The 243,793-nt window shown below is 41.1% G+C and overlaps 4 protein-coding genes across 11 annotated transcripts; 2 read left to right on the top strand and 2 right to left on the bottom strand.

The window, feature by feature from the left end:
- Positions 1–395: 395 nt before the first annotated feature.
- On the bottom strand, positions 396–9,819 carry LOC125636548 (iron-sulfur cluster assembly 1 homolog, mitochondrial). Its single transcript, XM_075128676.1, is given in 5 exon segments — positions 396–698; positions 2,295–2,400; positions 4,029–4,082; positions 9,627–9,746; positions 9,748–9,819. Coding segments are annotated over 5 exon segments (486 nt in total). The 5' UTR covers positions 9,805–9,819; the 3' UTR covers positions 396–549.
- A 12-nt stretch (positions 9,820–9,831) lies between these two features.
- TUT7 (terminal uridylyl transferase 7) lies at positions 9,832–55,121 on the top strand. 2 transcript variants are annotated; one of them, XM_048849792.2, is made up of 29 exons: positions 9,832–9,952; positions 12,043–12,560; positions 20,128–20,306; positions 21,101–21,217; positions 22,333–22,510; positions 22,979–23,067; positions 23,551–23,602; positions 25,315–25,384; positions 26,320–26,446; positions 28,270–28,389; positions 29,464–29,598; positions 32,194–32,374; positions 32,703–33,841; positions 33,944–34,094; positions 34,860–34,946; positions 37,560–37,660; positions 38,344–38,401; positions 39,023–39,126; positions 42,024–42,113; positions 42,191–42,304; positions 42,431–42,508; positions 44,121–44,298; positions 45,051–45,098; positions 45,188–45,279; positions 46,211–46,326; positions 47,674–47,969; positions 52,033–52,109; positions 52,446–52,509; positions 54,114–55,121. In XM_048849792.2, the coding sequence occupies exons 2-29, from the start codon at positions 12,074–12,076 to the stop codon at positions 54,179–54,181; spliced, it is 4,596 nt and encodes a 1,531-aa protein (XP_048705749.2). In that variant the 5' UTR covers positions 9,832–9,952; positions 12,043–12,073; the 3' UTR covers positions 54,182–55,121. The 2 variants fall into 2 exon arrangements, with proteins under 2 accessions (XP_048705749.2, XP_048705750.2); XM_048849793.2 differs by lacking the exon at positions 9,832–9,952 and adding an exon at positions 10,131–10,526.
- Positions 55,122–64,380: 9,259 nt separating this feature from the next.
- LOC125636962 (terminal uridylyltransferase 7) lies at positions 64,381–115,942 on the bottom strand. Of its 7 annotated transcripts, none has more exons than XR_012668552.1 (32): positions 115,823–115,942; positions 113,213–113,730; positions 105,395–105,573; positions 104,484–104,600; positions 103,196–103,373; positions 102,639–102,727; positions 102,104–102,155; positions 100,322–100,391; positions 99,260–99,386; positions 97,317–97,436; positions 96,108–96,242; positions 93,332–93,512; positions 91,865–93,003; positions 91,612–91,762; positions 90,760–90,846; positions 88,046–88,146; positions 87,305–87,362; positions 86,580–86,683; positions 83,593–83,682; positions 83,402–83,515; positions 83,198–83,275; positions 81,408–81,585; positions 80,607–80,654; positions 80,426–80,517; positions 79,379–79,494; positions 77,735–78,030; positions 73,423–73,499; positions 72,074–72,137; positions 70,028–70,230; positions 67,590–67,666; positions 66,619–66,764; positions 64,381–64,708 (listed from the first exon to the last, which is right to left on the bottom strand). XR_012668552.1 is itself a non-coding variant. In XM_075128673.1 (29 exons), exons 2-29 carry the CDS (start codon positions 113,697–113,699, stop codon positions 70,163–70,165), a joined length of 4,596 nt encoding a protein of 1,531 aa, XP_074984774.1. In that variant the 5' UTR covers positions 113,700–113,730; positions 115,823–115,942; the 3' UTR covers positions 69,196–70,162. The 7 variants fall into 7 exon arrangements, 2 of the variants coding, with proteins under 2 accessions (XP_074984774.1, XP_074984775.1); XR_012668553.1 differs by having other exon boundaries at positions 66,644–66,764; XR_012668551.1 differs by having other exon boundaries at positions 64,381–66,764.
- A 19-nt stretch (positions 115,943–115,961) lies between these two features.
- On the top strand, positions 115,962–126,105 carry LOC142072173 (iron-sulfur cluster assembly 1 homolog, mitochondrial). The gene is made up of 4 exons (XM_075128675.1): positions 115,962–116,148; positions 121,685–121,738; positions 124,094–124,199; positions 125,803–126,105. Exons 1-4 carry the CDS (start codon positions 116,068–116,070, stop codon positions 125,949–125,951), a joined length of 390 nt encoding a protein of 129 aa, XP_074984776.1. The 5' UTR covers positions 115,962–116,067; the 3' UTR covers positions 125,952–126,105.
- The last annotated feature ends 117,688 nt before the right edge of the window (positions 126,106–243,793 follow it).

The raw sequence follows: 243,793 nt of genomic DNA, 5'->3' as shown, positions 1-243,793 counted from the left end.
TCCTTGGAGAACAGATCACCAGTAAAGCCATGCTCAAAGTATCAAGGGGTGAAGACATTGGAAACCTCTGTCAGATACATACACTCATTTAAAAAGAAAACACACACAAAAGAAGGTAAGTTAATTCTGAAGCCTATTCATACATATACAGTCTTATAGTTTTCTTCTAATTAAAGCAGAATGCACAGGCCGTGTGTTCTCAGAGAACACTTTTTGGGTGGCTGGCAGGGGTGAAGGAGAGGGAAATGACAAGAAAAGGAGAAATATTGAGATTTATTTCCCTTCACATATGAAAACACAGAAGTGCTAGTGCACCTTGCTGTTCTGACCATCCAGAGCCCAATTCACCCCAAATGACTGAATAAATATACCAGGGCTGAAATTCAACACACAGGTTACATTTCCCAAATGCATTCACTTTATTTTCCTTGAAACGCAGACACATTTTACAAAGCCTAAAAACCTGGAAGAAATGCAACAGCTTTAGAAAGTCACACTTATGAAGAAGTGTTTCATGGTGTTAAAAGCCAAGGTAATACTCCTGAGATTTCAGATGTTAAAGCTTTCTCCACAGCCACATGTTCCTTTGATGTTTGGGTTATTGAAGACAAATTCACTGGATAGTTTGTCTTCCACATAGTCCATTTCAGTTCCTAGAAGCGTCAGCTGTGCTTTCTTTTCAATAAACACTCTGACTCCTAGAATGGGACAAAAACAAAACAACTGTTATGTAATCTGACAAAGGTCTTGTATTACAGTACCATCTGGTAGATAACTGATATAAAATGAAGCTAAAAACTGAGGTCTGTCAGTGAAATTATTGCTGCATTTTCTTACTACTTCCAGGATATTCATCCTTTTCTTGCCTCTGCTACAGAACACAAGTTGAGATTACTATCTGTAAATGGTTGAGTACTGATATTAAGGTATATTTATTTACACTTCATGAGGGGTCATGCCAACGTAATTGTGTAACTGTGCAATAAAAGTGCAGCTTTGACACTCCCACAGACTGAAAATAAGATGTAAATTTTTAATAATGAGAGTAATTAACCCTTGGAACAACTTAAAGGGCCATGGTGGATTCACCGTCACTGACAATTGTTAAATCAAGATTGGATTTTTTTTTAAAAGACAGACATATGATGTAGGAATTATTTTGGGGAAGTTCTATGGCCAGTGTTACACAGGAGGTCAGACTAGATGATCACAATGAACCCTTCTGACCTTGATGTCCATGAATTATGTTCATTAATCCATTTCTATTGGCATTACTAACAGTCCAAAGCTCTGTGCTGCTTTCAAGCTGCTGACTTTTTAAAGAAAACCTGCCTCAAAAATATTTTCTTATTTCCTTCTCAAATGGACTATCCTTCCCTTTGCCAAAGTTATATGGGTGAAGCTGAATTACTAGCAATGTTTAGTTCTGTACTAGTGGGAGGTGTAAGATCCATCCAATATACTACAAATGATCAGGACTAGGAATTAGTGCTTCTGAAGTCTTAACAGCTGGAAATCCTGCCTTTTCCAATAGCAAACAGAAGTTTTACAGGCTGCAGGATGTTGAACATTAAGACTGCAGTTTTGATTTATAGACTATTTATGATTGCTCATTTTAATAAGCCAATTTGGCTTTGTAGTTGAAGAAATAAAAACCAATACAATAATGATAAACCCAAGACGGGAATCCATTAGTTCAAATAAAAGCAGTGGTTTTTGTTGGTCCATTGTTTCATTTTAGTATATTCAATGCCAGTGTATAATCTAACCCAGGGATGAAGCAACCCCAGGGGCCTGGAGCCTCCAAGGTTAGCCAAAAGAAGTTGGCTGTGCTGACAAAGAAGTGCTTGTGACCAGAGCCTGCTGGAGGATGTGCTCCACTAAGCAACCTTCACAAGGAGGATCCTGATACCCAAGCCTTAACATAAAGTTGCCACCCCACCACCAGATGTAAACATAGCCTCCCAGGCCTTGGAGAACTCCAACCCATGGTACAGCCTGGACATATGGTGGGGAGGAAAAAGGATGCAATTTGTACCCTCTGTGCTAGCAGTATTTAAATTTAATCCAGGAAGTTTTAACAAGTGGGTACTTTTACAATGGAATCTAAAGGGACAGCAACAGCAATTCCTACTAGGGTATCCAAGGATTTCTCTCAGTAACTTCATGCAGCTAGTAAATTCTAGCCTGTCTCTACTCCATTATAGTTTGGAAGTTTAGTAATCAAGTTATTCTGCACCTGCCCTCTCCTCCTTTTTACTGCTTCAAATAGATAAGAACAAATAAACACTCACCATCTTGAACTACTTCTTCATCGGAGTTGCCTTTTGTTTTTGTATATTCTAACGTGTACGAAAGTCCATTACACCCCCTTGTACGGACTCCAACTTTCACACCTACCTGAAATATAAGACACTTTTAGTCACTTTTATTTAAATTTATAGTGTGCCAGCAGAGAGTTGGAAACTCAGTGAACGAATCAACTCGATAGCTACCACTCAATGTTTCCCCCCGTCATCTAGGGTTAAAATTAGGAGGAATTCATTTTAAGACTGAAGAGCCAAAATGTTTTGGGTTTCTTTCCTTCTTTTTTTTGGTACGGACTGTCTAGAAAAGTGAGTCCGAACTTTTAAGTTATAAAATGCATAATATGTACTCAAACTGAAGCCTAATTCCTATGCAGTACACCGGTACAATTGATACCTATAATTCTACACTAGTGGTTGTAATAGTGGTGAAAAGGTCAACGGAGCAGAGGCACTTCTACCATCATATTGTCAGGGTTAGCCTAAGCCCTGCCTACACTACAACTTCCCGTCTACTTTTGCTATCACACGCAGTGCTGCAATAGTGGAAAGCTACACACATAAGTGTTCCTATTGTGGACAAAGACCTACAGTGTGTAAAAATGGCGTTCTAATATAATTCAATAAAAAAACTGTTGGCACCCTTGTAGGCGTTTGGCCTTATAAACAGTTTGGATGAGAAAATCTTGCTTCAAAGCCAAATGGTTTTACAACTTCAAATGAGACAGTTTATCATTATACAGTACTGTCCGTCCACAGCACTTTACAACTTGAACACACACTCACCACAGAAAGGAAGCCAGTTCTAGAGCTTAATGTGCTGCATTCCAAATTCTCTCACCTGGCTCTCATTCCGCCCAGTAAAAATCGTAGTACAAGATCTTCTCTATGCCTGTTGCAATGAGCTGCAGGCCGGCGCTTACTTCTCCTCATTGTAGGAGCAATTGAAACAATTTATGTAATGCTGGCAAGTTTGAGGCTGAGCCAAATACAGTTACATTTTCACAGCATTGCTATGCTGCTTAGTGGAGATAACCTCCATTTCACAATATACTAAAAAGTTACATGGATTGCAATTTTCATTAGCCATATTACCACTCAGCCCTTCCCATTTTTAACATCTGCTCTACATTGACCCAGCAAGCCATACTGACTCATAATTCAGTCAATATATTCTAACCACTAACTATATGTAGATCAGACCAAAAGAACATCTGCATAAACAACAGTTGAGGAGAAGTTGCCAGGGACATGTGGACCAGAAAACACTCTGCACAGTGACACTGTCTATTCCAAACAGCCACATTGTACCCTACACATAAAATCTTTACTACATAATTAAGAATAAGGGAGGAAATGAAATGATCTGTATAATTATTGTGTTAAAATCTTGTTAAACCTTTAAGGAAAGCATGCTGGAGTTTAATCTGTCTCAAAGATTATGACAGTTGACTTATTGTCATTATAGTCATTTCCCGCCACCTCATTTGATTTTTGTACATGAAAATAAAGCTTGTTGGATAAATGCATTTATTAAAAAAATAAAGGAAGATCTCATGTCTATATATCGTCCACAGTGATTGTTTCAAGCTGCATTGTTTTACACTGATCACAAGTACTTCACAGGACAGCTGCTAGTATAATACTAATTAAGAGTGCTCTCCATAAGGTAAGCTAAAAATATTAGAATAGCGTACAAGAGTGCCTTCCATTTGTACTTACATGCTCAGGTTTATCTTTAAGAAGCTGTTTGATCTTATGTACAGCTGACGGAGTCTGAAAAATAAAGAGATTTTATTAACTTTTCCCTGCTTCTACTGTCCATTGCAAATAAAAGCACTGTTTCATTTCAGCTTCACAGCTTTCAAGTTTTCAGTTCAGCTTCTCCTCCCGCACGTTAGAAGTCCACCTCTCGCTAGCATTGGTGTCACTAGCGAGAGTATAAACTAGCCATTCAACTTGTTGTGTTTTTCAGTTACAAACCACAATTAACACCCTAAATTGCATAATTTTAAGCTGTCTGTCAGATGTAGACGCAGGACTTGTCTACACTTACCGGAGGATCTATGCTGCGGTGATCGATGCATCAGCGGTTGATTTAACGGGTCTAAGGAAGACCCGCTAAATCGACCGCCGATCGCTCTTCCGTCCACTAATGTACTCCACCTGATTGAGAAGAGTAAGGGGAGTCAACGAAAGACCATCTCCCGTCGACGTCGTGTTGTGTGGACCCCACTGTAAGTAGATCTAAGCTATGTCGATTTGAGTTACGCTATTCATGTAACTCAAACTGTGTAGCTTAGATCGACTTTTCCCTTTAGTGTAGACAAGGTCTCATAGAATTAACCTGGTTAATGCACATGAGGATTTACTGAAAAGGGCAGTTTATAAATTAACTTCACCACAAGCTGAACCATAATGTAAAGAAGATCAAATAGCCCCCTGCCTCCCACCAGACAGACAACACATTTGTAGATAATAAATGAATACATCACAGGAAGTTTGGGACTAAAATTTAAATTCTCTTTTTGAAAAATACAATACTGAAAATTGAGAAACTTCTCAAGAAAAGTTTGTCACAAGATTTTTTTTGTTAACTTTGCAACCATATCTGCAATATCATGCTAGTGCATAAAACCCAGAAAATGTTAATGTGCCTTCACTGCCCAATCTGAGTGAAATGTCAGAAGAACTAAAGAGATCACGAGACTGAAAATTTTGAAATGCTTTCAGTTTAAGATAACAAAATAAGTTTTCTTGTGTTTAAACTATGATCTTTAATCTGACAGTGTTTCTATGGGAAGCTAGCCAGACCCTGGCTCTGCACAAATCAGTCTTATCAAGGTCTAGGTGCCAGAGAACTGGCTTCAGAAACAAATAAAGCCATCAAAGAAGTCTACTTTGTACACCTGCAAGTTGTCTGATGTTCAATCACCAGGGAAACACAGGAATTGCAATACCAGAGAGGAAACACATCAATAGCATGTCTTCCACAGTGAAGATTGGCAGCTAATGCAAAGGAAAATATAAGCCCTCATAATGGTATAAATCTACCATAATAAAGCCAAAACTGACAAATGCATTCTCTCACTTATCAATGGTGAGCAGGAAATTTCCATGGTGAAAATAGGGGGCAGTTTCTACAGAAGTTTAGTTTTCATTAAAAAAAAAAAAAAATAAAAAAAAAAATCTTCCTTTTATAGTTGTGATGATAACCTTCTGAAGTCGAAATAACTGAACTCTGATGCAGTTTTCCTTCTGAATCGGATAAAATCATCAACTAAGTCTCATGTCCTGATCTCAGCACACAGCCCAAGCGAGCAGATCGTGCACTGAAGAGTTCTGAAGTTAAAACCATTTTGTGTCTTAGTTTTGAGGGGTAAAGCTATTACATCTCTAATCTGTGAATTTTTAATCAATTCCTTCCAAGCCTGTCCCCCAAATCCTGTATGCACTTGGAGTGTTGGCAGCTATTCAGATAAGTCTTCTGACTAATTTTTCCAAGGTTAATTTATATGCTGAAGGGAAATTTCTTGACCCGAGCTGGAAATCAGTTTATGCCCCAACAGTCCTTTGGATTCATATTATATTCTTGCCAGTAACGGTCACAGATAACCACTAGAAGTTTATTTTAATTTAAAAAAACAAACCTACAAAAGACATACGTATGGTTATGAGTGCAAGATCATTGATCATGAAACCAGCGATGTACCCGAGATAGATTGATAATATTTTCATCGTCTGGACAGAAGACCTAAACTCCTTCAGGTTTCCACCGCAACTTCAACCATCACCATCCATCCCCATCCAACTCTCTCAAGAACACTCCCACATCAGCATCAACACTCCCATATCATTCCCCACACCAGCATCAACTTCCTGTACACCATCATTAGTTTCAACAATGGAACCCTACAAACGACATTACACGAGAAACCTACGGATCACCACATTACCTCAAGATCCAGCAACCACCTCAGACACAATAAAATACGAATTGAAATTTATTAAATATTTTTGGATGTTTTACTACATGTTCAAATATATTGATTTCAATTACAACACAGAATACAAAAGCGTACAGTGCTCACTTTATATTATTATTTATTATTACAAATATCTGCACTGTAAAATGAGAAACAAAAGAAATAGTATTTGTCAATACATCTCATACAATACCATAATGCAATCTCTTTATTGTGAAAGTGCAACTTACAAATGTAGATTTTTTTTGTTCCGTAACTGCACTCAAAAACAAAACTACGTCAAACTTTAGAGCCTACAAGTCCTACTTCTCGTTCAGCCAATCACTAAGACAAAGAAGTTTGTTTACATTTACGGGAGATAATGCTGCCTGCTTCTTATTTCAAATGTCACCTGAAAGTGAGAACAGGCATTCATATGGCACTACTGTAGCCGTCATTGCAAGGTATTTACGTGCCAAATATACTAAATGCTCGTATGCCCCTTCATGCTTCGGCCACCATTCCAGAGGACATGCTTCCATGCTGATGACGCTCGTTAAACGAATAATGCGTTAATTAAATTTGTGATTGAACTTCTTGGGGGAGAGGCTTTTTACCCGCATTCTGCTATATATTTCATGTTATAGCAGTCTCAGATGACGACTCAGGACGTGTTCATTTTAAGAACTTGCTTTCACTGCAGATTTGACAAAATGCAAAGAAGGTACCAATGTGAGATTTCTAAAGATAGCTACATCACTCGACCCAAGGTTTAAGAACCTGAAGTGCCTTCCAAAATATGAGAGAGATGAGGTGTGGAGCATGCTTGCAGAAGTCTTAAAAGAACAACACTCCAATTTGGAAACTACACAACGCGAACCACCAAAAGAGAAAATCAACTGTCTGCTGGTGGCATCCGACTCAGATGATAAAAGTGAACATGTGTCAGTCTGCACTGCTTTGGACGGTTATTGAGCAGAACTCCTCATTAGCATGGATGCATTGCTTTTGGAATGGTGGTTGAAGCATGAAAGGACATATGAATCTTTTAACGCATCTGGCACATTGTGACACCGGCTACAACAGTGCCACGTGAACTCCTGTTCTCACTTTCAAGTGACATTGTCAACAAGAAGCGAGCAGCATTATCTCCTGCAAATGCAACCAAACTTGTTTGTCTGACTGACTGAACAAGAAGTACGATTGAATAGACTTGTAGGTTCCAAAGTTTTACATTGTTTTATTTTTGAATGCAGTTATTTGTAAGTTCAAGTTTAACGATAAAGAGATTGTATTACAGTACTTGACTGAGGTGATTTGAAAAGTATTTCTTTTGTTTTTTATAGCACACATATTTGTAATCAAAAATAAATATAAAGCGAGCACTGTACACTTTGTGTTCTGTGTTGTAACTGAAATCAATATATTTGAAAATGTAGAAAACATCCAAAAATATGTCAATAAATGGTATTCTACTATTAACAGTACGATCAATCACGCAATTAATCGAGATTAATTTTTTAAATCGTGAGATTAATCACAATTAACATTTTTAATTGCTTGCCAGCCCTACTAATTTTGTATTTCCTTATTTTTGGAGATGCAACACTGCAGATGTTAATATAGTTTCCCCCTTTAATTTACAAGTGTCCAGTTATAAGTCTCACTGATCAAGTAGCTCAATAATAGCCTGTGGCATGTGAGTTCTACAAGTTAAGCATGTAATTTAATAATCATACTCCTTTTGTCAATTTTGAAGGCCAATTTCTACACTCGATTATCTGCATACAACCCTTGTTTTAGAATGAGCACTTTCTGTGCTTATTTTGTTGCTCTTTTGACTGGGAGGTTGACAGTCAAAGTTTAGTGGCTGTTAGTCACGGTTTATCACTTCACAGCAGGGACTGCATGAAGGTCATCTTTCACCTTCTGAGGAGACTGGGAAATGGCTGACGGACCAACAATTATATTACTAGAATGTTGCTCTGCAGACGCCATGAACGAGAGAGACAGAATGGTCAATGGAGTGGAGAATTAGGTCCTAAGTTTTCTTCTTTTTTAATCCATCAAGTGCCACCCTATATACTGTGGGGGGAAGGATACATAAGAACATCTAAGTAGGCCCCTGTCTCTTTCATTTCTATCATTGGTCTTCTTACTCTTGTCTTTTCTAAAGAAACTAGTCCTTGTATCAGAAGTCCCCTCATTCACAAGTGTGCCTGCTCATTTCAGTGCCCTTCTCTGAGCCTTTTTTCTGCATTTTTAGATGACGACATGCCGTAGAGATCTTTTCTGACATGACATCAAAAGAAAAAATGCAATGGGTGGTCATAAGTATAAATCTTACCTATTTATAGGTACTTATGCAAACACATTACAAGCAGTCCAATGGGGGCCTTATTAGCACACAGCACAAGGAAAGTACCCTAAATGTAAAGTGCCATGTAAGCCAGGGGCCACTTGAGAGGTACATTTCGATAGGGCAATCACGGATTAAAAGAATCTTGATTGTACTTGTGCAGATGGGTAGAGAGAAACACAGGGCGGATCTGTGTGAACATTGGTACAGTTGACTTATCAGCACCACAGCTTCTTCCCATGCCCCCTTGTTAACATACTGTAATATCTCAGCCAGAGCACAGGCGACATCCCTGTACGGCTGAGTAGGTGGCATCAGCGAGAGATTCTTGAATTGTAACGGGAGGTAACAATTTTGCCAACTCCTAACATTCAAAATAGTGAGTCAGTCTCGTAAAAATCACAAGACTGGTTTGAAATTGGAGGTTGGAAACATACATTTGTGCTTGTGAGTGTATTTCTATACAGGGATCTTGTTGTGTGTCTTCTAGTTCCTGAGCCCTTACCGTGCGTTCACTTGCCCCGTTCAAGCTTTCCTGCCTAACCCCGAGAGGTGAAGGCTCCTTTAAAGGTAAGTGAAAGCCAAGAGTCTCGTGTAATCTCGTGATTCCAGGAGCAGGGGCTTTCCGAAAAACATCAAATATCGCCAACCTCGCAATGAAACCTCGACAGTCGGCGCCCCAGGATTCATCCCACCGCGCGCGCCCCAGCTCTCACCTGCGACCCAAGCGAGAGCGCCTGGCCGAGCCCGCCGGCGAACGGCGCGGCCGGGAGGGGGCTCCGGTCATTTGCCCCCACACCGCCCCCGCGGGAGTGCTGCTCAGGCCAGGCCACGGAACCGCCTTCACCACGGGAGGGGGCTGCACAGCCATCGCCCGGAGAAGCGACCCCCCGCCCGCCGGAACGGGCTCCGCTCACCGCCCCGCCGCGGCCCCACAGACCTGGCCCCGGGGCTAACAGCCGTCGCGGGCGCAGCGCAACCCCCCGCGTTACTCACCAGAGTAAGGGCGGCCCGGGTGGCCTGTATCTTCCTCTTGCTCACGGCCCGGACCGTGGCGCGGACCACCGAGGAGGCCATTCCGCCCCTCAACCCCGTCCTCTTCTGCTGTCCATGGGCCCAGGGCAATGCGTTCTAGTTTGCCTCCGGTGTCATGGCGGCCGGCGTGTGACGTCATCGCTACGCGCCGGGCAGGGGAAGGTGCGCGATGACGGAATGGGGGAGGGTTTCCGGAAGGGCTGGCCGGACGGGTTTGTGCAGGGCTTCAGGCGCTTCCGCCTCGAGTCGGCACAATGAAGAGGGAGCAATAACCGGAAGGGCCGAGGGTGAGTGTCCTTCCCGGGGCCGCGGCGGCGGAGGCCTCCCCCGAGCCCTTCCCACGACCGTTGGGCTTCCGGGCGCGCGAGCCTGACACCTCCCCCCCCCCCGCCCGCCCCGCGGTGACTGGGGAGCTGCGTCCCCCGCCCCCCGAGTCCAATGTTCCTACTCCCCCCCTCCCCCCACCACCTGCCGCCCGGCCTGTCTCGCTGCCCCGCGGCTCCTGGGAGTCTCCGGGGAACCCCGTGCCGGGGCAGACACAGGAGGAGGGGCCGGGCCGGGCCCCTGAGTTCCTGAGCGCTGCGGGGACCGGCTCCCCCGGGGCCGCGGGCCCCCCTCGCTGCCGGCCTGGTCTGGCGGCCTCGCGGGGTCGGCAGTTCGCAGCGCGAGTGTCTGGGACAGGGCCGCCCGGTGCGAGCGGGGCTGGCGTGTCCCCTGTCCTTGCTGGAGCCCGTGAGGTCCGGCGGGGGCGGAGAGGAAACCCAAAGGCTGGCGCACCCTGCCAGGAAGCAGCGGCGGTTTGACAGCTCAGCCTCGTGGGCAAATCCCGTCCTGTACTTTGACTCTGAGCTTCCTCCCTGTGTGCGTGGTGCATTTCATAACCTTCCCTTGTTGTTGGGTTTTCCCGGGACAATTATAAACCGTGTTGTTCGATCACTAATATATAGCTGCATAGCTGATTCTTGGTTAACTTTCCCCACCCACCATAGATTATCTTGAAGGGTGTAAAACTCTCCCCTTATCCAGTAGCAATTGTGGAGCTCCACAACACTGTGTAATTATGGATTTAGTACCAGTACACCCATCTAGGCATTGGCCTACTTTATTATGCCTTCCTTTTAAGTGCAATGTCTGTGTGGTTTCAAGCACTTCATTTGAAAATAACCTAGTCTTATTTATAGAAAGTTTCATAAAATATATGAGAGAGAGAGAGAGAGAGAGAATTAAAAACTTAGGGTCAGATGTACAGATGTCTTTAGGTTCCTAAAGATGCCGGTGTAGGGCCTAGCAGGCTTTATGAAAGCACTTCAGCAGGTTAGTCATGTAAGTCCCAATTTGTTAATCTCTAAGGTGCTACAAGTACTCCTTTTCTTTTTGCCAATTGGGAAGCTAACTCACCCAGGGTACATCTTCACTGTGATAAAAGCCCCACAGCATGGCCACAGCTGCTCCTGCAGCTCAGCCTGCAAGGCTATAAAATTGCGGTGCATAGGCCGGGGGGAGAGTCGTCTCAGAGCTCAGGTTGCAGCCTGAACACGGAAACCGCAATTTTTAGCCCTGCTGCTCAAACCCGGCAAGCCTGAGTCAGCTGACCTAGGCTCTGTGACTTAGTGCCGCAGGTTTTTTATTGAAGTGTAGACATAACCTTAGGTGCCTCATTGGATTTTTCAAAAGTGCCTGTCTTGAATTTTAGATGTCTATATACCTTTGTACGTCTGGCCTTTTCTTCCTCTTCGTGTGTCCTGGTATAGCTAAACCTAATAGTTTTCAGATGGGTGACGTGTTTTGTTTACTCATGCCTGGGTTGAGCCCTTCAAAATGTTGTCTTAAATTTGAGTTCCAGCTTCCTGAAAAAATATATATATGATGGCAGGCACAGTTCAGTTTCAAATTAAATTAGTAGTATTGCTTTGATACAGAATAAAGAAATGCAGTAAAAAGAAAATATAAATGCTTGACATTTAGTTATATAGATCTTATTTGTGGATTTCTCACCAAAAGCAAAGGGGGCGGGGGGGAGCGGGAAAGGTGGATAGGTCAAAACAAACAAGTTTTGATTGCCAATTGATAAAACCATTGTTTCAAAATGAATGTTGAAATAAAATGTTTCATCATGTCAAAAAAAATTATTTTTGGTTAAAACTATTTTCCATATCGGCAAAAAGCTTTGGTGCCCTGATAAATTCATATTTTGGCCAATTTGTAATTTACTGCGGGAAAGAAATTGCCCAGCTTTAGTCTTGATAAGATACGCAATGTGTACTGAGGAAAACCATGAGTTACTCATTTCCTAAACCTGTTACGTTTTTATTCCTCTTGAATCTGTTGTTAAACAGTTGATTATTTGAAACTACCTCCTTTTTTTTTTCCCCTCCAGGTGCAAAGTATTCTGTTGAACAGCAATTACAATGGGAGATGCTGCAAAACCTTGCTTTGCCAAAAGAAAAAAGGAGTGGGGAGTTTTAGATGAGGAGGAATTGAAGAGGAGCCCTTTACAACAGGACTGCCACGCCATGGATGATTACGGACCTGGCAAAAAAATAGATATAGGCTTTCCGAAGAAAAAGGGAACACAAGCTCACTGTGGAAACAGTCCCAGAAAAGGACCACATTGTATTCTGAATAGCTCAAATTCTTTTAAAAACATGGGTCACAACCAAGGGGTAAGGATAAATGATACCCAAAAAGACCAAATTAAGAAATGGATATCGAATGATGATCGTGGCAATTCAGACAGCTGGAGAGAGTACAAATCTACAGTTCGGATTCCTGTGCTTAACAGGACAAGAAAAGACTCTTTTCATGAGGTTGAAAGTGCAGGAAGCAGAAATGTAAGAAGACTGCCTCAGAAAGACTTAAATGAAGAAATGTCAGACACACAGAAAGGAAACTCTGGTAATGAACACATTTTTTACATAGTTTTTAAAGTAAAATCGATTACTGTGTATATGTCCGGAAAGTACAACTTTAAGGTTCACTGTTAATGCAAAAAATTAAATAAAACCATTTCTGTTCCGTAACACTTCTATCTTGCAAAGTATCCTCTGTACTCAATGGCAGCATTTTAAGCAGTATTGTAACAGTATGTGATACAAAGATTGTATTTATAAACTGGTCGTACTATGAAACCATCTTGTTGGTTTGGTAAGTTAATCGCTTTATAAACGTTTGACAAGTATATAGCGACAAGTGTGATGTCCTAGTCTGCAACTTCAATATTTTTCATTTTTCCAAGATACAACTTGATATAAATCTCTCCAGTCTTTAAGCATTGTTGAAGAAATTGCACAAGTAATTGGCATTACTTGCTGCAAGACCACATGGTAAACTTACAACTTGTTCAGTAAGTTAGCTAAAAAAAGTTAAAAGGAAATGGGAATAAGACAAGGTGGAAAATAGCTAACTTAATATGTTATCTTCTCATGCAGGTAACTTCTATACGTGTTTCAATCTGTAACTTTAAAATAAAACTGTAAAAGTCTTACAGTGTTGTGTAAAATAGGAGGGGGGGGCTTATTCTGATTTGAATAGGAACTTTTCCTCTGTAAGGAGAGAAGAATAAGATCCACACTATAGAGACATATTCACCAGTCTTGGCATAAAGTGTTATCCTGATAGCGTAGTGACCTTCAAGTAGAGAAGCACTAAATTGGATGGTGAGACACTGTAAACCACATGCTTAGAAAGGTTTTAGTTGTTTAAAAAGAACAAGAATGAGTGACTTGTCTCTATTCTTCCCCTGCTGCCCTTCCCTGCCCGGCCCCAAAAAGGGTGAGGAGTGTGTGTGTTTTTTTTTCTTGTGCTAAACCTTGTAAAGTTTAACTATGCTGAGGGCTGCTATCTAGACGTTGTCTTTTGTTAAACTTTCTTGATGTAAAGATTTGCAGTGCCGTTGCCGCAGTGCTAGTGAGTGAGAACTAGAATAGCTTGATAAAAAGGGAATTAAGAAAAAAGGGAAAAAAGGGAAGTAAGAGAGAAATGGAACAGTAATGGAAGAACTAAAGATCTGAAAATATGGAGGAAAATGAGACGTGAAGAAGAAATGAAGGCCATTTGACATTTATCAGGATGATCCAGAACATTGCTACGGAAAAGGTTAAAAGAGAATTCTTTGAGTTGTTGAGGTCGTGTGTGGGAGGAAGAAGGGGTGGTATTTTTGTTTTTTCATTTAAATTGGATATTTGTCTTATGTCCTGTTACCGCAACGGTCTTCCAAATATGTCAAGAAAATCATACTTATATAAAACAAATATACTTCTGTATAAAACAAATGCATCAAACTGGGGGTTGTGACCCCTCAGGGAGTCGCAAGGTGGCTACAAGGGGGTCGCGAGCTGTCAGCTCAGTGGGGCTGACGTCCCTGATCCCCATTAAATGAATGCCCCCATTTTAAATTTATGGGGTGGGGGGTTGTCACAGACAGAGGCTTGCTGTGTGAAAGAGGTAGGATGTCCAGACAGCAAATGTGACAAATCGGAATGGGGGGGGGGGGAGGTAATAGGAGCCTATATAAGAAAAAGACCCAAAAATCGGGACATCTGGTCACCCTAGAAAGGGATCACCAAAAAAAAAAAGTGTTTGAGAACCACTGGCATAAATGATCTGTAACAAATTGTTTCCTGTATGAAAGCTTTAAATATGGTACTTTGCAGTTAGATGACTTGAATACTAGTTGACAACAGTGCACCCTGAGGTAGACTTGGCTTTGACTCTGAGTCCTTGTGGCACGCTTTAGCTGTGTCTACACTTATAACGTGGCAGTGGCACAGCGATAGCACTTCAGTGTAGACACTCGCTACAGCGATGGGAGGGGTTCTGACAGCTCTGTTGTTAATTCACCTCCCTGAGAGGCGGTAGCTAGGTGAACAGAAGAATTCTTCCGTTGACCTACCACTGTCTACTCCGGGGGTTAGCTCAGCATAGCCACGTCTCCCAGAGGTAGGAATTTTTCACACTCCTGAGAGACGTAGCTACGCCGATCTAAGTTTCTGGCGGAGACCAGCCCTTGGTTGTCCTTCGTAAGTTTTTATGACGTCTCCCCATCCCTTCAGATCCTTCACTCAGTCAACTGCCATGGAACCTCTGGCTCCCCATGTTCCGTCTGGTAGCTTCTCAAGCACTGCCTGTCTTTTACTAGAGCGGCTTTTGTTTGCCTCATGGCGGCTGATTGAACTGAAGTGATGGCAACCTGTAATGAATAAGTGAACCAGGTTTCAAGATTGAAGCTTAACCTAGGGCGCTAATGGTATGTCTGTACTGCCAAAGAAATCCTGCAGCAGGTAGTCTCAGAGCCCAGGTCAATTGACCCGAGCTGTTGCTACGGGGCTAAAGATAGCAGTGTCGATGTTCCCATTCAGTCCGGAGCCAGGGCTCCGAAACCCGGCAAGGCGGTGGATCACAGAACCCGGGTTCCAGGCCAAGCGAGAATGCCTACACTTCTTCTCTTTTTAGCTCCATGGTTTGAACCTGAGTCAGTTGATTTGGGCTTTGAGACTCACTGTTTTGTGTTTTGGTTTTTTTTGCAGTGTAGATGTGCGCTGAGCCTTTTGGTGGCCTCTTATGGAAATTCATAGCTTATATTTGTGTCTCCTCCTGTACTTGACTGATACTGAATGAGTATCTCAAATTTAAACATACTAGATAAGTGGGGCCATGCAGATCAACTGACCGTATTAAAGAGTTTCTATCCATTAAGCAGTCATTTCAGAACACCTGATAAGAGGATAGACTATTCAGATTGTGAGAGATTTGGTGGTGTAAGCTTTCTTGTTTTGTTTTTAAGAACTAAAAGAAAGATCATCCAGTGAGGACCTGGGATGAGTTGCTTTTTATACTCTGTATAAATACTTAGTCTCAACCAATATTGGAGCTACCAAGTAATGATAGGAGTTTTTACTTACTTGGCATATTGTTGTTTTATAAGCAGCTATTTCAGTGCTCACAAAAATGAGTTTTAACTTATGATGAGGAGCAGAATTCCATGCATTGTCACTTATTTGATATCCAAATTGTGTTAATCAGAGCATTTATATTGATCATGGGGAGGCAGAGTTCTGTAAGAGCATAACGACAGGACTATTGCAGAGCTCAAATGTTTTACTGCCATTAGCTAGAGAGTCAGTATGAGAGATTTCAGAGTAACAGCCGTGTTAGTCTGTATTCACAAAGAGAAAAGGAGTACTTGTGGCACCAATTTATTTGACCACAAAACCAACCAACTAACCAATTTATATGAGCATAAGCTTTCGTGAGCTACAGCTCACTTGTGACACCAAGTAAGTCAAGGTGGGGAAAAGCCAGTCAGACTTCCTTCTCTACCTTTTTGCTACTTTTGGACTTCTAGCAGAGTACTATCCCTAGACGCTGTTTGCTCATTCGCTCTTTACTATCAGCTTCTGGCTGGTAGGTCCCAGATAAATTTGAAGGACACCTCACTAACCTGCTGCTGGTAGGGAGAAGACACACTCTCTGCCCAGCCTTGCTGCAGCTATGTGGAGATGGGGTTTCTGCTCCTCTAGCCTTACTGCAGCCTCTTGTCTGCTGCAGGAATGGTGGGTTGTGCGGGTCTGCTTTTGGGTGTTGAGTTCTACTTGCAGCCTGTGGTCATAGCTTTCTCTAAATGGCAGCTGAGTGAAATTTACATTAGTCTTGTCAGTTACGCGCTGCCTGGTGGCATGAAAGCTACATGCATGGTGGTAAAGGTGGACTCCCAAAAGGATTAGAAATTTAAGAATTTATTTTTTGAAAGTTGAGCAGAAACTGATGGTTTAGACCTCCTGCTTGCCAGGAATATTTCCTACTTGCTATTGGCATGTGGGTGGTTAGATTTTTTCCCCAAGTTTTGACTTCTTTATGGAGAGGCTTCTAAACAAATCTCGCATTGCTGAATTCTTAGAGTACCTGGAACTATTGTTAATTTTCAAACTGTGATTCACATGCTTTTCAGCAGTGTGTAAAAGTCTTCTGGCCTCTCTTCCATCACTTTCTGCAGGATTTTAAGTTTTTAAACATTTTTTTAGTTCCTGATGTAAGGAGATGCAGTATTATCTTCCGGAGTGTGCAGGTAGAGGGCTCTGTTCCTGGTAGCTTTGCCAAGGGATAGAAGAGTGACACTAACAGGGCTGTGATCAGTTTCACGGCTGCCTGTCAGAACCCAGAGAGCTAGAGTTTGAAAACTCCCTTGATTAGAATGAATAGATATTTTGACCAGGTGAGTGGATTGCATGGAGCTAGAGAGCTGCTGGCTTGTTTTCTTGAGAGGGAAGAGAAGAAAGTTGGCCACTAAGCTGCTGTTGAATTCACAGGCTCTGAAGCCTAAGGAGCGGGGTGGGTTTCAGAGCCCAAACTCCAGCCTGAGCCACAACTTGAAAGTGCTGTCTTCACAGGTAGTTTTTAGAACACGCATATGAGTCCCGCTAGGTCAAGATTGTCAACGTGGGCTGGGCGGTTTGCTTCTGCTCTATCCAAAATGCTGCGGAGACATCTCCTTAGCCATTGGGCTAAGTTGTCAAGCCATTCTATGAGCAGCAGTGAAATGAATGGTTTTTATACTGTTGTGAGAGGAAAGCTATGAACAGCAGATGAAGGCACTGGAGTTATTTGGTGAAGAGGAATATCTTTTTTTTTTTTTTTTTTAAAGTTGAGAGATGAGTAAAGTACCAGAGACTTGTCTTTCCCAGCTATTGCAACAGATTGAAGGAAGGATGAAGTTCCTGGGGAGAGAGAGAATTGCGGAGGACAAAGACCAGCATTTTTTCATTTTTAGGAGTTAAAAAGCATCAGACAATTGCTAGACAGAAGCTGACATGGCATTCCTTTCATCACCTTGAAATTTCGTTTGCATAGTTTCAATTAAAAGCAGTTTGAGACACTATATATGCTGAATCTCCCTGTCAATTTTTGTGGTTTCACAATCAATTGTTTGGGTTTATTTTAATTTTTCCTCTTGCTGGGGATGGCCTACACAAATGGGAAGCTAACTGGACAAAGTGCCATCAAATGCCCAAATAAACTGAAAAAAAAATCCGAATTTTTTCACCGCTCGTAATTTTAGGGGATCCTTATAGCAATGTTAAAAAGAACAGGAGTACTTGTGGCACCTTAGAGACTAACAAATTTAGTTGAGCATAAGCTTTCGCAGGCTACAGCCCACTTCATCGGCTGTATAGAATGGAACATATAGTAAGAAGGGGTGTGTGTGTGTGTGTGTGTGTATATATATGTATATACAGCCATACAGAGAACCTGAAACACTAACTCAGGAACTATCCTTGCAACAAAACCCGATGTCAACTCTGTCCACATATTTATTCTGGTGACGCCATCATAGGACTTAATCACATTAGCCACACCATCAGGGCCTCCTTTACCTGCACATCTACCATCAAGTGCCAGCAATGCCCCTCTGCCATGTACATTGGCCAAACTGGACAGTCTCCACACACAAGAATAAATGGACACGCATCTGACATCAGGAATCATAACATTCAAAAACCGGTAGGAGAACACTTCAACCTCTCTCGTCACTCAGTAACAGACTTAAAGGTGGCAATTTTGCAACAGAAAAGCTTCAAAACCAGACTCCAATGAGAAACTGCTGAACTTGAATTAATATGCAAACTAGATACCATTAACTTGGGTTTGAATAAAGACTGGGAGTGGCTGGGTCGTTACGCATATTGAATCTATTTCCCCATGTTAAGTATCCTCGCACCTTCTTGTCAACTGTCTAAATGGGCCACGTTGATTATCACTACAAAAGTTTTTTTCTCCTGCTGATAATAGCGCATCTTAATTAATTAGCCTCCTACCGTTGGTGTGGCTACTTACACATACACACACACACGGAGAACATGAAAAGGTGGATGTGTGTGTATGTAGGTAGATAGATAGCTATCTCTTCTTACTATATGTTCCATTCTATGCATCCGATGAAGAGGGCTGTAGCCTGTGAAAGCTTCTGCTCAACTAAATTTGTTAGTCTCTAAGGTGCTACTCCTGTTCTTTTTGCGGATACAGACTAACACGGCTGCTACTCTGAAAGTTATAGCAACGTTGTTGTTTTTTTTTAAAAAGTACGATATGATAGTTGATAGTGCCTCTTGAAAGAGATGGGATTCAAGGGCAACCTTCCTAAATATCTGAGTATGAATTCACTTTCTGCTTGTTGGTGTTGGCTTCTAAAAATCGGTAGAGGAAAAAATCTGATCCCAGTGGAAGGATTTCAGAGTAAGAAAGAATTGTCAAAAGCACTTGGAAGAGCCCATTGTTCCGGCAACTTTATATAGGTACCTAAACTAGAGGTGAGCTGTAATCCTGGCTCTTATTTGAAACTCTGGCCAGTATTTACTCATTCCTGCTGGAGCCAAAGATCACCTGTTTTTTTTATTTGTACGCTTTGGACCCGTAACTACTGTTGCAAAAATGCTGATAAAGCTGCTCACAAAGCATAGGCAGTATATTTACACCCAGACTTCTGCCACAAGCTTAGCTGTAAACACAACAAATGTATCATACTGTTTATTTTGCAAGACTTAGTTGTATTAAGATAAGTACATCCATTTTTACACAAGTGGATTACTTTATTGAGGTGAAAAAGAGGCTTTGCTTCCCTCTTCTGAGTAGCTAAAAAGGATCACTGTCTTGTGTCTTTGCTATTTTAATTGTCTCGAGCCAATGTACTGGTACAGTTGAAGAGTGGGTGACACCACAAGAGCAAGAAGCTTTCATTTTCTGGGTATAAAACAAATAGTGTTACCATAGTATCTTGACATGAGGGTTATACTTTACGTGAGAGTAAGGAACGGGAGTTTCGGGGGGAAATGTGCTCTGTCTTATATACATGATTAAAAAAATCTCCATGTCAGCTATATTCCTGTAGCTGCCTGATCTGACACTGTTTACTGTTTACTGCCTGGGTATAATTTAGGTTTAGGGGGTGCTAACCTTCATGTCGTGTTTCTAGGGACTCCGGAATATTGAAGTTTCAAAATTCCTAGATTAAAGTATTCCGGTTCAGAAGTGGGGAATCATCCAGTGTCAGTAATTCTGTAGGGATAGTAAGTCACCCCATCCTAATCCCTTCGAACTTGAGAGTCTTAAACTGACCATAGAACCTGTTGCCATTAGCGTTAACCCCTGGTGTTGATCAAACAAGAATTTCTAAATAGCCCGGTTCCTGACTTTTTGTGGGTCAACCTGTTTGTTGATACTTCAGAGGTCATTCTCCAGTAGTCGGTAAGAGTCAAAACAAACATACCTTAGGAGACAGTATGAATATGCACCACCGGGGAGTGGGAGGTATTGCAATTGTCAGAAAAGATGACTTGCATATGTCAGAAAAGGAAATGGTGTGACAAGTAGAGAATCTTGTCTGCTTTATTTAATGCCATGGGTTCACTCTCCATTCTGTTGCGTGCTCTGAAATGATGTTACAGTATATTTGTTCTGATAACTCTTTAAGAAATGAAGAAACATAGGAAACCAAGGAGATCAAGAAGGACAGGAAAAGAGGAGTATGATCAAGATGACGATGTGGAAAGCCCGGTTATAGATGAGTCGATGCTGTCCGTGAAGGAACTACTAGGGTTGCAGCAGGCTGAAGAGCGATTAAAGAGAGACTGCATTTACAGACTAAAGAAGGTGACAACACTCTCTTTTTGTATATACAGTATTTGGATATTTTATCACATACAGGTTTTAATTTATGAATTAAAGATCAAAGGTTTGCACTCTTCCTGAAGAATTCCACTTTGTGCAGCTAAAGGCTCTGTTGTTAGGGATCCAATCCATAAAATTTTAACAAAATGGGTGTTCAGTGGCTGGAAATGAATAAAAAGAAGACTAGTGTACCTTTGCTTTTGACTACGTTCAGTATTCGAATTTCCAAGTGTCCCTCTATGTAATATTCAAATTGCTCGGCTCTAAGATTGGGGTTAGGTAGGGTTACCACTCGTTCGTGTTTTACCCGGACAGTCGTGTTTTGGCGTCTGTGTCCGGGTGCCGTTTAGGGTTGCCAGGTGCCCGGTTTTCGACCAGGAAGTCTGGTCGAAAAGGGGACCTGGCAACCCTAAATGGCACCCAGACCTAAAGTTTGGTTACCACGGGGCAGGGGGAGGCGCGCGGTCACGCTAGCCTCTGCTCAGCTGGGACCACCTCCTACCTGCAGGCAGGTAGGCTCCTTGAGATGATCCAGCAAGATGCTGAAAGGGCCTTGGGGAGAAGAGGCAGAGAAGGGGGTGAGCCCTGGGAAAAAGGCAGAGCAGGTGCGGGGCCTCGAGTGTCCGGTTACCAGCAATTCTAAAGGTGACAACCTTCGGGTTGCCAGGAAAGTTGGAGGGTGTATTTTTGGACTTCCTAGGACAATTTAACTGACCGTGGCAGATGTATGAAATGAAGGTTTCTGTATCTTAGTCAATAAACTCTCTCAATTTTAGCGTCCTCGAAACTACCCCACAGCCAAGTATACCTGCAAATTATGTGATGCTTTGATTGAGTCAGTGACATTTGCTCATAAGCACATTAAAGAGAAGAAGCACAAGAAAAACATAAAGGTGAGTTAATGACACTTTTAGAAATCCATGCTTTATATTTGTTTCAGTATTGTTATCCTGCTAATGATGATGCAATTATATTAGCCCTGAAGTCTTGCCTTGTTCTTACCATGCTTAATATTCTGCTAGTGTTATACAGAGTGCTTCTCTATATAATGTCTACCAATGTCCATAGACATTGGTAAAAGCAACAAATACGTAGTTTGAGACTTTTTTCCAGCATAGAGTGAACTCGGGACTGCCTCTAGGATATTACTGATATCTAATAACCTAATAACCATCATTAAAGGGAGCTTTCATTCAATGTATAATTCAGTATTATTGTGCAGGTCATAAGTTTTTTTTTAAAGTGGTTTTTTTGTGTGTGTGTGTGTAATAAAAAGCTGTCACAACTTAACCTCATTTGTTGTTCATGAGTTGTGTAATGGTATCATTAACTGTATCTGCTCTCTTCTTAATATGTCATTTAGTGGCGTTCTGACAGCTATAATATACTTGATTTAGAATGAGTTGGTAAGAATGAATTTAAAATTTGTAATTGCCATTTTGACAATAGCCTAGATAAAACGAAAGGGTTGTTGAATACTCCAGTATGAGAGAATATATATCAATAATTAAAATAACAGCTTTATATTTATATATATATTGAAAACTATTGCCAGCATAACTGCAGTTTGACATTTTATTATTACTGAAAGAAACTTCTGCTGCGCCTGCCCTCCTTCCCCACCTTTGCCCCAGAAGACCAAAGGAATTGAAAGGCACGTACAGGGTTTCCCTTTTGTCTTCAACTTCATTATTCTCTACCACTCCTTATAAGGAGAAAGGGATGTTTGCCTATGCCTTTTATATAGGTGTATGGATTTTTGTAAATTACCGAAGCCTCTAACGTGACGTCTCAAACTCTTTATCTAGATAGAATCATTGTATATCATCTTTCTCTAGACCTTAATTGTGTCCTAACGCATCAACTGTTTGAAACTGCTTACTAGCTCCGTAATATAGATGGGCACACAGAAATGTTTATGGCGGTAGGTTGTGTGTACCTACCCCTACCTCATGAAAGCAACTGAGGAGAGTCATTGAAATATGTTAAAATATGGTTGTCCTTGAAGGAAAAGCAAGAAGAACAACTGCTGACTACCCTGCCTCCACCAACACCTTCCCAGATACAAGCTATTGGTGTTGCCATTGAAAACGTAGTGCAAGAGTTTGGCTTAAATAATGAGGATTTGGAACAAAGACTCAAAATTAAAACAGCGATGGAAGATTTATTGCACCCAAAATTGCCAGGTATAACTCTGCCATTTGGTTTGATGGTCAAATATACTAAAAAGAAAAAGCATTTTTCTCCGCAAGAGTAATCTTAATCTCTGATTTTGACAAGTTCTACCAATAATATAATTTGATTTTTGTCAGTATGTTCTGCTTGGTGACGTAGTGGCAATATTTTGGCCTGAAGGTTGCTCTAAATTACATCAACTGCCACTGACCCAGTGGCTGGGAATCAGCAGGGTTTAGAGGAGGCCCAAGCCATGCCCTCTTGGGCGTGGCCTCAATCCCTTTTGCCAGCAGCAGGGATAAGGTGTAGGAACTGTTGTGCTACTGAAAGATTCTTCAGAATTGGGGTGATCCTCTGATGGCTGTCTACACCAGTTCTAGGACTAGAATCTGCTGGCAAGGCATTGCAAAGTGGCTGCACTCCAACCCAGGATTTGGATTAAGATGTTGAGTTTATACAAAAAATTGCTTTCTTTGCAGGTTGCTCGCTAAGGCTGTACGGCTCCTCCTGTAGCAGATTTGGTTTCAGAACATCTGACATAAACGTTGATGTCCAGTTTCCAGCCAATGTAAGTAAGCAGGTTATTATTAGTGTTGTAAAATTGGCTGAATTGCCTTTTATAGTAACATTTAAGCAAGTAATAACCAAAGGTGCCAAGTGGTAATGGGATTTTTATTTACCAAAATGTATCGATCCAAGGGGAGCTGTTGTTAACTGCGTCTGAACTAAAATCATCTTAATCTGTTGTTAAAGTAGTGGTATTACTCTGTGCTAATAGCATCTTCAATCCAATGAACTCAAAGCACTTCACAAACACAAATGAGTTAAACCTCACCTCCCAGCAACCCTGTGAGGCAGAGCAGGAGATTTATATCCATTTTACAGATGGGGAAACTGGGCCTTAGATGTTGTGACTTGCCTTAGGTGTCACAGTGATCCTCCTCTGTCTTTTCAATATGGAAGTATTAAAAATCCATCATTAAAAAACACATTTTTCAAATGTTTCAGTAGCTTAAATAATAATCTTCTATGATTTGACTCCATTTCACAGATGGCTCAACCAGATGTTCTCTTACTTGTACAAGAAAGTCTGAAGAATAGTGGTAAGAAATACTTGTTCACTGGTTTCAGTTTCATTTCAAAAGCACCCCTGGCCGTTCTCACAATACTCCTTCACTGAATGCAAAACCTTTTTTAAATAGATGCATCAGCTCAAATGCTTACTTGATTTTTACAGAATAATGTAAGTCTGTCTCCAGATGTAGTTTCATTCTTCTTCTACACTAGTAAATTGACAGGTACAAGAGTAAAGGTATTAAGCTTACATAATTGGAGGAGGGAGCATTTTGTACATTGAATTCCAAAATCCCTTCACAGCTAGGGAAAAGAGTTGGAGTTTTTATGTGGCTGTGTTTACTTGGTCAGTGACCTTGCTGAGACTTAAGCGTGTGAAGTAAATGAGACTACACAGTGCATGAAGTTAAGCAGGGGCCTCAGTCTTTGCAGGAGTGGTGCCTTGGATAGAATTATGTGGTGGTAGCCTAAAACCACAACACTCTAAGGTGTAACATTCTGTAATGATCCCCTAGCTCTTTCTGTGAGCACTGCTGATGGGATCACAGAAACAAAGGTTGATAGTAATATTCCCCTGCTAGCCCAAAATGTAGTGCAAATCTCCCTAGAGTAAGGTGTGCTCCTTTACATACCTTAGAGTCTCTCATCAACAGAAGTTGGTCCAATAAAAGATATTACCTCACCTACCTTGTCTCTCAAATATCCTGGGACTGACACGGCTACAACAACGCTACAGAACTAATGCCGTCAGACAAGCTGTTTAGTGTAGGCTTGTCATGTGTATTCCAACAAATGACTTACCCTGAATCGATAATGGTAGATACTAAATGCATCACTTGTATAAGGCCTAAAGAATTTAGCTGCTTTAGTATTTCGTTCAAATACTAGCTACAGTATGTCCTTTAGTGGTAGAAATTCTAACTGTGTGTTCTCATCCCCATCAGGAATGGGGATGCCCCTCTTTTCCACAGGCTAGCTTGTGAGGATGATTTACCTAGCGACATAAGTGTGCATGGTGCTTCTTACTTGAAATAGGACTGACTAGTCTTTGTCCCAAAGTACTTAAGGCCCTATTTTCAGATCTTAGCCTCCTTTCATGTACATACAACTTTGTGCACGCATCTGCACATAGGTTTTTGGTGTGCTGATGTTTCGTACACAAGATAGAATGTGTATATGGAAACCCATCACCTGCATGTTGAGGTACTAAAAAAATGCCACTCAGTCCTAATTTATGCACATCAGTGAAGACTGGGTTGAAGCCAGCTGAAAACGGGGTCTTTACAATCTAAGTAGAATATACACAAAGGAAAAAGAGAGGGAGGGTGGCTCCTTTTCTATTTTACCGTGTGTGTGTGTGTGAGGTTTTACTCTTCTTTCCGCTCTCTCCCTTGTAGCATTTTCTTTAACACAACTGCTAAGTCGCTGCCTCCTCTACCAACAATAATGTGATCTTGTTTGGAAACACTGCAAGTTTATATAGTTGGACTGCGTTTTTCCTTTCATATTTTCAAAATCTAAATTAACACAATGTCTGATAGTACTGACCCACCGGACTTAACTTTCTATTTTCGTGCTTGAGTTAGTCAGATTTCTAATTGGAGGTGATCCTTTTATGAGCCAGACTGATAGACCCAAAATCTATTTCTACTCCTTGCGCTACATGAGTTTCTCCTTAAACACGAAGAATATTATTAACCATGTGCTTAATGTGGCTTTTTCTTTTTTTTTCCCCCCCCAGAATCTTTTATTGATGTTGATGCAGATTTCCATGCTAGAGTACCAGTGGTGGTGTGCAGAGAAAAGCAAAGGTCTCAGTTGTCAATTTGTGTGTTCTAATAGCATATAGCAATGTCAATTACACATACCCACACCTGAAAAAATAACATTTCTGTACTAAATTATTACAGTTCCATGGATCTTGACACAAACACTTATGGGCAAGTCATTCCTAGCCTAGAATAAGAGGGTAAGGGTTATTTCTTCCTCAACCCCCTCTTCCCCAGTCTCCTTTACAAAAAAAAATAAATAAAAAAAAATAATAAAAAAAAACCTTTTATTTTTTCACTGTGCACCCCTCTGCACTGGGGATGATTGCTAAAGTAGAAAATTTCCTTTCTTCCCTTCTAGACGATGCAGATTTAATATCAAATGAAAGAAACCTAAAAAACAATGTAAGGGGAGCTTAAATAGCTTTAGTGCTATGAGGAAAGGAGTGAGGCATTTTGTTTTGCCCACTTACCACATACCACTTCAGATTCATGAAATATTGTGTAACTAGCTACTGATGTAGAATCTATCACCAGTTGTTTGCAGTTCCTTGGTCTTTCATTCATTGATTTTTTTTCCTGCACTCTGGAAATAGTTTATGAACTGTTTTAGTAACGGGGTTTGGTACAGTGAAATTATTTTGATTCACGGAAGTAAATGACAATGTGTGATGTTTTAGTTCATTGACTAAATGATTTAGTTGCTTAAAAAAAAATCTCCAGAAAGTGAGTGATGAATTGCTGTGAATTTTAAAATGCTTTTGCTCTTGTAAAAGCTTGAAATGTTTAAATTGTAAAACTAAATACACAGGTCAAACTGGTTTTGTTTGCTTCCTTTCATTGTAATGTTAAGCCTCTGAGGCTGTTAAATCTGTCGTCAGAGCCTCAATTTTGTGATAGGTTGTAAGATTTCATCTGACATACGGCTTTCCTTAAAACACCTGCAGGATTTTCAGGTTGTTTCTTTGTCATTGTAGTGGCCTTGTTTGTAAAGTAAGCGCAGGGAATGAAAATGCTTGTCTGACGACAAACCATTTGGCTACTCTTGGAAAACTAGAACCAACTCTTGTACCTCTAGTGATTGCCTTCAGGTACTGGGCGAAGGTGAGTCTTTTTTTAATAAAAACCGTTCTTTTTGTCCAACTCTTGTGTGATGAGTTTCTCAAAACAGGCACCTGGATAAGAGAAGGTAGGCAGTGTACAAAAGTTTAACCAAGATACATCCTGGTTTTCATGGTGTTTCTCTTTTAGTCCAATGTCCTGCTAGTAAATCTCCAGTTGTAGTTTAGGAATGCGATTGCTCTAAGTCTCTTCTTGGGAAAAAGTTACTCTTTGGTCTGAAATTTTGCATGATCTAGAGCAGGGGTTCTCTACCTTGGGGGATGCGGGCAGTCACAAACAGATTGCAATTGCCCTGTCCTTCATATGGCTCCATTAGGGGTTGGATAGACGGTGTGCCCTGCTATGGAAAAGGGGCTTACTGTATGGAAAGCTGAAAATCGCTGGTTTAGATTGAGTGACTCTTTTTTTTTTTTTTTTTTTTTCTAACTTTACAAGAAGAATCTATTCAGTTGCTTCAATGATCTAAATATAACAGTATTTCATGCTTTTAAGAAACTTTCAGTTGCTTTATTAGGTTCTTATAATTCAAAAACGTCTTTGAACTTTAAACGTGACCCACCGGCTTTCCTCCTCTGAGGAATACAATATTTGTTATGTGCAGCATATTATTTTCTTTGCCCATTATGTGCATGCACTGACTGAGATTATCTAATTGTCGCACATATGAGTCGATATGAGTTGCACTAAATTATAGTGTATACAGCAACCGCAACTGTGCCACCTTGCCTTTCCACTTAAAGATCTCTACATAGGCAGCATTTGGTATATGATCATAGAGGTTGATGTGAAACTCTAGCTGGAATTTCTTGACTTTGTACCAAAAAAAATCCACCATAATGTTGCTTAACAAGCTCTTTTGTTACGTGATTGCTGAGAGTCTAACCACATTAATAGCAACGCTTATAAAATATAAAGATGTTGATATGCATATCTTTGTCTGTTAGTCTTTTAAAAAATTGCTTATGAAATCCCAGCTTCTCTGCACCTGAGTACCAGCTGCAAAAGTGCCTCAAGTGCATAGAAGGGGAAGATTATTTGTGAAGAATTCTTAAAATTTGTCATATGAGGTAATTTTCACATTTGAAGTTAATGGAAACAAATTAGGAAGAGTTCATGTGGACAAAATGAGTAGTGGAATCTTTGAGTATTTGGTGCAAGTATGATATGTGTTTGACGGAAGGCAGGGTATGTTTGTTTCATGTAGCAAGTCGCTTTCAAATGGTGAAGTTTGAAGTCCTAAATAAGCCAGTCATCTTTGTGAATGTTAGTCAGTACTCTGGGTATACATACCATATATGCCACCTTAAGTCTTGATTTCTGAAATAGCTTGAGCAGATTACAGTACAAAGATAAGAGTCACAATTCTGAATTTATCATACCATAACTCTTTAAACTGAAAATGAGCAGTTCGTTAAAGGAGCTGAAGGGAATTATGCCGAGATCTCATTGACGCAATTTCCCTTCACCCTCACTGCAAATCCCAACTGTTGCGTACAACCAGTAGCTTGTATGGCTGGAAGATTATCAGATCTGATTATCAGAATGGAATGCATACAAGAAAAGTGATTTCAGTATTCTTATGCTAGAACACCGGCTGTGATTTTAATAACTCCATGAAGTCCTTTGGAACCAAACACATCCCACAACATGGGGACAAACGAGTTATGTAAATCTTTGCGCTCTCTTCCGGTATTTAAATTGATGGTTTTGCAAATAGGAGAATGATGATAGATACCAAAAAGACTATTTGTAATAAAAAGCTTGATGTGGAAAAATATTAACGTGTTTCAATTTTTTTTTTACAGCTGTGTTGTGCTGATCGTCCTGAAGAAGGAGGTTTGCCATCTTACGTGTTTGCTTTAATGGTCATTTTCTTTCTACAACAGAGGAAAGAGCCATTTCTGCCTGTTTATTTGGGATTGTGGGTACGTGCCACTTAAATCTCATCAATCTGAGGGTGATATTTTCTGTTATAATTGTAAATTATTACTTGCTTGTGTCTTGCCTATCCCTTGTGCAGGAGAGTAAGACACTTAGTCACCAACAGCAAAATATCAGTATAGTTTTTGTGTGCATAATATATGTGACAAGAACATGCCACAATTAAGTTTGGTTGAGCAATTTTAATTCCTCCCCCTTGCGCGCAAGCATTATGATGCAGTCTTTAATTACGTGATCACATATTATTTTCCACAGGATACTAGCCTCATTCAGTGCACGGAATGGACAGTGCTCACTTAATGAGCAGTTATTCGCTCTTTTTTGTTTTCTCATTGTTCAGTGTGTGGGCCCCTATCTCCTTGGCTGCACAGTCCTGATTCACCCATACCGCAGGTCCATATTGCGCACTGATGTGGCGGGGGTCCTATGGAAAAAATAATATGCAATTATGTAGTTAAAGACTGTATCATCATGCCTGGGCACAAGGGGGATTAATTAAGGTGGTATCCTATGTGTAATTTTTTTCAAAAACAACTCTATAACTTTTGAGTGGGACTTAGGCACTTAACGTTTATCCTAGGCCTATAACAGACTTCTTCAAACACTGATCTATTTTATCATTAGCGTATTTCAGAATTGTTTACAGACTTGCTATTTACATACAGCTCTTGATCTTGGTTAACGAGTCAAATCGATGTATGTATAAAATTTTATTTAAAGCCACGTGACGGAACCTCTAACAAAGTAAAGATACCAATATAAATCATAACTAGATGGATACTGCGTGTAATTTCTTATTTTGAAAATCGACTAATGGAGTTGCAGTGCGCATTGGTGACATTTAATCAGAAAGCCGATTACCTGGGGAGGAAGAACCCTATCGAATGAGAATTCAGTAAGCCTGTCTTTATTATGGGTATAGTATATGATGATTTTTGTACGTCTTTAAAATACTGACTTTTTTCTGGATGATTAATAGTATGGAGGATGTTGGTTTGAAATTCTTCAGATAAAAAAGGTGTCTGGTGTTTTTTCCTCTTTCCCTCTGCACTCTCCAGATTGGAGGATTCTCCTTAAACAAATTAGCAAACTTCAACCTTAAAGATGTTGAGAATGATATCGTGGTCTGGGAGTATAATCCTGCTGTTGATGATGCTGATTCTCCAAAAGAAGCTTCTCCTAAAAGGGGCAAGGTCTGAACCATTTCAGTTACTTCAGTAGTAATCTAGAAATCGCTACTGCTACTCTCAGCAATGACCACCCGTCTTTATTTTAAGTGGAGTAAAATTGTTGATGTATTGCGAAGCTAAGCTGCATAATTCAGTGGCTGTGTGCAGTGTTGTGGCCGTGTCAGTCCCAGGATATTAGAGAGACAAAGTGGGTGGTGATAAAAATGTATTACCTCACCCACCTTGTCTCTGTAATTCAGTGACTGGTTTTCTGTTGCGTATGCGACATCTAAAGACAAATGTGACAAGTAGTAGGAGACCAGGAAGTAATTCTAAGTCTTAAGGTATTGGTGATGCTTGCCAGGGATACCCAGGGTTGTAAGGCACCTCGCTATGCGGAAGCCTTTTCTATGCCCACTGTGGATCACTCTCTGACTCCATCAGCTACTGGCAACACAAACTTCCCCTCCAGACCTCCACAGGCCCCACTCTCTCTCTTTTTCCAGGTTAGTGATAGGCACACTCCAGCACCCGAGTCCTCCAAGCACGCCTGCAGTGTCCAGGCCCTAAACCACTGGACACTCACACAATTACCAGACCCACTGTTCCCAAAGGAGCAGTTCACCACAGCTTCCCAGTTACTCCTTAGACCACAGCTCAGCTTAACAAATGGCACTTAGATTTGTTTATAGTGAAAACAAGTATAAGTTTACCAGAAAAGAGCCAAGGCCTAAACTTAACGAACAACACTTTTTTCCTGTCTGATAAAGGTTGTCTCATCCAAAAAATCTTTCTCCCGGCTTTTAGCAGCAAGGTTGGTTGTGACCCTCTGTTCATAAGAGAAGCATGCTGTCGACTTGTCTCCTAGGTGAACGATGCAGTTTGTCTCTCTACCGTTACCGTACAAAAATCCATTGTCTTAACTTGTGAACAGGATTCCCCTCCTCTCCTCCCATTCGTTGTTTTTTCCTCTGTGCTCCTTTCTTGTCGGTTTTTACGATCTCTTGATTAGCCTTGTGCTCAGATAGTAGGTGGGCTTCCATTTGTGAAGTAGACCATACATAATGCACTTGACCAGCCAGCCAGAGATAAGCATCTCTTCTCTCTTGCCTGGCAGGAGTATGCTGATCCCCTTCTGGTGACCTGCCTTAACTCGCACTGAAAATTATGTGCTTAAGGTCTATGTATACGTAACTTCTGGTGACCTGCCTTAACTCGCACTGAAAATTATGTGCTTAAGGTCTATGTATACGTAACTCCTTACATATTATCGGTACACACATCTCACAATGATTATGCTGACCAGTGTGCCACAGGTTTTCATTAGAGACCGCTTCAGTGAACCAGTATGTAGATACCAGATCCCCTGTGCCCTCAGCTAGTTGGCACCAAGAGGTCCCAGGGTCACAGTCCTGGGTTGTTAATATTGCTTAAAGTAGGGGACAACTGTAATTGACAGAATTCCAAAAATCCTTTTTCAGACTTGACTATGTCAACTGAGTCACTCTTAATTTCAAACTACTATTTTTCTTATCTAATAGCATTGCTCTTTTTAGAAATAGCATAACTGTATAAATTCAGTCCAAATCGCACATGGGAGTGTTTTATAATACAGAAGTTACATAAACTTAATCCAACAATGGCTAACATTTATGATGTTTTAAGTGTAAAATACTCCATGACCTTGTCTAAAAAGATCTTATTTGGTAAAATACTAAGCAATCTTTATATAGCAAAAATATGAAATCCTTTTAAAAATAATTTGTGCTGTGTTTATAAATCAGAGCCATTATAAAACTCACGTAAACTAAATTCTTACAAGTGTATTAAGATAATGTATAGCCGTAAAAGCTAGGACCGCCTGAATCTAAGGAAAAGCATAATGTAGTCTAAAAGACTGTGTCAATAATTTGTCACAGTACCAAACTGGATTCGCACTGAATCCCAGCATCCACGTCTTTTGCTTCATGCCAAATTATTGATGGTTAGCCCTAAGAAACAACTCCAACCAAAGAGGACAAACTTTCAGAGTTGGCAGAATAAATATCCACAGAGATTTTAAACTGTGTAATTTGCTCTGTCTGTGGCTTCCCCTTCTTGCTTGAAGTGCACATTTTGTGCCTGTACATTTAAGTGACCATACAGGGTGATTCTTTCTGAAGAATGTTTTGCATTTGATGAGGCTATATCTTTCACCCTAACTGAGGTTTTTATGCTCTGAAATGCTCACTTTGAAGTGTATTAATGATAGCACAAGAACATTTTTATTTAAATACACAATCATGATTCATATTAGCCATAATCATACATGTCACTGTCCAACCGTTATTACATTTGATTTATAAGAGTTTGAGGTGTTAGTGTAAATCAAGATAACTATCTCTTTGAATTGTCCTCTTCTGTAGCTGTAAAATGTGTGTTTAACTCTCATAATGTTGTAGTTTCCCTTGTTTGAGTAGAGCATTAATTTTTATTGTTGAGACCTGCACACTCGTCGCAGACGTGACTGTGTGTCAGTGAAAAGCAAGTTTAAGACTGGCAGAATGATTTTTCTGCCCCATAAAAGAGGGTTTTTCATCCACCTTAAAACTGAAGAGGGTTTTACTTTCTAATTAACAGGTTCCCTTAGTGTTTGATTCAGGACACCAGTGTTCAGCACCAGTTGGGCAGCTTTGGGTAGAACTGCTTCGCTTCTATGCCTTGGAGTTCAATCTGGCTGATCTGGTCATCAGTATACGACTCAAAGAACCAGTGTCTCGTGAATCAAAGGACTGGCCTAAAAAGCGCATGGCTGTGGAAGGTACCTGAAGTCTGTCAATTAAGACTTATCGGCCCTCTGACTTACCAAGTACGCTGTCAGATATGTTAGAAAAACAATTTCAGGCATATGTTTCTGTGTGATATTATAAAATGTTTTAAACATATACAGTTTCCTCCACAAAGTCTAGAGCTCTCTTTATTGCTAATGCGTTCCTAAAACAGTTCATTAAATTAATTGACAATATATCTAAAATTTGTTGTAAAACAAAACAGGACTAATCAAACCTGTCTTTGCTGCTTCTTTATATCCATCAATGAAGTGTTAGACTTTTGTATTCAGTTAGCTCCTGGCTTTCTTTTTCTTTCAGACCCTTACTCAGTAAAGAGGAATGTGGCAAGAACTCTGAACAGTCAGCTAGTATATGAATATATTCTTCACTGCTTAAGGGCAACTTACAAATATTTTGCCTTGCCCCACAAAAAACCTACAAAATCCAGCCCCCAAAAGCCTTTGAATGTCAATGAGGAGACATCACAAAGATTAGAACCTGAAAAGGATGCCATAAAGCATGATGCCACCGATACGCAAAACGTAGCTGACCAAATGGGGGAAGTGGTAGCAGCTGATTGTATTAATATTATTGATAGAAGTATAGACACGCCTCAGGCATGTACAGTTGATCCTTCAAAGGTGTTTGTCTCTAAAAGCGTGGCCAAAGAAGAATTGGCAGATGATATAGGACATTTGGGAATTGCTCAGGAAGATTCAGACTTTGTAATTGAAGAGATGATTTCTGGTGATAATGAGAACTTCAAACCAAGCTGTGTAGAGACAGAAAGTGGAAATGAGGAGGAGGAGGAGGAAGAGGAAGAAGATGACCAAGATGAGAAATGGCAGAAAAATGTGATAGTTATTGATCAAGGCTTGGATGACTACAGTGAAAATGGAGATCTCCCTATTCCAGCAAGTGAGCATGATATTGAAACATACGGTATTTCGCACTCTGAAGGTGTTCAGAGCACAGTAGTCAGAGAGAGTGATGAGTTTGGTTTCGAGTGCAATGTAATATTCGACGATAAGGCTGACATGGATGAGGAGAGCACAGAGGGGACTGATGAACTGGATGATTCCCTGAACAAACGTGCACCTTCGTTATCTGAAATAAATAACTCGGATGAGGAAGGAGAGGAAGAGGAGGGAGAACAGAGTTTTCTCCTAAACCAAACAGAATGTGGTGGGATTGTGACTGGACAAGATGATGAGCTGGACAATACTTACACTGCATCTGGGGATGAAGATGCACTGTCTGAGGAAGAATTGTCCGTCTCTGTTAAATATGAAGAGACAGAGCTGGGAAAACATGTAGATAAATCTCTAAGGGTAGATTTGAATGAAGAGGATTTTATAGAGAAAGGAAGCCTTTGTGAAGAGGACATACTAATAGGACAATTTATGGAATCTGAGCTCTTTTATGAATTTAATAAACCCGCGTTCACAAAGGGCAAGGTAAGCTTTTAACATCTAACCACCAGGAAATATTACTAAGTATAGTTCTGATTCATAAAAGGGCCGTAGACTTAAAAAATGTCTTGCTTTCTATTCACGCAGTCTCCTATGGTTGTATGTAGCTTGTGCAGACGAGAAGGTCACCTAAAGAGGGATTGTCCAGAAGACTTCAAAAAAATTGAGCTAGACCCTTTGCCAGCGTTGACACCCAAGTTTTCAAATATTTTAGATCAAGTTTGCATCCAGTGTTACAGTAAGTCATCAATACTGCACTCTTTCAATATGTTTATGGAAAATATGAATTAGTCAGCTAGATTTTAATAGTACTTTAGGGAATTCTCTGAGGTCAACAGCATCAGTGGTGCTGGGTTTTGAAAGTAGCAAACTTAGTACAACAGGTGAGATTCTGTAGGGTAATGACATTAGTTTAATTGCTAAATTGCACCTGATACTTGTTATATTCATAAGTCTAAATTGTACCCCCAAAGAGTAAAAATCCAAAGTGTGTAGGCTGATCTTATGACTCCTTGAACTAAACATGGAGTCAATGAAAGCTGCTGGATATTGGATGTTCCTGAAATTTAGGCATCTACACACAGACTTCAGAGCCTATATGAGGCATCCTTTTTCCAAAAATGTTGTCTGACCCTCTTCAGTGCGGTTCTTTGTGTGATATTTTGTATCTCGTTACCAGAAATTGGTGTTTGAAAGAACAAAGGCAGGACCATTTCTAGAAAGAACGATACGCTGACTTCAGATTTTTTGAACCATTCTTCCCCCCTCTCCCCCCCCCCCATTCATTTGATCTTTCAGTATGGCACCCTTCACTTCTGACTAGACAAAACGACTGTTTTCCTAATGTATTTTTTTGTTTGACTTAGTATTTCTCTGCTTCTACCCACTCCTCCCTCTCTTCCCCTCCCACATCAATTTCCTTTTTTCCCCCTTCCTGTCACTTAACGGTGGCAATGTTTTTACATATTTTGCCTGAATGGGTGTGTTTCTGGCTTTTTTAAAGAGGATTTTGCTCCAAATATTATAGAGGATCAGGCTCGTGAACATATACGGCAAAATCTGGAAAGCTTCATCAGACAGGAGTTTCCAGGTAATTGTGCAGCTTCTTTTCATACTCATATTTAGTTTTTTTTTAAAGTTTCACTTTTTTAGCATTTTCAACAATTTCATTGTACCAGTATAAAGAACAACGTTAGCTAATTTAAACTTCTTCTTAAAATATTCTGTTTAGTTGTTTAAGACTCTGCTATAGGACTTCAGATTAATTGGGAATATTTTCTCTTGCAATAATCTCAGCTCGCTGTTAAAGCTTGAAGTTTCCACCTCATACATTATAAAAAAAATAGAAATGGACATGTTTTTGGAGCTTGTTGTTTGTTTGTTTTAAGAAAGAGCACAATCTCAAGGAGGCAGGGCATAATCATAGAATATCAGGGTTGGAAGGGACCTCAGGAGGTCATCTAGACCAACCCCTGCTCAAAGCAGGACCAATCCCCACCTAAATCATCCCAGCCAGGGCTTTGTCAAGCCTGACCTTAAAAACTTCAAAGGAAGGAGATTCTACCACCTCCCTAGGTAACGGAATCTCCTTCCTTTGAAGTTTTTGAAGCCCTGGCTGGGATGATTTAGGTGGGGATTGGTCCTGCTTTGAGCAGGGGGTTGGACTAGATGACCTCCTGAGGTCCCTTCCAACCCTGATATTCTATGATTATGCCCTGCCTCCTTGAGATTGTGCTCTTTCTTAAAACAAACAAACAAACAAAAAGCTCCAAAAACATGTCCATTTCTATCTTTTTTACATCCTGTTGGTGAGAAAAGATCATGACATCAGCAGGCATGAACAATAGCTGTTTAAGAAACCAGTAATCACAATTTTATAACAAAACTTTCATAACTAGCATTTTCATCTCAAATTCATGAGTCAAAGTTCGCTGTTCCAGTCATTGTGTTCATTCTTGTAAGACCGCGACAGACTTTCTGAAACCCCTGGCACCCCACCTTGGAATCTTGATCAGGCCAAAAGTATCCCCTTCCTTTTCAGTTCATCTGAGAAATAGCTTTATTTTTCTGCCCTTATTCTCAGTGTAGAAAGAAAAATGTACTGCCTGTCCATCACTCTGGGAGTATTCTAAAGCAGAGGCATAACTCTTGGCTATCAGCAAAGCTCCGTAGACTGGAGCTACGGTTTCTATTTCTGGAAATATATACGGTAACCACCTGGGCTTCAGTTCGTAGTCTTGCCAAATTTGTATGCAGGCTGCATGTGGAATTTTTGGCCAAAGATTGTTGCATCTGTAAAGACTTGTCGTAACCCAGAGAGAGTTCTTGTATCGCTTATCCAGAGCCTCAAGGATTTAGTCAAATCCTCGTGCTGCTAATCTAGTTAGTTTGCCACTTAATTTGTTCCTGGGTGTGTCGGACTCCTATTTGATCCTGGGTAAATTTCTTAATCTCTGTGTCTTCATTCCAATTTGTAAAATGGGGATTCTTCCCTGCCTCAAAGGGGTGAGGTGAAGTTAAATTCATTATTTCTGAAGGACTCCAGCACTGTGAGTATCATAGTTACACAGGAAGTCAAATTCAATTATCACAGTGTTTTCTTCTGGCCTTGAAATCTCTGAAAAGTCAGTAAATATATTAACTTTGATACCTATCCTAAATTTTATATTTAATCTTAATTTTCATTGTACACTGAAGACTGGTGTCTTGTCACCAGAGGAGGGTAGAGGTGGAGGGCTGTGCTAATCACTGATTTAATTACTTCCAGGCTCTCTCTTCCAGTCCAAATCCCCATTACTATTCAGACTGCCATAGGGGCCTGAAAATCATCTATCACTACTGCACCTGCTCCGTAAGCCCCTGCAGGTTACTAAATTTGTTCAAAAAATTAACAAAAGCCAGAAAAGAGACATTGCAGGGATAGGTTTCAGAGTAGCAGCCATGTTAGTCTGTATCCGCAAAAAGTACAGGAGTACTTGTGGCACCTTAGAGACTAACCAATTTATTTGAGCACAAGCTTTTGTGGGCTACAGCCCACTTCATCGGATGCATAGAATGCATATATCATAGAATATCAGGATTGGAAGGGACCTCAGGAGGTCATCTAGTCCAACCCCCTGCTCAAAGCAGGACCAATCCCCAATTTTTGCCCCAGATCCCTAAATGGCCCCCTCCAGGATTGAACTCACAACCCTGGGTTTAGCAGGCCAATGCTCAAACCACTGAGCTATCCCTCCACTCACCCTCCCTCCATATATATATGTCTTCTTACTATACGTTCCATTCTATGCATCCGATGAAGTGGGCTGTAGCCCACGAAAGCTTATTGCAGGGATACTGTCATCTTGTAAATCACATTGAAATATGAAAATTGTGTGCGTACTCTGGCTATAAAGAACACCTGTTCGCGAATCCTTTTTTTCTTAATGCCAAAAATGATGAAAATTTTGCTGTACGCTTTAGTCATTGTTTTGACACACATGCCTTTTAATTTATTACTCTAAAAGGTACTGAATTAGACCAGTAACTGTACAGTGTTATCGTCCATAGACAATGAAGAAATATGCCCTATATTTAATAACTATTCCTTGTAAAGTCCATTATTACCGAAAAATGGTGTTCAACATTGGCCAAATCAGACCCTAGCTATTAAAACTGAACTGATGGTGTATCAGATGTGGTTATAGTGTTGTGTCCTTTACAGGAACCAGGTTGAACTTGTTTGGCTCATCAAAAAATGGCTTTGGCTTCAAACAAAGTGACCTTGATATCTGTATGACAATTGATGGACTGGAAACTTCTGAGGTAGACTTAGAGCTCTTTTGTATAACTTGTACTGGTATTTTATAGATAGAGCTATTGTTGCTGTGACCACTGTCTCGTGACATCCTTTTGCAAAAAGGACTTGCGCAGTCGCTGAAAAAGGAAATAGAACTTCTACCAAAAAACGTAAATTGGCTAGTGTCTTGCTGCTGTGTCAGCTAATCCGGTTTAAGATTTTCTTCCTTTACCGTTGAGCTTATTCGTAGATTCTTCAGTGAAATGTTAATATTGTTTGACAGGGAAATGTATGAGGCACATTGATTCAGCATCACAGTGTTGATGCATGGTAAGGTAGAAAACGAAGATGGGGTGAGAAAGAAGCAAGTCTTTTTTTCTTTTTGGTTATATAAATTAGCAAATGCTTTAAATGCATGTTTATGCATGCATGAACTCTTTTAAGAACATTAGGGTATCCTTTAGTGTTGACTTGAAAATACGCTACATTTTGAAACTGTCTGGTATGAATGCCGCTGAGTGTACAATTTAGGTGTCTTTTTAATGATATGGCTTTAAGCCTAATGACGGGCAATGAATGGCACATGAACTGAAATGGCTTGGCTAGGACATGGTCTAATAGTAATGCTTACATATAGCTTTTCTAGAATTTTGCGATGGGCACAAAACATTATCAGTGCACTGAAATCTTTTTTCCTCTCCTTTTTCAGGGACTTGATTGCATAAGAATAATTGAAGAATTAGCCAGAGTGCTTAAGAAACATTCAGGTACCTTCCTAGAGAATAAGAGTGGATAGTTCTGTGTACATGAATTTGTATACTATTTATGGAGTCAGAAGGTTCAGGGGTATAAGTACACAGATATCATTAAGATAACTAATGCACTGAAGAGTTCAGTGTTAGCAGGATTGGGGACTTAGATTGTGAACATTTGTAGACCTTCACTGCATGACCAGGCCCATTTGAAGGGTTCTAAGGTTTATAGAACCAGGCCTAAATTAGACTCTGATACTGTGTTAATAACATACGTGAAAACAAGTCCTAAGTTACAAGTTTGACCCTTCGGACAGTGGTTATAGGTTTGTATTTACATATCCATTTTTTTGTTTGTTCACAAGTAACATTAATAATAATATTAATAATGCTGAAGATGGCACACACTAGACATTACAGTTTAGCGTCACAGTATATTCCTGTAAAAATCACATGTAAATGCCTTTTTATGAGGATTTCATTCACTCTGTACCAGATAAGTATTTATGCTATTTTGCTATTTAAACAACAATTTAGTTTTCAGCTAATGTTAAATGAAAACTAATGCCAGAAACGCTATGAATAATGAATATTCATTGTATTAAAGTGAAAGCCAAACTTAATATTCCTTCCTAGGTCTAAGAAATGTCTTGCCAATAACAACTGCTAAAGTGCCAATTGTCAAGTTCTTCCATGTGAGAAGCAGTCTTGAAGTAGATATCAGTTTATATAATACACTGGTAAGATCACGATTATAAATCACCTATTCCAGTTAGATTTTGAGGTTCTAATGCTCCATTCGACTCTTTCTGGGTGAAGTGAAAGGAGGCAGAGCAGCTGTTTTCTGCTAAAATTGTACGCTAGTAGTAAATTTAGTTAGCTTAATAATAGCAAACACCAGTGTTTTGGGGTGCATTGATCCTTTTGTAGGACTTGGAGGGAACGGCGTAACATCCTGGGCAGCGAGAAGACCATCGCTGCATGTGTTAAGTGTGGGGACTGTCACGGTATCAGGGCTGTCTCATCTCGAACAAAATAAGTCGCTTTCCATTGCACGCTATGCTCTGGAGAATTAGGCTGGTGAAAGGTGGAAAACATTAGCTGGAAACAATCTTCCTTTTACCAGATTCAAATCTGGCCACACAAGCCTTTTTAACTTGGAGGGTTTTAACCGTAGATTATCTGGATTATGAAAAGCCCCAGGTGCTACAGTTAGCAGGACTTTGAGAATGGTCCCAAACCCGGCTCGCCTTGTTACATTCTCCATGGAAGCAAAATTTATGTCCCAAGTACGTGGCCAAATGTTTTAAAAAACCTATTTAATCAGTGACTCTAGACTTCAAAAGCAAATTCATTGAGACAGTAAGTCTCTGTATCAGCTGAGGGAGATTATTTTAAATGCTAGGTGTGGTGAAAGCCTGTTCGTCAGGTTACGCGTCTGTATGTGTCAGTTGGTAGTGCCTGCATTTCTGGGATGAACTGCATTTGTGGGTTTAGGAACTGCCCCAGAATTTATGCTCTGCCACATGCCTTAGAAATACAGTAGTAGCTTGATGCTTCACTCTTCTGAGGTATTACCTTTTGGATGCTTCTGCATATTGTTTGTGAGCAGATGAAAGTTAAGAATCTTGATAAGCTCCTCCCACCAGAGCAGGTGGTAACCGCGCTCTCCTGATGAACGCTTCCTGTCTGAATAAAACAGGTTTTAATGTGCAGAACTCGGTAAGTGGTTTTGCTGAGCTCCAAACAACTGCAGCGTGTGCCTTTTAATTCAGTGCACTTAACAGTTTAAGTTGTAAATAGGTGAAAGTGTATGTGCTCACACATTTGTACACGCACAGACACATGTATATTCATACATATTAGGGCTGTCAAGCGATTAAAACGGTTAATTGTGCTGTTAAACAATCATAGAATACCATTTATGTAAATATTTTTGGATGTTTTCTACATTTTCAAATATATTTCAGTTACAACACAGAATACAAAGTGTACACTGCTCACTTTATTTCTTTTTGATTACAAATATTTGCACTGTAAAAAACAAAAGAAATAGTATTTTTCAATTCACCTAACACAAGTACTGTAGTCCAATCTCTTTATCATGAAAGTTGAACTTAGGAATATAGAATTATATACAAGAAAATAACTGCATTCAAAAATAAAACAATGTAAAACTTTAGAGCCTACAAGTCCACTCAGTCCTACTTTAGCCAATCGCTCAGACAAACAAGTTTGGCTACAATTTGCAGGAGATAATGGTGCCTGCTTCTTGTTTACAACGTCACCTGAAAGTGAGAACAGATGTTCGCATGGCACGGTTGTAGCCGGCGTGTCAAGATATTTACGTGCCAGGTGCGCTAAAGATTCATGCTCGTGCTTCAGCCACCATTCCTGAGGACATGCGTCCATGCTGATGATGGGTTCTGCTCGATAACAATCCAAGGCAGAGCGGATAGACGCATGTTCATTTTCATCATCCGAGTCAGATGCCGCCAGCGGAAGGTTGATTTTCTTTTTTGGTGGTTCAGGTTCTGTAGTTTCTGCATCTGAGGGTTGCTCTCTTAGGTCTTCTGAAAGCATACTCCATGCATCGTCCCTCTCAGATTTTGGACAGCAGTTCAGATTCTTAAACCAGGGGTCTAGTGCTGTCGCTATTTTTAGAAATCCCACATTGGTACTTTCTTTGCCTTTTGGCAAATCTGCTGTGAAAGTGTTCTTAAAACGAACATGTCCTGGGTCATCAACCAAGACTGCTCTAACATGAAATATATGTCAGAATGCAGGTAAAACAGAACAGGAGACATACAATTCTCCCTCCAGGGAGTTCACTTACAAATTTAATTACTGTATTATTTTTTTAACGAGCGTCATTAGCATAGAAACAGGTCCTCTGAAATGGTGGCCAAAGCATGAAGGGGCATATGAATGTTTAGCATATCTGACACATAAATACCTTGCAACACCAGCTATAAAAGTGCCATGTGAATGCCTGTTCTCACTTTCAAGTGACATTGCAAATAAGAAGCAGGCAGAGTATATCCCGTAAGTGTAAACAAACTTGTTTGTCTTAGCGACTGACTGCACAAGAAGTAGGACTGAGTGGACTTGTAGGCTCTAAAGATTTACCTTGTTTTGTTGTTGAGTGCAGTTATGTAACACACAAATGTACATTTGTATTTTTTTCATGATAAGGAGATTGATTGCACTAGGGTATTTGTATGAGGTGAATTGAAAAATACTGGTTCTTTGGTTTCTCATATTTACAATGCAAATTCAATCAAAACTAATGATCTAAAGTGAGCACAGTACATTTTGTATTCTGTGTTGGAATAGAAATCAATATATCTGAAAATATTTAATACACTTCAATTGGTATTCTATTGTTTAACAGTGCGATTAATCGCGATTCATTTTTTTTTTTTTTAGTTAATCGTGTGAGTTAACTGCGATTAATCGACAGCCCTCATACAGATGCAAGCTTTTCAAGTGCAAGTGGTTGTGAATCATTGTAGGTCTGTGCTCCTCTCAAGGAAATAGGTTGTTTTCAAAGCCTCCCTGATCAGAGGCGTTAGCTAACTACCACTTTTTCCACCTCACGCCGTTTCCCATACTTGACTTCCTTATTTATTTACAGGCCCTGCATAACACAAGACTCTTGTCCTCTTATGCAGCCATTGATTCCAGAGTAAAATATCTGTGTTACACAATGAAAGTCTTTACAAAGGTGAGTAACACTTCAGGCACTCTGAAAGTGATAACAGCCACAGTAAAAAGTTTTATAATTTGCTTTTCTCTTTCCAGATGTGTGACATTGGAGATGCATCTCGAGGTAGCCTGTCCTCCTATGCGTATACTCTTATGGTGCTTTATTTTCTTCAGCAGCGAAATCCACCAGTCATTCCTGCTCTCCAAGAGGTACCGTATGTCAAGAAATAAATTGGTCCCAGTTAGATATTTTTTGGTGCACTCTTGACCAAAATAGGGATCAAAATCATCAAGTCTGAACAGCCATGCTCTAACTAGTTAACTTTCTGTTCTTAGATCTACAAGGAGCCAAAGAAGCCTGAAATTTTAGTTGATGGTTGGAATGTTTATTTCTTTGACAAAATAGATGAGTTGGTGAGTCTTCTATTCACTTTTCTCATACAGCATTATCGTGCAATAACTCTGTAAAGTGAAACTAACCTCTGGTAAGGCATGTATTTGAAAAATGCAGGAGATGAATGTAAAAGGTAGTTACTAACAACGACCTTTGCTAATCTGTTTTACATACGGGCTGAAAATGAGAGCTTCTCATTTAGTTATATAAAATGTCAGCTATTATTGGACCTAGCTGTGTCAGCCTTTACAATTGGAATTGTGAAGCGATACTTCAGCACCTTGCTTTAGTAATCTAAATGTGTTTAGAACTATGCTGAAAATGTGCTTAAAAGAATCTGCTAAATATTTTTCCGCTGTTAAGTGGAGCCAGATACTGTTATAACAGCACATGCCTTAGGACATGATACTTTGTTCGGAGGAGAAAAGAGTAATGTTACTCAAGACAGAGAGCCAAGCATGAAACTTGAAAGCAGAGTATCTTCTTTGTAAAAGGGCATGCCAGGAAACTTTTGTATAGAACTCAAGAGTAGCAGCCGTGTTAGTCTGTATTCGCAAAAAGAAAAGGAGTACTTGTGGCACCTTAGAGACTAACAAATGTATTTGAGCATAAGCTTTCGTGAGCTACAGCTCACTTCATCGGATGCATTCAGTGGAAAATACAGTGGGGCGATTTATATACCTAGAGAACATGAAACAATGGGTGTTACCATACACACTGTAACGAGATTGATGGTAGCACCCATTGTTTCATGTTCTCTAGGTATATAAATCGCCCCACTGTATTTTCCACTGAATGCATCCGATGAAGTGAGCTGTAGCTCACGAAAGCTTATGCTCAGATATGTTTGTTAGTCTCTAAGGTGCCACAGGTACTCCTTTTCTTTTTGTATAGAACTGTACATATTCATATTTATTGGCTTAGCCTAATAAAATACAATCGACCTTCCAAAATATAAATCTCTGAGTTTATTTAAAACACTCAAAGCTGAGATTTCCAAGGCGGTATAGGGGATAAAGCCATTCACTTAAAACTATTTGGCATATAATGGAAATGTGTGGAAATCCCAATTTTGTGCTGTCAAGCTACCATAACACGGTTGGTTGTCTACAGTACAAGAGACCAGTGCACCTGTGAATAAATATTTTTGCAAAACCTGAATGCTTTGCATTCAACAGTAATCCTATCAGGTTTGTTAAAGAATAACCACCGACGTGCCATACTGCTGCTTTCTTCCCTACCTGATGATAAGTGACATAACCCTTCAATGGAATAACTTTGTGTTGAAGGGGCACCCAGCCGAACAGTAAACTAACAGTAAACTAACAATACGCATATCAATTTTGCATGCTATCAAAAATAAACAGCAAGTTGTTTAAAAAGAAGCAACACATTGCTTGCTACTCTTCACACTAAAAATACCCACCGACCATTTAAACAGCAAAATTTGAGTATTAACCTTCAAACTATATAAAAGGATGGAAAGTGATTTAGAGTAACTCTAAACCACACTTGTGTATAACCAATTACAATTATGTGTAATCTAACACTCTGAAATGATGACTGTGCATTTGCTTAATCTGTCTGAATCGCTGAATCTCAGAAGAAGAAATCTTTCTCTCTAACTTCCAGCCAGCCTGTTGGCCAGACTATGGTTCAAACACTGAATCTGTTGGGGAGCTATGGCTGGGACTGCTCCGCTTCTACACGGAAGAATTTGATTTCAAAGAACATGTTATCTGCATCAGAAGAAAAAATCTGCTTACAACTTTCAAGAAGCAGTGGACCTCCAAATATATTGTTATTGAAGGTATTGTAGGAATTAATACAGAACTCATTGATGGATGGAATTGCTTTAAAACCCATTTGAATAAATCTGCTCTTGTCGCATGTTGTTTTTCACTTTTTCATCCTGCTGGATTAGGATATTTCCTCCGGCTAAGTACATTGAGTGAAATCCTGGCTCTCAGAAGTTAGGGACAACCCCCCCCCCCCCCCCATTGACTTCAGTCGGGTTGGAATTTAGCCCTTATTTTTCAACTGAAATAAAGTTGAAAAGCGAATTTTACATTTTATTTTGTTTGTTTGAGGGCTGACGATCAGAATGGTTAAGGAAACTGGAATTCAGTCCATAGTCTGTCTGTCTCACTGTGTAATCTTTTCCCTGATCCTTCAGACTCAGAGATTCTTCAGACTCAGAGATGAATGTAAAAGCTAGTTACTAACAATGACATTTGCTAGTATGTTTTGCAGACAAGCTGAAAATGATTGTTTTTCTAGCTCATCTAACTTTGATAGAAAGGTTGCGTGGGTGGGAGGGGTTTCCTCTCACCTTCAAAAATTGCTCTTTTTCAACATTTTGGTCAATTTGGTTCATAGCTGGACTGCTGAGATTCTGTCTTCTGAATATATCCTCTTTCAGGATATGGAGAAATCAATTTCAGTGTATTGATTCTGCATCAGTAATAGCAACATGAGCTTGTTTGTGTTCATATTAATCAGTTTGGTTCATAGTTCGCTTTCATATGGACTTTAGTAATACCTACAGATTTCTTCACACAGATCCCTTTGATTTGAACCACAATCTTGGAGCTGGCTTATCAAGAAAAAGTAAGTTACCCGGTCCACAAGCATTCCACAAATCCGCTGAGGGTCTTGATTTATTTAGACAATTGATTTTTTTTTCTTTTATTTCCTAGTGACAAATTTTATCATGAAGGCTTTTATCAATGGCAGAAGGGTATTTGGTACCCCAATAAAAGGATTTCCTAAAGAATATCCCTCAAAAATGGTAAGTGTCTTTAGAATATAGCGATACACACCCACTCTACATTGGTATCTAAATCTCTTACCTACTGTGAAGTTTCACACATGACTCAGATGAAAACAGTTGCACTCTATTAAGAACTACTTGGTAATTTATGCATGGGAAATGAGGAGTTTCCTTTCAAATTTCAGTGGTAACTTCCATCGTGGTGGTTCTTTCGGCTTCTGCCTCTAAGTTGTTGATGGGTTGTTTTGGTTTTTTTAACACTTATATTGTGGCAACACCTGTTAACATTAACCAGGTTGGGGCTCCATTGTACAAGCGTAGAGTAAATCGTCGTCTACCCCAAACAGCTTAGTCTAAAATGTGTTGTGTTAAACAGGCTGTCCTAGAGCAAAGCAGCAGTGTGTCAGAGAGCGAGTTAGGAGAAGCCCTCACCTGTCACCATGTTATACAGCTCTGAATTGCAGTCCCATTACAGAGAGTGGAACATGGCTGTAACTTTGTTCTCATTCAGACTATAATGTTCATGGCCACGAAGGAGGTCAAGAAGGCTAAACTGGGTTCTTTATAGAGCTGTGGTCAGTTAATGGCCTTCCTGATTCTACAGTAGGCACCCCAATGGAGTGATACAAAGCACACCTACCTACACTCTTTTGGGGAGCTGCTTGTGCTAATACGGCCTCACGCTTAGGCTATGTTTACACTAGTACCGCTACAGCTGCGCCACTGAAAGGTCTCCCGTGTAGCTGCTCTTTGCCGGCAGGAGACAGCTCTTCTGCCGGCAAAATAAATCCACCCCGAATGAGCAGCGGTAGCTTTCTCAGTGGTTTTTTTTCACTCCCTTGACCAACAAAAAGGCCATGTCTACACTAGCACTTGACATAGCTGGCTTAGGTTTCCAAATCTTGGGAAAAAAAAAATAGATGCACAACACTACATTCTTTCCTTTTAGGAATACTTCTTTGACCCAGAAGTCCTGACAGAAGGAGAACTGGCCCCAAATGACAGATGCTGCAGAATTTGTGGTAAAATTGGACACTTCATGAAAGACTGTCCCTTGAGGAGAAAGTACGTATATTTTTAAGGGTTGTGTGGTTTTGGTAGTACAAGGGGTTTGTATAAATTTCTGAAATGTTGGATTCAAGAGATACTGAAAATTGACCAAGTGGAGAGTCCAGTGTTTAAGGGGCTTGGATTACTGATAGAAATGTAAAAGTAACAGAAATTAGAGTTCATCCTTGTAGTTAGAAAATTTGAGCAGAACCGCTTAAATGTCTGAGGAGAAAATAGTCCAGTGTTGATCAGATAATGTTCTTCACCAACTGACTCCAAGAACATGGGCTTTTGCAGTAAGGGATTGCCTCCTGAAGGGAAAATGTGACTCAATCGTATTCCTAGCCATGCTACAGACATGAAACAAACCTATTTTGGGGGGAACCAGTTGGCCTGAAGACCTTCAACAAGCTTTAAAAAAGCAGCAACAAAACACTTTCTTGGCAGCTAGCAAATCAGGAACGCAAGCAGAAACTGTCTGACGTATCCTTTTCTGTATGATGTTGTTGTTTTATATTTGATTAGTGAATTGTGAAATGGATATTGCTTAGACATGTAGGTTAAGAATCCATGCACCCTGGCCTAAGCAAATGTAGCATAGCCGAAGTCCCAAATAAAGAATATCGGGTATATTTTCAAAAGCCTCTAAGTGGCTCTGAAACACAAGCATTTTTGAAACTACCCGACCATTGGTTCCAGTTTTAATTATATTAAATTTCTTTTTAGCATTTTGCTTAGAGCCTTTCTCTTAAGTGGATGGACTGCAGCAGCCATGGTTGATTGTATGGTGGAGGGGGTTTTTGAGCTTTACGTCATAAATTTTTTCCCTTAGATGCGTCTCTGTGTATATACAGTATGTAATATGAAACCACCATGTTTAAAAGTTAGCATTTCTTATTTGTATAACAGTGCTGTCGGTCCAGATTTGAAAAAACTTAAACCACTCTAATTGTGGACTGAGTACTTTATATTTAGGGTTTTGTAACCGGGAAGAAGTTTGTACAGCTCGATGAGAAATCCATGAAAATTCCTCCTAGAGTTAGACACTTTGGTTGTAAAGATGTCTTGCTTTTTCGCCATAGTTGATTGTATGGTGCTTCTTTACTACATATTGCTCTTATTTTCCATTAGAGTTCAGCAGAAAGTTTTTCCTCAACTACATAAATGAATATTACTAAATTTATTTAATATTTTATGTTGGTTCTCCCACCACGTAGACTTCTAGGAAAAAGACAGATACGTTTATTCATCTTTGTTGCGTGTCACATAAATCCTCTTTAAGAATATACTATTTAACACAAAGTTTCTTTTCTTCATCTGACAGAGCCTATTTGCTTTTATGTCACTGTTTTGCTTCTGCAGGTTGAGACGACGACATGATCATGAAGATATTAAAAACCAAAGGTACATCGAGAACAACGAGAAAAGAAGCAAAGAGGAAAAAGATACCTCAATGAAGGAAGGAACGATATTATGTACACCTCAGAAAAACAAACTAGGGAGAGCAACACTGGACACAGGAAGAGAGAAGTCTTCCAGGCAGTCAGCAGAGAAGTGGAAGCGGCAGGAGGACAGGGACTTAAGAGAGAAACGTTGTTTTAACTGTGGGAGAGAAGGCCACATTAAAAAAGAGTGCCCACAGTATAAAGGAGCTGCAGGTATGAAACCCCGATACATTCTAAGACATCTTAAACAGACCCTATCATTTTGGAGTATTTAACGAGATTGACTAAATGGGTCTGGATTAATATCTCATCAAATATACTGACATAGTACTGAACCTTCCTTTTTCAAGGGGACAAGATGCAATTGTCTAATTTCCCTTCTTAGTCCTCCGCCTGCCTTAAAGCGCACCCCGTTTAGAAAAATGAGACATGATTTCCACTAGAGCCAGAAAAGAGGCTGTATGGCCCAGATCCTCAAAGGTCTTTAGGCTCCTAAATTAGATTGAAATCAATGGAAGATAGGTGCTTATCTACCTTTGAGGATCTGGGCCATGCAGTGTGGAGAAGAGTTAGTTTTCCTATTTCCAGAGGCTGTTTCCACTTCTCTCAGAATCCCTGTTAGCTCCATTTTCTAACTTTAGATTCCATTTCAGTGCATTGTACTTCCACGAAGGCTGGCCCCAGAGCTATTCTCATCTTAAACTACTGCATTCTGAATAAGCTTAAGTATTTGACAAGTTCCCCCATAAATGGTTTTAAACCATTCCCAATAAGCACCAAATGGTTACTACTCAACAGGATATGGAAATGAAGCTTTTCAAGTGAGCAGCCAGGCAGAGGGGATCCATTTCCTGCAGCAGCCTTTGTCATTATCTTGTGGGGGGAATGCTACTTTGCTCACATTCAAATTTGCTCACTAATTCAGGGAGGACTTTCAGACTGACATGGAACACCTAGGATGAGGCCAGGTCCTCCTTGAAAGAGGAGACAGTTGCCAAAGTGTCTTGGTATGCTGGGTTGGTCCCTTCTCTAATTTCCTCATCATCCTGCTGAGATACAGTATCCTAGATTCATAAGGGACCTCGAGAGATCATATACTCCAGTCCCCGGCACTCATGGCAGGACTAAGTATTAACTAGACCATCCCTGACAGGTGTATGTCTAACCTGCTCTTAAAAATCTCCAATGATGGAGATTCCACAATTTCCCTAGGTAATTTATTCCGGTGCTTAACTACCCTGAATGTTATGAAGTTTTTTCCTAATGTCCAACCTAAACTGCCCTTGTTGCAATTGAAGCCCATTGCTTCTTGTCCATCCTCAGAGGTTAAGGAGAATACATTTTCTCCCTCCTGCCTGTAACAACCTTTTATGTATTTGAAAACTATTATGTCCATCCCTTCCCCCCCTCTATACCCCCCACCCAAACACACACACACACACCAGTCTTCTCTTCTATAGACTAAACAAACCCAATTGTTTCAATCTTCCCTCTTGGGCATATTTTCTAGACCTCTGATCATTTTTGTTGCTCTTCTCTGGACTTTCTCCAACTTGTCCACATCTTTCCTGAAATGTGGTGCCCAGAACTGGACCCAATACTCCAGTTGAGGCCTAGTCAGTGTGGAGTAGAGTGGAAGAATTACTTTTTGTGTCTTGCTTACAACATCCCAGATTTGCTTTTTTTGCAACAGTGTTACACCGTTGATTCATATTTAGTTTGTGATCCACTATGATCCCCCAGGTCTCTTTCTGCAGTACTCCTTTGTAGACAGTCATTTCCCATTTTGTATGTATGCAACTGATTGTTCCTTTTGAAGTGGAGTACTTTGCATTTGTCCTTATTGAATTTCATTCTATTTACTTCAGACCATTTCTCCTGTTTGTCCAGATCCATTTTTAATTTTAATCCTATCCTCCAAAGAACTTGCAACCCCTTCCAGCTTGGTATAGTCTGCAAACTTTATAAGTGTACTCTAATGCCATTATCTAAATCATTGATGAAGGTATTGAATAGAACTGATCCCTGTAGGCCCCTACTTGATATGCCCTTCCAGCTTATTGTGAACCATGATAACTACTCTCTGGGAGCAGTTTTCCAACCAGCTAGGCACCCACTTTATAGTAGCTCCATCTAGGTTGTGTTTCTATAGTTTTATGAGACAGTCATGCAAGGCGATATCAAAAGCCTTATTAAAGTCAACATATGCCACATCTGTCGCTTGCCCCACATCCACAAGGCTTGTTACCCTGTCAAATACAGTTATTAGGTTGGTTTGATACGATTTGTTCTTGAAAAAGCCATGCTGCCTGTTACTTATCACCTTATTATCTTCTAGGTGTTTGTAAATTGATTGCTTAATTATTTGCTCCATTATCTTTCCAGGTACCAAAGTTAAGCTGACTGGTCTGTAATTCTCTGGGTTGTCTTTATATGGGCACTATATTTGCCCTTTTCCAGTCCTCTGGGCTCTCTCCTGTCTTCCATGACTTTTCAAAGATAATTAATGGCTCAGATGTCAGCTCCTTGAGTATTTTAGGATGTATTTCCTCAGGCCCTGGTGACTTGAAGTCATCTAACTTGTCTAATAGCAGAGGGGTAGCCATGTTAGTCTGTATCCACAAAAACTAGGAGTCTGGTGGCATCTTAAAGACTAACAGATTTATTTGGGAATAAGCTTTCGAAAGCTAATGCCCAAATAAATCTGTTAGTCTTTAAGGTGCCACCAGAGTCTTTGTCGTAACTTGTCTAAGTAATTTTTAACTTGTTCTTTCCCTATTTTAGCCTCTGATCCTACCTCATTTTCACTGGCATTCAGTATGTTAGATGTTCAGTCACCACCAACCTTCTTTGTGAAAACCTGAAACGAAGTCATATAGCACTTATGCCATTTCCACATTTTCTGTTAGTGTTGTTCCCCCCTCGTTGAGTAACAGACCTACCCTGTCCTTGGTCTTCCTCTTGCTTCTGACGTATTTGTAGAATGTTTTTTTGATACCGTTTACATCTCTAGTAGCTTAATCTCATTTTGCGGCTTGGCCTTTCTAATTTTGTCTCTACATACATGTGTTATTTGTTTATATTCATCCTTTATTTGACCTAGTTTCCACTTTTTGTAGGACTCGTTTAAAGTAGAGCCCTTTCCTAAGAAAAGGTGAGGGGGTGCCCCCTTTGTTAATCACTAGCCTCTGAAGGAATAGAGAATTGCAGCATCTCCCGAGGTGGTAAGGTGCCCTCCTTGGAACCTTTACATAAGCCCCCAGAGCATTTAAAGCCACTGAAAAAAGTTCCTCTTCTTCCTGGCCATTTAAAGCGGCATTTGTCATATCAATCTTCTCCATGAAGAGAGTCTCAAATCAGAAGTTTCATATCTGTGCTGCACCCTGTTTCTGACCCTGAGTCACTTGTCTAGTTTTCCACCTCACTGTGCATCAGATATAAACGTCTTGTACTTACCGTCAAGGCTTTGTGTCTCTGAACTGTCTCCTTTCACATTTCCCTTTACCCCTCATTCTGCCAATGCCTGCTTCATTCTGCCAGTGCCACCTTTATCTCTCACGTTTCTCCATGTCTCTTTTAAATCCTATGCCTACCCCTGGAATTCACTTCCCAAACCTAACTGGTCAGATTTCTTCATACCTCATTCACATTTCTCTTAAAAATTTATTTCTGTCTCGTCTCTGAAGTGTGACGTAGGGAGAGTGAAGACTAAAATATATTTTACTGCATTCAAGATGTCTGTGTATTCATTGCTGTGGGAGCAGCTTCAGCTGTTTTTCAGTCCAAGTGACCCGCTGTATATTGACCTTTGTCACTTCTAGCATATAAGTGTGGTGATGAAGTTGTCGAATATATATGAAAACTACATTAATCACAGAGATGGCCGTTGCCTGTCATTACATGTGTGTGTTGGAGAGGGTGGTCCTGTTGATAAATCTTTTGTACTCTGGAAATTGTTTTCTGTGTGGCCCCAAAAGTGTTCTCTATGATCCAGTGGTAAGGGGGCAAAGTTCAATTCCCTGGTCTCCCTTCATCTTACTGTGTGACCTTGGGCAAGTCATTTCTCTCTCTGTGCCTAAGTTCTGTCAAATGGGGATAATAGTTCTTCCCTACTTCTTAAGGGTGTTGAGGTTGAATACACTAAAGATTGTGAGGTGATGGGGGGTGAGGCATGCATACAAGTGCCTTTATATAGATAATGATAAGTTGGAGTTTCTAATTGGAAGGTAATATTTTTACCTTGTCAGTAAATTTTCACTTTATTTTTATTTCTCAGGTGGATCAAAGTCAGAAGGTTCATGTGGATCCCCTTCTTCACCCAGTGCTGTTAAACATGCTGGTAGAGTAAATCAGGTAAACACTACATAATTTTCTGAATCACATTCTTCTTTAGTATACTTAATACCATTTACAGTAGTAAGCTCCAGTTTTCAACTACAGTACACTTTTGTAGGTACAACGCTGTTTATCTGTAATCCAATGAACTGTTCCCTGCCTAATAGCTGAATTTTATATGTTCGCTTATTTCTATGTAGAATGACCAGATGTCCCATTTTTGTAGGGACAATCCCGTTTTTTGGGACTTTTTCTTATATAGGCGCCTATTCTTCCCCCCCACCTTCCCCCCCGGCCCGTTTTTTTCACAGTTGCTATCCGGTCACCCTATCTTTGTCTCTGTCTCTCTTTTAGGGAATACTTTTACATGAGGAGAAGAGGAAACAAAAAGGAAAAGTATTCCTGAGTCCTCAAACAGGTTTGTACATTAGATTCCACTGAACAGCAACATTTTGCTGGGGACCAATCCTGTCCCATTGACCTTTTAATGTTAGTGGGATTTGGATATTTGCAGCAGCATGCCGCTTATCAAGAACATTTTTTCACAGTTGCCGCCAGAAAAGGAGGCACTGGGACATGCTGAGCGCACCCATCACAGGCAGGTTTGCAAGCCTGCCTTTTACACAGGGACTGCACAGGAGATAAAGGGCTGTGAGCTGAGCGGGAGCAGGGCAGTAGCTGGAAGGCAGCTGGATGCCAGAGCTGCATGGTAGCTCTCTTAAGATTGCAGCCAGGGAAGGGAGCAGTTGGATGTCCTGATCCCTGGAGAGCACAGCGCAGCCCCCTTGTCCTGCCTGCAGGGAGGCCGCAGCCAGGGAATGTACTTACCAGCACTTCCTTCCTTGCAAAGCCACCTTCCACTTATTGGCAACTGCTGGATAATGGCAACGTTTCCCTGTTGACCAAGGGGTCGCTAATAAGCGGAATCTACTGTAACTTGAATTTCTTAATTGAAATTACAGTACCTAAAAGCATATTCTGGGAATTGAGCATCTCCCCCAGTCCTCACTGACGGGTGCTCTGCTTTCTGTGTTGATACTGAAGGCAGTTTAGACTTGTTGCTAGCACCCTGTGGGATAAGCCCAGCCTCTTGTCTACCAGAAGTTTTTTTTCCCTCTGGCAGCAGAACCAGTGAGGCAGTTCAGCTCTGCCCTACATGTTAGTTTTATTTCTTTATTTACCATCAATAGTTACTTGGCTTTGTTTTTTATGGGGGAGGTGAGGGGTGACAGCAGAGTACGCTATTTTTGTTTGTATCAATTTCTTTTCCTTCTGTCCTCCTGTTTCTGCCTACTTGAGTCTTTATGTATCTTGGAGTGTTCCTTTCAAGGACCATATGTGAGACCTCCTTCAAATAACCCTCTAGAAATCCACAGGATCAATTAATTTCTTTGGGGCCAGGGCATTAAAGCAGGTTCTTTGTATCAACCAACTATCAATCAGAGTAGGAGATAGCAGTCAGATCATGCCAAAGGATAGTTAAGCTCAAGCGAGAGCTTTAAAAACAATGAAAACCACTGCCTAATTAAAAGGTCCCTTAGTAGGGGAGCTATAGTTGCACCAGATCCCCACTCTGAATTCAGTGTTAAAAGCAGAATAGAACGGTCACCCCCTTACACACCTGTTTCACTTGTTTAAAAACTATTTTAATCTGGTATTGTGGCCAAGTTTTAAGAAATAACTAGTGATTAAACATTTGCTTTTTGCATGCCCAAAGCTTGATACCTTATAGCAGTCTGATTTTTGTTGGATAGGGACTCAAAGCTCTTTCAGCAGAGGAATAGGTGTTCCCTGACCCTCTGAAAGTCAGAGGTTGAGGTGTCAATCTTCAGTTTACCACGGTTGAATGTAATCTGGCTCAGACAAAGTGTGTCCAGTTTGTTCTTTTCCCCCTATGGAACATGCAATGTGGAGCATGCTTAAGATTTTGGAAACATGGTTTGTTTTTGTTTTCAGATCATTGTTTTTCTATTTGGTTACAACTTCAATAATGTGACACTTTCTTTTTTGGTTTCTGTTTAGGCAGCCTTGCCAATAAATACATGGCTCAGGGAAAAGCCTCACAGAAGAGGACCCACCAAGAATCATGAGGGGCCTGAAGAACTCTGAAATTGCAATACAGGCCATCCAATCACTTCAAAAATTAGGTTCATTTTGGCTAAAGCTTCTGGGCTCACAAGACAGCAGCACAAAACAATCTTCAATTTGAGTTTAAAGAAAACATGGTATTTTATTTTAATTAGATTGCTAAAAGTCCGAGGCAATGGATTTTAATGCAGTGCTCCTACTATGGACTCCTGCTCTTAATAGATTATTTGAACATTTTAATAGAAAGCCATGATGTTCATATTTGTTTTAGGTAAAACGTGTAGATAAGAGCAGGTGCTCATTTTCGAGATTTTAACATTCAAAGTGCACCAAAATTGCGTGCAAGCCAAATGTTTTATTTTTCTTCAAAAATTGACTTTTTTGAAGGAGGAAGTGCTATTTATTAATGTTGATTGTTTACTGAATCCGTGTGTAAAGTGTTTAAAATGTTTGTGGACTACTACTGATGTATTTGCAAACATTTTATCTGCAGAGAATTGAAAACAAACATTAGTAAACTTTTTTGTCAAACTGTTGTGGACACACTGCCACTGAGTTGGTTTTTTCCCTTTGTGATTTTATGAGTTAATATGCTGCTGTGCTTGTGTACAGAAAGACTGAGAAGCAGGTTAGTCCTGTTTGATGCTGCTAAGAATCTTTTCCAGGGCCTATAAAATGTAACAGACAATTGCTAAAAGGCAGAAAAAAAGTGATAATCAGCGATGGGGGTTAAATGCTTTTCACTTTTCCTAAAAAGTGAAGAGGATCCAACTGCCAGTCAATGATTTAATTAGTGTTGTCATCTTAAAATTTACTTAAAGTCCTTTTGGAGCTGGTACTATACCTTCATACCCCGTTCTTGGGGGGGGGCAGGAATCAATACATGGTAAAAATGAAACCACTGTTATTTATGACTTTAAAATAAAAACTTAAAACTTGAAATTTCTACACTTCTCCTTATCTTGTACTTACAATTCCAAGTATTCTTGATACAAATGTAAAATAATATTATCTTAACTACTTATTTAAAGGTGTTATGTTTTAAGACTAATAGTTCCTTTCACCAAATGTCTACATCTTTATTAAAGAGGTAGGCTGGGATTTTCAAAGGGGCCAAGGGAGCTAGGTCCCTAACTTCCATTGAGTTAATGTGTGTGTATATATCCTAAAATTCATCACTTCATAAATCTGTTCACTTACACATTGAGACATTTTAGTCAAAGACTAACAGAAAATGACCACATTCAGGTGATGGTACTTTATCATAAAACTGAAATTCAGTCTTTCCTTTGTGGGCTACTTCCAGTTTTTGTTGTACTGCTTATTTGCCTGGCAGCAAAATATAGAAGTTGCTGTGTTCTGTGTATACAATGGCTCAATCAACCCTGTATTTAAAGTTTTCTTCTTTGATTGTGGATGGGAGTGAAAGATAAATGCTTTTATGGAGCTAAGTGGCCATAGAGAGACCCCACAGCCCTTCCATAGAAGATATTCATAAAAATCATTATTTGCTCCCTGTCCCCTCTCCCTCAGTACCTTTTGCCATGAAACATGCAAATATAAAGTCTTCCAGCCTTCAGCTAAAGTTACATTGAGCAAGGTTCTGTGGATGCCTTCAGCTTTCATTCTGAAGCTATCTTTCCTCCTTCCACTCTAGCCTGGGTTATTGTTGGGTGTTTCTCTAGGCAGCTATGAATGCAGGACTCTTCCCATAGCCTGGGAACCACAGTCCCAAACCTGAGGCTCATGTCAAAAGCTACAGGTACTTTGGAGTTGAAGTTCACTTCACAACTCAGGTATGTGATATGACAGGATTTTTTTGTGTACTGATCCTGCAAGCCTTCCATATGGGCTCAGTCAAGCTCCCACTGAATCAAGAGATCTAAGATACAGGCAACCATTTAACTCAACTACAGAGAAGATGACATTAAATAAAAACACACAAATCAACTGTGATTAGGATATTCAGTCAATATAAAACAAAGTGATAAACTACTCCATCCTTATATATCAGACAGGATGAATTCAGGTGAATAGAATGAGCAAGGAATGTAAAAATCAAAGTCCCCATAAACTCCAAAGGGATTTCTGTGTGCCCAGAAAATGCAGGGTTAGGTTCTAAATTAGCTTTCTCACAGAGGAAGGTGCAGAAAAATTCAGAGTAATACAAACAAAAACATACACTACATATCAATTGCAACAAATTTAGGATGACTTTTTAAAAAAATAACCTATTCCACATTCTCCTTTCAGATACATATAAAGGCAGCATATCTAATTCTTAGCACACAGGCTGAGGTAAAATGAGCACTTGATAAAGTGTTCTAGTCTCAGCCTCACTAGGGGGGATAATTGTTTCATAGGGTTGTGCTGTGAAGAATAGTTTGCTTGTCAGATACTTTGGAGAATGTAGCCCAATACATAAATGCTATTATACATATTTAAGTGACTGGTGAATTTCTTAACACTGTTAGCTATCTAAAGGTGGGTCAAAGAACCAAACTCCAACTTAGTAATTTGGCTGCAAGTGTGTGGCCAAAGGATCTGAGTCACACTAATGGCAGCACATGGTAAGAGATAAATAAGGTGGACTGTGTTGAAGAATACATTAGAAAGAAGAGAATTGGGCATCTGTCTTTTTGAATGCACAACTCAGCTGTAGGCAATAAACTCAATTACTGTGTGGATTTCCTCCTCCTTTTAGAATCTTGTCCCAAAACTTTAAAAGTCAGTATTGTGCTCCTAAGGCTGTGTTTGAATGAATCTGCAGAAGAACTGATTTGAACCTAAGGGCACTTCACAGCTGGTGGGATTTTTGTTCTCCAGAGTAGTTATTTTACTGAGGAATCACATGCTAGGAGCTTCATTTTTACAAAACTGGGATTATTATATAACCAAATCTCTACTGGATAGCACAGTCAGTAAAGCCTGAATTTTCCTGGGGGAGAGGAGGAGAAACCACAGTAAAAAGAAAATATTGCCATGCAAAACATTAAACAGATAGGTTTCAGAGTAGCAGCCATGTTAGTCTGTATTGGCAAAAAGAAAAGGAGTACTAGTGGCACCTTCGAGACTAACCAATTTATTTGAGCATGAGCTTTCGTGAGCTACAGCTCACTTCATCGGATGCATACTGTGGAAAATACAGAAGATGTTTTTATACACACAAACCACCCATTTTTTCATGGTTTGTGTGTATAAAAACATCTTCTGTATTTTCCACACTATGCATCCAATGAAGTGAGCTGTAGCTCATGCTCAAATAAATTGGTTAGTCTCGAAGGTGCCACTAGTACTCCTTTTCATTAAACAGATAATACATTTTCTCGTATGTACGCTATCTACCCACAGCAGTCAGAGTGATGTCAAGTTTAAAGGCAAGCTAAAAATTCAAAGAAAGTAACAGGGAAAATTAGCATCTCTGTTCAAGCATCAGTTTTAACAGGCACTTAATATAATGCCCATTTTAATGCAGGTCTCAAAATACTTTGTTACAACTTCCTATTTTCACATGCTAATGCTTTTCTGAATAATTACCGGAGGCTGAAATTTTTGTGGCTTTGTCTTTGCTTGAGTGAGTGTCTAATTTTATTTAAAATTTGGCTTTAGAATTTAGGTTAAAATGGCTATTTAGATGCCCACAATTATTTGTGGTAATATAACTGACCATTAAATACCACAGGTGGGGGTTGGCTGGAAGTATTGCCTGTGCATTCCCAGACTTTCTAATATTTAGGGTTTTGTTAGTAAATTTATGATTGGAAGGTTTCAAAATATTTGGGTGAATGTTTAGTGTTTATATGCTTCAATTTTCTATTTTTTTTTTTTTTTTTTTGTTCACAAGGAAACTTATATGTAAATTATAGTGGAGGATACCTTCAGTGATGATCCACTTCTCCAGTTGGATTTTAGCATAGATTACTTTTTTGTAAATAAGATTAGAATTACAAGTCCGTGAAATGATCTATAAAAACTCTGCTTTAAGACTGAGGGCCTGAGCCAACTTTCATTGGAGTCGGTGGGAGTTTGTCCATCGATGTGATGCCTGTTCCATTAGTAGCACCCTTGATTTGATTTTCTGTATGGAGACATCCAACTGAACATATTTCGAAGAGCATATTGCACTTTTAAATTGTAATATTCATAATGTGTTGCTGACACTGAAGAGAGGCTACGTGCTTGCTCTGTTAGCCAATTTGTACACACAATTCTGCTCTACGCACACAAACATGTACTTTTGTATACACAGTTAAGCCATTACTATTGGAAAATATGGCTCTGAGGCTAAATATTCTTAAGTATAAATCAAGATGGCAGCTGTTTAAACTCACCTGATACTGTTTTCTTTAGCTATAGAGAAAACAGCTTTGCCTTCTTATGTCTCCTTGGGATGTTTCATGCCTCTCTGATCATCTTTCACTGCACCACCCCCATGTCTTTGCTGAATATTTGACATGTTCTCTCAGCATATTAGGATTGGATATGAGGGAGGCAAAAGGAAGGCCTTTCCTTTAAAAAATAATTGTTACGTTTTCAATATAATACACTGTCAACATCCCCAGCACATAACTGAAAGGTTCAACTGAACACCAGAAAAAGTTATTGACTATTTTATTCTTACAAGAGAGGCAACACTTGTCCCAGTGGTCATTCATTACAGGTGACTATTTTATTGAGAAAAGCAAGTAAAGAAGATTAATATTGATTTATGCCCTGCAATCTAAAATATATTGCACCCCGTCTGTGTAAAAGTTTTTATTCACAAGAACTACATTAATTCATCAAGCATTTATGCTTGTTTTTAAGTTTAATTGTGAAACCATCACTCCTGAGCAGTTAAACTTTAAAAAAAAATTAGGACAAATGCCTCTGCATCAGAGAGTAAGTACAAATAAATCTAGACAGTTGGTGTTGCTTGGGCACACATTAGCTAGCAATAGGGAATATTAAGGAGAAAGATGACACAGCTGAGGAGGATCTTGCTGAAGTATGAAGCAACTAAAATAGGTCTCCATCTTTAAGTTGTTAAATCTTTGCTCCAAATATTCACACTCCCACACTGCAGCAATAGAGATTATGGCTGGTGTTGCTTTTCTTCCCATTAACCTTTATCCCAGAATCACAGGACTGCAATGGACCTTGAGAGGTCATCTAGTCCAGTCTCCTACATTCATGGCAGGAATAATCATCATTTAGGCCATTCCTGACAGGTGTTTGTCTAACCTGCTCTTAAAAATCTCCAATGATGGAGATTCCTCAACCTCCCTAGGCAATTTATTCCAGTGCTTAACGACCCTGACAGTTAGGAAATTTTTCCTGATGTCCAACCTAAACCGCCCTTGCTGCAATTTAAGCCCATTGCTTCTTGTCCTATCCTCAGGAGGTTAAGATGACCAATTTTTCTCCCTCCTCCTTGTAACAACCTTTTATGTACTTGAAAACTCTTATTTCCCCCCTCAGTCTTCTCTTCTCCAAACTAAACAAACCCGATTTTTTCAATTTTCTCTCATAGGTCATGTTTTCTAAACTTTTAATCATTATTGTTGCTCTTCTGTGGACTCTCCAATTTGTTCGCATCTTTCCTGAAATGTGGTGCCCAGAACTGGACACTATACTCCAGTTGTGGCCTCATCAGCACAGAGTAGAGTGGAAGAATTACTTCTCGTGTCTTGCTTACAACACTCCTGAAAGTACATCCCAGCATGACATTTGTGTTTTTATGCAACAGCGTTACACTGTTGACTCATATTTAGCTTGTGGTCCACTATGACCCCCAGATGCCTTTCCGCAGTACTCCTTCCTAGGCAGTCATTTCCCATTTTGTATGTGTGCAACTGATTGTTCCTTCCTAGATGGCATACTTCGCATCTGTCCTTATTTAATTTCATCCTATTTACTAGCATTTCAAGTTCTTCCTGCTTATTCTCCATACTTCTTGCACTAGCATACAGACATCTAAGATACTGATTAGATTCATTCCCCCCCCCCCGCCGGTTCTGCCTTCTCTCCTTTAACCCTGCTGTAACACCCCACACTCCCCCCAAATTCTGACCCTTTTCCCAGGTCTCCAAGGCTTTGACTTACCTGTGGGCTTTGCTCACCTGCCCCCTTCAAACCTAGTTTAAAGCTCTCCTCTCTAGGTTAGCCAGTCTGTATCCAAATATGCTGTGATAAATGAAGTGGGGATAGCTCCCTTTTATGGACACCAAGCCAGCCAGTTAACTGTAAAAATCCCTCTTGGTAGCTGTTCTCTGCTTGCTTTACCTGTAAAGGGTTAAAAAGCCTCCCTGGACAGGTTTAAAAAAAAAAAAAAAAAAGTGGGCACCTGACCAAAAGAGCCAATGGGAGGGCTAAAACTTTTTAAAATTTGGAAAAACCTTCCCTTTGTTGTCTGTTGTTCTCTTTGGGCTGCAGGGACACAGAGCAGCAATGCTATAAGCAGGAACGCTGTGTAAGGTTTGAACCAGGTATGAAAAATTATCTTCCATACCTAGAAGGAATCATTGGGACAGGGAATGTTTAGATAGATGCGATCAGGTTTATTTCGGCTTGTGGATCTCCTCTGTGCTAACCCCAGATGCTTTTGTTTGCTTGTAGCCTTTAAGCTGAACCCCCAAGAAAGCTCTTTTGGGTGCTTAATTTTTGGAATTGCTCCTTTAAAATCTAGCAAAAGTCTAAGTTCCAGATGTATTTTCTTCCTTTTTGTTTTTAATAAAATTTACCTTTTTAAAGAACAGAACTGGATTTTTGGTGGCCTAAGAGGTTTGTACATATGTTGTTTAATTAGCTGGGGGCAACAGCTAATTTCCTTTGTTTTCTTTCTTAGCTCTTCCCCAGAGGGGGCGTGAAAGGGCTTGAGGGTACCCGACAGGAATTCCCAAGTGCTCCTTCCTGGGTCCTAGGGTTTTTTTTGTATTTGGGTGGTGGCAACGTTTACCAAGCCAAGGTCAGAGAAAAGCTGTAACCTTGGGAGCGCAATAGAAGCCTGGAGTGTCAAGTATTAATTTTTAAAATCCTTGCGGGCCCCCATCTTCTGCACTCCAAGTGCCAGAGTGGGGATTCAGCCTTGACATATGCTCGTCCCCTTCTTTGATAGGTGGGCCCCATCTCTGCTTAGCAGTCCTTCCTGGAACAGCATCCCATGGTCAAGGAAGCTGAAGCCCTCCTGGCGACACCATCTTCGCAGCCAGGCATTCACCTCCAGGACGCACCTGTCTCTGCCTGGGCCCCTACCCTTGACCAGAAGGATCGAAGAGAACACCATCTGCGCTCCCATCTCCTTCACCCTTACTCCCAGAGCCCTGTAGTCTCCTCTCATCTGCTGAGGGTCAGACCCCACAGTATCATTAGTGTCCACATGGATAAGTAGCATGGGGTAATAGTCAGAGGGCCGGATGATCCTCGACAATCCCTTCATAACGTCTTAGATAAATAAAGCAGGAACGAAACCAAGGGGAGAGGGCATGAGAACCAGTAGCCTGCACATGGTGCAGGACAGATAGCTCCAAAGCCATGCACACAGCCCCTCCTACAAATCCCAGGGAAAGACTACCATAGGAACAGAAGCAAAGAGGAAAAAATACATGTCAGCAGTGCCCCCACGTGTAATATATATACATATACATTATACATACACACTATCTTTGCTCCTCCATTTTTCAACAATATGTTAAACTGGAGTGTAGGACAATGGGGAACAGAGACATCAAAGAGAGCATGAGAAGCTGTGGTGTACCAAGGCGGATGCAGCAAGCTATCTTTAACACAAATTAACACAGTCAGCTAACTCACTGCTCCTTCCATATCACACTGAGATGGAACAAAAGAGATCTTTCTGTAACACTATCAAAGACTGTGGAGATGATCGTTCACATTTCTTCTGCTTTCAGTAGTGGGACTTTTAAGTAAAACTCAAAGATATAGATGTAGTCTTTTGTTTGAATTCTTAACACAGATGAAGCTACACTACATCAGTCACACAGCTTCACTATAGCCAATCAAATAAGTGTACTTATTAACTAGTTTCAATACAGTCCATCTTATTGGCATAGTAGCTGTGACATGAGCCTCAGGTTTGGGATTTTGGTTTTCAGGCTACGGGAGGAGTCCTGCATTCATAGCTGTCTAGAGAAACACTCTCCCTCTCCAACTAGCTCTCCAAAGGAACAAGAAAAAAAAAAACCCAACCACCACCCAGGCTGGTGTGGAAGGGGGAAGGTTGGCTTCTCCTTCGAGGGGTGTCCCTGTGGGCGCTCCACTTCAGGTGTCCATGCGCTCTGCTTGTAACTGGAGATTTCTAGTAGCAGTGCCTAGTGGGGTCGCGCATGGGCTGTCACCGTCTCGTGCTGCCTCAGGCAGTTACGTAGTGCTGCGTGACCAACTGTACCTCAGTTCCTTCTCTACTGCCTTTGGCTTCAGTCAGAGCAATTAGCAGCATCTCTTACCTATTTTTAGATAACTATAAAGCTATGTTAATAGTCAAATGAGATAGAAATAATTAAAAAAAAGCATAAAGGGTAAGAATGACTCTCTTTATCCCCCTTATTAGGAAAATAAGTTTAGGCTTCTATAATGTTACTGCTCCCCTTCTCAGTGAGGGACAGAACCTGTCTGGCATGCCCAGATTGCTGGGATTTAAACGCTCCCTGACTTGCAGGCTGTCAATCCCTATTTCTGACAGACCTGCACGGTGTGTCTGCTATCTGGGTGAGATACATATCCCTCAAAAGTGTCCACATTGCGGTAATCTAAAGGCCAGAACAAGAAAAGTGAGAGATCTTCAATGTAAGATCCTTATGATGGAGAAATCTCTGCAACCTGCCTCGGACCCTGCCCAGCCACTGGCAGCCTCTGACAGAGGTCCTGCCTCAACAGCCCCTACAAAAGAGCCTTTGTCCAAGAAGGCTACAAAAAAGCAGGCTCAGACTTCACCAGTGGGAATCTGCTAAGAAAAAGTGTTCCCCAATTGCCAAGTCTACGTCGGTACCGACCGCCAGAGAGCGAAAGACCATAAGCGAGAAAGCTCTGACGGAGGCTTGCAGCACAAAGTAAAACCCTCCGCCTCAGTACCCAGAGAGCCAAGAAGACACTCAGCACTGAGCGGCGCAATGGAATCACCTGTGGTACCTACACAGCACAACACAAGATCCTCGGCACCAGCGGCTACTACTCACACTCCTGTACTGCCAGCAATGCAGACATCGGTACTGGCATTCATGGTACCACACCAATTCTTGAGGAGACCAGTAGATCTATATGCCTTAACACTGGAGTCCCTGCTCCTCAGTACCAATAGCATTCCAACTCAATCGGTACTGAGCTGGCTGACCACTCCACCTAGATCGGCTCCCCATCTCCAGCGATGATGATGATGAGGATGAAGGGGAGATATGTGCACCTCATCACTCCTCACACAGACCAGGTCCATCCCACCAAACAGGATACCACTCATCTTCAGATGCACATAGCTGGTATGGGCACCCAGGGGCGCCACCTCCCATGTCATTCTCACTAAATTGGCCCTACTGGGACCTGTAGGCAGTATATAGGGCACAACATCGCAAGTCCCCCAGCCCACCAAAATCGAGAGCACCACAATCTCCATCACCACCTATACCAGGATCCTCAGAAACGCAGGAGGAGGTGACTGAAGAAAATGAGGAAATCTCAGACCAAGAAGCCTTACCACCACCGAACCAGACATCATCACCAGATAAAACTATAATGTCCCCACCCCCTACCACAAGGGATGACTTCACGCAATTCCAGAAACTCTTCAAAAGGATGGCTGTCCCTGACCATATCCCTAGAAGAGGAACCTGAATCGCAGCATAAACTACTGGATATTCTTCAGACATCTACCGCGACAAAGGTAGTGTTGCTGATTAAAGACGCTATTATGGAGCCTGCCAAAACCATCTGGCAGACACAAGCAACATCACACCCGTCATGCAAAAGATCGGATAAGAAATACTATGTGCCATCTAAGGGAGTGGAGTTCTTGTTAACACACACCACATCAAACTCACTAGTGGTGGAAGCTATAAATGAGAGGAGAGAGCAACGCCATACTATAATAACCCCGTATGACAGAGAATGGAAGAGGTTAGACCTCTTTGGTCACAAGGTGTATTCATCTGCAACACTGCAGTTTTGCATAGCTAATTATGGAGCCCTACTGTCAAAATACACACATACAATATTTTCGAGAATGTCAGAATTTATTGGCAGCTTACCAGAAGACAAAAAAGAACAAATTAAAGCCAACATCGCCGAAGGCCATCTCACTGCCAGGACAGCATTGCAGATCTCACTTGACTCTGCGGAAACAGCGGCATGCTCCATTGCAACATCAGTGGTCATGCACCGTGCATCAAGGCTTCATTTCTTGGGGTTTCTGAGAGAGGTTCAGTCAACGGTTGAGGACCTGCCCTTCAAAGGCCCAAAACTATTTGTGGCCAAAACTGACGAGTCCCTTCGTATTCTGAAGGACTCTAGGGCAACATTAAAATCCCCGGGCATCTACACACCTGCAAATACAAAGAAACAGGATAGGTATTATACACAGAGATTCCCATTGCCACGTACACACAGCCACACAGGAAGTTTGACCAACACCACAAGCAAAGCAGACCAGACATCGACAAAACCAGAATCAACCTTCGACGTCCCAACAATCCACCTTGAAACAGCATTCTTGAAGGTATGGTCGAGGGCACAAGACAATCACTCATTCTAACGCTGGAACTATCTCCCGACCATTTGGGTATGGCTTGTCACTGTTTTACCGAGTCTGGCGCACCATCACTGCAGACAAATGGGGTTTTGGAAATTCTCCAAACTGGTTATTTCACCCCTTTGATCTCCATTCCACCTCCCCATCCCTCTTCAGGGACCCCTCTCACGAATACCTGCTGCAACAGGAAGTGAACCACATTATACACCTAGGCGCAGTGGCACAAGTACCAACACAGCACAGAGGCAAAGGTTTTACTCACACTATTTTCTAACAGTGGAGGCCCATCCTGGACCTAAGAAAACTCAACAAATTTGTAAAACCCAACATTTCAAAAATGGTGACACTAACAACTATAATCCTAGCATTAGGAAAGGGGGACTGGCTCTCGGCCCTCAACCTACAGGACACATATTTCTATGTTACCATTACACAGAAGATTGCTAAGGTTCACCCTAAGAAAACACTTCCAATACAAAGTACTACCCTTCAGCTTACTGACCCCCCCGAAGGCCCTTCCCCAAAGTTTTAGCAGTGGTGGCAGCACACCTCTGCAGACATGGAGTCATGATATTTCTGGACAACTGCCTCATAAAGGCCCCAACACAAAGCTATAAATGCCACACAGAGTATGATAACCCTTTTTTAAGATTACAAACAAACACACAAAAGTTAACACTGATACCTGTCCAGAAACTGGAATTCATTGGAGCATGTCTTGACTGTTCAACAGCTACAGCAACCCTACCTCATCAACACTTCATCACGCTAGTCAACTTAATATCAACAGTGACAGACAGTCCACAAACATCTGCCAGAACATGCCTACAACTTTTGGGACATATGTCAGTGATGATGTTTGTCGTCAAACACGCCAAGCTACACGAGATGCCTGCAGGCCTGGCTTCGAACAGTGCACATACCACACAGGCACACCCTAAGCAGACATCTCACAACGGCAAACAAGGTAAAGGACTCCCTAAAATGGTAGACACAATTGAAGAACATCTATACAGGAATCCCATTTCTACAAACGACTCCAACAGTTACAATTCACCAGGTATGCCTCCCTAATAGGCTAGGAAGTGCATTTACTCAACACCACAGTCCAAGGCCGATGGTCCCCACTGGAGTCCAACACGCACATAAACTTGCTGGAACTAAGGGCAGTCCACAACGCATACGAGCACTTTCTACCACTAATAAAAAAAAAAGCCATCAGGATCCTCAAGGACAATGTAGTGTGCATGTTTTACATAAACGTCAAAGAATTGGGGGGAGGAGCACAATTACACTCCCTATGCACAGAGGCGATACTGCTCTAGAATTGGTACAACATCGACATATCAGTATCCTACCTGCTGGGATGTCAGAACACAAAAGCAGATGCACTAAACAGACTTTTCACAGAATCATGAGTGGGAAATGGACCCTGGAGTTCTACCTACGATATTCAAACTGGGGATTCCCTACCATAGACCTCTTTGCAACAGCACAGAACACCAAGTTCCCACAATATTGCTCCAGAGCTGGACTGGGACCCCATTCCCTAGGCAATGCTCTCCTCGTCAAATGGGATGCACCGTTAATGTATGCATTTCCTCCTTCCTATTCCTAACCTGGGTCCTAAACAAGATCAAGGAGGACAAATCCAAAGTCATCCTAATAGCACCTAGATGGTCCAGACAAACATGGTTACCATACCTGTAAAAGATGACAGTATGCCCACCTTGAAATCTTCCTCTCATACCTCATCTCCTCTCCCAAGATGCGGGACACATCCACCATCCCAACCTCAATACTTCACCTCAAGGGCTGGCTACTCCAGGGCTGAGAGGAAATGAAACGACCTGTTCAGAGGAAGTAAAAGACATATTACTGAACAACAGTAGACCAAATACAACAGGGGTTCTCAAACTTTTGTACTGGTGACCCCTTTCACATAGCAAGCCTCTGAGTGTGACCCCCCCCTTATCAATTATAAACACTTTTTAATGTATTTAACGCCATTATAAATGCTGAAGGCAAAGCAGGATTTGGGGTGGAGGCTGACAGCTCGCAACACCCCACGTAATAGCCTCGCGACCCCCTGAGGACTCCTGACCCCGAGTTTGAGAACCCCTGAAATACAAGATAGACATATATTCATAAGTGGAAATGGTTCAATATATAGTGCCAGGACAAATATCACATCAACATTCTCCTCTTTACCAAGGGTACTGGATTACATATTAGAACTAAACAAACTGGGGCTTCTCCACAAGCTCCATCAAGGTACACTTGGCAGCTATATCACAGCTTTCCATGATAAGGTGGATGAGTCACCATATTCACCCACCTAACAACTAAATGTTTCCTCAAGGGCATTGAGAACACTTATCCTGAAATAAGGAACCCATCTCCTATGTGGGACCTCAACCTGGTCTTACACGGACTTATGGAAAACCCATTTGAGCCACTGGCCACCTGTTCATTACTCCACCTATCTATGAATGTGGCTTTCCTCATCGCCATTACGTCCACCAGACATGTGGGAGAACTAGGTGCCCTAATGGCACATCCCCTAGCCCCTCCATACACAACTTTCTTTAAAGATAAAGTTACCTTAAGACCACGCCCCAAATTCCTACTGAAGGTTACCTCCCCCTTTCATTTGAACCAACCCATTTACTTACCTGGATTTTTTCCAAAACCTCATGCAGACAAAAGAGGCATCACTCTAGGCACTGGTCGTTCCAAGAGCATTAGCTTTCTACATTGAAAGAACAAAAATGTTTAGAAAATCACTGAGATTATTTGTCTCTATAACAGAATGATCAAAAGGGCAAACCATCTCAGAACAGAGACTATCCGAGTGGATATCAGGATGCACATCCACTTTTGTTATCAAAAGCATCAATTACAAGCCCCAACAGGACCAGCACACTTTACCAGAGAACTTTCAGCATTGATAGCTTTTCTCAACAACATCCCCATTATTGATGTTTGCAGAGCATCAACCTGGGCATCAGCCCACACATTCACAAAGCACAATAGAGCAACAGTCATCATCAGATGCTCTATTTGGACTCTCTGTTTTATCAACTATCACTAACGCAACTCCGAAGCCCCACTCTTCTACTAAGGGGCACTGCTCAGTCACCTAAAGTGGAGCACCCACAGAGACACTCTTTAAAAAAAAGAAGAGAGGGTTATTCATCTTGTGCAGCAACAGAGGTTACTCAAGATGATTGTCTCTGTAAGTACTCCACTATCCTCCCTCCTCCCCTCTAGTTTGGAGTTTCACGCTAGATTCTCTGAGGTAGAAAAGGATCCGAGGAACGGCTGGTCATGCAGCACTATGTAACCGCCTGAGGTGGCGCAAGAAGGCGATGGTGCATGCGCGACCCAACTAGGCACTACTACTACAAATCTCTGATGTCAAGTGCAGGGTGCATGGACACCTGAAGTGGAGCACACACAGGGACAACCATCTCGAAGAACCTCAGTTATTGCATAAGGTGAATAACCCTTTCTTCAGAATGAAAGATGGGAGCATCCACAGGACCAGCCTTCAGCTGAAGTCAGGATTAGCAAGGAAGATTTCATAGCTGGATACTTCATGGCAAAAGGTACCAAGGTGAAGGGGGCAGGAGGGAGGCTATGGGACAGGGAGCAAAAATGATTTTTATGAATATCTTCTATGGAAGGGCTGTGGGGTCTCTCTATGGCCACTTAGCTCCATAGAAGCTTTTATCTTTCACTCCCGTCCACAATCAAAGAAGAAAACTTTAAATACAGGGTTAATTGAGCCATTGTATACACAGAACACAGCAACTTTTATATTTTGCTGCCAGGCAAATAAACAGTACAACAAAAACCATAAGTATCCCACAAAGGAAAGACTGAATTTTAATTTTATGATAAAGTATCACTAGCTATGAAGTTGAAGTGAACTTGACAAACATTCCATCACCTGAATGTGGTCATTTTCTGTTATTCTTTGGCTAAAATTTCTCTCAATGTGTAAGTGAACAGATTTATGAAGTGATGAATTTTAGGGGACACACACACACACACACGGAGAGTTGGGGACCTAACTGCCTTGCCCCTTTGAAAATCCCAGCCTAGGTCTTTAATAACGATGTAGACATTTGGTGAAAGGAACTATTAGTCTTAAAACATAACACCTTTAAATAAGTAGTTAGAGTAAAATGACATTATCCTATGTTCCTATTGAATTTTGCACTTGTAGCAAGAATACTTGGAATTGTAGGTACAAGATAAGGAGAAATGTAGAAATTTCAAGTTTTAACTTTTTTTTTATTTCAAAGTCATAAATAACAGAGGTTTCATTTTTTCCCTGTATTGATTCCTACTCCCCCGAGAACAGGGTATGAAGGTATAGTACCAGCTCCAAAAGGACTTCAAGTAAATCTTAAGACAACACTAATTAAATCCTTGATTGGCAGTTGGATCTTTTTCACTTTTTAGGAACAGAGAAAAGCATTTAACCCCCATCCCCAATTGCTGATTATCACTTTTTTCTGCCTTTTAGCAATTGTGCCTGTTGCATTTTATAGGCCATGGGAAAGATTCTTAGCAGCATCAAACAGGACTAATCTGCTTCTCAGTCTTTCTGTACACAAGCAAAGCAGCATATTAACTCATAAAATCACAAAGAGAAAAAAACAACTCAGTGGCAGTGTGTCCACAGCAGTTTCACAAAAAAGTTTACTAATGTTTGTTTTCAATTCTCTGCAGATAAAATGTTTGCAAATACATCAGTAGTAGTCCACAAACATTTTAAACACTTTACACAAGGATTCAGTAAACAATCAACATTAATAAATAGCATTTCCTCCTTCAAAAAGTCAATTTTTGAAGAAAAATGAAACATAATATTTGGCTTGCACGCAATTTTGGTGCACTTTGAAAGGGTCATGTTGAATGTTAAAATCTTGAAAATGAGCACCTGCTCTTATCTACACGTTTTACTTAGTAAACAAATACAAACATCATGGCTTTCTATTAAAATGTTCAAATAATCTATTAAGAGCAGGAGTCCATAGTAGGAGCACTGCATTAAAATCCATTGCCTCGGACTTTTAGCAATCTAATTAAAATAAAATACCATGTTTTCTTTAAACTCAAATTGAAGATTGTTTTGTGCTGCTGTCTTGTGAGCCCAGAAGCTTTAGCCAAAATGAACCTAATTTTTGAAGTGATTGGACGGCCTGTATTGCAATTTCAGAGTTCTTCAGTCCCCTCATGATTCTTGGTGGGTCCTCTTCTGTGAGGCTTTTCCCTGAGCCATGTATTTATTGGCAAGGCTGCCTAAACAGAAACCAAAAAAGAAAGTGTCACATTATTGAAGTTGTAACCAAACAGAAAAGTAATGATCTGAACACAAGATTTTGGAAGCACCGCTTGTTTTTAAGTGTGCTCCACATTGCATGTTCCACCCTAAGGGGAAAGAACAGAAACTGGACAAACTTTTGGAACCTGTGGAACTCTTTTCCAGAGGATGTTGTGAAAGCCAAGACTATAACAGAGTTCAAAAAAGAACTAGATAAATTCATGGAGGATAGGTCCATTAATGGCTATGAGCCAGGATGGGATCCCTAGCCTCGGTTTGCCAGAAGCTGGCAATGAGTGACAGGGGATGGATCACTTGATGATTACCTGTTCTGTTCATTCCCTCTGAGGCACCTGGCAATTGGTCACTGTTAGAAGACATGATACTGGGCTAGATGGACCTTTAGTTTGACCCAGGATGGCTGTTTTTACGTTCTTAATTTGGTCTGAGCCAGATTAGATTCAACTAAAATGTCTAAAAATCACTCCTCATTTTTAAAAACTTGGCTGTAATAGCTAATTAATTTTTTTTTTTAAAGCAAGTGAAACAGATGTGTGTAACAGTCCTATTCTGCTTCTAACACAGAATTCACGGAGTGGGGATCTGGTGCAAATATAGCTCCCTTACTAGGGGATCTTTTTACTTGTCAGCCGGCAGTGGTTCACATTGTTTTTAAAAGCTCTCTCTTGAGCTTAACTATCCTTTGTCATGATCTGACTGCAGTCTCCTACTCTGATTGGTAGTTGGTTTGTACAAAGAACCTTTAATGCCTTGGCCCCTAAGAAATTGATCCAAAAAACAAACACACCCTATTGATGGTAAATAAAAAAATAAAACTAAACAAACTAGGGGAATGCTGAACTGCCTCCTGGTTCTGCTGCCAGAGGAAAAAACTCTGGTGGACAAAGAGGCTGGGCTTAGCCCAAAAGGTGCTAGCAACAAGCTTGAACTGCCTTCAGTATCAACACAGAAAGCAGAGCTCCCATCAGTGAGGACTGGGGGAGATGCTCATTTCCCAAAATATGCTTTTAGATACTGTAATTTCAATTAAGTAATTCAAGTTACAGTAGATTGCATTTATTAGCGACCCCTTGGTCAACAGCAAAATCTTGCCATTATCCAGCAGTTGCCAGTTAAGTGGAAGGTGGCTTTGCAAGGCTGCAGCTAAGGAAGGAAGTGCTGGGAAGTACATTCCCTGGCTGCAGCCCTGCAACCGGCCTGCGAGTAGGGCAGCAGCAGGGAGAGGGGGCTGCAGCCCAGTTGCTGCAGGCCTCTGGGGCTGCCCTGTACTTCTCACTGTGCTCTCCGGGGATCAGAACTCAGCACGTCTCACTGCTTCCTTCCCTGACTGCACCTCATAGCAGGCTGCAGCCTGAAGAGCACAGGGAAAGCTACCATGCAGCTCTGGCATCTAGCCGCCCTCCAGCTACTGCGCTGCTCCCCCTCAGCTCGCAGCCCCTTACCTCCTGTGCAATCCCCGTGTGCAGGCAGGCTTGCAGCCAGAGAAGCTGTCTTCCCACTTTTTCCCGTGTGGCTGCAGTTTTGCAAACCTGCCTGTGATGGGTGCACTCAGCTTGTCCCAGTGCCTCCTTTTATGGCTGCAACCCTGAGAACCTGCCTGCAGCTTGCATCTTTCTTCTTTAAAAAAAAAAAAAGTAGGGGGATGGGGGGTGGGTTGATAAGTGGCATGCCACTGCCAATATCCAAATCCCACGAACATTAAAAAGTCAATGGGTCAGGATTGGGTCCCAGAAAAATGCTGTTATTAATCAGAAGTTGTTAATATCCGGGTTGCTGTTCAGTGGAATCTAATGTACAAACCTGTTTGGGAACTCAAGAACACTTTTCCTTTTTGTTTCTTCTTTTCCTCATATAAAACTATTCCCTAAAAGAGAGCCATATAGAGATAAGTGAACACATAAAATTCAACTATTAGGCAGGGAACAGTTGATTGGATTACAGATAAATAGTGCTGTACCTACAAAAAGGTGTATCGTAGTTGAAAACTTGAGCCAAACTGGAGTTTACTACTGTAAATGGCTTTAAGTATACTTAAGAAGAACGTGATTCAGAACAGTGGTTCTCAACAGGGGGTCCGTGGCCCCCTGGGGACCAACAAACCTTTTCAGGGGGGCCACAGGGCCCCGTGGCTAAAACCCAGAACCCAATCTCCAGCATCTCCCACGGGGCTGAAGCTGGGAGCCATGGCGTTGAAGCCCCAATTCTCGGCACCCCCCACAGGGCAGAAGCTCTGAGCCCATGGGCAGAGTTGGGGGGCACAGAGGATGCTACTCTACCCTGCAAAACTACAGTGCAAAAGCAGGACTGTCCCAGGGCAGCTCCACCCACGCTCTCCCTTTGCGGCCCCCCCCCTCCCCCCCCGCCTTCCTCTCCCCGCCCCCAGGCCAGGTCGAAGGCAGGAAGCCAGAGCCGGGCAGTGCAGGACATCTGCTGGTCTGGCTGACATCATTTAGCAGGCAGCATGTTCCCTCATCTCCTGCTGGTGCAAGGGGTTGAAGCTGCTCCTCAGCTCCCCGCCTCTTTGGTCACGCAGCTGGTAAGAGCTGCCTAGGCAGGGAGACCCGACTCCATGGCTGGCGGAGCCCTCGGGGAACAGGGACGGCAGAGAAGCCCTCCCTGTAACGTCAGGTACCCACTCCCTGCACTCTAAGGTACCCCTCCCTGCCCACACATAGTCCCTAGCTACCCCTTCCCTGCACCCTGAGCTACCCTCTTCCTGTGTGCAGCCCTCAGCTACACGCCCTGCCTGAACATAGCTCCTACCTGCCCTTCTCTGCACCCTGAGCTGTTTTCAAACTTTTTGAGCTGAGACCTCACCACCCCACTCCCTGAGTTATAATTTTTGGTTGTGTCCCCGCCCACCCTCCACAACCCAGACAGGCTGGGTGGCCTGCTGAGGTGAATCAGGGGATGGAGGCGGCGCTCCCTCCCTGGACCCCGCCATACAGAACTGGCCCAAGCCTCACTGGCCCCTGCCCACACAAAATAGAAGTCAAACTACACCTATGCCAGAAGCCCCCGCAACCCCTGAGCCAGAGCCCTGACTCCCTCCCAACCAAACTGGGCCCTGGAGTTTTTATAGCATGTTGTCAGGGGCCTCAGAAAGAAAAAGGCTGAGAACCTGATTCAGAAAATTATGCAGTGTTGACCTGATTTACTCTACCAGCATGTTTAACAGCACTGGTTGAAGAAGGGGATCCACACAGACTTTCTGACTTAGATCCACCTGAGAAATTAAAATACAGTGAAAATTTATTGAAAAGATAAAAATATTACCTTCCAATTAGAAACTCCAACAACTTATCATTATCTATATAAAGGCACTTGTATGCATGCCTCACCTCCCATCACCATAGTATCCCAGCACCTCACAATCTTTAGTGTATTTAACCTCAACACCCTTAAGAATTAGGGAAGAACTATTATCCCCGTTTGACAGAACTTAGGCACAGAGAGAGAAGTGACTTGCCCAAGGTCACACAGTAAGCCAAGGGAGACCAGGGAATTGAACTTTGCCCCCTTACCACTGGATCACAGAGAACACTTTTGGGGCCATACAGAAAACAAAGTACAAAAGATTTAATCAACAGGACCACCCTCTCCAACACACATGTAATGATAGGCAACGGCCACCTCTCTGTGATTAATGTAGTTTACATATACATTCGACAACCTCATCACCACACTTATATGCTAGAAGTGACAAAGGTCAATATACAGCAGGTCACCTGGACTGAAAAACAGCTGAAGCTGCTCCCACAGCAATGAATACACAGACATCTTGAATGCAGTAAAATATATTTTAGTCTTCACTCTCCCTATGTCACACTTCAGAGATGGGACAGAAGAAGTGAATTTTTAAGAGGAATGTGAATGAGGTATGAGGAAATCTGACCAATTAGGTTTGGGAAGTGAATTCCAGGGGTAGGGCACAGGATTTAAAAGAGACATGGAGAAACGTGTGAGATAAGGTGGCACTGGCAGAATGAAGCTAGCATTGGCAGAATGAGGGGGCAAGGGGAAATGTGAAAGGAGACAGTTCAGAGACACAAAGCCTTGACGGTAAGTACAAGATGTTTATATCTGATGCACAGTGAGGTGGAAAACTAGACAAGTGACTCAGGGTCAGAAACAGGGTGCAGCACAGATATGAAACTTCATTTCAGATCTATTTGGCTAGAATCCTTGAATACCTTTTCTTCTTCAGCTTTAGTTGACAGACAATAGGTGATGTACGAAATGGAGCATCTACACAGACACTGCACCACCCTAATTACATAGACCTAAGCACTATGCCTCTCACACAGGTGGAGTTGTTAGGTTGCTGTAGTGGGTGACTTACATCAGTGGGAGCAATGCTGTAGCGTAAAATAGGCCTGATTTGAGACTCTCCTCATGGAGAGAATTGATATGACAAATGCTGCTTTAAATGGCCAGGAAGAAGAGGAACTTTTTTCAATGGCTTTAAATGCTCTGGGGGCTTATGTAAAGGTTCCAAGGAGGGCATCTTACCACCTCGGGAGATACTGCAATTCTCTATTCCTTCAGAGGCTAGTGATTAACAAAGGGGGCACCCCCTCACCTTTTCTTAGGAAAGGGCTCTACTTTAAATGAGTCCTACAAAAAGTGGAAACTAGGTCAAATAAAGGATGAATATAAACAAATAACACATGTATGTAAGGACAAAATTAGAAAGGCCAAGCCGCAAAATGAGATTAAGCTACTAGAGATGTAAATGGTACCAAAAAACATTCTACAAATACTTTAGAAGCAAGAGGAAGACCAAGGACAGGGTAGGTCTGTTACTCAACGAGGGGGAAACAACACTAACAGAAAATGTGGAAATGGCATAAGTGCTATATGACTTCATTTCAGGTTTTCACAAAGAAGGTTGGTGGCGATGGAACATCTAACATACTGAATGCCAGTGAAAATGAGGTAGGATCAGAGGCTAAAATAGGGAAAGAACAAGTTAAAAATTACTTCGACAAAAATTACTTAGATGTCTTCAAGTCACCAGTGCCTGAAGAAATACATCCTAGAATACTCAAGCAGCTGACTGAGGAGATATCTGGGCCATTAGCAATTATCTTTGACAAGTCATGGAAGACAGGAGAGATTCCAGAGGACTGGAAAAGGGCAAATTAGTGCCCATCTATAAAAAGGGAAATAACGACAACCCAGAGACTAGTCAGCTTAACTTTGGTACCCTGAAAGATAATCGAGCAAATAATTAAGCAATCAATTTGCAAACACCTAGAGGAAAATAAGGTGATAAGTAACTGTCAGCATGGATTTCACAAGAACAGATCTTGTTAAAACAACCTAACAGCTTTCTTTGACAGGGTAACAAGGGCCCCACACTACAAGAAGGATGTGAAAAAATTGGAAAACGTCCAGCGGAGGACAACAAAAAATGATTAGGGGACTGGAACACACGACTTATGAGGAGAGGCTGAGGGAACTGGGATTGTTTAGTCTGCAGAAGAGAAGAATGGGGGGGGGATTTGATAGCTGCTTTCAACTACCTGAAAGGGGGTTCCAAAGAGGCTGGATCTAGACTGTTCTCAGCGGTAGCAGATGACAGAACGAGGACTAATGGTCTCAAGTTGCAGTGGGGGAGGTTTAGGTTGGATATTAGGAAAAACTTTTTCACTAGGGGGGTGGTGAAGCACTGGAATGCGTTACCTAGGGAGGTGGTGGAATCTCCTTCCTTTGAAGTTTTTAAGGTCAGGCTTGACAAAGCCCTGGCTATGATGATTTAGTTGGTGACTGGTCCTGCTTTGAGCAGGGGGTTGGACTAGACGAGCTCCTGAGGTCCCTTCCAACCCTGATATTCTATGATTCTATGCCTTGTGGATAGGGGGAAGTGGTAGATATGGCATATCTTGACTTTAATAAGGCTTTTGATACTGCTTCACATAACAGTCTCATATCCCATAAACAAACTACAGAAATACAACTTAGATGGAGCTACTATAAAGTGGGTGCCTAACTGGTTAGACAACTGCTCCCAGAGAGTAGTTATCCATGGTTCACAGTCATGCTGGAAGGGCATATCAAGTGGGGTCCCTCAGTTCTGGGTCCAGTTCTGTTCAATATCTTAAACAATGATTTAGATAATGACATAGAGAGAACACTTATAAACTTTGCGGACAATATGAAGCTAGAAGGGGTGGCAAGTGCTTTGGAGGATAGGATTAAAATTAGAAATGATCTGGACAGTCTGGAGAAATGCTCTGAAGTAAACAGGATGAAATTCAATAAGGACAAATGCAAAGTACTCCACTTAGGAAGGAACAATAGTTGATGACTTCTCAAGGTCCCTTCCAATCCTATGATACTACATCTCAGCAGGATGACAGGTATCAGAGGAACAGCCGTGTTAGTCTGTATTTGCAAAAAGAAAAGGAGTACTTGTGGCACCTTAGAGACTAACCAATTTATTTGAGCATGAGCTTTCGTGAGCTACAGCTCACTGATGAAGTGAGCTGTAGCTCACGAAAGCTCATGCTCAAATAAATTGGTTAGTCTCTAAGGTGCCACAAGTACTCCTTTTCCCTCAGCAGGATGATTTTTCTCATCTGTTCCAGGTTAGGAAATGTCTGTCTGCTCAGGAAATTGGAGAAGGGAGCAAGCCATCATACCAAGGATCTTTGGCAATCATCTCCTCATTGAAGGAGGACCTGGCCTCATCTAGGTAATCTGTATCACTCTTAAAGTCCTTCCTGAATCAGTGGTCTTTGAGAAAAGTAGCATTCCCCGCACAAGATAATGACAAAGGCTGCTGCAGGAAATGGATCCCCTCTGCCTGGCTGCTGATTTGAGAAGCTTCATTTCCACATCCTGTTTGAATAGTAACCACTTTGTGCTTATTAGGAATGGTTTAAAACCATTTATGGGGGAAAGGGTCAAATGCTTAAACTTATTCAGAATGCAGTAGTTTAAGATGACAAGAATAGCTCTGGTGCCAGCCTTCGTGGATGTACAATGCACTGAAATGGAATCTAAAGTTTGAAAATGGAGCTAACAGGGATTCTGAGAAAAGTGGAAACAGCCTCTGGAAATAGGAAAACTAACTCTTCCCCACATGCAGGCCCAGATCCTCAAAACGTATTTAAGCACCTAACCTCCACTGAGCTTCAAAAGGTAGTTAGGCACCTACCTTCCATTGATTTCAATCTAATTTAGGAGCCTAAAGACCTTTGAGGATCTGGGCAATGCAGCTCTAATGGAAATCATGTCTTGTCTTTCCAGGTGACGGGGGTGCCCTTAAGGCAGGAGGAGGACTAAGAAGGGAAATTAGACAATTGCATCTTGTCCCCTTGAAAAAGGAAGGTTCAGTACTATGTCAGTATATTTGATGAGATATTAATCCAGACCCATTTAGTCAATCTCATTAAATACTCCAAAATGATAGGGTCTGTTTAAGATGTCTTAGAATGTATCGGGGTTTCATACCTGCAGCTCCTTTATACTGTGGGCACTCTTTTTTAACGTGGCCTTCTCTCCCACAGTTAAAACAACGTTTTTCTCTTAAGTCCCTGTCCTCCTGCCGCTTCCACTTCTCTGCTGACTGCCTGGAAGACTTCTCTCTTCCTGTGTCCAGTGTTGCTCTCCCTAGTTTGTTTTTCTGAGGTGTACATAATATCGTTCCTTCCTTCATTGAGGTATCTTTTTCCTCTTTGCTTCTTTTCTCGTTGTTCTCGATGTACCTTTGATTTTTAATATCTTCATGATCATGACGTCGTCTCAACCTGCAGAAGCAAAACAGTGACATAAAAGCAAATAGGCTCTGTCAGATGAAGAAAAGAAACTTTGTGTTAAATAGTATATTCTTAAAGAGGATTTATGTGACACGCAACAAAGATGAATAAACGTATCTCTCTTTTTCCTAGAAGTCTACGTGGTGGGAGAACCAACATAAAATATTAAATAAATTTAGTAATATTCATTTATGTAGTTGAGGAAAAAACTTTCTGCTGAACTCTAATGGAAAATATGAGCAATATGTAGTAAAGAAGCACCATACAATCAACTATGGCGAAAAAGCAAGACATCTTTACAACCAAAGTGTCTAACTCTAGGAGGAATTTTCATGGATTTCTCATCGAGCTGTACAAACTTCTTCCCAGTTACAAAACCCTAAATATAAAGTACTCAGTCCACAATTAGAGTGGTTTAAGTTTTTTCAAATCTGGACCGACAGCACTGTTATACAAATAAGAAATGCTAACTTTTAAACATGGTGGTTTCATATTACATACTGTATATACACAGAGACGCATCTAAGGGAAAAAATTTATGACGTAAAGCTCAAAAACCCCCTCCACCATACAATCAACCATGGCTGCTGCAGTCCATCCACTTAAGAGAAAGGCTCTAAGCAAAATGCTAAAAAGAAATTTAATATAATTAAAACTGGAACCAATGGTCGGGTAGTTTCAAAAATGCTTGTGTTTCAGAGCCACTTAGAGGCTTTTGAAAATATACCCGATATTCTTTATTTGGGACTTCGGCTATGCTACATTTGCTTAGGCCAGGGTGCATGGATTCTTAACCTACATGTCTAAGCAATATCCATTTCACAATTCACTAATCAAATATAAAACAACAACATCATACAGAAAAGGATACGTCAGACAGTTTCTGCTTGCGTTCCTGATTTGCTAGCTGCCAAGAAAGTGTTTTGTTGCTGCTTTTTTAAAGCTTGTTGAAGGTCTTCAGGCCAACTGGTTCCCCCCAAAATAGGTTTGTTTCATGTCTGTAGCATGGCTAGGAATACGATTGAGTCACATTTTCCCTTCAGGAGGCAATCCCTTACTGCAAAAGCCCATGTTCTTGGAGTCAGTTGGTGAAGAACATTATCTGATCAACACTGGACTATTTTCTCCTCAGACATTTAAGCGGTTCTGCTCAAATTTTCTAACTACAAGGATGAACTCTAATTTCTGTTACTTTTACATTTCTATCAGTAATCCAAGCCCCTTAAACACTGGACTCTCCACTTGGTCAATTTTCAGTATCTCTTGAATCCAACATTTCAGAAATTTATACAAACCCCTTGTACTACCAAAACCACACAACCCTTAAAAATATACGTACTTTCTCCTCAAGGGACAGTCTTTCATGAAGTGTCCAATTTTACCACAAATTCTGCAGCATCTGTCATTTGGGGCCAGTTCTCCTTCTGTCAGGACTTCTGGGTCAAAGAAGTATTCCTAAAAGGAAAGAATGTAGTGTTGTGCATCTATTTTTTTTTTCCCAAGATTTGGAAACCTAAGCCAGCTATGTCAAGTGCTAGTGTAGACATGGCCTTTTTGTTGGTCAAGGGAGTGAAAAAAAACCACTGAGAAAGCTACCGCTGCTCATTCGGGGTGGATTTATTTTGCCGGCAGAAGAGCTGTCTCCTGCCGGCAAAGAGCAGCTACACGGGAGACCTTTCAGTGGCGCAGCTGTAGCGGTACTAGTGTAAACATAGCCTAAGCGTGAGGCCGTATTAGCACAAGCAGCTCCCCAAAAGAGTGTAGGTAGGTGTGCTTTGTATCACTCCATTGGGGTGCCTACTGTAGAATCAGGAAGGCCATTAACTGACCACAGCTCTATAAAGAACCCAGTTTAGCCTTCTTGACCTCCTTCGTGGCCATGAACATTATAGTCTGAATGAGAACAAAGTTACAGCCATGTTCCACTCTCTGTAATGGGACTGCAATTCAGAGCTGTATAACATGGTGACAGGTGAGGGCTTCTCCTAACTCGCTCTCTGACACACTGCTGCTTTGCTCTAGGACAGCCTGTTTAACACAACACATTTTAGACTAAGCTGTTTGGGGTAGACGACGATTTACTCTACGCTTGTACAATGGAGCCCCAACCTGGTTAATGTTAACAGGTGTTGCCACAATATAAGTGTTAAAAAAACCAAAACAACCCATCAACAACTTAGAGGCAGAAGCCGAAAGAACCACCACGATGGAAGTTACCACTGAAATTTGAAAGGAAACTCCTCATTTCCCATGCATAAATTACCAAGTAGTTCTTAATAGAGTGCAACTGTTTTCATCTGAGTCATGTGTGAAACTTCACAGTAGGTAAGAGATTTAGATACCAATGTAGAGTGGGTGTGTATCGCTATATTCTAAAGACACTTACCATTTTTGAGGGATATTCTTTAGGAAATCCTTTTATTGGGGTACCAAATACCCTTCTGCCATTGATAAAAGCCTTCATGATAAAATTTGTCACTAGGAAATAAAAGAAAAAAAAATCAATTGTCTAAATAAATCAAGACCCTCAGCGGATTTGTGGAATGCTTGTGGACCGGGTAACTTACTTTTTCTTGATAAGCCAGCTCCAAGATTGTGGTTCAAATCAAAGGGATCTGTGTGAAGAAATCTGTAGGTATTACTAAAGTCCATATGAAAGCGAACTATGAACCAAACTGATTAATATGAACACAAACAAGCTCATGTTGCTATTACTGATGCAGAATCAATACACTGAAATTGATTTCTCCATATCCTGAAAGAGGATATATTCAGAAGACAGAATCTCAGCAGTCCAGCTATGAACCAAATTGACCAAAATGTTGAAAAAGAGCAATTTTTGAAGGTGAGAGGAAACCCCTCCCACCCACGCAACCTTTCTATCAAAGTTAGATGAGCTAGAAAAACAATCATTTTCAGCTTGTCTGCAAAACATACTAGCAAATGTCATTGTTAGTAACTAGCTTTTACATTCATCTCTGAGTCTGAAGAATCTCTGAGTCTGAAGGATCAGGGAAAAGATTACACAGTGAGACAGACAGACTATGGACTGAATTCCAGTTTCCTTAACCATTCTGATCGTCAGCCCTCAAACAAACAAAATAAAATGTAAAATTCGCTTTTCAACTTTATTTCAGTTGAAAAATAAGGGCTAAATTCCAACCCGACTGAAGTCAATGGGGGGGGGGGGGGGGGTTGTCCCTAACTTCTGAGAGCCAGGATTTCACTCAATGTACTTAGCCGGAGGAAATATCCTAATCCAGCAGGATGAAAAAGTGAAAAACAACATGCGACAAGAGCAGATTTATTCAAATGGGTTTTAAAGCAATTCCATCCATCAATGAGTTCTGTATTAATTCCTACAATACCTTCAATAACAATATATTTGGAGGTCCACTGCTTCTTGAAAGTTGTAAGCAGATTTTTTCTTCTGATGCAGATAACATGTTCTTTGAAATCAAATTCTTCCGTGTAGAAGCGGAGCAGTCCCAGCCATAGCTCCCCAACAGATTCAGTGTTTGAACCATAGTCTGGCCAACAGGCTGGCTGGAAGTTAGAGAGAAAGATTTCTTCTTCTGAGATTCAGCGATTCAGACAGATTAAGCAAATGCACAGTCATCATTTCAGAGTGTTAGATTACACATAATTGTAATTGGTTATACACAAGTGTGGTTTAGAGTTACTCTAAATCACTTTCCATCCTTTTATATAGTTTGAAGGTTAATACTCAAATTTTGCTGTTTAAATGGTCGGTGGGTATTTTTAGTGTGAAGAGTAGCAAGCAATGTGTTGCTTCTTTTTAAACAACTTGCTGTTTATTTTTGATAGCATGCAAAATTGATATGCGTATTGTTAGTTTACTGTTAGTTTACTGTTCGGCTGGGTGCCCCTTCAACACAAAGTTATTCCATTGAAGGGTTATGTCACTTATCATCAGGTAGGGAAGAAAGCAGCAGTATGGCACGTCGGTGGTTATTCTTTAACAAACCTGATAGGATTACTGTTGAATGCAAAGCATTCAGGTTTTGCAAAAATATTTATTCACAGGTGCACTGGTCTCTTGTACTGTAGACAACCAACCGTGTTATGGTAGCTTGACAGCACAAAATTGGGATTTCCACACATTTCCATTATATGCCAAATAGTTTTAAGTGAATGGCTTTATCCCCTATACCGCCTTGGAAATCTCAGCTTTGAGTGTTTTAAATAAACTCAGAGATTTATATTTTGGAAGGTCGATTGTATTTTATTAGGCTAAGCCAATAAATATGAATATGTACAGTTCTATACAAAAAGAAAAGGAGTACCTGTGGCACCTTAGAGACTAACAAACATATCTGAGCATAAGCTTTCGTGAGCTACAGCTCACTTCATCGGATGCATTCAGTGGAAAATACAGTGGGGCGATTTATATACCTAGAGAACATGAAACAATGGGTGCTACCATCAATCTCGTTACAGTGTGTATGGTAACACCCATTGTTTCATGTTCTCTAGGTATATAAATCGCCCCACTGTATTTTCCACTGAATGCATCCGATGAAGTGAGCTGTAGCTCACGAAAGCTTATGCTCAAATACATTTGTTAGTCTCTAAGGTGCCACAAGTACTCCTTTTCTTTTTGCGAATACAGACTAACACGGCTGCTACTCTTGAGTTCTATACAAAAGTTTCCTGGCATGCCCTTTTACAAAGAAGATACTCTGCTTTCAAGTTTCATGCTTGGCTCTCTGTCTTGAGTAACATTACTCTTTTCTCCTCCGAACAAAGTATCATGTCCTAAGGCATGTGCTGTTATAACAGTATCTGGCTCCACTTAACAGCGGAAAAATATTTAGCAGATTCTTTTAAGAACATTTTCAGCATAGTTCTAAACACATTTAGATTACTAAAGCAAGGTGCTGAAGTATCGCTTCACAATTCCAATTGTAAAGGCTGACACAGCTAGGTCCAATAATAGCTGACATTTTATATAACTAAATGAGAAGCTCTCATTTTCAGCCCGTATGTAAAACAGATTAGCAAAGGTCGTTGTTAGTAACTACCTTTTACATTCATCTCCTGCATTTTTCAAATACATGCCTTACCAGAGGTTAGTTTCACTTTACAGAGTTATTGCACGATAATGCTGTATGAGAAAAGTGAATAGAAGACTCACCAACTCATCTATTTTGTCAAAGAAATAAACATTCCAACCATCAACTAAAATTTCAGGCTTCTTTGGCTCCTTGTAGATCTAAGAACAGAAAGTTAACTAGTTAGAGCATGGCTGTTCAGACTTGATGATTTTGATCCCTATTTTGGTCAAGAGTGCACCAAAAAATATCTAACTGGGACCAATTTATTTCTTGACATACGGTACCTCTTGGAGAGCAGGAATGACTGGTGGATTTCGCTGCTGAAGAAAATAAAGCACCATAAGAGTATACGCATAGGAGGACAGGCTACCTCGAGATGCATCTCCAATGTCACACATCTGGAAAGAGAAAAGCAAATTATAAAACTTTTTACTGTGGCTGTTATCACTTTCAGAGTGCCTGAAGTGTTACTCACCTTTGTAAAGACTTTCATTGTGTAACACAGATATTTTACTCTGGAATCAATGGCTGCATAAGAGGACAAGAGTCTTGTGTTATGCAGGGCCTGTAAATAAATAAGGAAGTCAAGTATGGGAAACGGCGTGAGGTGGAAAAAGTGGTAGTTAGCTAACGCCTCTGATCAGGGAGGCTTTGAAAACAACCTATTTCCTTGAGAGGAGCACAGACCTACAATGATTCACAACCACTTGCACTTGAAAAGCTTGCATCTGTATGAGGGCTGTCGATTAATCGCAGTTAACTCACACGATTAACTAAAAAAAAAAAAAATGAATCGCGATTAATCGCACTGTTAAACAATAGAATACCAATTGAAGTGTATTAAATATTTTCAGATATATTGATTTCTATTCCAACACAGAATACAAAATGTACTGTGCTCACTTTAGATCATTAGTTTTGATTGAATTTGCATTGTAAATATGAGAAACCAAAGAACCAGTATTTTTCAATTCACCTCATACAAATACCCTAGTGCAATCAATCTCCTTATCATGAAAAAAATACAAATGTACATTTGTGTGTTACATAACTGCACTCAACAACAAAACAAGGTAAATCTTTAGAGCCTACAAGTCCACTCAGTCCTACTTCTTGTGCAGTCAGTCGCTAAGACAAACAAGTTTGTTTACACTTACGGGATATACTCTGCCTGCTTCTTATTTGCAATGTCACTTGAAAGTGAGAACAGGCATTCACATGGCACTTTTATAGCTGGTGTTGCAAGGTATTTATGTGTCAGATATGCTAAACATTCATATGCCCCTTCATGCTTTGGCCACCATTTCAGAGGACCTGTTTCTATGCTAATGACGCTCGTTAAAAAAATAATACAGTAATTAAATTTGTAAGTGAACTCCCTGGAGGGAGAATTGTATGTCTCCTGTTCTGTTTTACCTGCATTCTGACATATATTTCATGTTAGAGCAGTCTTGGTTGATGACCCAGGACATGTTCGTTTTAAGAACACTTTCACAGCAGATTTGCCAAAAGGCAAAGAAAGTACCAATGTGGGATTTCTAAAAATAGCGACAGCACTAGACCCCTGGTTTAAGAATCTGAACTGCTGTCCAAAATCTGAGAGGGACGATGCATGGAGTATGCTTTCAGAAGACCTAAGAGAGCAACCCTCAGATGCAGAAACTACAGAACCTGAACCACCAAAAAAGAAAATCAACCTTCCGCTGGCGGCATCTGACTCGGATGATGAAAATGAACATGCGTCTATCCGCTCTGCCTTGGATTGTTATCGAGCAGAACCCATCATCAGCATGGACGCATGTCCTCAGGAATGGTGGCTGAAGCACGAGCATGAATCTTTAGCGCACCTGGCACGTAAATATCTTGACACGCCGGCTACAACCGTGCCATGCGAACATCTGTTCTCACTTTCAGGTGACGTTGTAAACAAGAAGCAGGCACCATTATCTCCTGCAAATTGTAGCCAAACTTGTTTGTCTGAGCGATTGGCTAAAGTAGGACTGAGTGGACTTGTAGGCTCTAAAGTTTTACATTGTTTTATTTTTGAATGCAGTTATTTTCTTGTATATAATTCTATATTCCTAAGTTCAACTTTCATGATAAAGAGATTGGACTACAGTACTTGTGTTAGGTGAATTGAAAAATACTATTTCTTTTGTTTTTTACAGTGCAAATATTTGTAATCAAAAAGAAATAAAGTGAGCAGTGTACACTTTGTATTCTGTGTTGTAACTGAAATATATTTGAAAATGTAGAAAACATCCAAAAATATTTACATAAATGGTATTCTATGATTGTTTAACAGCACAATTAACCGTTTTAATCGCTTGACAGCCCTAATATGTATGAATATACATGTGTCTGTGCGTGTACAAATGTGTGAGCACATACACTTTCACCTATTTACAACTTAAACTGTTAAGTGCACTGAATTAAAAGGCACACGCTGCAGTTGTTTGGAGCTCAGCAAAACCACTTACCGAGTTCTGCACATTAAAACCTGTTTTATTCAGACAGGAAGCGTTCATCAGGAGAGCGCGGTTACCACCTGCTCTGGTGGGAGGAGCTTATCAAGATTCTTAACTTTCATCTGCTCACAAACAATATGCAGAAGCATCCAAAAGGTAATACCTCAGAAGAGTGAAGCATCAAGCTACTACTGTATTTCTAAGGCATGTGGCAGAGCATAAATTCTGGGGCAGTTCCTAAACCCACAAATGCAGTTCATCCCAGAAATGCAGGCACTACCAACTGACACATACAGACGCGTAACCTGACGAACAGGCTTTCACCACACCTAGCATTTAAAATAATCTCCCTCAGCTGATACAGAGACTTACTGTCTCAATGAATTTGCTTTTGAAGTCTAGAGTCACTGATTAAATAGGTTTTTTAAAACATTTGGCCACGTACTTGGGACATAAATTTTGCTTCCATGGAGAATGTAACAAGGCGAGCCGGGTTTGGGACCATTCTCAAAGTCCTGCTAACTGTAGCACCTGGGGCTTTTCATAATCCAGATAATCTACGGTTAAAACCCTCCAAGTTAAAAAGGCTTGTGTGGCCAGATTTGAATCTGGTAAAAGGAAGATTGTTTCCAGCTAATGTTTTCCACCTTTCACCAGCCTAATTCTCCAGAGCATAGTGTGCAATGGAAAGCGACTTATTTTGTTCGAGATGAGACAGCCCTGATACCGTGACAGTCCCCACACTTAACACATGCAGCGATGGTCTTCTCGCTGCCCAGGATGTTACGCCGTTCCCTCCAAGTCCTACAAAAGGATCAATGCACCCCAAAACACTGGTGTTTGCTATTATTAAGCTAACTAAATTTACTACTAGCGTACAATTTTAGCAGAAAACAGCTGCTCTGCCTCCTTTCACTTCACCCAGAAAGAGTCGAATGGAGCATTAGAACCTCAAAATCTAACTGGAATAGGTGATTTATAATCGTGATCTTACCAGTGTATTATATAAACTGATATCTACTTCAAGACTGCTTCTCACATGGAAGAACTTGACAATTGGCACTTTAGCAGTTGTTATTGGCAAGACATTTCTTAGACCTAGGAAGGAATATTAAGTTTGGCTTTCACTTTAATACAATGAATATTCATTATTCATAGCGTTTCTGGCATTAGTTTTCATTTAACATTAGCTGAAAACTAAATTGTTGTTTAAATAGCAAAATAGCATAAATACTTATCTGGTACAGAGTGAATGAAATCCTCATAAAAAGGCATTTACATGTGATTTTTACAGGAATATACTGTGACGCTAAACTGTAATGTCTAGTGTGTGCCATCTTCAGCATTATTAATATTATTATTAATGTTACTTGTGAACAAACAAAAAAATGGATATGTAAATACAAACCTATAACCACTGTCCGAAGGGTCAAACTTGTAACTTAGGACTTGTTTTCACGTATGTTATTAACACAGTATCAGAGTCTAATTTAGGCCTGGTTCTATAAACCTTAGAACCCTTCAAATGGGCCTGGTCATGCAGTGAAGGTCTACAAATGTTCACAATCTAAGTCCCCAATCCTGCTAACACTGAACTCTTCAGTGCATTAGTTATCTTAATGATATCTGTGTACTTATACCCCTGAACCTTCTGACTCCATAAATAGTATACAAATTCATGTACACAGAACTATCCACTCTTATTCTCTAGGAAGGTACCTGAATGTTTCTTAAGCACTCTGGCTAATTCTTCAATTATTCTTATGCAATCAAGTCCCTGAAAAAGGAGAGGAAAAAAGATTTCAGTGCACTGATAATGTTTTGTGCCCATCGCAAAATTCTAGAAAAGCTATATGTAAGCATTACTATTAGACCATGTCCTAGCCAAGCCATTTCAGTTCATGTGCCATTCATTGCCCGTCATTAGGCTTAAAGCCATATCATTAAAAAGACACCTAAATTGTACACTCAGCGGCATTCATACCAGACAGTTTCAAAATGTAGCGTATTTTCAAGTCAACACTAAAGGATACCCTAATGTTCTTAAAAGAGTTCATGCATGCATAAACATGCATTTAAAGCATTTGCTAATTTATATAACCAAAAAGAAAAAAAGACTTGCTTCTTTCTCACCCCATCTTCGTTTTCTACCTTACCATGCATCAACACTGTGATGCTGAATCAATGTGCCTCATACATTTCCCTGTCAAACAATATTAACATTTCACTGAAGAATCTACGAATAAGCTCAACGGTAAAGGAAGAAAATCTTAAACCGGATTAGCTGACACAGCAGCAAGACACTAGCCAATTTACGTTTTTTGGTAGAAGTTCTATTTCCTTTTTCAGCGACTGCGCAAGTCCTTTTTGCAAAAGGATGTCACGAGACAGTGGTCACAGCAACAATAGCTCTATCTATAAAATACCAGTACAAGTTATACAAAAGAGCTCTAAGTCTACCTCAGAAGTTTCCAGTCCATCAATTGTCATACAGATATCAAGGTCACTTTGTTTGAAGCCAAAGCCATTTTTTGATGAGCCAAACAAGTTCAACCTGGTTCCTGTAAAGGACACAACACTATAACCACATCTGATACACCATCAGTTCAGTTTTAATAGCTAGGGTCTGATTTGGCCAATGTTGAACACCATTTTTCGGTAATAATGGACTTTACAAGGAATAGTTATTAAATATAGGGCATATTTCTTCATTGTCTATGGACGATAACACTGTACAGTTACTGGTCTAATTCAGTACCTTTTAGAGTAATAAATTAAAAGGCATGTGTGTCAAAACAATGACTAAAGCGTACAGCAAAATTTTCATCATTTTTGGCATTAAGAAAAAAAGGATTCACGAACAGGTGTTCTTTATAGCCAGAGTACGCACACAATTTTCATATTTCAATGTGATTTACAAGATGACAGTATCCCTGCAATAAGCTTTCGTGGGCTACAGCCCACTTCATCGGATGCATAGAATGGAACGTATAGTAAGAAGACATATATATATGGAGGGAGGGTGAGTGGAGGGATAGCTCAGTGGTTTGAGCATTGGCCTGCTAAACCCAGGGTTGTGAGTTCAATCCTGGAGGGGGCCATTTAGGGATCTGGGGCAAAAATTGGGGATTGGTCCTGCTTTGAGCAGGGGGTTGGACTAGATGACCTCCTGAGGTCCCTTCCAATCCTGATATTCTATGATATATGCATTCTATGCATCCGATGAAGTGGGCTGTAGCCCACAAAAGCTTGTGCTCAAATAAATTGGTTAGTCTCTAAGGTGCCACAAGTACTCCTGTACTTTTTGCGGATACAGACTAACATGGCTGCTACTCTGAAACCTATCCCTGCAATGTCTCTTTTCTGGCTTTTGTTAATTTTTTGAACAAATTTAGTAACCTGCAGGGGCTTACGGAGCAGGTGCAGTAGTGATAGATGATTTTCAGGCCCCTATGGCAGTCTGAATAGTAATGGGGATTTGGACTGGAAGAGAGAGCCTGGAAGTAATTAAATCAGTGATTAGCACAGCCCTCCACCTCTACCCTCCTCTGGTGACAAGACACCAGTCTTCAGTGTACAATGAAAATTAAGATTAAATATAAAATTTAGGATAGGTATCAAAGTTAATATATTTACTGACTTTTCAGAGATTTCAAGGCCAGAAGAAAACACTGTGATAATTGAATTTGACTTCCTGTGTAACTATGATACTCACAGTGCTGGAGTCCTTCAGAAATAATGAATTTAACTTCACCTCACCCCTTTGAGGCAGGGAAGAATCCCCATTTTACAAATTGGAATGAAGACACAGAGATTAAGAAATTTACCCAGGATCAAATAGGAGTCCGACACACCCAGGAACAAATTAAGTGGCAAACTAACTAGATTAGCAGCACGAGGATTTGACTAAATCCTTGAGGCTCTGGATAAGCGATACAAGAACTCTCTCTGGGTTACGACAAGTCTTTACAGATGCAACAATCTTTGGCCAAAAATTCCACATGCAGCCTGCATACAAATTTGGCAAGACTACGAACTGAAGCCCAGGTGGTTACCGTATATATTTCCAGAAATAGAAACCGTAGCTCCAGTCTACGGAGCTTTGCTGATAGCCAAGAGTTATGCCTCTGCTTTAGAATACTCCCAGAGTGATGGACAGGCAGTACATTTTTCTTTCTACACTGAGAATAAGGGCAGAAAAATAAAGCTATTTCTCAGATGAACTGAAAAGGAAGGGGATACTTTTGGCCTGATCAAGATTCCAAGGTGGGGTGCCAGGGGTTTCAGAAAGTCTGTCGCGGTCTTACAAGAATGAACACAATGACTGGAACAGCGAACTTTGACTCATGAATTTGAGATGAAAATGCTAGTTATGAAAGTTTTGTTATAAAATTGTGATTACTGGTTTCTTAAACAGCTATTGTTCATGCCTGCTGATGTCATGATCTTTTCTCACCAACAGGATGTAAAAAAGATAGAAATGGACATGTTTTTGGAGCTTTTTGTTTGTTTGTTTGTTTTAAGAAAGAGCACAATCTCAAGGAGGCAGGGCATAATCATAGAATATCAGGGTTGGAAGGGACCTCAGGAGGTCATCTAGTCCAACCCCCTGCTCAAAGCAGGACCAATCCCCACCTAAATCATCCCAGCCAGGGCTTCAAAAACTTCAAAGGAAGGAGATTCCGTTACCTAGGGAGGTGGTAGAATCTCCTTCCTTTGAAGTTTTTAAGGTCAGGCTTGACAAAGCCCTGGCTGGGATGATTTAGGTGGGGATTGGTCCTGCTTTGAGCAGGGGTTGGTCTAGATGACCTCCTGAGGTCCCTTCCAACCCTGATATTCTATGATTATGCCCTGCCTCCTTGAGATTGTGCTCTTTCTTAAAACAAACAAACAACAAGCTCCAAAAACATGTCCATTTCTATTTTTTTTATAATGTATGAGGTGGAAACTTCAAGCTTTAACAGCGAGCTGAGATTATTGCAAGAGAAAATATTCCCAATTAATCTGAAGTCCTATAGCAGAGTCTTAAACAACTAAACAGAATATTTTAAGAAGAAGTTTAAATTAGCTAACGTTGTTCTTTATACTGGTACAATGAAATTGTTGAAAATGCTAAAAAAGTGAAACTTTAAAAAAAAACTAAATATGAGTATGAAAAGAAGCTGCACAATTACCTGGAAACTCCTGTCTGATGAAGCTTTCCAGATTTTGCCGTATATGTTCACGAGCCTGATCCTCTATAATATTTGGAGCAAAATCCTCTTTAAAAAAGCCAGAAACACACCCATTCAGGCAAAATATGTAAAAACATTGCCACCGTTAAGTGACAGGAAGGGGGAAAAAAGGAAATTGATGTGGGAGGGGAAGAGAGGGAGGAGTGGGTAGAAGCAGAGAAATACTAAGTCAAACAAAAAAATACATTAGGAAAACAGTCGTTTTGTCTAGTCAGAAGTGAAGGGTGCCATACTGAAAGATCAAATGAATGGGGGGGGGGGAGAGGGGGGAAGAATGGTTCAAAAAATCTGAAGTCAGCGTATCGTTCTTTCTAGAAATGGTCCTGCCTTTGTTCTTTCAAACACCAATTTCTGGTAACGAGATACAAAATATCACACAAAGAACCGCACTGAAGAGGGTCAGACAACATTTTTGGAAAAAGGATGCCTCATATAGGCTCTGAAGTCTGTGTGTAGATGCCTAAATTTCAGGAACATCCAATATCCAGCAGCTTTCATTGACTCCATGTTTAGTTCAAGGAGTCATAAGATCAGCCTACACACTTTGGATTTTTACTCTTTGGGGGTACAATTTAGACTTATGAATATAACAAGTATCAGGTGCAATTTAGCAATTAAACTAATGTCATTACCCTACAGAATCTCACCTGTTGTACTAAGTTTGCTACTTTCAAAACCCAGCACCACTGATGCTGTTGACCTCAGAGAATTCCCTAAAGTACTATTAAAATCTAGCTGACTAATTCATATTTTCCATAAACATATTGAAAGAGTGCAGTATTGATGACTTACTGTAACACTGGATGCAAACTTGATCTAAAATATTTGAAAACTTGGGTGTCAACGCTGGCAAAGGGTCTAGCTCAATTTTTTTGAAGTCTTCTGGACAATCCCTCTTTAGGTGACCTTCTCGTCTGCACAAGCTACATACAACCATAGGAGACTGCGTGAATAGAAAGCAAGACATTTTTTAAGTCTACGGCCCTTTTATGAATCAGAACTATACTTAGTAATATTTCCTGGTGGTTAGATGTTAAAAGCTTACCTTGCCCTTTGTGAACGCGGGTTTATTAAATTCATAAAAGAGCTCAGATTCCATAAATTGTCCTATTAGTATGTCCTCTTCACAAAGGCTTCCTTTCTCTATAAAATCCTCTTCATTCAAATCTACCCTTAGAGATTTATCTACATGTTTTCCCAGCTCTGTCTCTTCATATTTAACAGAGACGGACAATTCTTCCTCAGACAGTGCATCTTCATCCCCAGATGCAGTGTAAGTATTGTCCAGCTCATCATCTTGTCCAGTCACAATCCCACCACATTCTGTTTGGTTTAGGAGAAAACTCTGTTCTCCCTCCTCTTCCTCTCCTTCCTCATCCGAGTTATTTATTTCAGATAACGAAGGTGCACGTTTGTTCAGGGAATCATCCAGTTCATCAGTCCCCTCTGTGCTCTCCTCATCCATGTCAGCCTTATCGTCGAATATTACATTGCACTCGAAACCAAACTCATCACTCTCTCTGACTACTGTGCTCTGAACACCTTCAGAGTGCGAAATACCGTATGTTTCAATATCATGCTCACTTGCTGGAATAGGGAGATCTCCATTTTCACTGTAGTCATCCAAGCCTTGATCAATAACTATCACATTTTTCTGCCATTTCTCATCTTGGTCATCTTCTTCCTCTTCCTCCTCCTCCTCCTCATTTCCACTTTCTGTCTCTACACAGCTTGGTTTGAAGTTCTCATTATCACCAGAAATCATCTCTTCAATTACAAAGTCTGAATCTTCCTGAGCAATTCCCAAATGTCCTATATCATCTGCCAATTCTTCTTTGGCCACGCTTTTAGAGACAAACACCTTTGAAGGATCAACTGTACATGCCTGAGGCGTGTCTATACTTCTATCAATAATATTAATACAATCAGCTGCTACCACTTCCCCCATTTGGTCAGCTACGTTTTGCGTATCGGTGGCATCATGCTTTATGGCATCCTTTTCAGGTTCTAATCTTTGTGATGTCTCCTCATTGACATTCAAAGGCTTTTGGGGGCTGGATTTTGTAGGTTTTTTGTGGGGCAAGGCAAAATATTTGTAAGTTGCCCTTAAGCAGTGAAGAATATATTCATATACTAGCTGACTGTTCAGAGTTCTTGCCACATTCCTCTTTACTGAGTAAGGGTCTGAAAGAAAAAGAAAGCCAGGAGCTAACTGAATACAAAAGTCTAACACTTCATTGATGGATATAAAGAAGCAGCAAAGACAGGTTTGATTAGTCCTGTTTTGTTTTACAACAAATTTTAGATATATTGTCAATTAATTTAATGAACTGTTTTAGGAACGCATTAGCAATAAAGAGAGCTCTAGACTTTGTGGAGGAAACTGTATATGTTTAAAACATTTTATAATATCACACAGAAACATATGCCTGAAATTGTTTTTCTAACATATCTGACAGCGTACTTGGTAAGTCAGAGGGCCGATAAGTCTTAATTGACAGACTTCAGGTACCTTCCACAGCCATGCGCTTTTTAGGCCAGTCCTTTGATTCACGAGACACTGGTTCTTTGAGTCGTATACTGATGACCAGATCAGCCAGATTGAACTCCAAGGCATAGAAGCGAAGCAGTTCTACCCAAAGCTGCCCAACTGGTGCTGAACACTGGTGTCCTGAATCAAACACTAAGGGAACCTGTTAATTAGAAAGTAAAACCCTCTTCAGTTTTAAGGTGGATGAAAAACCCTCTTTTATGGGGCAGAAAAATCATTCTGCCAGTCTTAAACTTGCTTTTCACTGACACACAGTCACGTCTGCGACGAGTGTGCAGGTCTCAACAATAAAAATTAATGCTCTACTCAAACAAGGGAAACTACAACATTATGAGAGTTAAACACACATTTTACAGCTACAGAAGAGGACAATTCAAAGAGATAGTTATCTTGATTTACACTAACACCTCAAACTCTTATAAATCAAATGTAATAACGGTTGGACAGTGACATGTATGATTATGGCTAATATGAATCATGATTGTGTATTTAAATAAAAATGTTCTTGTGCTATCATTAATACACTTCAAAGTGAGCATTTCAGAGCATAAAAACCTCAGTTAGGGTGAAAGATATAGCCTCATCAAATGCAAAACATTCTTCAGAAAGAATCACCCTGTATGGTCACTTAAATGTACAGGCACAAAATGTGCACTTCAAGCAAGAAGGGGAAGCCACAGACAGAGCAAATTACACAGTTTAAAATCTCTGTGGATATTTATTCTGCCAACTCTGAAAGTTTGTCCTCTTTGGTTGGAGTTGTTTCTTAGGGCTAACCATCAATAATTTGGCATGAAGCAAAAGACGTGGATGCTGGGATTCAGTGCGAATCCAGTTTGGTACTGTGACAAATTATTGACACAGTCTTTTAGACTACATTATGCTTTTCCTTAGATTCAGGCGGTCCTAGCTTTTACGGCTATACATTATCTTAATACACTTGTAAGAATTTAGTTTACGTGAGTTTTATAATGGCTCTGATTTATAAACACAGCACAAATTATTTTTAAAAGGATTTCATATTTTTGCTATATAAAGATTGCTTAGTATTTTACCAAATAAGATCTTTTTAGACAAGGTCATGGAGTATTTTACACTTAAAACATCATAAATGTTAGCCATTGTTGGATTAAGTTTATGTAACTTCTGTATTATAAAACACTCCCATGTGCGATTTGGACTGAATTTATACAGTTATGCTATTTCTAAAAAGAGCAATGCTATTAGATAAGAAAAATAGTAGTTTGAAATTAAGAGTGACTCAGTTGACATAGTCAAGTCTGAAAAAGGATTTTTGGAATTCTGTCAATTACAGTTGTCCCCTACTTTAAGCAATATTAACAACCCAGGACTGTGACCCTGGGACCTCTTGGTGCCAACTAGCTGAGGGCACAGGGGATCTGGTATCTACATACTGGTTCACTGAAGCGGTCTCTAATGAAAACCTGTGGCACACTGGTCAGCATAATCATTGTGAGATGTGTGTACCGATAATATGTAAGGAGTTACGTATACATAGACCTTAAGCACATAATTTTCAGTGCGAGTTAAGGCAGGTCACCAGAAGTTACGTATACATAGACCTTAAGCACATAATTTTCAGTGCGAGTTAAGGCAGGTCACCAGAAGGGGATCAGCATACTCCTGCCAGGCAAGAGAGAAGAGATGCTTATCTCTGGCTGGCTGGTCAAGTGCATTATGTATGGTCTACTTCACAAATGGAAGCCCACCTACTATCTGAGCACAAGGCTAATCAAGAGATCGTAAAAACCGACAAGAAAGGAGCACAGAGGAAAAAACAACGAATGGGAGGAGAGGAGGGGAATCCTGTTCACAAGTTAAGACAATGGATTTTTGTACGGTAACGGTAGAGAGACAAACTGCATCGTTCACCTAGGAGACAAGTCGACAGCATGCTTCTCTTATGAACAGAGGGTCACAACCAACCTTGCTGCTAAAAGCCGGGAGAAAGATTTTTTGGATGAGACAACCTTTATCAGACAGGAAAAAAGTGTTGTTCGTTAAGTTTAGGCCTTGGCTCTTTTCTGGTAAACTTATACTTGTTTTCACTATAAACAAATCTAAGTGCCATTTGTTAAGCTGAGCTGTGGTCTAAGGAGTAACTGGGAAGCTGTGGTGAACTGCTCCTTTGGGAACAGTGGGTCTGGTAATTGTGTGAGTGTCCAGTGGTTTAGGGCCTGGACACTGCAGGCGTGCTTGGAGGACTCGGGTGCTGGAGTGTGCCTATCACTAACCTGGAAAAAGAGAGAGAGTGGGGCCTGTGGAGGTCTGGAGGGGAAGTTTGTGTTGCCAGTAGCTGATGGAGTCAGAGAGTGATCCACAGTGGGCATAGAAAAGGCTTCCGCATAGCGAGGTGCCTTACAACCCTGGGTATCCCTGGCAAGCATCACCAATACCTTAAGACTTAGAATTACTTCCTGGTCTCCTACTACTTGTCACATTTGTCTTTAGATGTCGCATACGCAACAGAAAACCAGTCACTGAATTACAGAGACAAGGTGGGTGAGGTAATACATTTTTATCACCACCCACTTTGTCTCTCTAATATCCTGGGACTGACACGGCCACAACACTGCACACAGCCACTGAATTATGCAGCTTAGCTTCGCAATACATCAACAATTTTACTCCACTTAAAATAAAGACGGGTGGTCATTGCTGAGAGTAGCAGTAGCGATTTCTAGATTACTACTGAAGTAACTGAAATGGTTCAGACCTTGCCCCTTTTAGGAGAAGCTTCTTTTGGAGAATCAGCATCATCAACAGCAGGATTATACTCCCAGACCACGATATCATTCTCAACATCTTTAAGGTTGAAGTTTGCTAATTTGTTTAAGGAGAATCCTCCAATCTGGAGAGTGCAGAGGGAAAGAGGAAAAAACACCAGACACCTTTTTTATCTGAAGAATTTCAAACCAACATCCTCCATACTATTAATCATCCAGAAAAAAGTCAGTATTTTAAAGACGTACAAAAATCATCATATACTATACCCATAATAAAGACAGGCTTACTGAATTCTCATTCGATAGGGTTCTTCCTCCCCAGGTAATCGGCTTTCTGATTAAATGTCACCAATGCGCACTGCAACTCCATTAGTCGATTTTCAAAATAAGAAATTACACGCAGTATCCATCTAGTTATGATTTATATTGGTATCTTTACTTTGTTAGAGGTTCCGTCACGTGGCTTTAAATAAAATTTTATACATACATCGATTTGACTCGTTAACCAAGATCAAGAGCTGTATGTAAATAGCAAGTCTGTAAACAATTCTGAAATACGCTAATGATAAAATAGATCAGTGTTTGAAGAAGTCTGTTATAGGCCTAGGATAAACGTTAAGTGCCTAAGTCCCACTCAAAAGTTATAGAGTTGTTTTTGAAAAAAATTACACATAGGATACCACCTTAATTAATCCCCCTTGTGCCCAGGCATGATGATACAGTCTTTAACTACATAATTGCATATTATTTTTTCCATAGGACCCCCGCCACATCAGTGCGCAATATGGACCTGCGGTATGGGTGAATCAGGACTGTGCAGCCAAGGAGATAGGGGCCCACACACTGAACAATGAGAAAACAAAAAAGAGCGAATAACTGCTCATTAAGTGAGCACTGTCCATTCCGTGCACTGAATGAGGCTAGTATCCTGTGGAAAATAATATGTGATCACGTAATTAAAGACTGCATCATAATGCTTGCGCGCAAGGGGGAGGAATTAAAATTGCTCAACCAAACTTAATTGTGGCATGTTCTTGTCACATATATTATGCACACAAAAACTATACTGATATTTTGCTGTTGGTGACTAAGTGTCTTACTCTCCTGCACAAGGGATAGGCAAGACACAAGCAAGTAATAATTTACAATTATAACAGAAAATATCACCCTCAGATTGATGAGATTTAAGTGGCACGTACCCACAATCCCAAATAAACAGGCAGAAATGGCTCTTTCCTCTGTTGTAGAAAGAAAATGACCATTAAAGCAAACACGTAAGATGGCAAACCTCCTTCTTCAGGACGATCAGCACAACACAGCTGTAAAAAAAAAATTGAAACACGTTAATATTTTTCCACATCAAGCTTTTTATTACAAATAGTCTTTTTGGTATCTATCATCATTCTCCTATTTGCAAAACCATCAATTTAAATACCGGAAGAGAGCGCAAAGATTTACATAACTCGTTTGTCCCCATGTTGTGGGATGTGTTTGGTTCCAAAGGACTTCATGGAGTTATTAAAATCACAGCCGGTGTTCTAGCATAAGAATACTGAAATCACTTTTCTTGTATGCATTCCATTCTGATAATCAGATCTGATAATCTTCCAGCCATACAAGCTACTGGTTGTACGCAACAGTTGGGATTTGCAGTGAGGGTGAAGGGAAATTGCGTCAATGAGATCTCGGCATAATTCCCTTCAGCTCCTTTAACGAACTGCTCATTTTCAGTTTAAAGAGTTATGGTATGATAAATTCAGAATTGTGACTCTTATCTTTGTACTGTAATCTGCTCAAGCTATTTCAGAAATCAAGACTTAAGGTGGCATATATGGTATGTATACCCAGAGTACTGACTAACATTCACAAAGATGACTGGCTTATTTAGGACTTCAAACTTCACCATTTGAAAGCGACTTGCTACATGAAACAAACATACCCTGCCTTCCGTCAAACACATATCATACTTGCACCAAATACTCAAAGATTCCACTACTCATTTTGTCCACATGAACTCTTCCTAATTTGTTTCCATTAACTTCAAATGTGAAAATTACCTCATATGACAAATTTTAAGAATTCTTCACAAATAATCTTCCCCTTCTATGCACTTGAGGCACTTTTGCAGCTGGTACTCAGGTGCAGAGAAGCTGGGATTTCATAAGCAATTTTTTAAAAGACTAACAGACAAAGATATGCATATCAACATCTTTATATTTTATAAGCGTTGCTATTAATGTGGTTAGACTCTCAGCAATCACGTAACAAAAGAGCTTGTTAAGCAACATTATGGTGGATTTTTTTTGGTACAAAGTCAAGAAATTCCAGCTAGAGTTTCACATCAACCTCTATGATCATATACCAAATGCTGCCTATGTAGAGATCTTTAAGTGGAAAGGCAAGGTGGCACAGTTGCGGTTGCTGTATACACTATAATTTAGTGCAACTCATATCGACTCATATGTGCGACAATTAGATAATCTCAGTCAGTGCATGCACATAATGGGCAAAGAAAATAATATGCTGCACATAACAAATATTGTATTCCTCAGAGGAGGAAAGCCGGTGGGTCACGTTTAAAGTTCAAAGACGTTTTTGAATTATAAGAACCTAATAAAGCAACTGAAAGTTTCTTAAAAGCATGAAATACTGTTATATTTAGATCATTGAAGCAACTGAATAGATTCTTCTTGTAAAGTTAGAAAAAAAAAAAAAAAAAAAAAGAGTCACTCAATCTAAACCAGCGATTTTCAGCTTTCCATACAGTAAGCCCCTTTTCCATAGCAGGGCACACCGTCTATCCAACCCCTAATGGAGCCATATGAAGGACAGGGCAATTGCAATCTGTTTGTGACTGCCCGCATCCCCCAAGGTAGAGAACCCCTGCTCTAGATCATGCAAAATTTCAGACCAAAGAGTAACTTTTTCCCAAGAAGAGACTTAGAGCAATCGCATTCCTAAACTACAACTGGAGATTTACTAGCAGGACATTGGACTAAAAGAGAAACACCATGAAAACCAGGATGTATCTTGGTTAAACTTTTGTACACTGCCTACCTTCTCTTATCCAGGTGCCTGTTTTGAGAAACTCATCACACAAGAGTTGGACAAAAAGAACGGTTTTTATTAAAAAAAGACTCACCTTCGCCCAGTACCTGAAGGCAATCACTAGAGGTACAAGAGTTGGTTCTAGTTTTCCAAGAGTAGCCAAATGGTTTGTCGTCAGACAAGCATTTTCATTCCCTGCGCTTACTTTACAAACAAGGCCACTACAATGACAAAGAAACAACCTGAAAATCCTGCAGGTGTTTTAAGGAAAGCCGTATGTCAGATGAAATCTTACAACCTATCACAAAATTGAGGCTCTGACGACAGATTTAACAGCCTCAGAGGCTTAACATTACAATGAAAGGAAGCAAACAAAACCAGTTTGACCTGTGTATTTAGTTTTACAATTTAAACATTTCAAGCTTTTACAAGAGCAAAAGCATTTTAAAATTCACAGCAATTCATCACTCACTTTCTGGAGATTTTTTTTTAAGCAACTAAATCATTTAGTCAATGAACTAAAACATCACACATTGTCATTTACTTCCGTGAATCAAAATAATTTCACTGTACCAAACCCCGTTACTAAAACAGTTCATAAACTATTTCCAGAGTGCAGGAAAAAAAATCAATGAATGAAAGACCAAGGAACTGCAAACAACTGGTGATAGATTCTACATCAGTAGCTAGTTACACAATATTTCATGAATCTGAAGTGGTATGTGGTAAGTGGGCAAAACAAAATGCCTCACTCCTTTCCTCATAGCACTAAAGCTATTTAAGCTCCCCTTACATTGTTTTTTAGGTTTCTTTCATTTGATATTAAATCTGCATCGTCTAGAAGGGAAGAAAGGAAATTTTCTACTTTAGCAATCATCCCCAGTGCAGAGGGGTGCACAGTGAAAAAATAAAAGGTTTTTTTTTATTATTTTTTTTTATTTATTTTTTTTTGTAAAGGAGACTGGGGAAGAGGGGGTTGAGGAAGAAATAACCCTTACCCTCTTATTCTAGGCTAGGAATGACTTGCCCATAAGTGTTTGTGTCAAGATCCATGGAACTGTAATAATTTAGTACAGAAATGTTATTTTTTCAGGTGTGGGTATGTGTAATTGACATTGCTATATGCTATTAGAACACACAAATTGACAACTGAGACCTTTGCTTTTCTCTGCACACCACCACTGGTACTCTAGCATGGAAATCTGCATCAACATCAATAAAAGATTCTGGGGGGGGAAAAAAAAAGAAAAAGCCACATTAAGCACATGGTTAATAATATTCTTCGTGTTTAAGGAGAAACTCATGTAGCGCAAGGAGTAGAAATAGATTTTGGGTCTATCAGTCTGGCTCATAAAAGGATCACCTCCAATTAGAAATCTGACTAACTCAAGCACGAAAATAGAAAGTTAAGTCCGGTGGGTCAGTACTATCAGACATTGTGTTAATTTAGATTTTGAAAATATGAAAGGAAAAACGCAGTCCAACTATATAAACTTGCAGTGTTTCCAAACAAGATCACATTATTGTTGGTAGAGGAGGCAGCGACTTAGCAGTTGTGTTAAAGAAAATGCTACAAGGGAGAGAGCGGAAAGAAGAGTAAAACCTCACACACACACACACGGTAAAATAGAAAAGGAGCCACCCTCCCTCTCTTTTTCCTTTGTGTATATTCTACTTAGATTGTAAAGACCCCGTTTTCAGCTGGCTTCAACCCAGTCTTCACTGATGTGCATAAATTAGGACTGAGTGGCATTTTTTTAGTACCTCAACATGCAGGTGATGGGTTTCCATATACACATTCTATCTTGTGTACGAAACATCAGCACACCAAAAACCTATGTGCAGATGCGTGCACAAAGTTGTATGTACATGAAAGGAGGCTAAGATCTGAAAATAGGGCCTTAAGTACTTTGGGACAAAGACTAGTCAGTCCTATTTCAAGTAAGAAGCACCATGCACACTTATGTCGCTAGGTAAATCATCCTCACAAGCTAGCCTGTGGAAAAGAGGGGCATCCCCATTCCTGATGGGGATGAGAACACACAGTTAGAATTTCTACCACTAAAGGACATACTGTAGCTAGTATTTGAACGAAATACTAAAGCAGCTAAATTCTTTAGGCCTTATACAAGTGATGCATTTAGTATCTACCATTATCGATTCAGGGTAAGTCATTTGTTGGAATACACATGACAAGCCTACACTAAACAGCTTGTCTGACGGCATTAGTTCTGTAGCGTTGTTGTAGCCGTGTCAGTCCCAGGATATTTGAGAGACAAGGTAGGTGAGGTAATATCTTTTATTGGACCAACTTCTGTTGATGAGAGACTCTAAGGTATGTAAAGGAGCACACCTTACTCTAGGGAGATTTGCACTACATTTTGGGCTAGCAGGGGAATATTACTATCAACCTTTGTTTCTGTGATCCCATCAGCAGTGCTCACAGAAAGAGCTAGGGGATCATTACAGAATGTTACACCTTAGAGTGTTGTGGTTTTAGGCTACCACCACATAATTCTATCCAAGGCACCACTCCTGCAAAGACTGAGGCCCCTGCTTAACTTCATGCACTGTGTAGTCTCATTTACTTCACACGCTTAAGTCTCAGCAAGGTCACTGACCAAGTAAACACAGCCACATAAAAACTCCAACTCTTTTCCCTAGCTGTGAAGGGATTTTGGAATTCAATGTACAAAATGCTCCCTCCTCCAATTATGTAAGCTTAATACCTTTACTCTTGTACCTGTCAATTTACTAGTGTAGAAGAAGAATGAAACTACATCTGGAGACAGACTTACATTATTCTGTAAAAATCAAGTAAGCATTTGAGCTGATGCATCTATTTAAAAAAGGTTTTGCATTCAGTGAAGGAGTATTGTGAGAACGGCCAGGGGTGCTTTTGAAATGAAACTGAAACCAGTGAACAAGTATTTCTTACCACTATTCTTCAGACTTTCTTGTACAAGTAAGAGAACATCTGGTTGAGCCATCTGTGAAATGGAGTCAAATCATAGAAGATTATTATTTAAGCTACTGAAACATTTGAAAAATGTGTTTTTTAATGATGGATTTTTAATACTTCCATATTGAAAAGACAGAGGAGGATCACTGTGACACCTAAGGCAAGTCACAACATCTAAGGCCCAGTTTCCCCATCTGTAAAATGGATATAAATCTCCTGCTCTGCCTCACAGGGTTGCTGGGAGGTGAGGTTTAACTCATTTGTGTTTGTGAAGTGCTTTGAGTTCATTGGATTGAAGATGCTATTAGCACAGAGTAATACCACTACTTTAACAACAGATTAAGATGATTTTAGTTCAGACGCAGTTAACAACAGCTCCCCTTGGATCGATACATTTTGGTAAATAAAAATCCCATTACCACTTGGCACCTTTGGTTATTACTTGCTTAAATGTTACTATAAAAGGCAATTCAGCCAATTTTACAACACTAATAATAACCTGCTTACTTACATTGGCTGGAAACTGGACATCAACGTTTATGTCAGATGTTCTGAAACCAAATCTGCTACAGGAGGAGCCGTACAGCCTTAGCGAGCAACCTGCAAAGAAAGCAATTTTTTGTATAAACTCAACATCTTAATCCAAATCCTGGGTTGGAGTGCAGCCACTTTGCAATGCCTTGCCAGCAGATTCTAGTCCTAGAACTGGTGTAGACAGCCATCAGAGGATCACCCCAATTCTGAAGAATCTTTCAGTAGCACAACAGTTCCTACACCTTATCCCTGCTGCTGGCAAAAGGGATTGAGGCCACGCCCAAGAGGGCATGGCTTGGGCCTCCTCTAAACCCTGCTGATTCCCAGCCACTGGGTCAGTGGCAGTTGATGTAATTTAGAGCAACCTTCAGGCCAAAATATTGCCACTACGTCACCAAGCAGAACATACTGACAAAAATCAAATTATATTATTGGTAGAACTTGTCAAAATCAGAGATTAAGATTACTCTTGCGGAGAAAAATGCTTTTTCTTTTTAGTATATTTGACCATCAAACCAAATGGCAGAGTTATACCTGGCAATTTTGGGTGCAATAAATCTTCCATCGCTGTTTTAATTTTGAGTCTTTGTTCCAAATCCTCATTATTTAAGCCAAACTCTTGCACTACGTTTTCAATGGCAACACCAATAGCTTGTATCTGGGAAGGTGTTGGTGGAGGCAGGGTAGTCAGCAGTTGTTCTTCTTGCTTTTCCTTCAAGGACAACCATATTTTAACATATTTCAATGACTCTCCTCAGTTGCTTTCATGAGGTAGGGGTAGGTACACACAACCTACCGCCATAAACATTTCTGTGTGCCCATCTATATTACGGAGCTAGTAAGCAGTTTCAAACAGTTGATGCGTTAGGACACAATTAAGGTCTAGAGAAAGATGATATACAATGATTCTATCTAGATAAAGAGTTTGAGACGTCACGTTAGAGGCTTCGGTAATTTACAAAAATCCATACACCTATATAAAAGGCATAGGCAAACATCCCTTTCTCCTTATAAGGAGTGGTAGAGAATAATGAAGTTGAAGACAAAAGGGAAACCCTGTACGTGCCTTTCAATTCCTTTGGTCTTCTGGGGCAAAGGTGGGGAAGGAGGGCAGGCGCAGCAGAAGTTTCTTTCAGTAATAATAAAATGTCAAACTGCAGTTATGCTGGCAATAGTTTTCAATATATATATAAATATAAAGCTGTTATTTTAATTATTGATATATATTCTCTCATACTGGAGTATTCAACAACCCTTTCGTTTTATCTAGGCTATTGTCAAAATGGCAATTACAAATTTTAAATTCATTCTTACCAACTCATTCTAAATCAAGTATATTATAGCTGTCAGAACGCCACTAAATGACATATTAAGAAGAGAGCAGATACAGTTAATGATACCATTACACAACTCATGAACAACAAATGAGGTTAAGTTGTGACAGCTTTTTATTACACACACACACACAAAAAAACCACTTTAAAAAAAAACTTATGACCTGCACAATAATACTGAATTATACATTGAATGAAAGCTCCCTTTAATGATGGTTATTAGGAGATATCAGTAATATCCTAGAGGCAGTCCCGAGTTCACTCTATGCTGGAAAAAAGTCTCAAACTACGTATTTGTTGCTTTTACCAATGTCTATGGACATTGGTAGACATTATATAGAGAAGCACTCTGTATAACACTAGCAGAATATTAAGCCTGGTAAGAACAAGGCAAGACTTCAGGGCAAATATAATTGCATCATCATTAGCAGGATAACAATACTGAAACAAATATAAAGCATGGATTTCTAAAAGTGTCATTAACTCACCTTTATGTTTTTCTTGTGCTTCTTCTCTTTAATGTGCTTATGAGCAAATGTCACTGACTCAATCAAAGCATCACATAATTTGCAGGTATACTTGGCTGTGGGGTAGTTTCGAGGACGCTAAAATTGAGAGAGTTTATTGACTAAGATACAGAAACCTTCATTTCATACATCTGCCACGGTCAGTTAAATTGTCCTAGGAAGTCCAAAAATACACCCTCCAACTTTCCTGGCAACCCGAAGGTTGTCACCTTTAGAATTGCTGGTAACCGGACACTCGAGGCCCCGCACCTGCTCTGCCTTTTTCCCAGGGCTCACCCCCTTCTCTGCCTCTTCTCCCCAAGGCCCTTTCAGCATCTTGCTGGATCATCTCAAGGAGCCTACCTGCCTGCAGGTAGGAGGTGGTCCCAGCTGAGCAGAGGCTAGCGTGACCTCGCGCCTCCCCCTGCCCCGTGGTAACCAAACTTTAGGTCTGGGTGCCATTTAGGGTTGCCAGGTCCCCTTTTCGACCAGACTTCCTGGTAGAAAACCGGGCACCTGGCAACCCTAAACGGCACCCGGACACAGACGCCAAAACACGACTGTCCAGGTAAAACATGAACGAGTGGTAACCCTACCTAACCCCAATCTTAGAGCCGAGCAATTTGAATATTACATAGAGGGACACTTGGAAATTCGAATACTGAACGTAGTCAAAAGCAAAGGTACACTAGTCTTCTTTTTATTCATTTCCAGCCACTGAACACCCATTTTGTTAAAATTTTATGGATTGGATCCCTAACAACAGAGCCTTTAGCTGCACAAAGTGGAATTCTTCAGGAAGAGTGCAAACCTTTGATCTTTAATTCATAAATTAAAACCTGTATGTGATAAAATATCCAAATACTGTATATACAAAAAGAGAGTGTTGTCACCTTCTTTAGTCTGTAAATGCAGTCTCTCTTTAATCGCTCTTCAGCCTGCTGCAACCCTAGTAGTTCCTTCACGGACAGCATCGACTCATCTATAACCGGGCTTTCCACATCGTCATCTTGATCATACTCCTCTTTTCCTGTCCTTCTTGATCTCCTTGGTTTCCTATGTTTCTTCATTTCTTAAAGAGTTATCAGAACAAATATACTGTAACATCATTTCAGAGCACGCAACAGAATGGAGAGTGAACCCATGGCATTAAATAAAGCAGACAAGATTCTCTACTTGTCACACCATTTCCTTTTCTGACATATGCAAGTCATCTTTTCTGACAATTGCAATACCTCCCACTCCCCGGTGGTGCATATTCATACTGTCTCCTAAGGTATGTTTGTTTTGACTCTTACCGACTACTGGAGAATGACCTCTGAAGTATCAACAAACAGGTTGACCCACAAAAAGTCAGGAACCGGGCTATTTAGAAATTCTTGTTTGATCAACACCAGGGGTTAACGCTAATGGCAACAGGTTCTATGGTCAGTTTAAGACTCTCAAGTTCGAAGGGATTAGGATGGGGTGACTTACTATCCCTACAGAATTACTGACACTGGATGATTCCCCACTTCTGAACCGGAATACTTTAATCTAGGAATTTTGAAACTTCAATATTCCGGAGTCCCTAGAAACACGACATGAAGGTTAGCACCCCCTAAACCTAAATTATACCCAGGCAGTAAACAGTAAACAGTGTCAGATCAGGCAGCTACAGGAATATAGCTGACATGGAGATTTTTTTAATCATGTATATAAGACAGTGCACATTTCCCCCCGAAACTCCCGTTCCTTACTCTCACGTAAAGTATAGCCCTCATGTCAAGATACTATGGTAACACTATTTGTTTTATACCCAGAAATGAAAGCTTCTTGCTCTTGTGGTGTCACCCCCTCTTCAACTGTACCAGTACATTGGCTCGAGACAATTAAAATAGCAAAGACACAAGACAGTGATCCTTTTTAGCTTCTCAGAAGAGGGAAGCAAAGCCTCTTTTTCACCTCAATAAAGTAATCCACTTGTGTAAAAATGGATGTACTTATCTTAATACAACTAAGTCTTGCAAAATAAACAGTATGATACATGTGTTGTGTTTACAGCTAAGCTTGTGGCAGAAGTCTGGGTGTAAATATACTGCCTATGCTTTGTGAGCAGCTTTATCAGCATTTTTGCAACAGTAGTTACGGGTCCAAAGCGTACAAATAAAAAAAAACAAGTGATCTTTGGCTCCAGCAGGAATGAGTAAATACTGGCCAGAGTTTCAAATAAGAGCCAGGATTACAGCTCACCTCTAGTTTAGGTACCTATATAAAGTTGCCGGAACAATGGGCTCTTCCAAGTGCTTTTGACAATTCTTTCTTACTCTGAAATCCTTCCACCGGGATCAGATTTTTTCCTCTACCGATTTTTAGAAGCCAACTCCAACAAGCAGAAAGTGAATTCATACTCAGATATTTAGGAAGGTTGCCCTTGAATCCCATCTCTTTCAAGAGGCACTATCAACTATCATATCGTACTTTTTAAAAAAAAACAACAACGTTGCTATAACTTTCAGAGTAGCAGCCGTGTTAGTCTGTATCCGCAAAAAGAACAGGAGTAGCACCTTAGTGACTAACAAATTTCGTTGAGCAGAAGCTTTCACAGGCTACAGCCCTCTTCATCAGATGCATGGAATGGAACATATAGTAAGAAGAGATAGCTATCTATCTATCTACATACACACACATCCACCTTTTCATGTTCTCCGTGTGTGTGTGTGTGTGTATGTAAGTAGCCACACCAACGGTAGGAGGCTAATTAATTAAGATGCACTATTATCAGCAGGAGAAAAAAACTTTTGTAGTGATAATCAACGTGGCCCATTTAGACAGTTGACAAGAAGGTGCGAGGATACTTAACATGGGGAAATAGATTCAATATGCGTAACGACCCAGCCACTCCCAGTCTTTATTCAAACCCAAGTTAATGGTATCTAGTTTGCATATTAATTCAAGTTCAGCAGTTTCTCATTGGAGTCTGGTTTTGAAGCTTTTCTGTTGCAAAATTGCCACCTTTAAGTCTGTTACTGAGTGACGAGAGAGGTTGAAGTGTTCTCCTACCGGTTTTTGAATGTTATGATTCCTGATGTCAGATGCGTGTCCATTTATTCTTGTGTGTGGAGACTGTCCAGTTTGGCCAATGTACATGGCAGAGGGGCATTGCTGGCACTTGATGGTAGATGTGCAGGTGAAGGAGCCCCTGATGGTGTGGCTAATGTGATTAAGTCCTATGATGGCGTCACCAGAATAAATATGTGGACAGAGTTGACATCGGGCTTTGTTGCAAGGATAGTTCCTGAGTTAGTGTTTCATGTTCTCTGTATGTCTGTATATACATATATAAACACACACACACACCCCCCCCTTCTTACTATATGTTCCATTCTATACAGCCGATGAAGTGGGCTGTAGCCCGCAAAAGCTTATGCTCAACTAAATTTGTTAGTCTCTAAGGTGCCACAAGTACTCCTGTTCTTTTTAACATTGCTATAAGGATCCCCTAAAATTACGAGCGGTGAAAAAATTCGGATTTTTTCTTTCAGTTTATTTGGGCATTTGATGGCACTTTGTCTAGTTAGCTTCCCATTTGTGTAGGCCATCCCCAGCAAGAGGAAAAATTAAAATAAACCCAAACAATTGATTGTGAAACTACAAAAATTGACAGGGAGATTCAGCATATATAGTGTCTCAAACTGCTTTTAATTGAAACTATGCAAACGAAATTTCAAGGTGATGAAAGGAATGCCATGTCAGCTTCTGTCTAGCAATTGTCTGATGCTTTTTAACTCCTAAAAATGAAAAAATGCTGGTCTTTGTCCTCCGCAATTCTCTCTCTCCCCAGGAACTTCATCCTTCCTTCAATCTGTTGCAATAGCTGGGAAAGACAAGTCTCTGGTACTTTACTCATCTCTCAACTTTAAAAAAAAAAAAAAAAAAGATATTCCTCTTCACCAAATAACTCCAGTGCCTTCATCTGCTGTTCATAGCTTTCCTCTCACAACAGTATAAAAACCATTCATTTCACTGCTGCTCATAGAATGGCTTGACAACTTAGCCCAATGGCTAAGGAGATGTCTCCGCAGCATTTTGGATAGAGCAGAAGCAAACCGCCCAGCCCACGTTGACAATCTTGACCTAGCGGGACTCATATGCGTGTTCTAAAAACTACCTGTGAAGACAGCACTTTCAAGTTGTGGCTCAGGCTGGAGCTTGGGCTCTGAAACCCACCCCGCTCCTTAGGCTTCAGAGCCTGTGAATTCAACAGCAGCTTAGTGGCCAACTTTCTTCTCTTCCCTCTCAAGAAAACAAGCCAGCAGCTCTCTAGCTCCATGCAATCCACTCACCTGGTCAAAATATCTATTCATTCTAATCAAGGGAGTTTTCAAACTCTAGCTCTCTGGGTTCTGACAGGCAGCCGTGAAACTGATCACAGCCCTGTTAGTAAAAAGAAAAGGAGTACTTGTGGCACCTTAGAGACTAACCAATTTATTTGAGCATGAGCTTTCGTGAGCTACAGCTCACTCTTCTATCCCTTGGCAAAGCTACCAGGAACAGAGCCCTCTACCTGCACACTCCGGAAGATAATACTGCATCTCCTTACATCAGGAACTAAAAAAATGTTTAAAAACTTAAAATCCTGCAGAAAGTGATGGGAGAGAGGCCAGAAGACTTCTACACACTGCTGAAAAGCATGTGAATCACAGTTTGAAAATTAACAATAGTTCCAGGTACTCTAAGAATTCAGCAATGCGAGATTTGTTTAGAAGCCTCTCCATAAAGAAGTCAAAACTTGGGGAAAAAATCTAACCACCCACATGCCAATAGCAAGTAGGAAATATTCCTGGCAAGCAGGAGGTCTAAACCATCAGTTTCTGCTCAACTTTCAAAAAATAAATCCTTAAATTTCTAATCCTTTTGGGAGTCCACCTTTACCATCATGCATGTAGCTTTCATGCCACCAGGCAGCGCGTAACTGACAAGACTAATGTAAATTTCACTCAGCTGCCATTTAGAGAAAGCTATGACCACAGGCTGCAAGTAGAACTCAACACCCAAAAGCAGACCCGCACAACCCACCATTCCTGCAGCAGACAAGAGGCTGCAGTAAGGCTGGAGGAGCAGAAACCCCATCTCCACATAGCTGCAGCAAGGCTGGGCAGAGAGTGTGTCTTCTCCCTACCAGCAGCAGGTTAGTGAGGTGTCCTTCAAATTTATCTGGGACCTACCAGCCAGAAGCTGATAGTAAAGAGCGAATGAGCAAACAGCGTCTAGGGATAGTACTCTGCTAGAAGTCCAAAAGTAGCAAAAAGGTAGAGAAGGAAGTCTGACTGGCTTTTCCCCACCTTGACTTACTTGGTGTCACAAGTGAGCTGTAGCTCACGAAAGCTTATGCTCATATAAATTGGTTAGTTGGTTGGTTTTGTGGTCAAATAAATTGGTGCCACAAGTACTCCTTTTCTCTTTGTGAATACAGACTAACACGGCTGTTACTCTGAAATCTCTCATACTGACTCTCTAGCTAATGGCAGTAAAACATTTGAGCTCTGCAATAGTCCTGTCGTTACGCTCTTACAGAACTCTGCCTCCCCATGATCAATATAAATGCTCTGATTAACACAATTTGGATATCAAATAAGTGACAATGCATGGAATTCTGCTCCTCATCATAAGTTAAAACTCATTTTTGTGAGCACTGAAATAGCTGCTTATAAAACAACAATATGCCAAGTAAGTAAAAACTCCTATCATTACTTGGTAGCTCCAATATTGGTTGAGATTAAGTATTTATACAGAGTATAAAAAGCAACTCATCCCAGGTCCTCACTGGATGATCTTTCTTTTAGTTCTTAAAAACAAAACAAGAAAGCTTACACCACCAAATCTCTCACAATCTGAATAGTCTATCCTCTTATCAGGTGTTCTGAAATGACTGCTTAATGGATAGAAACTCTTTAATACGGTCAGTTGATCTGCATGGCCCCACTTATCTAGTATGTTTAAATTTGAGATACTCATTCAGTATCAGTCAAGTACAGGAGGAGACACAAATATAAGCTATGAATTTCCATAAGAGGCCACCAAAAGGCTCAGCGTACATCTACACTGCAAAAAAAACCAAAACACAAAACAGTGAGTCTCAAAGCCCAAATCAACTGACTCACGTTCAAACCATGGAGCTAAAAAGAGAAGAAGTGTAGGCATTCTCGCTTGGCCTGGAACCCGGGTTCTGTGATCCACCGCCTTGCCGGGTTTCGGAGCCCTGGCTCCGGACTGAATGGGAACATCGACACTGCTATTTTTAGCCCCGTAGCAACAGCTCGGGTCAATTGACCTGGGCTCTGAGACTACCTGCTGCAGGATTTCTTTGGCAGTACAGACATACCATTAGCGCCCTAGGTTAAGCTTCAATCTTGAAACCTGGTTCACTTATTCATTACAGGTTGCCATCACTTCAGTTCAATCAGCCGCCATGAGGCAAACAAAAGCCGCTCTAGTAAAAGACAGGCAGTGCTTGAGAAGCTACCAGACGGAACATGGGGAGCCAGAGGTTCCATGGCAGTTGACTGAGTGAAGGATCTGAAGGGATGGGGAGACGTCATAAAAACTTACGAAGGACAACCAAGGGCTGGTCTCCGCCAGAAACTTAGATCGGCGTAGCTACGTCTCTCAGGAGTGTGAAAAATTCCTACCTCTGGGAGACGTGGCTATGCTGAGCTAACCCCCGGAGTAGACAGTGGTAGGTCAACGGAAGAATTCTTCTGTTCACCTAGCTACCGCCTCTCAGGGAGGTGAATTAACAACAGAGCTGTCAGAACCCCTCCCATCGCTGTAGCGAGTGTCTACACTGAAGTGCTATCGCTGTGCCACTGCCACGTTATAAGTGTAGACACAGCTAAAGCGTGCCACAAGGACTCAGTCAAAGCCAAGTCTACCTCAGGGTGCACTGTTGTCAACTAGTATTCAAGTTATCTAACTGCAAAGTACCATATTTAAAGCTTTCATACAGGAAACAATTTGTTACAGATCATTTATGCCAGTGGTTCTCAAACACTTTTTTTTTTTGGTGACCCCTTTCTAGGGTGACCAGATGTCCCGATTTTTGGGTCTTTTTCTTCTATAGGCTCCTATTACCTCCCCCCCCCCCATTCCGATTTGTCACATTTGCTGTCTGGACATCCTACCCCTTTCACACAGCAAGCCTCTGTCTGTGACAACCCCCCATCCCATAAATTTAAAATGGGGGCATTCATTTAATGGGGATCAGGGACGTCAGCCCCACTGAGCTGACAGCTCGCGACCCCCTTGTAGCCACCTTGCGACTCCCTGAGGGGTCACAACCCCCAGTTTGATGCATTTGTTTTATACAGAAGTATATTTGTTTTATATAAGTATGATTTTCTTGACATATTTGGAAGACCGTTGCGGTAACAGGACATAAGACAAATATCCAATTTAAATGAAAAAACAAAAACACCACCCCTTCTTCCTCCCACACACGACCTCAACAACTCAAAGAATTCTCTTTTAACCTTTTCCGTAGCAATGTTCTGGATCATCCTGATAAATGTCAAATGGCCTTCATTTCTTCTTCACGTCTCATTTTCCTCCATATTTTCAGATCTTTAGTTCTTCCATTACTGTTCCATTTCTCTCTTACTTCCCTTTTTTCCCTTTTTTCTTAATTCCCTTTTTATCAAGCTATTCTAGTTCTCACTCACTAGCACTGCGGCAACGGCACTGCAAATCTTTACATCAAGAAAGTTTAACAAAAGACAACGTCTAGATAGCAGCCCTCAGCATAGTTAAACTTTACAAGGTTTAGCACAAGAAAAAAAAACACACACACTCCTCACCCTTTTTGGGGCCGGGCAGGGCAGGGCAGCAGGGGAAGAATAGAGACAAGTCACTCATTCTTGTTCTTTTTAAACAACTAAAACCTTTCTAAGCATGCGGTTTACAGTGTCTCACCATCCAATTTAGTGCTTCTCTACTTGAAGGTCACTACGCTATCAGGATAACACTTTATGCCAAGACTGGTGAATATGTCTCTATAGTGTGGATCTTATTCTTCTCTCCTTACAGAGGAAAAGTTCCTATTCAAATCAGAATAAGCCCCCCCCTCCTATTTTACACAACACTGTAAGACTTTTACAGTTTTATTTTAAAGTTACAGATTGAAACACGTATAGAAGTTACCTGCATGAGAAGATAACATATTAAGTTAGCTATTTTCCACCTTGTCTTATTCCCATTTCCTTTTAACTTTTTTTAGCTAACTTACTGAACAAGTTGTAAGTTTACCATGTGGTCTTGCAGCAAGTAATGCCAATTACTTGTGCAATTTCTTCAACAATGCTTAAAGACTGGAGAGATTTATATCAAGTTGTATCTTGGAAAAATGAAAAATATTGAAGTTGCAGACTAGGACATCACACTTGTCGCTATATACTTGTCAAACGTTTATAAAGCGATTAACTTACCAAACCAACAAGATGGTTTCATAGTACGACCAGTTTATAAATACAATCTTTGTATCACATACTGTTACAATACTGCTTAAAATGCTGCCATTGAGTACAGAGGATACTTTGCAAGATAGAAGTGTTACGGAACAGAAATGGTTTTATTTAATTTTTTGCATTAACAGTGAACCTTAAAGTTGTACTTTCCGGACATATACACAGTAATCGATTTTACTTTAAAAACTATGTAAAAAATGTGTTCATTACCAGAGTTTCCTTTCTGTGTGTCTGACATTTCTTCATTTAAGTCTTTCTGAGGCAGTCTTCTTACATTTCTGCTTCCTGCACTTTCAACCTCATGAAGAGAGTCTTTTCTTGTCCTGTTAAGCACAGGAATCCGAACTGTAGATTTGTACTCTCTCCAGCTGTCTGAATTGCCACGATGGTCATTCGATATCCATTTCTTAATTTGGTCTTTTGGGGTATCATTTATCCTTACCCCTTGGTTGTGACCCATGTTTTTAAAAGAATTTGAGCTATTCAGAATACAATGTGGTCCTTTTCTGGGACTGTTTCCACAGTGAGCTTGTGTTCCCTTTTTCTTCGGAAAGCCTATATCTATTTTTTTGCCAGGTCCGTAATCATCCATGGCGTGGCAGTCCTGTTGTAAAGGGCTCCTCTTCAATTCCTCCTCATCTAAAACTCCCCACTCCTTTTTTCTTTTGGCAAAGCAAGGTTTTGCAGCATCTCCCATTGTAATTGCTGTTCAACAGAATACTTTGCACCTGGAGGGGAGAAAAAAAAAGGAGGTAGTTTCAAATAATCAACTGTTTAACAACAGATTCAAGAGGAATAAAAACGTAACAGGTTTAGGAAATGAGTAACTCATGGTTTTCCTCAGTACACATTGCGTATCTTATCAAGACTAAAGCTGGGCAATTTCTTTCCCGCAGTAAATTACAAATTGGCCAAAATATGAATTTATCAGGGCACCAAAGCTTTTTGCCGATATGGAAAATAGTTTTAACCAAAAATAATTTTTTTTGACATGATGAAACATTTTATTTCAACATTCATTTTGAAACAATGGTTTTTTCAATTTGCAATCAAAACTTGTTTGTTTTGACCTATCCACCTTTCCCGCTCCCCCCCCCCCTTTGCTTTTGGTGAGAAATCCACAAATAAGATCTATATAACTAAATGTCAAGCATTTACATTTTCTTTTTACTGTATTTCTTTATTCTGAATCAAAGCAATACTACTAATTTAATTTGAAACCGAACTGTGCCTGCCATCATATATATATTTTTTCAGGAAGCTGGAACTCAAATTTAAGACAACATTTTGAAGGGCTCAACCCAGGCATGAGTAAACAAAACACGTCACCCATCTGAAAACTATTAGGTTTAGCTATACCAGGACACACGAAGAGGAAGAAAAGGCCAGACGTACAAAGGTATATAGACATCTAAAATTCAAGACAGGCACTTTTGAAAAATCCAATGAGGCACCTAAGGTTATGTCTACACTTCAATAAAAAACCTGCGGCACTAAGTCACAGAGCCTAGGTCAGCTGACTCAGGCTTGCCGGGTTTGAGCAGCAGGGCTAAAAATTGCGGTTTCCGTGTTCAGGCTGCAACCTGAGCTCTGAGACGACTCTCCCCCCCGGCCTATGCACCGCAATTTTATAGCCTTGCAGGCTGAGCTGCAGGAGCAGCTGTGGCCATGCTGTGGGGCTTTTATCACAGTGAAGATGTACCCTGGGTGAGTTAGCTTCCCAATTGGCAAAAAGAAAAGGAGTACTTGTAGCACCTTAGAGATTAACAAATTGGGACTTACATGACTAACCTGCTGAAGTGCTTTCATAAAGCCTGCTAGGCCCTACACCGGCATCTTTAGGAACCTAAAGACATCTGTACATCTGACCCTAAGTTTTTAATTCTCTCTCTCTCTCTCTCTCTCATATATTTTATGAAACTTTCTATAAATAAGACTAGGTTATTTTCAAATGAAGTGCTTGAAACCACACAGACATTGCACTTAAAAGGAAGGCATAATAAAGTAGGCCAATGCCTAGATGGGTGTACTGGTACTAAATCCATAATTACACAGTGTTGTGGAGCTCCACAATTGCTACTGGATAAGGGGAGAGTTTTACACCCTTCAAGATAATCTATGGTGGGTGGGGAAAGTTAACCAAGAATCAGCTATGCAGCTATATATTAGTGATCGAACAACACGGTTTATAATTGTCCCGGGAAAACCCAACAACAAGGGAAGGTTATGAAATGCACCACGCACACAGGGAGGAAGCTCAGAGTCAAAGTACAGGACGGGATTTGCCCACGAGGCTGAGCTGTCAAACCGCCGCTGCTTCCTGGCAGGGTGCGCCAGCCTTTGGGTTTCCTCTCCGCCCCCGCCGGACCTCACGGGCTCCAGCAAGGACAGGGGACACGCCAGCCCCGCTCGCACCGGGCGGCCCTGTCCCAGACACTCGCGCTGCGAACTGCCGACCCCGCGAGGCCGCCAGACCAGGCCGGCAGCGAGGGGGGCCCGCGGCCCCGGGGGAGCCGGTCCCCGCAGCGCTCAGGAACTCAGGGGCCCGGCCCGGCCCCTCCTCCTGTGTCTGCCCCGGCACGGGGTTCCCCGGAGACTCCCAGGAGCCGCGGGGCAGCGAGACAGGCCGGGCGGCAGGTGGTGGGGGGAGGGGGGGAGTAGGAACATTGGACTCGGGGGGCGGGGGACGCAGCTCCCCAGTCACCGCGGGGCGGGCGGGCGGGGGGGGGAGGTGTCAGGCTCGCGCGCCCGGAAGCCCAACGGTCGTGGGAAGGGCTCGGGGGAGGCCTCCGCCGCCGCGGCCCCGGGAAGGACACTCACCCTCGGCCCTTCCGGTTATTGCTCCCTCTTCATTGTGCCGACTCGAGGCGGAAGCGCCTGAAGCCCTGCACAAACCCGTCCGGCCAGCCCTTCCGGAAACCCTCCCCCATTCCGTCATCGCGCACCTTCCCCTGCCCGGCGCGTAGCGATGACGTCACACGCCGGCCGCCATGACACCGGAGGCAAACTAGAACGCATTGCCCTGGGCCCATGGACAGCAGAAGAGGACGGGGTTGAGGGGCGGAATGGCCTCCTCGGTGGTCCGCGCCACGGTCCGGGCCGTGAGCAAGAGGAAGATACAGGCCACCCGGGCCGCCCTTACTCTGGTGAGTAACGCGGGGGGTTGCGCTGCGCCCGCGACGGCTGTTAGCCCCGGGGCCAGGTCTGTGGGGCCGCGGCGGGGCGGTGAGCGGAGCCCGTTCCGGCGGGCGGGGGGTCGCTTCTCCGGGCGATGGCTGTGCAGCCCCCTCCCGTGGTGAAGGCGGTTCCGTGGCCTGGCCTGAGCAGCACTCCCGCGGGGGCGGTGAGGGAGCAAATGACCGGAGCCCCCTCCCGGCCGCGCCGTTCGCCGGCGGGCTCGGCCAGGCGCTCTCGCTTGGGTCGCAGGTGAGAGCTGGGGCGCGCGCGGTGGGATGAATCCTGGGGCGCCGACTGTCGAGGTTTCATTGCGAGGTTGGCGATATTTGATGTTTTTCGGAAAGCCCCTGCTCCTGGAATCACGAGATTACACGAGACTCTTGGCTTTCACTTACCTTTAAAGGAGCCTTCACCTCTCGGGGTTAGGCAGGAAAGCTTGAACGGGGCAAGTGAACGCACGGTAAGGGCTCAGGAACTAGAAGACACACAACAAGATCCCTGTATAGAAATACACTCACAAGCACAAATGTATGTTTCCAACCTCCAATTTCAAACCAGTCTTGTGATTTTTACGAGACTGACTCACTATTTTGAATGTTAGGAGTTGGCAAAATTGTTACCTCCCGTTACAATTCAAGAATCTCTCGCTGATGCCACCTACTCAGCCGTACAGGGATGTCGCCTGTGCTCTGGCTGAGATATTACAGTATGTTAACAAGGGGGCATGGGAAGAAGCTGTGGTGCTGATAAGTCAACTGTACCAATGTTCACACAGATCCGCCCTGTGTTTCTCTCTACCCATCTGCACAAGTACAATCAAGATTCTTTTAATCCGTGATTGCCCTATCGAAATGTACCTCTCAAGTGGCCCCTGGCTTACATGGCACTTTACATTTAGGGTACTTTCCTTGTGCTGTGTGCTAATAAGGCCCCCATTGGACTGCTTGTAATGTGTTTGCATAAGTACCTATAAATAGGTAAGATTTATACTTATGACCACCCATTGCATTTTTTCTTTTGATGTCATGTCAGAAAAGATCTCTACGGCATGTCGTCATCTAAAAATGCAGAAAAAAGGCTCAGAGAAGGGCACTGAAATGAGCAGGCACACTTGTGAATGAGGGGACTTCTGATACAAGGACTAGTTTCTTTAGAAAAGACAAGAGTAAGAAGACCAATGATAGAAATGAAAGAGACAGGGGCCTACTTAGATGTTCTTATGTATCCTTCCCCCCACAGTATATAGGGTGGCACTTGATGGATTAAAAAAGAAGAAAACTTAGGACCTAATTCTCCACTCCATTGACCATTCTGTCTCTCTCGTTCATGGCGTCTGCAGAGCAACATTCTAGTAATATAATTGTTGGTCCGTCAGCCATTTCCCAGTCTCCTCAGAAGGTGAAAGATGACTTTCATGCAGTCCCTGCTGTGAAGTGATAAACCGTGACTAACAGCCACTAAACTTTGACTGTCAACCTCCCAGTCAAAAGAGCAACAAAATAAGCACAGAAAGTGCTCATTCTAAAACAAGGGTTGTATGCAGATAATCGAGTGTAGAAATTGGCCTTCAAAATTGACAAAAGGAGTATGATTATTAAATTACATGCTTAACTTGTAGAACTCACATGCCACAGGCTATTATTGAGCTACTTGATCAGTGAGACTTATAACTGGACACTTGTAAATTAAAGGGGGAAACTATATTAACATCTGCAGTGTTGCATCTCCAAAAATAAGGAAATACAAAATTAGTAGGGCTGGCAAGCAATTAAAAACGTTAATTGTGATTAATCTCACGATTTAAAAAATTAATCTCGATTAATTGCGTGATTGATCGTACTGTTAATAGTAGAATACCATTTATTGACATATTTTTGGATGTTTTCTACATTTTCAAATATATTGATTTCAGTTACAACACAGAACACAAAGTGTACAGTGCTCGCTTTATATTTATTTTTGATTACAAATATGTGTGCTATAAAAAACAAAAGAAATACTTTTCAAATCACCTCAGTCAAGTACTGTAATACAATCTCTTTATCGTTAAACTTGAACTTACAAATAACTGCATTCAAAAATAAAACAATGTAAAACTTTGGAACCTACAAGTCTATTCAATCGTACTTCTTGTTCAGTCAGTCAGACAAACAAGTTTGGTTGCATTTGCAGGAGATAATGCTGCTCGCTTCTTGTTGACAATGTCACTTGAAAGTGAGAACAGGAGTTCACGTGGCACTGTTGTAGCCGGTGTCACAATGTGCCAGATGCGTTAAAGATTCATATGTCCTTTCATGCTTCAACCACCATTCCAAAAGCAATGCATCCATGCTAATGAGGAGTTCTGCTCAATAACCGTCCAAAGCAGTGCAGACTGTTCACTTTTATCATCTGAGTCGGATGCCACCAGCAGACAGTTGATTTTCTCTTTTGGTGGTTCGCGTTGTGTAGTTTCCAAATTGGAGTGTTGTTCTTTTAAGACTTCTGCAAGCATGCTCCACACCTCATCTCTCTCATATTTTGGAAGGCACTTCAGGTTCTTAAACCTTGGGTCGAGTGATGTAGCTATCTTTAGAAATCTCACATTGGTACCTTCTTTGCATTTTGTCAAATCTGCAGTGAAAGCAAGTTCTTAAAATGAACACGTCCTGAGTCGTCATCTGAGACTGCTATAACATGAAATATATAGCAGAATGCGGGTAAAAAGCCTCTCCCCCAAGAAGTTCAATCACAAATTTAATTAACGCATTATTCGTTTAACGAGCGTCATCAGCATGGAAGCATGTCCTCTGGAATGGTGGCCGAAGCATGAAGGGGTATACGAGCGTTTAGTATATTTGGCACGTAAATACCTTGCAATGACGGCTACAGTAGTGCCATATGAATGCCTGTTCTCACTTTCAGGTGACATTTGAAATAAGAAGCAGGCAGCATTATCTCCCGTAAATGTAAACAAACTTCTTTGTCTTAGTGATTGGCTGAACGAGAAGTAGGACTTGTAGGCTCTAAAGTTTGACGTAGTTTTGTTTTTGAGTGCAGTTACGGAACAAAAAAAATCTACATTTGTAAGTTGCACTTTCACAATAAAGAGATTGCATTATGGTATTGTATGAGATGTATTGACAAATACTATTTCTTTTGTTTCTCATTTTACAGTGCAGATATTTGTAATAATAAATAATAATATAAAGTGAGCACTGTACGCTTTTGTATTCTGTGTTGTAATTGAAATCAATATATTTGAACATGTAGTAAAACATCCAAAAATATTTAATAAATTTCAATTCGTATTTTATTGTGTCTGAGGTGGTTGCTGGATCTTGAGGTAATGTGGTGATCCGTAGGTTTCTCGTGTAATGTCGTTTGTAGGGTTCCATTGTTGAAACTAATGATGGTGTACAGGAAGTTGATGCTGGTGTGGGGAATGATATGGGAGTGTTGATGCTGATGTGGGAGTGTTCTTGAGAGAGTTGGATGGGGATGGATGGTGATGGTTGAAGTTGCGGTGGAAACCTGAAGGAGTTTAGGTCTTCTGTCCAGACGATGAAAATATTATCAATCTATCTCGGGTACATCGCTGGTTTCATGATCAATGATCTTGCACTCATAACCATACGTATGTCTTTTGTAGGTTTGTTTTTTTAAATTAAAATAAACTTCTAGTGGTTATCTGTGACCGTTACTGGCAAGAATATAATATGAATCCAAAGGACTGTTGGGGCATAAACTGATTTCCAGCTCGGGTCAAGAAATTTCCCTTCAGCATATAAATTAACCTTGGAAAAATTAGTCAGAAGACTTATCTGAATAGCTGCCAACACTCCAAGTGCATACAGGATTTGGGGGACAGGCTTGGAAGGAATTGATTAAAAATTCACAGATTAGAGATGTAATAGCTTTACCCCTCAAAACTAAGACACAAAATGGTTTTAACTTCAGAACTCTTCAGTGCACGATCTGCTCGCTTGGGCTGTGTGCTGAGATCAGGACATGAGACTTAGTTGATGATTTTATCCGATTCAGAAGGAAAACTGCATCAGAGTTCAGTTATTTCGACTTCAGAAGGTTATCATCACAACTATAAAAGGAAGATTTTTTTTTTTATTTATTTTTTTTTTTAATGAAAACTAAACTTCTGTAGAAACTGCCCCCTATTTTCACCATGGAAATTTCCTGCTCACCATTGATAAGTGAGAGAATGCATTTGTCAGTTTTGGCTTTATTATGGTAGATTTATACCATTATGAGGGCTTATATTTTCCTTTGCATTAGCTGCCAATCTTCACTGTGGAAGACATGCTACTGATGTGTTTCTTCTCTGGTATTGCAATTCCTGTGTTTCCCTGGTGATTGAACATCAGACAACTTGCAGGTGTACAAAGTAGACTTCTTTGATGGCTTTATTTGTTTCTGAAGCCAGTTCTCTGGCACCTAGACCTTGATAAGACTGATTTGTGCAGAGCCAGGGTCTGGCTAGCTTCCCATAGAAACACTGTCAGATTAAAGATCATAGTTTAAACACAAGAAAACTTATTTTGTTATCTTAAACTGAAAGCATTTCAAAATTTTCAGTCTCGTGATCTCTTTAGTTCTTCTGACATTTCACTCAGATTGGGCAGTGAAGGCATATTAACATTTTCTGGGTTTTATGCACTAGCATGATATTGCAGATATGGTTGCAAAGTTAACAAAAAAAATCTTGTGACAAACTTTTCTTGAGAAGTTTCTCAATTTTCAGTATTGTATTTTTCAAAAAGAGAATTTAAATTTTAGTCCCAAACTTCCTGTGATGTATTCATTTATTATCTACAAATGTGTTGTCTGTCTGGTGGGAGGCAGGGGGCTATTTGATCTTCTTTACATTATGGTTCAGCTTGTGGTGAAGTTAATTTATAAACTGCCCTTTTCAGTAAATCCTCATGTGCATTAAACAGGCTAATTCTATGAGACCTTGTCTACACTAAAGGGAAAAGTCGATCTAAGCTACACAGTTTGAGTTACATGAATAGCGTAACTCAAATCGACATAGCTTAGATCTACTTACAGTGGGGTCCACACAACACGACGTCGACGGGAGATGGTCTTCCGTTGACTCCCCTTACTCTTCTCAATCAGGTGGAGTACATTAGTGGACGGAAGAGCGATCGGCGGTCGATTTAGCGGGTCTTCCTTAGACCCGTTAAATCAACCGCTGATGCATCTATCACCGCAGCATAGATCCTCCGGTAAGTGTAGACAAGTCCTGCGTCTACATCTGACAGACAGCTTAAAATTATGCAATTTAGGGTGTTAATTGTGGTTTGTAACTGAAAAACACAACAAGTTGAATGGCTAGTTTATACTCTCGCTAGTGACACCAATGCTAGCGAGAGGTGGACTTCTAACGTGCGGGAGGAGAAGCTGAACTGAAAACTTGAAAGCTGTGAAGCTGAAATGAAACAGTGCTTTTATTTGCAATGGACAGTAGAAGCAGGGAAAAGTTAATAAAATCTCTTTATTTTTCAGACTCCGTCAGCTGTACATAAGATCAAACAGCTTCTTAAAGATAAACCTGAGCATGTAAGTACAAATGGAAGGCACTCTTGTACGCTATTCTAATATTTTTAGCTTACCTTATGGAGAGCACTCTTAATTAGTATTATACTAGCAGCTGTCCTGTGAAGTACTTGTGATCAGTGTAAAACAATGCAGCTTGAAACAATCACTGTGGACGATATATAGACATGAGATCTTCCTTTATTTTTTTAATAAATGCATTTATCCAACAAGCTTTATTTTCATGTACAAAAATCAAATGAGGTGGCGGGAAATGACTATAATGACAATAAGTCAACTGTCATAATCTTTGAGACAGATTAAACTCCAGCATGTTTTCCTTAAAGGTTTAACAAGTTTTTAATGTATGTCCATACTACCACTTTAATGAAACTAGTCTAATCTGTTGATGCTAGTAAGGTAACGATTTCCTAGTATGACCAGAGATCTCCAACTATTGATGTGAAGGTATTCTTCAAATAATTTTATGAAACTTTTGAATTTCTCAAAGCAGGATTATTTTGTTGTGAAGTATGTTATGTCCTTTTAATGTTGCCCCTTCTGACCTGAGGGTTAGCCAGTATTTGGGGTTTTGCTTGTTTCCGTTAGGAGAAGACATTGATGCTACTAGTCAGGTATTTCTTTGGTGTGATCCTGTTTATTTACAAGAATGTACACAAAGTCCTGTTTCTCTGAACACAGTGAAAACAAACAGCAAGTGTTTTCCTTACTCAGAGATCCAAGTCTACTCCAACAAGTACTATGCCCAAAAGGAAGTCTGTCTCTTATTTTCTTACCAGGGCCACTCTCACGACTACTTCTCTCACTTTCTGTTTATCACACACACAACTACAACTTGTCAAGTCCCTCGTCCCTGTGTTTGTAACTAGACCCAAGAAACCCTCTTAGCTCACATGGTTTAGCTTCTGCTCGACTTTGCCACGTGGCCATTGCCGTGGGTGGTGGCTTGCTTGTTTCCAGCTATCGCTACATATGGGGCATTTAATTGTTATATGCCTGTCAGTTTTTACAAGGTCTGTGATTGTCATAAATTAAAGATCTTGTTGGTGGCAGCCATTAACACTGTCCAACACAATACTACATAATTATGAATAAGGGAGGAAAGGAAATGATCTGTATAATTAAAGATTTTATGTGTAGGGTACAATGTGGCTGTTTGGAATAGACAGTGTCACTGTGCAGAGTGTTTTCTGGTCCACATGTCCCTGGCAACTTCTCCTCAACAGTTGTTTATGCAGATGTTCTTTTGGTCTGATCTACATATGGTTAGTAGTTAGAATATATTGACTGAATTATGAGTCAGTATGGCTTGCTGGGTCAATGTAGAGCAGATGTTAAAAATGGGAAGGGCTGAGTGGTAATATGGCTAATGAAAATTGCAATCCATGTAACTTTTTAGTATATTGTGAAATGGAGGTTATCTCCACTAAGCAGCATAGCAATGCTGTGAAAATGTAACTGTATTTGGCTCAGCCTCAAACTTGCCAGCATTACATAAATTGTTTCAATTGCTCCTACAATGAGGAGAAGTAAGCGCCGGCCTGCAGCTCATTGCAACAGGCATAGAGAAGATCCTGTACTATGATTTTTACTGGGCGGGATGAGAGCCGGGTGAGAGAATTTGGAATGCAGCACATTAAGCTCTAGAACTGGCTTCCTTTCTGTGGTGAGTGTGTGTTCAAGTTGTAAAGTGCTGTGGACGGACAGTACTGTATAATGATAAACGGTCTCATTTGAAGTTGTAAAACCATTTGGCTTTGAAGCAAGATTTTCTCATCCAAACTGTTTATAAGGCCAAACGCCTACAAGGGTGCCAACAGTTTTATTATTGAATTACATTAGAACGCCATTTTTACACACTGTAGGTCTTTGTCCACAATAGGAACACTTATGTGTGTAGCTTTCCACTATTGCAGCACTGCGTGTGATAGCAAAAGTAGACGGGAAGTTGTAGTGTAGGCAGGGCTTAGGCTAACCCTGACAATATGATGGTAGAAGTGCCTCTGCTCCGTTGACCTTTTCACCACTATTACAACCACTAGTGTAGAATTATAGGTATCAATTGTACCGGTGTACTGCATAGGAGTTAGGCCTCAGTTTGAGTACATATTATGCATTTTATAACTTAAAAGTTCGGACTCACTTTTCTAGACAGTCCGTACCAAAAAAAAGAAGGAAAGAAACCCAAAACATTTTGGCTCTTCAGTCTTAAAATGAATTCCTCCTAATTTTAACCCTAGATGACGGGGGGAAACATTGAGTGGTAGCTATCGAGTTGATTCGTTCACTGAGTTTCCAACTCTCTGCTGGCACACTATAAATTTAAATAAAAGTGACTAAAAGTGTCTTATATTTCAGGTAGGTGTGAAAGTTGGAGTCCGTACAAGGGGGTGTAATGGACTTTCGTACACGTTAGAATATACAAAAACAAAAGGCAACTCCGATGAAGAAGTAGTTCAAGATGGTGAGTGTTTATTTGTTCTTATCTATTTGAAGCAGTAAAAAGGAGGAGAGGGCAGGTGCAGAATAACTTGATTACTAAACTTCCAAACTATAATGGAGTAGAGACAGGCTAGAATTTACTAGCTGCATGAAGTTACTGAGAGAAATCCTTGGATACCCTAGTAGGAATTGCTGTTGCTGTCCCTTTAAATTCCATTGTAAAAGTACCCACTTGTTAAAACTTCCTGGATTAAATTTAAATACTGCTAGCACAGAGGGTACAAATTGCATCCTTTTTCCTCCCCACCATATGTCCAGGCTGTACCATGGGTTGGAGTTCTCCAAGGCCTGGGAGGCTATGTTTACATCTGGTGGTGGGGTGGCAGCTTTAAGTTAAGGCTCGGATATCATAGGATCCTCCTTGTGAAGGTTGCTTAGTGGAGCACATCCTCCAGCAGGCTCTAGTCACAAGCACTTCTTTGTCAGCACAGCCTACTTCTTTTGGCTAACCTTGGAGGCTCCAGGCCCCTGGGGTTGCTGCATCCCTGGGTTAGATTGATATACACTGGTACTGAATATACTAAAATGAAACAAAGGACCTTCCAAAAGCCACTGCTTTTATATAAACTAAAGGATTCTCATCTTTGGTTTATCATTATTGGTATTGTTTTTTATTTCTTCATCTACAAAGCCAAATTGGCTTATTAAAATGAGCAATCATAAATAGTCTATAAATCAAAACTGCAGTCTTAATGTTCAACATCCTGCAGCCTGTGAAACTTCTGTTTGCTATTGGAAAAGGCAGGATTTCCAGGTGTTAAGACTTCAGAAGCATTAATTCCTAGCCCTGATCATTTATAGTATATTGGATGGATCTTACACCTCCCACTAGTACAGAACTAAATATTGCTAGTAATTCAGCTTCACCCATATAACTTTGGCAAGGGGAAGGATAGTCCATTTGAGAAGGAAATAAGAAAATACTTTTGAGGCAGGTTTTCTTTAAAAAGTCAGCAGCTTGAAAGCAGCACAGAGCTTTGGACTGTTAGTAATGCCAATAGAAATGGATTAATGAACATAATTCATAGACACCAAGGTCAGAAGGGTTCAATGTGATCATCTAGTCTGACCTCCTGTATAACACGGGCCATAGAACTTCCCCAAAATAATTCCTACATCATATGTCTGTCTTTTAAAAAAAAATCCAATCTTGATTTAACAATTGTCAGTGACGGTGAATCCACCATGGCCCTTTAAGTTGTTCCAAGGGTTAATTACTCTCACTATTAAAAATTTACATCTTATTTTCAGTCTGTGGGAGTGTCAAAGCTGCACTTTTATTGCACAGTTACACAATTACGTTGGCATGACCCCTCATGAAGTGTAAATAAATATACCTTAATATCAGTACTCAACCATTTACAGATAGTAATCTCAACTTGTGTTCTGTAGCAGAGGCAAGAAAAGGATGAATATCCTGGAAGTAGTAAGAAAATGCAGCAATAATTTCACTGACAGACCTCAGTTTTTAGCTTCATTTTATATCAGTTATCTACCAGATGGTACTGTAATACAAGACCTTTGTCAGATTACATAACAGTTGTTTTGTTTTTGTCCCATTCTAGGAGTCAGAGTGTTTATTGAAAAGAAAGCACAGCTGACACTTCTAGGAACTGAAATGGACTATGTGGAAGACAAACTATCCAGTGAATTTGTCTTCAATAACCCAAACATCAAAGGCACTTGTGGCTGTGGAGAAAGCTTTAACATCTGAAATCTCAGGAGTATTACCTTGGCTTTTAACACCATGAAACACTTCTTCATAAGTGTGACTTTCTAAAGCTGTTGCATTTCTTCCAGGTTTTTAGGCTTTGTAAAATGTGTCTGCGTTTCAAGGAAAATAAAGTGAATGCATTTGGGAAATGTAACCTGTGTGTTGAATTTCAGCCCTGGTATATTTATTCAGTCATTTGGGGTGAATTGGGCTCTGGATGGTCAGAACAGCAAGGTGCACTAGCACTTCTGTGTTTTCATATGTGAAGGGAAATAAATCTCAATATTTCTCCTTTTCTTGTCATTTCCCTCTCCTTCACCCCTGCCAGCCACCCAAAAAGTGTTCTCTGAGAACACACGGCCTGTGCATTCTGCTTTAATTAGAAGAAAACTATAAGACTGTATATGTATGAATAGGCTTCAGAATTAACTTACCTTCTTTTGTGTGTGTTTTCTTTTTAAATGAGTGTATGTATCTGACAGAGGTTTCCAATGTCTTCACCCCTTGATACTTTGAGCATGGCTTTACTAGTGATCTGTTCTCCAAGGAAAATTAATAAGCTCTAAAAGGGAGGAAATCTTGCCTCCTTGTGCTCAAATTTTCATGTTATGTCACCAACCGTGGCTGTATCTTGGAATGAGCTAATTCAAGTCTCCAAAGTTGTGCTCACCCTTGCATTTTGAGTTATCTGATTCCCTATATAAATGTTTTCCTTTCCTTGTAGCAAGCACAATCTCCTTGCTGCAGCCAGGAAGACAAGCGGTGTGGTATTCAAAAATAATGTTGCATCTTCAACTGTTTGAATGTTAAGGCAGAATGTGCTCAGGCCTCCTTTTCCCAAACCCCATATTTCTGTCTTTGCCCCCAGTTGACCAAGACAGCAAAATTCCTAAACTGCTTCCAACCCAGGTCCTCGCTTTTTGCAGTACATGTACGTATTCCCCCTATGCTGTTTGGTCACCCAACAAGGAAATTGTTTTATGATGATGGAAGGAATTTTGTCACTTTCCTGTGGTCATATTCATGACTTTCTGTCACAGCTTGAATCTCATTGGTAACTTGAGTAGATGTTAGGTTTTCCCATGTCAAGTTGACTCTAAATTCTGTTCAACAGTTGTTTGGGGTGAAGGTAATTTTATAAAAGGTAAATTTCACTGTAGTTTAAAAAACAGTTCAGAATCTTTATGACTTGTATAAAAACAATGAAATTAGTTCTTTTGTTAAACTGACACTGGCATTAATTTAAAGGAAGACAAAACTTATTGCTTGGAAGAAGCCATTTGCTTTGATAGAAAGAAACTAGTTTAATCCCCCTCTCGCTCATTAAGATCCTTCTGGCTACACACCAATCTTCCCAACTTGTATCATTCTTCAGCACTTCCTCCCCAGCTACTCAGGCATCAGTAAACATCTCTCCAGGCTTTCCGGAAAGCCAGGGTAATTTTAGTGGCCAGGAATGCACCAAGCCACTCCTGTAGCTTGCAGGAGTAGAGGGGGGAAGAAGCTATTGTTACTAGAGCAGTTGAGCTGAAAGTTTGCCAAAAAGAGTTGGGGGGGGGGGGTGTGTGGAAGAGACGGCGGTGGAAGGGAGCTCACAAGGAATACCTGAATGCTGTCTTTAAATAACAAAGGAGTTTGAGTGGGGGAAGGAGATGGGAGTGAATAAGGCATAAAGCCTAGAGAGTGACTATCCAGGGTTGAATTCATTCTGGAGAGCTGTTTATTGGTACTTGTGAGGGAGAACTGTGGATTGTTGCTTGTTGAGGGAGTGGAAACGTGGCTAGAACTGGCTGAGGGAGGAGATAAAACTATGGCATCCTCCCTGCAGTAGTCAGCACAGCCCACAATAATAGAAGCTTGAAGCTTCCACGTGTATAGCTTAATTAATATTCATACCTGAATTTTAATTTTGTAATGTATGCAATTTTGATGTAAAAACACTGGAGTTTTCCTTTATCAACTCTCATACACAAATAGTTGCTTTATTATATAGTAGTTATAGAACAGTAATAAAGTATATGGGGAAAACCTGACAACAAGCTCAGTAGATTTGAATTTTTATTGCCACAGTCCTCCATTCCTGCCAAAAAATAATCAAGTCTGTGTGGATTTGTAGAGCTAATGTCTAAAATAGTCCAAATGAGAGACTAATTCTCACATTTGTAACTCTATTCCTTACTGGAAAGTTTAAAAAAAAAGAATGTAACGGGTGGTTGGTAAAAGTGCTATCCCTGTATTCACTCTAACTCTGTTTTTGAGTTCTTGCGGGCTTTTGCATATTCATGGATTTGTGTATATGCTCTGTGAGTGAAAGTTTACACTTCAATATTCTGTGAAATAGTCTCTGAAGAGAGTTGTCATATTTACTAAAGCACCTAACGCACAATCAATTAAAGTACATTTATGTAAATGCTAGTAACTTATGCATGAATATAGGTTTGTTAATCGGTCCATCTATAACGTGTGCAATACTGTATGTAGAGTTTTCAGCTGTAATAAGTAACTGCCTGTTGGCAAACATTAAATACTCGTGTCTTGCACAAACTATAACAAATGAGCACTTCAGGGTCATACAAGTAGCTCCGTTATAGCATAACGTATGGCTTGTAAACTGATGTTCACAGAGGAATATTCACTTCATGTTTTCTAAGTACTAATAACACTGGAAAAATACAGTAGGTATGTAATTGTCAGTTTTAAGTATAAAAATGAAAATATTTTGCTTGTCTCAATATACGTCCATTGAAGTCGTTTTTATACCTTAACGGAAAAAGTAGGGTGATACAATATTTAACGTTTTTTGTGCAACTGTTCAACTTTCTCTCTTGAGGCTGAAATTCAAGCAGCCAGATGTTCATTTTTAAAATGTCTACCTGCCAAATACACATATCATAAATTCCTCTAAGACGAGGAAAAGATTGTGTGTAGACTAGATTGTGTGTTGGTATAAAGGTTTTATTTGCATGAGTTTGCAGTGTCTGCGTGACTCACAAGTGGGAGAAATCCCAGGTCATCCCAAAGAAGTGCTAGTAAAATCTTTATCTACACCAGGGGTGGGCAAACTACGGCCTGGGGGCTGCATCCGGCCCGTCAGATGTTTTAATCCAGGCCTCGAGCCGCTGCCAGGGAGCGGTATCTGGGGCTTGCCCCGCTGTGTGCTGTGGCTACTGGAAACAGTGGCGTGTTCCCCCTCCGGCTTGTACATGTAGGGGCAGCCAGGGGTGCTCTGCACGCTGTCCCTGACCCAAGCGCTACCCCCGCAGCTCCCATTGGCTGGGAACTGAGGGCAATGGGAGCTGCAGGGATGGTGCCTGTGGACAGGGCAGGGTGCAGAGCTGCCTGGTCGTGCCTCCATGTAGGATCAGGAGGGAACATGCCACTGCTTGAGGTGAGTGCCACCCAGAGTCTGCACCCCTGACCCACTCGCGGGCCCTAGCCCTGATCCCCCTCCTGCCCTCCGAATGCCTTGGTCCCGTCCCGGAGCACCCTCCTCCATACCCAGCCCCACCCCAGAGCCTGCACCCGTAGCCAGAGCCTTCATCCCCTCCGGCAACCCAACCCCCAATTTCATGAGCATTCATGGCCTGCCATACAATTTCCATAACCAGATGTGGCCCTTGGGCCAAAAAGTTTGCCCACCCCTAATCTACACACACACCACATTGTATTTTCTTATGCTGAGTTTTAGAAAGTATTACGCTCTTTATTATCCTTCCATCTGTAGTGGCCACCTTACCATGTACTGACTTCTGAGTGACAGGAGAGATTAGGAGAAATACATTTTTGTAAATCCATTTGTCATTTATTTTAAAGTTCAGTATCTCATTATGCAGGAAGGGTACGTTCAAGTGTTTTATATAATTAGGGAGTCTGGAATTCCAGCAGGTGTCTTCTAGCTCTGCCAGCTGTAAGTACAGGATCTTAACACAGTTTCTTGCTCAGCACTGAGTAGAGCAAGTCACTTTACCAGATTTGCCCTTTGCGGAATGTCAGAGCATGTTCTTTTGGAGGAAGAGAAATAGCTGTTTGAAAGCAGTTAATAAATTTGGTATGTTAATAGTCCAAGATGGATTAATGGGGAAGAGTGTACATGAGCTCAAAGGTGCAAAATGAAAGTGGTTAATCCCAGGGCTTTAGAAAGAAAGGAACACAGTACATGGATTTAGTCACCCTACAGTGTAATGCTCTTTTCCTTGCTGGAATTAAGGCTCATCTAGCACATATCACTTCTGGTTACATTCTTTCTTTTTTTTTTTTAAGTTGCCACTTCACCAATGAGAGAACTACAAATTTGTAAAAGTACTTCTTCTATTTTGGTTATCTGGCCACTGAGTAATCTCATTCCTTGTGCTATAGTATTTTTTCATGACACTGCATTTTATACAGTCACGTCTGACAGGTTTACTGAATGAGAGCCCCATACCTTAGGGGAATAAACTGGTAACGTATGTACTTAGATGATTTTTTGTTCCTGAAAGACATTAACAAGAATTCTTGAAAATACGTCACTGTTTTAAAATAACAATGTACAAGGCATATTGGTTAGAGATGGGTAAAGACCAAGTGGATTTTAACGAAGCTGCCGTACTTTGGTGATTTGGGTGGTTAGCAATCAACATTCGTAGCCATGTTCTCAAAGGAAAAGTTTAATGAAATTATATTCCCTGTACTCCATGGAATATAGTATTAGGGAGTTTTGTAACTCTTAGAAATTTGAATTCTAGCTTTTGCATTGTTTTTCTTGTCTAGTGTGTGCTATGATGGTTTATACCATTGCATACATTGAGAAATCATATTGTAATAATCTGATAGTAACTGAGCCAAATTTGAGTCCTAATGTGCAAATTAAGACAAATACAGTGATTTTTGTGATGTATACAAGGAAGAGTGGAAGCTACACCGATTCAGACTTCAAATTCTCCTTCCTCTCCATGGCATTCTGTAGCTGTATTGCCCTGATTAATAAAAGTCCATTAGAGTCAGTGCAGAAATGTCACTATCCCAGTGGGAGCTCTGGGAAAAATAGATTCTTCTTTGAGTAGTGTCCCTGTGGGTGTCCACTTTAGATGTCGGTGTGTCCCTGCACTGGATATCACAGATTTTCGATAGCAGTGCTTGGTCAGGGCACACGTGCACAGTAGTCATCTAACGGGGCCATTGGCGCCTCATCTAGTGCGTGCATGACGCAACCCTTCAGTTCAGTCTTTACCACAGAGCTCGGTGAATGAATTCTGAAGTAGAGGGGAAGAGGGTGGGTAGTGGACCTGCCACAGTGGGACGCATCTCAAAGAACCATTGTTACTGCACAGGATGAGTAACTTCCTCCTCTTCTTCTAATAGTGTCCCTGTGCGTGTTCCACTCTATTGTCTGTAGAGCAGTGCCCTTCTGTGGATGGTAGGGGCTTCAGAATTGTACATGTGGTGGCAGAGAGCACGGTAAGACCTATAGCATCTGACGTAGAGTATTGAATAATGGCATAGTGTTTTGCAAAGGTGTGCTCTGATGCCCAGGTGGCAGCCCTGCATATATCAAATAGAGGGACATTGTTTAGGAAGGCTATAGATGTAGACATGGCACAGGTAGAATGGGATTGGATGATTTGTCAAGTTGTCAAGATACAACTGTTTTCCAGTAGTGGCTTTAGGCTGATCCTAGCTACATATCCAGGGGTCCACCACACGAGTACCAAAGTTACCCACACTTAACCCACCAGCTACAGCACCACCAGGCCACTTACAGGTGGGCAGAGAGCTGGATAGGACCCTGAAATTCTCACTTTTCATAGAAGCTCACTGGCCCTGCTGCTTGTGAATTATATCTTGGTTCATATTTATGACTGAATTGGAGAAATTAGTTATTCTCACTAGATGGCAGCAGATTCAAATGCATTTGAAAAAACATTACCCAAAAAACCGGTCCATCAGTTTCTCTTTAGAAAGAAGTTCTCCTGTCTTGCGAAATTTCTGTTTATTCTTCCTCTTCATACATCCTAGACACAGAAGACATAATGCATTTTCTTGACAGAGAAATTAGCAGTACAGTAGCGGATTACCGTCATTCCTTTAAAAAGAACCCTACAGCTTCATTATTTGATATTTTCTTGAGAACTGGAAAACCTGTTGGACCCTGAACTGTTGTGTATCTATGGCAACATTGTAAGTTAAATCACTTTGGAAATAAGTGGCCCTACACTAATCTCACTCATACTGCTATAAATGAAGACAACCCCCCCCAAAATCTGTGGAGTTACTTTGGTGAAACACTGGAGTAAGGGAGGTTAGAAACAGGCCCCAAAACTACTTTGAAGTACCTTTATTTGTGAGCATCTAAAATTCACCTTTTCTTGCTCTTCTTTTCTCCATTTAATCTTTCTACAAGAGTAGTTATGTTCAGAGGCAGGCAGAATATTTTTCACAAACAACAAAGAGCTTCCGTGGGTTGATAAAAACTTACATCAGTGTAAATCAGAGGTAATGCCAATAAAGTCAAAGACATTATACTTCTCAGTGACCAAGATATGGGTGCTATTGGAACATGCGCTGGGTTGCTGCTGGGCTTAACAGCTGGTCTTCTGAGTGTTCCAACCAATCAGTTAGTATAGCCAGTCAGGCAGCCAATTACACACCAGCTGGGCTTGGTAGGTAGCCCAGAGACTGGCTCTGCTGCAGGGCCTGAGGTAGAGCCAGTTTGGAAGCAGGGCCTGATTCTTGACAACGCTGTAACACTGGTGTGAGAGAACAAAACTGGCCCTCTAAATCCTACACTCAGGCACCAGAACACTAGGCTCCTGTGCGATAAACAAAGTTAGGGGATAGCTCCCTTTGATGGACACCCAGCCAGCCAGCTAGCTATAAAATCCCTCTTGGTAGCTGTTCTCTACTTGCTTTACCTGTAAAGGGTTAAAAAGTCCCCCAAGTAAAGGGCAAAAAAAGAGTGGGCACCTGACCAAAAGAGCCAGTGGGAAAGCTAGAACTTTTTAAAATGGGGAAAGAAACTTTCCCTTTGTCTGGTTTCAGAGTAGCAGCCGTGTTAGTCTGTATCCGCAAAAAGAAAAGGAGTACTTGTGGCACCTTAGAGACTAACAAATTTATTTGAGCATAAGCTTTCATGAGCTACAGCTCACTTCATCAGATGCATACCGTGGAAAATACAGTGGGGAGATTTTATATACACAGAGAACAAGAAACAATGGGTATTACCATACACACTGGAACGAGAGTGATCAGGTAAGGTGAGCTATTACCAGCAGGAGAGAAAAAAAGCCTTTTGTAGTGATAATCAAGATGGGCCATTTCCAGCAGTTGACAAGAACTGTGAGGGGGGGGGGGAAATAAACATGGGGAAATAGTTTTACTTTGTGTAATGACACATCCACTCCCAGTCTTTATTCAAGCCTAATGTAATGGTGTCCAGTTTGCCTGTTGCTCCCCGAGAAAGAGGGGAACAGAGGGCAGCAGGAATGCTGTGTAAAGCTTAAGCCAGGTATGATCATAAATCATCAGATCATACCTAGAACTACTTATCTGAACTCCAAATGTGTATGTAGATCAGAATGTTTAGCTAGACACGATCAGGATTATTTCTGTTTATTTTTAAGGCTTGTGCAGCTCCTCTGTGCTAACCCCTGATGCTTTTGTAACCTTTAAGCTGAACCCCCAAGAAAGCTATTTTGGGTGCTTAATTTTTGTAATTGTTTCCTTTAAGATCTAGTAAAAAGCCTAAGTTCCAGATGGATTGTTTTCCTTTTGGTTGTAGTAAAGTTTACCTTTTTTAAGAACAGGATTGGCTTTTTGGTGTCCTAAGAGATTTGTGCAAGCAGCTCTGTAGCCCCTCTATACCTTGTGGGGAAGAATCCTCCCCTCCCTGTCCAGCTAGTCAAGGTGGAGGCTGACATGTGGGTTTAGCCCTTCAGCTTCCAGCGTCCATCAAAGGGAGCTATCTCCCCACTTTGTTTATCACAGCCTGATTCTCTACTTTCTTGCACCTTCTGTTGCACATTTACAGCTGTGCCAAGTGAGTGTGAAATGCTACCATTCTGAGCTGCAACTCTTTACATCCACTTTGTTTCACTCATTTTGCTTAGGTGTAAATGACCACACAAGGTGCAGAGCAGTGGAGCATCACACCTACAATCTCCATCTCAGGCCTTGTCTACACTGTACTGCTCGAGTTATAGTTGCAAACCTTCCCCTCCCCCAGTGGGGACACAGCTTAGAATGCTTTTGCTGGTATAACTTATTCCAGTACACCAAATGAAAAAAGCTACACTGATTTTTTTGCTGGTATAACTACACTAAGGCTTTTGCCAGCATAGCTATGGCAGTTAGCTCCTAACTGACATAGCTATGCCAGCACATCTTTTAAGCATAGACCAGCCCCAAGTCTCTGTATTCCCCTGTGATGGGATAATGAATTCTGGGTGTGACAGTATTCTGGGGCAGCAATCCAGGACATGTGCTCACCTCATAAAAATCTACCTCTCCTAACTCTTACAGCAACCAGAAGGTTTTGATGAGGTTGCTGATGTTATGGAAATTATTAAGTAATAATCTCCTACACCCCACTGATTCCTAACTAGCCAGCTAACTGGAACATTTTATTACTGTTTGATTATATTGGATAGTTTTACAATCCCCATGTGTGCTCCATTTGCTAGGTCACCTAATTTCTCAAACACCATCAGCCTAAATTAGAAATGCAGAATATAACAGCTAATCACTTTAACGGTGGTAAGAGGAGTATATATAATTTTACTATTGACTGATTTATTTTTAGCTTTCAGAAAAAAATTAAAATTGTAAAAGCGTTAAAATAAAATGTAAATTATAAATATATTATATATATATTGTGTGTGTATATCTAGCTATCTCGAGATAGATATAATAGGCCAGATCCTCAGCTGATGGAGCCAGTGAGGTCAGTGGTGGAGAGGCACTACCAAACACAATTCAGGACACGAGTCCATTGGACAAGAGGATCCTCTGGTGCAAGCAGCTCTGTAGCCCCTCCATACCTTGTGGGGAGGAATCCTCCCCTCCCTGTCCAGCTAGTCAAGGTGGGGGCTGACATGTGGATTTAACCCTTCAGCTTCCAGCAGTGTCACCACAGTATTTTGTAGGGCTGTATAAATCTTTGGCTTCATTAAAAAACAAAAAGTAGCCCACTGGATCTCCCCGTGTATCCTGTTTTATCTTAGGGAGCATGATGGATAACCAATTGAACATGAGCACCCCATGTGATGCAGTTGCTGAGAGAGCTAACAAAATCCTTGAACCTATAAGCAGGGGAATGTCAAGTGGGGGCTGAGGGGTGGTGGTATTATTTCTGTATACAGGATTAGTGAGACCATTAATGAATATTGTATCTAGGTCTGGTGTCCACATTTCAAAAAGGATGCTGCAAAATGGACAGGGTTCGGAAAAGAGCTATAAGAATGATTTACAGTTTGGAAAACATGCTTTATTATTACAAATGTAAGAAGCTCAATCTACTTAGTTTATCCAAGGGAAGAGGTGACTTAATAATGGGTAAGAGATTTATAGAAGTTAAGGCTTTTTAATTTAGCAGTGTAGTGGCTCAACCCTTGCGTAGGGGGCATGGCTGAGAATAAGAGGGCATAGCTATGGCTATTGCCAGCTGCCAAAATGACTCTGGGGGCATGTGCAGATAAATGTAAGCAAGAATACCTCAAGGATGCGCTGATTTCTCCTAAGGATCAGACTAGACCACATCTAGTTCCAGAATCTGGGGGCTGAAAAGATGGCATAAAGTAACTGCTCTGCAATTTATGTTACAGGTAGCCTGTGCAATGGAGTAAGGCCTTGTGTGGCTGTATAATACTATTGGTCTATAAAGAAGAAGATAATGCTGGGCAAGAGAAAGGGGCACAAAATATATTAGAGAGGTCACCAAGGCTTTGTGTCTGCAGCAAACAGACAGCAAAACAAGAGAGATAAAGCCCCAGGAAACATGCAAAGTGAGGTACAAGGCCTTTGGAGCAGAAGGAAGCAGGCTGGTACTTGAATTAGAGACAGCAGAGAGTTGGATCCTAACAATGCAAAAGAAGAACTCGAGAGAGAAAAAGACCTGGAAGCAGAGAATGAGAGAGGAAAAAAGGCATATGGAACACTGGTGAGCAAAGTTGTTTTTGGCTGAATTTTCCCTTTCTAGCCCATATATTCTCAGGAGAACAGTTGACATCAGAAAATTTGGATTTAGTCCCAGTGAGCATTAAATACATGGCACTGGCTTTTAAGGAAATTTTAACACCATTATTTGATGTTTTTTCCAAATGTTGAATCTGCATGATTCCTTTGTGAAAAATTGACTCTATCTCTACTACAGGACCACAACCCAGCAGAAAACCAATTACTTAAAATAGGCAAACAAGTGATTGTATTTTAACATATATGCCTAAAACAATCATCATCATAGTACTGTATATCCAGTGTTAGGAATGTTATGTTAATTTATCTATTTATAAGTATATAAAATGGCATATATGAGATTTTGGGAAAAGATATTTCAGAGATGGAGAAATTGGCTGTTGGGAATGTCAAAAATGTAAACTCTTAAACCAAAATTTTGAGTTAAATCTGTGTGTTTGATGTTGGGTCCTTAGATATGTGGCTTATGTGTGAGAACAGGTTTGTGTTGGAAGGGAATATGTTATGGTGAGGTTTAGGATAGAAATATGGATGTGTATGGTTATGTGTGGTTGTGAAGAAAGTGTGTGGGTGACTCGGAAACTAATACAGTGGAGGTGCAAGTTGTTAGTTGACCTGCAGGGTCATTCAGTATAAGAACTAGTGTATTTGCCTCAGCCATGGAGCAGAACCTTTCTGCCTTTAACAAATCTTTTGTGATTAATAAGAACAATGAGCAAATGTGATAAATGAATTCTATAATAAAAATAGATCGCATCTTGAATACAAAGAGAGAGGACATGGGATTCTTAATTACAATTAAACCTATATTTATCATGTTTCAACCATTAATCTAAAGTCCATTATGGGAAACCAAAACAGAAATATAATGTCCCAAGCAAACAAACCAATCAAAGCCCACTGTGCTACAATCCCTGTGACTGTCTTTAGGATGTGGAGCTCCCAAATCCCCTAGATTACCAGCCAGACACTCAGAAATTGTATGAAGCAGCAACAGATTAAGGGCCATGTTCTGATATCTTTACTCGTGTTGAGTAGCACCTTGCTCTAAGTAGTCATGCTGACTTTAGTGGGACTCTTTGTGGAGTGAGGTACTATTCCTCATGAATAAAGGTATCAGAATCTGGCCCTAAATTATAATTCCCTAAACTTTTGGTGGTTGTATTAATGAGAAATGCTCTTAAAAAAGCTTAAATGAAAATTATCAACTTTTTTTGTAGTGGATTTATATGTCTATGTGAGCATATGTATGGTGGTTATGTTAGCTTGCTGCCGCAAAGCCAGTAGAGGCAAACACAGGACATTGCTTTTCAGCGGCTCCTATGTACTGTAAAGATATGTTGTGTGGTGTGCTTTTTAAAATGTAGTTTGTTTTTTGAATTTTAGTTTGCTGGAATTAAACAATGACGACTTGTAAACTCTGCTGGGGCGGGGAAGAAATACCCAAAAAACCTTAAACAAAAAGGCTACTCTAAGTAATAGGTGAATTTAAACTACTATATCATGGGTGCCCGGTGTTCTGAGAGGTGGCTAAAAATCTCTAGCCTGATGGTGATAAAAATCATGGAGACCTTAGGGGAAAACACCTGCAGCAGTACATTATAGTGTGAGCCTGCTGTAGAAATCTAAAATTAATTTAGCATTTGATATTTCTCATTTATCATCATTTTTGATCAACTAGCCAAGTGGGCAACTGCAGATGTTAAGAAAGAGTTTCATAAATTAGAGGAAAATTCTATTAAAATTGAAATTGCTCCATAAAGCTCATTAAGTAGGAGACATTATGTAGCATATAGCTTTGCTGCAGTAATAACTTCCTTTCCATCCATCAGCTGCTTCACATGTAAAATGCTGACTCCATGTGGAATCAAGGTTTTAGTGCAGTTTAAATGGGAAGTTATCTTCAAGGTCTGCTACCCTGCCATCTTGTTCTGATGATGTCTAGAGATGTGCTTATTCAGTGGATTCATTAAGCAATCTTAGCAAATGGGGCGCCTATGGAGTTCCTGGCAGAGATCAGAGATGTCCTTCCCCAGAGAGCAATGCCATTCACACTCCCTGGGGTGAATCTCACCCTGTTATTCAGCAGGCCTGGCTGGTTCAGGCCTACCCGGTTCAGGCCTACCCCAACGTCTCTGCCTCAGTCCAGTTATGTGCAAGATGCACAAAACGTGAAAAAACACCTATGATTTTATATGAACACAAGAATGGCCTTACTGGGTCAGACCAATGGTCCATCTAGTGCAGCATTCTGTCTTCTGACAGTGGCCAGTGCCAGATGCTTCACAGGAAATGAACAGAACAGTGTAATTATTGAGTGATCCATCCCATGTTGTCCAGTCCCAGCTTCTGGTTTATGGACACCCTGAGGACGGGGTTGCGTCTCTGAAATCTTGGCTAATAGCCATTGATGGACTTATCCTCCATAAATTTATCTAATTCTTTTTTTAATCCATTTATACTTTTGGCCTGTAACACATATCCTGGCAATGAGTTCCACAGGTTGACTGTGTGTTGTTTGAAGAAGTACTTCCTTGTGTTTGTTTTAAACCTGCTGCCTATTAATTTCATCAGGTGACCTCTAGTTCCTGTGTTATGTGAAGGGGTAAATAAGACTTCCTTATTCACTTTCTCCACACCAGTCATGATTTTATAGACCTCTATCATATCCCCCGCTTAGTCGTCTCTTTTCTAGAATGAATAGTCCCAGTTTTTTTAAACTTGCCTCATATGGAAGCCGTTCCATGCCCCTAATAATTTTTGTTGCCCTTCTCTTCACCTTTTCCAATTCTAATATAGTTTTTTGAGACTGGGCAATAAGAACTGCATGCAGTATTCCAGGTGTGGGTGTACCATGGAGTTATATAGTAGCATTATGATATTTTGTCTGTATTTACTATAATTTTGTAAATTCCTGCTAGGAAGGAGTGGGAAATATTCTGAGTGATATCTTTCTGTTTTTCTACTGAAAGACAAACTAATTCTGATGCTGGCAAAAGTTAGTGATTTGGCCAAACATGGGATTCAACAACATGTTGCATTTTTATAGTTTGTCTCAGGATCTAAAAGAGCATTTCAGACATTAATGGAATCATCTTATTACACCCAGTGTGATGGGTAAATGTTATTATCCACATCTTACTTATAGAGAAACTGAGGCACAGAGCGATGAAGTGACTTGCCTGAGGTCACAGAATGAGTCAGTGGCAGTGCTGGGAATAACAACCAAATCTCTTGACTCCCCATTCAATGTCTTAACCACAATACGGCCTCTGCAGAGAGTTCCCCCACACCTAGATTGCTGCTTTTTTGTTTTACGTATAGACTCAAAATCACAAGTGCTACAAAGTCACAAAATCACAAGTGCTACAAAACTGAATTTACACTTTGCAGAACATATTCCCATTGCAAGATATCACCTCCACTGGATTTTCTGTGTCCCTACACTTGGACTGGTTCTACTTGTAGGCACTATTTGACTCTGACCAACAGCAGAAGGCAGCAAGTAGTATCAGAGTAGCAGCCATGTAAGTCTGTATCCGCAAAAAGAAAAGGATTCCTTTTCTTTTAGCAAGTAGTATGTTAGTGTCTGTACATCTGTGATGTATAGAGGGAAGATATAGTACAGAGTGCAGCGAGTGACAAACTGAAATTAAAGAAGTAAGTTCCCTTTCCTTTTTGTGGCAACAGTTAAACATGCACCAACAGCACACCTTCCATTACTGATATTTTGAAACCTAGAACAGCAGAGTTCCTCAAACCGCAGTCCTATAACGTAATGAAGAATACACACAGCTGCAGTAACAACCACGTAATTATTTAATTAGTTTTTGACAGCTTCAAATTGCACAGGCAAAGGAATGCATGATCCACATGTGGAAACCTGCCAACAAAGATTTTCTATGTACACAGATGGCTTTAGCTATTGTAAATGCAAAGCCAGGTTACTGTACTTTTACTGCAGATTTTTATCAGAGGGAAAAAACAGCATATGTAATTATTTGCCCCCTGTTCATATCATAGTATTGCTTGCTAAGATCAGAGAAAGAACATTTTAGTATCAGGTTAAGTAATCTGCAAGTAATGCCGACTTTGGCATTTTAAAGCTTCAAGCGAGCAATTATAATACCACTAATTACCATTTATATATCCCTTTATATTTCAAACCCCTTTACAGAAACAAACAAATTAATACTGCTTTGAGGTAGGTAGGTATTGTCATCCTTATTTTGCAAAAGGGAAACTGAGGCACAGAGAGGTTAAATAAAATTGCCCGAGGCCACAGACTGAGTCAGTGGCAAATCTGGTATAAAGCTAAGGATTCCCGGAGTTCCCATGCTCAAACCACAAATTCTGAGTACAGGAAAGTGAGAAGAAAAAAAATGCCTTCAGGAACTAAAAGGGAACTGCTGAGGATGGAATTGGCATTAGCAGTGATCTGTTTCTGGAATACAGATTATTCCAAAGAGAAGGAATACAATTTAGAAATTAAGTGAAGCATGATGTACTTTAAATATCTGCTCTTATGCAGCTGCAAAAGTTGATATCCATCTCATAAGTCACTCTGAAGGGTTTGTAATTTCCATGACTAGCAAGCTTCATGATTTTATATTAGAGGGGAAGCGATTTCTCATTAGTACACCTACACAAGGTAAAATAAGAATAGACTCCAACTTCACTCCAAATTTTGTCCGAGATTCAGAAAGTGAAGTCCACTTTTTTCACGTAGCTGCACTTTTCATCTTTTCCAGCCTTTGCTTTTTGCAGGAATAGGAAATGCTTAAAACCCACAAGAAAAGGTTATCCTCAAGAGCCATATGAAATGTTCACAACAAAACCACAAGGCATGCATAGCACATGTGGTTTCAGGTTGTGTAAGAAAGTCAAAACCAAGTCAGGGCCCAGTTTCAAGCAAATCTGAACTGATTCATGGTTTCAAGTTGAAACCATGCAAAATGTGCACTTTGGCACGGACTGAGATGGAAACTGGCAGATTCAAATGAGCTTCGTGCACACAATTATTGTTTATGCATCACTTATGTTTGGAGCAAATCTCCAAAATCATCTCGCTGATCCTTCACCAGATCTTCAGGTTGGCCCTGTGTGCAATGAGTGATTAGGGTGGACTGGAATCAGCTACATTTTGGGGAAGGAAATTGATTTTGACGGTGCTCTCCTTTCCCATACGAATAGGAAGGCCAGCTCTGCTAATTAATATTTTCAGCTCACTGTGAGGTTGGTAACTGCTGCCCACTCAGGCACCTGCTGAGCCCTGGGTTCTATCCAATTGCTTTTGTCACAGCCATGACACTTGCTACAGTGGGAACATCTGTCCTCCATCCCAGACCAGTGCCATTAGGAGTGAACCAGCAGGTGTTCCACTGGGGCACCAGAATGAAAAGGTAGATCATGCTGCCTGTGCAATGAGTGAGAATGCTGCAGCTGGTGCAACTTCCTTCTCTCCCTCTCAGACCTCTCTGCCCAGGCTGCTCATGGAGTTTGTAAAGCCAGTTGTGGGAAGGAATTTGGAGCCTCACTCCTAGGATTACCTGCTTCCCTACCTGATTTCTCACACACCAAGTAAGAAAGGCTGCCAACAATCAAAGGAGACCTACCGACCTCAAGGACCAAAGGGGACCCATTTTCCAATTGACTTCTGTTGCGGGATATGCACACCCCGTCCCCCTTTTGAGGCAGGGCAGGGCTGTGATACCACTGCTGTTACAGTCTCCCTGACAGTCTTTAGGCCAAAAGTGGCATAGCCCAGAGGCTGGAGACGGTATAGCAGCCCTTGCGTTCATGGCAGCGTGGCTTAGCGGCCAGAGTCAATATAACCACTCTCAGGTGTAGGGCAATATGGCATAGTGGCCAGAGTCCATATAACAGCCCTCTGGTACAGAGTAGTGCTGCCTAATGGCCAAAGTCAATATTACAGCCCCTAGATGCAGGGCAGTGTGACCCAATGGCCAGTACCCAGGGAGGAGGAAGGGGCTGCCACTAGGGGGATGGCAGCCCAGGTAGGGAGGCCCATCCAATTCCACCGGGGCTCGACCCATTGCCCTGGCAGTGGTGGAGTGGTTTGCCCTGGGTTAGCGGGGACTCCCACCAAAACATGCTGACCTCACTCGGGTGGGAGGTACCACTCACGCACCCTCCCTCGGCCACTTCCTACTGCGCTTCCAGACAGTGTAGTCCATTGAGCATTGGGATTTCCAGGCTCCTCAGCACGGGTGATTCCCTGCGGCTCCGCCGGCCACAGCCCTTCAGTCCAGCCCTCAGATCTCCAGTTTCCGCAGGCAAAGGCTGGTACCTCTGCTCAAGGTCCTTCACCTCCAGTGATCAGCCTAGAGTGAGCTGGGCTGCTCCCTTTTATACTGAGGCAATAGCTGGAGTATGCCCAGTATGGTCTGAGGGGTGGGACTTCCACCATCCATAGTGTGGGGTTAACCCTCTCTTGTCCAGTGCGGGATATGCACACCACGTCACAACCTCCCAGCTCACCATAACAGGGGACCTCCTCATCCAAATGGCCAGACATTGCAGGAAAATTGATCTGTTACTGTAGCTGGTAATGGCAGCAGGACATCCACCTGCTCCATTGCTCTTTCAGTGAAGAACAGCTGTCATAGAAGAGACCCATCTAGAGAAGTTTCCATGAGGTGGTACGGAGAAGGAAGTATGGTGGATTGAAGGGACAAGTGGGATTGTGGAAGGATTGTTGGGCAGAAGGTGAGAAAGAGTTTGAAATTGTTGGATTTCTGAGTAGTGAGAATGAGTATAGAATTGATGGTTTTCTTGGGGGGGAGTGAAATAGTAGTTTACTCAGGGAACGTCACACTTACCACCTGCTAAATGAAGTAGAATACTTTTAGGGAGTCTCTTGTTAAAATATTGGCAGTACAGGCACTGCTGTGTAGGGGAGAATGGAACTTTCAGAGTGACCCTTCAAATATCAAACCCAGGAGAGTATTGGAGAAATCACATGAAATCCCTTGGACTGCTCAGGTGCCATACTGTAGGTCTCTTGCTGGAAGACTGGGAGGAAAGGGGAAGAGCCCGGAAATATTTAAAGACTATTAAAAGTCTGTGTTGAATTTCATTGACTTTGCTGTCATTAGATTTATGTAAATGTCTCAAGCCCCATGGAAATAAGTATAACCTTATTTTACTTAAGAAGTTTTTGTCTGATTAAGAAACTGAAAAACCACAAAGGTTATATTAGAAATGTCTGCGTAGTCAGACACTCCTTCTGAAGAAAATATACAAACAAAAATGTTTGAAAAATTTAATTATTAGCCAGGATGTCTGCTTCAGTGTGGAGTTCTGAACAATAACACAGGAAATACACTTGAAAATATCACTACATTTTGCAAACTTTTTTAGATGTAATAGAGAGAGAGAAGCCAATTATTGGTACTATTATTTAGACTCCATGATCTAAAACTAAATCTATAGGGATGATGTCAAGATAAAAATTATGGGCTAAATTCTGGTGTTGCCTGGGTGTAATTCAGTACAATTTGTCCCAGTGTCTAAAATTTCCTTAATTATGTTTTTAATACTTCCTATTATTTAAACTGAAAGGTTTTAAAATCAACCCTACTTTTAACAATCTATACTTTTTGCTTGCTTTTAGCATTTCACATATCATGAGCAATGAAAATTGGTGTGCCCATTTTCAATTGCGGTTATAATAATGTAAACAGAATATAGCATTCTCTTTACAACCTGGTTCATTTTCTGTTTCTCCTACACCGGCACAATTCTGCAGTGTTTGGGGAATATTTAAATATGAAAAACTGTTTTTACTGAAGTAAAAAACAACAACCATTTCTACTCAGATTGGGCCAAAATTTCAGTGAAGAACAGAGCAAATGTGCCCAGTGTGCATGGGCACACTAACATACTTAAGTGAGTGTAAATTGGATAACTACATATCAAACTACCCAATGGCGTATACAGCTTCCCTATTTTGTCATGCAGTGCATGTTTTCAGTTGCACCAGTTATGGCCACGTTTGGCAGCTAATCTCACCAAAGCTCTGATTCTCCACCCTTGCCTGACTTTGATTAGGTATGAGATCCTAAATAACAGTTCTGTACATGGAGTGTTTGCAGGATTCTGTCCCCATGTTTGTTCACCTCCCACTGTTTTTCTTCCCAAGCTTCAATTTGTGGCTTTAAACAACATGTCTTTTGCTTTCAAAAGTTTAATCCAACATGATTTTGCTCCAAATGTTAACAAATGCCTACTATGTGTAATTTATACCTATGTTATTACATTCACAGAATCAAAGAAATTAGAAACGAAAGGGACCAACTAGAACCATCTATTATCCTGCTTCTGTAAGATCAAACCCTATAGCACATTTACATACCTTGTCCTGTCTAATTGTAAATTCCCCAACTGATGGCACTTCTATCATTTCCCTTAGAACATTTGAAACAAGCACCTTTGTGCTTTCTCCCATGGCATCCCTCATGCTTGAGGGGAGCTCCCCATTAATATCCGCAAAGCTACCTCATTATCCTCCTTCAAAACTGTCCTTAAAACTCTCCTTTGCTGTGATGCCTACAAAAAACTTGACCATGGTTACGTTGGTAGTGTGCTGAGACCACCACTTGTAATGCTGACCAATATTGTTTCTTTGTACTTCCCTGTCTGCCTGCATCTGTCTTATTCTTAGATTGGAAGTTATTTGGGGGCAGGGACAGTCTTTTTGTTCTGCATTTGTACAATAAGGTCCTGGGCCATGACTAGGGCTCTGAGGTGTGATGATAATATAAACAGATCATGATTATTTTTTGCCCTGCTGCTTAAAACATCACATCTTTTAAGCCCTGATTCAGCAAGGTACGTAAGTACATTCCTAAATGTAAGCATGACTTCAGTGGGACATGCTTAAAGTTATGCAATGTGCTTTAAAGTACCTTGCTTAATTGGGGCCTTCAAAAGCACCAGGGAGTGAAAATTCCCCTCCATTCAGATTAATCTGATCAGTGTAGTTATCTTTACTAGGAGAAATGGAAAATATGAAAGTATCAAATTAAGTTCACTTAAGCAGATAGGAAATGGAACATCTGTTCTGCTTCATCCCAAAAACTTTTCTTCGCTTATCTTGCAATGTTTGTCAACATAATTATAACAAATAGAGAAGATCAATTCAACAAGTGATTATTTTTTTTTAAAGAAAACACATGAGGGTGTATTATTTTGAGGAAAGCATACTTATTTGTAATGAGGGCAGCACAAAAATGTCAACCTTTTTGTTTAAAATGTTCCCTTGCTATGTCTGAGCCTTCACTTATGTTGAATTGCTTGTGTTTAACAATAAGATTACTTGTTCTACCAATAGAAAAAAGAAAGAAAGAAAAGAATTGAGTTGAATCTACTGTTGTGCCAAACCACATCTTCTCAGCTTTGTAAAGTCAAGCATATGGGCATGTTTCCCACTGCAAAATCAGCATAAATATCTCTCTAAGCACCATTTCATTCCTAAATAAAAATAAATAAATAAATAAAAATAAAGGTTGGCAGTTTCTCATCAATGTTCCATCCATAAATTGATATGATACCAAACAATCTTGTGCCTCATTGTCAACATGTTATGTTTAAAAAGGGGATTAGCAAATATATTTTCATGTAGGAGACAGATCTTTTATTGCAGGGTGGCCAACCTGAGCCTGAGAAGGAGCCAGAATTTACCAACGTACTTTGCCAAAGAGCCACAGTAATATGTTAGCAGCCCCCCATCAGCTCCCCCCAGCTCCCAGTGCCTCCCGCCCACCACCAGCCCTACAGATCAGTGCCTCCCCTTCCCTCCCCGCACCTCCCGATCAGCTGTTTTGTGGCATGCAGGAGGCTCGGGGGAGAGGGGGGAGAGCAAGGGCACGGCAGGCTCAGGGGAGGGGTGGGAAGGGGTGGAGTGGAGGCAGGGCCTGTGGCAGAGCCAGGGGTTGAGCAGTGAACACCCCCCGGCACATTGGAAAGTTGGTGCCTGTAGCTCCAGCCCTGGAGTCGGTGCCTATACAAGGAGCTGCATACAAACTTCTGAAGAGCCGCATGTGGTTCTGGAGCCACAGGTTGGCCACCCCTGTTTTATTGCATATGATTTTGTATCAAAGTTCCTAGAAAACTGTCGGCACTGTACTACTACGTCTTATCCTACCTCCCTTTCTCATTGTGAATAGCACCTGACTCGATAAGTAGCCCCATTAATGTCACTGGGGCTACTTACAGAGTATAGGGCTACTCAACAAGAGTAAAAGTAGCATAACCTGGCCCTTAACAATTAACAGTCATCACTCTGTATATTCCCCCCCACACACAGCAAAAATGAACGAGCACTATTTTACAGATTAATCACATTGTAGTCATAAGGCGGTGTGTTTTCTAACTTCCAATGGCATTCTATAGTGGACAACTATTTGCTGTACCTGTTTTGGATTATCGTTAAATGGCAAATATCACCTCAAAGGATGGTTAACTACCTTACCTGTCAGTTTGAGCTGAAGGGAATAACTGCCATTGACAGTTTTGCTTCTTGGCAGCCAGTTTTCTTCATCTCAGAAGCTAATTTTGCCTGGTATGTGGGAAAAGTGACAAACAAGGAAATGCTTTCAAAATTACCAGCTATTAAAGAACAATCACTTGTCATAATCCACATCTGGGCTCCATCCAGGTTCCCGTAATTAGCTACAAGTGTAGTGCGTGCTGCTGTCTCCGATTTTCACTGAATGTACTAGTTTAATCTGAAAGTTATTTTGATGCACAAGTGAAAGAATATTACATTGATGGTTAAGGAGATGAGATGCTATAAAGCAGTAACAACTAAAGGTAACTATTTTTCAGCTTTTAAAACTAAGATGCCCTTTTATTTTATGAAGATCATGAAGGCTTAATTGTCAGCAGAAAAATATTAAACTGGTCAGTAAACACCACTAAAGGCTCATGCCCAGATCCTGGCTCCCCATTAATGCTTCTGTCTGTACTCTGGGTGACTTAATTCAGAGTCCTCTTAGGTTTCAGAAACTTTTTTTTTAAACTCCTGATGTGTAGGTGAATTTAAGAGAGTAAATGGTTCACTCACTTTCAAGCCCTGTTCACATTACAGATACAGTAATATTTTTGTAACCAGTGCATAATGGTTACATCAAACATGGTTTGAGTGGTGTCCACACAATAGCCTATCTGCCCCGTGACCTGTGTTTGTGCACACCCACCACATTGCCTCACCATGTTTGTATCAATGTATTCTGGGAAAGTTTGGGTAGCTGGCCCATACTACCTCAACAGGTGACAGACTATGGAGAGGGCATGCACAAGGGATGACACTGCAGCTCGAGGAGCAATGCACTCTGGAGCATCCTGCTGCACAGATAACTGAGATGAAGAAAGACAGGACAAACTTATTACACAGGCACAGTTCTGTCTACATTGCAAACAAAGTGCTAAACCAGTTACAGGAAATAAACCATGGAGTGTTTCCCCCATTGCCGAAGGGGAAACACTGCTAGAGTTACAAATCGAGTATTAACTATATGATGTCCGGACATGGACCATGCGTAGAGCCTTCTGTGCCACTAATCAATGCAAACATTGGAGTGTAGACAAGATGCTAGAGGGTCACTGAAATTGTAACTCCCAAAGTTGCTCTGTCTTCAGACTAACTGGAGCATTTCCTAGAACTTAGAGAAAGATGACTGGACAGCAAATCCTTGACCATTAGAGCCCAAGAAAAAATATCTTCCTGGTTAGGGTGCTGGATTCTTTGGAGAGGATGAGTTTTCTTAACCATAGCAGCCCTCTGCATAGCTTGTGCATAGCTGCTGTTGCTTCCCTATGTCATTGCTAAACTCTTCCCAGATGACCTTGCTCTCAGTCAGGAAATGAGAGCAGGTCCCATTAAAGCTAAAATACTATTTAAAAAAATAAATGGATACAATGACTTTCAAAAAGACAGGTTCAAGGTTAACCCCTTAAGGCCTTTAGAACTGGCAGACCTGTGTTGGAGGGGAGATATTTTCAGCACTGCCTAATTCTTGGTCTTTTTAGTTATTTTGATGTATCTTGGGCTTTCTGTACAGAATTTATTGAATTCTCATTCTCTTTCTTCATGGTGAAAGTTCCTTTGACGGTGATTGGGCCAGAAAATTTGCCAGGAGGGAATAAGCCCATTGTCTGCAAGAAGCTTTATTTTTCTCTGAGGACATACTGATGGTTTCCCACCCCCCAGCCCCTGAATTTTTCTTCCTTGGCACCTCATTGAGGGCCTGATCCAGTGCTCAGTGATGTCAATGCAAATCTTTCCATGGGCAACAGTAGATGATCAGTATCCAAATGGAAATGTAAAAATGATTAAAAAGCATCATTTTGTGTAAAGAAAACAATAAAAAGCACTGGGCACTTGGGCAGAAAAGTTATGTTGGCAGGTTTCACCTTGTTACCTACATTTCTGGGAACGAGTCTGGTAGACCCTTAGTACTGTTCCTTGCTTACCGAAGCTCCTTGCTGGAATGAATGGGAGAGAAGCACCTGGAGTGTTCATTTTTCTTTTCAGATCAAATATGTAACATAGACCTGTTTTTTAAGCAAAGTTTCGTAATCCATATGAACAGTTTGTCCATCCGTGTTCCCTTAACGTTGTATTGTCTTGTTTTAAATAAAATAAGAAATCTTTGGATCTGGTTCTCCTCTTACACTATTGTAAATCAGGAGTGGCTCTTTTGAAGTCAATGGTCTTACATGCTCAGGGTTTAGCTGATCGCCATATTTGGGGTCGGGAAGGAATTTTCCTCCAGGACAGATTGGCAGAGGCCCTTGGGGTTTTTCGCCTTCCTCTGCAGCGTGGGGCATGGGTCACTCTGCATCTTGAAGTCTTTAAACCGGGATTTGAGGACTTCAATAGCTCAGACATAGGTTAGGCAGGGTTTATTACAGGAGTGGGCAGGTGAGATTCTGTGGCCTGCATTGTGCAGGAGGTCAGACTAGACGATCATAATGGTCCCTTCTGACCTTAAAGTCTCTGACTCTATATAAGCAAAGGACTGGCTGCTCCCTGCAGTACTATCCCATCCCCAACCATACTCCACTGCAAAGCCCTGACCATACAAACTCCAGCAGTGGGGCACCTGCAGGACTCTCAGGAAGTTATCAAGGTGGCACTCCCTCCATTCCATATGGGTAGAGGTGAGGAGCAGAGTTCAACCTGCAGGGAGGATGCCTAAGCCCTGGGGTTTTTAAAAGCTTCCTCTTTTAATATTCTTCAGCTTCTTTTCTAAAACTCCCTACCCCTCATTCTTTGTTTTGAAACATTGACTTCAAACTCAAACTTGAATTTCATCTTTTTGCTATACAAGGCCAGATCTTCAGCTGGGGGGTGTAGCTTCATTCGTTTCACTGGAGCTATCCCTATTTAATGCAGCTGAGAGTCTTGATCACAGAATCTGCTCAGGTTTCTGCACATTGCAACAGTTTGTAAAGAAATCCATCCAAAATATGTTATTAAACCTCTTCAAGCCCCATTCATTAGTGGCACCAGTTTGAGGTTTATGTTTTCTTGGTATTGTACAGTGTATTAACTAAGAAACCAAGTTAAAAATCTTTTCTCCATGTTTTCTAGTTGGCCGGCTTAACTAAAACATTCTCCAGGAAAACTAATTCTATAGAGTAGACATCACCAGTTCCAAATCACCTAGCTGTGTGATTCTTGAAGATTTTATTTAAGACAAATTGGAATCTTATGAACTATCAAAGCTCCCTGCCAGAAACAAATGTCTGTGTGATGGATATCTAGAAATTCTCCTTTTAAAGCCATTTTTAGAAAGTCAAGTTCCAGTCCTTAAGTTCCTGGGAGAAACCTTGCTAAAATTGCTTCTCATTGTCCAGTTACTTAAAATACCCTAACCAGAAACAACTCAACTATATTAATGAAGAAAGAAAAAGAAAAAACAGGCGAGTCATATGCAACAAAATCTTTGATGAAAATATGGTTGGTGGGTTTTTTTGGTGTTTCCATTTTTATTAGCCAAGAGGAAAGAAAAAGGGGGATAGCACTTACTCATATGCTTAAATATATCCTTAATCAGGAAAGCACATAAGCTTAAATTTAAGCATGTGCATAAATCTCCTTGAAGTCAATGGGACTTAAGCATGTGCTTAACTTTGAGCACATGCTTAAGTGCTTTGCTGAATAGAGATGCTTTCCTGAATTAGGGTCTTGGAGGGCCAGATTCAACAGTATATTCTGCCATGTTTGCACCACTCTGTTGATGTGAAGCTGTTGTAATCCAAGGCAGGTTTTTGGCTGTGCAGCTTTGCCTCGCTGGAATGTGCTGGTGATTCTGGCCCAGAAAAGGTACAAAGAACAAATATTTTCAATGTACATTAAACCTCCTAAAGATAACCCAACAACCCACTATGAAATGGCCAGACTAAATGAAGGAGAAAAAGTATTAAAAAAGAAGCTTTTTTTAAAGAAAAACATCATATTGAGTAATTTGCTAGCATTTCCGTGAATGTGGTAGAAATATTTTATGTATTGAAACAAATACCAGGGCTTGGCATGTCTTATTAGATTTGACTTCACATGGAGCTTTCTCTCCTAATGCCAGGAAAAAGTGTATTTTTAATTCAGCAAATAAATATACTGATAGCCTCAAGGAAATTTTGCAGCAGTTGTCAGAACTGTTTGACTCAATTTGTTCTAAGACAGAAACATGAGTTATGCTTTCTTGTTGCTACCTGTGAGTTCCTCACAGTCAATGCCCGTCTAAGAAGGCTGTGGTGCCAGTCTGGCGGCATTACAGCAGCCGCCGCCTCATTTGCTGGCTGCTAATCGCATGTGGGTGAAGAAAAATAGTGACAGTTTGGCCGACTTAAATATAACACCTTCCAGAATATCAGTCAGGCAGCATTAGTCTCATCCAACAAAAATGGGCTCTCCTTTAGTGTTAGCCATTAAGAAACCACACGCCGTGGTTCAAAATGTAAAAAGGAGATTTTCAAAGAGTTTACCAATCCAAGATGTGAATGGGAGCTGCATGCTTGGAGTGATGACCTCAGAAGGTTCTGAGAAGGTTCTTAGAGTTTGTACTTTTTTGTCCCGTTGACATTTTGGGATTTTGCGTGGGAGTGCATGACTGGATGGAATAGTAACAGCGGAACAAACGTATTTGAAAGATGCAAAGTCAAAGCCTGGGCTTCATGGTAAGCTGCCAGAGAGGAAGATCACACCTTAAGAACAGCTTTGGGGTGACATTAAAAAAGAGAACAGTGAGCATTCAGACCTTGTATACACTGGAAGAATTAGAACACGTTAGAGCAACTTCACGCAATGAGGCTGTTGCACTAGTGGTAGCAACACTGTAAGTGCCAATGTAGACAGAGCCAGATCTGTCGCTTCAAGGAGGTTTTTGGAGGCACTGTCTCTCCAGCTCTCACCTACTTCTTCCCCTATCAGATTGCAGAACTGGCATTAACTCAGCTGCAGAACTGCGGTGAACCAGCCACAGAGTGTACCGTGCCCAGTCAGATAGGAGAGAGGACAGTAACATAATTAGTGAACACAAAGGGCCTGGTTCTCAGTTACACTAAGCCCACACTGCTTCTGGTAGTGCAAGGGGGCTTTAATGTAAATGAGAATCAGATCCAGAGTGTGCAGACATATTGGTGCAGGAGGACTTTGTATAAGTTGAGTTTCTACTGTAACAATGTCAAATACTGTATTGCAGTGAAGCAATTTATTTGTGTGGATCTCACCTGAGAAGCAGAGAAAGAATTGAGGGAGAGTGTGAAGATAAACAGCATGTGCAATAGTTTAGCTGAGGAGAAACTAAGCCAGAAACTAAGGTACAGAGGCACAGGATGCGAATCTTAAAAAAAAAATAAAATAAAATAAAAAATGGAACATTGTCCTGTGGAAAGTCATGGAACAGAGGTTAGAGTGGAATAATCTTGTAATAATGAACTGTTGAATGATGCGTGTCCTGGAATGCTTTGTGAATCCAAGAGTAGACAGTTAGCAGAGTATATTTTGTCAATTGTCAGTTTATTACTATCTCAGACTTTGTAAAGAGAAAAAGTGTCTTGGTGATGGAAACATTTCCTGCTCAAACTGTATTATCCAGATTCCTTCAATATAATAAAAAACAGTTATGCTGGGGATTTAGGTGAAATTCATTCAACAAGAAAATAATTTAACATCCGAATTTGTCATCCATGGATAGCAAACAGAATGTATTTCTTTAAAAAGGAAAAAATAAGTACTGGGAGTTGATTATAGACAGTAAAAATCAGATTAAAACTCAGTAATTACAGATTAATTTGCTGCATATCAGGTTAGGAATATATTCTTTTTAACATAGTTACAGTATATTATGCAAAGCAAAAATCTGCATCTTTTCCTTTCATACAGCCAGCTTTGCAGGGGGTTTAAATTCTTTAATAAAACTTGTGGGAAAGAAACAAAGATTTACAGCAATGTTACTCCATACACAGAAGGAAAAATAGATTTGTTATGATGCAGCTTTGCTCCCCACTGAAATCCTGGAAATCTTAGAACTGTTTTGTTGCATATAGTTCAAAGGTGTATTCCTGTGCCGATATGCAGGCTTTTAAATATGTAATCCCTTGTACATGAAAATTAGTCTAGACCTCCTTAAGCATTGTATCACATTTTGCTTTGGAGAAACTGGGCAGGGGAAGGGGAAGAGAGTAGCTGAGAAGACAAAGTCCATTAAAAAAAATAAAAATAGTGTGAATGATCAAGCAGAGAGGAGGCAGAGTGCAAAACAAAACCTGAGACTGTGAAAAAAGTGGTAAAGAGGAAGTGAAGGGGAAATAGAGTTTAATTAAAAATTACTAGTCCATATAATGTATATATGCTTCCATTTGTGCCAGACTAGCTTTTGGGGGGATTCTTCTATTCTTGACTTCCTTTAGGTAGAAAAACCTGTTTTCTTTTTAAATGGAATCACCATTGGACAAAAAGAATCACCATTGGACAACAGGAAGAACAGGTTCTAACACTCAGATTAGTTCTAGAAACCTCCAAATAGTTGTGAGGTTCTCATAATGCTGCACTCCACAAGGCTTATCTGAACTGCTGAGAAAACTTGTCTTCATGAGATCACCAGTTCAGTTTTGCAGAACAAAGAAAAGCACCAGAATATTTGGGTGCTCATCCACATAGAACAACCAAACCTTTTCTGATTTGCTCATCACCTTTTAAAATAGAGGAAACTTGTAACAAATATACATTGAGACAGAATGTATCAATGGTACATGGTCAAGATTTTTTACTGAGTCCCCTTTGCTCTTAGTGAAGATAGTTCAGGCAGCGCAAAGGGAGCCACGGCTGGCTTCAAATTCCCACTGGGGATTCCCCTGCTATGAGGACAATCCTTGTTAGCAGCAAAACCAGCTTCTATGGCACCCAACGCACAGCTACCTGGAGTCAGGGTCATGTCAAGGGCAGAGAGAGGTGAAAGAGGAGTGATCAGAGCGTGTTACAGTAGTCCCCAGCTGTCTCGTGGTCCCTTGGGGACCATTGCCAGAGAATGCATATTACAGCAGCCTCTAGGCTACTCTTATTTGCACCAAGATCTGGACAGAGAATTAGGGACCCATGACCATCTTCCTGCCAGCCCCTCTTACGTGTGTCTTGCTTCCCAATTGTATTTTAACAAGGGAGTGTTTTCTTTGCTTCCCAGCCTTCCCTTCTGTATGCATCAGCACTGATGTTATGATACTTCGCTAGTGATGTCACAGACTATTGCCTTGAAGATGATTATGATGTCAAAAATTCCACATTATGGACTCAATTATGGCCACCTTTTATCGGTGTCTGGGAGGAAAGGGAAGGAGACAAGACAGCTCCTTTCCCATTAGCACAACTATGTAGAAGGCATCCATAATTTGTTTGTTAGTGTTTCCAGAGCACTAAGCAAGGAGTTAGCCAGTACTGCAGATACTAGTAAATGGATCAGCAGGGGCATTTTGGGAAAGATGGGGGTGTGGTCACTGTACCACTGCCCCCTGCAGCTGCAGAGGAGCACAGGCTATGCTTGTAGAACAAGAGCAGCAGCACCTTCTCTGCATAGGTGTAATGCCTACAGGGCCCTGTGGCCATGCTGTGCTCCCCCTTCCCACACCCACCTAGGCTGTGGTTCATAGAGCTGTAAGTGTACTCTGTGATCTCACTGCAGGATCATCTGCTTCTGGTTGGCATATGCTGGGATTAATCCCTTTATAAATTGCATTCATGTAATAGCAGTAATTAGCAAACATGGAAATAAACATATGAAAACACATGGGAGGTTTAAATTAGTTTTGTCTGATCTGGTTGTACTTTCATTTTACATTTTCCTGAGAAACTTCAAGTCCCCCCTTAAATACAACCCTTCCTCTCTCTTTCCTCTGGCTTGACCTTTTCTACACTATCGTGTTAAGTCGACATAAGTTATGCTACCCCAGCTACGTTTATAACATTTATAACGTAGCTGGAGTCAATGTAGTTTAGGTTGACTTACTGTGGTGTCTTCACTGTGCTGCATCGATGGGAAATGCTCTCCCACTGACTTACCTTAATCTTCTCGTTTTGGTGGAGTACCGGAGTCGATTGGAGAGTGCTCTGCGGTCAATTTAGTGGGTCTTCACTAGATCTGCTAAATCGATCCCCACTGCATCGATTGCAGGTGCATCGATCTGCTGTAAGTGTAGACATGGCCCTAGAAACAAATTTAAAGCACATCAACTTGAAATAGTCACATGCCATTAAGCATTGAATCCTCTAGGCAAACTACTTCTACTTGCACTCACACTAAGGACATTTGGATTCATACACACACTAGCTTTATGCCATAAGTCAACAGACATTAGTTATCACTAGGTCTGTCCTCTCTAAAGCATCCAACTCTTAGATAGCAAAAGAATTGCATTACCTCTGACATTTCTCTGTTAACCTGTTTTCTCTCTCTTTTTGCATTTCAATTTAACTCTAATGTCCTGTTATCTAAATACTGCATTCCAGATACTTACAAATTTTATTATTGACAGTTAGTATATTCCCAGACAATAAAACTGCATTAAAACGGACTGAGTGCATGTATTAGTAACTTAATGGTGAAAAACTTTATAGGGGCATTGTAATTATCCCAATTATCCCCAAGCATTACAAACCCAGGAAACTAATGAACTGTTAATACGCATCAGCTGGGTCCACACAGACAGTCCATGGGAAGTTAGCATGGGATAGATTGCTGCACACTAAATGTTCATGTAGACCAGCGGTAGGCGACTCACACTGCCTGGGTCCTGGCCACCAGTCCGGGGGGCTCTGCATTTTAATTTCATTTTAAATGAAGCATCTTAAACATTTTAAAAAACTTATTTACTTTACATACAACAATAGTTTAGTAATATATTATAGACTTATAGAAAGAGACTGTCTAAAAACGTTAAAATGTATTACTGGCACGCGAAACCTTAAATTAGAGTGAATAAATGAAGACTTGGCACACCACTTCTGAAAGGTTGCCGTCCCCTGATGTAGACAAATCCTCAGCTTCTCTAGAAGCCTCATTTAAAGTCTAAATAAGTTATGTCAACTGGTTTTCCTTTATTCACTACTTTAGTGATGCATTCAAAGAATTCTACGAGATTGGTGAAACAATTTTCCTTTGAATAATCCATGCTCGTTAGACTATCAAATCATGTTCTTCTAAATGTGTTCTTAAACAATCATTTCAACCAATTTGCCAGACACAGATGTATGACTTACTGCTCTACAATTTCTCAGATCACCATCTTTTGCTGCTACATTACTTCCTCTGACACTTCAACCTCTGAGTAATTCATCTTTATTACCAGAGGAAAGCAGGTGCATAGTAGGTAGTTCCCCAACACCCTTAACGATGAAAACTGACACAGAGAAATCATTTAGTTTTTCAGTAATGTCCTTATCACCCTTAATTGCTCCCTTTAAATCCTGGAGATCCAGCAGACCCACTAGGTCTTTCTCAGGTTTCCTATTTTTGATATACTTAGAGAATCTTTTGTAGTTTATTTTTACAGCTTTAGCTATTTGCTTATTGAAATACATTTTGACCCTTCTCATTTCCCCTTTACTTACTGCCTGCTCTAATTTATACTCCTGTTTATTGGCTTGCTTAGGTCAGATTTCCAATTCTGAAGGTTCTCTGGCTCAGCTATCCTCTCAGACCTTGCCATTTAGCCATATTGGTTTAACTTCTTGCCTTCCTGGCTCCCTTATTGTTCACTGGTACACATGTCTTCTGAGACTCTATTAATAAGTAAAAAGAAAAGGAGTACTTGTGGCACCTTAGAGACTAACAAATTTATTTGAGCATAAGCTTTCGTGAGCTACAGCTCACTTCATCGGATGCTGCATCCGATGAAGTGAGCTGTAACTCACGAAAGCTTATGCTCAAATAAATTTGTTAGTCTCTAAGGTGCCACAAGTACTCCTTTTCTTTTTGCGAATACAGACTAACGCGGCTGCTACTCTGAAACCTATTATTAAGTAACATTCATGCCCTGTAAGGATTTTACTTGCTTTACTTTTAAAATTAGGGCCTTTTTGATTAACCTTATTTCATGAAGTCTCCCTTTGTAAAATTTCATCTTACGGTGTCTGTTTTTGATAGCTTAGCTGCCCCTTCGATGTTGAAACAAATTATATTGTGGTCATTATTGCTCAATGGCTCAGCTAATGTCACTTCTTGAATGAGCTCCTGTTTATTACTTAATAGTAAGTCAAGAATAGCCTCTCCTTTCTGTACTCTAGAACAAGCTGTTCCAAAAAGTAACCACTTAAAATGTCAAGAAATTATTTGTCTAACTTTGTCTCATGCTATTTCACTAGTTTACAGGTGGGTAGTTGAAGTCCTCCATTATTATTAGTTCATTCGATTTTGTTGCCTCTTTGATTTCTCTCAATATTATGCGCTCAATTTCCATTCCTTGATCCAGAGTCCAGCAGTATAGCCCTATTAATATTTACATTCTGATAATGTAGGGCCTTTCCCATAAAAATTTTTATCTTGCTAGATTCTATAGCATCCTTTAAATACAGCACAACTCCCCCACTTTTCAGCTTAGTCTGTCTTTCCTGTATAGTTTGTAACCAAGGATTCAAGAAGACCATTTTTTTCTCATTCCACCATATTTCTATAATAGCAATTATATTAAGGCCCTCCTCCATCACAAGGTCATCTAGTTAACCTATTTTTGCTTATAAGCTTCTTGCACATAGACATTTATAAATAAAAACAGGCATCTAGTAAAAAATTAATTCCTTAATCTGACATGTTGCTGATTTTACAGAATTTAATTTCTTCTTATCCTGTCCTTGCTCGAGTTCAGTTGTACTTTGCTTCCAACCTTTTACTGTGTAAACAAATACTGTTTTATTACTGTCTTTAACAGATGTGTCTCTCTGATGTGTGTGCTCCCTCAATAGCTTCAGCCAGCATTCCCCCTGCTCTTAGTTTAAATATTCCTTCCGAATCTTATTTACTTTACATGACAGCAATCTGGTTCCATTTTGGTGGAGTCTATCCCTTCTGTGTAGGATCCATCTTCCGCAAAGTGTGGAGTCTACCCCTTCTGTATAGGATCCCTCTTCCCCAAAGTGTGGGCCTAATAGACCTAAACTCCTCTTCTTTGCCCCACCTTCTCAAACACACTTGTAAGTTTCCACTGCCTAACTGAATCTGTCTAGGGTTGCCAGGTGTCCATTTTTTTACCAGAATGCCTAGTCGAAAAGGGACCCTGGCGGCTCCAGTCAGCACCTCTGAGGGTGGGGCAGTTAAAAGTCCAGTTGGCGGCGCAGGCATGCTCCCTACCTGGCTCTGTGCGACCCCTGGGAAGCTACCGGCATCTCCCTCTGACTCCTAGGTGGAGGGATGGCCATGGGGGCTCTGTGTACTGCTCCTACCCCCAATGCCAGCTCAGCTGCTCCCATTGGCCAGGAACCATGGCCACTGGGAGCTGAGGGGGTGGTGCCTGTAGGTACGGGCAGTGCACAGAGCCATGTGGTTATGCCCCGACTTAGGAGCTGCCGGCAGCTTCCCGGGAGCCATTTTAGGTAAGCGCCTTCTGGAGTCTGCACCCTGAAACCCTTCTCAAACCCCAACCCCCCACCCCAGCCCCGAGCCCCCTCCTGCACCCCAAACCCCCGTTCCACCCCAGAGCCCGCCCCCCCCAGAGAGAGCCCTTACCACCCTCCTGCACCCCAAACCCCTTCCCCAGCCTGGATGCCCTTCCTGCCCCCTGTACCCCTCATTTCTGTCCCCACACCAGAGCCCACACCCCCCCAGCCAGAGCCCTCATTCCCCCCGCACACCAACCCCCTGGCTCAACCTGGATCCCCCTCCTGCACCCCAAACCCCTCATCTCCGGCCTCACCCCAATCCGCAACCCCAGCTGGAGCCCTCACCCCCTGTCGTACACCCAAACCCTGCCCCAGCCTGGTGAAAATGAGCAAGTGAGTGAGGGTGAGGGAGAGCGAGTGAGGAAGGGAGAGGAGATGGAGTGAGCAGGGGGGGTGGCCTCAGAGAACGGGTGGGGCAGGGGGCGGGGCAAGCATGTTCGGTTTTCTGCACATACAAAGTTGGCAACTGTAGGCCTGCCCCTGGAACCAGAAACATTTCAGAGAAAACTACTATGAAGGCCCTGGGCCTAAGCTTTCTACTTAGCAGAGTGAATATATATTCCAGGACCCCTCTCATATGTCTCCCTACATATGAGGGAGAGGGCAGGCTATTTCTGGTAAACTTAATTATCTTGGATTTATGTTTTGATTCCTGGCACTGTTGGTAAGGTTAGGAATTCTCTGGTGGCTGGAAAGTTGCAACTCTCTACTTTATAGACATAGTTGAGCTGTTTGATTTAGAAAGGCTTTTGTGTGAGGAATCTGGCAATATTCCTGTCGCCAATGGTGGTAGAGGAGATCTCTGCACACAGCATGCCTTTAAAATAGAAAAAATAATACTGGGGAGTTGAGAATATCCTATAGTAAAGGGAAACCCTTGCTTGATTCCACTAGGTGGCAGAAAATACATTCCTTAGCATTTTGGTGTTGAAGATATTTGAAGCCCGGCTTCATGTTGGTGCTGTTCAGTAACATCCTGTTCATTGGAGCCTTCCTTATTCATAGGCCTTCAACAACTGTTTGGCCATTAATGACTCCAAGACAGATTTACATCTTATGGGGCTGTTGTACACCAAAATTCTGATTGACAATCTGAGACCACATACCTTGTTTGCTATACACCACAAGCATGAAGTTGCATGCTAAGATTAGCCACTAAGCTATCCTGTTCCCTTCTGCCATGGATAATATAGTCCATGACTTGTTTATCTAGTAGCTAATAAGAAGTTTAGAAGTTTTCAAAGCAGTCACTTATCATATACTGTAACAGGCAGATATAATGAGCACCACATAAAACCTTTAGTTATAACTTGGGTATCCAGGTGATTGACAAAATCGAGACAATTTACATGAATCAACAGATTTTACCTTTAAGGCTCAGACAACTTAGTATCAGTGCATGGGCTCCCCTGCTTGGTAATCAGTTCCGATCTAATTCAGTGTGAAGTCTGATGTCCACCTAAGAAGTGGGTATCCACATTCCCACTGTGAAACCAAATGCCAGCAATACTTACAGGTTGCTCTATACTCTAACCTAACCACTACTAAAATTAGTCAAGAAGGGTGTTTCTTTCATAACTCTACATGAAATATTTCAGTGAGGTATAAAGTTAGTATTCCCCTCCCCTGACATTCCCCTCCACTGACATTCTGAATGATATGCCCCTAAAGCTTGTAGGAAAAGTTAGCAGGGAATAACAACAATGTAAAAGCACAAATACTCTGGCTACAGTTCAATATGCATTAGTCAACATGGTACATAACATAGTTGGAATCAATCCAAATGTAATCAAGCAAGTTTCAGACTGCCTTTTCTATCACATCACATAGGAGCATTTCACTTACATGGGATTAATGTCCTAACCTCTTAGCTAATTAGTGTGAAACACAATCATGTTTATGTAATAAGATTAGGCAATAGAAGGTGAACTCAATACAAATTTCTAATCAGTTTTCCACCAGCTAGAACATATAATGGGGGCTGGTAGACTTATAACTTAGTATCTGTTTGTGCACATTATGGAAGTCATCATTATTTTTCACAAAACTGATTAGTCTCAAGAAAAATATGATGTGGTTTACATTGCTGTGCTGCTACCCACACAGGGATCTGGGATCTGATGACTAAGTGGATAATAAAGCTTGAACAGTTGAAGGACATTCTTGAATAAGATTTAGTGAGATTCTGTGATGGGAAAGGTCTGTCTGATTACCCAATATACAGGACTGAGAATTAGTTGAGTGGACTTCAGATGAAGACAATAATTCCTCCAATGGGTCTGATGGATTAGCCCACTGAAATCAATGGAAAGACACCCGTTGGCTTCAACTGGCTTTGGTTCACACCCTGTATTGCCAACAGGAAATTTTGCCAAGTGATTCACTATAAATCATTCTTGTAAATGGTCTAATTTTCTCCATCTGTCCCACTGGACCTTCATTTTTGATCTCATAAGATTTCCGTAAGATTTTCCAATCATACAGTATCTTTCCTCCTAGAAACTGAAGTTGTAGGTTATTATTAAGAAAATCATTATTTCTTGAAAGGAAAAAGATGCACAGAATCTGAAATATTATTTTTTTCCGGTCATAATTATTTAAAAAAACCTTTGTGGTCTATTGTCCATTTTTAGTCAGAAAGTACACAGCCTACAAAATAAAATTGTCCTGTGGAGCTCAACCTGTCCTGTCAGCAAGGACACTGATGACTCCAAGATGCATCTCCTCTCACCTATATAATTTGTTTTAAATGTAACCTCTTTCAAAATTTCTTTAAACAATGACTACTTAGTAGTACCGTCCTATGTAAGAACTATGTAAGAGCTGTATTTTTTTAATAGCTCACATAGACCCCAGTTCAGCACAGCACTTAAGCACTTAACACATGCTTAAGTGCTGTTCTTAATAGGCTTGCTTTCCTGAATCAGGGCCATAATATAACTTTAGTATCCTCGTACTAGGGAGATTCATTTTCCAAACAATGCATGAGAGACATGAAGCTAACTCCTCTACACATTACTTTGAAAATTCCCCTTGGAAGCTGTGGCAGCAAAGGCTGCATAGCATTAGTCTTTACAATTCAACTGAATCAGGCAGGAAGTTAGCATTGCTTGGTGGGTAGTCATTGTGGCTACATACTAGTCCTTTAAAAAAGGATTATATTTTCCACAATATATTATTATATAAAAATTGTCTCAACAGAAAACCTACCAGTTTGCCCTGTGGTAAAGATTTGTCAAGAGCCTTCATATAACAAGGTAATTTTCAACAACAAGAAAGTCATTTTGTCAGTTGAACACACTGTATAATTAAAGGATTAACATTTTCTTGAAATGGAATTAAGAAAGAGACAAGTTTTGTGTTAACTCTTTCATGAGTAAATCATGTGTCATGAATTTTTAGGTGTAAAAATCAAAATGTGAAGTGTACATGTCAGTTATAGTTGTGCAAAATATTCTCTTGAAAATATTTTTGATGGAACTTGCAAAATTTTCTGTCAAAATTTTGAGAGAGACTGCTAACGGAACCATAGTCTCGGAGATAGGACATAAGAATAGAACAGAGCAATTTGTGACTCCCAGACCCAGTACTCACTCAATTTACTAGACCAGGGTGTGCCCACTAGATGCACCCATCCACTCCTGCAGGTTGAAAACCTGGAAGTGTGAATTCTGAGGAAATGTAACTTTTCAGTGTTTCATATGCTTCAAGGAGAAAAACCTTCATTTTATACATTCATAATCTGATATTAATGAATCTATGTACAAGTCACAGGCTGACTTAATATATGAAGGCTATTTATACTAGTCATTACTTATGTCCACAGAGGGCCTTTAAGCTCTACAAAACCTATATATGTACTTGCCCTTCCTTACTTTTAGGATGCTATAAATATCATGACTAATCTCAACTCTACTTTCAAAGAAAGTCTCTTGTCCTTTTTGTTCCAGAACAAGCATTGAGAATGCAAATTTATTTTTAGGAGTTAAAGTTTCTTAGTGATTAAAAAAACCCGTAAAACTGGTTTATCAGCTTGTTTCTCCCCTCTACCCCATCAAACAGCTGACCATGGCTAGTCTTTGGCATGGGCACCAGGTTTGTATAATTTTTAGTGGTGCCCAGAACCGATCCAAGCAGAGCCATCCCGTCCATAGGGTGGACCGGGGCAACCACCCCAGGCCCTGCACTTTGGGGAGCCCCATGCTTCAGAGGGATGCGGGGTCCAGGGCGACCGAGGGGTTGGCGAGGGGCCTGGTGCCAGCAGCAGTGAGCAACCCGGCCCCAGCCCACCTCACTCCACCTCGCCCTGCTGGCTCCGGAGTCCCTCAGGGGAGGGGGTGGAAGCCGGAAAGAGTTGGGGTGAGGGCTTGTGGGAAGGAGTGGAATAGGGGAGGGAGGGGGCGGAGCAGGGGTGGGAAGAGGTTGGGCAGAGGCAGAGCAGGGGCTTGGGGGAAGTGGAGGAGTGGGGGCGGGGCGGCTGGGCTGGGTAACTTGTGCTGCCAGTGCCAGGCCCTCTGCTAAATCCCCAGGTTGCCCTGGACCCCTCATCCCCCTGATGTGCGAGGCCTCCCAAAGCATGGAGTCCGGGGCAGTTGTCCCGGTCTGTCCTATGGATGGGATGGCTCTGATTAAATAAAAGCCCAAACACTGGTGTAGCCAGGCCCATGTTCATGAATATTGGTGGAGCACGGGCACCATGGGCCCATATAACTCCCCGCCTATGGTCTTTGGGACCCAAGAAGCTCATGGCAGTGAATCCTATGTTTAGAAGAGATCCCTGAACCTGTGACTGCGGAGGAATATCTAGTGTGCTGCTATTGTTGGCAGAGCTTTTGAAAACTCCTTCCCAGTTTATTGCAAGCAGTTAAACTATCTTCTCTGACCTTTGGATATTAGGAGATATTGCATAGTCCAGTTTGCTAGGCATGAAAGAACAGTTGTCCTCTGCCATCCTAGTGTGGCTCTCACACGGACTTCCACCCTTCTCTGTTCCTCTCATTCTCTGTCACTATTTACATTATCACCATTTTCTTTACCACTCAGGCCCATGATGTGTAGCTTATCTTTGACTCCTCCTTCTGCTTTATCCTGTCCATCCAGGCGATGTTCATTTGGCACTCCAAAGTATTTTAGATTCATCATCTTTCTCTCCACAAAGCCAGGGCTGTTGCTCAGGCCCATACCAACTCCTGTGTTATTTACTGTAATCTCCTTACCTCCTACCTCGATAATGCCTCCCTCAGGTTTATGCAAGATGTAGCTGCTCAGATTCAATTCCTTGTTGTCTTTCTGTCACATCACTCCATGCTTTGAATCTCTTGACTGGCCTGGTCTACACTGGGAGGGGGGGTCAATCTAAGATACGCAACTTCAGCTACGTGAATAAAGTAGCTGAAGTCGACGTACTTAGATCTACTCACCGTGGTGTCTTCACTGCAGTGAGTTGACTGCTACCGCTCCCCCGTCGACTCTGCCTGTGCCTCTTGCAGTGGTGGAGTACAGGAGTCAACGGGAGAGCACTTGGGGGTCAATTTATTGTGTCTAGATGATCTGGCAGGTAGTATAGACATACCCACTGTGTCCCACTATGCTGCTGTCTCAAAAGCTTTGTGCCTTCACTTTCAAGGCCCTACATAACTCTGCCCAACTACTTGTTCATTTTTGTCTCTTACTGTGTCATTTCCTGGCCTAATTTGCTCCACTAACATCTGCCTTGTTCACTTGTCCGTCAGCTTCTTACACATATTTCTCTGTACCTGCCTCCATCCTGACCCTTATGCATGGAATGCCCTTGGAACTGTTTCATTAGGCTACTACCTTTAATTCAGATCTCTTCTCAAGACCAGCCTCTGCCACAGTGACCAAAAGAAATCAATCAATCAGTTAATGATATCTTTAGGAACAGATGGGTTAGTTGGCACTTTATCTAGTTAAAAATATTTTTATTACTGTTGCAAATGTATATTAAAATTTTATAATTTGATTGCATATATCTCTCCTCCTGCCCTTTGTATGTTGCTTATCATCTTAAATTGTAAGCCCCTCACAGCAAGAACCATGTCTTTGTATGCATTTATACAGCACTTACTGCAATGGGACCCTACTACTGATTGGGTACTATAGCGTTATACAAATATTAAATACTAAAGACTATACTAATCTTTGAATACTATAGTACAATATGTAAAGCAGAGGTGAGCCTGTTTGGAGATTCTTTCTGCTGTCATCTGCTGTCGAATGGTGGGCCTTGGAGGAAAGAAACTGAGTTTCCAGTGTTTCATCCACAATTATTATTTCATCTAAAGAACACTAATTCTCTAACTTTTGCATAAGTAGCTCTGATTGTTTTAAAACTCTTAAAAAAAACCTAAAATCAAGCAGTGAAACAAACCACAAGTTTTCCAAATTAGTCATTTGAAGAACATAATCTAACCTAAGAAGTGCCATGTACAATAGATGCAAAGCTGAATTGGATAAATTATGTTAACAGTAAGTTAATAGTGCTGCACTTTGCAGAATGTTATGGTGATGGGCTGACTGCTTGCTTCTCTAAATCCAACAAAGCCTAAGGATTTAAAGGATAAACAGTAGTATTTTTCGACTATATCCAGACAGATACAGACAAGAAGAATTACCTATATGGTAATTATACTCCCTAGGTAGGTGATTAATGCAGAGTGTGATAACTATTTTTAACATGCATCAGTTCTGCTTAGCTAGAAAAAAAATATCCTTTAAAACTCAAAAACTTCTTGCTGAACAACATATTGCATCTCTCTAATTTTTGAAGTATTCACTTAGGTTCTGACCCAACTCTTAATAGGGTCAATAGCAGTCTATTAACTCTAAAGAGAGCTCAAAATTGGCCTTAAAACAAAACAAAGCTTATTTAGAATGGTGTTATAAATTATAGATGGGTCAAACCAATTCAGGTGTGTCTAAATACTGACATGCTTAATACTCAGTGTTGGCATAACTGGCAATTTACTGCTCACACACTATCTATATGCAACTGATAAGACGGAAAGTTTGCATTATACCGCTTAGTTGTCCAAAGCAGCCTTTAAGAAGTTATGGAAGGCTCCTCTTGCCTCAGCAAGCCCTTGATCTGTCTGTGGCTTCCTGGCACTATGAATAATTATTTTGGTCAAGTCTCTGACCATGAGACAAACAACATCAGGTCTGTCTCAGTGGGTGGAAAACCAGCTATTGGGACATAGCCAGCCCACTATTGTTCCTTGGCAGCAATTGACAGGACTATGCTCACCATGATCAAACACAAAATAAATGGCTTCTTATACCCAGCGTTTAAACACCCACACAAGAATAAAGCTGTTTGTCTGGAAATTGTAGCCAGGCTTTTGCATTTTTCACATGTCTCAGAAAGTCTACTCAACTTTGCCTCCTAAGGCAGCTGACTCCCTAATTGATCTAGTCAAATTATTAAACTAGAATAATTAAACTGAAGAATTTAGCCTTTTTTCTCTTAATGAATCATCCATGATTGGGTTGGTATACAAATGTCTTTGTTATTTGTAACTGTTCAACAATTTATGTAAACTTATTTTAAACGAGCCCTTCTTGTCTCCGATAGGCCTACCCTATGTGAGAGTAGTGCACTGAAATTAATTAGACTGGATAGCTGTGACCACCACACCATGAACCCTGGAGGCAAGCAATGTAGGCAACCCAACTATTAGAGTCACGTGGACATCTAACACTCAGTGGCAACATGCAGGAATGAAACTTGCATGCAGGGGTCACAAAACCAAAAAGGAACTTAACTTCCAGGTTGGCTGGGACAAACTTAGACCCAGGTTAGGGAGCAGGGTATTTCAATAAAAGTGGTTACACTAAATAACAATAGAGAACATTATTAAGGCATAACACAATTAACAATTCTAATGATCTACAAAGCTCTGTCCTCTGCAGGCTAGAAAGCTGAGGCGGTCCCTGTTACTGTCCCGTGGCTGAGGTTCCCCCTCTTGGGCCACCATGCCTTGCTGAGCCCTAACTCAGCCCCAGAGCTACCTCTTGTTGTTAACTGGCTTCCCAGCTATGTTCTTGGCATGCTCCTTTTTCAGATTACTTTTCCTGTGCCATTTCTTCCTGCATTGCTTTCCTTACTAAGCCACAGAGAACTTGTATTAACACCTGCATTCATTTTACATAACTCTAACACAATAGCAACTAAATCCTGGTGTTGCCTGCAGCTGTGATTCCTGCTTACCAAGATGGAGGATGGGCCTTTGGTCTCTGCAGCCATACCCAGATCTTTACACCACAATAGCAGCTATTGCACACACTGTTTGGGTCTTTACTCAGGCCTCACCTTTCCCGGGCTGGATCCACAGAGCCTCCTTTTTTCCCCCTTGAAGCCTAGAGGGATGATGTGCTCTCTCAGATAAAAGTCTCCTTATACCAGGTCTTTCCTTCCTCAAGCCAGTTCCTGGAATGTCCCCTTCTTCCTCAAAGTCCAGTCCTGCAAAATTGCTTATCAGTCCTTGACAAGTTCCAGAACTGTAGCAGCTCAGCCCCCTGCTAGAGGGACAACAGTAGCCCTTTCAGTGTCTATTAAAATATTTTAATCTATTATTTATTTATGAAGTGGTTACAAGGAGTATTTGCTATCCAGTATTCACTATGCACGCCTGTGATTGGTCATCTAAGTCACAAGGTATTGTTTCTGTTCCCTGATTACAAGAGCTAAGCTCCTTTAAAAAAAAAAAAAAGCTTATCAAAATGGCTATTCTAATACAGAATAAAATTCCAAATAGCTGTGAAAACACTCCTGTGCAAAAACTCTTAAAATGTTTTTTTCCATGGGATATTTGCAACTGTGTTGATTTTTCTCTGTGCATTCTTGTGAATAAAAATTCACCCACTTGAACATACCTGAATGAAAGAGATTGTAATTCCCAGCAGAAGAAACTGACAGGTCATTTTGCAAAAATATCCACAAATGCTTTTTTGTTGTATTCCCCCAGCGCTTCTTTCCAAACGCTCTTGATTCTGATGTTGTTTCCTCCATTTTAATGAGATAAATCAACAAGAAGTGACCTCAATTCCATTCCCACCATGGCAAAGTTCCTCTGAAATCCTTGCACCAAGGGCTGACACCCATAAATCTGTGTACTAGGGATAGTGTCTTTAACTACTTTCCCACCAAACATGGGACAGTGTCATACCCAACTAGCAAACCCTGAAAAACATTAAAAATATCTTCTCAAAGTATGGTTTTGTCTGAAAATGTATTCAATTTTTACTTTTCAGACGTTTAGTGTTTGTGAATCCAAGTATAAGTCTCTCTTGTGTCTGCAGTATCTTTGCTCTGCCTGTACTCTTAAGCCATACTGGTACAATTTGCACTTACAATGGGTGAGCCTCCAAAAGTTTAGATCAGTGATTCTCAAACTGGGGGTTGGGACCCCTCAGGGGGTTGCAAGGTTATTACATGGGTGGTCACGAGCTGTCAACCTCCACCCCAAGCCCTGCTTTGCCTCCAGCATTTATACTGGTGTTAAATATATTAAAAAGTGTTTTTAATTTATAAGGGGGGGGGTCACACTCAGAGACTTGCTATGTGAAAGGGGTCACCAGTAAAAAAGTTTGAGAGCCACTGGTTTAGATGTTCAGTATGGATAGGTATCCGAAAGTTTGGGTGACTATCTTTATTGTCCCAAGATTCCCCCAAGCTCTTTACAATCACTACCAGGCTCCCTTCTCCTGAACAGCCCTGGCTCCCTGTTACTCTCTGTATGGTTTGCTTCTCATTTTCATTGTCAGGTCTCACTGGGAGCCAGAAGAATCGTTCTAATATGAGGTCTCCTCTTCAAGAGTTGGTCAGGTAAGCAAACTCAGATTTCATATCAGTATATCACAAACAGAGCTTCCTGTCCTTGACAGAAATTAAATGGAGAGTTTTAACTATTCATAGTTTTTATCTGGGTTATTTTCTTTTATGTAGTTGTTTTTTTTGGGGAGGAGGGGGAACTTGAAACAAGAATACTATGTACAAGATTCACACAGATACCTGATATAACTGTTGACCCCTCTACATATCAAACATAGCAGATATGCTTGTGGCTTGAGTTATGGCAGATGGGGAAGACTTTTGGAGTGAAAGTCCAATGTACAGTTAGCAAATAGTGCAGTTTCAAAGAAATATGTTTATCTTTTCATGCCTAGTTTGTGTGTGTGTTTCAGGTAATTTCTTGTGCATACCAAACAGGTCAACTTACACTTTGGAGGTAGGAGTACCACATGGGATTGGTTAACTGGTTATGGATCAGTACTTCAGTCCCAGCCCAATTCTTTCTATAACCATGTCTAATAATCATAAGAACAGCCATACTGAGTCAGACCAAAGGTCCATCTAGCTCAGTATCCTGTCCTCTAACAGTGGCCAATGTCAGGAGCCCCAGAGGGAATGAACAGAACAGGTAATCATCAAGTGATCCATCCCCTGTCACCTGAGCTTTGAACTTGATAACAGATGTAATATATGCCATCTACTAATGTGAGTGTTTTTAACACAAGGGTTTTTAACAAGACATTTACCGTAAATGGTTGACGAATTGGTTTGGGGAACAAAATTTTCACAGTAGAGCCCCTGGGTGAAGTTCACGCAAGACCAAAAATGAATTAAAATACTATATACTGGTCATGGGAAAGATTCCGTCTCACCACAAAAGGACTTGGAGCTTGCAGAAATATGCACGGCATATCTATAAAAGGGGTGGAGTTCTTTTTGGAGGTCTTTTCTACACTGACTTCATTTTCACCAGTGTTGGTATACTGGTACAACCCCCTAGCCCTAGTGTAGATTCACTACATCAGTACAAACTGTGACTTCTGCCAATGTAGCTTACCCTGCTTTTGTTGGTGCAGTGTTTCTACTCTAGGAGGTTGTGCTGGCATAGCTACATCAGTGTAACGGCACTAGTACAAAAATCCATGCGTAAATAAGGTCTTAGACAAATTATGGAATGCAGTTTGGGGGGCTGGGAATCAGGGATACTTGAAAACTTATTCAGAATATTGTTCAGTAAAAATGTTCATCCAAAATGTAGATGAAGGTGAACTTTGAACCATATCTGAGGTTGTTAGTCATCACATCTGCATGGCAGGATGTTACTTGTGAACAGCTTTTGACATTCTTACGTTACTGAGGTGGAAAATGCATTTTAAACACCAATTTTTGACTGGGATGTACTGGGGCAAAGCTGTGGGTTTATAATTGCACCAGGGAGTTGCACTTTTATCCATATTGGGCCATGAACTCTGTTTCCAGAAACAGACTAAACAGACTGTAATTGTAAAACCACTTCAGGCTAAAATAGATTTAATGTGGTTGAGCTGGCCACTATTGATGGGGCCAAACCATTGTTCCACACTGACTGGCTAAACCACATTGAACCGCTTTAAGATGAAGTGTTTTTCAACAGTGTTTAAAGTCTTTTCAGTCTAAAAACAATTTTAAGACAAGTGTAGATGTGGTCTCAGAAACTATAAACTCAGTGTTAGGACTGGTCAAAAAATTTTCATTGAAACTCTTTTGCCATGGAAAATTTTTTGATTAAACACAATTGTTGATGAAAAGTGTTTACTTTCTGCAGAAAATTTTTACTTTTCATCAAAAAATGAACACCGGTAGAGTACCGGAGTTGATGGGAGAGTGATCAGTGGTTGATTTAGTGGGTCTTCAGTAGATCTACTAAATTGACCTCCAGGGCATCAATCGCCGCAGCATCGATCCCTGGTAAGTGTAGACATGCCCTTAGGCTTCTGTAAGTGGAGTGTATAGGAATTGGGTAATATCCCTTTAAATAGTTTGGAAGCCCTCCAGTGGACCTCCCTGTATTCTGTTGCAGAAACCTGTAGAGCCTACCATAGCAAACATATATATGGGACTAATCCTTGTATATTACAAGCTAGAAAACACAGTAATTGGGAACTCAACTGTGGTTTACTCATATTCTTAATATTGTGTAGAGAGCAAAGACACAACAGTGAGGCATTTGACTTACACCCATATGGTTTTTGGATAAAAAATTAGCCGTACACAAAAATCAATGAAGCCCCTATTAAGAATGGATTAAAAGCTGTTTAACAGATAAAACTCAAAAATAATTTTAAATGGAAAATGAACACCCTATGGAGGGTGCTTATAATGGGTACTTGCAGGGATCTGCTCTCTGCCGAATGCTATTCAACATCTTTATCAATGAACTAGAGAAAAATGTAAAATCATTGTTGGTAAAAATTTGCAGATGATGCAAAATTGGTAAAATAGTAAATGATGGGGACAGGTCAGTTATATGGGATCAGTGTGGATTGCTTGGTAAGGTGGGTTTATTTGAACAATATGCATGTTAACTCAGCCAAATGTAAGGTCACACATATAAGAACAAAGAATTTGCAGACTTTTTCCTGGGAAGCAGTGACTCTGAAAAGTACTTGAGGGTCATGGCAGATAACCAATGCAACATGAGTTCACAGGGGAATGAATGCGTTTGTTAAGTTAGTGAATGTGATCCTTGGGTGCACAAGTAAGTGAATATCAAGTAGGAATAGGAATGTGGTATTACCTCTGTATACCACATTAGTAAGACAAGTACTAGAATATAGTTCTGGTGTCCACGCTTCCAAAAGGATGTTGAAAAATTGGAAAGGGTTCAGAAAAAAAATATAAGAATGATTCAAGGTCTTGAAAACATGCTTTATATGGAGAGATTTAAGAATAGAAGTCTCCATCTATAAGAAGCTTAATCTATAGGATTGATTTTAAGAAGCTCAGTCTATTTAGTTTATCCAAGAGAAGGTTTAGAGATAATTTAATCATAAGTCTATAAGTATTTGCATGGTATTTGCAAGTCTATAGTCTATAAGTATTTGCATGGTGAAAGAGATTTCTGATAGTAGAGGGCTCTTTAATAGAGCAGAAAAAAAGTCATAATGAGATCAAATGTCTAAAAGATGAAGCTAGACAAATTCAGACTATAAATAAGGCATACATTTTTAACAAGGAAAGTAATTAATCTTTGCAAAAACGTATCAAGGGATGTGGTGGATTCTCCATGAGAACATAAGAACTGCCATACTGGATCAGATTAATAGTTCATCTACCCCAGTATTTTGTTTTCCAACAGTGGCCAATGCCAGATGCACCAGAGGGAATGAACAGAACAGGCAATTATAGAGTGCCTGTTGCCCACTCCCAACTTCTGGTGATCAGAGGCTAGAGACACCCATGGCATGGGGTTGCATCCCTGCCCATCCTGGCTAATAGCCATTGATGGACCTATCCTCCATGAACTTATTTAGTTCTTTTTTGAACCCCGTTATAGTTTTGGCATTCACAACATGCCCTGGCAATGAATTCCACAGGCTGACTGTGCGTTGTGTAAAGGAATACTTCCTTTTATTTGGTTTAAACCTGCTGCCTATTCATTTCATTGGCTGACCCTTAGTTCTTCTTGTCTTATGTGAAGGAGAAAATAACTCTTTCTTATTCACTTTCTCCACAACTTTATAGACCTCTATCATATCCCCTCTTAGTCATCTCTTTTCCAAACTGAAAAGTCCAAGTCTTTTTAATCTCTCCTCAGACGAAGCTATTCCAAATCCTTAATCATTTTTGTTGCCTTTCTCTGTACCTTTTCCAATTGTAATATATCTTTTTTGAGTTGGGGTGACCAGAACTGCATCATTCAAAGTCTTTAATTCAAGACTGCATATTCTTTCTAAAAGATTTGCTCTAGCTCAGGAAGAAGTTATAGGCTTCTTGCAGAAAGTTTTGGGTGAGGTCCTATGGCCTATGTTATACAGAAGATCAGACTAGATGTTCATAATGGTCCCTTTGGCCTTAAAAATCTATGAATTTTTGTGCTTCTGGCCTACTTTGCCAGCCTAATGAATGTGGTAGGAAGATAACTAAAGGCATCTGTGGTGTGTGAGGCTTATCAGATTTTCTAGGTAAAATTATTCCAGAATTCAGTATATGTTGTACAGGCAACATGTTATGGAATTTAAAAAGTCAGCTGCTGAATATTTTCAGACCAAGACCGGCTGAAACTCATTAGAAGCAAGATATGACTTTAACATCAGTTATGATGACCACCCTAACCTCATGTGATCATGTTTCTAACTACTCAGCATGTATGTGACAAGTCTGCTGTTCTGCTGTTTCCCTCAGCTTGAATTGGGCTTCAGATACTTCAGGTATGATCTATGACCTTTCACATCCTGAATGCACAGGAGTCAACCAAACAGCTCTCACATATTTGAATTTGAGACATCTTAATGTAACTCATGACTAATTCTGAAATATTTTGCATATTTGGCATATGCAAAATAGTCACAGAGAATGTTTTCAAAGTATGGATAAGAAGGTATCCCACAAAGTTATGTCTATAAATTGAAATGATAATGTTATTTCCTTGTGAATTCTGGGCCGTAATTTTATGGCCAATACACAAGCTGCCCATAGATCTCTGCATCTTCCTGCAATTTTGTTCTGTCTGTAGGGGCTAGGCAGGTGTCCTGCAGCGATTATTTATATCTTATCACTAACAAAAACCCAAAACTAATAATGACTCAAAAACAGCTAATTGTACAAATAGCTAGTCTTAGGTAGCCATAGGTTGCAATCACTGTGACCCTTGTCTTGCCTTCCCCATTTTTTGTAACACCCTATCACAGGGCAGAGGTATAAAACCTTTGGATGACCTGCTAAAGACCCGGCTTCCCCCTGCTTCCCTGTAGGGTGGCTGGGTACACGGGCCAAGACCCAGCTGCAGGCCTTAACAAGGGCAGGCTCAGTGTAATCTGCTGAGCCAAGTGGATCCAGCTGTGTTGATGACTGGGAAGAAATATAAACCCAGGGAAGAGCTCAGTGGGGAAAGTCTAGCCAGGCAGGAGGATAGGATTGTTGTGGCTCTGTCTCTGCTGGCTGACACAAGCCTCAAAGGCTAGAGGACCCAGTGAAGGGTTGGAGCGGTGACCGGTGTTGGGGGAAGTGGGACTGTACAGCCACTGTAAATAAAAGAACATGGGTGAAGCACCTGCAAGAGGCGTCTGAGACCCTTTCTTTTGCCAGCCCAAGCACAGGACACAGGGACAAGGGGAAGGAAACTTGTGCCGCCCTGTGACACACCCACTTGTTGCTACTCTTAAATTTTGAGTTTACTACATGTCTGCAGAGGATCTAAAGCAATGAATTGTTGGTTTTTGTTGTTATGGCAGGCATCAGCAAGTGGTACTATTGCACATACTATTCCACCTTTTTCGTAACATGCAAGCAAATACTCTGTCTTGAGAAGACATGCTAGGCTAGAATTTGGGCTGTGTAAATTTCTGTGTAGAGGCAACTTCTAGAGAGAGGGATCTCTGTGAGCTGACTTGATATCTAATTGGACTCAATTCTTGAAGCAGAGTTGCTCCCTGAGCATTGGTGTGGAATTGATACTCCTGAAAGAGGGTTTGCCTAGATGCTGTCTTCCCATCTCTGTTCCAGGACTGGTGAATACTTCTAATAAATCAAGTTACACTAAGCCAAACTGCAAGATCACAGACACGTAATATCACTTGTTAGAAGTGCAAAAATGGTGTCTGAATGGGACACTGGTATTGGAAGAAGGGGCATCATTATAATATTACATTCATACTATTTTAATATTTATTTACGTACCCTAAAAATAGAATCCAGGATGTTATGAAGGTGACAGAGTTAAGTGTCAGTGTCCTAAGTGGGTTGGTAACTAAATTTGCTCCTACTGAACTGCTCCTCCCTGGGAAATGCTGTCTCATTAAGAACACTTTGCTCAGGATAGGACTAATTTATTTTACGCCTAACCAATCTATAAAAGATGGGTGTTTAGTTGAGCCTTCCTGGAAGTCTAGTCTTCAGACTAGATAGACTAAATACCCATGTATTAGTGTTGGTTTGGGATTAATTAAATCAATCCCATATCTCTGAAGGGAGATAGGTCCGTTTACAATAGGTCCTTCTCGTGTCTTGCTTACAATACTCGTTAATACATCCCAGAATGATGTTTGCTTTTTTTGCAACAGTGTTACACTGTTGATTCATATTTAGCTTGTGATCGACTATGACCCCCAGATCCCTTTCCGCAGTACTCCTTCAGAGGCAGTCATTTCCCATTTTGTATGTGTGCAACTGAGTGTTCCTTCCTAAGTGGAGTACTTTGCATTTGTCCTGATTGAATTTCATCCTATTTACTTCAGACCATTTCTCCAGTTTGTCCAGATCATTTTGAATTTTAATCCTATCCTCCAAAGCACTTGCAACCCCTCCCAGCTTGGTATCATCTGAAAACTTTATAAGTGTACTCTCTATGCCATTATAGAAATAATTTTTGAAGATATTGAATAGAACCGGACCCAAAACTGATCCTTGTGGGACCCCACCCGTTATGCCCTTCCAGCATGACTGTGAACCACTGATAACTGCTCTCTGGGAATGGATTTCCAAGCAGTTATGCACCCACCTTATAGTAGCTCCATCTAGGTTGTATTTCCCTAATTTGTTTATGAGAAGGTCATGCGAGACAGTATCAGCCTTACTGGTTTCCATCCTGAGTCCCATACTTTTCTTGCTTATTTTACACCTCCATTGACTATGGCTAAAGGGGCCAGAAATTCTGTTTTCAGTAGGATAAATCTCAGTGTGCCAATTAGCATTGCATGAGTTCTGGATGCAATGCAAATAATCTGAGTAAAACCCCACAAGGAAGCTATAATTCTTCAAAGATTACCCATCACAACTCTGAAAGGAGATTTCCAGACAGAATTCTTATCATCCCCTCCTCCAAATGCAGCAGCTTTTTTGAAAGTGAGATGGTGCAAGATCTTTCCCCTATTCTCCATTCCAAGTACTTTGGTCAGAATTTCTGAGCAATGCCTGGTTCTCTTCAGTTGCCCTCTTCTGGGTTAGGTACTTTATTTCAGCATAGCAGTAAACTACTCACATGAAATATAAATCTCTGGAGAGGGCTGTTTTCTTTTCTGACCCAGTAACTGAAGGTTGTGATATACAGTGTAACTGTTTTCTCATCTGTTGCAACTGCTCCCTCGTCAGTCTTCCAGGCAGTCTTGACCTTTTCATTTTTCTCAGTGACATTTCATTAGGCATTAGAGACCTTTGGTGATAGCAATTTCCCTATCAGAGATAAGAGACATTATTCCAAAGAGAAACCACCAGAATTTAAACCCAGCCTATGGTTTCCTGCTTTAAAGCTTTGATTGGCCATTTTAAGTGGCCCTCTCTCTCTCATTCATTTTCCTCCTTGGTTACAGGGTACTTTAATAGAGCAATCTGATCTTGAAAGAAATAAAGTAGGGATGAGGCAAACTAGGGAAAAACAAATTATTAGTGGAAAACCTCAAATAGATTTAGTAAAGGATAGCTCTGCTGAGCTGACTATGATTATAACTGAGTCATGTTTTCAGAGTTCAGGAGACACAGTGAAAATTTCCAGTATTAAGGTGTAGACAAAGGGGAGTTAGATGCCTGAGTTGTGTGAGCCCTTTCAAATTCACTCTGGAACAGGTTTGTCAACTTTGCATCAGAATCAGTTTATGGGGATGTGCAGGACCTGAAGCGTGAAAATGTACAGATTTGAACAAATTCACATTTCCCTGAGCCAAACCTTGTTGTGAATCCATAGGCAAGGCTCAGATTCAGTGGGCTTGTGCATGTTTGCACAGGTTCACCTCCTACAAGATTTGACCTAAAATGAATAGCATAGCTGGAAGAAAAACGTTTAAGAAAGTATCAAGAGCCGAGTCCTTCCATAGCACCCCCAGGGAGTCTGACGGGGTCATTTCCTCAGTCAGGCTTTTGTCATCTGAGTTGGGGCAGTTAGCATCATCAGTCAGAGGACGGAAATTTTATCAGTTCCAGGGTTCAGAAGGAACAAAAAGGAGAAGAAAAGAAACAACCAACCAATCCCAAAACAGCTTCTTTCCTTCAGCCAGGCCTTGGGTAAATTGCAGTCTGGCTCAATGTCCTCTGGTCAACCACCCCAAAGTATCTTGGTAATTGTTTAGAGTGCAGACCACCTTTCTCTCAGGATGCTTGAACTGTCTGTAGGCTTTGGAGCAGGATCTGCCATCTGTCAGGCCTTACCCTAGGAGCTATGAGATCCATCCTCCTCTCAGAGCTACCTCTTATGAGCTGGGCTTCTTCATTTTTGAACTCTTCCTCCAGTCCTGATACTCCTTGCAGGTGTGTGTAGCAGGGGAAGGGCGCTATCTGAGCCCATAGCAACTTCTTAACTGCTTCCTGGCAGGTACAGGGTTGAAGAAGATCGTCATTAGAAGGAGTTTGAAGAATCACTAAGTTTGGTAATGAATTCCAGTTAGTTTGTTTAAGAAAGCTAAGTCATGCAAATGAGTGAAAGAATAATTGGAACCTACTGTGTGTGTTGGGGGTGGGGGCTGGGGAGCGTGGCGGGGGAGGAGGGGAAAGTGATGTTGTGTAGACTGTTGATAACTTGCCAGTAGCACATACTTTACCCATGTCTGACGAATACTGAATTCTGCGTTCACTGGTATATCCAAGTTACACACACCCAGTTTGACTGAATTTTTCCATTGGAAAAAGATTGCAAAACAAGACACACAGAGACATAAATTACACCCCAGGCTCCACACACACAGATGTAGTATGGCATGCTATTATATCACTGTTGTTGGGTCTGCCATAAAAGACAAGGGGACTGATAAATGTGAGTAATTTATTCCAACTATTGGGATAATCCCTCCCGCCTTCCCCCAACCAATCTCTTGGCTGAACTATGAATTCCATAGGCCAGCTGGATGAGCTCTCTGAAAGGAGTAACAGATACCAGAGCTCTGATAAGAAACAGAGAACGTTCACTCATCCTAATTACAGTAAGAGAACAAGCAGCATCAGATTTTCTCTCTCCTGAGGAATATGCATGTTTATTCAGTCTGTCTTTTAGGAAAGCAGTACAAATCGTCAGTGTGGTGTTTAGCAATAGGGTGGCATCCCTAAATAGGGTGTGAGCCCTTTAATGGCACTCAGTGTTTTATGTTTAAGATGCTGCCAGAAGCCAACTGTGCAACAGCATGCATATGAAGCTAGACCTTGCAAGTTCTGTGTGTATTTAGTAAACACTGGAAAAAAAACAGAACCAGCCATGACCATTCCCCTCCGCTCCCACTGGGGAAAACAGGACTTCTGCCCCTTCCATCCATGGATAAAGAGGCAGGCAAGGGGCTGGGCTTTCTGCTCCTACCCCACAGGGCTTTTCTGTGCATCGCTGCAGACTCGCCTTGCGGGTGAGTATGGGGAGCACTCTAAGGCGTGGCACTAACTACCTTACATAAACCCTACTGGTATGAACAAAAGAGGTACCTTGTGTACATTGATGTAGTCCAGTTTCAAATTGGACTACATCAGCATGCAGTAGGTAACTTTTAGCTTGCACCAGCAGTATCTACACAGGACAGTTAGAGCAGGTCTACACTACAGGGCTCAGTCAACCTAAGTTACGCAACTCTAGCTACATGAATAACGTAGCTGGAGTCGACGTAGCTTAGGTCGACCTTTTGCAGTGTCTACACCGTGCTGGGTGTAACTCTCCTGTCGACTTACCTTACGATTCTCGTTCTGGTGTCGTACTGGAGTCATCAGGAGAGCGATCAGCAGTCGATTTAGGGGGTCTTCACTAGACCCACTAAATCGAACCCTGGTGGAACGCGTCAATCCCCCGGTAAGTGGAGACAAGCCCTTAGGGTGCTACACATTAGGGTGCTACACTTGCACACAGCCTTAGGTCAGACTGTGGCACTCCTCCAAGAAATCTGCCACCCTAGGCAGAAAAGTGGACAGGCCATGACCTAGGTGGTTCTCCCCCACCCACCCACCATCTCCCGTGGATAAATGCTCCTAGTCAACTATTGCTTTTTGTTACTGGAAAGGGCTCAGCTTGCAAATGCCAACAATGTTAGTACAGAAAAGAAAGTTCAATAGCAGGCCTTTATAATTATGTTAAAATTGAAGACATACCAGCTCTTCCCTTGAAAATAAAAACAAACCCTTCTTTTATAATCTGGAAAAGAAACACATTTATTAATGGAAAAATACCTAACAGCATCCAAAAAAGAGAGGGGGGGGGGGAACAACTTCAAAACAACAACAAATAAATCCCAGACTCTTTACATTTCAACAACGTTTAACAGAAAGAAAATTTCTAAACTGGATATAAATAATAGTGTATCCTCAGTTCAGCAGAAAATCTCTCTCCAGTAGGATTTTTGTCACTAATATAACTCAGAGCTCATTCTTGCAACACTTTATTGTGTTTGTTTGGAGTGGCTATATAAAAAACTTTGGGGTTTCTATTCCAAAAGAAAAATAAAGCACCACTGCCTTGCTAAAGTTGTGTGTGGATTTATCAAAACTCCCCACCTTTTTTCTAGACAAAGCTGATTAGGGATGTACAAGCTAGTGTGCTGGTCAATGCTAAAGCCTGCTGCTAAAATATCACAGCAATAAATGATGACTTCAGTCACCTTGTTTAATAGCAAGTAAACTTCTTCTTTATACTAGTGTGCCATAAAACTAAGTCTTATTTAACTATAGTCATTACCTCTTTAAAAAACATAAGTCCTGTTACAGGATGGCAGATCTGTGAGGAAAGAGGCTGGACAACAGCTATTTGTCCATTTAATGGTGCAAGCTCTTCTGTAGTGTTGCTTTCTGTGGAGACTATGGTGATTACGGACTTGCTCTTCAAAAGTGCTGAACACCTGCTTCTCTGACTTAAGTCATTCAATGGCAGTAGCTGATGCTCAGTCTCTCAGGACCAGACCCTACTTCTGACAACTTGGAACTACTTCTCAAAGCACTAAGGCCCATATTTTCCAATGGAAGTTAGGCCCCAAAATACCGTTGAGGATCTGGGCTTCAAAGGAGAGCTCTGCTTTTTTTATTTCTACATGACTCTGTTCTGAGATGCCTTGTATAAAGGTATATAAATACATATGGCATTCAACAGCATACTATCCCACAAAAAACAATCAAAAAAGACTTAAAATCCTTTTTATAAAATATGAAAGCAGAGCAGCAGAACCTACCAAAATCAATTATAAAGTGAAGGTAGGTTCGATGTTATTAGTTATCAAGCACTGATACTAAAAATACAGTTGTCTATGAAAATGTTTGAGAGTTATGTATAATGCAATTTTTAGCAGACTCTGGGTATATATTTTCCCCTCATGGTCTGAACTTCAGTCTTCACAAATCCTGCTATTCAAAATACTTGATGTAACAGAGAGGACAGTGGTGTCAGATTACTTCACATGATCAAGACAGTGGGTAATTGTTAAAGTACAAAAGCAAAATATTTGTAATAAACTGGTATATTCTAAGTCTGTTTTATCAGTTATCCTTATGTTTCTCCATACCAATTTTGGCTAGATACCTGAGTTGGAATAACTTTGATTTTTAGATTGAGAACAACAAGCAAGAAAGACCAAAATAAAAATCTCTATGAATGAGCACACAGTGTGTGCGTGCCTCCTTTGTAACAGTCTGCATTGAACTCAAACTAAATGGCTGATGGTCTCTGCAGATAGTGAATCCTTTTGATATTTTTAAATGGGTTAGATACAGAAACGCTGTCATAGCTACATAGCTTTAAATGCCAGTAGACACACTTGGGGCAAGATTTTCAACAGTATTTAGGTGCCAAAAGATGCAGTTAGGCCTCTACAGGGATTTTAAAAAATATGTAAGCAGGTTAGGTGCTAGGGGTACCAGGTTTCTGGTTTTCAACTGGAACACCCAGTCAACAAGGGACCCTGGCGGCTCCGGTCGGCACCGCCAACTGGGCTGTTAAACGTCTGGTCAGTAGCGCAGCGGGGGCCCAGGGCTAAGGCAGAATCCCTGCCTGCCTGAGCTCCACACAGCTCCCGGAAGCGGCCGCCAGGTTCTTATGGCCCCTAGACGCATGGGCATCCAGGGAGGCTTGACGCGCTGCCTCCACCCCAAGGACCGTCTCTTCAGCTACCTTTGACTGGGAACCATGACCAATGGGAGCTGCAGGAGTGGTGCCTGTGGGTGCAAGGGCAGAATGCGGAGCCTCCCTGGCTGCCTATGGGTCTAGGGGCTGCAGGGACCTGGTGACCACTTCCCAGAAGCTGCGGTAAACTATGCCGGGACTCCGCACCCTGAACCCTCTCCCACACCCCAACTTCCTGCCCCAGCCTGGAGTCCCCTCCCACACCCAAACTTCCCCCTGGAGCCTGCACCCCTCCCAACACCCTACCCCAGCCCCCTCCTGCACCCCAACCCCCTCATCCCCGGCCCTACCCCAGAACCTGCACACCCAGCCGGAGTCCTCACTCCCCTCCCACACCCCACCCACCTGCCCCAGCCTTATGAAAGTGAGTGAGGGTGGGAGAGAATGAGCAACAGAGGGAGGGGGCGTGGAGCAAGCGGAGGCATGGCCTCAGAGAAGCAGCAAGGCAGGGGTCGGGGCAGGGATGTTCGCTTTTGTGCAGTTAGAAAGTTGGCAACCCTATTAGGTCCTAACTTCCATTGAAGTTCATTTTGAAAATTTGGCCTGGCTGTATGTCCTGGGTATTAAGGGAAATATTTTCCAGCTGAAGCAGAATGAAATGTTTGGCAAAACAAACTGTTCTTACACCATAATGCTAGAGACTACATACTCTTTTTTTTTTTTTAGTTGACTGACAAAATAATTGTGAAAGGTCATGTTTTGGGATCATTAGATGGCTTTCAGAATTGCTAGAATGATGAGAAAGAGTCAATGAAAACATTACATTTAAAGAAGAGACCAATAACTTTAACATAACAAGCATTTGTGAACTTTGGGTCTTTGTTGTTTTAAGAGCAACATGGACAATCTGTTCATCGTTGCTGCTGCTTCAGCCTTGCCAAGGTACAGAAGTTCAACAGAATCCTGTTAAAATGGTCAGTGAAACTTGAACTGTGAAAAATCTTTATTGGATGCACAAAGCTGGAGAACCTCAATCACCATCATGTGTTACCAATCTGGCTCAGCAAGGCTCTGAAGTACTTGTTTAGGTACTTTCCTGTATCTGGGTTTTAATTCAAGGCATGCAAGAATCTTTAAAATTCCCTATTCTTTTGGTTCACTGAGTTGTCAACATGTTGCAATGGCTAATCCTGAACCAGATAAACTAAAACTGAAAAGAGATGCCAACTAAACTATGCTGCAATTGATCAGGAAAGTCCTCCACACTGGCAAATAAATGTTCTGATGATCTACTGGAAGTGTCAGCTACATGGGGAAAGGAAATGTTGATTGCGAAGATGAGAGACAACAGTTCTCCGATAAATTTATACTAAAGTGCACTACTCCTTTATCTATAAAGGAAATATGTGTGGGGCCAGATTCTCAACTGGTGTAAATCAGCAACGCTCCATGCTGTATCAGTTTACACCAGCAGAGGTTGTGGCCAATGATTTTTAGTGGGGAAATATTATAAGTGACCATTTATAAAGATGAAAGGGAAATAAACAAGAGCCTATAAAGTGATAGCACTGTGACAATGCAGTATGGTAAAAGTGGCACTGCATATGAGGTATCAGTATCTCTTTGCCTTTGTTATAGTTTTAGATATTAGTTTTGGCAACAAGTATCAGAGGGGTAGTCGTGTTAGTCTGTATCCACAAAAACAATGGGGGGTCCAGTGGCGTCTTAAAGACTAACAGATTTATTTGGGCATAAGCTTTTGTGGGTAATAAACCCACTTCTTCAGATGCATGGAGTGAAAACTATAGATACAGGCATAAATATATATTGGCACATGAAGAGAAGGGAGTTACCTTACAAGTGGAGAACGAATTTAGTAAGGGTGGATGTAGTCCATTCCCAATAATAGATGAGGAGGTGTCAATACCAAGAGAGGGAAAATTGCTTTTGTAGTGAGCCAGCCACTCCCAGTCCCTATTCAAGCCCAAATTGATGGTGTTAAGTTTGCAAATGAATTATAGCTCAGCAGTTTCTCTTTGAAGTCTGTTTTTAAAGTTTTTTTGTTGTTGAAGTATGGTTACTTTTAAATCTGTTATTGAGTGTCCACGGAGATTGAAGTGTTCTCCTACTGGCTTTTGTATGTTACCATTCCTGATGTCTGATTTGTGTCCATTTATACTTTTACGTAGAGATTGTCCAGTTTGGCCAATGTATATGGCACAGGGGCATTGCTGGCACATGATGGCATATATCACATAAGTAGATGTGCAAGTGAATGAGCCTTTGATGGTGTGGCTAGTGTGGTTGGGTCCTATGATGGTGATGCTAGAGTAGATATGGGGACAGAGAAAGTAAGGGGGTTTGTTACAGAGATTGGTTCCTGGGTTAGTATTTCTGTGGTGTGGTGTGTAGTTGCTGGTGAGTATTTGCTTCAGGTTGGGGGGCTGTCTTATGCGAGGATTGGCCTGCCTCCCAAGGCTTGTGAGAGTGAGGGATCGTTTTCCAGGATAGGTTGTAGATCATTGATGATGTGCTGGAGAGGTTTCAGTTGGGGACTGTACGTGATGGCCAGTGGTGGTCTGTTATTTTCCTTGTTGGGCCTGTCCTGTAGTAGGTGATTTCTGGGTACCCATCTCTAGTGATGAGCTGCCAAAATCTTAACAACCAGTTCCCTCCTCATGCCACGAGGGGATCGTGGCCCACCCCTGCCCCCTGGGGACCCCCGCCCCATCCAACCCCCCGCATTCCTTGATGCCCCCCCCGGACCCCTGCCCCATCCACCCCCCTCCCCTGTCCCCTGACTGCCCCCAGAACTGGGCAGGAGGGTCTCATGGGCCACCGTAATGGGTGCCCACCCTGACCCTAAGAGCCAGAGGGACCTGCTGGGGGGCGAGGTGGGGAGTCCCGGCGGTGCTTACCTGGGGCAGCTCCCAGGAAGCATCCGGCAGGTCCCTCTGGCTCCTAGGGGCGGGGGAGCGTAGCTAGGGGGGGAGCAGGGGGAGCAGCCGCTCCCCCCACTGATCATATCAAAAGTGGCGCTTTAGACGCCGACTCCGTGGGTGCTCTGGGGTTGGAGCACCCAAGGGGAAAATCTGATTCGTGGGAAACCAGGGTTGGGGGCAGAGAAGCAGAGTGGGGCGGCGCATTCAGGGGAGGAGGCAGAGCGGAGGTGAGCTGGGGCTGTGCACGGGGTGGGGCGAGGAGCTGCCTGTCGGTGCTCTACACCCATCAAATTTTCCCCGTGGGTGCTCCAGCCCCGGAGCACCCACGGAGTCGGCGTCTAAGGCCAGCTCACCACTGCCTGTCTCGCTCTGTCAGTCTGTTTCCTCACTTCCCTGGGTGGGTATTGTAGTTTGATAAGAATGTTTGATAAAGATCTTGTAGGTGTTTGTCTCTGTCTGAAAGATTGGAGCAAATGCAGTTGTATCTTAAGGCTTAGCTGTAGACAATGGATCGTGTGATGTGTCCTGGATGGAAGCTGGAGGCTTGTAGGTAAGTATAGCGGTCAGTAGGTTTCCGGTATGGGGTGGTGTTTATGTGACCATCACTTATTTGCACTGTAGTGTCCAGGAAGTGGATCTCTTGTGTGGACTGGTCCAGGCTGAGGTTAATGGTGGGGTGGAAATTGTTGAAATCCAGGTGGAATTCTTCAAGGGCCTCCTTCCTGTGGGTCCATATGATGAAGATGTCATCAGTGTAGAGTAAGTAGAGGAGGGGCACCAGGGGATGAGAGCGAGGCAGCGTTGTTCTAAGTCAGCCATAAAAATGTTGGCATACTGTGGGGCCATGCAGAAGAGCATTGGAGACGCCCCTGAGAGCTGAGAGAGGAGCAACAGCAGTAAGGACTAAATTTAATTAAATAACTAAATCCTCTTATCAGTGCTACTATTGTCTTCCCATCTCCCTTTGTAGCTGTAATTCACCGGTTTTAGATTGTAAAGCACTTACAGGCGGCGACCACGTCCTGGTGACTGGATTAATAATTGATGTTACTAGTAATAACTAATCTTCATTGCCTATCTCATCACTTTTGAAGAGCCAGCACCCTCTTTTGGTGAAGGGCTTGATCTAAAGCCCATTGAAATCAGAGGGAATCTTTCCATGCAAATAGACTGTTGATCAGGCCCAGATAGAGATGCTAAATATACTTTAATTTTTAGCTCAGTGTGAAATAAACGAGCTGTTTTCTTCTTAAAAGAAAACCTCAAATTAGCCTCCGCATTCTGGGGTCATTAGCTACGCCAAACCAATGCCATCCTTCGCATTACCAAATAGTCAGTGTCAAAATAGAAAGGCTTTAATTGGGATGTTTACATCATGGGTTGTCACCTCTTTTTTTTTTAAAACTTTACAGAACATCAGGGCTCTGCTGTGCTAAGGAGTTGACCGCAAGTCATGTACATTTAGGGACATCTCTTAGAAATAAGAATCAACAACTAATTTTCCCCCGCACAGTGAATGTAGTGCTCACGAAGCCTTAGGGCTTGCAGCCGTCTGTCTAGAGGAATGTTATGTTATAGGCAGTGGCAATGCCAGCATCCCTGTGCAATCCTTCAGGCTGAAGCCCTGATCTGGCACTCCTGAGGGGGTACTGCACCTCAGTATGGGACTGTGACTTAAGGGCACAATGTGGTTGTAATATTTCATAAGAATAACATAGTTGTGCTACTTTTTTTTCTTTTTTTTGCTGCAACACTCTTATTTTAGGATTAGAAGGGAAAGAGTCCATCCCTAAAACATTAGCAGAAGCAGTTTACTTATGTCTTTGATAATAGATTGATTTAGAAGTGTGAAACATGGTTAATTGTTAACAATAAATGCACCTCCTCCAGCACCAGCTGCATAGTGGATTATTCCCTCCCTCACTCCCCGCCCGGTCATCTAAGAGGAGGCCAGAAACCATTGAACAATTAATCTTTTTACTTACAAGGCTAAGTTTTCCCTCCCCACATCATTTCTCCAAAGAGCCTGATAAGGAAGTCTGAATTTTATGACAAGTTCTTTCTCAGAAAGGTTAGACCCAGCGACCTTGCAGCGCTTGTAACTGAATGAATCATTTCAACTGTTGAGTCTGATTATTGAGCACATACCTAGAAAGGAACATTCTGCTCCTTTGCCCCTTTCTAGGTAAGGGCTCAGTATACATACATGGATATGCAAGTATTATGTTTTATTATTCATATTATAGTAGCACCTATTAGACCCACTTGAGACTGGTTTCCATTTTGCTACATCATGTATCTACACAGGCCTTGTCTACACTTGAAAATGTTTTCTGGCATAACCATACAACCTCCCCTAGCAGAGACAGTATTTATCAACAAAAGAATGCTTTTGACAGGATAGTTTAAACCAGTTCCCTGAACAAAATAAGCTACATATAACAGCATCTACACTAGGGCTTATGCTGGCAGAGCTATTTAAGTCCAGGGCAGGGAAAGGGAGGAGGGGCAGATGGTGGGTGAAACAAAAATCACCCCCCTGACTGATATAGCTATGCCAGCAAAACTTTTCAGTAAACCAGGCCACAGTAAGACAGTCTCCATCCCAAAGAGCTTACTATTTAAACAAATACGACAGCTCCCAGTTTTACAGAGGAGGCAGTGAAAAATTAAAGCCCTGAGCCTGCCCTGAAGGACTCATGCAGGTGCTTAATTTAACAAATGGTGAGCCTTTTAATGCCTAAAGTAAAGCACATACTTACATCTCTGAGGCTCATAACTTGCCCCAGGTCACACTGGAGGTCTTTGGGAACTGAATCCAACTCTCCTGACTCCCAGTGCAATGCCTTACCCAGTAAGCTGTCCTTAGAGAGAGGGTATCTGCATTTAAATAGAGAGAGAAACTAATGCTAAGCACCAGGCAAAACATACTTCAATAAGAACAATATGTTTTAAATTAAGGATTAATTTATTATTTCATGTGAGCGTGGTGCAGCTCAAATAGCAAACACATTGACGATTTAAAGTGCTTCAAACAGGACTTGAAGCCTTGAATATTTTTGGTGTTCTGAGGCTGTTGCTGCTTTTGAATGAACTCATAAAGCTTTTTCACAGGGGCCTCATTTTATTTTATGTGTCTTTTAGGATACAGTTAGTCCTTAGAAGAAACTGTCTTACACGCTGATGCAAATTAAAACAAAACAAAACAAAAAACGAAACAAAAAAAACCCACAACAAAACAACCAGGAAAGCCAGGCTGATTTTTCTATCCCTCTGCAACACATTGAGTCGTCTCTGTCTTTAATGGGACAGCAAAGACCATTTAAAAGAAAATAAATGATAAAACTATGCTTTTTGTAGGCTCCATTCACTGGAGTTCAGCCAAACAGCTCTTCTGTCGTTCGAGCATGCTATTGTGGGAAACAAACAGGGATAAAAGAATCTAGGGAAGATGAGTCGCCAGCAGACTTGTAGAAGAATGTGAAGAAAGTCAAGATGTTTTGCAAAACATCCGAGACAAGTTTTTATTTTTAAATTAAAAGATGCCTCTGCTGATGGGAAATCACCCGGAGCCTCAATGGAAAAACACTTCCTAACTAAAAAGGGCTCATTTATATCTTCTGCCAAAAATAAAATAATCTGATTGACATTTCTGTTGGCTGAACAAATTACTTGGGGTTGGAAACTTTGCCAACCCTTTCTAGCCTTCTTTCTCTATCCAGACCTTTAATCTCTGTCCCTGTGAGCACTCTCTCTGTTCATGTTCTGTTCTTCCTGTGCTGTTTCACTCTCTTTGACTCCAAGGTGCTTGTTCTCTCTTTTAGAAGAGGATTATCTTTCTATCTGTCTTGTTAGGCACTCTTTCACTATCAGCTCTGCCTGCCGCATGGGCCTCTGCTTCAAGACGAAGACCCTTCTCTCAGGGCTCCAAGCGCTGTTCTTTTACTCTCCCTGCCCTATTTCTATGACAAGCCCTGTTGCCCTTTGCTTCAGGCATTGGTAATCTGTGTGTACCTTTTCTGAGAGAACTCATTTCACTCTGTTTAAGGCTCTCTTCTAGGGTCTCTGTCTCTTCAAGGCCACTTTCTCCTTCCACACCTACCATCACAATTCACCAATGTTACCTCTGGAACATTGGCACCATTTAGTGCTCAACCTCAGTCCTCAAGAGGCCCAATTCGTAGTCTCTTTGCTACTGCTACTAGTTGTTTTCTTCCTTCCTGTTCTTATTCTAATGCTATATGCTTGTCAGATACAGGGGGCATAGTTAACTTATTCAGAACTATCATTCAAACTCTCATCCCATCACACTTCACCCAGCCGTGCAAGGATAGCTTTAAATGTTGCACACAGCACAAACTTGGTTCCATCACGTAAATTAGAATCCGTGTTACTGCTTCAGCAAGGTACTGAAATGCGGGCCTAATCCTAAGCATACGAGTAGTCCGAGTAGGGTACTTAAGCATGTACTTAAATCTAGGCAGACGCCGAATCAGAGCCAACCTGGGTTCAAGCCATAGCATCCCTGGTGACGGAGAAAGCCATACAGTGTTACAGTCTTTTCTCCATGGGGTCATGCTGGGTTACATTATATACTGTAACCCCAAAAACGGTAAACTTAAATTTAAAAAACCCATTGTGTTCAGTACACTGAGCAATTCTGACTGCCTCTCAAAGCTGCGTGCTGTATTTCAGAGCTGGCATATATGAACAATTCGCTTTTATAAAGACATAAAATGATACAGTGAATATACCCATGAATATACCCATAAAATGATACAGTGAATATACCCATGCCGAGTGAAAGTGAGTTGCATAACAAAATATTACCACTGTTAAAGGAAAAGCAAAATGAGGATGGGTCAGATTTTGCCATCATTGGAGTTAATGATGGAAGTCAAGAACTTGCTGTGTAAGGTACTCAGTGAGGGTGAAATAATTTATTTTTAAAGTTATTGTTATTTTAATTTTTTGTTTAAGTAGCGAACATGAAAGAGTTTGCATTGCTGTATAGGTGTGACTCTGAATGGCTGCATGCGGTGCTGCTCCAGACTGTCAGAATAAGCTTTAGGTGTTGGGTCAAAGGTGCTGTGTCAGAAGATCTGCTACAGCAGAACTCTGCTTTGTCAACAACCCTTCCAACATTTACTCAGTGAGGCATTGCATAGTGGGACAATCAATGCCACTATCACCACACGTGTTGCCAGGAGAGAACTACAAGACCCAATCTCCTTCCCTGTTGCCCAAACCTGCTCTTTCTTCCACTATCACTAGTCCCTTCTAGTTGATTACACCCTTCTAATTCACCCATTGAGAAGGACCTTGACCACCCTCCCGTATCTTCCCAGTAAAAAGCACCCAACTGCCTCACTCTCCCATCCCCAGACCTTCAGGTTACCATTGTCTAGCAGAAGTCTCACACATTGTATGTCACACAGGTTCTTACTATTGGAGATAGTTCCCTGAACTGGAGCCAGTATTGTACATGAATTTAGTAATTTTGGTAGAATCATTCACACAAACCTGACCCCTAAAGAATATATGCTGCTTTTAAGTATGGTCCAGACCTACCTCCTTCTCTCTCTCCCACCATCCTCCCCAGCCGAGACATTCTTTTTATGCTCCATCTGGCTAATGTCTCTCTGCCCAGCCTGCCCCCATGGTCCTTCCCTGTCTCTGGAGAGATAAAAAATTGCATCTTAAAGTCAGTTAAAAATCCAAACTTTTCAAAATGCAGGATCCTGCAGGTTGACAGGACTCCAGGGTAGTTTTCTAGATGAGCTCACTTAATCATGGTCTTGCACTCCATAAACTTGATCCTGCAAGACGCTGAGCACTCTGGTCCCAATCCAATAAAGTCCTTAAACACACATTTAATTTTAAGCAATAGGACTACTCACCTGCTTCAAGTTAAACATGGGTAAGCCCTGTGACCTGAAGGTCTTGAGGGGGAGGAGCTCTCTGTTTCCATCCACTGGTGATTGGGGGAGCAGAAGAGGGGGGAAGTGCAGAGAGTTTCATTTGCATAAGCTTTCTTCATTGAATTCTTCCAGTGACACTTTGTGAGTCACCCTAACTGAATGCAAATTCAGAATTAGTTGGGTAGTGAAACTGAAATGAGAGGGGACTAGGGCTCCTACCTTGTGGCAAAGAGGAAGTCCCTGCTGGCATGAATTCTGCACAAGGGTGCAGTATGCTACTGGCTTCCCTCCACTAAGGATCCTGTGCTGTTGAGAGGCCTCTTCACTGGGATACAATGCAGAGAGGGCTCCTCACTGAAGCTTCAGAGGACAGCAGTAGAGTTGAATGAACTCCAATGGGGCCCTTCCCACCCAACCACTAAATAAAGCAGAAATCGCTGTAGGTGAGTTAGGTGGTGGAGCCTCAGACCAGGACCAGGTAACACTTCCCATGGGACTGGAGACAGGCCTGACTGAGTGAATTTCAGGGCTCTAGGACGGCACTAACCATTGATACCAGACCACAAGTGGGCTTTAGCAGATGGGAAAGGGGGAAGCGATGTGGGAAAGGGAAATTTGTCCATTGGACATTCACACCAGCAACAGACTACTGCCAAAGTTACCATGGGGAAATGTTTTATTTGGCATGTATATAGCTATGATGTTGCAGTGTTTTCTTAATTAATGCTATGCTCCTGTAGCATCATAAAGCTGCCTCCCAAACACCCCTTGTGGCCAGAGGTCACTCTATGGAACCCTTCCCCCTCTTCCTTTTCCCCCTTCTGGGCCTTTAAGAACTCCCTGTTCAATCGGGGTTCAAACAATCTCCACAAGAAGACCCATTTATTTAGTTCTGTAGGCCTCAAGCCCAGTTCAGGGTCTCTCTCTAGATTCATCCAAAATAACAAAAAAAATAAACTCACACAGTCTTCATCCCTGCTTCCCTTGACAGTCTCTCCCTGGGCTCCCTTTACACTGTATTACCTGCCAAGCCCTCTCCCAGGCTCCAGCCTGCACTTTCACCAGCACATGTACAGGTAGGGACACACCCAGCTGTAGTTACATGCAGATGCTGTGATCAGCTCTGCATGTGGAGGCTCCAGCAAGGAAATTCCCAGCTAGTCAGGCACACACCCCCCTCTGGAGTGTAAACCCAAAATTATACCATCTTGCGCTGCACAGTGAACTGTACAGCATAAACTCATGAAATTCACCTCCACCCCAAATGTGGAGAGGAAATATACAACAGCTTTCTGCCCCGAGTTATGATTTCCACACAAATTGGTTTTAGACAAAGCAAAAACAAGTTTATTAACTACAAAAGATAGATTTTAAGTGATTACAAGGGATAGCAAAGCAGATTACCTAGCAAATAAACAAAACACACAAACTAAGCTTTATATACTAAAGACATTGGATATGAATAGCCAATCCTCACCCTAAGTCAGGGGTCTCAAACTCAAATGACCATGAGGGCCACATGAGGACTAGTGCATTGGCCCAAGGGCTGCATCACTGACACCCCCCTTGCTGCTTCTGGCCCCACCCCCACTCCACCCCTTCCATGAGGCCCTGCCTCTTCCCACCCCTTCCCTGCCCCCATTCCAACCCCTTCCCTGAAGTCCCCACCCCAGCTCCATCCCAGGGGGTGCAGGAGAGGTGTGGGGTGCGGCAGGGGACTCAGGGTAGGGGGCTGAGGTGCAGGAGGAGTGCAGGGTGAGGCAGGGGGCTTTGGGCAGAGAGTTGGGGTGCGGGGTGCAGGAGGGGTTTGGGGTGTGGGCTCCGGGATGGCAGCAGTGCGTACCGGGGCCAGGGCAAGCTCCCTGCCTGCCTGCCCTGGCCTCTGGCCCCCCGCCCCTGCGCCGCTCCGCTCCAGGAAGCAGCCAGAGCCATGTTGCTGCGGCCCAGGGGAAGTGGGGGTGTGGGGAGGGCACAGGGCTCCATGCACTGCCTTGCCACTCCTCCAGGTACTTCCCCCGAAGCTCCCATTGGCCGCGGTTCCCCATTCCCGGCCAATGGGAGATGTGGGGGGCGGTGCCTGGAAGCCATGGCAATGCACGCACCCCTCTGCTCCCCTGCTACCCCCAGGCCACAGGGACATTGTGCCGGCCGCTTTAGGGAGCAGCGCGGGGCTCGCAGGGCCACTGGGGGCAATCCTGCGGGCCGGATCCAGCCTGCGGGCTGTAGTTTGCCCACCCCTGTCCTGGAGGTAGGCCGGGGGTGGGCTGCTTGGAGGGCCGCAGAAAATAGCCCCATGGGCCACATGTTTGAGACCCCTGCCCTAAGTGATGATACCAGCAGGCTGCAGATTCTTAAGGGGAAAACTGCACTGGCTTACAGCTTAGAAACCCCAGGTGTTCCATTTACAGGCTAAAAATTCCTTTAGCCTGGGGCCAGCACTTCCCCCCATTCAGACTCTCTGTTCCTTAGGTGTTTTCAGGAGTTTCTTTGCGTGGGGAGTCAGTGAAGAACCTCGATGATGTCACTCCCCTGCCTTAAATAGCTTTTGCATATGGTGGGAAACCTTTGTTTCAAAGCTTGGTTCCCACCCCAGTTGGTGGAAAAACACTGGTATCCCAAGATGGAGACCAGCACCAGGTGACCTGATCTCATCTCCCTGTAGCGTTGCAGCAGCCATGAGTTGGAGTCTGTTTGTAGTGTCCTCTGGAAGGCCCCCGTGTGGGAAACAAGCTTCTTCTAAGGCCTATTGTTTTCCTAATGGCTTATTAACCTGAATGGGCTGTTCCCAGCCAGCCATCTAGAAAGTTTTTTGCCTAATGGGCATTCCCCAGGTGTAAACACATTTGTAATACAGATATATAGTCAATATTCCTAACTTCAGATACAAAAATGATACATGCAAACAAATAGCATAATCATATTCAGTAAATCATAAACTTTCCAATGACATGACCTATCTTGCATAAAATACATCAGAATTATGCCATAATCATATCATAATAATATCACTGTGAAGAATATGGGGTGCAGTGTCACATTTATATCCTGATAGCATCTGATCCAATCCAGGTGTGGCTCATCCTGTAATCAGGGCTAGCTTAGCCTCAGAGTCTCCAGTGCATGGCACAAGCCATCCTTTTAACATTCCCTTTCCCCCTAATAAACTTTTTCTTGTTTCGTGGAAAGACTCACTGCTTGTGAGTAGGAAAGTATTGCCTATTAAGGGCACCCTGGGAAGGTATTTAGTTTTCCGAGGTTTCTGGGTGTTGGTTGTCAGTCTTAAGAGAGACCCCTAGTTATCTGAAGCTGGCCCTTGCTAAAGCCAACAATTCCTGGCAGAAGGATTACATGTGTTTAAGTGCATTGTTGGATCAGGACCAAAGTGCTCAAAACCTTGCAGGATCAAGCGCCACGCTATTTTTGTTTTGTTTTAGTGCAGGAGTCACCCACACTTTAGGGTGCTCACTTTATATTTATTTTTATTACAAATATTTGCACTGTAAAAAACAAAATAAATAGTAAAAAGATTGCAGATACAGACTAACATGGCTGCTACTCTAAAAGAAATAGTATTTTTTCAGGGCAGCATTACCAACATGGCAGGATCACAAGCGCAATACTCGATTTGTAAGTCAATTTAAATACATCTGAACATGAAAAAGTCAAAAGACACAACTATTAGAATTCCTTTCAATAGAGGAAATTGTTTGCGGTTTCAATTCATGAGTGAAAAACTTGCAGTTGCTCAGCTTTGTCCTCACCATGCAGTAACAAAGATAGGTTGATTGTGGCCTGCACTGTAAGAGACTTTTGCATTTGGTTTTTGTGCTGCACTTTGTCTCCCTCTCTCCCATATTAGTACATTAGATACATACCAAAAACAATCAGTAAGTGCATTTTTGTCTTCAAAATGCAGAAACTGCCTTTTACAACTAGTTGCTTTCTGTGTAGGGTCACTAGGGAACTGTCCAGCAAAGAGCTCCTTCTAAAATCAGTAGGGCTCGGAGGTTTCCTTTGTGTGATTACATCTGCGACCTGCCAGAGAGAGAAGAGAGGAGAAATACTTGTGATTTTGAGTCTGGAATAAAGCTTGGTAATTCAAGACTCAACAATAATGAAAAAAGGGGAAATCACAAAAGGGAAAGTTGGCCACAATCCCTGTTATGACTTTTACTGCCACTGCAGCTGTTCATACTGCGGCCAGTGCCAGAGATAAAGAAAATGCCTAAAGAACATGGTCTTAGCACTGCACTTGTAAGGCCGCTTGCACTTGGCAAGCAAATGTCCTGAAATAGCTCAATGGAATTTGTTAAATAATTAAAACAGTGATGTGAAAGTCAAGATCAAGTCTACTTCCTGTATTTTGCAACAGAAGACTGAAGGACAAATTAACTGTTGCTGTAAGTGGGTGTAGTTCCAATTGTTTCCAGTGGCCAATCCTTGACTTTGGCTCAAAGAGTATAGACTCCATTAGCACCATTTTGCTATGCTCCTTCCACTATATAGTACTGGTGGTATTTATCCTATCTTAACTGAATCACCAGTGACGCTAATGAACAACACCAAGCCACATTGCCCCTTTCCTCGACTTTTGAGGGAATTGTTAAAAGATCAAGGACAAGGACTATTACACAGCCAAGATCAAGGTTTGCATCAGGTGCCCATCTGATGCTAGATAAAACAGTCCTTTCTTTTTGGAAAAGGGTAGAGATTAGAATAATGACATATGGTATTATCCAAGTCAAACTGAGTCAATGGGAATCTTTACATTGACTTCATTAGGACTTGGGTCAGGTCTTTTGGAAAAAGTAGAAAATGAGACCATTGGGTCTGACTTAGATCATGGTGCAGAATGAGACTACTATGAGTGTTTTGTTAATAGACAGCTCTCTGACTCTTCAAAAACTATAACTGATTCCTCCACTCTGCCTACCTACACTAAAAAAGTGCCTGGAAATGCTGAACCATACACAGAGCATGCCACTTGCAAGTTGCTTTACTTGTTAGTTTGGGGAAAGGGGGTCTGTTAAGAGAAAGGGTTCATATATAATTATGAAGCAAACAATGCATTTTTGTTGAATAAATATTATTTCCCTTTGGTTTAAAATGGCCTTAGATGAAGTTTGTCCTGAGAGTGCTCATGATGGCAATCTTGAAGAGAGGTTTTTTTTCCCAGCTCAGAAGCAAATTTAATCAAGCAAATCTACTCTGAAAAGTGTGCGTGCATAAACAATACCTGCAAGTGGCTGAATAGTTTTTATGATTCACCTGTGCATCAAAATAATTCAGGGCAAGGAGTAGCTCTCATTCCCCCTCTATGTCAACTGGTCAAGAGTTATTACCGGGATCAACATTTTAATCATACATTGTCCCAGGACTGCTGTGCTGTTCCCATATTTTTCAACATGCTGGTTTGTTTGTGTGAACAAAATAGCAAACCATAGATTACTGCCATTGACTTTGTGGCTTAGACCAAGACATACCATATGCACCAGTACAGTAAGGCTGTATATTGAAAAGAAAAGAAACAGCCACACTGTGCAGGGGTATATTATATTGTCATCGGATGGTTTATAATATTCTGTGACAAAATAATGCATCAATATTTATTATGAAAGACAACTGATTTGGTCCTGTGTCAATTTTTATTTGCCATCAATCCGACTTTAGTTTTTGGTGGAACTCTGCCAGTCCTTCCTGTTCTACTTGCTCCAACTGAGGGCCTGAAAGCTAACTTTCACAGGCTGTCTGCGATTAGACAGTAGGGTCTCTGTAAGTGTGGTCTCATATGAGCAGCTGTATGTTTTTTCTATAGAGGGAACTTGTCATTAAAGAACTGAGAAGATGAGTGGGTGGTACCTTGGGCTGTTTTTCTTTTACTTTGGCCCTCGTTTACTTTAAATGCTATGAAGGAGTCTGCGTTAGCTGATGGTGCCCACAATTCACTTGTACTGATGAAGGCAGCTTGACAGCTGCATAAATCACTGCTAGATACCACTAATAGATTGCCACATAAGAATTTGTAGTAGACCACCCAAGTGCAGCTCAGGGGCGGCCTGCAGTCACACTAGGCATGCACATAAGTACAGTAATGCAAATTGCTTAACCCTTTGTTGCTCTTGTTAGTATAACAAGCGCTTCACATAATCTTCCTTTTCAGGAAGTATAGTTGTTTCTACACTCCACTTTCAACTTATTTGCCTGACAGGTAAAGAAAGATATTGGTGTCTAGTGCTTTCCACCATCAATGATTGCAGCCTTGAATGCAGGTTTTATTTGTTCATAGGGCTTCCAGCTTTCTTTCTTCCTTTCTTTCCTTGAATTGTTCAATCTAGTGGGAGGGAGGAAAGGGGGAGAAGAGGGAAATGGGTTTCTGGCTCAGCATAAGTACCTCTTGTATAGTAGAGTGAAAAGCTTGTACAGGACAGAGCAATCATTAAAGAGTTAGTGCGCTGCCTGTCGAATGTTGAGGAATTTCATCCTGCCCTCTGTAACGGAAAACACAGTGAAGGTGAGGGCTTGATAGCATACACATCAAAATAAAAATATTAAAGTTCCAGTACTGTATATGCAAATGCCAGTGAAAAGCTTAGCTGCTGCATTAAAACCTGTAATGTCATTGATCCATTTCATACCTGACATGAGCCAATCCCTGAAAAGCATTAGTCAAAAACAGGCTTGCATTATCCATCCCAGCACTGCGGGTTATAACTGGGAAATCTACTCCTTATCATATGCTCTGTATCTCTTTGAGAATTTTCCAGGACTGATGTGTCACAGAACTGACAGTCTTTACAGATTCCCAGAGTGACAGCTGCCAGATGGAATCTTGGCCCCTAGGCTAAGATTAAGGGTAACAACAACTTAATATTTGACATGTCCTTGTTAAGGAACTATCTTCTCACTTTCAAGGGGCAAAGACTCAATGATCTAATAGTTTTTTCCCATTCCTAGCTTCTGTAGTCCTGAGATGACATCATGGTAAAGTGACGAGTCCTTTCTCTCTTCTTTCCCCAATATAACATTTATATTATGGACATAACTGCAGTATCTTTGTGTGGAGATATCCAGAACATGTCTGAGACAAATATACCACCTGAAACATTTATTATCGATTATCTATTACTAGTGATGGGAGTATCTCAAAAGAAATTCCAACATTCCATTCAAACAGCCTGCTCCCTATGCTTGCTGAATATTACAAGAATCCACTACAATAACAAGAGGGTCAAATTTTCATAGTTGTGTGCACAACACTGCATTTGTATAAATTTGCACACACAATTACCATGGCTGTGCAAAATCTTGATATACATACAGTCCTTTAGGTTCTAACTGGTTATTTCCATATACAATTATCATGATTATGCACACAATCATGGGAACTGCAAGCACAAATTAAGTGTGTGTGCAGCTATGAAAATTTGTTTCATAATGGATCAGATCTTCAGCTGGTGTAAATTAAATTAGCCCCACTGATGTCAGTGGAGCTACACCAATTTACACCAGCTGAGGTACTAGCTCAGTTTTTGGAAACACTTAACCCACTCCATGTATGGGCAGAGCAGTAGGGAAATTCACCTGATGTGGTTGAACTGTGTGGAGCTGTCTTGTGGGAATGAGGTCATGGGTAGCAGTAAGCTCTGAATGGCTCTTAGGAATGGGACAGAAGAAGATGAAATTTTAGTACCTACAGCTTCTTGGGGAAGGTGAGAATTTTCTGTTCCTGTTTTTCCTCCCCCATCTTTCCCCTGATGTACTTCTCCCTCCATGCGATGTAGCTGCATTTCTGAGTTGTCAGCTGGGAGTTCCCTTTTTGAGTCACAAGGCCTCATGCAGACTCTGTGGCTGCCTGATAGTCAAATAGGTAAAAGACACAGTGCCTCATTCTCAGTGCCTCTTGTGCCATCATCCCCAATGGGCAAATACAGAAAAAAAAAATAATTCAAGTAAAAACTGCAAAGTGGCTTTACTGACATTTGTAACTCTTTTAGGTGTCTGTGAATATCTTTATGAGTGAGTTTTTAGTCAGAAGACTAATTGCAGAAATTGAAATCCTTGTAAACACTGGCGCAAAAAGAAGTTTTCTTAAATATTCACACTCATCCAAAGCCTCTTCCTGTTTAACAATGTTGTTGTTATCCAATCAGGAATAATACCGTCAGATTTAGATCCATCCACAGGCCTAGTAGCTGATATGACAGAGGATCATGCGTAGTGGGTTTTAGGTAACCATTAAAATATTAAGATATTACCTCACCCACCTTGTCTCATTAAAATACTATGCCTTTAAAAATTAGCTGTTAATCAAGAGTATTAGTTCCAGTTGACCTGAAACTCTGTAGATGGTTTCTTATCACTGAACAGAACAGAGAACCATATTGCACTGTTAACAGCAAATATTAAATAAAGATTTTTTTTGGGGGGGGTGTTTGTTATACAGTAAGAAGTTATATGTACACTGAACTGTTTATCATAATATGGCAAAGCACTTCATTCCATTGACAGTAACTAGAACCATGAAAGCATATGGTCATTTTAATGAGTCCCAGAAACCTCACCAATTGTAAAGATTTGTTACGTTTCTGTGTTCATATAGTGTGTTGTGAGAAACTGAAGGAGAGCAAATGGGTATATTTGGTATATCCAGATGACAAAGGAGTTACTAAACATCTAAGCTGTAGCAAATTATATGGTGATTTTATTCATTCAGGATATCTATAATAAAACAATAGCTTTTAAAAAATATGCTTGTACATATCTGTTCTTAATTTTTTGAAATTAGATTGTTTTACTTCTCTACTCACAGGAAGTATGTTTAGGAACAATGCTCATGTTGGAATGGCATGCAGTGGGGTGGCGTGCTGACACTTAAATCTGTTTACTTTCTACCAGTCAACAGTTGCTGAGATGTTCCTAGAATGAACTGTGGTATTATCCTTGGGTGTTCAGGAAACTCGGCATCCAATTGTTGTATACCACCAATATTTCTTGCTCCCGTAACTAACCTCCACCCTGCCATGATGATTGTGAGTCTCATTGTCAATAAAAAATGGTCATGGATGTCTATAACTAAAAGAACACCTCTAGCAAAATGTGTGTTTTTGGTTCGAGGCAGCCTCTATATAGTCCCACGTGCAGGATGGGGCTCCTAGCATGGCTGAACTCTGAAAACCTAGCAGTACCCAATAAGGCTGCAAGTACCACTTGGTGGCAGTGAATATTTGGAGTTGAGGTTATAGGATGCCATGCAATCCACAGCTACCTCAGTTCCTTCCTTTCTATGGTTAGCTGTGTGTATATACTCCACTCCATTCCAGAAGAGCATGTCTTGATTTTAACCCAACTCTCATGTTAACTGGTTGTAGTTTAGGTGTTTTAGATAGATAGATAGATAAATAGATAGATAATTTTACGTAATTTGGTTCTGAGCCTTTATGCCAGGAGACAGAAGAGTAAATTCAAGCAGTAAGTTTTGTGTCCTCTTCAGCTTTTCAGAATTGGATGCACATACTTTCTGCCTAATGTGTCTTGGGAATGGCCATTCCTCAGATCACAGTTCAGCATGCTGGGCCTTTACAATTCAGGCCTGACAGGACACTCAGATAGTAGTCTTCCTCATGATGGAGGCCCTATGGGCCAGGCCTTTGGATTTGTCCTCAGGTCATGGCTCCATTCCCTTACAGGGACAGCTTCAAAGCCCTCTAACAGGGAAACAGAAGCCTGTGGTACCAGGAGCAACACCTTCATCAAGCTGCAAGTCAGAAGAATACTGTGAGTCTGTTTCTGGAGCTGCTGTGAGGCTGGAGAGGATGGTTTCATTGTCTGCATCTGTTGCTTCTAGGATTTCCATGGTGCTTTCTCTCAGGCATTTGTCTCTCCAAGACCCTGTCACAGTTCAACTGGGTCTGTATTCCTGTGCCATGGTCCAGCAAGGTTTCTGACTCCACAGCTCTCTTGGATGGAGACACGTGTCTCTCTTCCTCCTGACTGGGGTATTTCCAGGCTGCAGTTCCATGCTTACACTCTAAATTCCCCAGTAAGGCGGACTGCCTAAGCCAACCTGCTTTGCCTTCCTTCCTCAGAAGCTATAAACAGTGTAATTGATCACAGTTAAGTTACCACACAGCTCTTTCTAAGCAAGCACTTTTATTCTTAAAATGAAAGCATTACAGAGAAAACATATTGAAACAGTAACAGAACCTACATACATGCCAATAAGTTTACTAGAGATCACCCCAGCTCCAACAAGGGCCCTAGAAGGTGAACTGTCCTTCAAACCCCCCTCCCATCCATGGGTTTTTCTGAGGTGTACAAGTTTATAACCACCTTTGCCTGGAACAAGCATATCCATGAATCTGAGAGTCACTTCTTTATACGGTTTGGGACTTTGATCTATCCTCAAGTAACAGGTGATCAGCAGACAAAATGTCCCTTCCTTAGGATAAAGCTTCAAAAGCCTGAGTTTTGCATAACTGGAGGAATTATATTTGCATACACTTCCCCCTAGATATTTCCTGGAAACCCACTTAACTTTTAAATGTTCACATTACTTCAAATAGTCCTTTGAAGCTTAGAACACTTCCCAGGGTTTTCATCAGTCAGGTCTCCTCCCTAGAGACATACAATCCCACAGTAATACGTAAATCTTTGCATTTTTCATACAACGAACTCCTAAGATACTTAAACTTAATTAAATAAGGTTTAACTTCATTCAGCAAGGTTTGTCCAGGATATTTCAGAAAATTGTCATATCTGTCACAGACACATCTCCCCACGTTGAGGTGACCAGAACTTCAGCATAGACTGGTAAGTCCCTACTGTCTATTTACCACAGGATGGAGGCTGATTCTTTAGAGCCACCACAGGATACTGTGCCACACATCACAGTGGCTGGCTGCAGAGAACCACAACTGAAGGGATCTCATTGCCCATGCCTGCATGCTGGGAAGGAAACGAGGACCAAAAAAAGTAAATATCACATAAAGAGTGATTTTTAAAATATGTACTTGTCAGTTTAATTTATAATTCTTTAATTCTTAAATTCTTAAAATAATAACACTAAGAGGGTCTGGAAATAAAAAAAAATCCTTGTTGTCCTTTGTGAATATGGCCAATTGGATTAGTTTAACAGTTTAAATTGTGTTTGCATTGCTACCAATGTGAGCTTGTGGTATTTACAGAGTGGTTGCCTGTGGTCTTTGACTTTAAAATTGAGGCAAACTTAATTATACTTAGCAGCCTGTGGTATTTTACCTTCTGCCAGGCATTCATTAATTTACTAACAAATACAGTGATTTCTTGAGATAAGTGTCTCTTTCATTTCTTTCTTTTTGTCCACTACATCACATCATCCCCCTTGAGCATGAATTCGGGATAGATTGGCAATGACATATCTTGATAATACTCATCTCAGAAACTATGTTGAACCTGTTTTTGTCTGGTGTTTTCTGGTATGTTGGGCTGAAGTGTTTGGGTTCATTCACAAGTGTCTTTCTGGTTCATACTCAGTCTGATTCTGGGCCTACATATGAGTTTTTAATGAGTCACATGGAGTTCATTCACACATCATGGCTACATTGTATAAAATGTAACATCCCAGAACTATGTCCTCTAGGTACCTGGATCTCTTTTCCAAGAAGTCAAAAATTCTTTCAGTGATGGATCTGGTGGCTTGGTGGCTAGCATTATAATTTTCTTCTCAGTGATTCTGGATTTGAAACAGGAATCATAAGCGATGTCTTTATTTTTTTGTAATTTTGTATTTTTTTGTTTTTATTTTTTTGTAATTTTGTATTTTTTTGTTTTTGTCTTGTATCTTTTTGTTTCCAGGGGATAATTACTGGAAGATACACAAGTGAATAAGTAGTCAGGAAAACAGGATATATATGCTTAATGTTATACAATTAAATAATGTCATCAGGGTCTTGCCCCTCGGGGTGGTATGAGGCCGGGGGTGGTGGTGGTTTGAAAAGCAAGCCTACCCTGCTTTCACCCTAGAGTGTCTCCTGTCGTGTGAGGATGGCTCAGCTCTTAATAGCACTCTCTGGCTTTTATCACAGCTTTCAGGTGAGATTCTCCCGCTGTGATGTGATGCCTCACCCCCTGCTTCCTGGCCCTGGCACTGCCAGATTGCCTGCCCTGAGCTAGGTTGTGTTGGTTCAAAAACTGGTTGGGTCAAGGCCTAACTGGTCTCTCTGGCTCTGAGGCCTATGGTGTCTATTGTGGCTCCTGTGTGTTTGAGCTCTCAGATTTTCTCATAACTCTTTGTACAGGTTTCATATAGCCGAGGTGTCAGATCTGTGTCTTGGAAAGATTTCCTCCTTTGACAAATCAAAGCTAATAAATGGCCTAGGTTGTAAATGCTGTTGTACAGATATAGGCAGACTGTGTGTAGCTTAAAGCTCTGTGGTCCTTTTCATTGAGCTCAAGGTTGACAAAAGCGTGAGCCTGAAGCACATTTACATCATGCAGAACTGAGTGAACACTTAGCAGATAATATATTGAATTAATAAAACCTTTTTATGTTGCAGATTGTATGCAGATTGTGATTCTTTGCAGAATTTATTTGTTATTCAGAATTATTTTCCCAATAATTTGAATGAATAATTCTTGGCCTGTAGATGCTTTATGAGCTGCTTGTTGTGAGTATTCAATAATCAAAATCTGAGCTGTGACGATTAGTTTTTATTGGATACTGATCCCATGGCATGTTCTTGTTTCCTGACTGGATGAACATAACACTTAAAATCAAGTGTCCAATACAAATGCTCGTGTTTGTGAGTTAAAAATGTGGCATCTATGAATATTCCCTAATATTCACATAAAATTTGCTGTTCCCATGAACATTCCTGCAAGAATCATTTACCAGAATTCAGAGTAGCAGCCGTGTTAGTCTGTATCCGCAAAAAGAAAAGGAGTACTCCTTTTCTATTCGCCAGAATGTTTGAGTAAAGAAAACAAAAAAGGAGTTCAAGCACAGCAGAAGTGAATTCAGCTTTATAATTTGAGTTAATGTTTCTGGAAAAAAAAATCAAGCTATTCATTCAGCTCTACTGCTATTCAGAACAGCCACAACCTGCCATTCTGAATGTTTGCATCAGGCTAGCTGCTCTCTGTCAAACAGCTGGTTTAATGAGGCAGTGTAAACCAGCTGGTCTGAGCTGCTTCACTTTCAGATGTACTTTCTGGTGTAAAATATTATGCTCCATTAATCACCTGCACCGAATGTATACCTTTCTGTAAAAGTGTGTTCTGGGCAGAAACGCCATGAGCTAGATTCACAAAAAGGAGTTATGTGCCTATCTGCCCTTAAACTCCAGAATCAGGCCCCACAGGGATTCTGAAAACTCACACTCAGCTCCCCCTGAACCCTGGTAGGCATTTAAACACACTCAATACTTAAATTTTTGCAGTAGAAATTCCTAGGCACCTATGTTTCTAAAACTGAGCATGTGCACTGCAGCCCCATGCTATGTGTCTGGGTGCCTAAGACAGATTCATGAACTGGGGAACAATAGGCATTCATCCACCTATCTCACGCGTGGGGCCCACTCTGGTAAGTGTGCTCAGCGCTCGCCTACCGAATTGGGCCCATATAGATGACTTTACACAAAATGGCAGCAGGACTCCCTTATAACTCTTAGTCCAGTGGTTAGGGTATTCACTGGGGATATGGGAGACTCTCAGTTAAAGTCCTCCTTCCACTTGAGAGGGAGAGGGGACTTGAACAGGGATCTGCTACCTCTCAGATGGGTGCCCTAGCTGCCTGGCTGTTCCACTCACTAAATGGCATTGGTGCCTAACACCCAGAAAAGGTTTGCAGCTGAGAATCCCAAGCAGAGAAAAGCAGCCTGAATTTATGTACCTACCTCTGAGAGAGTGGTGTTGTTTAACACACATTCCAGGTCTTGGCACCTTCCATTGGCTAATTTAGGAGAGGCACCACATAGTGTGCTTAGTTTTGTGAATCCCATTCTCAGGTGCTTATCTCTCCCCATTTATTATATAGCAGCCTCGGCACTGAACTCAGGCTGTGTGAATCCCAGGGATGTTCTGGTTGCCTAAAAGTTAGATGGGTGACTATGAACATGCCCATGCCTATGTTTCTTTGTGAATCTAACCCAATGTGTACTAGGAACAATGGCCTCATTAACTGGTGCAATGATTTAAAATTATAGCCCAGAATGATTTTATGAACAACTTTTGTTACTATGGAGGGCTGATTACAAACCTACTTTATTACTTTATTTCTCATGATTTATCTTGCAGAAGGGAGGGTGACAGAGAGAATAAGTTTGTCTCCCTTACATCTTCTTTTTGTTGTCAAGAAGCCACGTGTTATTTAATCACTTTGAGAAGATAATTGTAAGCTAGCAAATATTGAGAAAGTGATTAACTCTATAACAGATTACATCAATTTAACAATGTACTTAATTTATGCTTTAAAAATGTTTGTTTACAATAAAAAATAAAGAACTGAGAAAATTAACATCAATCTGAGCTGGATAAAGATTTGTTTTCTTTAAATTCTTTTTGGTTTATGCTTCTTTGTCATTAAAAAGTCTACTAATCTCTTGTATCTGGGAGCCAATGCCTACTGACAGGGTGTAAGACATCAAAAACTCCCACTGTCTTGGAGATAAGTTATCTAAAGAAGGATCACCAGTCACACAAACTTTCACTCTTCCTCCTTTTCAGATGTTTTGAGCTTTTGGGAAGGATTTAAAAAGAGAAAAGTACTCCCCACTCCTCCCACCAAACTTTAAAATGTCACTTGGAAAAATACATCCCAAAGTGAATGAGCCTTTCTGGTGACATGACAATTAGTCAATATGATTCTCCTCTCACTTACGCTGATGTAATTCAGAATTAACTCCATTTAAGTTAACAGAGCTACATCAGTGTAAAACCAGCATAAGGGAGAGAAAACCAGCCCCAGAGGGACTGCCTCTGAATTTTCACTGTAACAAGGTTGTTTTTACATGGGATTTCTGTGCATAATTTATAATAGAGGCAAAAAGAACCGCTAGTCTCTAGAGATGGACCCAAACTTAAACTCTAGATCTGAATGTTCCTGCACTTTGGGGACATTTGGATCTGGATTTGTATTTGAATGTTGCTTGCCATATTTCTATAATAGGATGAGCCAAAACCCCAAGTTTGAGCACTCTTAAACTTCGAGAAAATTCTGATATTGAAATAGATAACTTTGTGACTTGGGACCTGATATGGAACCAAATATTATAAATTGTTGGCTAGTTCCTCAGCTTGTGTAAATCAGCACAATGCCACTAAAGTCAATGTAGCTACACCAATTTACATCAACTGAGGGCCCCGCCCCACAAATACAAATTGTAACTCCCCCCATCAAAAGCATATTACTTTAACAAATCGATTACTTTGAAATTCTTCACGAGGAAATATATAAAGATATTCAAAACATGGGGATTTGTTTGAATCTTTTTTATGCTTTTCCTTTTCATGGATTCACAATTCTCTGAATTGAAATACCGATGAAAATGCTACATTTCAGCTGATTATGACACATAACCATAAATCAGTCCAAGTTTACTTACGAGCAGACTCCAAACGGTGTGCAAATGTTAGGAAATCTTCCAACAAACCGGGGACAAAGTTTGAATTTCTGACAAAACTTGGAGAATTTGTATGATTTGGGGGGTTTGTTACAAATATTTAGTTCTAGAAAGAAAGAATAGCACACAAAGTAATTTTTAACTGATTATATGAGTGTGCAGCAGGAGTAACACAAACGACTGGCACAGTATGTGGATGGGATTTTATGAAAAAAGGTTAAATGAGGTTTGAATCTGGTTCATGAGGACTGGAACCCACTCAGATCAGCGATTCTGGATCCCCTTTGTTTACATTTCTATGGTAAAGTTATCTTGGCTTCTTCTTCCCCATAGTGCTGCATAAAGTGTCGTGTCCAAATAAAATAAAAGTTTGGTTTCCAAACCTTAGTTCCAAACCTCTGTCCGATGCAGTCCCGAGGACGTTGGATTGTCTTCAGAAGCAGTAAAAGAAACAGAGCCAAATCTGACAACATCAAAGTGATGGCGCTCTGGTTTTCTTATCTGAATCAGAGGAAGATACTTTATCTCAAGAATTCTCTTCAGTTTTGTGAAGCATTCTCATGCCCTCAAAAGTCTGATGCCTGGGTCTTAATAGAGAGGTTCATCCGAATACACTGTAAGAGGTCAGGCTGCTACTGAGGAGCTTGCTAGAACTGGAATTGTCTGCCTTGTGATGAGAAAGAAACATACTGTTATCATTAGTGTGTTCTAACAGAGGGAACATCTGACTCACCCTGAAACTGATGTTACTTATATTTGTCCTTACTGACCTCTGAATTTTTCGGAAGTAGCATCAAACATTAAAAAATTCAATACGAAATAAAGAATACAACTAGAGTGAATTGAATGCAATCCTGACCAGTAGGGAGTTTTGTCACCTCTTAACCTTAACCCATTGTTTCATCTTCTTTGTGTATACAAAGTCTCCCCACTGTATTTTCCACTACATGCATCCGATGAAGTGAGCTGTAGCTCACGAAAGCTTATGCTCAAATAAATTTGTTTGTCTCTAAGGTGCCACAAGTCCTCCTGTTCTTTTTGCGGATACAGACTAACGCAGCTGCTGCTCTGAAACCTCTTAACCTTGTAACTCCGAGTGTCTGTGTGTAACTGCAGCCAGCTCTAGTTCAGCAATTCTGACTACAGCAGCCTGTCTCCACTCATCTTTGGAGCAAACACTCTGCAAGTTCACAGCCCTATTCTGAACGTGACACTGCCATGCAAAGACAATGAAATATTGTTACTGGTCTTGCCACTTCTTATTCAGGGACAGAAAGCACTGTCTTTGCCTCTGTTCTTCTGGCAAGTAAAGGACATCACATTATACTGTGTGTAAAAAGAGGAAATAGAGAAGAAAACTCATAGGTAAACAGGTGCTGGGTGGGACTTTCTGAAACTGCTGTAATTACAAAAGCCAAAATTATCTCAATCAGATTTAAGAAAATTACATGCAACAGAGCCTTAGTTTAAATAAACCAACTCTCTTGTTTTGCACTGGCATGAATGATGAGTGGCAGCACAAGACTTCATTTCCTTTCCACTTGTTCTTAATCCTTTGTTTAGGAAGCCTTGATTGTTGTAAGAGAGGTTTATTTAGCCTCATCAAAGAAAAATTCCTCTGCAGCATGATCCCACCTGTTTGATATTGTGGGTGTAAGAATAAGAGCTGTCGAATGAAAGAGTGTGGCGAGTTTAATATTGTCAACAGATCCTTTCCATTGTGTTGTCATCCTGAGATTTATCCTCAGCTAGGATTTCAGCATTAAGTGAATGTAAACATTTTTCTGCCAGTGCTCCAGCAGCCAGGAGCTTTTTGACTGGAGGGTCCACTGATATTTCTAATCAAAAGCTTGAGTTGTGTAGATGGATAAATGTTATGTGCAGGTATTATTGAAGAGAAATATTATGGATGAGGGCATGGGGTTGCAAAAATTAAGAACCTTGTCTCCAATGGGGTTGTGTTGTAAGGCTTTTTCTAACTCTTTCCACAGAAACTCTTCTACACACGCTATACTGAAATACATACTAACACCGCATTTTTCTGTCACATTCCTCTTTTGCACACACTTGACAGTTATTTATTTTGAAACCACTCCTCTGAACAACTAATCACTTTTAAGACATGCCCATAGCCAGCTAATGGCTGGTTTACCCCAGCTGTGCAACCATTCAAGTAAGCAGCCTTTGTCATCACTGACATTAGAAAGTCTAAAACAGTAGGACCATACAAATGCCAATTGCCTCCTAAACCCTAGTTCTGCTTCAAGTCACACCCTTCTAAATCTGGACTAAATCTATTGACTTCATTAGAGATTGTACTCTGGATTTACACCAGTTTAATTGAGAGAAGAATCGATAAAATCTACAATAAAATAAAATAGAAATCCAGAGGTATTGAACGGAAGAAAATATTGCTTCGTGGGACAAGAATAGAAATCATGGCACTGGAATAGATTTGCAATAGACAGCTTGATTCAGTGAAGTTGCCTTCCCATGTTTGATAAGCTTGCAAAAGTAATGTTATTGCTTTGTCTCCTCTAGTGCCTGGAATAAGCAGGTGCAACTGAGGTGGTTTTGATGGAATGGTACCTATTATGCCAGGTCTGAATTTGGTCCATTTTTCCTTGAAATAATCAGTACCACTAATTCTTTTGTTTAAGACCAAATCCTGATCCTATTAACGTTAGTGGCAACACTCAACTTGACTCTATTGGGACCAAGCTTTGATCCTTATGGCTTGATTCTGTGAGATACTGAATGCCTCCTGAGAATGGAGCTGAGAGTGCTGAGCATCTCTCAGGAGGTGCTTAGCACCTTGGACCCAATATGAACCCTGGTTAGTAGGCTATATGTAAAGATGATAATATACTAAAGTACCTTCAGGTGGACAAAGCTTCCAGGGTCCCATGTACTTCTTTTAAATGATCAGCTCTTTATAAATTGTAATTGATAAAGGGCCCTAATCTGGCCTCATTGGAGAGTCATTGGGGATGTGTACACAACTATAAATGCACCTCACTTCCCTGCCCTCTATGTTTAAAATTATTTTTATTTGTATGTGAATGTGTCATATTTGACATATGCAACAGTAATAGGAAGTTAACATGTGTGTATATACGTATCAGAGTGTCAGGTGCACACCTTCAAATAAAAAGGCTCAGAGATAAGCTTAGTAATTGTGAGGCATTTATTATTCACAGGCACATTCCTGACATTTCCCCGCAAAAAGGCCTGATGGCCAAATGTCAGGAATGTGCCTTTAAGTGAAAAATGCCTGACAATTACTGAGCTTGTCTTATAGCCTCCCTTAACAAAAATCAAAGGTGAACACAGTGGATATTTTCAAGCTTACTTAAACACATACAGATTATCCTCATGTGCCAGTAGAAATCGAAGCGACTCTGTTGGAATCAATGGAGTTACAGGCCAGTGTGAAACTGGTGTATGCAAAAGAGGAAACAGGCCCATTTTTACATTCGTATTAAAATATGCTAATTCACATTTCAGTCATGGGGTCTAAGATTTATATTGTGGTCGCACCCATGCCCCAACCACACTGGAACCCTATTGTGCTAGGTGCTGTATAAACATAAAAGTAGACCAAAGAGAGGCTGAAGTGGCATTTGTGGATTAAAGAATTTTGAGAATGTGAGAAATCAAAAGATTAATTTAAGACAGCACTGTAAAGTTACCTGAAAGAAATGAGTCTTAAGGAGGGATGTGTGGGAGAGCAACATGATGATGATGGTGATTATAGCACAAACAATGTGATCACCATTTTCGAGACATATGAGAAGGTATGGTCTCTGCCCCAAGGAGCTCAGAGTTCAAGTATGCACAGACAGGTAGACAAAAATCAGGGAAGAGGAACAACAAAAGGGATGTTCTATACAAATCAACAGGATCCACTATAGGCATGACAGCAGAAGTGAGTTTTTAAGCGGGACCATGGGTTGGGCTCTTCTGGATGAATCCAGAAAGGTTAAACCATGCACAGGCACCAACTTTTCCCGGCACAAGTGGGTGCTCGCCCCCACCCTGACTCCAGCCCTGCCCCGCCCCTTCCCACCCCTGCCTCGCCCCCATTCCAACCCCATTCCCAAAGTCCCCGCCCCAATTCCGCCCCCTCCCTGCCCCTATTGGACTCCTTCCCCAAATCCCCACCCCTGCTCCGTCTCTTCCTGGAGCGCACTGCATACCCCCTCCTCTCCACTCCCTCCCAGCGTTTGCTGCCATGAAACAGCTATTTTGCGGTGGCAAGCGCTGGGAGCTAGGGAGACAAGGAGGACAAGGGGGAAAGCGGCGGGCTCAGAAGAGGAGGCGGAGGCAGAGCGGAGGTGAGCTGGGGTTGGGGGGTGGGGTGGGAAGCTGCCGGTGGGTGCAGAGCACCCACCAATTTTTCCCCCGGGGGTGCTCCAGCCCCAGAGCACCCACAGGGTCGGTGCCTATGAAACCATGCATAGAGGATCATGTAGAAGAAGGCATGGAGGTGATTATTCAAGAGACTGACAAAGGAAGGAACATGGGCAGAACTGAGGGGGTAGAGGACAATGCAAAGCTAGACAAGGGAAGACAGCGAGGGGCACATTAAAATAGAACATTAAAAGAGGTGAACAGCAGTTTAGATGTGATGTTTAAATATATAGGGAGGGTGAAGGATTCAAAGAGGAGAGTGATGTGATTAAATTGGAAGCCAAGTCAGATGCTTTTAGTTACTTCAAAGAATTGTGGGGAATTCCCACCTAGTCATGTGTCATACAGGATCAGGGAGGTTATTTCAGGTACAGGGAACAGTGTGAGAAAAGGCACAGGGCCAGGAGCACCTCATCTCCAGCTAAGCTAGCTTCGAGAAGGGAGTGGGGGAGATAACATGGTTTAAAGCCATCTTTGTGCTCTCCTGATCCCCAGAAAGATCTTGTTCCCCTGAACCAGGAGCCAGTTCAGTATCCAGTGCAAGTTAGAGCATCCTCAGGGGTATTTTAACATATGCTGACATGAACAGTCCCCAGGAACTGTTCTGCTGTCCCAGGACCACTGGGGCACAAGCCATTCTGGCCTTACTCCCTCCTGCCTCCCACATGCTGACTACACTAGAGCTTGTTGGAAAACAGTGTTTCCATCCCCGGAGAAATTCTGATATTCCACCATATGTTTAAAACCTGAATCAAGAGGAAAAGTCAAAATATCAATTTTTTTTTCTGCAATGACATTTTCCAAAACAATTCAGTTCAGAAATGTCCAGACAAGAGAAGGTGAACCTTGAAACTGAGGATGAGTTGTTGGAATTTGCAAGATTACAATGCGGGGCTCAAAAATGTTGGAGGGAGGTAAGTATAAGTGATGTTGGATGAATGAATCAACTCTTCAACTGATGTAAATGGGCATTGTTCCATGGACTTCAACAGAGCGATGCTGATTGATTCCAGATGAGGATTTGGCTCCATGACTTTAGTTGTAGTACACTCGCAAACAAACAAAACCCCAAAAAACTAAAATCAAAGACACAAAGAAACAAACCCCTCCCTAAACCCAAACTTTAAAGTATTTAATTGAGCTCTCAATCATACACCTTGAATAGAGCTTTATTTATGAGTCATCAGTAGCTTTGTAACTATTATTAAAGCTGTTCAAAATGCAATTTGTTCCCAGCCCCCAGGGAGTATCTTTTTCAATTTGCAAGGCTTCATAAATCCTGGATTTTACTTTGAGTTCAAATGAACATCACCTGGGATGAAGGACACTTGCAGGCATAGTGTTGCTAAGCTGTTTAGGTAGCAGTTTCATGTTCTTTACTAGTTGCATTTTGTATGTGTACATTGCAGAGCCTTGGTGGAATGAATAGGACATTTACACCATTGGTTTCAGTGGGACTCTGAACAGTAAGATTAGTAAGTGTGGGAAGAATAACACAGAGGCCTGTGATAGTTTTATGAGAAGCTGTAAAAACAAACAAACAAACCAACAACCACCAATTAGAAATTAAATATAAACTGTGTTAAAATATTAAGGGTCCTATTAAACTCACAAAAGCCAGGAAATGCAGAGTTAGGGCTGCCAGTCCATCTTTAACTCAGCCCATTTCTGGGTAGATGCTGCACTTCACATGGGAAGTGACTATTTTGAAAGGGGCTTCAGGAAAGATTTTAACCTTTAACTCTTGGTTTCCTGGTTCTTATGGGCTCAAAGCACTCCCATAACATTTCAGAATACTACTTTTTTCCATCTTCAAATGTAGGTCTCACATTATTTATGTCACATTTCCTTAAAAATTCAGACAGATGCAAACTATGCCATACTCGACATTTAAATCCAAGCTCAGTGCACACTACATCAACAGTGTTTATGCTGTCAATTAAAAGCATCACTTTTTCAAATTATATAGGGAGTGAAATGATCTCTGACAGCTGTGAATTGCAGAAAAAGGGCCCTATTGTTCAAAGAACTGCCCTTAATATAGAAAAATGCTTGCTAAACATTTGATTCAGAAGTATGGCAAACATTAATTGGCCATAAATTTAACAAGAGTTGGTTCACCCATTCCATAATCTCCACCCCCTCGTCCCCTCACCACTTCATTACTTCCCATTAGTCTTTTCAAGCAAGTGCTAACTCAGAGACAACCCTTCTACCCCTTAACATATTTCCATCTTTCTGCTGTTAAAATTCTTGTACTATTTTATTCAGCTCATTTCATCAGGTGGCTTGTGAAAGAATACAGTCTGGCTAAGCAAAGCCAGTGTTGCCAGCTCTAAGAATTTTATCACAAGTCTCCTTATGTTCTGTGTGTTATTTTTTTTAACTTTCCAGCTCCTGGAGGCGTGTGATTAGGAGAGAATCTCAGCTTTTGTTTTTAAAAAGTAAGTTTATAGTCCTTATGTTTGAAAAGTAGTTGCTGAACCGACTAGAGGGGATGCCATTTTAGATTTGGTTTTGGTAAGTAGTGAGGACCTCATAGAAGAAATGGTTGTAGGGAATAGTCTTGGCTCAAGTGATCATGAGCTAATTCAGTTCAAACTGAACAGAAGGATAAACAAAAATAAATCTGCAGATAGGGTTTTTGATTTCAAAAGGGCTGACTTTCAAAAATTAAGGAAATTAGTTAGGGAAGTGGATTGGACTGAAGAATTTATAGATCTAAAGGTAGAGGAGGCCTGGGATTATTTTAAATCAAAGCTGCAGGAGCTATCGGAAGCCTGCATCCCAAGAAAGGGGAAAAAATTTATAGGCAGGAGTTGTAGACCAAGCTGGATGAGCAAGCATCTCAGAGAGGTGATTAAGAAAATGCAGAAAGCATACAGGGAGTGGAAGAAGGGAGGGATCAGCAAGGAAAGCTACCTTATTGAGGTCAGAACATGTAGGAATAAAGTGAGACAGGCTAAAAGTCAAGTAGAGTTGGACCTTGCAAGAATATTAAAGGAATTGGCACATGAAATTGCAAGCCCATTAGCAAGAATTTTTAATGAATCTGTAAACTCAGGGGTTGTACCGTATGATTGGAGAATTGCTAACATAGTTCCTATTTTTAAGAAAGGGAAAAAAAGTGATCCGGGTAATTATAGGCCTGTTAGTTTGACATCTGTAGTATGCAAGGCCTTGGAAAAAATTTTGAAGGAGAAGGTAGTTAAGGACATTGAAGTCAATGGTAAATGGGACAAAATACAACATGGTTTTACAAAAGGTAGATCGTGCCAAACCAACCTGATCTCCTTCTTTGAGAAAGTAACAGATTTTTTAGACAAAGGAAATGCAGTGGATCTAATTTACCTAGATTTTAGTAAGGCGTTTGATACCATGCCACATGGAGCATTATTAGTTAAATTGGATAAGATGGGGATCAATAGGAAAATTGAAAGGTGGATAAGGAATTGGTTAAAGGGGAGACTACAACGGGTCCTACTGAAAGGTGAACTGTCAGGCTGGAGGGAGGTTACCAGTGGAGTTCCTCAAGGATCGGTTTTGGGACCAATCTTATTTAATCATTTTATTACTGACCTTGGCACAAAAAGTGGGAGTGTGCTAATAAAGTTTGCGGATGATACAAAGCTGGGAGCTATTGCCAATTTAGAGAAGCACAGGGATATCCTACAGGAGGATCTGGATGACCTTGTAAACTGGAGTAATAGTAATAGGATGAAATTTAATAGTGAGAAGTGTAAGGTCATGCATTTAGGGATTAATAACAAGAATTTTAGTTATAAGCTGGGGACACATCAATTAGAAGTAACGGAGGAGGAAAAGGACCTTGGAATATTGGTTGATCATAGGATGACTATGAGCTGCCAATGTGATATGGCCGTGAAAAAAGCTAATGCGGTCTTGGGATGCATCAGGAGAGATATTTCCAGTGGGATAAGGAGGTTTTAGTACCGTTATACAAGGCACTGGTGAGACCTCACCTGGAATACTGTGTGCAGTTCTGGTCTCCCATGTTTAAGAAGGATGAATTCAAACTGGAACAGGTACAGAGAAGGGCTACTAGGATGATCCAAGGAATGGAAAACTTGTCTTATGAAAGGAGACTCAAGGAGCTTGGCTTGTTTAGCCTAACTAAAAGAAGGTTGAGGGGAGATATGATTGCTCTCTATAAATATATCAGAGGGATAAATACTGGAGAGGGAAAGGAATTATTTAAGCTCAGTACCAATGTGGACACAAGAACAAATGGATATAAACTGGCCACCAGGAAATTTAGACTAGAAATTAGACGAAGGTTTTTAACTATCAGAGGAGTGAAATTTTGGAATAGTGTTCTGAGGGAAGCAGTGGGGGCAAAAGACCTATCTGGCTTTAAGATTAAACTCGATAAGTTTATGGAGGAGATGGTATGATGGGATAACATGGTTTTGGTAACTAAATATTCATGGTAAATAGGCCCAATGGCCTGTGATGGGATATTAGATGGGGTGGGATCCGAGTTACCCAGGAAAGAATTTTCTGTAGTATCTGGCTGATGATGAATCTTGCCCATATGCTCAGGGTTTAGCTGATCGCCATATTTGGGGTCAGGAAGGAATTTTCCTCCAGGGCAGATTGGAAGAGGCCCTGGAGGTTTTTCGCCTTCCTCTGTAGCATGTGGCACGGGTCACTTGCTGGAGGATTCTCTGCTCCTTGAAGTCTTTAAACTACGATTTGAGGACTTCAATAGCACAGATATAGGTGTGAGGTTTTTTGCAGGAGTGGTGGGTGAAATTCTGTGGCCTGCGTTGTGCAGGAGGTCAGACTAGATGATCATAATAGTCCCTTCTGACCTAAATATCTATGAAAAAAAAAAAGAAAAGCTTGAAAATGTGACTTGAGTGCACTCTAAAGACTTAAAAACCAAAAGGCAAATAACACCCCCAATATATTATTTTCTTAAAATCTCATGGTTTTTAAGTCATCTCATGATTTTAGAGGCCCAATGCATGATTTTTGAAGGCTTGGGTATGGTAATATGGAAATCATGAGACCAGAAATGAAGGAAATTGACTGATAGCCATTAAAGTTCTACACTCCATAACCTATCTAGCTAGTGTATGCATTACAGACTGTACAAAATGAGATTGTCATGAGATTCCACAGCGCGATCCATTTCAGTATTTCCTTCTCTCCAGTATCCTCAGCATTTTAAAGACAAACTGGAAGAGAGTCATAAAGGATGCACCACTTCAGTGCTATAGGACAAAATTTATGAGACAAAGTTAATTCACAGCTGTACATTTTATTTTAAAACGCACTTTGTAGTGACTGAATCTCTACTCAGGTTTGTATAAATTAGGAGTAACCCCACTGAAGTCTATGGACTTGTACTGGTGGAAAACTGGAATGAGGCCCAGAAAGTCCTGTGTAATGTTAATCAGGGTGGCCACATGAGTATGATATTATCCTTACAGAAAAAACTTGTAATTACCTAACCTCATAGTTAAAAATGATCAACACACATGCATATTGTACTACAAATTTCATTCATTTTAAAACAAGGATAAAATCTATATTGGCTACCTAGAAAAAAGATCATCCTATCACTATGTGTATTGGAGCAGCACCTAGAGTCCGTACCCTGAAGCGCTTACAATCTAATAGACAAGACATACAAATGGTGAGAGGGAATCCAGAGACATGAAATGACTTGCCTAAGGTCACAGATCAGTAGCACAGCTGGCATTAGAACCCCAGTGTTCTAGCTCTCAGTTACTACCCACTGGATCACCCTGCCACCTTTCTTCACAGGCACTCTTCCATCCTATCCTGTTTTTTTTTCTCATGTCACCTCTTCAACCTCTTCCCCCGCCCCCCCCCCCCCTTTGTATATTTTGTACTGCTGTCTTTTTAAATGTACAATATCTTCTAGTGGTTCCTACTGAGCTTCTAGAATCCTGTTTGTATCTCAGTGATCCTAATAATACATCTTTCTACCAGCTTATGTGATGAGAAGAGCTGCTATTTGTATCTTTCCTTTGAAATGAAATACATGTACTTTGTGCCTAAAGCCTTCCTTTTGTTATTGCTTCTGATTTGCAGATATTTTCTTTTAACAGCAAGTGATCCTGACAGAAGGAGAGAAGAAAAAATGGCCAAATATAGATGTTGTCATCCCCGGGGCAGGTATACATATAAGACAGATGATAGTGGACAATATTGTGTCTCTTATTGTGAGATAAGAATCAAGATATTATTTTATAGTGTGCACAAAGTGAGTGATTCATTACCAGGCCTGCTGTGAAGAATTACCGGAATGTTATATCTGATTGAATCAAGAATAGAGTTCTTGAAATGAGTTGCCTGCTAAAGTGTTCTCAAATGGCTCATAACAAATAACTAGGTAACAGAATATACAGCTGTGACAAGCAACCATTCAATATCTACCATGTGAAAACTGCAAGTGTGATAGTTGAAACAATGTTTCTGGTTAAAATTTGAGAGTGGTGCCATATCTGTGCTCCTTGGGCAAGAAAATCTCCTGTTGATGATAATAATAGTGGGAGATTCTCTTGGACAAGGAATAGTGAATTCGACCCACTGTGTGGGCCCCTATTATTACACAGTATTCTCATATAAAGAAATATTTGGATGAAATGCAGTTACTAAAACGTTAGACATTTGTGCAAGTTTGCCATTGTTGTATAATGAATGGCCAACACTAAGGAGTGAACTTTTTTTTTCTGATATAGCAACTGGAAGTCTTTTTTTAACATCCAATAAATAGACTGAAATAAGCAAAGTCACAATCTGGTGCATAGATACTACACAGCGGTTAAGGTGCTCAGGTACCATGATGATGAGTACGGAATAAATGCCTAAAAGATAGATAGATAGACAGAATGTATAACTGTGGTTACTATTCTAACCACAAGGAACACAGTAGTACCTCAAACAACACTGTATGGTAACTGCTGGCAAAAGTTGCTGATGTATCTGACTGAATAATATAATGCCAAAAGCTGGGAATGGGCGACAGGGGATGGATCACTTGATGATTACCTGTTCTGTTCATTCCCTCTAGGGCACCTGGCATTGGCCGCTGTCAGAAGACAGGATGCTGGGCTAGATGGACCTTTGGACTGACCCAGTATGGCTGTTCTGATGTTCTTACGCTGGTGGAATGATTATACGACTTTAGGTTACACCTCTAGACTTAAAGGAAACCTTTTATAACAATGCAAGCACTGTGAAGAGGAGAATAAACATTGTCTCTTCGTACTAGTTGCGTCAGTCTGCCTCTTTAGGGATAGTATTTTAGAGGAGTGTCCTACTCAAGAATACTCTGCTCTGAGAGTATTAAACTTTAGAATGACAGTTTTAAATGGAACAAAACCAGTACTGTGGCATATGTGGAAAGAAACGAGCCATCACTCTGGACAAAAACATTAAGTGAGAAACAAAAGAAGAGATATCAAAGAAGATGGCACAAGTAATAGAATATAGACAGTATCAGCTCTAGGCCCGCACTGGTTGGAAATAGAATCCACCCAGGGAAGGTAGTGACCAAAAGTTGTTACCATCTGATGGCTGTTCAATGGCCTGTGTAAAATGAGTTCAGTCTTTTGTGTTTTTAAATACAGTGCTTGTGAACGAAGTAGGATAGACAGCCCTGGAAACTGAGGATCTCTCTTCATTCACAGAGAAAGTACAGCCTGGGCAACAGCAGTGCAAGCTAATCCACTAATGATACTCAGGTATATATATATATATAAAATCAAGAGTTATATTTAATTCATGCCTCATGCCTACTTAACCCATAGCCTCTCTGAGGACCCTGCCAATACTGGTGAAAATTAATGCCATTTGAAAGAGGACTTTTTATGGTGTTATTTCTCATTTCACATGAATCACTAATCTGCCATCACATAAATAATTAGTTTCAGTTGCTATTGAACTTGGTTGTATTTAAAGCAATGACTGGGAGATGAAAGGATCTCTACACCATTATCAATCCCTTAAGAAATCCAGTCTTCTACATGATTAGTTTCAGTCCAGTTCCAAAATGTCCACCTCGCAAGACCTACCACTATAATTGGAACTAAATGGCACTTTTGCATACAGTTTCATTGAAGAGACTAAGAACTGCATAGACATAGAGACTGAAATACCTGCTCATCCTTTATTAAAACAAACAAACGAGAACAACATAATGAGTCAACTGAATCCATGAAATAAAAGGTTTACTGAAGCCACATTAACTGGCAACATGTTATCTCTTCATGATTTTCATTCCGAGCTTGTGCAGATGTGTAATTCCATTTTCTCATATTTCAAGGCCAGTATACATTATCATTAACCTTGGATCGTATTTTGGAGAAGATTCTGGTGTGGCTTTTTAAAGTGCCACAACAAAAGGATTTCTATGGTAAGGTGTAATGAATGGGGGCAGCTGGGAAAAAAACTTGTAGATAATCTTCAAGGACTCAGAAGCAATATAGATGATCCCTTTTCCTTTTTATCAATAACAGCCCCAGCTACAGTGATTCCTTGTGTTTGTGGTCAATGAAGTCAGTTTCTCACTAGGGATGGGTGAGTGATATGTATAAAGTAAGAACTTAGCCAAACCTTCCCTAAATTCTAACTGAATTTTTTCTGAAGTATGACACAGTCCAATGCACTTTTCAAACAAACAATATCACATGCCTCTTATTTTAACCCTGGTGTGGAAGTGGCTGTTCCAAAACACACCATGAGAAAAATGATTGGGTATTTCCAGCCAGGCTGGAGCCAATCATTTCCACAGATCTCAGGAATCTACTATGGCTAGATTTCTGGCCCGGTTGCTGGAACAAAGATATTGGGATAGTCTTGATACTTTTCAATGCGTCTCCAAATGGAACCTGCAAGAAATCTGAGCTTTGGCCATGTCATAAATATAAAGGGAAGGGTAAACCCCTTTGAAATCCTTCCTGGCCAGGGGAAAGCTCCTCTCACCTGTAAAGGGTTAAGAAGCTAAAGGTAACCTCGCTGGCACCTGACCAAAATGACCAATGAGGAGACAAGATACTTTCAAAAGCTGGGAGGAGGGAGAGAAACAAGGGGTCTGTGTGTCTGTCTATATGCTGGTCTTTACCGGGGATAGGCCAGGAATGGAGTCTTAGAACTTTTAGTAAGTAATCTAGCTAGGTATGTGTTAGATTATGATTTCTTTAAATGGCTGAGAAAAGAATTGTGCTGAATAGAATAACTATTTCTGTCTGTGTATCTTTTTTGTAACTTAAGGTTTTGCCTAGAGGGGTTCTCTATGTTTTTGAATCTAATTACCCTGCAAGATATCTACCATCCTGATTTTACAGGGGGGATTTCTTTATTTCTATTTACTTCTATTTTTATTAAAAGTCTTCTTGTAAGAAAACTGAATGCTTTTTCATTGTTCTCAGATCCAAGGGTTTGGGTCTGTGGTCACCTATGCAAATTGGTGAGGCTTTTTATCCAACATTTCCCAGGAAAGGGGGGGTGCAAGTGTTGGGAGGATTGTTCATTGTTCTTAAGATCCAAGGGTCTGGGTCTGTAGTCACCTAGGCAAATTGGTGAGGCTTTTTACCAAACCTTGTCCAGGAAGTGGGGTGCAAGGTTTTGGGAAGTATTTTGGGGGGAAAGACGTGTCCAAACAGCTCTTCCCCAGTAACCAGTATTAGGTTGGTGGTGGTAGCGGCCAGTCCAAGGACAACGGGTGGAATATTTTGTACCTTGGGGAAGTTTTGACCTAAGCTGGTAAAGATAAGCTTAGGAGGTTTTTCATGCAGGTCCCCACATCTGTACCCTAGAGTTCAGAGTGGGGGAGGAACCTTGACAGGCCATCAGTAATGACAACTCTGTCTAGGGCAGTCTGGAGAGGCCAAAGACTGTATAGACCCTTTAGAGTTCCCTAAGACATCCAGTTCCCTGTCCATTGACAACTGAAAAAAGTCCTTTCTGTTTCTGACACATACTCCTCTTTACATGCAGTTTTAAAAGCATCTCTCTCATCACTATCTCCTCTTTCTCACCTCTAGACTCGATGACTGAGCCCTTAATCTCACTTTCCCTTCTTGACTCCTACCCTCAGACACTTTGAATGTTCTTCATAATGAGGTGGATGATTGTTTTGGCTGCAATTAGATGGACTTAGTGCCTCCATGCATAACACCTGCAGTGTTATGGCTGTAACAGCTCTTTGTCCTTACCTGGCTAGCTTAGCAGTAGAGGAGGGAAGGATGAGTGGGCATTTGAATTACTCCAGAAGTATGACTGCATTTTTAGGACTGGCAGCCAGAACTAACACTGTGTCATTCTAACAAGACATGTTTTTGTTAATAGTGGTGACACTAGACAGAGCAGCAAGAGTAGTATTACATTCTCCTCCTGTGAAACGTTTGCAATAACATTACATGATATTCTTAACAAATGACTCCTGGACCATTTTATCCAACGCAGTCAGACAGAGCAGCTGTCCTGGTTCCCAGCCTTCTGGCTCTTGCCTCTCAGGAGCCTTAACAGGGCCTGCTTCCTCCATTCTCCTTATAGCAATGGTGTTCAGGACATGAAAACACATCAGGCGACGTAAGAAACAGCGTAATATAGCTGAATGTGCTGCCAGGACTGCAGTAGCAATAGAGACGGTACCTGAGCCTACATGAAGAACAGTTGATAAACCAGCAGAACCCCAAAAGTCTGAGAGAGGGGTCTATACAAAAAGACTGTGGAAAGAGCCAGGTAAAAAGTGACGAAGAAGGCAGGCAGCGGAGGGGAACACAGTCATGCTTCCGTGAGGAGGCTGCTGTGCTGCCACCAAGTTATTCCTGCCTAGCGGCAGGAATAAAGCCAAAAGGGGAGAGTATAGCTAAGCACTTCACTTGCATGATAAGGAAGGATCTCACTTAATCCCATGTTTCCATAGATATACTTACAGTCTGCTCAGACCTCACTCTTATCTTGCCCTGCGCTCTATTGAGTAGAGGAGTGGGCAGCTAAGAAGCTTGAGATTTACTTCCAGGCAGTGTGGTAGATTACCTAGTTATGAACTTTATTGTGCCCATGCATTAACTGCACTCAGGTTCGTTGTGGGGTGTGAAACCTGGCACTTCCTGCTGCATACCCTACAAGGACTTGTAGGATCAAGGTCTAAGTCTGTACAGAGGCTGACCTATTGCAACCCACACGAGCTAGTAGCTGTTGATTAGTAGTGCAGGCTTAGCTGTCAAAACGCAGCTTTCACAAACCCATAGTAACCCATGGCTGGGTATTTTGGAAATAAGAGTTAACTTAGATATATAAAACACATCAGAAAAAAAATGGAAGAACTGAAACAACAAAGTTATGTTAACCCATGAGCCACTTATTTTTACTGAGGTACTTTGGTTTTCAGTGAAAGTACTGCATTTGAGCAACAAGAGAAATTATATTTCTTCTTTATTGCCTTACACACTGTTGAGAAGATGGCTCTAATTTCAGGACAACTTGTGATATTGAACTTGATGTAGTGCTTGTGAAAAGTGTTGGTAGACAGCCAGAGATGCTGGGGCCCTATCTTCATCAACAGAGAAAGCACAGCCTAAGTGGCAGTAACAGTAGAAGCATCCCTTCTCATGTGGGTCAACAGAATCCAGGACAATGAGTGTCCAGGCCCCAAGTGTCCAGAAAATAACTATACAGTAAAGGTGATTGGGAATTGTCACTGAAACAATTGTTTCACTAAAAATGATGTTTCATCAAAACCATCAACTGTTCATGGAACAGTGTCAGGTTCAACAGAACACCAAGCTCAAAAAAAGTTTTGTTAAAAAGAGGTCTGAGATGATCAAAAATGTCCCATTTCAATGTTGCCAAATTGGAAAATCTTGTTTTTTTGAGTCAGAATGACTTCTGGTTTCAGAATTTTACTAAATATACACTGGGAAAAAAGTTTAAAAAGAAAAAAATGTAAAAGTCAGAACAAAATGATTCAAAATTAGTGAAGCAAAAGATTTTGATTGACCTGAACTGAAAAAAAAATCAGATTTTTGGTTCCCCAAAAATGTGATTTGAGATTTTTTTGTCCTGGTTCAGGAATGGAAAAAACTTCAAAAATGTAAAAAAATCTCACAGATTGGGAAAATCATAGAAGGTCAGGGTTGGAAGGAACCTCAGGAGGTCATCTAGTCCAAACCCCTCCTTGAAGCAGGACCAATCCCCAATTTTTGCCCCAGATCCCTAAATGGCCCCCTCCAGGATTGAACTCACAAACCTGGGTTTAGCAGGCCAATGCTCAAACCACTGAGCTATCCTTTCCCCCCCCCCCCGCTCCATCATCTCATGCCCTATACAGTACTATGAGCAGGTTAACAGAAGACTGGCAGTGAAAAATGCCTATTCTTCTCTTTGATGGTGGGTACTCATATGTTTGACTCATCTTTAGAGAATTATAGTCCAACTAGTTCCTGGAAGATATATGCACCAGATCCTCAGCTGGTTTAAGTGGGTGCAGTTCCATTGACTTCAGTGGAGCTAAGCCTATTTTCACCAGCTGAGATTCAGGCCCTTAAAGTTTTAAAAGTAACCATGTTACATGTTTTTAGCTGGTAAAGTGGACCCAAATCTTTCAGTCCTGGGCTTTGAGCCAAACAGCATAGCTTTAGTCTTTCCCACATTCAGCAATGACGTGTGTTTCAATAGTGAAGCCTGGAAACTGTCAAAAACTGCTCTGGAGATGGATCTGGTCCTTGTCTACAGCAAAGTTACTGACAAATATCTCAGTGCTGTCAACATACACATACACACACACACAGCCAAATGGCTTTAAAGGTTGTAGAAATGTGTATACATATTTTAATAACAGAAACACACATGTCCTTATAATCAAAATGTAATATGGGGCTCAAAGGGACATATTTTATCACTATTAGCTGCACCTCTTGCAAAACTCACAGACAATCTAACCACATGGGATGAAAAAATGCTTTTTAAAATGATTTAAATATTTCCTAAAAAAAAGAGGATCAACAAAGTTTAAATTTATCTGCTAGAAATGTAGTGTGTGCCCATAGGCAGTACATATCTTGCCTTAGCCAGTGTTCTGACAGATTTGCCACCGATGACACAGAACCAGAACCAGGCATATTGTGAGAATATAGTGAATCAAATTGTGCACTATTTTAAATTGGCATAAATCCAGAATAATTTCACCACGGTTTCTGTAACTGAGAGCAGAATTTGTGTATCATTTTTGTTGTGATCGTCAGCAAGTTATTTAGGCAAAAATGTTCTACAGTTAGGCATATAAATCCATAGCTAGGCCCCTAACATAAAAATGGCCTGTTTCCCCACTCCCCGCCCCCAGAGGTATCAGTGAAACACTCGTGTTTGGTATGATAAGGGGCAGGAAAAATGCACCCACTGCCTAGCCATTGTCAAATGTGCATGGTAGAGGTGAGTTTCAGCAAGAGATTTGAAGGACACAATGGTGCATAAGAGGCATCAGGGAGAAAGAACTAAGGTGCTTGAAGGAAAGTTGGACACAATTTCTTTATTTAAAGAAGTATAACTAATAAAGAGACTTTTTAGGATCAAATCCTGATTCCCTTTAAGTAAACAGGAATTTTGCCATTGACTTCATGTATTCCAGGATTCTACCCTTAATCTTTATTAAAGTTACTAATCCGTTTTCATACCTCCTAAAATAATGGTAAGCAAGCAAGTCTAGCTTCCTTTCTACTACTACATTACCATCCTTTGCTTTTCTTGCCTTAAAAAGGAAAGCTTCTATTTGAGAATGAATTAGCTTGTATTTGTAAAGCACTCGGAAGGTACAAACTGCTCTATACATACTTATTTTTTATTATTATTACTATTTTATTATATATAGTTTTAGAAATATTTTATAGATGCTAAAGGACAATTTGGGATTTAAGCATAATGGACCCCAAACCAGTCCCATCCTCTCTTCTTGACGGTGCATACTTTCGTCTTGCTGATACTTATGTGTGTACCATGTCTTCTGCTGGACAGGTAACTCCTGTCACACTGAGTGAAATTCATCTCTGCACAAGGCCGAGGCATCACTGATGTCGTTGAGGATCTTAATTAGAACTTAAGTGGTACCTAGGGGACCTGTTGCTGGACCTCTGCACAGGGATGACATTCACCCACTGAGATGAAGGAGATTTTTCCTGAGTGGTTCTCTGTCTCTTGGACCTGAAGTTCCTGAGCTGTATTCCCCATGTTGTGGGAGTGACCATGATGTATGAATTTTTTGGTTGCTTGTACAAGACTCAAAATTAATCTTATTGAGACTACTTTTCAAACGTGTAAAAAATGAAAACACCTACGAACACAAAGAATCCCAGAGTCTGTATGAATACAAAAGATTAGGAGGCACAATACATATGTAGCTCAGAAGCCTTATGGAATAGTAACAGGCCCTTCGCCACATCTCCCCCTCCACCAACACCACACTCAGTCTCTCTTTCTCTGTTTCTGCTTCTCTCTGAAACACAAATGCAAACTCCAGATAGTTGATATAATCGGGTGTTTGGTGAATATTTGGTTTTGGGAGGAATCCAGACTGCTTCACCTTTTGTCAATTCATTGATGGAGGCGTACCTAAAAGCTTCTAAATGCTTCCATGGTAGAAGATTTCAGAATCTAACTGAAATGGTTCATTTCCTCTTAAGCAAGAGCCAGTCAAAAAGCTTGAGAAAATACAGTGCTCCAAACACATACACAAGAACTCAGCGGTAGAACTGGGACAATTTTTTCAAATGAAACATTTTTTCACTGAGAAACGTAGATTTGGGTCCACTGGAACATTTTGTGATTTTGGTTTTTGTCGAATTTGCCAAATTGTTTCGGTCAGAAAAATAAAACAGAAACAAAACTCGCAACACTCAAAATGAAACATTTTGACTTTTCGGTTTGAATTTTACTTCAATTTTATTGACCATTAAAAATGGTAAAAAACTAAGAACCCTAAAAAGATGAAACAAAATGTTTCATTTGACTCAAAATTATTTTTTTTTAACTTTTTGGCTCAGCCTCCAAACCAAAAAATTGGTTATTTGCACATCTCTACTGGTAAATCATTAATCCTTGCCACTGAAGAATGCAGATTTTGAATTTCAAACTCTTCATGGAAATATGTCCTCATGTACTACAGATACAGACAATAAAAATCTCAACCTGTCTAACTCTGACCCTTCTGTGGTGGGGGAAAGGGGTAAGGGGAACGTCTAAGCCTTAGTCTCTAGGGTATCTTTACACTTCAAACCAGTGTAAGTAGAAGCATGAGGTTTTTGAAGGGGTGCTCTTGTGTCTTCATCAAATTGGTTTTCCATGGCATTTGCAAAAGCTTATTTTTGGGGAGTGTGCATGAGAGGTGGGAGTGAGAATCTCAGACATTTTCTTCCTCCACAATGCAGCTGCAGATCTACCTCATTCTTGAGAGTTCAAGGAAAATCCATAGCACCTCAGACTCACACACGCACTCACACAATGTATCAAACCACGCTTTGGTTTTCTTTTTAAGATGGGGTTTTTAAAACACGTAAGGGAGTTTGGTACTGAGCTCCTGTGGAAAATCAATGGGAGTTGGGGGCCTAACTCCTTTAGGTATGTTTGAAAATTCCACCCTTGGTACTCCCAATGCTCACATTTACAAGTCTCCTTTTACACCATCATAGGTATTACAGCAGAATTAGAAAGATGAAATTATCATTTGAATAATCTTGTTTATAATATATTTCCCCAAAGCAGATCTTATGATTTAGAGACAATTAGGAGAGCTGTAATAATATCCTTTTATGATATGAATTGTCAGGGTGCCTCAGGTCATATATGCCTCCTTGTACATCAGTCAACATAATGCCTGGACAGACTACAGAGTTTCCTGTTTTGTTTTGTTTTTCACTGTAAGTAAATACCATAACTTTGTCATATCTTGGACCAAACCCTAAACTCCTTACTCAGTTTGTATTCCAGTCTAACTCAGGCAAACTAGCAATGAAATCAATTGGCAGTAATGTCCTGTTCTGCAGAATACTTGCAATGTTATGGCATTTACTTAGTGTTATGGCATTTATGTCAGTACTTTTATGGCCTTCATCACAGTCTCTGAACACATAACAATCATTAATGGATTTTATCCTCAGAACACCCTTGCGAGATAGGGAAGGATTATCCCCATTTTACAGACAGGGAACTGAAGCACAGGGTAGATTACATGACTTACCCAAAATCACACACTGAATTTGCGGATAAGCTGGGAACTGAACCGTAGAGCAGTAGAGTAGACTCATTCATCTCTCTCTCTCTCTCTCTCTCTCTCTCTCTGCCATTAGATAGGTCAGAACACCACCATGCTACAGGTGAAGAGTACACTGCATTGGTCAGTGTACATATGCCCTCACCCAACCCAGACATACTCCTTTGGCCTTGGTAGTGTAGGCCTGTTTCCCGCCCTGTGTATTCCTAGAGCAGAAGCATCCAAAATATGGTTGCCTCTCAAATGGGAATGCTAAAGGAAAATAGCTCTCAGTGAACACTCCCTGTACCGTAAGGACATATGCTAGTGCAGCCATATTTTGTCCCTCAAGATTGTGTGTGAATTTAGTGCTCATGATTGACAGCCCTGGACTGGAGTCCTCTAACACCCTACATTTAGAAGGTCAATTTGAATCACACTTATGCAGTTCGGGCAAGTGAATTGTGCTAGTGTTGATAGCGATATTAAACATTACACATTTTAATAGCAACACTCTGTTACAATGCATCGTGTGTGCTGCGTTTTATTTCAGAGGGGAACCATGTTCCTGTGTCACATGACTACTTCGGTGCGATCATCATTGTGCTCCAGTAATGAATAGATGGCTAAGTCAGTGCCCTCCCTTCAGGTGTAACAGCAGTGTAGCTTCTGCCCTTGTGGTAGGAGGGCTTTGTTGAGTGGGAAACTACAGTCATCGTCACTCATTTTCTATGAGTGCACTTTATGAAACGCCTCATTAACGGAGCCTAACATTTTTATGAATAGTGCCCAAAGAATTCTCTGCATAAACTCAGCTAGTTTAAAAATGTTTTTCTCCACTTGTTGAAACTTTTTCTTGTGTTTTGCTTTTGATTATGGCTTTCTCAGCTGCCTCTTTTTACGGTGGAAGGCTAATTTATGGTTACCAGACAGAATGGCGGGCATCCCATGATAACTGGTGGAAAGAAAACCAGTTTCCAGTCATTTGTTCTGGTTTTCCTCATGCTGCCCTTTGGAGTGTCAGCTTTGGCAGGCTACTCCCACTGACGGTCTTCCCCTCCATTCTGACATCACTTTGGAGTGCCTGGTGTGTCCGAGGGAAACACAAAAAGGGGGCTGTTAGGAACTGGGTGGGTAGAATGAAGTTGTACCTTGAATGCGTCCTGACAGCGTTTCTCATTCATGGGGCTTTCTATTAAAGGGGAAGGGCAAATTAGGCCCAAACTTTAAATATGACAAAACAAAAAAGTTTTTACCAAGTATAAGACCAACAGAACTATTTCCAAGATTTTTATTTTTTCAATTCCAATAGAAATAGATTGTTTATTCATTTAGTTTTTAAATAAAATGTTCCCTTGTAGCATTTGGCACCCTGCATCTTGATAGTGCAGCAAAATTGACTCGAAAATGCAAAGTGCAAGATTAGAGAATTGCAAATACTAAACAACCAGTGTAAAGCATGCGAAGTAAATTAGATTTTTAATAGTCTTCTTATTTCAATAATCTAGGGTGTTTTTGTAGCACAGGAAAAGAAATATATTTTTGGAGGTAATTTTAAAAATATGTGAATTTTAATTGGAGAGTGACCTTTGAAAAGACTGCTATAAATAGTAGACATTTTCGACCTGATTTTCAGAGATACTTAATACCCAGAAGCTCACTGACGTCAGCTGGAGTTATGAATGCCCAGTAGTTCTGACAATCAGGTTGTGTATCTAAATGTACTTGCCATGTTAGTCATCATGTTGTACATAAAGATGAGTCAAAACCAGATTCTGGATGCCTTAGGATTTTAGGAGTGGTGGCTGATGGTTCATAGTTAAATGGGTGGATCAAAATCTGTCCCTACAGGTTTAAGCCCAAGTCAGAAGTGGTCTGTTCTGGTTCTTACTTGAAAATGTCCAGGTTCCCGTTCTTGCAGGATTTGCTATTCAAGTTCTTTTAACTCTTGTGAGAACAGCTGATCTTGAAAGATTTCTGTGAGTCAAGATGGAGGACATCTCACAAAACCAGCTGATTTCAAAAAATTTCCACCATTTTTAGCCAAAATCTTGTGAGAATAGCCTTTGAGATTTTGGTACGTTTGAAAGCAAACATAAAACCTTGTCTGGATTCAACTTTGAACCCAACCCTGGCCTAAAAATTATCCAAATTTCAACACGCTGTCCTTTGTCCATCTCCAGTTGGGTGCATTTCAGTGTTTATCTCAGGACTGGGGAGGTTACTCTGAGTAGGCTCAATGTGGTCACTGTGTATATACATTTCAAATTTCTCTGTTATACCCTGAACTACACTGATTTGCCAAACTGGTTAACTTACACAAATTATACCAGTTTATGTTTAGAATGCCTGAATAGGATCTGAGTGAAATGCTGTGATCAGGGTTAGGTCAGACTGGATGGTCACAATGGTCTATGATGGCCTTAAAATTGATGAGTCTATGATCTAATTTTTCCCATTCTAATACGTTTCTGTCAGATCACCATATAATGCCAAGCTTCCAAACCAAAGAGTCATTAGTAAAGATCAGTTTCAAATAACAATAGAACCCTACAAAAAGTTAAACTGCATTCTTTATTCTAAAGGGCCCTTATGTTGCTTTCTTTACAAAGAAATATGAAGGATTTGAATCCAGATTCTATGCTGTTGGGTGCAGTACAAATACCATCTATTGGTTAATAAACAAGATAGGCAGCCCTAACAATATTATTTTCAACACTTGTGAAATTTTAATATTTCCACTCAAAAATGAGCCTATTTTTACTCAAATAAAGTATTTTCCCCACAGAATTCATGGATAATCTGACCCTATCTGTGCAAGTCATTTGTTATGCTTGCCTCGCAGGGTAAAACCTATCCTTTCAGTTAGCTGGCTGATCAGTCACTCTGGACTTCCTTCATCTCTAATCAGATCCCATGAGACCTGAAGAGAAATTGCATATAGTACATACCATACCACCACACATACATGTTACTCATCCCAGCGGCATGGTTAGTTTCTGGTCAAATTTTCTTGCATAACTGCAGGACTGGAGCTGGGGAACCAGCTGTACTTCCTATTTGTGTGGTGATCCAGCCTTCACTTGGGTAAGCCCTAAAGCATCTGGATAGTAGCTCTGGAGGAGGGAAGTAACTTTAGAATGCTATATTAACTCATTTCCATTTAACTCATTTGTTGCCAGGTAAAACATTCTTCAGATGCTCTTTTGTTCCTTTGCTTGTTAAAGTAACTCAGAACCAGCATATGGGTTTGGTGGGGTGCTGATGTGGTGGACTGTAACAGGGTTCAAAAGAGAACTAGATACATTTATGGAGGAAAGGTCCATCAATGGCTCTTACCCAGGATAGGCAGGGATGGTGTCCCAAGCCTCTGTTTGCCAGAAGCTGGGAATGGGTGACAGGGGAGGGATCACTTGGTGATTACCTGTTCTGTTCATTCCCTCTGGGGCACCTGGCATTGGCCACTCTCGAAAAACAGGGTACTGGGCAAGATGGACCTTTGCTCTTAACTTGGCTAGGAAAATTGCTGTGCAAATGAGGATGGCAGATGTTACCAAAAGGGATGGAGAAAGTTTAAAAAGAAACCACACTAATGGTGAAATTTTCTGCACAATGGGCTCAGCTTTAATACTCTGCTTTCCCTAAATGGGCAGAAACAAGAAAAGAATTTTGCTGTTAGTTTCTTTGTTTTGTATGCATTTATTTTATAGAGCAAGTCACATAACAAATTACTAGGAGACCTGAAGCTATGAGTATAGCCAGTACTCTGCTCTATCCACAAGACACACACTCTTCCTTGCCAGTCCCATGTCTGATGTTTGTGAACTCTTTTTAGGAGGGGAAAACATGATAAACAGCTTTCATCTGTTAGTTCTTAGATTGCCACATTACACTTGATTAAAATCTGAACTCGGCAAAACTTTTAAGATTTTTTTTTAAAGAAACACCTCATGCAATGCAAGGAAGGAGCTGTTTTTTACATGGCAAAGAGGCTGTGAAGTTTACTTCTGATTCACAAAGGAAACTTGGATGGTCAATGGGCTATACACTAGGGGTATGTCGACACTACAAAATTAGGTCAAATTTATAGAAGCCGGTTTTGTAGAAAGCATTTTTATACAGTCTATTGTGTGTGTCCCCACACAAATGCTCTAAGTGCATGTAGTTGGCGGAGTGTCTCCACAGTACCGAGGCAACCATCGACTTCCGGAGCGTTGCACTGTGGGTAGCTATCCCACAGTTCCCACAGTCTCCGCCGCCCATTTGAATTCTGGGTAGAAATGCCAGTGCCTGATGGGGCTAAAACATTGTCGTGGGTGGTTCTGGGTGCATATCATCAGGCCCCCCTTCCCTCCCTCTCTCCGTGAAAGCAAGGGTAGACAATCGTTTCGCGCCTTTTTTCTTGAGTTACCTGTGCAGACGCCATACCACGGCAAGCATGGAGCCCGCTCAGCTAACCGTCACCGTATATCTCCTGGGTGCTGGCACACGTGGTACTGCATTGCTACACAGCAACAGCTTATTGCCTTTTGGCAGCAGACAGTGCAGTATGACTGGTAGCCATCGTCGACGTAGTCTAAGGTGCTCTTTTAACCAACCTCGATGAGGTCGGGGTGCCTGGGCAAACATGGGAGTGACTCAGCTAGGTCATTGCCCTTTTAAGTTTCATTTCATGGCGATTCAGTCCTACCAGTAGTGCACTGTCTTTTAATCTGCAGCCAGCAGAAGACGATGGCCAGCAGTCATACTGCACTGTCTTCTGCCGAGCACCCAGGTGATGACAATGGCTAGCGGTCGTACTGCAAGATGTATAAAGATAGATGAAGTGGATCAAAACAAGAAATAGACCAGATTTGTTTTGTATTCATTTTCTCCTCCCTCCCTCCATGAAATCAACGGCCTGCTAAACCCAGTTTTGAGTTCTATACTTGAGGTTTTGAGTTCTATCCTTGAGGAGGCTATTCTGTTTCTCGCAAAGCCACCCCCTTTGTTGATTTTAGTTCCCTGTATGCCAACCCTGTAAGCCATGTCGTCAGTCGCCCCTCCCTCCGTCAGAGCAATGGCAGACAATCGTTCCGTGCCTTTTTTCTGTGCAGACGCCATACCACGGCAAGCATGGAGCCCGCTCAGATCAGTTTGGCAATTAGGAGCACATTAAACACCAAACGCATTATCCAGCAGTATATGCAGCACCAAAACCTGGCAAAGAGAAACTGGGCGAGTAGGGGATGTCAGTGCGGTGATGAGAGTGATGAGGACATGGACACAGACTTCTCTCAAAGCACGGGCCCTGACAGTGTGGGCATCATGCTGCTAATGGGGCAGGTTCATATGGTGGAATGCCAATTCTGGGCTCGGGAAACAAGCACAGACTGGTGGGACCGCATAGTGTTGCAGGTCTGGGACGATTCCCAGTGGCTGCGAAACTTTCGCATGCGTAAGGGCACTTTCATGGAACTTTGTGACTTGCTTTCCCCTGCCCTGAGGCGCAAGAATACCAAGATGAGAGCAGCCCTCACAGCTGAGAAGCAAATGGCAATAGCCCTGTGGAAGCTTGCAATGCCAGACAGCTACCGGTCAGTCGGGAATCAATTTGGAGTGGGCAAATCTACTGTGGAGGCTGCTGTGATGCAAGTAGCCAACACAATCAAAGATCTGCTGATATCAAGGGTAGTGACCCTGGGAAATGTGCAGGTCATAGTGGATGGCTTTGCTGCAATGGGATTCCCTAACTGTGGTGGGGCCATAGACGGAACCCATATCCCTATCTTGGCACCGGAGCACCAAGGACCCTTCTGCCAGGTGAAGATAGCTGGAGCATAGCACCTTCTGGTCTCTCCTCCTCCCTGCCCTCGACACACACCCTGCATCAGAGATTTTGGGTAGAGTAGGGCAGGAGCCAGCTAAGCCAGGTCTATGCCTGCTGGGGACACCTCCTCATACCAGATGAATGTGGCCAACTAGGGAGATGGGAACAGCCACAGAGCCGGGCAGAAAGTCTGCCTCATTGGGCATAGGGGAGTGCCAGGACTATCTTGTACCCACATGCTAGAGGCAGCAGCACACATGCCTGCCCATTCTGTGCTCCCTTGCCATGCGCTGTTGTTGCACTGTACTGTGCTGGTATCATTAAGCCTATGGGAGGAGTCACAAGTGGCTTCTTCATGCCCTTTCTTTATGTGGCTGACAGAGCAGGGTAGTCAGAGCTCATGGAAAATAGATGAGAGTGATGAGGGGAAAATGCCTTTTCAGGTGTCTCACTCCTCCTTTGTGCTGTTTACACCACTACCCCTCACCACGGGCGGAGAAGGCCCTAAGGCAGCAGGGTCACTATGATCTCAATGCATAGGGGTAGGCTAGAGAAAAGTTGTGCCAAGGGACTCCATACCTACTGCACTCTATCTTGCCTTCCTCTGAATGGCCTCTCACATGTACTGAGTGGAATGGGAGTTTAGTGTGGGATGAGGTGGGTGGGGGGGTGGCCAGGGGATCTGGAGGCCTAACCTTGGTATATATAGACCAACATACTATTATGTCCCATGAAATGAGAGGAAGGATGGTCCCATGGGGCTGGGACTCAGAACCTTTAGGCTTTGCCACAGCCTTCCTTTAACCTCAGTCAAACCACTTAATTGTTCTGTCCCTCAGTTCCCAACCATTAAAATGGGGATAATAGTATTTCCCTACCTCATGGGGTACTGAGAGATGCACACATATTATGACAAGAGGGGCCAGAGAAGTACCCAAGGTAGATAGAACTTAGTACTGGCTTCACAGATGCCCAAGACCAAAAGGATTGTGGGGGAAGATTGCCTGTCTTCAATTCTATTTAGATATAACACATGCTTATTGTACATGTGTATATGTGCAGGAGTTTGCTCATGTGTTTAGAGAAAGAGAACAGGGACACAGAGAGTGAGAAACAAGACAGGAGAAAGACTCATAAAAACATATTTCAAGTATATATGTAGTATGTTATACTTATGTGCATGAACAGTAATAAAAGCAAGTGGCCACATTCATATTACTTCCCAGGTAGTAATGTGTTATCTCTTATAGGTCTAATATGTAAAACATAGTCTGCTTATGTAGTATTTGTATATAAGATATGTATATACAGAGAGTCATAGAGGTCTGAGCATAGGGTTGGAAGGTTCTGAGTGCTTTGCACTGGTTCTACTGTTGACTTGCTGTATGGCCTTGGGCAACACACTTAACCTCTCTACCTCTGTTTCTCTACCTGTGAAATGGGGATATTAAAATGTATTGAGCTGTCTCTAAGCAGTGGGGTGAGAGTTAATGTCTGTAAAGGTGAAGAACATAGCAGCAGATGACAGCAAGAAGGAAAAAGAACAGGAAGAAAAGGAACAAGAGGGAGGGAAATGAGTAAAAAAAGAATGATTGAACGAGGGAAAGAAAAGGGAGTTAATGATGGGAGGAGGAAATCATAGAGCAACACAATCTCTTGGGATCAGTGCACTCCTGTATTGAGCTTTGTGCCTCCCTTTATTAAAGGGATAACAGGGTAAAGTTCAGCACCTGGTGCTGGGTTGGACACCCTTCATGACTGCCCTTATTTATTCTCCCTGCTGCCATGGTCTGTAGAGGGCTTGCAGCAGTAGGGAATCACCAGTAGAGAACCACAGCTACAGCCATACTTTCTATTGCCCCCAATGTGCCGCCCCTCTCACCCCATCCTCTGTATCAGTGGCTTCAGAGGAGAAAACCCAGAGCTGGCCTTTGGGCTACCCTTACACCTTCCCTATGGCCACCGTGTGCCAAGAGAACCAGCACAAAGGAGCAGAGGCAACAGTGAATCTGTCCACGGTCCCTAAAACATGGGAGGAATTTTTTAGGTTTTTTTTTTAAATAACATGTTACATTGTAGATTTATGCTTGTGTCCCTTAGTCAGCATGACACAAATACAAATACCACTAGCAATTCACAAAGGTCCGGTGGAGGGGGAAGCTTTTGCTGAGCTCCTTTGTCATTCCACTGCTGCTTCTCATTTTTCTGCTTTTTATTTTTGTATCTCCACCTGTCTCCTGCTTGTTCTTTTCATCTTCATCTCTCTCTTTCTCTCTCCTGGTTAGGATGTGGCCCTCAGCAGGTGCCTCTCATACTTTCTGGTTCTTGAGTTAAAATCTTTGGTCAGCCTTGACTGTGTGAGGGAACTCATTCAGTGACTCAAAGGCCAGAGGATTGGTTTCCCGTTCAACCTTTCGGATCCTAGGGCTTATGAAGAATAACACCAAGCACTGCCTTTGGGAAGCCTTCATGAAAGCTGAAAGTGAAAGAAAGGTAATAATTACATTTAAACAATCAACCAAAGCAAATCTCACCTTTGGGTTTGTATATTTGTAGTGAAGCAATAATTACAAGGCGCTTGTGTTGCAGCATTGTGTTTGCTTTGAAAAACAGAATGCCTTTGCTCCCCACTGGATGCATAATTGGATCTCCTGAATTAAAGTAGTGATGCAGTAAAGTTTATTTATCCAGGGCTCGTTAAAAGAAAAACTGAATGGAATGAGAAAACTCCCACTTAGGGGATGGGATTAAATACTCATAGGGTATCCCTCCCCCATGCTCTTTCAAGCTTTTTTGTTTCTCAATCTGCTTGGAAAGAAAAAGTAAATTGCCAGAAGTGAGATTAGTAGGGAATATTGTTCTAAGGACAATAGGTCTTGCTGGACGGGTATGAGATCTCTGCTTCAAAAACATTACCAGACTTGGAGGTGTGTGAGCTCTTAATTGCCTACCTCTGATAAATTGGCAGTAAAAAAAAAAAAAAAAAACAACTCATTCAGCATTGCATTAGCCTGGATCAAGTCCACTTGCTAATCAGAGTTTAATGAGGAGACTGCTAGCCCTAACATATTCAAAATGTTCAAAATTGCCCTGGCCTCATGTTTGTGTGGTTAGCATTTCCTTTCCCCTATCACCCCAGTATATATGCTAAGTCCTACAAAGAGAAACACACATCCTGAGAGAAATTAATTAAGTTTGGGCCAGGCACTGTGGGTCATTGGAAGGGAGAGTGGGAGATGATGAACGTCCTCCTTAAAAGAAGTGAAAATGTAGGGCCATGAGTTATATGATTATAATTCATTCCCCTGGCATCCAGATGGTTCACACTCAGTCACTGGGGTAAAAGCCCTGCGCTGCTCAAAAGCAAATCAGACCTTTAGCGAGATCAGACGAATAGCAGGATTTCCAAATCCTTTATCAAATGCAAGTCTTATTCTGCTGTTTTTCAGACTACCGAAGTCACATAGAAGTGTTCAGAAATTGTGAGTCAGGCCTCTGAACATTATTGGTATTTTTTATTATTTGTATTACCATCATGCTTAGGAGCCCCAACCATAGCAGGACCCCATTGTGCTAGGTGCTGTAAAACACAGACAAGCGGCATGCCAAACAGCTTATAACATACAGTCATGAGATTGTTTATCTTCTGATTTGCCTTCTGGTTTTTGAGCCTTTAGGGTTCATCATCTTAAATTTTTCCCTGAAGCCAAAAGGGCTAGAAATTTACTTTTTTTTTTGTAGTGAAAGCTGAGATTCTCACATAATCACTTGACCTCCAGGAGCTGAGTCTTTAAGAGAAACAACAAATATTGTGACACTAGCAATAAAATCATGAAAGCTGGTAATACTGAAGTCAATGGAGTTATATCAGGTAAAAGTCATGTGAGTTAGAGCACAATCAGGCCCTCTGTGTCCAAAATGTTTGAAGAAACTGACAGTATCGAGCACGGATATGAAGTATTAGGTGCCCATTCCTCATTTCCCTTTATGCTGTTCCAGACTGTTGAAGGTTCACCCAACTCTTCAAGATCTCAGGGAAATTTGCTATCTCTGCCACAAAGCTTTCTGCTCAGAAAGAATATTTTCATGACTTCTGCCGGTATGTGTCTCGCCAAATGACTATAGGCAATATAACGAGGCACAAAATGATTCTTTTAAGGTTGGAACTAAACTGAACTCAGTTGATTCCAGGCTACTCACTCTTAAAACTCATGTCTTCTATTATGTAAATTATATCACATTTCAAGTGCCATTTTTGTAATGGTGTCATTCAGAAGGATCAACCTAATCAGCCCTGTATACAAAAAAAAATACTTCCCTCCCAACTAAAGATGTAATACCAGTTTTGTACAGTCCCAAGAATTTATTGAATCAAAGCACTAATACTCAACACTGGAGCAGGCAATGTCTGTACTGAATATGTAAAAAGTATTTGATTGAAGAAGAATTGCTCAGTGTTTTTTGTTTTTTGTTTTCAACTAAACACTAATATTCTGCTTTGCCTGAGTTTTAGAGCTGTTTAGGAAATTATTTTTTTCCTGGAAAATGTTCTGACAAAACCATTTGTAAAAAATCTCCTCAAGTTTTGGGGGGGGGGGGGGGAGGGATTCATTAAAAAGAAACCTCCAAAAGGTAACATTTTGATAAAAATGAATTTTTTTCATGAAAATTAACTTTTAGTCATAAAACCATTTTCCTTCAAAAATGTTTCTATAGAAAATTTTCTTCCAACTCTACAAATACTGCACATGAATTTGTATTAGCCAAGCTTCATGTGTTATTTCTTAAAGAATTTTTTGTCTTCCTGCGCATAGACTCATAAACTTTAAGGTCAGAGAGGACCATCATGATCATCTAGGTCTGACCTCCTACACACTGCAGGCCACAGAACTTCATGTGTATGTTTTCTATAAGATTGTACATAGTACATTGTACTTTGCGGAGACCTTGTCTTTACAAAGTATGTACTGTATTATTAGCACAATATATACATGGCATGCAGCTTGGATGTCTATTACAGTACTGACTGAATATCAAAGTCCTGTTCCAGTATAAAATTTGGGATTGACTCTGGGTAGCCCCTTCTTTGCTAATCCTAAACTCTGGTAGGTGTCATGATATATGGAATCACAGTCCAATTTAAACAGGAGGCATTTATTAAAGAAAAGAATTACAGGCAATAAAAAGCCTTTTGCACAGCCCAAGTTCCAGCTTTGTCTCCCTTGTTTACCAGCAGCCACATTCTTTCTGGACCGCTATACAGTACAGATAGTAATATACTGCAAATAAATGTATTATTACAGTTAGGAGCCTAGATGGGATTTTTTAAAAACAGTACATAGTTCATGTGCCATTGAGAAGCACTTGATTCTCTCAGCAGAGACTAAAATTATCAAAGCTCTATGCCCATGCAGCAACAGAGATACAAAATGTTCTGACATCTGCTTTGGTAGAACCACAGAAGTGCCTCATGGAACTCCCAAAACAGCTGTGCATCATAGGAGGAAATGTAGAATGGCCAATGAGCCCAACCCAAAGAGGAGAATGGGGGAATGAGGCACCCAAACTGCAACTCCCATGAGGTGTGAGTAACAGTAGGGGGAAATTAGGTATTGTAATGACCCAATCACTCCCAGTCTTTATTCAGGCCTAATTTGATGGTTAAAATAAAAATTGACCTTTTTGTGAACTGTTTGAAATGGGCCACTCTCATTACCACTACAAAAGTGATTTTTCCTCCTTTGGTATCCTACTGTTAATTGAATTGTCACGTTAGACTGACCTCCCACTTGGTAAGGCAACTCCCATCTTTTCATGTGCTGTGTATTTATACCTGCTACTGTATTTTCCACTCCATGCATCTGATGAAGTGGGTTCTAGCCCGTGAAAGCTTATGCCCATATCAGTTTGTTAGACTCTAAGGTGCCAAAAGGGCTCCTCGTTGCTTTTGCTGATACAGACTAACACGGCTACCACTCTGAAACCTGTCATGATGAAACAAGATGTTTGCCATTTCATAATCAAAATATTTCTGAACATTCCATTTAGCAAAAACAATTTATATTTTCACTTTTTGCCTTAATTCAGGACAAAAACAAATGCCAGATTATCAGATTTCCTGAAGAACAGAAATTCTGATTTTTAACCAAATCGGCTTCTGATAGGAAACCAAATGTAAAATTATTCAAGATGATTTGAATCTCAAAAAAGTTTTAGCTCATATTTAAGTTGTTCATGAAGGCTCAAGACAGTTCTTATTTTATCCAAGCTACAAGAGAAAGTTTGCCAATGACTTTGGAAGTCCTTTACAAGATATAGAGTCCTTTTGTTCTCAAGAGTTCTGCCAGAATAATGAATTTATAATAATCTGCCAGAAGCTTTAAGGTGCAGCCATAAAATAAGATTTATAGGACAACCTATTTAGGCAGAGAAAGGTCACAATGAAATCCAGTGCTTGCCTTGTATCTATAAACCACTAATAATGTTGTATAGAAAAACAGATGTAGATTCTGATCTTATTACTTTGGTGTAAAATGCAGCTCTAGGATTCTCAGACATGAACTTCTCCTGCTTTGAATGCTGAAAACTCTAGGTAACTAGTAGAAAACACTCACAGCCCGAAGTGGTTTCTTCTTCTGTTTCTGCAGTTACTGTATGTATCTGGATTCAACTACATACAAAAGAGATTAGAGTGATTAGAAGATCAAGGAAGAAAAACCATCATCAGAAGATAGGGGACTTGATTGTCTTCTTACACCAATTGTGTGAAGCAGGAGTAACTCCACTGATGCTAATGGGCCAGATTCTGTCTCCCACTATAGCCCCTTTATGTCACTTCTGTAATGCAAAGAGGCTATAAAGAGGTCAGAATGGTATTGTGCTGAATGCTGGGAGAATGGCTGAGGATAACAGAAGTGGCGTATCAGAATAGGAAGGGGAGTGGCTGGTGCAAAGCAGCTCACAGTCAGCCATGCAAAACGGCTGTAAATTAAAGCAGCCACTGGGCTGCTCTAACTCATTCTGAGGTCAAACTGGAGCCCAGAGCACCCCTGAATATGGAAGGTACAGCCCCATTTGCCATCCCCCTTCCTGGGCTGCTAATTCTATGCTGCACCCCCTGAGAAGCACAGCACAAACTACGGCCCACTGCAGTTACACTTCTGTAAAACTGGTGTGAGAGGAGACTGAGATCCACAATCTATGATAGCCTGAGAAATATCAAACAAATGTACAATATGCCTAAAGGAAAAGCAGAACGAATGCTTTGAGAAGTTTCCTAAACAGAAGTGCTTTTTACCCTCCCATTCAAATGGCCATGTAAGGGCCTGCGGTGCAAGGATGAAACAATATTTTTAATAGGGAAACAAAGTTCAGAACTTTTACAAACCTCCAAAAAGATTTGTGCTCATTTCAAGTTTTGGGTGAAGATTTGGGTCAAGTTTCAGGGTGGTTTCTCGACCCCTAATTACTCCTATTAACACTCCTAAATGTACTCTTTAGAAAATCCTTCTTCTAAGGAGGGCTTGACTGAGTTAATGAGTATGAGAGAGAAAAGAAGGTCCTTGTTTGCATTTTAAATACTTCAGCTCACTAATTGGGGACCAAAGTAGAATTCTTCTGTTGGAATGGGGAGAGTTCAGGGAGAGGTGGGAGCAAGAACAATATTTTTTAGACCTGTCACTTTAAAATATACCCACTGCTGCTTTGACATGGCAGCCAATGTATTTTAAAGTAACAATAAGTAACTCTATCCTCCCTTTAGGCTCTTGCGGGGTTTATTTGTTTTTAAAAAATGAGCCAGGCAGGTTTTTCCAAGGTCTCACAGCTTTAATGAAGAATAACAATCTCTGATGATCCTGGCAACAGGCATCTTCTATTTCCAAATAAAATTTGAGAGTCAGGACGCCTTGCACCTATGGCTCTGTTATTGTGTAGCCTTCCAGTATTATAATAGCAAATAGACTCCCCACAGATAGTGTTGTTTCAGTCAGAGAGTCACACTGTCTCCATATTGTTGGTTGGATTTTTGTATGCTGTTTTTGCTATTGCATGCATCAGCTCCACACCTATACACACCCTGATTGTTCTCCTCAGACGGCTTAGAGCTCCAGTAATTTTATCCAGAAGGTACAGCATGAGGGAGATATTTGATATTTTATTGCTGTAGAAAACTATTTCAGTAATCAGTGCCTGAACTTGGTAGCTATGCGCTTCACATTTTTCCTCCCAAGTAAAGAATGAGGTTTTATTTGGCACAAAATACTCTTCTTCATCAAATTCTATCAGACATTTGAAAGCTGTCATACACTCTAGTGATAGCAATTGGTGAGTCTGTGGACTTTGAAATGCTTTAGACTCATGCACAACATGAAAGAACTGCAGTTGGGGCTAAACCCAGAATTTTTAAAGGATGCATTTCCAAAGCACAGACAACGAGTATGAGTAACTCTCCATATCCAGAAAAATATTCTGTTTTCCATGAGCTAAGGAATTTGATGAATTGAAGTGTTTTGCTTTGACTGATATTTTGGCCAATTATTGTTTGTTTTGCAGTTACACAGGGAGAAATCCACTCTGTGCAGGACTATGCAATGCTCAAGGACCACTTATGCCCTATTTTGAGTGCTTAAGTGGGAGTTGAGTGCTGTTTAGCACTTGTGCTGTCCCTTTGCACAGGGGTGTATGTCACATGCAATAGTCTACATGCACGGTTACAAATTAACCAGGGGGTTTGTCTGTGGAAATAATATGGTGCACTTATTAATGCATTTTTGCACTTATGTATATAGTGACACCCTTTTAAACTTTGTTCAACTGATATAAAAAAATCCACATATAAATGTAGAAAATTTGACTTCACAGAAAGAATTCCTTAAGACTGATGCAGAGTAATAATACCTAGCAGTGTTCTGTGTATATAACTCCTATTAGTGCTAATGTGTGGATCGATGACAGAACTGATCTTTACTTGAGGGGTGAAAGAAGAATATGCTACCCTTTCAGTCTTACAGCAGAGAGAAATATCTTCCCCTGTATGAGTGCTGTCCACCTGTTCCAAGATGTTAGAGCCTGATCCTGTAAAATACTGAGTGCAGGAATGGGAGCTCAGAACATCGCAAAGTGTTTATACCATCTACCACAAGTAGAACCAATAAAATTGTGTTTAACTGGAGTCAAAGTGGATTGTGCTTTCCAGAAGAGCAACTAGGTTCTTGTTAAATTTGAATAGGTACACTGTTTTTGTTTGTCTGTCTGCTAACTAAACATATTTTTAAACAATATTTCCCTGCTAATTTAAGACCAGTCGACTAGATAGATGGATAGATAGCTTTGCTGACATTGCTGACATTTGCTCACATGAGACCATGTTGGGGAAACAGAAGCAGGGAATAAGACACTAGTCATCCTAATTCTGCAAATATATTTGCTATAGTAGAGTCCTCTTAAAAATATTTTGTGCAAAGTAATTCCTGCTTTCTGTCACTGTGTATTTGCAATGGAATTATTGAAGCATTTGACTGGGTCCATTTGTTTTTCAATGTGCACTTGTTAATAAATTGTAAATTTACTCTTCATGTCTGGTTATAGTTCCATGGTGATTTACCTTGTTGACCTTCCCCTCTCCTGGACAGGCACGGCTATCTTTCTCACACAGGGACAGACAGCTGTTTTCAATACCATTTCCAAAAGACAAACCTGAAAGAACTGCAAGGTGCCATCCGTCCACTCTGAGCACGGATTTATGAAAAGACTTCTTAAGAAAGAAAGCAAGAAGGAAAGAAAATTGGCAGCTCCTTCCACACATGAGCTCTGCAGTTGGCCACTTGGAATGAACTTAAATAGCATCTGAATAGGTCATCTAAATGTATTTTCTCTTTTAAGTAGGTTTAAGCAAAAGCAGATTGCTGTTCCTCTTTCCTTGAAATCACAATGTGATGCTGCCTGTCTGAAGGCCAGACGCAGAATGAGGTGTATGTGTGGAACATATGGAATTGGTTTCCCTCTCAATGATAAACACATGCATGTCCTCCATAGTCCTGTCACTATTTTAGCAGCTCAGAAATAAGTTGAACACTAGAAGCGAGCCATGCAGTAATAAAATTATTGTTCTCAGAATGCAGCCTTGGTCCTGCAAACTCTTCAGTGTGTGCATACCTTTACGTGATGGCAATAGCACCGCGCACATGAGTAAAGTTCAGTGTCTGCAAGAGCAGGGCCTAGATGTCTTACCATAGCTTGGCAACTTCTCACTCTACTTTTGGGCAGTAACATGTACAGATCAAAATAAATGGTGGTGTGAATGTTCACAATTTCATGGAGAGCATCTTGTGTCTGTTATGATAGCACCTTGAGATGCTAACGGAGACTGGGCTCTGTTGTGCTAGGCACTGTGCAAACAAATTGTACAGGACTGTCCCTGCCCTGAAGAGCAATGTAAATGGACAGAATAAGTGGGTGCTGAAATGACTTGTTTAGGGTTGCAGGGCAGGTCAGCAGCAGAGTCAGGACTAGAACACAACTCTTTTGGATACAAGTCCTCTGCACTATCCATTAGACCATGCTTCCTCTCCAGATTTGATCAACTCTTTACATCAGGTCCCTAGTTTATGCCGACAATCTGACAGACACAATCATTTGCACCCACAAAACCAGAATTTGAGACTACCTCACCCCCGCCCCCCAAAAGGCATGGGAAATAGTACCTGGATACCACTATGTAAGATGCTACAAGAAAACCCAATAGCTAGATCAGCCTGCAAAAATCTGGTATCTATATAATGTGTGTGGATAAATCCTGTTTTCGTGGGCACACAAAATCTGCAGGTATAAAATTAGAAGTTCAATTATTACCCCTTTGGCCCCCAGCATACATTTATAGTGGCAGCTGCAAGGATGTACTGTGTGTCCTGGAAATTCAGGCATTTTGTATCTAAATCTGTGCCTATTTTTCCAGGAAGTACACCTTTTCAATGAGTGTCATCTGCTTCAGCAGCAGCAGGAGGACTCTCCAGCTGATTTGTTTGGTTCCAGTAAGTACTAAAATTTAGATATAAGGAATGCACCCTTAAAAATGCCCATGCACCTGTTGTTGGGCATTTACATGTGCAAACACACGAACTACATATTACAGGTATATTTACTACATTTTTGCCTGCAACTGTAGATTTTTGGGGCTCCAGAGTACATATTTGCAAATTCAAGCTACAATATAAACCATGACTCAGAAGGTGCCAAGAGCTGCAAACAATCAGAACATCAACAGAAAATCACATAAGAAAGAAAAGAAAAGAAAGAAAGAAGAGTAGTAAACTGACTACATCTTTGTAGATGTGGTTTTCAAAAATGAGACGCATTTGTTTAGGAAATGAAATCTGTCCAAAAAGTGGGGTGAGGAAAAGGTGAAACTCTGGCAGTGAAAAAAAGAAAATTTCAAACTTTCCCACAGAAATCTTAGTCAACCTGATGCAGAAACGGAGATATTAAGAACAGAGGATTTATTTGAAGAAGGGTGTCAAGGAAAAGGTTACCAAACAGAAAAAGTGTCCATGGAATCATTAACACCACAGGAATCAGGAGTAATGGCTACCAATATAATCCAGCAGATCGGGATACATTTCTGTTTGTTTCAAACTTTTTAAGTGAATTCAGTGCTTGTGGGCGATAGGGCTTTGACTGATCTGAAGAATGAAATCATCTGTCCTGGAATAGCTACCCCATTGGCAGTAGCAGTGCAAGCTTCCCCACGTTGTTCTTCCAATGAACCAGATTCTGGCCCCTCTTTTTGTTTGACCCCCCTAAGGATTTTCCCTCTGTAGGATAATCCTTAAATGGTACTGCCACCATAACAACTTCCATGCCAACCCCTTTTAGCACCCTAGCATAAGGGATATGGCTGCAAGAAGGAGGCATTTCCAGGATGTCTCTCTGCCCTGGAAATCCCTGTCTGCCAGACTAGCCCTTAAGTGCTGTTGACAGCCAGAACAAAGTTGAGTATCCCTCAGGACTGGGAGTGTGGTGGGGGGATGGGACAGGATGCCTTAATGCCACCTTTCTCCAACTATCTGGAGCTGTGCCAAATGCATCTCAGACCCAATCTCAGTTTCAGCCTATAGGAACTACCATCATACAAATAATAAAATAAGAAGAAGGGTGTACACAACACTTCCATGGCTCTTGGTTCTGTGCTATAGCTAATAGGTATTGACAGAAAGCTGAATGCCAGAACAAAGCTCTGGCATTGCCAATTTGGACAGCCTGTTGTTACTTTCACTAGTGAGGATTTTATAGACATTCCTGCGAAAACGCACCCCCCCCCCCCCCGCTGTGGAGTTGCTTTCTTCCTTCAGAGATCCACAATCTGGCTCCTTCCATTGATTGAATTACTAAGCTTCAAAGACAAAATGCTCAAGTAGAGTATACAGATCTAGGAATCCTAGTGACAAAGAAAACAAGTGATATTACAGATGTGTTGTTACACCTTTCTTTATTAGGAGTAATACTTGAAAGAACTTAAGCATGTTTAAGAACATAGTACTTTTTAATTTCCTTCCCAAATTGATC

The sequence above is a fragment of the Caretta caretta genome, chromosome 5 (genome assembly GCF_965140235.1).
Source record: "Caretta caretta isolate rCarCar2 chromosome 5, rCarCar1.hap1, whole genome shotgun sequence".
Classification (NCBI taxonomy): domain Eukaryota; kingdom Metazoa; phylum Chordata; order Testudines; family Cheloniidae; genus Caretta; species Caretta caretta.
The sequence above is the reverse complement of the archived record's forward strand: the minus strand, read 5'-3'. Positions and strand labels throughout refer to the sequence as shown.

What these genes read in the sequence shown, in the direction of transcription:
- TUT7 (XM_048849792.2), top strand. Translation starts at nt 12,074, where the DNA reads ATGGGAGATGCTGCAAAACCTTGCTTTGCCAAAAGAAAAAAGGAGTGG. An exon ending in ATTGCACCCAAAATTGCCAG is followed by an intron (nt 22,511 to 22,978) that starts GTATAACTCTGC and finishes CTTTCTTTGCAG; the next exon opens with GTTGCTCGCTAAGGCTGTAC. An exon ending in TTGACAAAATAGATGAGTTG is followed by an intron (nt 42,509 to 44,120) that starts GTGAGTCTTCTA and finishes TCTAACTTCCAG; the next exon opens with CCAGCCTGTTGGCCAGACTA.
- LOC142072173 (XM_075128675.1), top strand. Translation starts at nt 116,068, where the DNA reads ATGGCCTCCTCGGTGGTCCGCGCCACGGTCCGGGCCGTGAGCAAGAGG. An exon ending in TTAAAGATAAACCTGAGCAT is followed by an intron (nt 121,739 to 124,093) that starts GTAAGTACAAAT and finishes CTTATATTTCAG; the next exon opens with GTAGGTGTGAAAGTTGGAGT. An exon ending in TGAAGAAGTAGTTCAAGATG is followed by an intron (nt 124,200 to 125,802) that starts GTGAGTGTTTAT and finishes GTCCCATTCTAG; the next exon opens with GAGTCAGAGTGTTTATTGAA.
- LOC125636962 (XM_075128673.1), bottom strand. Translation starts at nt 113,699, where the DNA reads ATGGGAGATGCTGCAAAACCTTGCTTTGCCAAAAGAAAAAAGGAGTGG. An exon ending in GCATTTACAGACTAAAGAAG is followed by an intron (nt 104,601 to 105,394) that starts GTGACAACACTC and finishes TCTCAATTTTAG; the next exon opens with CGTCCTCGAAACTACCCCAC. An exon ending in AGTGCTTAAGAAACATTCAG is followed by an intron (nt 86,684 to 87,304) that starts GTACCTTCCTAG and finishes ATTCCTTCCTAG; the next exon opens with GTCTAAGAAATGTCTTGCCA.